Source organism: Passer domesticus, chromosome 17 (assembly GCF_036417665.1).
Source record: "Passer domesticus isolate bPasDom1 chromosome 17, bPasDom1.hap1, whole genome shotgun sequence".
NCBI classification, from domain to species: Eukaryota; Metazoa; Chordata; class Aves; order Passeriformes; family Passeridae; genus Passer; species Passer domesticus.
The window spans coordinates 11,970,638-12,251,327 of record NC_087490.1 but is presented as its reverse complement, the minus strand read 5'-3'; the positions used below and the strand labels follow the sequence as shown (position 1 = coordinate 12,251,327).

General features: G+C 51.8%; 1 protein-coding gene and 1 long non-coding RNA gene across 12 annotated transcripts; one reads left to right on the top strand and one right to left on the bottom strand.

Annotated features, from left to right (window-relative positions):
• Positions 1–47,954: 47,954 nt before the first annotated feature.
• Positions 47,955–274,532, top strand: NCOR2 (nuclear receptor corepressor 2). Of its 11 annotated transcripts, none has more exons than XM_064392861.1 (47): positions 47,955–48,254; positions 118,384–118,584; positions 130,947–131,074; positions 140,215–140,395; positions 159,537–159,716; positions 165,021–165,134; positions 176,257–176,313; positions 180,914–180,966; positions 189,506–189,572; positions 194,597–194,769; positions 196,005–196,098; positions 198,391–198,569; positions 201,804–201,858; positions 203,939–204,037; positions 218,416–218,534; positions 219,390–219,562; positions 222,282–222,344; positions 231,234–231,376; positions 235,602–235,749; positions 238,142–238,697; positions 242,950–243,070; positions 243,968–244,205; positions 248,412–248,567; positions 249,021–249,160; positions 249,242–249,347; positions 250,005–250,109; positions 250,952–251,055; positions 253,437–253,587; positions 257,027–257,179; positions 257,524–257,610; positions 258,070–258,344; positions 259,128–259,491; positions 260,237–260,467; positions 260,563–260,808; positions 260,940–261,089; positions 261,512–261,646; positions 261,757–261,919; positions 262,442–262,875; positions 264,047–264,190; positions 264,290–264,432; positions 264,754–264,950; positions 266,369–266,515; positions 266,803–266,948; positions 268,176–268,229; positions 270,136–270,363; positions 271,983–272,162; positions 272,252–274,532. In XM_064392861.1, exons 2-47 carry the CDS (start codon positions 118,480–118,482, stop codon positions 272,425–272,427), a joined length of 7,461 nt encoding a protein of 2,486 aa, XP_064248931.1. In that variant the 5' UTR covers positions 47,955–48,254; positions 118,384–118,479; the 3' UTR covers positions 272,428–274,532. The 11 variants fall into 11 exon arrangements, with proteins under 11 accessions (XP_064248931.1, XP_064248928.1, XP_064248927.1 ...); XM_064392858.1 differs by having other exon boundaries at positions 194,597–194,784; positions 196,002–196,098; XM_064392857.1 differs by having other exon boundaries at positions 194,597–194,784; positions 196,002–196,098; positions 218,413–218,534; positions 260,240–260,467.
• On the bottom strand, positions 210,574–227,837 carry LOC135282782 (uncharacterized). The gene is made up of 3 exons (XR_010348829.1): positions 226,935–227,837; positions 215,097–215,249; positions 210,574–214,002 (listed from the first exon to the last, which is right to left on the bottom strand). It is a non-coding gene; the product is annotated as an uncharacterized LOC135282782 (long non-coding RNA).
• Positions 274,533–280,690: the final 6,158 nt, after the last annotated feature.

The following is a 280,690-nucleotide window of genomic DNA, read 5'->3' as shown; positions in this document are numbered from 1 at the left end:
TGATGTTTCCTTAACCATCCCCAAGGCCTGGATTCAGCCCCTGCCTTCCTCCTTCATCCTCAGCTGGTGTCTGTATTAGGGGAATGCATGAGGTCTCAGGTATTCTCTTAAATCTTAAATCACTGGCTCTCCTCATGGTTTTTTTTTTTCCTTTCTGTTTGGAAAAGGGAGAGGCTGGAGGGCTCCTGCTCATCTGCACCTCACCACACCTTTGCTGGATCTGTGCCTGAGAACCCACAAGTTCTTTTTCCCATCACAAGCTTTTCCCTTATTCAGAGCAAGCTTTTAACCCTGGGGCTGAGCCTGGCGCTCCCTGCGATGCTCCAGTGCCACGCAGGGTTATTTACACCCTCACCTCCTGTGGGATGCCAAGGCAGTTGTTTTTCTTAGGAATTCAGAGCAAAACCTCCCCCCAAAGAGCCAATTACCCCTGTTTACACCACGCTGCTCAGAGCCAGGCTGGGATCACCTTTAACATCCTGCCCAGGCTTTGGCACAGCTGCAGGCAGGCTGAGGGCTGCTGCACAAATCATCCCTGCTGCCCTCCGTGGCTCAGGAACCATGGCACGCTCTGAATTCTGTCAATTCTGAATTCCATGGTCACAATTTTTGGCCCACGTGCCCAGGGCTCAAAGGGTTTTCCCTGGGCCAGGAGCTCTGCTGGCTCCACTGAGCCCCGGAGCTGCAGCCCTTCCATGGGTTCCTTTCCAGCATTCATGGAGTTTCTGATTGTTTTGTCGTCGCTGCTCTCAGGAAATCATGAAATTTGGTGATTGAAGCAGCTGAATGAGGAGCTGGAGGAAGCAAGAGTCAAAACCGATTAGAAGGTGGTGGTGGGAGCAGCTCCAGCACGGATGCAGGGATGAAGCAAAGCCCCAGAGAGACAGGCAGGAATTTCCTTTGTGCAGCTCAGAGCAGGGGCTGGCCCCTCTGCTTTTTAAATCATCTTGTTGTGGAAATGAAAATCCACAGCCCCACAGGGTTACAGTGGGGGAGGAAGAGGGGCCAGGGTGAGGGGCAGCCCTCCCTGGGGCCAGCACGAGCAGGACGGGGGTTCAGAGCAGGGCAGGCTCCAGGGGAATTTCTTTTCCCACTCTGCACAGCATTCCTGGGAGCATCTCCCCTTGCCAGGGATTTTCAGGTTGCTTTTCTCCCTTTCCCCAGCAGCTGTGCCTGCCCTTGTCCATCATTTGGGCTGGAGATGGGAACTTTATCTCTGTTTTATCCCTGCAGAAGGTGCCAGAGCTGCAGTGGCAGTGCAGGAGACTTGTCCTCTGCTGCCAGCCCTCTCTGCTCCTGCAAGGGAGATATTCTTTATTTTTCTTAATTTCCTGAGGTTTTCTGAGGCCGTGTTGGGCACGCAGGAGCTGCTTTGAGGCACGGGCAGTGGTGTTCCCCAAACCAAGGCTGTGTTTCGGGTTTGGCAGCTCTGCAGTCTGTGTTCTCCTCTCAGTGTTTAAAGGGGGGGAGAAGGAACAGGGAGAGCAGCTTTGTATACGTGTGGGTAATGAGGAGTGGTTTTAAACTGAGAGGGGAGATTATATTGGATATTGGGAAGAAATTCTTCACTCAGAGGTGGGCAGCCCTGGCACAGGTGCCCAGAGGAGCTGTGGTGCCCCTGGAGCCCTGGCAGTGCCCAGGCCAGGCTGGACAGGGCTGGGAGCACCTGGGACAGTGGGAGGTGTCCCTGCCATGGATGGCTTGGGATAAAATGAATTTTAAGGTCATTCCAGCCCAAACCATTCAATAATTCTATGGCGTCCACCTCTGATGGAACCCAGACCTCACAGGAGCTGGGATTTGGCATCCCTTCCATGCCCCATCTTTGTGCCACAGCTTAACCCCCCCATGAGAGAGAATAATCCTCTTCTCCCCAAAATGAAGCTCCTAAATTCAGTGTCCCATCCCCGTGTCCCATCCTGGGCAGCCCACGGGGCTGCACAACCCCCAGGCAGCTGCTGAGCCTCTCCCCCTTCCCAAAAACCCCAATTCTGCAGCAGAGACGTGCCCCTGCACCAGCTAAACCTGCCACCAGGGTAAAACCCTGCTGCTGATTGAATTAAAGAAAGCTTTCCACTAAAACTGGGGTTTAATTTCGTGTGTTAATCCCCTTTCCCCCAGAGATGTGATGGGTGCTCCCCTCTGTGCAAGGCTTTTCCCAGCTCCTGCTGGAAGCCCTGGGGAATGCAGGTGACAGGAAAAGATGCTGCTCACACTTGGCTTAGGCAAGAAAAAGAACATTTTTTTTTCCCCTAGACAGGAAAATCCCACTTTATACTCGTCTCTGGTCTTCAGTTTAACAAGATTTTGCTCATTTATCTCTTCAGAAAGAAATGATCCTGTGGGAAATATTTGTTGTGCTGGCTCCTCCACGGTGCTGAGAGCACAGATGAAGCAGAACACCAGTGAGGGGTTTTATTTTGTTGTGGGTTTTTTTGGGTTTTTTTTCCTTGTTTTGGTTTTATTTTTTTTGTATTATTTTGGGGTTTTTTCCTGGCTTTTTTTGTTTGATTTGTTGTTTTCGTAATTTTTTGTTTGGTTTTGTTGGGTTTTTTTGTTTGGGGGTTTTTTTTGTGTGTGTGTTTTGGGGAGTTTTGTGGGTTTTTTTTTTGTTGTTGTTTTTTGGTTTGGTTTTTTGTTTGTTTTTTTTTTTATTTTGGGGTAGGGTTTTTTTTTGGTTTTTTGGGGTACTTTTTTGGGTTTTTTTGTGTTTTGTGGTTGTTGTTTTAGGTTTTGGTTTTTTGTGTGAGGTTTTTTTTGTTTTTTGGGTAGTTTTTTTATGGTTTTGTGGTTTTTTGTTTTGGGGGTTTTTGGGGGGATTTTTTTTGGGTTTTTTTTTGTTTGTTTGGGGTTTTTTGTTTTGTTTTTTTTTTTGTTTTGTTTTTGGGGGGGTTTTGTTTGTTTTGGGTTTTTTCTTTTTTTTTTTTTTTTGTTTGGGTTTTTTGTTGTTGTTGTTGTTTGGTTGGGTTTTTGTTGTTGTTGTTTTTTGTGGTTTTATTTGCACCCCAGGAAATCTGTGGATTTCCTTACCCATAGCCAGGGCAAGGCTGGAGCAGGGTGTGAGCTCCTCCCGCTTTTACTGCCTGCAGCAGAGGGAAAACCAACCCCAGAGCTTTGCTTTGCTTTGCTTTGCTTTGCTTTGCTTTGCTTTGCTTTGCTTTGCTTTGCTTTGCTGCGCTCCCCTCTCCGGGAGAACTCCCAGCCAGCGCGGGGAAGCAGCACTACAGGCTGGCGAGCACTCCTGTAAAAGGTGCCATCAAAATGAGAAATGGGATTTTGGAGAGCAGCCCCACCTGTGCCTCATCCATCTCCATTAGGGCCCGGCTCCTGAGCTACGGCAAGTCCTGCCTGACCTCGGCTCGGGGGAATTGCTCATTTTGCCTCATTTTCGGGGTGGGTTTTGCTTGCTGGGCAGAGCTGGCGGGGAATTCTCATCGGGGAAAAAAAAAATAAAATCGTTTAATGTTAATATGATGCAGCGTTTATTAAAAGGAAATACTTTGCACTTCAAAGAATCTGTCAAAGGCATGAATTTGAAAACAAGCAAAACGCCTTTATCTGACCAGGGAAATCTTGTCAATGCATTATCTGTGGGTGATGGGCAGCCAGACTGGAAACTGGGTTCTCACCAGCGTAGATGTTTCCATCCCCAGTCAAGGAGGGAGATAAGAACTCTAAAAAAACCCCAATTAATAAAAAAAAAAAATTTAAAAATCAACATTTAACTTGAAAAAAATTAACATTTAACTTGAAAAAAAATAACATTTAACTGAAAAAAATCAACATTTAACTTGAAAATAAATCAAGTTTGGCCTCAAAAATGGAAACCTCTCTCTTCTGTAGACCACTTGCTCCCCCAGACGGGGCTGGCCTCGGGGAGGTTTTCCTGAGCTCGCTTTTGGGTTTCTCTCAGCAGGATCAGAGCAGAGCTTTGGTGCTGCTGCTGCCCGGGGATGGAGCAGGGGCAGATCCTCCCTGGGCTTCCTGCTCTGCCCCGAGCTGTTGGGCTGCTGGCTTTGGAATGCTTTTCTTCAGCCTTTGGAGCTCTCCTGGAAGGGTTTTGGATTAAAGCAGGGTTTTGCCAAATCAGTTTCCTGAGAGCTTGAAAAGAGTTCTTGCTTTTTTCCGCCTGTTAGAAGAAAATAATAATAATAATAATAATAATAATAATAATAATAATAATAATAATTTATTCAATAACAATATATTGTATTAATATTAAATTAGTATACTGAATTATTATTTTACTTAATAATAATTTATTGGGTTATTTAAATTATTGTGATAATTTATTGTTATTTTATTTAATAATTATTTATTGTATTGTTTAAATTGTTATAATAATTTATTGTTATTTTATTAAATAACAATTTATTGTATTATTATTTAAATTGTTATAATAACTTATTATTTTTAAATAATTATTTATTGTATTATTATTTAAATTATAATAACTTATTATTTTATTTAATAATTATTTATTGTATTATTATTTAAATTGTTGTAATAACGTATGGTTAATGTTTTTATTATTATTATTATTATTATTATTATTATTATTATCATTATTATTATTATTATTATTTTCAGACGAGGAAGGGAGGAAATTTTTAAATTTCTGAGTTTCACCTGGAACTTGAAAACACAATATTTGCCCTTGCTGCTGGCTGTGGTGAGAAGTTTAATTTGGGGGCAGGGAAAAGTCCCACGCTGTGCTGCTGGCACGGGTCACCCTGGGACAGGCTCCCCCTGTTCCTCAGCAGGAGGGTGGGAATGCTGCCCTGGGCGCTGTCCCCGTGTCCCCCTGACACCCTGGCACGTCACTGCACCTGCACTTAACGTCAGACCCCTCTCAGGTTAACGAGAGCCCTTTCCCAGGGAGCAGAAATTAAACCTGCTCCTGGGCTTAGCAGCCATGGGATGTTGGCTGGGCTCCCATCCTGCCTGCAGCTGCTCTCAGGGCAGTGTAAAGGATGGAAAGGAGCCTGGAGGGGCTCTGGGGCCCAGCCCTGCTGGGGATGAGCCCCCTGGATTTGGGTTTTTGGAGGGATTTTGTCTCCCCGGGTTTCTGTTTCTCCCCTGCCACAGAGGCCTGGCTGATAAAGCAATAACTCAGCTTTATTGATTATGTCAAAGGCAGTAATTCAAGAAAGCTATTTAAATTCACAAGAGGAAGCTATGGCAATTATAAGTGTCTGCAGCAGATTATTAATCATTTTTGTTATGGCTATCAAGCCAGGAGACAGACATTTTCTGCAAGGCTTACGTGAGCCCCAGCTTTTCAGTAATGACTTGGGCTTTGCTCTCTTATTGGTTCACAATGCTGAATAAAAATAAGCAAACTGCCTTTTTTCCACCCAAATCAATGTGTGTAAAGCTTTGCAGCGTGTTGCTATAGGAGTGTATGAACTTCCTTAAATTAATATTCTGTTTAATCCAGCCAAATACCAGCGCTGCCTCTGCACTCCCTTTCCCTTTAGTTCTCCAGAGTTATTCCCAAAATAACACTGAGACTGGGAGCAAAGCAAGGTGGCCATGCCTGGCAGTGCCCAAAAACCTCAGAGATGGCTCAGGGCTGTGGTCCAGCGATGGGCTTGGTGATCCTGGAGGTTTGTGAGAAGGGAGGTGTGTGCCCCTGGAGGCTGTGCTGGTTTTCTGGGTGGATTGGGGATGGAGAAGGGTTGAGCTGACTCTGGTGTCCCCATGCTGGGGATTTTGGATGTGCTGGGGATTTTGGCTGTGCCCCTGGAGGCTGTGCTGGTTTTCTGGATGAGCTGGGGATGGAGAAGGGCTCAGCTGGCCCTGGTGTCCCTGTGCTGGGGATTTTGGCTGTGCCACTGACAGCTGTGCTGGTTTTGTGGTGGTTCTGGGGATGGAGAAGGGCTCAGCTGGCCCTGGTGTCCCTGTGCTGGGGATTTTGGCTGTGCTGAGGATTTTGGCTGTGCCCCTGGAGGTTGTTCTGGTTTTCTGGATGGATCTGGGGATGGAGAAGGGCTCAGCTGGCTCTGGTGTCCCTGTGCTGGGGGTTTTGGATGTGTCTCTGGAAGCTGTGCTGGTTTTCTGGGTGGGTTAGGGATGGAGAAGTGTTGAGCTGACTCTGGTGTCTCTGTGCTGGGGATTTTGGCTGTGCCCCTGGAGGCTGTGCTGGTTTTCTGGTGGCTCTGGGGATGGAGAAGGGCTGAGCTGGCTCTGGTCCCCATGGTGGAGGATTTTGGCGGTGCTGGGGATTTTGGCTGTGCAGGATGCTGCCCCAGGCATCCCTGCTCCCCCTCCCCATCTCCTCTGCCCCTGGTGGAGGTTTTGGGGGTGGCTCAGCTTTCCTGTGAATACCCAGCCAGGGAACAAGGGTTTTTTCAGCAGTCCTGTGAATTACCACTTCCCTCTGGCTCCCGGTGAGCCCCGAGCTGATAATTCCAGCAGGTTGGAGCCGGGCAGCCCTGGCTGAGGGCCAGTTCCCCATTTCTATTCGGGCAGGGCTTTTTTTCAGCAAGGCAGTTAAGCAGAACATTCCTCTATAAAAAGCTGCAAAAGAGATCAGAGCAGCTCTCCCTCTCATCTTCCATCTCCTCTGCTTAGTGACCTAGAACTAAATGTTTTATTATTAGAAGGGGGAAAAAAAATTGTGATATAGACATAGATATATATTTTCAAGGCAGGTCTTTGAGACAGGATTTTAGGAGGCAGGGGATGCTTGCATGGGTCACTTGCTGAAGAGGAGAAGGAGCCCAGAGCATGCCCTGCAGTGGATGAGGGGCTGTGAGGTCCCTCTGTGCTGAGCTGGGGCTGGGGGGCTCTGCAGAGGGGGAACCTCCCTGTGGACACTTGAGGAGAGCCCAGTTTTGGTATTTGTCCCTTGTGAAACCAGGGTTGTGGGGTGGGAGCTGCAGGACAGCTGGGGGACCTTGTCCTGAGTGCCCTGAGCAGGGGGGACCTGCTGTCCTCCAGAGTGAGGCAATGCACCCTCTCGGCACAATTCCTCCTCCCTTCCCTCAGAGCTGTGCTGGTTTTGATTAAATACCTCATCAAACATTTATTTTGCCTGAAAGGAAGCTTTTGTTCTTGTTCTGGGGCCTTTCGGTTATAAAAACTTCAGCCAAAATCACTTCATGAAAAATGTGCTTTTCCTGCTCTGCTGTCTGAGGGTCAGGACAGGGCTCTGCAGGGCAGCACAGCCTGGCTCTGCCACCTGCCAGGGACACGGGGCTTGGGGAAGCTCCTCCAAAAACACCCCCAGCAGCAAGAGCTCTTCTGGAATCACAGAACACCTCAGGCTGGAAGGGACCTGGAAGGATCATCCAGAGCAGCTCACTGGGGAGCGAGGATTTTTCCTTTTGGGTCTAATTTACCCTCAGAGTGAACAAAAAGTGATTCATAAAGTGGTCACATCAGCTCACTAGAGGATGTGTGACCAGGAGTGAAAAGACAGAAAGGGAAAAAAAGAAAACTAAACTTGTTTAGTTTAAACAAAAGAAGATTTTTGGTGAAGATGCTCTGCTAACAGCCACAGACAGGCAGGGCTTTTTCTTTCTCTCTCCCCACAATATCAGCTCTCCATGGATGAAAAGTGGATTTTTTTTTCTCTTTCTCCCCCAAGATCAGTTCTCCATGGATGAAAAGTAAACTTTTTCTTTCTCTCTCCCCCAGTATCAGCTCTCCGTGGATGACAAGTGGACTTTTTCTGGACTTTTTCTCTCTCTCTCCCCCAGTATCAGCTCTCCATGAATCAAAAGTGGACTTTTTTTCTCTCTCTCCCCCAATATCAGCTCTCCATGGATGAAAATTGGATTTTTTCACTCTCTTTCCTCCAGTATCTGTTCTCCATGGATGAACAGTAAACTTTTTCTCTCTCCTCCCCAATATCAGTTTTCCAAGGATGAAAATTGGACTTTTTTCCCCTCTCTCTCCCCAAGATCAGCTCCCCACGGCTGCCAAGTGGGCCCTTCCCCAGGCTCTGTCTGAGTGCTGCTGTACCTTGGGGAGCTAAAAACGGCAATGTAGAGGCGAGCTGTTCCTCGCCTTGCTGAGCACAGGGCTTTTATTTTCACTCTCAGGCAGCAGCTATAAACAGCTACTGGAGATTCTCCTGCAAGAGTCCAACAAGCTTTGGGTTCTGTCCCAGTTATGCAGTGTCAGGACAGAAATAATTAATGCTGTGATAGCAAATGACAGGGAGAGAGGTTTTTCCTGGGGGAATTGCCCTGAAAATGTATTTTGCTGGAGGAGCTGGTGCTGGCAGGTCCTGGCAGGTTGTGCCGTGGTGAATTCTCAGGTTTTTCCATCTTTCCTCTCCTAATTTCCCAAGGAAACCTTTTATTTTGTGGTGGTTCCCAAGAGGCATTGCCTAACGAGGTTTCATCCAGGTGCAGGGGGATGCAGGGTGTTATTTATTAAGCTGTCAGTGATGGGCTGCAGTGGAGATGGAGAGAGGAACAGCAGCTAAAAACTGTTGCTCCTTTGGAATACTTTTAGATTCCTTTCCTAAAATGTAAATATCTCTTCAATAAATGGCCGTGCTTCCTTGCAGCCTGGGCTTTGGTTGGTGGGCTCATCTTTCCTTGTCCTTTTAGTACAGGCAGGGATGGGTGGCTCAGGTAGGAAGGAAGGCAGGCTGAAAAAGTGCTGGAATTCCCCCTTTTCCTGTTGTAATGGTGTGAAGCCAGCAGGCAGAGCCTGTGCTTTGCACAGACAGAGCTGCTGGATGCTGCCCTTTCCCTCTGCATCACCTGCAGTGGCTTTTATTTGTGCTGTACAGCCTCTCCTCCCATGAGCACCAACGTCTTTAGGTTTTCACATCAGTTCTGCTGTTCTGGCTCCCAAAGCAGCGATGCTTTCAGCTCCCGCTCGGGGCTGCTGTCCCCGAGGAGCTGGCACCCTGCAGGGCGGGCAGGTGGACAGACGGAGGGGTGGCACTGCCCGCCCTGAGGGGCTGCAAGCCAGGCAGGAGATGCTCTGCATGGACCGGGCACCAACCGCGTTTTTAGTTCTTGTGTTTCACGTGAGACAGGGTCTTGTGCACAAGCTCTGCTGTGCCAGTTAAAAAAACAACCAAATAAAAAAAAAAAAAAAAAAAAAAACAAAACAAACACAAAAAAACCCCAAACAAACAAAAAAAAAAAAACAAAAAAAATCAACCAAAATACCAAAAAAACCAAACCAAAAACAAAACAAAAAAACCCCAAACAAACAAAAAAACAACCAAAAGACCAAAAAAAACCCCAAACAAAAACCAAAAAACCCAAACAAACAAAAAAAACCCAAACAAACAAAAAACAACAAAAAGAAAAATCAAAAACAAAAACAAAAAACCCAAACAAACAAACAAAAACAACAACAAAAAACCCCCAAACAAACAAACAAAAAAAACAACCAAAAGAAAAAACAAAAACAAAAACAAACAAACAAATAAACAAAAAACAACAAAAAAACCAACCAAAAGACAAAAAAACCCCAAACAAACAAACAAACAAAACAAAAGAAAAAAACAAAACAAAAAAACCCCAAACAAACAAAAAAACAACCAAAATACCAAAAAAATAAAAAAAAAACAAAAAACCCAAACAAACAAACAAAAGAAAAAACAAAAACAAAAACCCAAACAAACAAACAAAAAACAACAACAAAAAAACAACCAAAAGAAAAAACAAAAACAAACAAACAAACAACAAAAAAACAACCAAAAGACCAAAAAAACCCAAACAAACAAACAAACAAAAACAACCCAAACAAACAAACAAAAAAACAAAAAAAAACCCAATCAAAAGACAAAAAAAAAAAAAAAAACCTAACAAACAAAAAACCCAAACAAACAAACAAAAGAAAAAAACAAAAACAAAAACAAAAAACCCAAACAAACAAACAAAAAACAACCAAAAGACCAAAAAAACCCAAACAAACAAACAAAAACAACCCAAACAAAAAAAAAAAAACAACAAAAAAACCCAATCAAAAGACCAAAAAAAAACCAAAAAAACCCAAACAAACAAACAAACAAAAGAAAAAACAACAACAAAAACAAAAAAACAACCAAACAAACAAAAAACAACAAAAAACAACAAAAAACAACCAAAAGACCAAAAAAACCCCAAACAAACAAACAAAAACAACCAAAAGAAAAAAACAAAAAACAAAAACAACCCAAGCAAACAAAAAAACAACAAAAAAACCCAATCAAAAGACCAAAAAACCCAAACAAACAAAAAAACCCCAAACAAACAAACAAAAAAAAAGAAAAGAAAAAACAAAACCAAAAAAACCAACCAAACAAACAAAAAACAACAACAAAAAACAACTAAAAGACCAAAAAAAACCAGACAAACAAACAAAAACAACCAAAAGAAAAAACAAAAACAAAAACAACCCAAACAAACAAACAAAAACCAACAAAAAGACCCAATCAAAAGACCAAAAAACAAACAAAAAAACCCCAAAAAACAAAAAAAGCAAACAAACAAAAAACCCCAAAAGACAAAAAAAAAACAAACCGAAAACAAAAAACCCAAACAAACAGACAAAAAACAAAAGAAAACAAAACAAAACAAAAACAAACAAACAAAGAAACAAAAAACCCAACCAAAAGGCCAAAAAAAACCAAACCAAAACCCAAAAAAAACCCAAACAAACAAACAAACAAAAAAACAAACCAAAAGACAAAAAAAACCCAAAAACCCCACAAACAAACAAACAAACAAAAAAAAAAACCAAAAAAACCACCAAAAAAAAAAAAGCCACAACCCACGGAGAAGCTTTCCTGCAGAGCAGCCCCCGGCGTTCTGCTCCAGCTGGCCATCTTCACTCGGGGTGAGCTCCTGCGCTGTGGGAAGGGGAGGCAGCGCGGTGCTTCTCACAGGCAGCACCCCAGGGTGCAGGGAGAGCCGCCCCGCACACCCCTGGGCATGGGCACCCGGGCTCGGGATGGGCACTGCCCCTGGCCAGGGGCTCTGTGCGTATGGAGCAGCTCCAGCCAGAAATATCAGAGGGAAAAAAAAAATGTGCATTCGTGGGGGTACAGCCATGGTGGTGGGAGAATTCCTGGTGAATGTGGAGGGGCAAAGTGAGGCAACAAAATCCAGGTGGTTTTGGGAGCTGGGAGACACCCAGGGGTCACCCAGGGTTCAGACCTGGCGTGTCTTCCCTGCTCCCTTTCTCTCTGCCTCGGAGAAAAAATGTAAAAAGTTAAGGTGTAAAGAGAGCGGGTGGCTCTTTAACCTGAGAAATGTTGGAAATGCCTTGTGTTTTGTAGGGTTTAATGCAAAGAGCACGTTCCCTCTCTGCCCTTTTCGGCTCTCGGATGTTTTTTGTCTGCAGACCATCCCAAACCTGTGGAAAGCAGATTTCTCTGGGAGAGCTGATCAGCACAGAGACAAAACCAGGGGGATTTACCCCAGGATGAATGACTGGGCTCCGTGGCCCAGCCTGGACTTTTATTGCCCTCCTGAAGCCCCAGCAGCATCATGAGGATGAGGAGGGAGCAGGACAGACTACAGCAGGCACAGCCAAATGGCTGGAGAGGATTCAGGGGAGATGTGGGGCCAAAATTGTGGCTCCAGCCTCCCCAGGGCTGTCCCCAGGGTGTCCCAGGGTGTCCCCAGGGTGTCCCCAGGGCTGTCCCCAGGGTGTCCCCAGGGCTGTCCCCAGGGTGTCCCAGGGTGTCCCCAGGGTGTCCCCAGGGTGTCCCAGGGTGTCCCCAGGGTGTCCCCAGGGCTGTGCCCTGCCGTGCCCGCATCCACAGCAGCGCAGGGCCCTTTCCCTTTGGCACAGCGACAGGGTAATTAATTTCAGAGCCATTGTGCTGCAGTGGCAGGCACTGATTTATAGCCCAGGGAACAGCTTCTGGTTCAAAGTGCACATCCGTTGTGTTAATGCTCCATGATCTTTACCCCCGTGAGGAAATGGCAGAGAATGAGGAGATTATTGCCACCAGACTGGGCTCCCAGCATTTCCATGAGAAAGGCAGTGCAGCTGGAGGCTGGGCTGTGCATACAGAGCAGCTCCCTGCCCTGCATCCCAGCCTTCCCAAGGATGGAGCTGCTCAGGGAGTGCTGGGCACACTGTCCCTGCACCAGCTGCTGCTTGGGCCCCTTTTGCTGCTGTTCTGTTTTGGGGTTTTTTTGTGTTTTTTTTTTTTTATTTATTTTTGGTTTTTGTTTGTTTGGTTTTGGTTTTTTGTTTTGTTTTGGGTTTGGTTTTTTTTTTTTTTTTTTTTTTTTGTGTGTGTTTTTTTTCCCCTCCCCATCCATTTTTGTGGATTAATTGTGCTGCTAAAAGGCACCTGAGGAAAGGCTTGTGATGTGACAGGTCAGAGGAGGAAATCCTGTTAACTGCCCAGTTCCTCTGGGATCAGGGGGTCCAAATTCTTCCTTTTCCCAAGGAAAAGCCCTGGAGGGGCAGGTGGATGAGTGGCTGGGGGGTATTGGCAATTCCTGGGCATCTCCTGCCAGGAGCCATCCCAGCCCTCAGCTTCTCAGTCCAGCAGCTTTGGGAAACTGCTTTTCCATGTGCAGCCTGTGAGCTGGGCAAGCCACTCCTCCCCTGGCAGGAAAAACATCTCTTTTCACTGCATTGATTTTCTGCTGCTTGCTGGCAGTGGTTTCACCCCTGAGCCCTGGTGAGGCAGGGCTGGGGGCCTGGGAGCATCCCTGCACCAGGCCCAGCTCACCCTCCCTGCCACCAGGGCTGGCCGACTCCCCCAGACCTTTTGAGGGTTTGGCTTTCCCCCCCAAAGCTTTGGCTCTTGGCAAAGCAGGTCCCTGGGCAGGGAGAAATGCTGCATTGGCTCCCAGGAGCTGCTGCAGGAATCTGGGAGAAGGATGGTGATGATGTCAGGTCTGTAGGGAAGGTCTTTTTTTGGAAACACTCATCAGCCCCTGGCTGAGATTTCCTCTGGGGAAGATTTGTGGCTGCACTGGGGTGATTCAAGGTAATTCACCCCAGGGATCGGCTCGGATCCTGGGTTGCCTCAGCTGGGCTCGGCTCAAACACAAAATATATGGAACAGGAGGGCTCTGCAGGCTGCTGGGGCTTTTAGGTGTTATTCTAATACTAATAATTAATACAGTGGTGTGTATAATCCTGTGCACGGAGAGTTGAAGCGTTCCCTAAAGCTTCTTTGCATCATAAAACTCCTAATCAAATACAGAACAGATCCTTGCCCTCTCCATAGCTTTAATCCTACTTCTCTTCCAGAACTAAACAGCTTTAAATTCCTCACTCCCATGTGTATTCAGCTGCAGAGGCAAAAACTTTGCCATTTTTAAATCCCCCCTTAGTGCTAGACCAAAATCTCTGCAAACACAGACTCCGTAATCCTCACTAATTTATCAAAGGTGCTCCTGAATGCTAATTTTCCTGTGCTGTGCTCTGGATCAGAATTACAATTGATTGACTATAAAATGATAATTATACACTGGGAGCTTTGCATTGTGTAAACACCTTAAATTGATTCTCCTGCCCTGCCAGTGGGGAAATTCTTTCCATCACGTGCTGGCTCAGTCTGAGATCGAAGTGATTCTGCCTTTTACAAACTTTCCTACCATGTATGGATTTTCTTGTTTCCAGCAGGCAGGGAGCGTGCCTTCTCCTCCCTGCTGGAGTGGCAGGGTCTCCCTGGAAACAGCTCCAGGAAATGGAGATTTTCCAAGGGCTGGGGGGGCAAAATGAGGTTCCTGGGAGGGCTCCAGGGGTGACAGGTAAAGCAGAATAGGGTAAGACAGCTCAGCTGGGAGGGGCCTACAAGAAAACCTTCTGCAGTGCTGCACATCCCTTTGGAGCTCCTGGCTCATCCAGGGGTGCCTTCCCCAGGAATTCCCTGCTTTTCCTCCAGACTCCCATTTCCTGTGGACACAGCTCTGCCCTGCACTGAATTAGCAATTTCCTCTGCAGAAAGAGGCTCTCAGCTTCAGACATTTTGGGAAGGGTTTGTTTTGCATCAATATTCTGGCTACAAAAAGAGTCCCACGACCATAGCGGGGAAGGGGAAAAGCCACTCTTGGGTTTCATGGCACATCTGTGTTGTAAGTCTCCTGCAATCTGTTTTTTGGCTTTAGCATTAGTTCCCATTTCCCATATTTCAGGGAGGGCTCTCTCTGTGAAAGGCATCAAGAGGCATCCCCAGACAGCCAAACCATCTGGAAAACCCGGGAGCCTGGAGGGAGCTGCCTTGAACACAAACTTCCCTTCCCATCCTGCTGCTGGCCCAGCCAAGGGGAGCAGGCAGGAGCTGCTGGGCTGTTCCCCAGCTCCTCCACCCTGCCTGGGGAGGAGAGGATGTTCATGCTCCACGCGCAGGCCCACGCCTAAACCCACCTTGGAACAGCAAAATGTGTGTAATTCTCGTGTTGCACAGCCTCTGCTGCCTGCTCAGGGGGTGCAGGGGAGGCAGGAGGGTGCTGGGCTCTGGGGGGACCCTGGGTGGCAGCAGAGTCAGGGCTGGGCAGAGTTAATGCCCCAAACCCCCACGGAATTCACAGAATTCACAGGTTGGAAGAGACCTCCCAGATCACAGAGTCCAGCCCAGCCCCAGCACCTCAGCTCAACCCTGGCACCCAGAGCCACATCCAGGCTTTGTTAAACACCCCCAGGGATGGGGACTGCACCACTCCTTCAGTGAAAATCTTGGTCCTGCTATCCAGGCAGAGTGGCCCCCCTGCCAGGGAGTTACAGCGAGGGCAGATCCCTGTTCCTCACCCTCCCCTGTTTGCTCTGACCCCCATGGGCTGATGCCCACCTGCCCTGTCAGTGGGGTGCACGATGAGCCTTGGGGGTGGTGTTGCTGTTCCCAAGCCCCTGCTGTGCCCAGCACTGGGCATCCCACCCGTGGGGCTCTGGGGGAGGGCACCAGCACGTCCCAGTGCCACGGGAGCAGTGCTGCACTCCAGGAACACAGAGTTCCACCAGAGGGACAGAAAACCAAGAAGGAAGACAGAGATGTGATTAAGTCTGGCTTGCCTGCTGTCCCCAGGGGCTGGCACTGGCCTTGGGCTGCCCCGAAGGTGCCATCAGGGGATTCCTGGTGGTTTGCTCAGCCTGGAGGGCAGGGCCACGTGGTGAAGGACCTCCAGAAGTCTTCAAGAAGACTTCAAAGGTCTTTATTTAACCCCAGCACTTGTCCTGAGGTGGTTTCTGACTTTTCTGGTGGCAGTGACCTCTGGGGATGCTCAGAAATGGAACCAGACATCCTGGGCATGGGAGCTGCTGGGGCAGGCAGGGGCATGCCAGGGAGCACCAGCACAGTGCTGCAGCTCCTGCAAGTGCTGCCTTTCCCCTAAGAGCAACCCCTTGTGCTTCTGAATTTTTGGAAATCTCTTCTTCACTTGTTCCCTTAAGTATTTATTGGATGTCTTCCTTTTTCTTCTCTCTCTCTCTTTTTTTAAAAAGCTTCTCCATCCAAATTCTTTGCTCCGTTATTCCCCCGAGGATCATGTTTGCATTTGGCAGGGAGGGAGCTGGCTTGGTTAAACACAGACCTCGGTGAAGTGAAGCCAGAGGGATTTCAGAGCTCTCTGTACCTCTCTCTGCTGCTCAAAAATCCCCTTCCTTTCTGTCTTGCCCGTGCAGGAGACGTGGTGCACACAAATGCTGGCGTGCTGCTGCCTGGCAGTGCCTCTGCTCCCTCCTTCCCTGCAGGAGTCAGGCAGGGCTGTGCTCTGGGGTTTGCTGGGGGTGCAAACAGCCCTGCCCCACAGTCTGCTCAGCTCTGGGCTCCGGGCACAGGCTGATGGCTCCTATTTTGTCAGCTGTGCTTTTTAGCAAGGATGTTTTTGTCTGCTTCATTTTGGAGCCCCGAATCCGTGCTGGTCCCATCCTCTGCTTTCCCTGCTGCAAAAGCTCCTTGAGCAGCTCTGGGGAGCCCTGGTTCCTCAGAGGTGCTGAGAGGAGCATCGAGGGCAGCCTGGAGATTAGGGGAGGAATGTGAACAATGTGGGATGAGCCCTGGTGGTGGCTGGCCCTGCCAGGGCTCCCTCTGCCAGCTGGGAGCCTCAGGGCCTGTGCTGGCAGAGCTCTGAGCAGGGCATGGGGCCCCAGGGGGCTCATCCCCTCTCCTCCAGGATTTCAGGGGTGTTCCTGGTGCAGATCTTTGTGAGACTCCATAAAATCCCATAGAACCCCATCATGGAGCAGGGTTAACGAGGAAAGCTGTGCTTCTGCTTCATTAAATGTGTGGCCAGACTCTTGCAGCATCTCCCTTTCCCTTCTCTGCCTCCCTCTGGGGTGACACTGAGCCCCTCTAATCACACCACACCCAGCACTAACCTGCTCTGTGTCACAAATTAAATTATCTTTATTCCCATGGTCACAGCTCCTGCCTTCCCTCGGTGGGCAGCCCTGGCTGCAGCAGCAGCTCCTGTCCCAAAGCCCAGGACCTGCCTCTGCAGCAGCACCTGAGCTCCTGTGCACCTCAGGGACAGAACCAGGCACCCAGCGCTGCATCAAGGGACCCATTGCATCCCTGAGCTGTGTTTAAATTAATGCCATTAAGGCAAGGGTGTTAATGAAGGAACAGGCTAATGAAGGAACAGGCTAATGAAGGAACGTGTTCCCCAGAGGAGCTGTGGCTTCCCCATCCCTGGAAGTGCTCTGGCCTGGCTTTTTTTTTTTCTCAAGCCAACGTGTTCCTGACAACCATTATGGCTGCAGTCGGAGCAGAGTGATTTATGTCCACAGCCCTTTTATTGCCACAGCGAGCTTCCATCCGCGGCGGGTCTGGTTTTCCTCTCACCTCCCTCAAATGAGTCATTTGGAGCGCATCTGGTGTCCCCGCTGCAGGCTCATGATTCACGAGGACAGCAGCCCAGGGGAGGCAGAGGGAGAGGAGCAGGATTGGTGCTTCCACGGGGAGTTGCTGGGTGAGTCACGGCTCGCCGGGGCAGGATGCGGCCCCGGCCTCCCGGGGAAAATCCGGTGACGTGGAGCTGGAGGAGGCTCAGCCTGTCCCAGCAGCCCTGGCAGCCCCAGGGAGCTGGGCAGCTCCAGCCTTTGCTCCTTCCTGAGCCTGCATTCAACCGTGCAACAGCTGGAGAACAGCTCCTGGGGTGTCAGGGAGGGTTTCCGTCCTTTTGGGAAAGGTTTTGGGTTTCCATCCCTACGTTCTGTTTAATTCCACATGGGTGCTGCCAGTGTGAGGTGCCCGTTGCTCCCATGGCTGCAGGAACTCCAGGGATTAGGCACAACTGGGACTTCCAGGGAGCAATTTTAGTGACCTGGTCATGGCAGAAGTGCCCAGGTCCCACCACAGCCCTGTGTCCCCAGCAGGCAGGGCTCTGTGGTTCTGGTGTGGGTTTGCAAGGGCTGCTCAGGGATTGTTCACCTCCCAATTGTTCACCTCTGCGGCAAATTAAACACAAAAATAGATTTTTCTGTTCGTTTATCCTGACCAAATCATTAAAGTGACAGAGTGCAGGGGGTGTCCAGCAGCAGAGCTGGAGGCACAGCACCGAGGAGCTGGTGACAGGACGTGGTCAGCCCCAAATCACAGGTACCCAGCACCCCAGGAAGGGAGAGCCCACAGAGTGGGTATGAAACGCTTTGATGAATTGTCTAATTCCCCCAAACCTTGCATTCCCAGCCTGCAAATGAGAGAACCAGGGGGGCTCCAGCACCCCTGGGAGGGGGGACATGCCCTCACCAGCGCAGGAACAACTGCAGATCCCCAATTCCAGCTCTCTGCCACAACCTGGCTCCCACAGGCAGATAACTCCCACCTTGCAGGAGCCAGACGTGAGGGGCTGAGCAATGCCATCAGCCTTTGGGGCTCGGGGATGGATTTGGCCCAGAGATCTCTGTTCAGCTGCACTGAGTTAGTGGCCATCTGGCTCGGCGCGCTGCAATCCGCAGCTTCTCCCAGCCCATATGGGAGGCAATGTTTTTTTCTCTGTGTATGTTACATTTCCCAGAACGTATGGCCCATACATTTAAAATATTTGAGCACTGCCTCCTGCGCTAGCAGATAATGTGGAGCTGTGGCACCAGAGATTTCTTTGGAGGAGAATTTATTTCCTGGTGTTTCAGGCAGCTCTAAAACGTGATCCTGGGAGGGGAGTGTTTGGTTTTGTGCCCAGTGCCAGAGCTGGGCAGCAGAGGGGCCAGCAGTGTGGGCACTGCCTTCCAGTGCCAATGCTCTAGTAATAATTATATTCTTTTTATACCGTTTGTGCATTTGCAATGATCTGGGGACCTCAATTCCTGCCTGTTTGCAACACGCCTGCCCCTGGATTAAACAGGGAGGTAGCACCAGGCCTGGGAAAGGGTGTCTGAGCTTGGGGTCAGGCAGACCCTGGGCTAAGAGGGCTCCTTCTCCATCCAGCAAACAAGGCACAGCTTTTCTGCACTCTGCAGCCCCAAATCCCTGTGCCCCAAAGCCAGCCTGTTCCCCCAGGGACAGGCGCTGCCAGGCCTTGGTGCCTGAAGCAGGCTGGGGGGTTTTATCCATCTGTTTTGCAGAACACCCTGAGCATCATTCTCTGGAAGGCAATAGCTCCAGACAGGGCTCTGATAAAGACCAAGCATTTAAAAATGTGTTCATGGCATAGTTTTATACCCAAAATACGTGGTGGTGCACTATGAAACTTAAGTGTAAGTGAATGATATCATATTGCTTTGAATATATGGACAGCTTAGCTTATGAAATGTATAACTCATCCGGTGTATGGAAAACCAATACATCTTCCATATGGGCAACAAATCAGAGATGATTATCCCTGGGGAAAAAAACGGCCATGCTGTATTGAGCATTTTGACTTGGAGTAGACACAAGTTTTCATTCCTGCTCCATGACTAAATTTCCTAAGCTGAACAGTCAAATAAAATGATCTCATTCCCTCTGTGTGCCATGGCACAGCCTTGCTGGGAGCTGCTCGCTGGAGCAGGCTGGCTTCCAGCTGGAGGGGTCAGTGGGAGCACTGCCATCAGCCCCGGGCTGTGTTTGCTCCGGGGCAAAGCCTTGCTGGTGGCACCTCTGACCACGCTGGGGCTGCCAGCTCTGAGAGCCACAGGTGCCAGGGGGGAGCTGGACTCCCACAAAGCGCTGAGCATCCCTGAGGATGCCTTTCCCTGCCAGCTCTGAGAGCCACAGGTGCCAGGGGGGAGCTGGACTCCCACAAAGCGCTGAGCATCCCTGAGGATGCCTTTCCTTAGGTTTTGGAGGTGCTGCAGGGTGCTGGCCGTGCCCCCCTGACCAGCGAGACGCCGTCCCTGGCCGGGGACCGGCGCGTAAATATGTCAGGCTCAGGAGATGATCTTGTTATGGGAAGATTATGCTAATGAAATGTTTCCTGAGATCAAACTCATTTTGTGTTCAAAAGCATTAAAATAAATGGCTTCTAATTGAATCTTATAAACGGTCCCCTCCTGATAATGAGCCGCTATTAATTATAATTGAAGGAAGGCAGAACGTAAACACAGCGGCAGCGTGGGGGGAGGCGATGGCACGCTGGGGCAGCTCTGTGCTGCCCAGATGGGAGGGGTCCTGACCCTCCCTCCATCCCTCCCACGCTGCTGGGGCCCTGCTCCCTGGGGATGCACGGGGACTTGGCCAGGGACAGCTCCTGGGGCCATCCCAGGGAACCCCCTTGGGGTCTTGGAAGAGAGGGAGAGCAAATGTGTGCGCTGAGCTGTATGTGCCATCCTGCAGCCTTTAAAATCTCAGCCCTTTATTACAGCTATTATTGCTATTATCCTTTTTTCCTTTCCAAAGGCCCAGGTCCCTGCCAGGCACAGCGTGTGCTGTCCAGCCAGGGTGACCTCATCTGCTTCGAAGCACAAAATGGGAATCTGAGCTCAACCAAAGAAAATTTACAGGAATTCATCTGTCAACAGGGACGTTTCCATTTCATAAGTGCTCAGTTTGAGATCACATTAGCCCTTCAATTATTTATACGCTGAAATTGTACAACTTCTCCGTTCAGGTCTAAAAAAAGAAGCAAATGTCTTTTGCTTCCCTTCCACCTGAGCTTGTCAGCTGAAGCTGAGCAGGAGCACGGCAGGCACCCCTGGGGGTGACAGCCTCACAATAGCAGGGTTTGGGTGCTGTGAGTATGGGCTGAGCAGAAAATCCCACTGAGGATGCTCAGCCTTTGCTTCTTGCAGCGGGTGCCTGCGAGTGCGGGCTGGGGAGGGTGGAAACAGCCCCTGGGGCATCCTTGGCACCTTCCTCCTTGTTTTTCCCACTTTGTCATCTATTTAAAGCGCTGTTCCCTCTGGCATGCCTCTTCCCACACGGTTGTCCAGCACAGGGATGGTGGGTGGGCGGCACAATCCGGGCTGGGATTCGCTCTGCCCGCCAGGCTCATCGTGCCAGAGCCACTAATGGCCTTTGCTTTTATGTCTCATCTGCTTGAAGGGATTAAAAAGGAATAATTAAATAGCCAGCAATACAGTCATCGACAAAACTGCACTAGTAATGATGGGGAAAAAGTACCAGCAGGAGAAGACAAAGCTGTGCTGGGCTGTGCGCAGCGAGGGAGGGCTCCACGGCCTCTGGTTTTTGGCAGAAATCATTGAACCGGGGCAGGCAGTGCCCGAGGAGCTGCTCGTCCCCTGGGCACGCCTGGTGTCCGTGCATGTGCTGCTGTGAGATCAATGGGACTCAGAATGATAGCGAGCCCGGCCATCAGACGGCACTAATGCTGTGCTTTAAAATGTGCTCCTCTTGCTCAGCCCGGGGGAAAGAGAGGAAAATTCCCCGGGCAGGGGGATGGCTGTGTGCCCCTGGCAGCATCGTGTCCCCAGAGCCCTGGGATGGGGAGGGAGAGGGGTCCCGCAGGACCCCAAACCCCAATTCAGCAGAGAACCCCCTCTGCACGGAGGGGATGGGGTTAAATCCGCACAGGGAATGGGGTCAGTCCCGCACAGAGGATGGGTTAATCCCGCACAGGGAATGGGGTTAATCCCGCACAGGGAATGGGTTAATCCCACAGAGAGGACAGGGTTAGTCCCGCAGAGAGGATGGGTTAATCCCGCAGAGAGGAAGGGGTTAATCCCGCATAGGGGACGAGTTTAATCCCATAGAGAGGATGGGTTAATCCCGCACAGGGAATGGGTTAATCCCGCACAGAGGATGGGTTAATCCCGCACAGAGGAAGGGGTTAATCCCGCACAGGGGATGGGTTAATCCCGCAGAGGGGATGGAGTCAGTCCCGCACAGGGGGTGGGTTAATCCCGCACAGAGGAAGGGGTTAATCCCGCACAGGGGATGGGTTAATCCCTCACAGGGAACACCCACCCCGGTACAACGCGGCGGGCAGGGGCTGCTGGGGGTCCCGGGGAGGGGTGGGTGCCTTTCCGCACCTCCCTGCTGAATTTTGGGTTGAATTCTGCTCTGTCCCAGCTCCGACTGAAACCCACTGCGAACTCCTCTCCTCGAAGTGTGTGCGTTAAAAACAATCTCCGTGAACCCATGGTGCTTTTGGGGCACTTTCCTGGTCCACCCCGCAGCCCGAGTTCATTTTCCCGGCTGTGGGAGGGACGCTGCTCTGTCATTGTCCTCGGCTTTGGGGTGACACCCGAATTTAAGGGCCGGGGGAAGCTGCCGAGGCAACTCACGCGTTTGTCTGTGGTGTTAGTAGGGATTTCCCTGTTGTTTTACAGCTGGGAAAGCCACACTAATGTGCTAATTAGATTTAACACCCCAGCTAGAAACGTGGCAAATTAGCCAAAACATCACAGCGTTAACCCCACAATGGGACTGGGCTTGTGCATCCCTCCCCGGAGTGACCCGGGGGGCAGGAACACGGCATGGATCAGCTTCCCAAGGAAAATCCCGAGCTGTTGCGGTGCTCATTAAGCCTATTGCTCCGCTTTTGACACCTCCTAATGCAAATCTTTCATCAGGAGGAAGCTCTGAGTCCCTTTCCATTCCTCCTTGCTGATCCTGAATCCTGAACCCCTTTCCATTCCTCCTTGCTGATTCTGAATCCTGAACCCCTTTCCATTCCTCCTTGCTCATCCTGGGTCCTGAACCTCTTTCCATTCCTCCTTGCTGATCCTGAATCCTGAACCCCTTTCCATTCCTCCTTGCTGATCCTGAATCCTGAACCCCTTTCCATTCCTCCTTGCTGATCCTGAATCCTGAACCCCTTTCCATTCCTCCTTGCTCATCCTGGGTCCTGAACCCCTTTCCATTTCTCCTTGCTGATCCTGAATCCTGAATCCTTTTCCATTTCTCCTTGCTGATCCTGAATCCTGAACCCTTTTCCATTTCTCCTTGCTGATCCTGAACCCCTTTCCATTTCTCCTTGCTCATCCTGAATCCTTTTCCATTTCTTCTTGTTCATCCTGAATCCTGAACCCATTTCCATTCCTCCTTGCTGATCCTGAACCCCTTTCCATTTCTCTTGGTGAATGAGCACAGGGTGGGCAGCAAGGTGGGGAGAGGAGGGCAGGAGCTTGTGCTTGTCCCACAGATCCCATCACGGATATTCCATTGAAAAATCACTGCTGAGGTTTCCTTCCCGGGGGGAAAGCTTGGAGACCCCACCCCAGCAGCACACAGGAGACAGGGAAGGGTTTTTTAAGCAGCACATAAAATCCCACCGTGCACTGAATCAGCTGCTCGTTTCAACAAGATGTGGCAGGGACGGTAATTGTATGTTGAGTGCTCTCCGGTTGATTAAGAACATATTTATTGAAGTTTATCTACTGTAATATGTATAAGTCTCTTATTAGATAATTGCTAAACCTCAAACACCTGTTTAACAGATCATATATATACCCCATTACATAGTTGTTAAACCACACTGGTTTTAATTCATCAAATGCGAATGTGAAATCCATTCTAAATTAAATTCATTTTGAGGCACTTTAAAGGAGACATTCCCCGCTTCCTTTCTACAGAGGGGATCAGAGCACCATATCTCCTGACAGCAACGATGTTTTAGGACAGCTCTTTTCTCCCAGTGTCCTTTCTTTTTTTTTCTTTTTTGGCAAGCAGCTCAATGGAGATGTGCTAAAAATGCCCTCAAGTCTTTTCATTTAAAAAAAAAAAACAAACCCAGAATTAAAAAGTTTGATGTTAACCCCAGGGATGCCATCACTGCTGCTGCCTGCAGATGTTTGAGGAGGGGGAAAGGGCAGGGAAGGGGAAAGGTGGTGGGGCTGTGGGCAGGCTGTGTGAGGGTGGGGTTTGCTAAACCCAGCACTAAATGGAGGTGTTTTTCTTGGCTTTTTTTGCTCCAAATTCCCGTTTCAGCCATTTGCTGCTGATTCCCATCCCTGTGAGGGCAGCCCAGTGCTGCTGCCAGAGGGCCCTGTCCATCCCACCTGGGGGGTTATCCCTGAGCTTTTATTCCTATTCCTGAGCTTTTATTTCTATTCCTGAGCTTTTATTCCAAGGTTTAGAGCCCTCAACTCCTCTGCCCAGCCCTGCTCTCCTGGCACTGGGCAGGCATCACTCCAGTGCCCACCAGACAGGGTGAGTCCCTCTCCCCCAGCCCACAGTGCTGTGAGAGGTCTGTGCTCAGGGAGAAATGATCCTTTGTTTTCCTCTCTCTTTATTTAATTGTCCCGTGGGGGAATGGCTGAGTGCCCTTCATTTTGTGATGCAGAACTGGTGTTGACACGCTGCTTTATTAGATGAGTAAGGCTAAAGCCTTGGAGATGCTATTTAAATAAGGGAGAAATCTCACTGCCGGGGTAGCAGTCAGCAAATACACACTGGGCTCTGGGAACCCATCTATTTCCAGCCCAGTCCTGTGAACAATTCTGCCAGCGTGGTTACCTGTGTGTCTCTGGGCTGAGAAGTTGCAAAGCCTCCATCCTGCTGTGGACACATCCCTCCATGGTCTCATCTCATTTTTGGGGTGTTTTATAGCCAGGTGTTGAGTGATAATGGTTACCAACATCAGGCTGCACTCATGGCCGGGGTGGGGGCTGCTCTTCTCCTGCTTTTCCTTTTTCTGGAGCAGGCAGTGCCCCGTGGGTGCCCAGGGCAGGGACAGCTGTGCTGGCTGGAGCAGAGGTGGCTGTGGCTGCAGGAAGGGGCTGGAGGTTGGAAAACCTCCAGGAATGTCACCATTTCTGATCACAGCTCATCCCTGGGCTTTCTGCCCCAATCCTTCCTCCCCTGCCAGCTGCAGGGGCAGCGAGGGGCCAGACTGGTCCCCGGCTCTGCTGCATCCCCTGTGCAGTCACCCAAGGCTTTGGGTGCTTTTTCAAGTGTTTCAGCTCCTAAGCCAACATAAATCACACTGTTGGCAGGCTCTGCCTTTCTGTCTCTGCTGTTATTTTCTGTTCATGATAAAACAATGTGGAAAGGAAGCACGCAGGCCAAGGGGAGGGGGAGCAGAAACAAGATCCCTTATCTAATGCATGCCTGAGCTGCTCAAATGTTTCTGTATCAGCAATTATTTTGCCTGGCTTTGGGCTTTCACAAAGCTCTTGAGTCTCACAAATGCAGCGTGAGATCAGGTTGGCAAAGCCCAGACCCAAATTCTTCCCTTCTGTCTGACTCTCTGGTAGCCTTCAGAGGAGACCCGTGGGACATCTCACGTGCACAGCAGCACTGAGGGAATGAGCTGGGAGAGAGGATGTGCTGGGGTCTGGGGAGATGCTGAGCACCTCCAGCTCTGCCCCACAGCTCCTAAGTCATAAAAAACTGGGTGGGATCAGGCACCTTGAGGTTCCTGAGTGCTGGGAGTGGAGCGTAGCCCATGCAGACGACTGGAAATGCACAATATGTGAGGGCACTGAGCTGTGTGGAGGCTTGAAAAGTGAAAAAACCATTACTGGGATGGTTTCTGTACACAACCCATGGCTGGTGGCTCAGTTTAGAGCATGAGCTTAATAAATTTTTTGCTAAGTAGAAAGAAAAGGGGGGAAAACCGCTTCACTATTAATGGGAAAGGAATAGTATCTCTTAATCTATCTCTAAAAACACCTTGAGAGTTGTAGGTATTTGCTACAGTCCAGCTAAAGCAATATCCAGTGCTCAGAAAAGCAATATCCCCAAGCTCTGCTCGAGCTCTCGTGTTGATTTTGATATTTTTAATATTGCATCCAGACAACGGAGCCTGTCAACCACCAAGTGTTCATTTAACTAAGCCAATTTAAAATGTGTAGCAATTATGAAGAGATGGGCTCAGATGAGTCAATTTGTCTCAAGTGTTTTCTAGCTGAACTTAATAATATTGGAGATGTGAGAGAAATTGGAAAAAAATTCACCCTCTGTGTTCAATTCTTTTGAGAAGTCGAAATACCTAATTCACTCTGGCAAATGATAAATGTTCCTCCCCTCTTCTAATTACATCTTGCCTTAGTCACAGCAGTCTCTAGTAAATCTCCTTTTGAGACTATAACATCACATACTGTCCTTGGTGAAAAAAAACCCCAGAAAGAAGGGGAAGAAAGGAAAAGTTCTTGATTAGATTTTTTAATTTTTTTTAAGAGCAATTCATTGTGCTCACGGGATCTGGAATTGGCTTTTCATGTTGCTAGCCCCCTTCATTGGCACCACTCTTTCATGTGTCACGTCCTAAAAAAACCCTGAAGTTTGGCTGAAAAAAGAGGAGTGCTGGAGTGTGGAAGCTGTTGGGTGGGTGTCCCTGTGGGGAGCACAGATGGGAGGGACAGCATGTGCCATACATTGATTTTTGTGTTGGTGGGGGTTTAACTGCTGGGACAAAGAAGCATTTCCACACCCAGAAATGCACTTTGCTCACAAGCCTTGGTTCACTGTAGGTGCAGCCGTTCTCCCTGGTTTGAAATAGTCACTGGTTCAAGACACAATAAATTTCAACGCTGTTTTCCCGATTAACAGGAAATTTATTCATCCAATAAATATTCCAGTGTAAGAGCCATTGTGGCTCTCTGGTTGTGCTGCCAGGAGGGAACCTGAAGCCCTGATGGCCAAGCCCTCCCCGTGGGCAGCCCCAGCACCTGCAAAAACTCTCCCATTTGCATTGATTTCAAATTGCTTTGGGCTAAAATGTCCTTTATCGATGTCATTTATCTTCCTAATCTCTTGCTTGCCCGGAGATAGTCTCCATTATCCTGTGGTTGCAAAATTTTCCAGCTAACACGCTGTTTTTAAAACGTCTGAGTGGTTTCACTGCCTTGAGTGGGTAGGAGCTGGGTTTGCCACAAGGGCAGCCCCACACAGAGATGGACCTGCAGGGGAAACAGAGATGGATTTATTTCATTTTCCCATCAAAATCCAGACCTGAGGCTCACTGGTGGAGCACCCAAAGACAGTCTGGGGAGGAGGGGTGGGATCCCCTCCACGGGCTTCCAGCCACATGCTTCTGCTCTGACCTTTCCTGGAGTGTGGCTGCAAATGTGAGCAATATTTCATCTCGAGGGTGTCGCCTGGCGTGGCAAAAATTAACTGGGAGCTGGGATTTACAGCTGGGTTTAACAGCAGATTTTTGGGGAGTGGCTCCAGGGGGTGCCCATGAAGCCAGCTGGTGCTGGGGCAGGGGGGAGGCAGGGAGAGGAATGCCACGCTGACCCAGGAAAAGCTGTCAGGGGTCCAGCTGGGATTTTCTGGACTGGAAAATGTCCCCAGCACTCCCTGTGTCCCCTGCCCTCACTGCAGGCTCTGAGCTGCAGGGGCACTTCTGTTTGGGCACACCAGAGGAGCTGCCAGCACCCAGACAGCTCTTTTTGCTTTTGGAGTAGTCTGCTAAAATAAATAGGGACATAATGAGTCCAAAGGCTTGTCTGGGTGGGAGGGTGAGAACAGCTTTAAGCCCTAACAGGGTCTGGGAAGGAGATGCTGATGGATGCTCAGCTTCTGAGCTGCTGCCCATCCCCTCCCAACTCTCTTCCTTCTGTCTCTGGGAGTAGGAGCAGCCAGCGTTCCTCCAGGAGGGAGGAAAGGGGGCTGGCAGCCCTGTGGTGCTGCAGGGGAGGCTTGGCACGCCTGTCTGTCCCCAGGCCATGCAGGGTGAGCCACAGCCACCCTGAGAAGGGACCCTGTGTTTCCCAACCCACCCGACACGGCCAGCTCCGACCAGAGGCAGAAAAGAGGTTTGGAAATCTGCTTAGAAGTCTGGCTGGTTAATATACCCTACCCAAAGCTTTTATCAAATAATTAGCTTTTGTGTTGCACTTCCCAGTCAGCAATAAATAAATGAAGATGCAGATAAAGAGAGAGTTACACTCAGGCCGTGCTTTTGGAAATGGCTCCTCTGACTCTGCCTGGGGCCACTTCCCTGGGCCCCTGGACTCAGCCAGGGCACTGATAAGAGGCACAGGGATCTGAGTGACTCCTCCTGGACCTGGCAGGCCTGAGAGAGCCCTGCCTGCCTTGCTGTGCTGGAGTTTTGGTGCAGGGGATGCTGTGCTGTCCCCGTGCCCAGGCAGTGGTTTGGCAAGCAGGGATGGACAAGGAGGTGCTGGCAGTGGCACCTCTGGTGGTGGGCTGGGCTTGGTCCCCACAGGGCTGGGGAAACTGCAGAGCGTGGGGCAGATCTGCTTGATGGAGGGATGGGAACATCCCAGCAGCCCTGTGACACCTCCTGTCACAGCCCCCCTGCCCCCAGGACATCCCTCCTGCCCCTGCCCCTCACCACCCCCCAGCAGAGGATGGAGCTGGGGCTGTGAACATGCCCAAGCTGTTGGGCTGTTTATCTTGTTTGGGCTAATTATGCCAAGAAAGTCATTATAATTTTATGCTCTTTGGATTAACGTTCTTGCCCAGGGCCCCATAATTAGTCTATGGTTTGTAGCTTAATGATTCTGAGCACAGTCAAGGCGAACTTTCCAGCTGTAAATCAGGGCACTCGGGGTGTGGGCACTGGCAGGGCAGCAGATCTGCCCAAGAAATGAGCTTTTTGTGAGCTGAGCTTTGGGCTGCTCAGCGCCGTGAGCTCACACTCCATCCTAATGCAAGCAGGGTGCTGCTGAGGAGCTGCAGCGAGCCCCAGCCCTGCTCCGAGCCCCTCCAGGGTGTCTCCAGCCTCCTGGGGATCCCTTGGGGGGCTGCACCAGGGGGGTCTCAGCCCTGCAGCCCTTCAGCCGGGTACTGCTGCCCACAGAGCATCCCTCAGCTGCCAGGGAAAGGGGATGCATGGCATCCCTGGAAGTCTGCCCAGCTCTCTGAGGAGCAGGCAATCTGGATAATGCTAATCTCTCCTTTAGCTCCAGCTATTAGTTGCTTTAAGCATCTTTTCTTCCTTGATATGCAGTGGCCAGGGATGGCCGTGCTGGGGCAGGGATTTGGCATGTGGGGCTGGAGTTGGAGGTGGTGGATTCCACATTTGGAAGGACTGGGGCAGCTCCACCCTCACCATGGGGTTCATTGATGTCTAAAAAATATTGATATTATTGATATTTTAAATAAACCCCTCATCCAAGGCACTGAACTCCCAAAAACCTTTATGTCCACCCTCTCAGGTCTTCCTGCTGAGAGGTATCCATGGAGCCAGAGACCCCAGCTCATCCCTGGTACCTGCTGCCATCCTCCTGGGTTTTTATTTATTGCTGCTTGGGCTGGGGATGAGCTCAGAGCCACACGAGCTGCTGAGTGGGCAGGCTCCAGTCAGCTCGGCTTGACAGATTGTTTGGGTCACATCGGAAGCTCCCGGGAGAGTTTTGCAATTTCTTTTCCACTGGAAAATGTCATTAATTCATTGCCAAATTGTTAACAGAATCAGGGGCTCTGGTTTTAGCTGGAGGATATTCTCCTGATAAATGTCATGGCTTTCCTTGAGCACAAGTCCAGGGAAGGGTAAAAAGCCAAAGCCCATGGCTTGCAGCACCGAGTGTCTCATCACTCACGTTCAGTTTCCACAGAGAAATCTGAGATTTCTCAGAGATTTCCCAGGGAATATCACTGCCCTGGGGCAGCCTGGGCCGGTGAAGGTGCTCCTGGACCCCCACTCTGCTCACACCAATATTCACAGAGGTGTAAAAAGCACTTTGCACCTAAAGCCCCTCCTGCAGCTGCAGGAGCATGGCTGTGGGAATGGCTGTGGGAATGCTGGGGACACTGCTGGTCCTGGGGACACTGCTGGTCCTGGGGACACTGTTATTCCTGGGGCAGAGGAGCTGCCCTAAGTGCAGGGGGAGTGTGAAGGCTTCAGCAGGAGAATAAATGGCAGTGAGGTGCATGTGAAGAGCAGCTATTGGATTTTTGTGCCGGGGCAATTAAATTTTCATGCCTTTTTCGCAAGGCTGGCTTGAAAAACAAAGTATTCCATAACCAAGGAAAGGATTCAGGGAGGGGAGAGGCGTCTCACTTCACTGCCAGGCCTTGACCTCAGGGTTTTCCCTTCCATCTGCCAGGGGAGCTGGGGTTAACCTGTGCTCTGCCAGGGCTGGGTTTGGAATGGGGATGGAGAATGAGCTCACCCACAGCCAGGCTGCACAAGCTGGGGGGGAGTTCACACCATCAAACAAGCCATGCCTTGAAAGAAGATGTTCCCCGCAGCCGGTGTGCTGGGAAAGGAGGGAATCCCAGCTGCTGAGCCCCGCAGCCCTGGCGGCTCCCAAAGGCACCGGGAGCCTCCCTGCATCCAGCCCCAGGGACCGGAGCATCCTAACCCGGCTGCGCTCGGCTCCGCTGCCTCTCCCGCCAGCCGGGACTGCATTCCAGGCAGCTAATGAAGTGCTGATTTGCCTTAATTGGCCTCTCGAATTTGCTGATCACTCGTAAAGATCTCAGGTTAAAGAGGAAGCCGGTGCCTGCTGTTGTTGGTGCCGTTCTCCCCGGCCGGGGCAGGCAGGCGGGGAGGTTTGGGAGCATCAGCTGCATCTGCTGAGCTCATTCGTGATTTACTGTCCCCGGGTGTCACCAGGACAGCACAGAGCCCTCCAGCCGGGTCAGACTGATGTGTGGAGCTGCCGTGGTTTTTAAGTGGTTTTCCTTCAGCACAGCCCCGACAAACCCACGGAGGTGAGATCCCAGCTGGGAGCCCGGGCTGGCGCTGCCTGCTCACGGCACGGAGGCGTGGGGAGGGATGGAAAGGGCCAGGCACAACCTGCAGGGCAGCAGCGGGGGGTCTGAAGTGCCACTGGGTGTCTGAGGGTGACACTGGGTGTCTGAGGGTGACACTGGGTGTCTAAAGGTGACACTGGGTGTCTGAAGGTGACAATGGGTGTCTGAAGGTGACAATGGGTGTTTGAGGGTGACACTGGGTGTCTAAAGGTGACACTGGGTATCTGAAGGTGACAATGGGTGTCTGAGGGTGACACTGGGTGTCTAAAGGTGACACTGGCTGTTTAAGGGTGACATTGGGTGTTTAAGGGTGACATTGGGTGTTTACGAGTGACAGTGGGTGTTTAAGGGTGACACTGGGTATCTGAAGGTGACAATGGGTGTCTGAAGGTGACACTGGCTGTTTGAGAGTGACATTTCAAGGGTGACATTGGGTGTTTAAGGGTGGCTTTGGGTGTTTAAGGGTGACATTTTAAGGGTAACACTTGGTGTTTAAGTGTAACACTGGGTGTCTAAAGGTGGCAATGGGTGTTTGAGGGTGACACTGGATGTTTAAGAGTGACATTTTGAGGGTAGCACTGGGTATCTAAAGGTGACACTGGGTATCTAAAGGTGACACTGTGTCTAAAGGTGACACTGGGTGTTTGAGGGTGATACTGGGCATTTAAGGGTGACATTTTAAGGGTGGCACTGTGTGTCTGAAGGTGACACTGCATGTCTAAAGGTGACACTGGGTGTTTAAGGGTGACATTTTAAGGATGACACTAGCTCTCTCTGCCTGGTGCTGCAGGGTTGGGTGGGGACAAACACACAGTTCCACCAGCACGGAGTGGGGAATGTGGTCCTCCCCCAGCCCATGGGGTGAAGCATCTCTGGGGAAGGGCAGTGGCCAGGAGTGTCCCTCCATGGGAATTGTGTTCATGCCACCACCACGGGGCGGCCCGGCTGGCCCAGGAAAGAAATCCCAGTCCAGATTTCATCCCCAGTAACTGCCCATCCTGGGAAGTGAGTTTTGGGAGGAATCTGGTGCTTGTGTGAGCGTGGAGCAGCCCTGTGGGCTGGATACCAGGCAGCTGGAGCCCAGCCCGAGGCACAGCTGTGGGGAGTTAAGTTACTCGGCTTCCAAAATTACATTTTTCTGTGGTTCCCTCATTTGAATGAGGAAATAATGCAGATATTGTGAGCAGAGCTTGTCTGGGAGCTCTTGGAAAACCAAACCTATGGCGAGTGCACTTGTCCTGCTGGTGGCACTTTGTGGGGTGGCTGTGGCACCGTGGGCACAGCGGGCACAAGGGCATCCCAGCTGCGTGCCAGCCTCTGGCAGGAGGCAGCAATTCACCTGGGCACTTTGCAGGGAATGGAGTCTGGCATCAGAAAGCTGGATGCCAACTTTAAACACAGGGCCAAAACCCCCAGAATGTCCCCTGGGGGTGTCTGAGGTGTTTTGGGAAGAAAAGAAGTGTGGAAATACACAATGCCAGGGGTGGTGCAACTGCAGAGGTGCCCCAGGCTGCAGTGGAAAGCACTTTTCACACACAGCCAGGGGAACCAAGCCACGGTGTGACAAGGGACACTCTGTGCACGTTTTGTCACCGTGCATGAAGGGGAAATGCTTCCACAGTGCCCGGGAGGGCATCAGCAGCAGCAGCGGGGATGTTGGCTCAGAACAAAATGATTTTGGAGGTGGATTTCTGCAGTTAATCCCCAAAGTCCTGTGTGGTACATGCAGCAGCCCAGCAGCAGTTCCATCTGTCAGGCTGCCAGCCCCTGGGGCCGCCCGGGACAGGTTCTGTGCCCAGGGCTGTGCTGAGGCTGCAGAACCCAGCTAACAGGACGGTCAGCATTGCTGTCATTCCAGAGATGCCTGCAAGGTTTCAGCCAGACCACGGCAGCCCTGTCAGGGAAACCAGCACACAAATACTTCTCATTCCAGGCCCTAACCCAGGCTTATTTTAACCACTCTGTGCCCATTGTTTTTCTCATCAGAGCCCACGGGAGGGTCCTGTGGTGCTCCCAGTGGCCCTGAGCTGGGGATGTCCCCATCCTGTGCTGCTGGCCATCTTCATGGGTTGTTTCCACCTTCAAGGATTGGTTCTACCTTCTGAATGAGGAAGAAACCCACAGGTGGACACGAGTGGGTGCCTTCCCCATCACTCTGGGCAGTGCTGCTGGCTGCAGGAGCCAGGGACGTGTCTGCAGCCCGTCACTGGGTTCACAGCCCAGGGTGTTGGGGCACAACTCTCCACCCAGCTCTGCTCATCATCTGGAGCTGGACAGGGGTGAAGGCTGGGCTTCCAAGCACAGCAATCCCTTCTGCCAGCTCCTGCATTCCCAGCCACCTCTTGTTTGACAGGGTGCTCTGTCCTGCCTGGGCACTTGGCTGCTCCCCTGGGTTCCTGTGTTCCCCAAAAATCTGCTTTACCCTGCGGCAATGCAGGCCCTTGGTGAGCACCAGCTCAGGATTAATCTGAGCTCAGTTTTGCCTGGAACAACCTGCTGGCTGTGCCCAGACTGGCATGAAGAGGGCAGGGGCACTGAGATGCTCCTGATGGAGGTGCTGCAGAGAACCATGGCTTTGAAAGCAAACACAACAGCATAAATGTCCAGCACAGGCACAGAGCTGTGAGGCGAGGAGGAGGCTCTGGTTCCTATGCAGAGTGAGTGCTACCACTTCAAAATTAAATGCAGTTGCCATAGAAATATTAATTGGGAACAAAATCTGAAGATGACACTTAAGCAGAAGATGGAGCGTTACGGAGAGATGAGGACAGCGATGAAAATAGAACAGTTAAAAGGAGAATTCTTCAAAGGAAGTATCATGTAGGTGAATATTTAATGCACAATCAGCAGGCTGCCACGTCAGTGGTGCTGTTCATGCTGTGGGGCAGAGGATGGGAAGTGCCTGCTGGAGGACAGAGCACCCTCCTCACCTGCAAAGGTCACTGGAGGGGGAGCTGAGGATGGACCCTGCAGGGTTCTGCTCGTGGTTGCAGCAGGGCTGGGAGCAGGGCAGGGCTCTGGGAGCCTCGTGCTGCTCGCTGTGCTGCTTTGCAACCAACCCAGGAGCCAAAAGGCAGCTGAGGCACAGGGTGGACAGCTCCTGGCAGTCTGGATCTCTGCCCCGGGGCACACACTGGCAGGAGGTTCCCAGGCAGAGCACGGCTGGCTCTGAGCCTCCTCCTCCTCCTCCTCCTCCTCCTCCTGGGAACCTTTGCATGGAGAGCAGGGAAGCTCCCAGCCCTGCCAGACAATGCAGGGGAACCAGCTCCTCCAAAAGAGCTCCCAGGCCGTGCCTTGGCCTGGGCTGTTTGGGAACGTGGCAGGAACAGCCATAAGCAGAGAGGGGCTTTGAGGTGAGGCAGGGCTGTGCAAGGCAGAGTGGGGACAAAGTGTCCCCCTGGGCAGAGTCCTGCTGGGACCCTCCTAAAAGAGAGCCCAGAGCTCTCCAGGGAGGGATGACTGCAGCCACCCCTTCCTGCAGCAGTAGTGGCACTGGTGGGGAAGAAGAGAAGGGCATTGCTACAGAAAAATACGGATTTAATTTTATTTTTGCATTCAAAAAAACCCAAACCCAAGTGGATTATGGTAACAACCAGCCCTTCTTTCAGGCAGCCCAGTGAGAGTGGCTCCATTCTGCCACCCCACTCTGTGCTCACTCTGCCAACTCCAACCCAACTCCTGTTGTTCCCAGGGAGAAACTTGCTCTTCCAGGCTGTTTTCAGCCTCACATCCCTTTTCCCCCTCTGCTCTGTCTGCTGGCAGCTGTGCTGTGGGATCTGCGTGCAGGTGGGGATGGAGAGGAGGATGGAGATGGAGCATCTCCCACAGGAGCACAGCGGTGCCAGGGGTGACACCACAACTGGGCAGAGCCCAGCAGGGCAGGGACACAGCCTGGGCTGGAGCCCAGAGGGGACAGGGTGCATCCACCTCTGCTGCTCTCTGTGCTCAGAGGGAGGGAGGATTACAGCAGAGTCGTGCTTTTCCCATGAACCACCTCCCACTGTGTTATGCTCCGAAGTTAATTGCAAATGAGGAGATGGAAATAGCTTATTTTGACTTCCCTTAAACAGTACTTCAGTGAGTTTTTTGCCTTTTTTTTTTTTTTGTCTCGAGAGGCAGTCCTGTGTCTATTGGAAAATAGCAATTATTTCTGTAATTCCCTAGAATTAGTAGAATTAGTTGAATGGGTAATATTTGAAGTGAAATGCTGATTAGAAATACACTTGACGTGGAAGCACCATGAGCATTGTGGTGGGGCTTTGGGGGCTCCTCCTCCATCCCAGGGCATAACAAAACTCAGCTCAGGTTTCTTGGGGAGTAGCCAAAGATGTCTCAGTCACGGCCACCAAAGATGCTGAAACTCCTCTCCTGTCAGGGCAGGCTGGGAGAGCTGGGGCTGTGCAGCCTGGAGAAGAATTTGTGGAGAACTTAAAGCCCTTCCAGTGCCCAAAGAGGCTCCAAGAGAGCTGGAGAGGGACTTGGGGCAAGGACATGGAGGGACAGGACGAGGGGGAATGGCTTCAAACTGAAAGAGGGCAGGGCAGGATTGGATATTGGGAGGAAATTCTTTACTCAGAGGGTGGGCTGGCACTCACAGGGTGCCCAGAGAAGCTGTGGCTGCCCCTGGACCCCTGGGAATGTTCAAGGGCAGGCTGGACGGGGCTTGGAGCAAGCTGGGGTTGTGGAAGGTTGGACAAGATGAGGTTTGAGGTCCCTTCCAGCCCAGCCCAGCCCAGCCCGTGGGTCAGTGACTCCATCCTGAGGTGGAGGCTGAGCAGCCAGACCTGCTGGGGCTGCAGGGGAGCTGCTCCCTTGTCCTCAGGCCAGGGATGTGCCCAGGGCTCTGCAGCTCTGCCACAGCTGGTGCTGGGCTCACCTCTTCATTCCAAAAAATGAGGATTAAAACCACCTCAGCCACTTTTCTTGGCTGGAGTGAGGCTGCTCCATCTTGGGCACCTCCTGCAGCACGCAGGGCACAGAGCAGCTCTTGGTTCTGCTAAAGATTTGGGGTTCGTGATAACTCATTAAAAAAAATAAAATTATCCTGTGGTATTTTTAATAACCTGCTGGTTTAACTCAATTATGAGACCATAATTAACGTGCTGAGATGAAGCAGGAGATAAACCTTTGATTTTTTTTTTCTCTTGAAGGATGCTGCAGATAGATTCTGAACTTTGTATTCAATTACTTAAAGGAGAAAAAAATTAACAGGTTTCTGATGAGAAAAGCATACTCCCTCCTTCATAAAGAGAGATTTATTAAGGATAGTGAACGAGCGTACCTCAGGGCTCAATCATCTACTGTGTTTTTTTTTCAAGGGGTGATTCAATTACTTTAAGATGTGTTGCCTAAAAGAACAAACCAGGCTCTGTTACTTGGCAAATTAATCAGGTTCCTTTAGTGGTTTCTCTGGGTTAATAATTTCATTTAGGCGGCCTTCTGTTTCGTGGTTTCATCCCTACCAAGAAAACTCTCAAACAAGAGGGAGGGGGAGAGAAAAGTGCAATTTGCTTTCTGAACAAGGCAGCAAACGCCACCGAGACAGGAAAAGTTTTCCCAAAATCAGCTCTCTCAGAGGTGCCTGTGAAAGCAGCAACTGGTTGGAAGAGATTTAAAAAAAAAAAAAAAGTGTTAAGGCTAATATTTTCACTGTGCAAAAAGGCCATTTGGATTTGTTGTCATCTGCGAAGGGCTGTGGATTTTATTTGTAATTACTGTGAATGACGTTCTCTGGCTAGCACGAGCCAATCCTGAAAATGTCACCGGTTTTTAACACGTTTGTCTCCGTGAATATTCATGGCTCTGCTGTTTGATACAGATGGAGGGAGAGCCACAAGGGGAAGGAGGAGTTTGTCCTGCCCTGGGCACGGGAGGTGGTGCTGGGGCAGATGCTGTCCAGGGTGTGGGCACACCAGAATTTCTAGAATTTCTAGAATTATCACAGAATTACTTGGCTTAGAAGGGATCTTAAAGATCATCTGTTTCCAGCAGCACATTGCTCATAGCTGGGTTCTCTCAGTGGAAAGCTAACAGCTCCCACTGCCCTTGCCTGGAGGGTGGGGATGCTCAGCAAACACAGCTCCCCTGGGCTGTCCCTGGCTGGCTGCTCCCAGATTCCATCAGGGAGACTTTTGGGAAAAGCTTTAGGGCTGCTTTTTTGCACTATAAAACATCTATATTAAAGGCATGCAGAACCCTGTTTTATTTTCCCGTTGGTTGGTTATAAAACAGGAAAAAAACAACCTTGAACTGTGGCCTGGGCTGCATCCACTGAAAACATGGGTCTTTAGATGCCAAATTCTGCATTTTGGCTGAGGGGAGCAACGCTCAGTGTGAGGTTCTGAATAAAACCACGACTCCTGCCAGCACCCGGGCTGCTGAGGGCTTGGGCATCACCCTGCTCTGGCAGAGACCAAATATCACCTGCAAAATGGGGAAACAGGGAATGCCAGGGGCAGCAGGAGCCCTTGAGGTGCCTCACCAGGGACCAGGGGGACGTGCCTCCCTCCCACCTGTGACACGGATGTTCCTGCTGCCCGTGCTCTGGCAGCACTCTGGGGATGATCAAGTTAATGCAGGGAGCAGAGCAGTTCCCAGCAGAGGAGGTCATCTGTTTCCTTTCAGGGGATTTGGCTCCGGTTTCATCATTTCATCATCTGCAGGAACAGTGAGGCCCTTTTATCAGGAAGGGCTTTCTGGGAGGGGGCATGCCAGCCTGCTCTCTCCCTCGTGTGAGAACTCATTTCAGGCCCTCACATAAAACCTGTGCTCTGTTTTGTGGCTTGGGAAAGTGCTCCAGAGGGGCAGAGCAGAGGGTGGGGACACACTGGGGCTGTTCTGACCCCAATCCTCAGGACCCAGTGTGGCTGTGCAAGCACCAGCCACGCTGAGCAGCTTGTCCAATGCCATGGGGATGGCCAAACTGTGCTTTTCCCCCTTTGTTTTCCTTGGAATTGCTCTTTTCGAGGCCACAGCACCCGTGCTGCTCTCAGCCTCTGCCTCCAAAACTCATTTCTGGATGAGGATGGGAGTGTCAGCGTGCTGAGGTGGGGTGGATATTTTTAGAGCAGCTGGCAGACTCTGCAGAGCAATTATGCTCCAGGTTCCCAAATAGCCCTGAGCTCTGTCACTGGCTGAAAACACCCCTGGTCCGTTTGTCCAGGGCTGGTGTGGGTCAGGGAGCTCTGCAGGCAAACCTGAAATGCTGGAATTGAGCACAGCTGGAGCTCCAGTGGGGCCAGAGCAGCCCCTCACCCCAGCCTGAGCACATGGGAAGGGGAATGGCTCACAGATGTTGCACACAGCCCACCTCTGGGGGGAAAAAATAAAATATCAGAAATATCTGATCACATCCCTTGGAATCCAGGCATTAACCTCCCTTCTTCCCAGCCTCCACACCGACAGCAGGGTCTTGGTGCTGCTCGTGGAGCATCCTTGGATAGGGAACTTCTGTCGTGCCTGGGTAATGGTGGCTTTTTGTGCAAACAATTCTCGGGTTTTTTTAATGCCTTCACACTTAAATTTAATGTGCTCATCCCGGCGTGCCAGCAGCTGCTTTTATGCCAAGAAAAATTGGTACATTTTGAAGGTGTTGGATGCTCCTTTGCTGGGGACACTCGGAGGTGTTTGTGGGTGACAGAGCTCCCGTTCTTTTTCAGGGCAGTGATTCCCCCTTGCTGTCCTCTGGATGGAGGCACAAGACAGCAGCCACAAGTTCTCTGTTATCCCTTTCTGGCAGCTCTCCAGAAGCATCACTGCAAGCTGGACCTGAGATGCCCAGCAGGCAGCCCTGATCCTGGCAGTGCCCAGGAGGCTTTTCCATCCTCAAGGAGGAAATTTCAGCCCCAATTTGCAGGGGGCCAGGGCAGGGAAGGGATGCATTAAATCCCACAGCATTGTTAAATCTCTGCTCTGTCTTTTCTCCCTCCAATTTCCTACAAGAGCTGATTTTCCCACTTGAGGAAGGGAAGCAGCTCTCCTGCTTTAATTATCACCGTCCTTCTCCTCCCAGCAGAGGATTCCTGAGCCAGGGATGGCACCACACCAACACTGGGCTCCACCTCTTCCCCTCTCTAATCCCTCTTTGACACACTGGCTGCTCCTGGCCCCAGGTCCTTCAGCTGCCCTCTCCCCACCCAGAGCACACCATCCATGGGACTTCTCGTGCAGCTCCTTTGCTCCAAGGTTTTTGGGACATCCAAGGAGGGCTGGGTGTCCCACCACTGCCTCGTTGTCCCCTGGCTCTGCTCTGCCTGCCAGCCTCTGGTTCCTGCAGTCTGCTGGAGGATTTATTGCTGGGGAAATGCAGTGCTCTGACTTATGAAAGTAGGACATTCGCTTGGCAGCTCGAGAAATAATGGGAAATCCATTTAATTATTCCCCAGAAATGCTCGGATTGTGCAGATGCCGAACTTAGGTTTAATATAATTTAGATAATTCATGTCTATAAACATGTCTGGGACTGAATGTGATGTTCAAGCCGTGGATCCCAGCCTGTGGTTTTCCTCCCTGATCTCAATTGGAGCTTCAAGTGTCCTGCAGGAGCAGGCTCATCCCCGTGCCTGACCCCTCTGGGTTCCAGCAGACCCCTTGGTTCAGGTCTGGAATGCTGAGGAAGATGTTTTTCTCTGGTTTGCAGGAGTTTTTCACAAGGATGCTGTGGGCAGCCTGGCACTCAGGTGCTGTGCTGGGGCACAATGCCAGCCTCAGCACTGGCATTGATTGTGCCTAATGGAACAGGGTAGAAAAGGGGAAAACCCCTCCTATTGCTGGTAATATCAGTGCTCTGGGGTTAAAATGAGCCCCTTCTTCTATGGGAAATCTCCCTTTCCTCCCTGGCATTTGGGAACAGCCAGGCCCCCTGCCCAGGGTAGCTTTGTAGCCCAGCTGAGCCCAAATCCTTCTCCTGGGAAGAGTGTTCAGGATCTCTTTGTGAGGTGGGAATCTCCCTGGCATGGCAAACAGGGACAGCTGTCAGGAATAGTTCAACCATTGCCTTGCTTTTCTCCACTTCCACATTTCCTGGGCTCTTTCCTCCCTCAGCCCAGCTTGTCCTTCCCTCCCCTGGTGTGAGCTGCTCTTCGCACCTGAAATGCCTCCTAAAACTGCTGGAATGGCTTGGCAGCCCCAGATCTCAGGCGCTGGGATGGAACTCAGTGATGAACACCTTGGGGGATGCTGGAGGAGCCAGAGCTCAGAAACACCTGGAAAACCCCAGCACCGGGGGCTCCCCATCCCGGCCGTGACTCAGTTCCTGACTCTGAAACTCGTCCTAACTTTGACTCTGCAATCCCCTGCAGCAGCAGCAGCAGGAGCAGCGAGGTGACCGTGAGTGACACCCATCAGTGCCGGGTAATTAGACCGAGCACACACACACACACACACACACACACACACACAGAGGCACAGCAGTACTGATTTCTGCATTAGCATGATAATGAATGTTCTCACTAGAAGCTTGTAATTATGTTTCCTCTTTTTTTCCCCTCCCCCTGAAAGTATAATTAATTATGAATAGAGCCAGAGTTTGACGCTAACGCTTTTTTTTTTTTTTTTAATCCCTTTTGGTTCTATTTCTGCCCTATTAAAAATTTATGAAGGAGCCAGAGGTAAAGTCATTTTCCCAGACAGTTACTCCTATAAATTCAATGGGAATAATATTTTTAAAAAATAATAGAAGGCAGGAGGGGACTTTGCAGAGGGTTTTCTCCCCTCTTTAGGCCATCAAGGTGCTGCATTTGCCTGTGGAAAGCCACAGTGCATCCACACTGGTGCAATCTGGGGGAAGTGGCAGTGGGCATGGATGTGCCAGTGGGTGTCACGGGGTGACAAGCAGCCCCCAGAGGTGCCAACCCTGCAGGTCTCCTCCCTGAAGCCATGAAGGATGGAGGTCAGAACAGGGTGCTGATGTGCTCTGAGAAGAAAAACACTTTTATTACTTGAAAATAGAAGAAAAATAACCTGCAAGCACTTTTAGTACTTTGGGATAGTTATTTAGGAGCAGGAGATGCAAAGCCAAAAGCTTCCAGGGGAGTGCTTGTACTTTTCAGTTGGCTCACAAAGATAAATTCTCCTGGGATTCCAAGCCCCAGGTGTCCCAGTTTTTTGGGTGCAGGACAAACCTCAGGGTTTGCTCCCCTAGCTGTGATGGTGTGGGTGCCTCCTCCCCATCTTCCTTGTGGCTCATCCTTTCCCTAAAAACCTGTGTGTAATCACTGCACCCCTTGGGGACAGAAAGTGAGAGAACGGGTGAAAGCAGCTCCGCGGTTCGGGGTGCTCGGTGTGAAGATGTAATGACAGAGACAGGCACTGAGGGCGAGCTGTTCACAGGATCTCCATCCTTCAGGCATCCCAGACGAGCCCCGGGCAGGGCCACAGGCTTTGCCCCCTGCTGCTGAAGCCTGTTGTGCTCCTTCCTCCTCCTCTGCTGGTTGCCATTCATACCACCAGCCTTCCCTTGCCGTAGGTGTGAACTGTTTTTCTTTTTAAATTGCATTTATTCTAACAAATGTCTCATGCAAACACAATTGCAGGTTTGCTAGAGGGAGATGCTATTTGCAGGCAGCCTTGCACAAAGGCAGATTTATTCTCCTTCCATTCATTTCAAGCTAAAGTAATAGCTCTAACTACATCTGACTTATAATAAGCACATTCCTGGGAACAAACCTGTACTCTGCATGTATTTCCCTCTTTGTCAGCTCCACCTAGGCACTTTTTCTCCCTCTCTTTTTTGTATTTTTTTTTACAATAACAAAATCAGAGCCTTGTCAGTTGAAAGTTTATACGCCCTATTTATAGCACTCTTCTGTCTCCCAGCTTTTATGTTCCAGCATAAGTAGCTCTTTACCCTCTGCTCATAAGGAGCCAAGCATGAGCCTGAGCAGAGTCTGGATCTCCATAATAGCTCTTTTATCCTTCCCTGGGGAGGGGAGCATGCCCTGCTCTCCCCAGACCCGCCTGCTCCAGCTCCAGCCCTGTTGGAGGGGAGCACCCATCCCCACAGGCCAGAGCACTTTCCCCTCTGTGTTTTGGTAATTCTTTTTGTCAGCACACCCTTGAGCTTGGGCGTGGTTTGCTGTTTGCAGCTGCTGAGCATCGCTGGTCCCATCCTCTGGCTGGGAAGCAGCACCAGTTTGACTCGTGAATTGCCATCCCTTTGATGAGTGTCATTAAGAGGAAGAATATGAATGGTTTTCCAGGGAGCTGCAGCAGTTACTTCAGGGATTTCTGTAGTTAAGCTGATACTTTAGTGCAGTTTGTGTGTTTAAGAGATCTTCACAGGCAGGCGTGGATGCAGAATCTGCTGTGGCTCCTTGACTTGCCATGGATAGTTCCTGAACTTCTGTTCCTCATCTCTGGGTGATATTTTGGGACAGGGGCTGGAGCGGGGGGCTGGAGCAGCTCCCAGCATGGCATTGGCTGGGATGGAGAGCAGAGATGGTGGTTTGAGGACAAGTCAGAGTCACCAAAACCCTCAGCAGCCTTGCCACCCCCCCAGCCCAGTATTCCAGCTCTTCTGGGTGCTCCCAAACCTCCTGGTCCTTTGTGCTCACCCTGGCATGCAGGATGATCCAGGGCCAGGCTGGATGGGGCTTTCAGCAGCTCAGTTTAGAGAGTGGCCTCCCTGCCCTTGGTGGTGGGGCTGGAACCAGACCCTGTGAAGGTCCCTGCCAACCCAAACCCCTCTGTGGCTCCCACAGCCCTGTCCCCTCTCAGCACCAGGCACAGTGTCTCCTCTGTTACCCTGCCCACGTCATGGGACTCAGGCAGGACTCTCCATCTGTTCCAGGCAGAAAGATTAGGATACAAGGGGCTATTGTGCTCTTCTCCCTCCAACTAACTTTAATCCTGGTGAAAAGGAAAATCTACATGCTAAAAAATCCTGGGTGAGAGGTCCTGCTTGGATGTTCACAGGGTAAACAGCCATTACAGCTTCAAATTGCAAAATAATAATTTTTTAAAAAAGAATATTTCAGGCAGAAACACAAGCAGAGAGCCAGGGCTGGGGGAAAACAGCTCTGGCACAGGCTGGCTCCTCCGCAGGGCTGTGCTTTGAGGATTCGTCCTGTCTGTTAAATATAGCTGATGAGCTGTTCTTGAATCGCACCTAATTACATCTCCTCTCCTGCTCTGGCACTTCCCAGCTCTTTGGAGCTGCAAGGAGCTGGATGATTGCAGCTTGAACTCCTCAGGTGGAGCGAGAGGCTCATTTGTCATCCCCTGTTTGGCTGTCTGGTACTTGGGAGGAGGGAGATGAAAAGTTGAATTCTCTGAGAAGGGAGGGGGAAAAAGAAAAAAAAGGGGAAAAAAAATCCTTTTGAACCCTTGGCTCATTAAGATGTCAAAAGGTTGGGTGCCCTAGCAACTGCCTCGTCTCTCTAAGCAGGGCTTGAAATTCCTGCAGTCATCCTGCAGGGAATTCACAGGCACTTGCTGGGCTCCTCGTTCATGGGAAGATGCTCACAGCTCAGCTGCAGGATCCTCCTGCTCAGATTTAAACAACCACAGGTTTCCTAGCTGGGAGCAGCTGCCCCTTGGGTCCCATCCTGTGGTCACCTCATCCACTTCTCCGTGTCCCTGTTCCACCCCTTTCCACCCCTCTGAAAATACCAGTTCAGGGCCATGAGGGTCATTCCTGTGTGCCAGAAAAAGCCATTGCCTGAAAGGTATTTGGATTGCTTTTAGAGACTGACTTGCGTGCATCGGTTTGGTTTTGCTGAGTTTGGAGATGGTTTTTTTTAAGATTTTGCCAAATTTCAGCCAGGTGCTCTCCAGCCCCTCCATCCACATCCTGTCTGGCAAAATTTCTACCTCATTTTTTCTCTGCAGCTTGGGCTCCACATCCTATGTCTTTTTTTTTGATTCTTCTTTATCCCAATGCAGGGCTCTCACTGGAGTTTAAGCGACTACAAAAGAGGGAAATATGTTTTTCCCAGTTCCAGAAAATACCAGCTGTCTTAAAATGAAAAACCTCCAGAAACAACATTTCCCAATTATTATATATTGCAGCATATCCAAAGTAGGGAAGCAGTTTCTCAAGGGTGGAATTGGAGGAGTGACAAAGGGATCTGACTTCAGCTCAGCTCTTTTGGCAAAGAAAACCCTGCTATCCCTGCAGGGCCAGAGGCTGGAAGCATGGAGAACCTTCTTTTGGGATCCTGCACCAGTGAGTTGTCCCCTCTCATGGGAGTTATCGCTCCAGAGCCACCTCAGCTCCCCTAAAACCACCATGGGAAAAGGGAAAAGGTGCAGGGGATGCTGTGGGGTTGGAACACTGGTGCAGGGGTACCTGAGCCCCTCAGGGAGGGACTGTCCCATGTGCAGGGGTGTCAGGGCACTGCCACCAAGCCAGGCAGGCTGGTGAGTGTCCTCCTCCCTGCATCCCCAGCTGAGCTCAGCTGAGAAAGAGACAGAGCTGTCATCAAAAATACACTTCAGATCTCTTCCATGGAGGAGGAAAAGTGCCAACACGACCAAAAATATGCATAAGATCAGCTCAGGGGTTAGAAGTGGCCTGGCTACCACTTTCAGTCTCAGGGGTTCAGCTTTGCTGTGGGAAGCCCTCATCATTTTCTACTGTTTTACTCATAGCCAAAAATATGATGAAACCAGAACTGAATGTTTTTTTATGTCTCATTACAGTAAGCATCATAAATTATTCACCCATGAGTGAATTCAACCGCATTTCTTACTCAAAAGGAGCCTCCTTTCCTCTCCAGGGCCTCGGAACTCAGAGCCTCTTGGGCTGCTGGTGGATTTTAGGGTTTTCCCACCTGCCACTGCCTGAATACGTGGGGACATCATTGCTGGCTCCTCTTTGACATCCCTCCAGCCCCTGACCCGAGTGCCTCCGTGGTGGGAGCAAACTTCTCTTGGGGTATGGGCAGAGATGGGGCAGGAGAAGATTTTGGGACAGGTCTTGGCAGCAGTGGGGATCCCCACCACATCACCCCCAAACCCTAGTGCCAGATCCCTCTAGAAAACCATCTCCTAGGACAATGTCAGTCTAATCAGCGCCCTCTTCGTTAGCAGGGTCCTATAATTAGAAGCAGCAGGCAGCCATCTGGTTTTATGTGGCCGCATCTCCCAGTGCCTGTGCGCTGTCCCTTACTGCTGGCATCACCAAGATCAGCACTTCCCTGCACTCCAGCCGTGGCTGATCCCACTGTCATTACCCCTAATGACCCGTGCTGGCAGCCCCTGTGCAGGGAGCCCAGCCCAAACCAGCTCCTCTCCCCATCTGCCTGCCCATTATTCCCCCCCATGAGGTATTTTTGGGGTTTCACACTCTTGCCAGTGGACCTTCCCCAAATATCCTCTGCCTCACGGCAGGAATGGGCTCTGGGGTTGAGAATAGGAAAGCACTGGGGGAAATATTGCTGCTTTCAAATGTTCTGAGGGTTTTCAGCTTGTAAAGTGCTTTCCTAAGCTTCCTGTTGCACGCTGCTCCCATGAGGATGACATCAAAAGGACCACCTTGTCCACAGCCAGCAGCTCAGGGCTGCAGCGTAGTCAGACCTTGGAGGAAAGAAAGGAGAAAACCTCGTTTTATGTATCTTTAAATTTGGTGCCTAGACAAAAGCATAAGACATATAAATGGATTAACAGCCATGGTTTATTAGCGCTCCTTAATTCACTTCACAGGGCTGAGGGAAAAGTTATTAGCAGATGTATGGCCAGTAATAAGCTAATTATAACCCTGTCAGATCAGAGATTTGAAGAGGTGGGTAGTTTTGTGTGTGAGATAACTATAATTGTCTGTTAAAGATTATGAATTAATATTGATTTAATAAAGCTGTGGCCATTTATTTCTGTGGTAAAAACTAGTTAGTTATTCTGTGAGCTGCCCCATCACCCTGGGAGGCAGCAACCATCTGCTGGAGGTGTGTATTGGGGAGGCTAAAGTGCACGTGGGACTGGTCACTGGGCCTGTGTCCTGCCTGTCACTGTCCCCACTGCTGGCTTGGACAGGGACAGCTTTGTCCCCTGGCTCAAAATTGATGCCTGGTGCCTCTGTGCACCACAGCAGCTCAGCCCTGGGGTCACCATGCACCTGGGAGGGGAGAATGCATTTGCTGCTTTTAGCTGGATTTAAAACCTATCTGCACTTATCTGGGTTTAAAAGCTGATCCCCTCAGGAGGGACGTGACCCTTTTGGGGTCCTGTCTTTCCCCTGATGTGTTGAAATCTCAGGCAGCCCCTGGAGAACTTGTGAGGAGCTGATGGAGTGTGCCAGCCTGTGATGAGGACAGGACAGACAGATGGAGCGTGACCCAGTGCTGGCCCTGGCACAGCGTGCCCAAACACACCCCAAACCCACGAGGGAGGGAATGGGACAGCTCAGGACCACTCAGCCCAGCCATGTGGGAGAGGGAGCCGAGCAAATGGCCAGAGAAAGAGAGGCCAAGCCTCGTGGCCGGGGTCAGGACTGGCTGGGAAAGCAGAACTTCATTGCAATTGCAGTGTGTCAGGGTGCTGATGGGGTCCCTGTCCCCTGGTGGGACTGATGCACAGGGTGGGATCACCCTTGTGCCTCGGGGATGAGGGCAACCTGGTCATGCTTGAACAATTTCCCAGTTTACAGCCACCAGCCAGGATCGCTTCATTTCCCCCCTCTCTGCACGTAGCTGAGTGCCACTGACTTTGGGATATTTCACATTACATAATTTGTTTCTGTAAATCTTTGGCAGTTTGAGGGTGAGCACAGAAAAAGGCAGGAATGGGGAGTGGGAGTGAGACCCCATGACACCAGCTGCATCCTCAGGTTTTGCCTTTCCCCCTTCTCCAGGGAAACATGCAGAGATCTTTAGTTTGCTTGGTTTTTTCCCTGAGACAGATCCACTTCCCTAAGGCAAACTCCATCCCTTCACATCGCCTGAGTCCCACTGAATTCCTCTCATGCCTGGAGCAAGTAAAGGCAGGTCACCAGGGCTGTGGGAAGGTGCTCTGGAGGCAGCTGTGTTGCATCATGCAGGGCAGGGCTGCAAACCTCCTGCAGCCTCCACCCTTTGCCAGGCCCACCCCCAGTCCCTCCCTGGGACCAGCAGGTCCAAGACCCCTCGTCCCTGTGCTGGAATTCGTGGTTGTGGAGGGTTTTACCCTGCCAAAGTTTTCACTGACATGGGTCCTGGTGGGTTGATGCTCCGATAAAGTCAATTCCAGGCTGACTGAGGCTAAAGGCTACGGCTTGCTTTAGATGTAATCACTTTCCCCCGAAGCTTTCTATCGGAGGGTGGTTTCAAAGGGAGGGTGGCTCCTGTTTTGCATCTCACTTCTTTTCCTGGAGGAGTTCAGGTCAACCTAAGCAAGAAAACACCCCAATTTTCTTGCATTTGTACCGGGAATGGGGCAAGTTTAACGTAGGCCATCTCAAATATCCGAGGCAGGACTCCAGTTTTCCACTGAGAGCTGAAATCCCCATCTTTGCTGCTGGACGGCTCGCATTACCATTTTATCTGATGGAATAGCTATCAACGGCAGCTTCCAAGTGAAACGCTGAGGAAAATCTGTGTAAGCTATCTGCAGGCTGGCAGCACAGATACACCAGGATTGCAGCCACAGCCAGGCTCTGTCTCACGGCTCTGTACGTGTCCAGCTGTCCACAGCAGCACTCCCTCTGCTCCAGGATGCTCAGGGCAGCCTCACCATGGACTTTCTCACCTGAAGTCTCAGCTCCCAGAGCCTTGAGATTCTGCCACAATCTTATCTGTGATATCTCCAGCTCAAGAAGCTTCCAGCTTCCATGATCGCAGGGAAAAAGCTTGAAAACAAAAAGCCTCGAGGCTCCAAGAGCTGGAAATGCACAAGGAAATAATCCCCGCTGTTCTAAGAGCAATGCCACTGCAAAACCCCCTATTCCCACTGCAACACCAGCCTGGTGATTCCCTTTGGCACTACGGCCTTCTGGACTGCAAGAACAGGCAAAAAAATCCGTCTGTGCTCTGGCAGGGTATTCGGTGTTGCTGGAAAGTGTGTTCAACCCTAAGGGGTTTATTTAAATACATTTGATTCTAATGCTGTTCTTAAGGTCACTGGGATGTAAAAGCCTGGCTCCTGTAAAATTAAAGTCCTGAGTCTTTTTGCTGTGGTACAGGACGTGCCTTCCATTCATTAAGTGAGACATCACAGATATTAAAAAAAAAAAAAAAAAAGCTCAGAAAATGCTAAATGGCAGGAGCAGAGAAGCCCAGAGCATCCCTGCAGGCCCGCATCTGCCTGCTGCAGCGGGCTGGGACGCGTGGAGGTTTTTGCAGCTGCTGGAGCAGTTTGCTGGATGCTTTTCCAGCTGTTGGGGTGGCAGGGAGGGACACCCAGCAGTGCAGCAGAACAGTGGTGGCTGAAGAGATATGACCTTCCTCATCCCCTCCCTGGGAGGATGGAGGGGAAGAAAAAGTGTGGAAAAGCAAGATATTAGTTAAAATCTGTCAGTGACCTGGGTTGCCTCAGCGCTGATTCCCATGGACATTTGCTTGTTAAATTGTAAAGATTTTCCTGCAAAAATCCCACGACGAGAAGGTTTTTGATGCAACCGGGATCACAGCACAGACACTAACCCAGGGCTGGGAATGTGCATCACGGGGTCTGCTCCTGAAGCCCCCCACTTTCCTTTTGCGGGAAAACTGAAGTTTCTTAATGATATTGCCGTGTAACGCTCTGGACAATTTCTCGGGGCTGAAATTTACCAGGGCTCAGAACGCCAAGCGGTGCCCTCCTCCGAGGTGTCCGAAATATACCACCGGCACGAGGGGACTGTCCTCAAGTGAGAACCCCCGATTTCCACCCAAAACCTCATCAACGACACGCAGGGGCACTAACGCTGCCCGCCGCACCTTTAAACCTGGCATCCCCGGCAGCACCGCGGTACCGGGCGGCACTGACAGAGCGCGGTCAGGGGTGCACCGATGGCAGCGGCGGGGACACAGGGGCGCAGCGGGTGCGGGCACGGCCGCTGTGGCGGTGCGCGGGTCGCGCCGGGCGGCGCGGGCGCACGCGGCCCCTTTAACGCGCGCGGGCGGCGCGGCCCCGCTCCGCTCCGCCTCGCCCCGCCCGGCCGGCTGTGGGGCGGCCTCAGGGACCGACCGGGAGAGCGACCGAGCCGCCGACCGCCGCCTCCCGCCGCGCCGGGGCGGGCAGGGCAGGGCTGGGCAGGGCAGGGCTGGGCGCTGCGGCGAGGGGCGGCCCGGCCCCGCGGTCGGACGGACGGACGGACGGAGGGACGGGCAGGCAGGCGGGCGGAGGAGCGGGCGGCGCGGCTCGCAGCCCCATGGCTCTGGATTTATAAACACGGCGCAGATGGCGGGGCCGCGTCCCCGCGCCCAGCGCTGCCCCGCCGGCCGCTGAAGCGGGAGCGGCGGCGGCGATGGGGGGCGGCAGCTGCCGGCGGGATTAGGTGAGTCGGGAGCGGGGAGCCCCGGGGGAGCCCCCGGTGCCGGGGTGAGGGCGGGCCGGGCTGAGGGGGCCGCTCCGCTCCGCTCCCCGCAGGTGGGGGAAAGGCGGCCGCGTTACGTAAAAATGAAAATGTGCCACGGGAGCTGCTCGCCGGGGAGAAACTTTCTCTTATTATTATTTTTTTTTTCCCGTTGGTTTTGCTGTGTTTGGCCTCAAGGGATCGCGCCGCCCGGGAGCGCGGGGGAGCCCCGCGCTCGGCGCGCTGGCGGGGACACCCCTCTGCGGGCTGGGGGCACCCAAGGGCCTTTTTTTACCCCATCCTCGTTTTTCCTCCCTGGCGTTCAACCCCGCTGTGTTCCGGGGCTCTCCCCGCTCACGTTGGGGGCCTGGCTCTGGCCCACAGCCGGAGCAGTGAGCGAGCATCCCGGGGCACCGAGGGCGGCCCTGTGCCCGGTGCGGGGCACGGCGGCTCCTGCGGGGCCGGCTCCTCGGGCCGTGTGCTGTTCGCCCTGTAAATATTTACGGGAGGTAACTGAGCCGGGTGTCTGCAGGCAACAAGTGCACGTTTCTCTGAACCCTAGCTGAGGTCTCTGGAGTGATCACTTTTTTTTTCTTTTTTTTCTTTCTTTTTTTTTTTCTGTTGATTCTTATAATTTCCTGTTCCCTCTTCTCCCTCGGCCCTTCCTCCTGCTCCCTTGCCCTGACAATGCACAAAGAGCAGGCTGCAGTGGGTGCAGGCAGCTGCCTGCCATGTGGGCTGCTGCCAGCACCACTGAAGCAGCAAAACCTGCATGACTCGGGCTGGGGCCGTGTTGACCCAACAAAGCCATCCCTGCTTGCAGCGCTTTGAACCCTCTGGAAGCCCTGCAGGCACTGCTGCCTGCGCCCCAGGCTGCGTCTGCTCCCTGAACTTTGTGTTTTGGGTCAGCTCAAGAATGTGCGGGAGAGGACGGTGCTGCTGGAGGTGATCTGTGCAGTGGGTGTTTCCTAACCCCTTGGTTCACAGGCATTTATGGTTTGAACTCTTGCGGCGACCTCTCCCTCAGTATTCCCGTGAAGCAAAGGTTGCGCTCTGGATTCCTGAAAACCGTCAGGGTTTTGCTGAATCTGGGGTTTTTAATCAGTTTGGTGGATGTGATATCGTTCTGCTGGTATTCCTTGGTCATGTGGGGTGAGAGTTTTTCCATTTAGTGTAGGGGTTTTATCAGCAAGGTTAAGTTTAAGTTTTCCGTGTGCTTTGCTGATAAACACTTGGTACTACTACTGATTCATAAAGGGAGTGAGTTGGGACAACTGGGTGAGCATTTCCCTCTCTTCTGGAAGTGGTGGTAAAACTCTTCAAGTGAAGCCAGGTATTCCTGGATATTTTTAATCAAATCCTACTTAATTCTCTGAGTTTCAGTGCTGATGTTGGGTGACTTTGGGATTTAGTTCAAACCTCCTGTGTGCCAGGGTCTGCCAGAGTGTGTTGGGGTTGAGTCCCACGATGTCATGGGAGGGAAGTTTTGCTTGTGACAAATATTTTATAGCTTAGTTGAGTAAGTTTCACTGTGAGAGAGACTCTTGCAAAACGTGTTTAGTTTATTGAAAGCAAATGCACTCAAACCTCGGTTTGTTGTTGCCAAAAGGGAAAAAGTAGAAGCTATTTTTGGTGTGAGAGAGGAGATGGGGCACGCACATGTCTGGGGCAGGAAAACACTGGTACTTTGTTCTTCGGGCTTCATGTGGGTGGTGGTTTCTGTTACTTAGCTGTGTGTTTCTGCCAAGTTGCAAAACATACCTGGTTCTGAAACCCCCGCGGAGGTCAGGGCCGGCTCTGGAGCTGGTCCTGGGCCCCTGTGGGAACGCCTCCCACGCCAGCATCTCCAGCCCTGGAGAAGCAGGTGGGTGCCTCTGCCCTCACACCTTGGAGCTCCAGGGAGGTGACTGGCCTTTTTTTTGCGTCAGGATCTGCACTGAAACCATAAACTTGTTTCGTGCAAGCCACCAGCCAGCTGCTGCTTGGCAATTCTCTTCACTTGCTAATGGCTGTGGTTGGATTTGAACCAAGCTGCCTCCAGTGGAGGTTCTACTAATCCCTGGAGCCATCCTGTGCTAAATCCAAAGAGGGTTTGGTTCAGGCCGTGTTCACGTCTCGTAATTAGGAGATGCAGTCTGGTAAAGGCAGTTTTGTTATGATTGGCAGCGATGGTGTGCATGCAGCTGTGCTGATAGCTGCACGTGTGGAGAGCTCCCCGTCTCATCTCCACGGCAGCTCTGGACTGCTGGAATTGGGTCATAGGAGATATCTTCATCTTTTGTGACATGGCTGTGAATTATTTGTGCCCCTTGATGGCTCCCAGTGTTCCTGGTTCTGGTTTTTAGTGGCCTCTGCTGCAATACAGTCCTTTTTGCAGTCCAGTTGTCCTGGGAGAAACCTCTTTGAAACCGACTACAATTTATGTGCCTGAGATACCATCGTGGTTGTGTCCCTGTGGGGGGAGGAAAGTTACGATCTTGTCAGTTTCTAGATGAGTGGGTACAAAAGGAGGATGAAATCGGTAACTTTTCAGAGGTGAATTTTGGGTGGCTCATTTGAGCAGTTGTGAAGGGCCTTTGGGGTGCAGTACTCCCCATCCCTAACCCAGTGTCTCATTCGGACCAGATCTCTTCACAAGTCAGAAAACTGAGGCTGGTGGGGTTATGTGAAGTTCAATGTGTCAGAGCAAGTCTGCTGGAGAGCTGGTGAAGAGTCTCTTTCTCCATGAGTGCTTTGCTTGTGCAGTGTGAGGGCTCGTTCCTCCCAGTGGCAAAGTGCTGGTTCCCCCTGGGCTTTGTGCCTGTGAGCAGTGGTCCCCGAACGCAGACCATGGGCTTAGCTGCAGGGCTGCACAGGGATGGGAATCCAGGCCAGGGTGTTCTTGGGAGCACTGTTATTTTTGTGCAGCTGCGTTTTTTAGGAGCCGTGGCTCCTTTAGTCTTCGCTGGGAGTTTTCAGCGGAGAGCAGGGTCAGCTCTAATGGAGCTGGAAATGAGCTGTAGCAGCACCCAGTCGCCTCTCTGATTAGTGACTGAGGCTTTTGCAGCTTCCTAAGGATTTGGGCATCGTGAGGTCATGGATTCTCATCTAGGCTGCTGTGGCACAGGCTCCTGCACGGCTTTGAAGGGCGCTTGCTGTGTATCGACATAGGAAGCAGCAGAGAATTGCTATTTATGGCTGGGCTTGTGCTGGCACACAGGTGTTGAGGTCTCTGATTTGCCCTGTAGTGTCAAGGGATAGATCTTTGCGTTGCAGTAGAAAATGGAAATGTGTATCATTTAATGAGCACGACTACAGCAGAGCTGCTTTCCCAAAAAGAAGATTGAAGAGGGAGCTGGAGCTCCAGAACAGAGGGCAGGAAAATGCCTGTAAAGGCTTGATCAGAGTGAGGGATGGATCTGGCAGGAAGGGAAGGAGGACAGAAGAGCAGAAGGAAATGAGTGATTCGTCAGTTTTGGGAAGTGATCCCTGACCTGAGCACGAGGCAGCTGCGGGACTGTGCTGGGAATTGAGAAATCTGGGCTGCACCCCCAGCCCTGCTGCCCACCCTAATTGTCACTTCCCTTCTTGAGGCTGCCAGTTCTCTGTTCCTGCCAACCTGCCTTTGGCAGCTGCAGTCTCTCTGGGGTGTGGACTGCTCCTACTAAAGGTGAGCAGGGTGCCCCAGGAGGGGATGTTTCTGGTGAGCAGGCAGTGCCCACACAGTAGCATCTCCCCTGCCACCTTCGCTGTGTGACGCTGAGAAATGTCACCTGGTGAGGGTGGGCAGGTGAGGAGGCCCTGATTGCTCCTGACCCCAGGCTGGCTTGGAGAGGCCCAGAGAGGAGCCCTGCCTGCAGAGAGGTGCCTGGCACTGGAAGAAAAGCAGTGAAGATGGAGTTGGGTGTCCGTGACTGTGATTGTTATCCAGTGCTGGAGCTGGAGGGGATCTGGGGCGCAGGGAGAGCACGGCAGTGGTTGTGTGCCTGCTGGGTGCATGGAGGATGCTGATAATGGTTAGTGCTCTCTTTATAGCTGCGGAGCACTGAGCAAACATTAATGAATGTAAAGGATAGCAGCTCTGTCTAGTTACAGAGAAGGGAAGTTACTCCAAATTAACTTTATGATCCGTGAAACTGAAGGTTATTTAAAAAAATAATAATGTAAATGGAAATGCTGAAGTTTTTCAGAGTCGCTGAGTACGCTGCTTGTTGTTTAATGCCTTCCATTTTTTCACTCCCAGTCTGTGTTTTTGGCTTGGGAACAAATTATAAGCAATATCAGCTTACGCTTGGATTTGAACCCGCATTGCTCTTAGTCAGCTGAAATATTTCCCCTTATCGCTGCTCCCATAATGTTTATTTTAGACCGGATAGCATCATGGCTTTTCTGCTCGCTGTAGGGAAGAAGCCAGTCTTTGAAATAGCCCAGCACCTTGGAAAGAAATGATCTCAAAGCCAGTTTGGTTTCTGAATGAGGTACAGCTTAATTTTCCAGCAAGAGGTTTATGCAAGGCTGTATCCCAGGAGGTGGCAGATGGATGAATTGCTGACAGATTTAAAATCGTATGACAAACATAAAGCATTCAGACCTGAGGCCAAGGCAGGAGGAAGGTTGCAGGGAGAAATGGAGGCAGAAAGGTCGAGTAAGTTATTCTGGGCAGAAGAAGATGTGCAAGCAAAGGCAGGCTCCAGTGAGTTCAGCTGTGAGGAGAAGGGAAGGCCTTCAAGAGCAGGGCTGTGTCGAGGAATGTGTTCCCTTCATAACACAGGAAACTCTTCGTGTCCTGGGCTGATGGTGAGAGGAGGATGAGGAGGAGGAAGGGGAACAAGCTGAGCACTGGCAGCAGTGATGAGGCTGGGAGCGGGGTTGCCCTGGGAGGAGACACTGTGGTGGGGTCCAAATAGTTTCCTCCTGTGGGAGTGATGTGAGGGACAGTGGCAGCCCGCAGGGAGGCTGGGGATGGTGTGGCTATTGTCTCTGGAGGCTGCAGGCCTGGCCGTGCCTCTCTGGGTGGGTGGTGCGTGTGTCAGGGAGGGAGCCAGAGCCGGCAGGATTTCCTCTCTGCAGCGCTGGCTCCTGGGTTAATAACTAACCAGGCAGTCTAGGTTTATCCTTTCATTGTGGAAGAGAATTATTTACATAATACCACTCCACGTAATCTTTATTTAGCATTGTTTCCCTGGCGTAACACTGGACAGAGCGGCGGTGCCCAGAAATGCACTTTTGGCCAAACGTGTGGGAAGTTAACTCTTCCAGCTGGGTGTGCTTCCCTCTGCCTGCTCAGGGAACTGGCTGTAAACTGAATAAATGCTTCAGTGGCGTGACCATCTATCATGTTGTTTTTGGGACTTCTGTGTCCTCCAGACTGTGTTTTCTGCAGGCTCTGGCTGGTGCTGTGTGCTGGTACCTGAATGTTGCCTACCAGCTTCTTAAGCAACACAGTCTGGGTTTGTCCTGTGCGTGTTAGGGCAGGAGAGAACTTTGCAGTGTGCTCTTCCTTGTCTCGGTGTTGAAGAAGGCAGAAGGAAAGAAATGTGTCAGCCCGTGGGTGGAGGATGACAGGATTTGGGAAGGTTCCTGGTGCAGATCGTCCCATCGTCTGTGTTCAGTCCCTGAGGACTTGCTGCCTCCCAGGTGGGCAGGATTCATCCTCCTCAGGGAGTGATAATTGCAAGGTCTGGAGGCTTAGGTGGTTGTGTAAAGAGCTGGGGCCTGATTATTGCAGCACAGCACGGTGAAGGACAGAGCCTTGCGCTTGGGTGTCAGTGGGATGTGGTGGGAGAGCTGAATTGCTGAGCAGGGTGACAGGCAAAGTCGAGCTTTCTGAAAATCTGCCTGTGCCTCCAGCCGTGCAGCGCTGGCTGGAGAGGGTGGAGGGTGTCTTTTCCTCTGGACTGCGGGATGTGTGGGCTTCTAACAAGCTGTGGCAAACAATGGAAAGTTGGCTTTCTTCTGAAAATATTTTAAAACCTTATAAAATTACTCCAGCGGCTAAATTTTTACAAGACCAGCTCTCAGCTGTACAGTACCTGATCGCTTCATAAATAGCTCAGTCTTTGGCCTCTGCAAACTTCTCAAACGTACCTGCAGTGCTGCAGAAACCCTGGAGAGCCTGTGGTTTATCAGTGGCAGCACCTGGCTCTTGCAGCAGAAGCATTCTGTGGAAGTGTTTACTGCCAAGGCCGCGTGATCTCCTTGGTCTGATGTGGCAAGGAGCTGGTTTTGGGAGGCTGTGAGTCCCCAGTGATTTACACTGGGTTACCTGACGGTGCAGGCAGGGTCTGGGCTGGATGTTGGCAGTGGAAACCTCTCTGTCAGCCTTGCCGAGGGCGCTGCGGATCCTGTGTCAGTTTATGCTGCTGATGTGGACATTACTCGCTCGAGCCTGAGACTTGCTGGAACAAAGGCAGCTTGTGAACACCCTCTTTGAACCAATTACACCTGGCAGGGTGAGCTTGCGTTGGATCACTGCTTGAAGCCCTCAAGCTTTGTCCACTGCCTGCTCAAGCCCGTGCTGTTACCGCCATGCCATGTGTGACATCGTGTGGTCTGTAAATCTTGGGTGTCTGTCAGAGCAGTGGTGTTTGGTACCACAACTGTGTGCTCAAGAAGTTTCTCCAGTGGTTTGGTAGGGGTGTTTTTATGGCATCTGAACATTAAATAACTACGTCTCCTCTTTGGTGTAAGAATTTCTTGTGTTTAGCAAATAACTACGTCCCCTCTTTCCTATTGGAAAAACTTCCTTGATCCAGTCCTTGCTTTTCTGTGGGTACCACATCATATAATTCCATTAACAAACTTTTCAAGCTCCATCTTGAAAGCAGTTAGAGCTTTTTTTTTTTTCCCCCCCCTTTGCTGCAGAGTTTCAAGCTCATGCCAGAGTGTCAGCTTCATTTCTAGGTCACCAGTCTGCCCTTTCATTTCCCCCTCACGCTCAAGCTGGCCGGCTTGTTTTGATTTGGTAATATGTGAGGTGGTGTCCACAGACAAAACCAGGCAGCCCAGTGAAATTCATGTTTCCCTGCAGCCTTGTTCCTGTTGTGTGTGTGAATAATAATTTCCAAATGCTAGACCAGAGGTGATTAAAAACTGTCAAAGAAATAAAATGCAGCAAAGTCTGCGTTACAGGAATCTGTGTGTTCAGTGCTTTGGGAAAACTCTCTGAACTGGCAGTGGAAAAAACCTTCAGAATTCTTATTGAAGGCTTTCTAGTCTTAAATGTCTCTTATTTGGGAGGTGCTGCTGAGGCAGCCCGAGCATATCCAGGCTCTGCAGGAGGTTGGGTGCTGCTCTCTGGGGGGACCTGGAGTCAGTAGCTCTCCCTTTGTGAGCTTGCTCTGCGGAGTTTTTTGGGATCCAGAGCTACAGTTGAGATATTTTTGCATTAGTGGGCACAGGCACCTGGGCAGGCAGCTCAGCTGCAGCCTTGTGGCTGGAGCTGCTGAGCGTGACTGGCAAAGGGCGGAGGGGTAAAATGCTTCTCTGCAGCCTGAGTGGATGCTTGAGTGGAAATGAAGAGCTGAAAACCTTTCTCGGTGTCTGTTGCTTGCTCTGAGTGAGTAGAGTGCTTGTTTTTTTTTACTGAGCTACAAGGCAATGGGTATTCAGAGGTTTTTATGCAACTTCGGTGTTGGGACGTGAAGCAGTTGTCATGTCATCAGTTGAGATGTGTTGAGCATCCTTATTTTTGGAGCAAATGATCCTGCTGGCAGCATGTATAGGAGGTGGCAGCCAGCCCTTTTTTTCTTCTTCCTATTTTTTTGCTTCATTTGTAGGTTTTAGTTTTGGCTTTACTTTGATATCTTGACAGGGTTGCTACTTAAAAATTGTTGGGGTGGGTTTTTGTTTTTTTTTTTTTTTTTTCCTTTGGTTTTTGATGTCTACGTGTCTTGAGATGCACATAAAGAGCTGCTGTGGTTTTGGTCCAGAACCCAGCCAGCTGCCAGCAGCGTTCCTGAGGGCTGTGTGGTGTTGGAGTGAGAAACACTGCAGGGTTTTGGGTTTTCTCCAGCATTATGAAACAGAAGTAAAGAGAGAAGTCAGCATGTACCTTAAGGGTTGTGTTTTTATTTTAACTCTCTCACTGTGCAGAGCTGAGGTTTGCATCTTCTCCACCGAGACTGGTGCTCGTGAAATCTAACGCACTTCTGTGAATGTCCTTAAACTCTGCCAGCAGCAGAGAAATGGGGAATGTGCTTTGCCCTGAGGTGGAGGAGTTGTGCTGCAGAGGCAGACACAAGCACCCTGGTTGCTCCTGTTTCCCCTGCCAAAGGCAGAGTGAGTTTTGCTCTGGCTCAATGAGACAAGAGCTTTAAGCTCCATCTGTGTCTTATTTCTTATTTTTTTCTGCATTTTGCTCGGTTGTGCTTTTTAAACGTCTGTGGATTTCTTCTCAGTAGGAGGCTTCAGTCCCCACACAATGTATTATTGTGTTTGCCTCGCTCTAGTTCCTTGTTCCATGCGGAAACACCTTGAACCTTTGGCTGAGTTGGAAGATGGGTGCAGAGTCAGGCTCGTGGCTGCTCCAGGAGCGTGTCCGTGCACGACTGCTCAGCCTGGCCTTACCCTGGTGCTGCTCCAGGCACAAAATGTGTTTGGCTACACAGGCACTGCCTTCTGATCAGCCAGTCTGCACATACTCAGTTTTGGTTTTGAGGCTGATCCCTAGGGTAAGAGTACCCAGAAATAAGTGAGTGTTCACACTTGCCTTTACTTGAGAACTTCTTGAGTATTTTGCCAATTAATTCTTAGGTAGCTGAGGCTAAAATATCTATTGTAAAGGACACAGCCCAGGAATGCTGCTATCCCTGCTGTTTTCACTCATTCCAGTTTATGCAAAACTTGAAAAAGGTGCCTGTGCTGTCTTGGCCATTTGCAAACTGGTTTATGAAGCTTCTCAACCAGCAGGAATAAAAAGTGTAAATAAATACAGCAGCTTTGCCTTGCAGCCTTGCCAAGTCAATTTGGTGTGTGCTGAGGGGGCAGGACAATTAGTTACAGAAGGGAATGGTCTTCTCCATGTTCTGTGCTCCTGTCACATGGCCATCTCCCAGTTTTTTGGTTAGTGTAACAAAGAAATCTGTGTGAGCAACTATTTATGGCAAGTGCAGAGAAGGGGGAAGCTAACAGCTGGACATGAACCTACTGAGAAAGGTGGGGCTGATGGGAACTCTTGGTGGGGTTGGGGCTCTCAAACAGGGGTGATTCCTGCTCCTCTTTTTTACAGCTTCTAGCTCACTGTAAGTTGTTATTTCTGAAATTGGGGGACTTTGGCTGTAGTGCTGGTTGAAGGAGTCTGCACCTCCCTGCCTCTCGGCATGTTCCTATCACAGTGCTTCCCTCTCCTGTTATTCTTCACTTGATTAGCTGAATGAATGTCTTCACCAAGCAGTCATGGTTTTGTGTAAGTCAGTTCAAAGTATGGGTGCTGCAAGGATGGATGTGGAGCCAGGGGACACAGGGCCTGAAATCAGGGAAGAGTGGCTGTACTTCACACAACCTGGTTGTGCTTCAAGCCTTTCTTTTGCAGGAGTAAATTCCACAGGACTGAAATTCCCTTCTAAGAGGGGAGATATTCCCCCAACACTTTGGCACAGACCTGTTTGCAGACATGCCAGGTGTCTCTCAAGCATGGGACACACCAATCAATTTTGCAGCAGGTGATGGAGACCCTCAGGAATGGTTCTCTTGGGGTTCCTGCAGTTTCACCTTGGGGTCAAGCTCAGGCACTGCTGCAGCAGTTCAGTAATTTCTGTGGCATTTGCTCCTTTTCTGTGAGCTGGAAATGAAGTGCTTGTTTGGGAGTGGTGACTTGGAATGTTCCTCTGTGGCAGGCTTGGTTTTTTTCACATTGTTGCTGCCTTGTGCTGGCTGCAGCACCTTTGTTCCTGCTTGTGCACCCAGGAGACTGAAGTGCTGTGTGCTTTTGTGCCTGGTCCTGCGTACCCAGGGCCAGCTGATGCCCAGAGCTGGGCAGGAGCCATCCCCTGTGCAGTGTGGCAGCTTCTGCAGGCGTCAGTCCTGGCTCAGCGAGGCACCTGATGGGCAGAGAGTGAGAGGAGGATCCTTTCCTCAAGGGATTTAAACCTGCTCTGCCACAGGAGCCTTGCTGAATTACAGATTGCTTTTTCTCTCCCACTCTTTTCTAAATCTGCTGCTGTTCCTGAAGTTGCAGTAGGTTTTACTCATGCTAGTGCTTGGGTGAGTGTTTGCTGCAGAGTGGAGTTGTAAGCAACTGACGCGATGTTGATCATAATGTAACTAATGACACTTAAAGTGTTTGTTTGTAATATGCCCTGGTCTCTTTCCAGGCTCTGAAATTGATAGACAAGCTTCAGCTGTATTTGCCATAGTGTTTGGAGAGATGGACAGCTTTCTGTCACTTCTTTGACAGATAGGCATTGCATTTTTAAGAGAAAACAGCAGCTTTGTGATTTTTCTCCCCACTCAAAACCAGCCAGCCAAAAGCCAGGTGGAGGGTAGATCTCACATGCATTCTGTTTATTTTTATGTGCAAATGCATCTTCTTGATGTGTCATTAACCTGCTTGAGCTCGGGTGCTATTTTTAGCAGCCGTATGGACAGGGAGCAGTTCCAGTAAAGGGTTTGTGAGCAGCCCAGCCCAGGGGCTGGCTCAGAGCCCAGGGTGGCAAGTTCCTTCCTCCCTGCCTGCCCAGGGGGCCTGCAGGGGCTGGATGAGCTCCCTGTCCCCAGTCCCACACAAGGAAATCTGTGTGAAGCATTACTCTTCAGTTCCTGTGGCCATGGTAACCGACTTGGATACATCAAACTTGACTAATTAACCTAATGGAGAGTGGTTTCCAGGCTCAGTCTCTCCCCTCGGATTTCAGAGCTGAACTTGTGTTGTCTGATCTGCCTGCAGCCTCCACAGCCAGAACAGACTTTTTCAGAGTGGTTTCTTTCCCAGGTTAATTTGAACTGCAGAGGATGGCTCAAATCAGTCTGACTTGGGTGCACCTCTTGCTCTGCATTCCCTTCTCTGGGTAAGGAAAGTCCCAAACTCAGGTGGCAAAACCTTGCTCTGATTTTTTTCCTTGGCCTGGGTGAGGTGAAAGTGAATAATTTCCTGCGTCTCTGCTGTTTCTGTACTGCAGGATCTCTGCCACCCTGACTTTCTGTTTAAAAATCTGTGAAATCCTCAGGCTTGAAACAAACCAGCACATCCTGGAGGTGTCTGTGCACATCTTCAGGTCCCCTCATCTTAATGTACTAGTTAAAGGCATTGCTGCTTTGCTTTGCTTCTCCTGGGTTTAATTATTATTTCAGTGATTGGAGCTGCAGACTGCAGCAGGGACTTAAGAGTTCAGGCTCAATTAAAAACCACCCTGTGCCAGGCAGATAGCAGCAGGCAGCTCTGCTATTCTCAAGTGTCTCCAGCAGTCCATCGAAACACCATGTGATTGGCTCAGTTGAGAAATCTGAGTAGGCAGAAAGCAGTTTCTGGGATAAACCTTGTGAGTGCTTCTCAAAATAGCCTGAAAGCAAGGTTTTGCTTTCCACAGCCACTCTTGGTCCTTGAGGCTGGTCAGAATTTTTCGTGGATTACTAAATATTGCAAAGGTCTGATCTTCAAAAACCATAAGATCCTTTTTCTTTTTCTTCTCCTTTTTGCTGCTGCCTCTGGTATGTTTAAACTTAGAGGATTTGCATTTTCATGTCTTTTTTAGCCTTAATTGTAAGTACTGGGACCTTCCTTACTTGCAGCTCCAGCTTTTTATATTTTTCAGCAAAGCTGATGACCTCGTGTTTGACCCTTGGAAACCTCTTGGGCAGCCCAGCAAACAAATGTGGTGTGAGAAGAGCACATGATAGTAGCCTGAGCTATTACACTGGTCAGTCATTGACCAGGACTCTTGTTTTTTTTCTTCCTTTGAAGATTTGCTTAATCATTGGCATTGCAGCCCCTGCTGTGCAGAGCACCTGGAGGGGTTTGCTGGCTGCTCCCCATGATGTCAGAGGTGGCAGGGGGGCTTTAGAGAGCCCAGCACTGTAATCAGGTTTTACTGGGGAAGAGATTGTCATTGATATCCCTGGGATTTGGCATCTCTATAAATACACGAGCCAAGCCCTGCTGAAGTGTGCAGGTTCATGTCAGTTCATTTGTCTGGGAATGGGGCTGGGAGCATCTCACCACCATGGTCCTTCTGGGTGATTTCTGTTCCCAGTATAACCCAGAACCTGCTCAGGGTAAATCCCTGTAAATGCTGATGCAGCTGGAAGTGACTGCTTCAGACACGGCTGAATTTAGGAGCAGTTGAGAGATGGGGATAAAAACTGCAAAGCTAAAAGCGATGAGGACAAGTGCCCATGGGCCAGGGTGCTGCATGAATGGCTGAAAGCTTGTGAAGCAGCTCTGAGATCTCAGAGTTGAGGGTTGTTTTTCCACCCTTGTTTACTGTGGTACCTCTGGGTGACACAGAGCATTCAGCAGATGCTGCTAAACTGAATTCTACAGCTGAATTCACACTGGAGAAATGAGAATTGCTTCTTTTTGTTGGGGAAAAAATAAATCTGCTTTTATCACATCCTTGTTATCCTTACAGCTTGTGGCTTGGAAAATGAGAGAAAATTGATAGTGGGGTCTGAGTGGCATGTGGAGAGAGGTAAGATCCTGGCTTTCTGTGGGCCTCATTTCATGAACTTTCCTGTCCTTCATGCGTTTGCTGATGTGTCAGTGGAACTGAATTTGGTTGGCAGAAATGTGGTTTGAGTGGATATCTTAGATTAACTCTCAATTGCCTGCCTAGGGGTGATTTTAAGCGAGGCTTGCAGCAGCATCCCTGCTCTTGCTGTGTGTTTGGCTGCTGCTCCCCTCTCCCAGACTGGCTGTCTGCAGAGGGGCTTCTCTGTGCCCATGTACTGTGCAGAAGCCATGAAAAATGTTGTTCAGATGACAGTGATTCGGGGTAGCTCTAGAAAATAATTTTCTGCTGGTGGATAGTACCAAACTATTTCCTTTCACCCCCTCCCTCCCTTCCCCAAAACAAAAGAAGAGATGAAAGGATTCATTAGGAATTATTCACTCAGCCCTGCCGCCTGTCTGAGATCTGGCTGTCTGCGTTCATCCCCCAGCTCAGGGAGGGTCAGAGGGCATCTCCCTGGGGAGGATTTGCTGTTGACTGAATTGCACTCTGTCATTATCCTGCTGGATAACGAATGCAGTGGCCTCATTGGCACTGGCTGCAGAAAAAGCACGGTCATCTGCATGTGGCCTTGAGGTGAAAGCCTGAGGAGAGCAGGGTGGAAAACCTCATCTTGTGGGAAAGGTCTGGGACAGACCCAGGCAGTTTGGTGATTTACTTGCTGTGTGATGCTGAGCAGGTCTGCAGCTGCTCTGGACCTCTGTGTTCTCTTCTTGGAAGTGGGGGGACACAGCAAGTGGGTTTAAAGGACAAAATTCTGTCTGGTGAGGTGAAACTAGTGAAAGCTGCTCCTGTTTTCTTCAGTAGAAAATGTGGCATTCTTGTGACACAGTTTGAGATATTTTAATGAGATTTAAACAATTTTTTCCCCTCTTTGTTTTGTTTTCAAATAGGTTTCCTGAAAGAAAAACATACAAATCCCCCTGAGCTAATTGGTGTGTGATTTGAATTCAGCTGCTACCTTGGAAGAGCTTTTCCAGCAGCTGATCTGAAAACAGCCTTTCCCACAATATTGTGGGTTGTCAGTCAGTGCTGAAGGATCTTGAAGTTGCTGGTGGGAAGGAGAGAGATGTGTTTTGTTTGATATGCTGCATCTTTTAGTTGGAGTGTCATAAAATACTGAGAGATGTGGGAAAGACCCTAATGGAGAGGAGCTCTCAGAGGGATAAAAGTCACGGTAGCTGGAAATGTATAAGAAACATTGTGGGTGCTGGAGCCCGTTGGGCTGGCTGAGGAAGTAGATAAACCTGAAGAAAATTTGCATTTGAAGCACCAATTTCAGCTGTTACCCACTGCCTGGTGCCTTGATCTTCTCCTCAGAAGGGTTTGACGCTGTGCCCTTGCAGCGTGTGGCTGCACGTCGCTGAGCCACGCTGGGGGTGGCCACATGCAGCCCTGGGAAGTGAAGTATTAAAGCTTCAAATGTTGGCCTGCATTGCCTTCAGGCTAAGTCGGCTCCCTGGAAGACACTGTGATGAAATTGCTGGCCCAGGTAATTTGTGTCCTGATGATGAGCAGCAGAGAGGAGGGCAAGAGTTTGTGTGCCTGCTTATTGCTGTCATCTGTCTTGCAATCAGATATTTATGAAATGGCCTTTTGTGTTGCAGTGTGGGGTGTGTGAGTGCATATTGAAGTGGTTAGTAAATATAGTCAGTTGCTAGATTGGATCAAATCATCCTCTTAACAAATAGAGACGGTGATGTTTTGCATCTGGGTGTTTTGACAGTAAAGTACCGGAGGAGGTGGTCTTAGTGAGTTTAATGTCTTGTACCCAAAGCAGGGCAGTAATTGCCTAAAATCACTGTAATTCTACTGCCAGCATTAAAGGATATAAAATTATCCTGTGTTGTAATAAATAAAAAAAAATACTGCTGCCTGGGAAAGTCTTGTTGCTCTAATCCAGGACAAAGTGTGTGTGACTGGTTGTGAATCAGTTTAATTTCTTCTGGGGTCTCACCCTCTGGATTCCTGTTGCTGCAAGAAATCCTCCTTGCAAGGCAATCATCTCCAGGCTGGTGCTCAGCTGAGCCATGCATGACCAAGTAGTAGCTTGTAGCATTTATGAACTAGGGCAGAAGTAGATCCCTTATTCAGACAGAGCTGTATAAGCCTCCAGTGCTCTGTACTAGGCCCCAAATTTGCCTACATTATAAATAAGTCTGTGGCTGTGTGCTTGTGTGTTTCTTTTTTTAAGCTGAAGGCAACCCCTTAAGCTCTTTTCTGCAGGTCTGTTCAAGCTGGGGCATGGGGAATTCCTAAGAGGATTATCATGGTTTACTTGATACAGAACTTGAACTTGAGCAATGGCTTATCTTATCAGTGATAAAAGACATGGAAATGAAGTTTACGTAACTAAAGAGGCCTTGAACTGTGGCGCTTTTTTTTTTTTTTCTGGAAACTGGAATAACAGATCTCCTGAGTTCTCTGCTCATAACTGCAGTGTTTGTTATCTGGTGTGTACTGTCTGCTTACCACTGGCATTTATTTCCAGCCCTGTGTTTGGAGCTGAAAAAAAAAAAAAGGGGGTTGAGGCAGAGGCTCAGCAAGAGGAGTTGTGGGCATTTTCTGCTTTTGCAGGAAAGCTTGGTGTCCTTGCTGGAGAGATTGATGCCACATGGCTTGGTGCAAGCCCCTGTGGTACACTGAGCTCAGCAGGTGATTTGAAGAACAGCAGAGAGCAGATCCACTTCACCAGTGGGCTGTGAGCACGGGGCTGGAGAGGCTGCAGAGCTGTGAGTAACCTTTACCCTGAGAGCAGAAAACGCCTGGGAATAGCTGGAGATGCCCTGTCTGCTCCCAGTGGAAAAAGGAAATGAGTGGGGAGGGCCAGGATGATCTCTGGGGTGGCAGCTAGAAAATGAATGCAGACAAATGAGCCCTGCTGTGCTGTGGCTGTGCTGACCAACCACTCCTGCCCAGGGTGGATGCAGTGCCAGCCCTCTGCAGGGGTGAGGGAGCTGCTGCAGCACCCAGAGTGGCTGAGCATCACAGCTCTGATCCTGCTGGACGTGCCTGCCATGGGATGGATGGCATGGAGGGGCTGAGCAGCTGCGTGCACAGCAGGACAGCCTGGGCCACCTGCTCACCTGCCTCTGCCCCCTCCCCTGTGCAGGGGGACACACACAGAGCAAGCAGCTCTGTGACCAGGCATTAGCAAGGGGAGAGGAGCCTTTCCACCCTGCCAGCTTACAGTGGGTGTGCCTGCCTCGGTGTCCTACACCTGCTTTGTCTGTGCTGCGTGGGAGGAATTTTATTTTTTGAGCTCTTGCTGTCACAGATTGTGACAGTGCCACAGAGGCCGTGCTTCCCACAGAAGGACTCAGCAGACAGTCGAAGGCTGGCAAGCTGACAGCACTTATTAGAGGTAACCTTCAGGAAATGCCACACACAGCCCTCGCTGAGCTTTCTGGCTCCAGGCACATACAGTATTTACACCAGGCTTCTTGAGTTTCCCTGAAGGCTCTCAGCCTGCAGCTGCCTTTCTGTGCTCTGCCACCTGCCCTGTGTCCTCATGCTCCAGTGCCTGGGGTGGGTTCTGCCTGCTGGGCTCCTCTGGCAGCAGCCCACCATGCTGGGGGGCTGTGACACCAGCTCTTCCTCTGTCCTTTGGCCTCCTAAAAGGTGCTTGTCATAATCCAGTTCTGGAGCCTGGGGTAAAGCCAGCACCAAGTTCTCACAGTGGTGTGTGCAGGGAATGAGCTGTTAAGAAGTGCAGCCCTTGCACAGCAGCTCTTTGTTAAAATGCAGGGGAATTACATGGGATCAGCTCTTTTGACTGAGCAGGTGACTGGCTTCAGTGGCTGTGTGTGGACTTAAAAGCCAAACCCCAAGCACTAAGGTTTGAAAAATTTTTCTCAGGTTGTCTTGATGGTGTTTTTTTCATCCTGCATGGGGTGGGAGGAAGGAAATGTGATGCTATCTGGTTCTAGTAAATGACAGTGCTGAACAGCACCTGAACACTTTGTGGTGCCAGAGCCTGGACTGGGTAGGTGTGGGAAGGCAGAGTTGTGCACCCCACTGGGACATTTGCCCCAAAACCAGTTCAAGTATTTTCTCTGCTTCTTGGCTGAGAGGTTGGGGAAGGTCTATCTGAAGGGTGGGCTTTCAGGATGTGCTCAAGCCTTGCTCTGCTGCCCCCTAAGCTGGTGGCTCGTGTATCTTCTACAGACCCAGAAGTGATGTTTTTCCAGCAGCGGGTGGCTGGAGTTTGATCCACCCACTCTCATCCTGCTGCCTGTAGTGTGCACAAGCTGCTTGATGCTCTGCTCCCTTCAGTGAGGGGTCAGCTGTGATCCTTCACCAGTGGATCTGCTGTGTGGGAAGCAGAAGCCTGCTGTCCTGCTGGGTGTTATCCTGTTTGGGGAGATGGGAATTCCCTGCTTTGCCCTGGTGGAGCTGTCCTCTGGGATACACCAAAACCTATTTTGGCACATGCACTTAGAGAGACAGAAGTCTTTCCTCCCTGCTACCTTGTGAGAACTGTCAGAGGGGAACCCATGGAGTGGCATTAAAATCCCACTTTATTATTGTTAATTTCCCATAATACTCAGGCTTGGTGTGCCTGGTTGCTTGGCCTTGCTCAGTGGGGAAGAGCAGGACAGACTGCCTCAAGCTGAGGTCCCTTGGCTGTGTCAGCTCTGAATCCTCTGCTCCTCTGGTGTGGATTTAATTTCCACGGTGCTGCAAATGCTTCCCCAGTGCCCAGCTATCAATTGAAAAGCAGTGGGGGGGTCTGCAGGGGGGTGGTGATGGTGGGGAATGACTTGTGGTCTCCATGGCAACCCAGAGACGATAAATGGATCAATGTGCTGTTCTGCTCCATCTGAAACTCGAGCAGCACTGGCTAAATCTGGGGGCTGCCTTTGCCTGCCAGCTCCTGCTGTGGGGTCATTAGTGTGAGACAGCTCAGCACGAGAGCCTTCCCATCAGTGTGCCTCCAGCATCTCGCTGGGTTTGCCACAGAGTCTGGGGGTTTGGGCTGGAAACCCACCCTTGGCTCACTTGGGGATTTGGGTGTTTAGAGCTGCACCAGTGCCTTGGGTTTAGGTGCTGTTATGGGCAACTGGTCAGGCATCCAAGTCCTTGGGTCAGGAAAGGGTAAAGACAAATGGCTGACTTCCCTTCCAGCGCTTTTTAAAACCTCCAGCTCTTTCTGCACAAGCACAGGGAGATTTATGGGGTTTTTCTGTGAGTTAAAGGCTCGGAATCCTGGATTCAGTTTGTGTTGGGGTGGTGGGTAGGGACAGCTGCCTTTGTTCTCACTTCTGCTTCTGGTAATGTGGATAAACAGAAAAATCTGTCTTCTGAGCTGCTGCTCCAGTGTTTCCAATGACCACATTTACCTACAAAAGAACATATTGATCTTCCCCCATTAGATTTCATAAAAACTTAACCTTGTGCTGAGGTTTCCAATCCACTGCTTTTTAAACAAGAGTCCTTCCAGTGCTGAGGTCTTTTACAAGCTCTGGAGTCATACCTGGCTTAGGTTCAAGCAGAGACTCCCCAGTTCTCAGCCAGGAGCAGGGACTGGTGTGACTGGAGCCAGTGGAAGGCAGTGGCTGGCTCAGCAGCCCTGTTTCATCCCTTGCTTTTCTGGCTGTGTGAAGGGATAATCCCAGGTGTCTCCAGGGCTTTGAGTGCTGCAAATCTAAGGGACCACTTTGTTTCAGTGTGGGAGGTTGGCTGTGGTGCTGAGGATCTGTGCAGACGAGCTCAGGATCTGAGGAGCTGCCTGGCCTTGGCTGCTCTCCCATCTGGGGCCATCAATGCCTCTCCTTGCAGCAGGAGGAAAACTGTTGCCTTCTATTTTGCAAAGGGGCCTGGAGAGATGAGTTGCCAGAGGCTGCACCTGAGGCTTGTGATGGAGCTGGGAGCACCTCACAGAGCTCTTGAGCTGGAGTTTTCTGCCCAGACTTACATCTGAGATAGATAAATACTGGTGTCTGTAGTGCTCTTCACACCTTGATTTCCAAGTGCCTTTTGGGATGATGGGAGGGACTTTGATTCCTTGGCCAAGCCTGTTTGGGCAGGGATATGGGTGCATTTCACTTGTAATTTGTGGTGTTATGTTTGTAATTTTGTTAATGCAGACAGGGAGACCTGCTGTCTGCAGTGGGGTGGAAAATCCCCCAAGTATGCTCTGAAACCACTTTGTGTTGTGGTTCTGTCTGTCCAGCTCTGCCTGTAGCCCCTGGCATGTCCCACAAGCTGCTAGCAGGGCAGTTGCCTGTCACACATGCAGAGCCCCCTTTGGAGATCACTGTCCCTGTTTCTAAAGGCTCAGTTGTGGGACAGTCTGGCCAGATGATCTGAGCTCGTAATTCTGTGCAGTGCAATGCTGAAATGTCCAAGAAATCTGCCATCTCTGTTGCCTTGTGAATAATTTATGGATCTCTTGACTCCAAGCTCATAAAAATCGATAACTCTTCGTGGATTTTTTTTTTTCCCAGCAGCAGCTTGGTTAAATTCTCCCATTCTTTTGAGTTGCTGATATTGAAAGGCTGTGGCTTGTTCGCTTACCCTGAGCCATGTTTTCTTTTTCACAGCAAAATTGATCCAGGCTTTTCCACAGAGCTGTCTGTGTCTGTTCTTCACCAGGATGTTTGGCTCAGGTTACTGAAGGAGACAACCTCCCTGCACCTTTTCCATGGGCTATTGCAAGTGTTTGGGCTGTTAAAACTTCTGCTCTGGGGGAAAGCTGCAGAGTTTGGAGAGGTCAAAGTGCTTCTGGAGTGTTGTGCACTGGCTAAGAAGAGGTTTCAGCACCAGGCCAGTAGAACGTGCAGCCCCCTTAGCCCAATAATTCAGAAATGGATATGTTAATTTATTCCTCTAATTTCTAGGCCTGTCTCTGAACACTGAAGCACTGTGATGATCTTTGCTCCCTGTCAGGCTTGGAAACGAAGCCTGAAGTGTACCAGTAACAGCTGTGCCCTCGGTGTTGGGTTATTATCCTTTCAGAATTTAATAACGTGACACCCCTTTTTACTGGATAGCTTGTCCTTCCCTCTAGGAACAGATCGATAACAGACTTGTATCTGCTATTTGGATGTAATTGCTAGTGTCAGCTGATGTCTGGTGCTGTTTCTCCAAACAGCCCTTGGAAGCTCAGTAGGCTGTGGGGAGTGAGGATTTATTTTTCAGGCTGGTGTTGCACCACATCCAAGAAATCTGGAATAAAGAGGTGGTTTTGCAGAGAAGTTTCCCTGCTCCCTTTTCTTCCTGCTTGTATTTGGTGATATGTGGGCTGTGAGCTGGGGAGGGAGAGAGGAGAAATGGAGCCTCCAAAGGCAGTGCTGGATAACTCTGTCTGAGCCACAGTGCCGTGTTTGGAGGACTCCAAGGAAATTAAAGCTGCCTGCTTAGCCATGGTCTGGGTCTGCAGAGCATACAGATCTCATAGGTTGGCTGTAGATGATGGAGGATGGGCTTGGCTTTGAGGGGGGACAAGGCAAGAGGCTTCTCCATTGCAAACAATTTATTCTTGCTGAGTCTTTAGGGTAATTGAAGAGGGTAATTGCTGTACTTTCATGCATCTAATCTATGGGTTGCCTGGGGAAGAAGGAGGAAATTATTCAAGTATAGGAAATAGGGGAGGTTTACTCCAAGGCCACCCACCCCCTGCCTGGTCCTTTCTCCTCCTAGTTCCAGTTTTCTCCCTGGGGTAATTGATGGCACTCTTAGCTGTTGGGGAAGAGAGAGGGTGAGCTGTGGGTAATCTGAGGACTATTTTTCAAGGGAGCAATACTTTTTTTAATGAGTGGGTTTGAGATGAGGATTATGTGCGTGGCAATACAGTACGCAGAAAATAGAGGACTATAGTAACTATAAAAAAAGTCTGCAGTATCTAGAACTAAAAAAAAAAGACTTTATAAATACTTCCTAGCCGTGGGGTTGGCCTGTGTAATCCTACAAGGAAAGAGAAGCTGAGTGATTGATGGTTGGCTCCATCCTGCTTTATCCCTAGATACAGAGTACTGTATTAAATATGGTTGCCTCTTGGTATGAACACGTAACAAGAGGCATAATATTAAGTTACAGCCTGTGGAGCTGTCTGGGGGAGGTCCATGGGATGGCATTCCTGCCTCCTTTCAGTCTGTGACAAAACTCCCATAGATGGAGTCAAGGCTGGGCTCTTGCTCTGTGTATTTGTTTAATCGCCCTGTCTCCAGAGAATGCAGAACTGCTGGGAATTGCAAAACCGTTTCATTAAGAATCCTTGATGCCCGTTTTACTAGCTGAAAGCTGCGTGCCAGCATGGGCATATTTTTGTTTATTTATAACACCTGCATTTACAGCGCTGCGCAAATCATCTGGAGAATGGGATGAGTACTTAAACCCCCAGGGGGGGAGGTATTTGGAAATATAAAACCTGCCCTGTGCAGCTGCATGTGCTTCCACTGACCGGAGCTGTGACCCGCAGTTGGCCTGTGCTATGTGCTGCACTTCCCTCTCTTTTCTTTTCTTTTTTTTTTTTTTTAATTTTAATTTTCATTATTATTTCTATTTTTGTACTCAACTAAACTGAGAGGTGGAGGGGTGGGAGAGTGGGATGAGATAGACGGATATAATGGGGCTAAATCCTGCCCAGCTGTTTTCTCAGCAGCCATCTCCCTTACAATCCCAAGGAAACAAATGCTCCTCTTGAGGGTCCTGTTGGTTAATGATGATTTGAGGAGTGCACACAAACATCTCTGCAGATGCAGCCTGCCTGTGAGATTCCGGTCATGCAGCGAGCCCTGGGACCCCGCTCCTCCCGCATCCAGTGCGATGATAAATCATTCATAGCCTCAGGAAATGCAATTCTCTTCCCTGCTCTGCTCATAAACAGTCCAGGACCCTGAAGAAAGCCTGTGTTTGTAGTCCTTGGAGGATGAGGCAAGTGCTGTGACAGCTGGGAGGATCTGAAATTAAAGTTATGGGAAAGGCTCGGAGTGCATGAGTGTAAAAGCAATTTGGTATGGATGGGTGTTTTGTTTTGTAGCTGTTCCAGGGTGATGAAGGGTGAACAGGGATGTGCTGGTGTTCTGACCAATCAAAAGTATTAGTGTGCTTATATCCCTTGTTTTGTAGGGACCTGATTGCAAACATTGATTGTGATGTGTAGTAGGTGGTTCTGGTGTTCAGGATAAGGGGAGAGGTGAAGAGGAGATGGAGTGGAGAAGTGGAGGAGTTCTTATTGTAGCTGAGCGAAATGCAGGTTGGTGAAGGGCTCTGGGTTTTGTTTGTTTGTTCCAGCCTGAGGTGTGCAGCAGGTTGGCTGGGTGGAGGGTGAGCCTGGAGTCAGCTCCAGCTTGGAGAAGCAGCCTTGTGTAATATCCACAGCAGGGAGGAGTGGCAGCTGTGGCCACATGAGCTCCTTGAGCTGAAGCTGCTGTGGAAAGGGAAAGTGTGAGGGAGGAATAGGACCCTGTGTGGACACCAGAATCTCAGTGTGTCTCTCTTGAGGTGTGGTTTGAACAGCCCTGCTCTCCCCTGAGCTCAGCTCGTGGCCAGCACTGCTGTGGTCCTGTTAACATCCGTGCTTGCTTCCCCCTGTACGGGCAGTGTGTGGGTTCCTTGGTATTTCAGCCCAATTCCCTGGAAACCCCGGCAGGGGGAATGCCCTTGGCCATTAGCAGAGAGTGGAGAGGAGGGTCACTGGCCTGGTAGCTCCATCTCTTGCTGTTCCAAGCAGAGATCCAGCCTTAAACTTGACTCCTGTCTGATATGGGTTTCTGGTAATGGGTGTTGCATAGCAGGCTGCTGCAGGGAAAGGGAAAACACGCACGCACCTACACGGGCTCTGGAAATATCTCAGAATTGGGCTTGCTGAGAAGCTCAAGCCCAAGCATGACCTACTTTGAGACTGTTGTAATCTCTAGGGGAATGCCCTCTGGATTAGATCAGTGTGATCCTATCAATTTGTGCTTCAGGCTGGAGGAAGCACTGACAAAGTTGCTTGTTTTCCCTTTTTGTGCAGGAAGTTTGTTTTCTTTTTTCTTTTTTTTTCCCCTTCTTCTTCTAGCACTGAGACTTGAGAGACCAGCAGAGGTATGTTTGACAAGTACAACAGTCTTGGGCTCTGCTTTTCCATTATGGGTCTGTGCTGAGCACCTTCTTTCTAGAAGGCTTCTTTCTGTACCATGGAACAGCAAAGTCCACCCTTGTGTCTCTATGATGTTGTCTGGTGGAGGCTCTGGTCCTGGCCATGGAAAGATGCTGCAGCTGATCCCTCCAGTGCCATTTTAATATTCAGCTGTTTCAATCTGTTTGTTTGGGTTTGTTCTTTTTGTCTGATCTGCTGCACTGAGAGACGCTTTAATAAAATGTGAGAAATTTTCCAACCCTTGTCTTTCCTCTCGTCACCAGCCATTGTTTATGTAAGAGCTTGGAATCTTTCTTTATTTTATTCCCAACTAAAAAATTGCTTCCAGAGCTCAGCAAGGATGTGCATATCCACAGCGAGAAGGAAATAAACAGGGAGGCTGCATTTAATTTCAGTGTCTGCCAGAAAGTGGGAAGCCAGCACTTGCCAAGGAAAGATTTTTGGAATAGAGGTGTACCACACTTAATTTTCCAGGAGACTTTCTGAAAATAAAGAAGTTGGAATGGAAATAAAGCTTGCTGTGATGAAGAGAAATCGCTACCCTGTTGGCTGGGAGTTGGGCCTTTGATTGCAGAGGTAGCTTTGCCTCGGGTGACTCTGGGGGGCTTTCAAAGAGGCTTTTCTCCCATCTGCACTACCTGGCACATGGAGAGGAGCGAGGGGTGTTTGGTCCACTGGTGTGAATTGTTCTGCCAGACTTCAAAGGGAAGTGGAAATACCTAATCTGTCGCTTTCAAAGGGAGGTATAAAATATTCTGATAGATTCTAAATGGAATCACATCAGCGGTGCCTCTTCCACCTTTGCCTTTGAGCTGCTCACTGATCTTTCTGATTGGGGTAATGCAGTGAGGAGGATACAGTATTCCCTTGAGGGGAGCAGCTTGTGAACATTACTGTTCAGTCAGCCTGAAAAGCTCTATTACAGACAGATTTAGACCCGTCTTTGTGCGCTGAGAGGCACAGCCTGGCTTCCGGGAGCAGGCTTTGTCTGGAGGACAGGTGCACATTGGGCTGAATTATATTTACCCTTTTTATCTGCTGCCTGCACCACTTTCACCTGCCATCTCGGGGAGGGGGCTGTGGTTATCAGGGATCTGTCCTGCACCATGGCTTGCTCAGGCCCAGCTGGGTTTGGCTGCTCTCCAGACACCTAATGAGTTGTCCTCTGTGAGACCGGGAAGGTGAGGCTAGAAACAGATTTGCAAACAACCCAACCGGTATTGATTTTCTTCATTTCCCACATATCCTGCCAGGTTTCTGTGCAGCAGCCTGGCAGCTGGGACTTGTGCTCGTTGCCAACCAGACTGGAGCAAGCTCGCAGTGTCTGTGGGGTGATGTGGGGGCTGCCTGCCCTGGCCATGGGGTTTCTCTGTGAATATGGTCAAGCTCACTTGGTTGTCATGTGCAAAATTGGGTGAGATGTGCCTGATATTAGCTGCTGCTTTTGCTGTCTTAGGTATTTCCATGCCATAGTACTTGAATTTCCATCCTGAGAGCCTGGTCTTGCAGTGAAAGGCACTTTTTCTGCACATGGAAAAAGTCCCAGAAGGTCTCTGAGTGTGTTACTGAGAGCTGCTGAAGACAAGCGGGGGAGATTAAAGTCAGGTGGATAAACCATCAGCCTCGTTAAATCTGCTGTGAGAGTGTCTTCAAGGTTCTGTCTGTGTTTCCAGAGTTCTGTAATAGCTTGCATTGAGCTTGAGGAGATGTCATGTAGGAGTTTTTGGATCAATATGAATATGGAAAAGGGAGAGGATTTCCTGAAAGCACAGTACAGACTGTTCTCTGTGTCTTTCAGCCTCACTGGCGCAGTTGAGAACATACCTTTTATCTCTGTCGTTGTGCTCTTTGTGTCCATCCCTTGAGGAGTTTCAGCAGGACAGATGGGATTGTTCAGCCTTCACAGAGATGCAGCTCTTCCATGCTTCCCTATCATCTAAAGATGCTCTTTGAGTGCTGAGCCTCCCACGTGTCCTGGAAAGACCACAGGCTTCCCTGTCTTGCTGTGCAGAAGCAGCACAGCTGGAAAGAGCAGAGTGAGTGCCAGCTGCTCGCTGACTTGCTGTGGGATTGGGCTGCAGCAGGGAGTTTCAAAAGAAGCAGGCTGTAAAGCTCTTGTACTGGAAACTGAGGGGGAGGCATTCCTTGGATAGCCACAGAAATCTGTTGCAGGGTGGTTTTGGTGCCCTGGCTGCTGTAAGAGGAGCAGGACTGTTTCCCTTCATGCCCTGGAGCTGTGTCTCCCCAGCAGGAGGGAGCACACATGGTGGTGTGCCTGGGGTCACAGCCTCTCCCATGGCCGTGTTTCTGGGTTGTGTCCCCTGGGGTGGGAGAGTGCCTCCGAGGCAGCTGCAGCAGGGCAGCCCTGGCCACAGCAGCAGGAGCAGCTCATGGAGAGGTCCCAGCTCTGGCACGTCGCTGCCCCAGGGCACGGCCAGGGTCAGCTCCACGGAGCAGTTTGCCAGAGCTGGCTTAGCACAGCCACAGCTGTTGGTTTGGGTGCCAAGGAAGATGATGCAGAAGGGGAGAGAGGAAGGAAAAGTTCCCTTGGAGAAATGGCAGGGGCAGCAGGAGGGCTGTGAGGGTGAGGCATATTGATTACACGCTCATCTCAGTTTCTTTTGTGCCTCTCTTCGAAGGCACAACTGTGTGGACAAAGAAACCCTGTGCAGCAGTCTGAGGAGGATGGTGGTGGTGGAGCAGGGTCTGGTGTGGCCTCTGGGAGCCAAAGCTGCAGAGTCTGATCTGTTTGGACTTGAACCAAACTTTGCTGGCAGTGCTGACCTCCCGGAGACAGCAGGATGTCCCTGGTGGGACAGGCTTCCTGGAAGAGTTCTGGTTCTGGGCTGGGGTCTGAGCGCTCTGGTGAAGGCAGCTAGCGTGTGGGCTTACAGAGCAGCTCTGACATGTTGAGGATGTCTTTGTGCGTCACTGCAGGAATCCATAAAAGTCCTATTCATGCAGTTGGCATTATAAAGTTTAAAGAACCATTTATGCAGGGAGCTAGTCTTGCCCCTAGAAAGAGATAGCTGGCTCAGCAGCTGCATGCAGCTCAGTTGTCGCCACATGGTCTAGGATTTATTCTGCTTGTAAAATGCTGCATTTAAAGAATGCTTCCCCCAAAGCCACTTGTACCACATTCTTTGTATCTGAGTATATTTCCTTATCTTTCAGCTCCCTACTTTCCAAGTACAATACAGATTAGCTGTGGAAAATGTCCAGTCCCTCTGGAGGTGGGCAGTGGCCACTGTGAGCCATCTTCTGAGTTGGGAAGCTGAAAAGAAGCATCAAAATGGTTTACCTGTTTGGAAACTGGGAGACCTGTGGCACCTTCCTAATTCACACTGACATGCCTGATTATCTGTTTCAGTGTGTTTGGGTGCCTGTTCCTGCAGCAGAGGCCCTTCAGTGTGAAGATAGTTTTGCTCCTCAAAGTGACACCTTCCCTAAGTCTGGCAGGGAGTGCTGCATTCTCTTGTACTTGAGGCAGAAGGTGAGACCTGCTGGGCTTAGCATTTGCAGGGCATGTCTGTCATGCAGGAAGTGTGCAGAAGACAGAGCAGTCTCCTCCTCATGTTGTTGTGTGGCTGTTCATTTGTATGTGAGAGCTGGGGGCAGCCTGGTCCTGGGAAATGCCCCCTTTTAGGAAGGAGTGAAGAGCCAACATGAACAGGAGAAACAAGCTGGTAGCACCTTGGCAGCTGTCCTTGAATAGGTTCTTTGGCTGGAAACCTGAGTGTTCCTGGGTGTGGGCTGTCTGGAGAAGGACAGTTCTGGGTGGATGTAATGAGTGTGACCAGCTGATGGGAGTGCAGATTGCCTTTCACTCTGTGCACCTCATGCTAAAAATACCGGGAAGGGAATGGTGTGGGCTGGAAAGCCTGTGTGTGGGCTGAGGTATGGTAGCAGCCTGTTCCTCTGGAAATGCTGAGGGAGCCCAGCACCATTGGAGCAAGGACCCAGCACACAGAGAGCCAGGCACTGCAGCTTCTCAGGAGGGGCATGGGCTCCTGGAGGAGAAGGGATGTCCCACATGGTGTTTGACTGAAAAGAGGTGGGTGATGCAGCTCCTTTCCCAGGTTTCTTAAAAATCTGGCTGTGTCCTCTGCATGTCAGTGACCGAGTAACACACTTGTTTTGTTGATTTGGAGTGGGAAAACATAGCTGGAGTGGGAGTGCACATGGCAGATGCTTGTGTTCTCTCAGAAAGCCTGGGGGTAGTAAAGACCTAATTAGCATTCTCGTGAAGGCAAGTCATAGGGAGACTCCAAGAATTTAGGTTTGCAAGGAGGGAATTGGCATCAGTGAAAACAACAGATTGCTGGAAATGTGCAAGCAAAGTACTTGATGCTCTGGTGGAGGAGAGAAGGCGGCATGGCAGGGGCGGTGGGAACAGTCAGGTACGTGCTGCAAGGGCACAACTTGCTTCAGCATTGATGGAATGCTGGCCTGAGTCAGTGCAAGTGCCTTGTACTTTCTGTTGAACCCCTCTCTGGTGGTGCTGAGGTGGGAGGACCTGTCTCAGGGTTTTACTTGCAGAGGAAAGGTGAGCTGTGCAGTGCCAGAGGGTCACCAGCTGCCCAAGTACCAGAGTGTTGACTGTCAGGAGTTAAGTGGCAGATTGCTTTGTCTCTGCAGTCCCATTTCATTTGTTGTTTTGGAAGGTTTTCTTTGGAGGTGATCCAGGAATAAAATCCTTGTGTGAGGCCAATGATTTCCAAAAGTTTGTGATTGTTTTTCCCTGTACCCTTTTGTCTCTGAAGGAGAACTGTACATGTGCTTATGTTGGCTAGGAGTGATGCTCTTGGAGAAAGAAAATTAATGTTTAAGACGTTGAACCTCCGGTGTGGAGCTAATCATCATATTTCTGCATTTGCAGTATGTTTTCTGGCTTTCATTTATCATGGTGAAGTTTAGTTGAGCACAGCTCTCTTGCTGGTCTTCCAGTCCTCTGCCTGAGGCACATATGCTTCCATTAATTTTCTGCTATTATCCACTCGGGTGTCCTGTGTGATCCAACATGCTTAATTTCATTCTACTGAGCACCAGCTCTTCCGATCTGAAGTTAGCAGTGTGATTTGCAAGCACCATAAGGAAATGAATCTTTCTTTTCTGGAGATAACTGCTTCCTGAATTTCTGTTCTATTTGTAATGCACTAATAACCTCCATCCACCAAATCCTGCTCAACTGTTTGTGTCCCCTGGGTTTCTGTTGGGCTGGAGTGTTCCTTGTTGTGTTGTTGTTGCACACAGAGCCTGCTGAGGACCCTTTGTGCTTGGTGCTGTTCCAGCTCAAAGCTGCTCAGTGTACTGGACACGTTACAGGCTCCTCAAGGAGCAGTGTTGTGCAGAGCTGCAGCAAATGCTTGAAGATGTGGGTGTCAGAGGCCTTTGGAAAGGGGAAAGTTACTACATCTCCATAGGCTGGGCACACAAATCCAGGGCACATGGGCTGGTGGTGAGTGTGGTGTAAAGCTCTGATGTAGAACAGAGGTGATGGTATAAAAGCTGATTTTAAGCAGGCTGAGTTTCAGAGGTGGCCAGCCTACAAAGCATGACCAAGGGCAGAGTCTCTTTGGGAGCAGGTAGGCAGACAGGAGGGCAGAGAGAAGGCTGTGCCGTGGATTTGCTTGATGTTTTTAAAACGTGGCTTCAAAGATGCAGTGCTTTGGGTGTCTTTGTTCCTGGGTGAAAGGGCTGGGCTGCCCCGTGGCTCTGACACCCCGAGGTCCTCTGCAGCATCCTGTCATCTGCTCTGGTCCTCAGATAACTGTGTGCAGAAGTGTCTCTGCTTCTGATGCATCACTTCTGTGGGGCTGAAGTCGTTCATAGCCTGGATTTCTGAGCTGGAAATGCCTGATGATCAGGCCCTGGAGCTGGACAAAAAAATGCAGGAAACTTGTGGACTGAGCAAATACCTCTCATAGCAGACTGTTTGCACAGAGAAGTGAAGTTTAGAAGCAAAAGCAAACATGCACTGGCTAAGGGAGAGGGCGAGGCAGGGGAAGAACACTGAGACACGTTTCTCTGTCTGCAGGTTCATTTCTCACTTGGTTGCTCAAGGATTTAACGCTGACGATCCAGAACTTGACAAGGCAATGTTTTGGAATATACTTGTTAAACCCCTCAGCCAGTGCAAGGCATTGAAAGCCAAACAGTTTGTGAGACCTTCTGCCTGTGCAGGCTGATGTAGATTTGTGTGAGCTGGGGGGCTCTGCTTCCCTTGGGAATCAAATTCTGCCTGTGATGGGTGAGCAGGGAGGTACCTGTGTTTTCACATCACCTTGGGAGCAGCAGGGAAGTGTGGCCAAGCTCTTGCTCTTTGTGCTCAGGCAGTTGTGCTGCTCAGGGTTGTGTACAAGATGCCTAAGGGGGATTCTCTGTGTCCCAGAATCAAGTAGGAGTGGGCCTGTGGAGGAAGGAAGAGCAGTGAGATTTTCTTTTACAGCTCCCTTTACAGTGCCCATGTCTTTGAAATGCTTATGTGGATTCTCTCTGGGTGGTGCCAACCAACAGAACAACAGGCAGAAACAGATGCACAGGAAGTTCCACCTAAATGTGAGGAAATAATTTCTTTACTGTGTGAGTAACCACATGCTGGAGCAGGTTGCCCAGAGAGGTTGTGGAATCTCAATGGAGGTATTCAGGAACTGTGTGGATGCAATCCTGTCCCATGGTCTTCAGGATCACCCTGCTTGAACGGGGAGGTTGGACCAGATGATTTGCTCTGGTCCCTTGACCGGTTCTGTGGTTCATAGACCATGGGGGTCTGCAAGGCAGCAGGAGGTGTAGGGATGTTTAGTGATGGACCAGAATATTTTATTAGCTAATGTTGTTCTATAATTTAATTAAAAGCATCTTAGAATATCTAGGCAGCTGGAGAAGTATGTCTTTGCCTCCCCTCAAGCCTACTGCTGATAAGTGTGTTAATCCATTTGCATTTGTTCTGTAAAGGCATGTTTCTATCAGGTTTTCAGGAAAGTCTCTTTCCTTTTAAATGGAAAAAAGATAAGGCAAGGCACTTGAGTCCTTTGTGGGTAGAGCCTATAATCCTCCACATGAGGGAAGTTCTGTTTGAGGCTTTGTCTAGCATTTCAGTGGTACAGTATGTTGCTGACTATTCTCAGCCTGCTTTGCATAGGTAATTAATTTGTCCCCTGCAGTCATTTCTCTGTAGTGATAATGCGGTAAATGCCAAACTGAGGTGGTTATGTGTGAGTACATGTAAAAGAACTAGTCATGGTGTAAATGACTGAGATGATGAGATGGGTGTGTAGGAAATGCCGTGCATTGAGCATTAGCAACAGACTGCACTGTTTTCACCAGGTAATGCAAATAGCTCAGGCTCTGAACAATTCATAGTCTGAGCCCTGATAACAGTGAGTACAAAGAGTGCAGGGCACACCTGGAAAATCTTTTTTATGGGTGCTTTCCGTGTAGCCCTTGCACTGGCAAAGGTTTTTTTGCTGTTCTTTTTTTTTTTTTAACAGATAGAGAAGTTGAGGTTTGGAGACCTTAAGTGACATGTTCCAGGAAGATGTTATCAGAGCTGAGATTAGCCGTGGGGTGTTTTGTGGCTTTCCATCTTGTGCTGCTGAACATCCTGCAGAGAGAGCTTAGGTTAGACACCCTGAGACATGCCAGCTCCGAGCTCCCTTGGACTGCGTGGCAGGGTGCACAAATCCAGATTTGCCTTTTTCCTTCGTGGGGCAGAAGGGGCTGGTTGCCAGCAAAGAGAGCAGAGCTGGAGGTGCATTAAAGAGGAGGCCCTGTATGCAAAGGGCACTGTATGTAATTGGGCTGAGCTGTGTGTCAGCTGTTTCCTGCTGTGTGGCATTTGATCTGCAGCACAGATCGAGTCCTGGTGACGTTGCCCATTGAAGCTTGTGCTGTTGCTGTTTCAAGGGAAGCCTGTATTACTTATTCATGTGGTTTTCAGAAGTTGTCCCGCAAGAATATGTTTGAGGGTCATCTTGTTTTTGTTTTTCCTTCTTCAAATGCTTTCCATTTATTAGACATCCTCCTTGTCAGTCATTTCTTCAGGAGCAAACATTTCTGACGTTCTTGGTAGTTTCTGTTTAAAGGAAAAAAGTTGAAAATCAGCAGAGGCTTCTGTTGTGCGTGCATTTATTTCTTCGCGTGCAGGGTCTTTCAGTGCTCAATTCTAAACGGTTGAATTATTAAACTTGAAAAGCATCTGCTCTTTAGAAAGCATTCACATGTCTTGTAAACATGATGGATAAGGCAGAGCCTAATGCAATTGACAGAGCTTTGTTCATGTTTGGAATATGGGTTTATGTGAACTGTTATTTTAAAGCTGTGGGGTTTGTGCTTTACTGCTGGGGTAGCTGGGACTGATCTTGTGAAGTCAGCTCCCTTCTGCAGGACTGAGCATGCTGTGTGGAGCTGGGTTTTCCCAGACCAATGTGGTGGCAGCCCAGGGATGGCTCGTGGGTGGAAGTGAAAGGCTGGTCCAGGCTCATTTCACTTCAAAAAGTCAAAGATCCCCAGCCCAGGGATGTTTGCACAGGTGCTTTTTTGGATGCCACTCTCTTCCCCAAAGAAGCAGCAGCCACCCATCATGACCTTCAGGGAGACTTTGGGGACTGATGGATTTCCACTGAGGCATTCCCAGCTCCAGGGCTGGCTTTCCTGTATGCTTTTTCCTCAGAAACCTCTGGAACTCATTTTTTAAGCTCATGGGTGTGCAGAGTAATCAGTTCTGGCAGCAGCTGCCTGGACAGCCCAGGAGGCCTGTGCAGTCCTACCTGCAGTGTCTGAACCTCTGCTCCAAGGGACTTTTTCCCCTCCTCCCAGCCCACCCCGCTGTGAATAACTAACCAGTGCAGAACTGATGGTGGTTGGGAGGCCAAACTGGACTCGAAAACTTTCCCACATAAAACGCAGTGGCAGTGCCAGCAGAGATGAGGGTGAGAGGAGATGGCTCTGCTGTGCCAAAGCACTCTTTCATCTCTTTTCAGCTCTCCCTGTGAGGGGTCCTGGCTCACAGCACATAGATGCGTTGTGCAGATGTCTTGGCTGGGAAAGAAGTGGCCCCTTTTCCCTCCCAAGCAGAGCAGAGAGATATAAGAAAGCTATTGATCTGCCTCTAGCCCAAGTGAGCTGAGCCAGGCTCTGCAGTGCTTTATTGAGCTGGGTTAAGGCTTTGTTTCTTATGGAATTAAAACAAACAAAAAAAAAACCCCAACAACAACAAGCGAAAAGAAGTAAAGAAATAAAAGCTGAAAGGTGAGGGTTTTCTTTGTTGGTAAACAGATGCTGGGTGTTGTTTACCTGCTGGTTATTTCCCAAGCAGATGGGGGGAAGGAGCAGACACTGAACAAAGGCTGTGCTTTCTCATCCTGCTCTGGAGGGAAGCAGCCAGCCATGGGGTCTGCCAGGCCCGGGGCTGGCACTGCACAGCCAGAGCTGTCTCATGGCACAGGGTGGCAGGAGTCCAGTTGTTAATGGGCAGGTGCTTCTCCTGCTGGTGGGAATTGCAGTGGCCTTGTTAGCAGTGGTGAGAAGGATGCCAAGGAGAGGCTGGGATGGGAAGCTGAGCTCCGTTGTGGCCCATCCTGTTGGCCACTTGCCCTTGGTGGTGTGCAGGAGATCTGCCTGCCTGGGATTTGCAGCTCTATTTCACTTTTGCTGGAGAAAAAACAGATCAAGTGCTCTCTGGGGTTCTTAATCCAGTCTTTTTCCTGAGCACTAAATTCAGCCTTGAAGTCTTTCCCCTCTGGTAAGCAAGTATTTTTGAGGAAAAACGGATTTTGGAAGCAGTGTAATTTATTTCCCTGGTACTCTCCTGGAAAAGTCATCAGTCTTGGCTTTGCATTCCCTTTGCTGCTGTTGAGAAATGATGCCTTGGTGCCACGCTGCTGGCACTGCCCGTCTCAGCCTGGGCAGGTTGGTTAGCACAGGGAGCCATGGCTCTGCTGGTGCCAGCACGGATCAGGAGCACTCTGGATCTCGTTCAGCGTGGGGAGGTTGGCAGCTCTGCCAATAGGAGGAATTGGAATTGACACTCTGTGTCTGAATGTGTTAAAATTTAAATGTAATTGTAATTTAATTTACTTGTGTGGTGGGCTGTAAGCATCGGGTCCTACCAAATTCTTCTTTGATTTTGCAGGCTCGAGGCTCTGCTTGGTGCTCATGGTGCAGCTGGTTTTGCTGTACTCAGTGGAGCAAGAGGTTGGCCAGGAGTAGTGCCTACTGCTTGTCCGAACTGGCCTGCCAAACTCACATTGTCTTGTTCATTTTGGGGAAATAGGGTTGATTTGTGGTGCCATGTGAACTCTGTCTGAAATGTTCCCTGCTTGGTGCTTGTGCAGAAGTTGGTGTCACCTCCTCCTCCTCACTTTGCTTGCATGCAATGGAAGAAGTGCTCCTTGGATTTGGGAGGGGAAGGTGGCTTTTCTGGGTGCTTTCAGCTGCTACAGAGCCACAGTGATCTTTAATCCTAAGGTGCAAATTGCCATTGCAGCATTTTCCAGGGAAAAGCAGCCTTGAGAGGAAATGGAGCTATAAATGAGCCTGGCTGGGCTCCTGGCTGAGTGTTTTGAATCAGTTTGTGCTCTCCCTTTTGGCTACAGGCCAGGCTTTCAAAGGCAGCTTGGCAGAGCTGTGCTTCGTGCTCAGGTACCCCCTAACCCTCGCCTGCTGATGTTCTGATAAGCAAGTGTGTGCATGCTGTGTTGGGGCTGATCACATGTACACTGAGTCCTGCTTGCCAGTGCTGTGCTTTGAAGGCTGCAAGAGTGTGCTGGCATCATGCAGTTCACCCACAGATTCTGAGAATCTAACCTTGTAATTTTAGCAGCTGGCTCAGCGCTACCTCTGAGCAGATAGGCTGGTTAAAACAAATAAATAAATATACGGGCCTGTTTCCTGTGCCTGTCAATATTGGAATAATTTTAAATGGTGTGTTTTCTCCTGGTCGCTGACCTATAGTTTATTCCATTATCGACTGCTGGGTTACTGGCTCTTTGCATTCTGTGGTGAAGTGAACTGTGAGGCTGAAATCACTTGGCTGCGATGGTGTTGCTGGGCAGGAACTCGGCTCTGGCTGACTCAGATCGGGGTGAAAGTGTACCCTTTGGCAACTCAAATACTCATTTATCTCCACCTCCCCCCTAATAAACGGGTTAAACAACATAGTGCAGTATTGATCCTGCTTTCATCTGGCGGCCCTAGGCTGTAGCAGTTACCTTTGTGCCACATTCCTGCTGCTTTCCCGACAATGCCTTACATTTTCTGCAGAGCTCCCGCCCTCCCCTTGGTGACCTTCTCTTGCTTTGGCTGTGATGGGCTTTGCTGAGGACGCCTCCGGCGCCGCGGAGCGCGCACAGCACCGGCGTGGGCAGAGCTTGGCAGCCTCCCTTGGCACAGGCGTGCTCGGTTGGTGTGATGCTGTGAACACTGCAAAGTGGAGTTTTGTGGCTTGGTAACGTGCTTTTGTTCCTCAGGTTCCGCTCTAGGAATTGCTGGCCTTGGGTAGGGTCCTAGAATGACCACACAGTTCTTCTGGGGTGTTACAGATGGACTGAGGGCTGGGTGAAGGCTGTGCACCTCTGGTGTTTGTTGGTGCCATGGTTACTGGTGGATATGTGGTCCTAGAATGACCACGCAGTTCTTTTGGGGTGTTACAGATGGGCTGGGTGAAGGCTGTGCACCTTGGTCTTTGTGGTGCCACAGTTACTGGTGGATATGTGGTCCTAGAATGACCTCACAGTTCTTTTGGGGTGTTACAGACGGACCGAGGGCTGGGTGAAGGCTGTGCACCTCTGGTGTTTGTTGGTGCCATGGTTACTGGTGGATGTTCAGTGGTTGCTGCCACGTTGTCCTGGTTTTAGGACAGTCATGGACCTTTACTGATGCAGTGGCTGAAAACTCTGATTAAGACTCCTGGAATGGCCGGTATTGCTGCTCTTAGCAAGGCACTTCCTTCTGAGAAGTGCCTGAAGCTTCTGACTGTTGCTGGGGATTTGAGCACTGCCCCATGAGAGCCCCCAGACTGCCTTGTCCGTGCCTCCTGTGTTGTGTAAAGGCTCTGCAGCCTTGGGTGCAGGCTGTGCTAACACCCAGTGACCCACCATCCCTTTCCACACCGACAGCCTGGGGCAGGTTACGCAGCCCTGGGGAGCTCCAGCCTCTGTGCAGAGCTGCACGTGTTTATTTACAGGGGAGGAGGGTGATTCACCCTCCTTCCCTGTTGGTTTGTGTGAACATTCACTCTGAGCCTGCACGTCCTGCCTGGGACTGCCTTAGGCTCTCTGGGTTTTTTGGCTGCTGTAGAAAAGTAGCTTTAGTACACAAATACTCAGAAATGCTGTTCTGTATGATCCCTTCATATTTCAGGTCTTATGAGGACTTGATCTTTGTTGGTGACTGCTTTGCGTGTCTTGCTTGTGGGCTGTGGGGGTGTTAGAAAGGCCTGTTTGTGTGCTGCTCAGCTTCCCACCAGATGCATCCATCATCTTCAAAAGAAGCAAGGGAGAAAGATGGCTTATAATTTTTTTTTTTTTTTAAGCCATTGGAATTTGGCATAGAAATAAACAGGTGTTCTGGCATGGGAGCAGAGGAGTGTTTGTCTCTGAGCTCCTGTCTCTTGTCACGTGAGGATCTTCAGGGAGTCTCTATCAAAGAGCTGATTTTAGTAATGATGTAATTTTTTTTTTTTCAGCTAAGGGGTTGATGAATAACTGGATTCCTGGTGTCTCTGGCAGGGTAGGCTGGTGCAGGAGGTAAATGTCTCTGGAGTGCAGCCCAAAAGTTGCCTTGGGTAGAATGAAACTTTCAAAGTAAATAACGTCACTGCAACCTCTGGCCTTATGAGGCAAATATTTGGGACTGTGAGTCCCAGCGTTATGTGCTGTGTTTGAACAAGGTCACGTCTGCTGTTCCTGGTAGACAATGCTGGGAGTAACCCTTGAACCTCTGAGGAGCCCAGGTCTTTTAGAGACTTGATTTTGGCACTTGGCCCGCGAGATGAAACGTGCACCAACATTTTGTGTGCAGTTTTCCCCACAGTCTGTTGTCTTCCCTTTGGGGTTTGACTTCTAGGTCTTCTAAGTCTGGCCATGTTGGTCGCTTGATGTGGAGAAATCCAGATGGATGGTTGGAAAAGCTTTCCAATGCCAGTGCCCTCTTGCCCGAGCCCTGCCAGGGGTGTGTGCACAAGAGAGGCTGGGCCTCGGGAAGGCGAAGACAGCAAACTCTGATCAGTGTTAACTTTGTTCCTTGGCTTCCAGGCAGTGCCAGTTTCAAGATAAGGCAAACACTGCAGTGACCTTATCCAGGGACCTCACTGACGTCAGCCTGTGCCTGTCCCTTAACCTCGCTGGACTTTGGGTCAGGTTTCTTTGAAGGCTGGACATTGAAAGCAAAGAGCCAAAGGCTAGCTGGGGTCACCCCAGTCTTTGCTGGGGTAACTGGAGCAAAGGCAAGGGGCAGGCTTGGGAGGGTCAGCCCACATGTGATCGCAGGCAGAGGGCTTTCCCATGGCCTTCTGTCTTGAGTTCTTAGGCCAAACATCTCTTACAGACCTGCTGCTGGACCTCTGGACACGCATCTCCTTTAAATGTTTGTTTGTGTGTGTGTCCTTGGGGCACTTTGAAAATCTCTGGAGATGCCTGAAAGGATTGAGGCACCCAATTGTCTATGCACAGGATCATCATGACATGCTTGGTTTTATTTTGTCCTTAAAAAAACCCAGGCTCTGAGCAGATGGAAACATTAGCATGAGCACTGTGTGGCTTTGTGTTTTAATGCTGTCTCCCAGAGCAGCGAGAGATGCATTACAAAGTTCTTGCTTTAAAAGGACCTCAAATGGCAGCAGCCAAGCTGGGGCAGCCCTGGAGAGGACTTGTAAGGCATTTTTTGGGTCCTTGTGGAGTGCTGTGTGACTCAGGGGTTGCCTGTGACACTCTGTGACTCCTAAGTCCAGGTGCAAGCCTAGGTTGGTAAGTTTTACGTGAATGACATCAGCTGGGCAGGAAATGTTCCTGCTTGGCTTTAGAGCTCTACATAGCAAACAAAGGAACAGAAATAACAAACATTGGGTTTACTTAGGAGAAGTGTGACTTTGCTTTTCATTGTTAGCCACAGCAACTTTCACACAGTGTGATCTTGTGAGCCACAGCCTCTCTGCCTGCAGGCACACTGGTGGAGGTCTACTCAAGTTGCCTGCTGTGTTCATCATGTGGATACCTGAAGTGTTTTGGTACCTTACTGGTTCTTCTGCTGCTCCTTTCCTCCCCCATGGGTGTGCTGCTTGCTCAAGGCATTTTGGCACCAGGGAGAAGGCAGAAGTAGCATTTAAAACATAAAGGATTCCAGATGTGAGCATGTCTTGGACACTGCTAGTGGAGGAAAAATGCATAATCCACACAGTTGTTCACATTATTGTTGTGGCCACATGGTTTGTGTGATAAATAGCCCAGATAAAGCTGATTGTTTTTGTAGGTTAGTTTCCTCTCTCCTTTTTTTAAACTGTAAATTGAAATCCACAGTCTGGGAGCCTGCAACTGTATACCTGTTAGCTGCATTCCCTGCTGCAGTGTCAACTTGATGGCTGAGGCTTCACATTCTTAAATGTCAGCGATTAGGTGTTAGAAGTTCCCTTCTTCCTGCTGGGGGAGGTTGGAGGAGGCCCCTGAGAACTGTTTGCCGTAGGAAATGAGAATTGCCAGGATCCTGTATTTCAGTGGAGTCCATGTGATCCCTTCCCCTTGTGGGGACTGAAATAATGCTGATATTGCCACTTCAGCCTTGCCAGATAGCAAAGCCTGGTCCTGCTTCTGATGCAATGATTTGCCCCTGCCACCACTCTACAAGGACATGGCAGCAGAGATGGCTTTGGGACTGGCAATCTCTTTCCCCACTGATGGGAACTGTAATGCTTACACTTCCCCTAACACTGCAAATCATTTTGCAACTTTATTTTCACAAAGAACAGGCAAATGGTCCATGCTGCACTTGCGTGCTAATGAAACCAAATACCAGATTGCCTTGGTGAGAGGTTTCATTTTGATCTTCTTGAAGACAAGATCAGAGGGGGGTTGTGAGCTAGCTAGTCTCATTTTTATGGGAGGTAGCTGGAAAACTCATCACTTCTGATGCTGGTTCTTCTTGAAGGTTTTGTAGTGACTGAGGTGTTACTGCTGTTGAGTATGTGTTGGTTTCATGACAGAATTGTTGATCTTTGTAGAGGTGATTTTAGTCCTTTTGTTTACCAGGTAACCTCAAAATAAAAAACATTACCAATGGGTCTGTATCTTTTCTATTGAGGTAACAGATTCCAAAATGCCAGGTGAGGATTTGTCTGCACTCTTCTAAACTTCTGGTGCTTCATACAGGGCTTGTGCATTGATTGGAGCAAATTGCACTGAACTCCTGAGTTCTTAAATTATTTTTGGGTCTGGAGTTGATTTGAAGAGTGAGAAATGGATGTCACAAGTGTCTTGAAGACACTGCCTGAGGTCATGATGCTCGTTGCAGGCTGTGCAGGCGCTGTGGTGAGCAGCACCTCCCTGCTAACAGGGCTGTTGCACAAGGAATGGATGGCTGTCCTGTGGTGTTCCTGCCTTTGTGCTGCTCTCCAGCTTTTTGTTCACAATATTTTTTAAAATAGATGGTCAGAATTCTCAGAGCAGTTTGATTTAAAGAAGAAATGTTGAGTTAAGGGAATTAAAAAAACCCCAATCCAAACACAGCAGAGGATTGCTTAATTTGAGGCTGGTGTCTGTACCATGTCACACTCTCTTACTCCTGTCAGTCAGGGATTTTTGAAATGTGTATGAATTTCCTGAGACAGACCTTGCAGTCTAAGGCTGAGCTATCTTCCCACATACTTCAGGCTGTGTCAGGAATCTGCTTGAGGTGCTGTTGCCTCTTTTCCATTTCACAGCCACGCTGCTGCATCCCTTCTGATCAGGCAGGGAATTGAGGTTTTGGACTCAGTCCTCAGAGGAGACTCCTGAAGTTGCCTGGGAAAATTCTGCTGTGTCTGAGCAGCTGGCAAGGGCAGGCAGAGCTGCCAGACGAGGAGGGATGTGACTGTCTGAAGATGCACACACTGGGGAGCTGGATCCTCCATCCCTGGCTGTGATTTGGAGTGAAAGGTTTGGCTCCAGGCTGCTGACCTCCCTGGCCCAGCTGTGTGGCACGAGCAGTTGCTTGCGTGAGACCTTTCCTGATTTCTGTCCTGACCCAATGTGTCGTGCTCTGGAGAGGTTTTATAAAGGTGCTCTTGGGTGGTGAGTGAAGTGCTCTGATATACATTCCCCCAAGCCCCATGGAGTATTGTTTTTCTGTACTTCTTAGGTGAAAAAGAAGAATCTGGCAGCTGTGTAGGAGGCTGTTGCTTTGACTGGTGTACACAAGCATTAAAAATGATAAATCTGGGGATTTTACCTGGGATTTTTTGTCTATTTTTTTTAACTCCTTGGGCTCTTCTAGACTTCTTTGCATGCAGGTAGAAAAATAAAACCTTAGGCATGGTCAGTGCCTTTGTCCCAGGAGAAATGCTGAGTATCAGGGGATGGGCTTAGGGCTATAGCGTTTCCAATTGTGGCTTGGGGCTACAGCATTCCCAAATGTGTCCTCTTGTGCATTTCCCACTGCATGGGGCCTGGAGCAGTTATCTGGAACAGTAGTAATGTAAATTGAATGAGCAGTCCAGTTAAATAAGTAATGAAGTTAGCAGGGTGCCTAATTAAATTAAATTCAAAATTATGTATGGATGATGCCTTTCTAATAATTGCTGTAGGTTTGTCATTGAGGAACTCCACAGTGCCCTCTTGGCTGAAGCTTCCCCTTTCCCAGGTGAATGTTGGTACCACTGAGGGATGTGTTTTACACTTCAGTTGGCTTTGGCTCCTGCCTGATGCTCTTGTGACCATTGCAGTGCTGCTTTTTTCTGTTTTGCTGTGATGTGTGGAGGGAGTTTGGGTGGTAACAGTCTCTGCTGCTTACATGATGGCTTTTTACATTCCTGCAGAGGGTTTCTGGTTTGCTCCTAGACCAGCCTTAGTGCTGTTTCCTTGGTCCCTGTGCCCCACTGATCTCCTTGGTGGGACTGTTCCCTGTCCTTCCCATCCCTGGCAAGTTGTTCCTGTTTCCACAAAGCAGGATGGCACGTCTGGTAACTCTGGGCACAATGATTTAGCCCATTTCTTTATTTGAAAATAATCTCTTCATTTCCATCCTCCTGGGCTTCTTTCAAACAGCAACGCTTTGAAAGTGTGTGTCAGTTTGGGAATAAACATTAAGCTGAGGCAGAAGAACAGTTCTGAAGTGAGGAAAAGCTGCTGAAATTGAAGACACTTGAGAAAATGCAGCCATCAGAGCCACCAAAGGGAATTCTCTCCAGACAGCACGTTGAGGGCAGTCTCTGCCTGTCCTGGGCACAGTCAGGCACTCAGAGCGTTTTGAAGATGGGTTGTCAAGGCAGAGCTGGCTCTGGCTGGCAATTACTGACCTTTGAGGTAATGTGTCCTTAATAGAAGGATGTGAGTACATCAGAGGAAGAATTGTCATTGTCATTATCGTCTTTTCACCTCCTTTTGAGAAGGGCAGGTCTATTAAAGGGCCTCTGCTCCAGCAGAACTGGTCCTGCCCCTCCAGGAGATGACTCCTGGCTTTTCTGAAGAGGTGTGGGGAGGAGGGACAGCCAAATGACCAGAGCTCTGTGGCTGCTTTTTGAATTTCCCCCCTGCCCCACTGTTCATTTTGCTCCAGGATTTGTGTGCTAAGCCCCAGATGGTGTTTTCAGTGCAGTAGCCAAGCTTGCCAGGGGCTGTGCTCCTGGGGACCCACAGCTGGCAGTGTTTTGGGCAGGGAGACTGTTCTGCACGAAGCAATAAATGCTCTGCAGGAGACGCCTGGGACAGCAGCTACAGGTGATGAACGACAGAAGATTTTTAAAGCATGTTCAGGGCAGTCTGATTCCTCCTTGTTGGTGGTTTCCCTGGAAAAACCTCCTTGTGATGAACAGGAGGATTGTGCCACCACTTTTTCTCCAGGAATGGCGAGTGATTCCCCTGTGCTGCTTCATCATAGAATCTGGAGGTCTTTTGCAAACCTTCAATTAATCCTTGATTGGCCTTGGCACCTCCGTGCCCAGCGCTCCTGTGACAGAGCAACAAGATTGGAGACCCTGGTGACCCCCCATCTCCCACGTGGGAGTAGAAGGGTCTTGGCTGGAGTCCTTTTGAAGGCAGAGGAGTTTGGTAAACCACAGGGTGTAGTGAGGGATAGAGCAGAGTGATTTGCATGGGTGCAGTGACCTGAGCAGGGCTCTGCACATTTCATGCGCAGTTGCGTTAAAGGGATGCTGATCATTTTCAGCATGACCTGCTAATTATCAGAGCAGATGAAAGCCTTTTTTTTCCCCCCTCTTTAAATCCTCCTCCCCCTACATGCTCTCTTCTTCTCCCTGCTCCTTCCCCAAGCCCTTATCTAAGCTAATCAACATGACACAAACAGCCAAAAAAGCAGTATTCTTACAGCAGCTATTAACTAGAAAGGAGACAGCGGGTGTCTGGAGCCCCTCGGGAGGGACTCGCCTGGTGTAACCCACTGCTTTTTACAGCCAGAGTGAGAGCTGCAGAGTCAGAGCAGAAAAGCTCTAAGCTTCTTTCTTTTGAGGTCCTAATAAGCAGTGACCTGTATGCTATGATGCAGATTTTTTAGAATACCCAAATGTGGAATTTTAGTGGTGATTAGTGGCTTCCCAAATACCTGATACATCCCTGATTAAACATAAATTTATATCAATAGCTGTATTTTTTTGGGGTAAGTTTTCAGAAGTTTGAGACATCGCTGTGTCCTTCAAGGAGAGTCCTTCCATCCCAAATGTTTGTTTATTGTTGATAAAGCGTCCCTCAGCAGCAGAACACACAGCTAGAGGAGAGTTATGTTAATCTGCTGAAGTAGTTTCTGTGATTGCATCAAGCTGGACACAAGTTTGTTTTCCCCCATATTTCGAGCATTTGTTTTATCTGGAGCTGTGGGAGGGATTTTCCATTGTCCTCTGCTCTGTGCTAGATGAATACTTAAAAGTTGTGCTTGTGGTGATAAGGGAGCAGGCTGAGACAGAGGACAGACGTGTCGTAGGAATTTCAGCTGCGGTGGTACGCTGGAGGGAGGCTGAGCAAAGGGACACCATGTTTAAATAGTGTGTCCTGAATTGCTTTAATTTGGTTCTTATTTTGTAAGCCGTTGGCTGGGTTTTCTGTCCTTTCAGAAATCAGCAGCTTCTTATGAAATATGGAGCTGTTTAAAAACAGACAGCAGCTGCTCCATCCTTGCGTCAGCACGGACTCGGCAGAAGGAAGGGGAATGGTAGACGGTTGTTTAGCTGTGATATTCTTCCCTTCATTGCTGTTGTCATATTGTGTTAACAGAAGGTCTGATCAAATATACACCAGGAAAGTAAGACTTAATGTTTCTTTGTTCTCCTGGAATGGTGTTGGGAGGGGAGTGGGGGAATGTTTGAATGAGACTTTTATTTATGTGGTTCAGATAGCTCAGCGTTGCCTGTGTCGGTAGAGATGTTGTTCTGCTCTTATTTCTTAGGCTGCTTGCTGTATTTTTAGCTGGGAAAAGTCTTTACTTTGTTTGTACAAAACCTCTGCTATGTGGTATGGAAACTTTGGGGGGGTGGTGGTGTAAGTGTTTAACAGGGAGAGTATGATCTATTCACACTGACTTCCTAACTTGTTTTAAACTCTCCTCTAGAAAAAAAAAATCTCAGCCAGATTCTTTAAAAAATAAAATGAAAAATGAGGAACATTGTTGCACAAGAACTGGAAAGAACCCAAATAGTTTGCTTACTGTTAAAATTGCGACATGACTGGAAACATTTGGTAAAGAAAAATTAATTGCGTGGTGTATTTGTGGTTTCCTGTTGAATCTCAATTTCTAGAGGAGGTTGAAAATCCCATGGATGTTTCCTCAGATTACTAGATAGCATTATACCTTGTGTGCATGATGAAAGACCTTCAGTAAAACGTGCCAGATATCCATGGCTTGCTATAAAAAGTCTCTCCCATCTGGAACATGACTGTTTTCTCCTTTTTAGTAGGATGATTTGAGCAGAGATAAGCACACAGTGAGATTTAGCCTGGTCCAATCTTACCAATATAAGTTTCCTTGCAGTCTGGGAGTCACCTGGAAAAGGATGCTCAGCCTTTTAATAAGCTTTGAAGCCATGAGCAGGGATGGCTGGTAAGGGAGGAGGAGAGGACCCAGCAGTTGTCATTCAGCAGAGGATGGGCTTGAACGTGGTTGAAGATCTGTTCTGGGTCATCTCGCATCACTCCTGGGGAATGATCCTGTGCATGCTGAGCTGCAGAGCCAGAGCTTGGGGGAATCAGATGGGAGGACTGCCAGGACCTTGGAGTCCCCTTTAGCTGCCCTGTGAGAGGCCCCACCATGGCCAGTCACAAAGCCCCTTCCATGCAGAGCTGGAGCACCTGGTTGTGAATGTGCTCACACCTAGGAGAGGGGCTGGGTGGACAAGCAGGGTGGTGAATGCTGGGGCAGATTGCTGAAGAACATGGTGGCTTCCCCTGCCTGGAGGCTTGGGGAGTGTCTGAGAGCTGCTGGGTGAAACCCTGGGCTGGAGACATCTGGCCAGGGGTCAGATCAGAGCATCACATTGGCCCACAGCCCCTGCTCTGCCTCCTCGTTTGATCACACAGAAGATGTTTGTGTATGCAGGAGCATAACTCATGATGACACAGGGCTTAAGGTTGTGAAATCTTTGAGGCTCTTCTGGGTATTCCTGTGGGAAGGGAAGAGTTATCCCTCAGATAATTTCCATGGGGAAATAGTTAATCTCATAAACACCAGAGGTTGTTTTCTAAAGCGAAGGCAGGGCTGTGGGGGAGCGTGGTTAACCATGTAGAGTGAAGACAGGCTGAAGCTCATAAAGGAAAAATGTATGTAGGAGTTTATAGATGTACATGCGTGTATTAGAACTTCAATTTGAGATCACTGACTGAGATTAGAATGAGCTGCTGTGGAGCTAAACCACTTACAGAGAGCTGAGAGCAACTTTTTGAGATGGATGGTGGCCCCACAGCTTGATGACTGAGAACATGCACAGTTGTTTAAAATCTGCTTCTTTAAAGTGTTGGGTTTTTTGGCGTAGTTAGAAATAATGCAAAACTTATTTTAGGATTAATGCTCATCCAACTTCCTGAGAATTCCTATCCAGTTTTGAATGTCTGTGTTCACTCTTGGGCTGTTGGGAGTTAAATTTTCCTCTTGACTCAGTTGTGGAAACAGTCTTCATTTATCGTTTCCCAGTTTAGCTCCCGTATTAAAATTATAACAAGGCTGGGATTTATTTTTGTCTTGTGTACGTTTATCTCCTGTGTATCCTTGTGTCTATTATTAGAGTCCTGCTCCATTGCTAAATGGATTGGCCGAGTTCTTGGGGACAAAATATTGAAGCATATGACTAGACTGCAATACCCCTCAGCCACTCGGCTCTGCAGCATTCATAGTGCCTGGGTTTACCCAGCTTGTCACAGCTTATTTTAAATGCTGAGGATGCAGTGGGCAGAACCAGCAGATAGGAGATCTTAAATGGCATATCAGTTTGTGAGTGAAAGGAGGGAGGAGGTGGACGTGGAGGGGAAGCTCCCACTGAGAATAAACAGATAACAGTGGTGTGTGTTTGGGAAGCAGCTGAGTTGCATGGCCTGGGTACAGCCCCCCTTGTTTAGATTTTATTTGGAATTTTTTTTTTCTTTTTCTTTTTTTTTCTTCTTGATAGGATATTTCTGTTTCAGACTGAAAATCAGGAAATGTCGAATCCTCTGGAAGAGGACTGGTGTGGTGGTTGGCTGGCTATGAACTCACCCTTTCCTGAGTTAAAAAACAAGCTTTACATAGGTTCCAGCCGTGTTTCAAAGCCCCTGTGACTTCTGCCAGTTGGTGGCTGAACACTAGTCCTCCAGTTTCTCCCTGACTTCTTGGCTTGCACAGGAGTGATCAGTGTTTCCACTGATCTTTCCTTCTGGTTCCACATCCAGTCTGAGCTAGCTGGTTCTTTTTGTCTTTGAGGAGTTTGCTGTGTTTTATAACTCTGTTGTTGAGTATCTTCATAATTTCTTGCTTTGCTTTCAGGATCTGTTTCTCCATGTGGCCTCTTACATGTCTGCAGGTCTCTCCCAAGTTAGAGGAAGATGCTCAGGGCTCTGCCCACTGTATTGTTACACCTTTCAGAGGTGTAGTTTTCAATGCTTTTAAATTATCTTTTTAATTGCATAGGCAGTGCCTTTGGCAAGGACATGGTAAAAAACTCACAGAAACAGAGAAGACTCTTACTGGAGTATAGCACGGCTTGGGATCAGATTCTTGGTTTGGTTTTTATTCCCTTCCACTTTGTTTCACTAAAAGATGTGGTGAGCTCCTTCCCTACTCTGATTTGTTGGATTTTTTTTCCTTTCCCTGCCGTTTGTGGTGTATACTCTGCTACTGGACTTCTTGATCCAGTTGGAGAGGCATTGCCTAGCAATGCCAGCTTTTGCACAGATCCTTGAATGAGCAGTCTTTTTCCACCTCCTCCCTTCTTTGTGTTCCTCATCCAACATCCTTTGGTTCCTACGTACGTGCCACATGCTTCCTTTGTTTTGCCTGTGTTAACAGAATTTTCTGACGTTGGAGCTTGTTCCGAAGGATGTGGCTTGGCCCTTGCAGAGCTTTTTCTGTGCTGCAGGCTCTGGTGGAGGCAGGTGTGCCCAGGGTGCAGTTGTACCTGGGGTGGGTGTGTTTTTTGGAGGCTCTGCCTTGTGGAGCAGAGGGATGGTTTAGCCCTGGCCATGCAGCTGTGGGTGTAGGAGACCTGGAGCTGCAGGGTAGGATCAGCACACAGGACTGAGTTGCCTGAAGGATTTTTTTACTGTGGCCATAGAATTGCTTGGCAGGTGGAGGAGAGTTGATCAAACAAACCTGCTTCCACCAATTGTCCAGCTTTTGTATTTCTTTTGGGGATTTTTTTTTTTTTTTTTAATTTCATGGACTTTAAAGCATGCGTGATTGAACAGTTTAATTAACTGTGGGAACTGCTGGAGAGAACTTACTGGGATTTTCTGCAAACCTTGCTGCCCTTTTCATGTTTTTGGCTCAGCAGAGTTGCTGTGAGCAGGCAGGCAGGAGTGCCCGAGGATGTGGCCCAGGTAAGATGTTATCACCTGAGCAGAGATCAAAGTGCCTGTGCACTTGACTCTGGTGTGTAGGCTGGCTGTTTGATGGTGGGAACCAGTCCCTGATCTGGTACCCCCACCTGGGCAGGGTGCTCGTGGAGCCTCACCTTGGGCACATTGCTGATCTTTGGGTCATCTGCTCTTCCCCCTGACACCTCAGACTGTGTCAGAGGCTGTGAAAGTGCTTACAGGAGGAATATCAGCAGTGGGGTTAAAGTTGTAAGAGCTTAATGGAAACCTGGAGGTTTGTCATGTCCTGCCAGCAAGTTTTCCAAGGTTGCTAACAGGTGATATTTCAGCTTGTAATCCTGCTCTCCCTGCAGTGAATGCGTGAAGAGAGGATCCCCATGACTGTGCAGAGGCTGGCATTCAGCCCAAGTTCTTCTCCTGGTCTTGTCAGGAAGGTCACCATGTCTGGGCCCCTTGGCGTGGCTGAACATGTGTTTTCCAGGCCATGGGAACCACCTGAGGGCTGGTACAGGAGCTGGAAGTGGCTGCAAGTGGCTCCTTCTCCAGGGAGAGAAGTGAAGACCCACCTTGGAATAATGGAGGTTATAACAACAAGGTTCTGGCTTGTGTTTCCAGCTTTATTAGCAGTGATCAGAATTGATTTTCTAATGTATTTTTCTTGTGCTCCCAGTGATTTTTCTGTGGTCAAATCTGCCTTCTTGTTTTGTCCCTGTGCATGAGTGGATTGTATTTGGAGCTGGCTTTCAGGCTGCAGAGTCTGCTTCATCCTGACACCCAGCACTGAACATGCCCTGGCCGTGCAGTCTGTCCAGGGGCTGTACAAGCATGCACCTAATTGGTCTGGAATTGTTAAAGGTCAAGGATATCATTGCAGAAGGTTCATTTTAAAAAAACCAAACAAAACAACAACATTCTGTAAGAGATGCTGGTGGTTATTTCCTTTAAATCCTGAGATTTGGGGTTTGAGGGGAAAAATTATTAAATGATGTCTTAAAGCTGAATAAAGAAGTCGGTATTGAATGTTCTAATGTCTTACAGATGCTGTGGGGTTTTGGGGTTTTATTTTAAATGTAACAATGGGAGTTAGAGTGGCTCCAGCACCATAAAGAATAGTCTGTTTAATTAAGGGTTTAAGCTGGAAGAGTGTGTCTAGTGTGATGCCATGTTAAAGTTTCAGCAGGGTTTTGTAGTTGTTATTCCTCATCTTGCATCATCCATCCCTGTGTCTGGGGTCATGGTGGGGCTGGGTGTTCTTTACCCAGAGAACAGAGGTTGGTCTGTGGAACAGCAGGAAGGCTTCTCCAGATGTTTTAGCCCTGCCTTCACTATTTTCTCTTTCTTGTGACTCCTGATGCCCACCCTAAGGTGCTGTTTTTGCATGCACATGGTGTGTTTCACACAGGAGGAAATACCAGCTTTGGTTTCCCTAATAGCTTGGGGTTTTTCTTCAGGCTGGGGAGAGGCTGTTTTGTAGTCATGTTCTTAGATGTCATCTTGGTACCAGCAAACTGGGATGGAGGTTTTGGGGGAAGGGGCAGGAGACTGGGATCAAGTGCAGCCTGCTCAGGAAGGCATCCTGAGGCACACTGAGGTTTCACTGGGAGAGAGGAGCATGACATAGAGCTGTGTCTGTGCAGTCAGCAGAGCAGGGATAAGTCCCACCCTTGTGGAAGTTCTTAGGGTTCTCTGTGACTCATTCACCTGTAACCTACTGGGGGGAAACCCAGAAAATTTACCATTAAAAAGAGCCTAAATTATTATTATTCTCTATTATTCTATTCTATTATTCTCTATTATTATTATTATTATTCTCTATTATTCTAGAAAACACAAGTGTTCCAGTCATGTGACAGAGTCCTCATTAGCAAAAACAACATTAAGAGGTTTAAGGTTGGCACCTCTTGACTTGAGCCCATTCTGAGCTCATGAGATTCAGGTAGATGCTCCACCACAGGTCTGGTTTTCTTCCCCCTCGTGTGTGGCTCTGCTTGGCTTTCTGGTAGCATAACGTGTATTTAATTATCAGCAGCAACAGCTGCTGCTCTTGGCCATCTTGCACACTTTGGTATAGGAACCAGCATCTGCCAGGGTGTGCTGCATCCTGGTTTGTGCTGAGATGATTGCTTGACTTTTTTCTTTTTTTTGTACTGTGGGAATTAGGCTCTTCTGTGGCATTAAAAACTGTAGCCTTGGATCAAAGGCTGAGCAGCTGTGAGCCTGACATGTACCAAGGAACCTTTATGGTTTGCATTTAGTCTCTCCTGGTATGTTTATTCCCATAAAATAATTAATTGAACTAGAGCTCCAAGCAGTGTTATCACCTCTACACATTAGAAAATCATAATCATGCTCTGCAACTTAATGAGATTTAGAAAGAAATGTTCTTTTTTTGTTTGCCTTCTGGTTTTGAGTGTTAAAGACTCCCAGGGGTCGTGCATTCAGTTCTTTCCTGGAGACCACGGGGGCAGTGGGCTGCTGTGTGCAGAGGCCTGGCCATGGAGAGCCACCAGTGCAGAGCAGGAGCCTTTGGGTTTCCCGGCGTTCTTGCCAGAAATGGAGCTGGATTGTGAACACTAGCAACACTGTTTTGAGAACAGAGCATTGAGAATGGAGCTAACTGTGTTTTTTGTGGTGGCCTTGGCTCTGCCGTTCTTCAGTTTTCCCTTTAATTTCTATTGTTTTCTTTGCTTATTTGCTAACTTGCAAAATTCAGCAAATTGCAGAGGATCTCCCAGCCCTTGGGGTGAGTTTTCCTCAGGCTGCAGCAAGCCAGCACACGGCAGTGGCACTCACTGAGCTCATGCTCAGAGGTGTAAATGCAGCTGGGATCTGCTGGCCCTTGGGTGGTCAGGGTGTGTGCCAGGGTGTGGAGATGGTGGGGTCATCCTGGACAGAGTGTGTCAGGATAAATATTAACTTCACACGAGGTGTGTGTGTTAGCTGCTCATTTCAGTAGGATTTGGTTGAAACACAATCATGAGGCTCCTTAGCTTCATCAGTCTTCCCACACCACTGACACTAATGATGGTTTGAGTGTCTGCTCCTCTTCTGTTTGAGTTTTGCTGCTGTTTCTCAGTCTTGCTGGGACGTGTTACTGCTTCTAATTCATTCAGCTTCAGAACAAGCCCCAGCTCTATGGGCAGGTTGCCCTGCATGCCACAGGGGCACAGGGCATCTCCAGTGCAGCTGCTTCTCCAGGGCATCCCTGCAATGCTATCCCAAAAGGACACATGACTTCTCCCAGCATTTGATGAGGGAGGATTTGTGAAGCATCTTGCTTCCCTGCAGCTCTGCTTATCACGCCCAGAGCCCCACCAGCCTGCTCACAGCTCACCCGGGAGGACAGTGACAGAGCCACATGCACAAAGTGTTATTTTGTGGTCTGTTTTCTCTCAGGCCAGGCAAGCTGGAGGAGAACCTCGCGTGCAGCTCGCTGGAGGCAGCGAGCAGAGCAAATGTACCTGCTGAGTAACAGACTGAAATAACCCCAGAAGAGCCCAGATGGGGTTGTGGCACTTACTGCAGATGCTGTGTCTGTGACAAATCAACAAATCCAGTAGATGGGAAACGGTTCCTGCGTGCTGTCCCTGGGAGGAGGAGCATCCCTGCTCCCCTGCCCCGTGACCCTGGACCATCTGGGCAATTCCTGCTGGTGGTGCAGGAAGGAAACAGTTAAAGGAGGAGAGGTTGTCAAGTTGGGTTAGCCATCAGATAGCTAATATTTTAGAGGTTTTTCAGAGCTAAGCTATAAAAAGGCCGTAGCAGTATTTCAACTCGCCCATTGTCTGCTGGAAGCCAGCCAGCGTTGCCATGCCGACGAGGAATTATTACTTGCTGCCAGAGCTGGAGGAAAAGCTCATACTTTTGGCTTCAAAACAGGAGGGGTGGACTTATGTAATCCACTGTGTTTATAGGCTGAGACTGGCAGGAGCATTGAGAAATAATTACAGGCTTTCCATTTCATTTCCAGATTGGTTTTAAGGCTGTGTGGCCTCGCTTTATTTATTTATTTTGAACTTAAGAGAGTGGCTGCTAAAGATGCAGGAGGTGATGTGGGGATGCTGCTAGGTAAGTACCCCCCACTTCCCTCCCTCGGCTGGCTGGGAGGCTTTTGTTTTGGTGGCGTTTTGTGTGGAGAACTAAACTAGGCCACAGCAGAAAGAAGTTGCTTTGAAAAACTGGGACTTGGCCCGGCGACACAGAAACAGCATTCAGTGCTGGAGGCTGAGCACACGCTCCCGCGCCTGCCCGGCTGCTCGCCGGTGGAGGTGAAGTGCAAGGTTTTGTGAGCCCCTGCTGCTTTCTGAGGTGATTTTTTTCCCCCCTCCAGCCCTCCTTGGTAGGGAGCGTGTAATTTTAGGGAGAGGGTAGCAGCTAGGGAAGAGGAGAGAAAAAGTTTGGAAGTGTTTTTTTCCCGGACGCTTTGGTCTCACGCGTCGGCTGGAGAGGGGATTTGTCAGTGGGATCAAAGCAGTTTTGCTGATGTTTCGTGTGTTTGAGAGGTGAATTGCAAAGTTTAGCCTGTATTTAATGTGGGTTTGTTCGTCCCAGGAGCAGTCAGCAGATGATGCTGTAATTTGGGTTTGCCTGGAAAGCGGCACTCAGTGTGTTTTGACTTGGGTCAGGCCGGTGGGAGTTTGCAGCTGCTGTTCTGGTGCTGGCTGTGGCACACAGGGAGTTGCTGCTGGAGAACTCTCCAGAACTTTGAGAACGGGTGGTTCTGGGGGAGACACTTCTGCTGGGGTGGGGGTTCCAGGAGATATGGTGAGATGGGGCTTTAGCTGGGCTGGAAAGAGGCAGCAGGGACAGGGATGCTGCGGTGGGATGGGAGGGCTGTGCTGGGACAGTCAGAGCTGGGCTGAGCTGTGCTGCTGCTCATCCTGCTCAGTTCTCCTCCAGTAAAGGAGAATCTTGCAGCTGTGACTTTCTAAATCTCTTTAACATTGGGTGTAAAGCTCCACAGAGTGAACTAAGCCCATTTTTGGAGGGGATGAAGAAGAATGCTGTGATATGCTGCAAACTTGCTGTGGAGGTTACAAAGGTGTGTAGAATCTGCAGTGTGCTGTGATTTTTTTTTTTTTTAAGTTTTCTTTCATTGCACAGCATCCTACTAAGGAGTTACCTTCTCAGTCCATGCTAATCTGCCTTCCTGCCCGTGTTGTGTGGTGTGTACAGGTGAAATATCCCATCTGCTGTGCCACGCTGCTCTTGAGAGTGGTCTCCAGTGTTGACCAGCACGTGTGACTCAGATCTTGCACTTCTTAGGGCAGCTGCAGTCCCATATGAACATATTTGGGCTCTGCCTTAAAACACAGGGGTGCCTCAGTGGAGTGATGTACACAACAGCTTGTTGAATGCACGCTGCAGAAATAAGCTGCTTTTTCCACAGTTTCCCGCAGTTATGGGCAAAAACTTGGGAGAGTGATGACACGCTTTCCCTGGGGAAATGTCCCTTGAAACAGCAGGTTTGCCTGCTGTTATCAGAGACGCTTGGGTGTGTTACACAAAATAATTCAATCATTTAATGATCCATAATACTGCTCTCACTCCTGCCACAGATGCTGTTGGATTCAATGCAAGTTGGATTTGTTACTGCAGGGGTTTTTGGGTTTTTTTTTTCTTTCTCTGGGATTCATGCCAAGATGAACTGTATGTTCTGTTCATAAGAGCTATGAGTAATGTATGTGTGAATCTATAACATAAGTAATACGAGTATATAAAATGTGTGAGTGTGCAGGATCTGTGTGTCCTGTGTCTGCAGAGCACCGCACACATGCTCCGTGTGCGTTCTGAAACGGGGTGTGATACATGTCTGGGCAGAATTAATGACATGCCTTGGAGTTACTGCTCGCTGCAGAGCCCTGTCTGATGGCCTCATCACAGAGAGCTGAGCTGAAATCCCAGTCACAGCTACGGTTTGGCTGCTTAATTGCCCTTTTGGAGGAGTTACAAATTAGAGCGAGCTGGAAGTCCCTCCCTGTGCCTTAACGGAAGCCAGCCTTAAGGGAGAGGGGAGGGATGCTTGCACTGTAGCCTGATGTGCTCTCTGGGGTTGGTGGGTCATTGGGGTGTCTGGGGGTGCCTGAGGGTTTGTTCCTTGGAGCAGGGGGTGCTGGGGGTCCCAGTCTGCATCACCCCAGGTGGGTGCTGCTCCAGGAGCTGCTGTACGAGTGATGCACACCAAGGCAGGCCTGCTGCTTTTAGTAGGATTTTTTTTTCCAGATGAATAAAATGGGCTTTCACTCATAAATTATTTTTCTTATGTGAAAAATGAGAAGGTGGCAAGTAGCCAATTTCCCCGCCTCCCTCTTCCCAGCTCCGATGAGGTCATTGCCTCTTAAAGTTTATACCACGCACTGTGAGACATGGCTGGAGGAGCAAGAAGGCAACAAATGACTCTCTCGGAGCGGGTGGGAGTGATGGCTGCCCATCCCTGAAATGTTAGTCAGCCGTAAGTGATACCTGGGCAGGCACACTGGGGAGGGGGCCTGGTCCAGATCGCTGGGAAAACCTTTTAGGATCAGATCCGTGTGGGAGGGGAGTGCCCTGGTCACTTCCCAGTCCCTGCTGTGCTCCAGGTGCGGGGCAGGATCTGGGGTGCTTTGGGTGCAGCTCCACGGGGTGGTCGTGCTGTTTGGTGGGCTGCCAGGTGGAAGGAGACTGGGCATGTGCTTTGGTGAAATGGGATCAGCAGCAGTGCTGGCATTCCTTGTCTGAGCTTGTTCTTGTGTCCATTTACTTTTCCTCGGGAATTTCCTCGGCGCTGTTTTTGCAGTGGGGTTGTGAAAGTTCATGACCCAATGAAGGATCTCTCCTAGACCTTTGTGTCCCTGCCTGAGTGGCTGCCTGGAGAAGCTGTTTTTCTTTTCCCTTGAACTCCATGCTGAGCTGTGTGTGGATTCCTGAGCTATTGTTTTCTCCTTGTCTGTCCCCCCCCCCCGCCATCCCATGGTGGAAGTGATATGGAAACAGGACTGCTCAGACCAGGAGGTTTTCCCTGGGGCTCTCCCACACACTGAGCCCAGGAGGGTGGATTTGGAGAGCTGTACCCTCCTCCCCACAGCCCCCACTGGGGTACTTGGGGACAGTGGTTTGCATTGCCTATGGTTTTTAGGTGCAGCATTGGCCTGAAACCACTATTGCTATACTACCATAATTGATTATTGAAATGTCAGGGCTTATTTACTGCCTGGTGTCTTTGCTGTGGCTCTGATTTTTGCCTGGAGTTGGCTGTACATTCTGGGGTGGGCAGGAGAGGACTCGGTGTGTCTCTTATTGTTTCACAGCCCTGTCATTGCTCTGTGGAGGTGTGATGGGCTGAAGAAGTACAGGTGGAAATTAGTGAGGGAGGAGTCCTACAGAGCACTGTGCTTTTAGTCACAAACTTAATAAAACCCAGCCTGTATTAAAATTGCTCTTCCATTGCAGCTTTTCTGTTCCCTGGAGATCAGTGAAGCGTCCTGTTACTTCCAGCTGCTCTTGTGCTGCTGCACCCCAGCAATGTCCTCTGTTCACCAATTCTTTGTCTTTTCACTTCTCCTTAGCAGCCTCATGGATTTTTTTTTTCTCTGTCGACACAATACAATCACTCCTTGTTAGCCTATCTTGCTCTTTCCTCTTTCAAGGAAGGGAAGGAGCAGGGGAACCAGATCTGATAATTCCAGTGAGTAGAACTGTTCCCCTGAGCCCTTTATAAAGAAATAAAAAGGCTCTCCTTCTCTCTGCTTCTCTTTGAGTACAAGCACTTTACCCTCTTGGATTCCCTGCAGGCTCCTCATACTGCTAAAATTGAAACATCAAGATGTCTGAGGCAGCAGGAATTACCATCAGTGTTTTGACACCTGGAGGTACAATTTCTATTAGCTTTTATATAAAAACAACACCAGTTTTGCCAACAGAGTTCTTGTTAAATAATGCATGAAGACCCCACTCCTGACAGTAGGTATTTTTCTTTCACTTCCCTGGACTCTTGGGTTATGGCTTAATTTTTGTGACCACTGGGGAAAACGATATGCACTCTCACACATGGAAATATGTATGTGGACACACACGTGCTTAACTCCCAGGCAGAGAGTCAATTACCCCATTTGCTAATTAATGTGGGGAGATAGGGGAAAGCAATTTGAGGTTGGTCTGCTGAGCAGGCTTGGGTCATTGTTTTATTTTTTGGGAGCAGCAGAACACAATTCCATGTTTTGATGGCAGATAAGAGTGTTTCTGTGTGATCTGAGAGGGTGTGCCTGCTCCCCGACAGGGATGAGCACGAGGGTCATCAGGAACAGAAATGGGAAACTTGTGGTTTTGCCTGGATGATGCTTGGCATGGAGCATATGCTATGTGCTCCCTTTTTGGGGGAAATGAAGTGCAACAGAAGGGCACAGCATGTGGATGTGACTGCTAATAGTGAGAATCAAAGTACAGTTTTGACATTTCTAACCTAATAAGTGGCGCTGCGTGCGAGAGCCTGCTTATTTTCCTTTTTCACCATGAGATGCTTTGACAGAGGAGTAAAGTCCCATTTTGACATTTCTGTCATTTTAACTAAAGAGAGAGATTACAGTAAATTGGATTAAGTGAAAATCTTCTTCAGATGTTTGTGGTTTGGGCTGATTTATGGATAGATGTCATTTGAACGTCATTCTGCATTTTTTAAGCATCTGCTTGATGGTTGCTTTAATGCTGTTTCTGCAAATAGTCCACGCAGAGGAGGGAAGGCTGAGCAAGCAGCAGCACCCCGTGACAGAGCTAATGCTGGTGTGTGGCATGGGGACAGCAAAACAGTGTCCTTCTCACGCTCCTGGACTCACAGTGCCAGACTCCGTAATGGGTGCTTGCTTCTCATTTGAGTTCCTGCTATTAAACTTCGTTATCTTCTGCTGAAAGTCATCTAAATAGGCTTTTAAAAGTATTTTTCCCACCCTGGAGAGAGATGGTTCAGCACACACATTCCTTATCGTGCTCTTGGCAAATCTGGGGTTGCCTGTTGCCCCGCGACCGGCGGTGACGTTCTTCTGGTTACGCTCATGCAGAGCCTTCACTCACCATGAGTGTGACTTTTCCAGAAACCAGAATATCCTCCTAAATGCGTGCTGGCTCACTGACATGAGCAACAGCATGTGAAAATACTTTGTCCATGCACGGATATTTCCAAAGTATAGTGTTGAAAGTTCTTCCATTAAACTTACAACCTGAGACTTCTGAAATTTATACGTCCTTCGTGGCTTCCTCCACCTAAGCTATTTAGAAGCTGCTGGTGCCATTTGGAAAGCTGCATAATCTCTTGTGGGTGATGATGTAATCAGCACTGTAATCAAATCTGCCAGTGATGTCATTGCTGGAGTAGCCCAGTGTTCCCTGGTGCAGAGATTAGTGGGATGAGATTGAAGTGTCAGTGCAGTTGGTGATGCAAAGTGGGGTGTCCCCATCCTGGGACGTGTGGGGCAGTTGGTGATGGGCATTGGGGTGTCCCCACCCTGGGAGGTGTGGGGCAGTGTTTGGCCAGCACTGATCCTGGAGCTGCCTCTGCTCTGCACTGGGGCTGGGGGTGAGACTGTAAAAATTGCCTTAATTCTCTCAAGGGATGTCTTGGACTGTGTCTGTATTTATTGTTACTGTCCTGGGGCAGGAAAGCACTGCCCAGAGATGTAAGTTACAGAAAGGTGCCATCAGAAGCAGAATGTGTCAAATCCCAGCTCCTTGGGGTGAGTCGCTGCTGATGCTTCACGTCTTCCCTCCCAGCTGAGCCCCACCAGTTTCATTTGCAGGGTCTCAGCACTGCCAGAGTTTTCTCCTGCTGGTGGTGACACCAGGGCTGTGGTATTTGGTTTTCTGCCTATGTCCACCTCAGTTTTTTGCAGCATCCTTGCAGTTAAAAGACAAGATTTTGCCTTTTGCCATGTGAGCATTTTGTTCCTTTCTAGCGACTCAAAGGGCAATTCTTTAAACATTTTCTATGTTATTTTTCATGATACCATTATTAGTAGAAGATCACACTGGTGAGGGAAGATAAATTTGTAATCCTGCTTAATGGCTGATCTTATCCAGCTGAGTAACTCTCATTGCATAAGGGACAGTGACCTGAAATCTTTTTAAACCATGGGACAGGATGCCTTTCCCTTCTCTACTTAGCACACACGGGTGTGATACAGACTTTAAATGGTTTAAAGTTTAACTCTTTTACTTTGAAATTTGAATACCTGCTGATAGCTAACCTTTGGGTTGCTGTGCCAGAGAGAACAGTGGTGCTGCAGGGTGTGAGTGACTTTAATGTGTTACTCTACGTGTTAAACTGCATCTCTTGCTCTTTGGGATTGCTAAACAGCATTTCCAGAAGTTACCTGGCATGAATTACAGGAGGATTGAACAGAAGAGCTTGATCACAGCCCTTGTCAGGCAGGTCCATGAGAGGGGCTGGGTGGGAGCTCTGAGGGATGCTCTGCTCCATCCCTCTCCGTGCCACTGCGGGATACCCACAGAGGGTGGGTGGGTTGTTGGCAGAGCTCTGCAGGAGGTGCTCCTTCATTTACCAAAGGTGATATCCTGGTGGCTGGCTCTGGGGAAGGAAGAGGGTTTTTCCTCTCAGATTTGGGTGAATCAGTGCTGTCTGTGATGGATTCTCACTGCGACAGGCTCTAAATGGGAACTCCCAGGGGAAATTAGCCTGCAGCTTTTGCCTTTATTAAATATTCTCCAGTGCCATCCCAAAGGAGTGCTTTTTAGTGCTCTGCAGTGTTTCATCTGTATTTTTTTTAACATCACCTACATGGAATGTGGCAATGTATGGTCTATATTTACATTAAAGCTTATGCACAAATAGTTAAAAAATGATAGATAGCATGTTCTGTTCTTCAGGTCTGTAATGTGATGGGGTCCTCACATGGGTGTGGGAATCTCAGCTGGAGATATTTCAGATTATTACAAAGTCCAATAGCTTACCTAGAGTTAGGGCTTATAATGATTGATTTAGCCATTTATTCAAACACCTATTTAATGATTGATTAAGCCTTTATAAACTATTTGCAACTTTTAAAATGGGACCTGATGTATTGTAGCTCCATTAGCATCTAGCTAATAAAATAGGCTGTGGACCTGTAACACAGATTTTGTTGACAGAAATGATATTTCATGTATTGAAGTATTAAATAAGTTGTTACAGTGTGTTTAAGGCACAGAAGTACAATCTGCTGCCTTGCTCCTGTCCTTCCAGCAGCTCTTTGCTGACTTGGAGCAGAGCCCTGGTGGTGCTGGTGACTGTTCACACACATCCCAGCTGACCTGGCTGCTGCTAGAGCAGGTGGGGTCCTGCACTTTCCCCTGTGGCCCTGAATGATCTCCTTTGCCTTTAGGCTGAGGGAGCCAAAAATTATTATAAAGGGAAGAGGGTGGTTTGCTTGGGGCCTGGGGATGCCAAACTGGAATCTCATTGAAGAGGCTGGGTTGGAGGGGGAGAGCAGGAAAGTTGCTTTGAAAGAGAAGAGGTACAGGCAAAGCTCTGCATCCTGCTCCATGTCCAGAAGTGTGCTGTCTTCTGAGTTTTACTGCAGTCTCAGGTTGGGTGGGGTTTGAAAGGACCTTAAACATCACCTAGTTCCAGCCCCCTGCCCCCATACCTTCCACTAGATCAGATTGCTCAACCCCCCATCCAACCTCTCCTCACCTTTATTTAACCAAGTACCAGAACCTAGAGGTAAATTCTGTACACAAGATTATAGAAGACAGGCTTTTTCAAATCTGACTTCTTTTTCTGTGTATAAAAGCATTTTTTTTTTCCATGAACTGCTCAACTTTCCATTTGCTTGAGCTGTACAGAGCTGGCAGCTGGGATGAGCTGTGTAATGGGATATCTGAATTGCAGCAGGAAACCAGCTCCAGTTCAAGCAGACCTGATTTAAAAGCAAATTCAGTCAAACCAGTACAAACTCCTGCTCGGAGGAATTAAAACTGCTTTATGTCCAATGGATGGCACTTCTGCTCAGGTCAGTGACTGCTGCTGAGGGATCCTCAAGTGGACCGTGAACAGAACCTCTCAAGTGCAGGTTGAGCAAGGTGATCCCTGATGCTCTGCCATTCTCACAGGGCTGTGGGAAGAAGGTAAAATTTGGCAAGCAAGAAGGTAAAATTTGGCAAGGGCTGACTTTTCCTCTGTCCCCACCCCTGCCTCGTAGGTGACTTTCTGCTCACATGGTTAAATGTTCTTGGTGAGTGGTGTGTGTTTGGATGGTAATGCTGTCCTTTTCCTTGGCAGTCTGAGCTTGTAGGACTTGGAAATATTTAGGCAAGGCTGATGATGTAAATGAGCACATGGGGACGTGGGAATGGTCCTGCCCTGTGGGTGGCTGATGTAAAAACAAAACCGGGAAGCCTTTTCCAGGCTTGGGCTGTGGAGCAGGGAGGTGGTTTTGTGGAAGGCTGCAATTAATATTTCTCTTTCCATGTTGTTCAACAGTTCAGCATTCATTTCTTTACCTCTAGCATCTGTCTGCAAGATTTGTGTGTTTGTTTCTGGAGATTTCCTACTCCTCAGCAATCAGGCATGCCGTAGGAAATGGAGGGAGAAGGGGTTGGCTCCAGTGGCCTGAGCCCATTGTTCAGTTCCCAGCCAGCTGTTCTGCAGCTGTTTGCAGGGCAGAGACCACAGGGGCTGGAGCAGAGGGGGTTTCCCAGAGCTCACCCCTAGGCTGGGCAGGAGGTGACAGAGGAGGGTGCCCTGTCTGCCTGTGCCCCCTCCACGGGGGTGTGTGTGGGTGTTGTGTGCAGTGCCAGGTGCTTCTCTGGGACATTGTGATAGGATGAAGAAAATGAGGGTTTATTTACCCTAACTGCTCTAATGTTTTCTTTCCTTGATTTTTCTCTCTCTGTAAAGAGAGAGAAAATCTCACTTTAACCCAGGGATAAGAAATAAACTGTGGGGGACACTAATGAATGGCAAGAGGGGAAACAGCAAATTCCCCTTTGGGTAAGAGTTTACTGTTCAAGCCTTGACCTTGTTAAAACTTGTTAACTCAATAAAAGTTTGAGTATTTAAAGACAAGCGACTTCTTCCTGCCTTGAGGGGCATAATTAAGTCATTCCACACCCCTTAAACCAGAGCTGTGGGAGGAGGACTAAGGAGCTCCCTATCCTGCCTGCCTCAGTCAGTCAACAACCTTGCACCAGGTCATCTCTGACATGCAAGGCAGCACTCCTGGGCTGTGTGGGGCTTCTGCTGGGAGTGGTTTTGTGGGAAACCTGCTGTTCCCCAACTGCTGGGAGGATGGCATTGCTCCTTTTGAAGGGCAGGCAGTTCTTCCACTGCTTGAAATTGTGGTCGAGTGTTTTTATTAAAGCAGACTGAATTTCCTGGGTAAAGCATGCAACAGAGCTTCACGATGTGTGTGTGCTGTGTTCATCCATAAAAATTCCTGTACGACTTGAAAGCTGGAGAGTTCCCCAAATACAGAAACGTGCTGTTTTTCCAGTTTGAAGTGGCATGTCTGTGCCTACCGAGCTGTAATCAGTACCCAGTGGTGTGAATTCTTCTGGAATTGCAGCTCCAAAGATGGACAAATAAGGACTTTGGATTGCCAGAGAGCCCCAGGAGAGCACACACACTGCCCAGCAGTGCAGAGGAGTAACTTCTGATGTGACTGCTTTACACCTGGAGTGCTATAGTGGCCTCTTGGCTATTTAAAAAGCATTTGGCTTCATTTTTTTCTTTTTTTTGGTTGTATTTGTGTTCCCTGGGTGGGCTCAGGGGCTTTGCAGGAGCAATGGGAAGGGCTGTGTGCTGTGGTACAGAGCCCTCACAGGCACCACAGCTATTTTCAGTGAAATCCACCATCACTGGCTACTCCCAGTAAAGCAGCAGGGCTGTCAGAGGCAGTTGTCTCATGAGCAGCTCAGCTGCCCAAGCAGAAGTCATGGAGATGTGGGGGCAATAATTGTCTTAGCTGTCCCTGTGTAAGCTGCCCTGTTTCATCTTGATACCACAGGAAACTCATTGTCTCAGCAGAGACAATTTTGGATGCCAGGTCTTTTCTTGCTGTGCATGATGAGCTTTCATCTCAGTTTAAATCTGAGGCCTTCATCAAGGTTATTAGCTCAATGCATGAAAGTACTGGGAAGCATCCTTAAGTACCTCCCAGATGGACTCTGGAAAGATTATTATGCCATAATTTGTTTCTATAGCTCCACAAAAGCAGTATTTGACCTTGAGGCTGTGGCTCTCCTATTTCCTCTGCTGGCATTCCCAGTGCTCTTGTCCAGACCAGCCTGGTGTGAGCTCAGTGACTCAGGGACAGAGCCAGGAGCTGTGCTGCCCAGATGAGGATTGCTGGGTGTCACATGCTTCCCTCGTGGTTTTCTTTGTTTCTCTTACATGGCTGAAAGGTTGGAGGGTGAGGAGCCCTTTGAAACCTTGGCTCCAGGACAGGTGGAGGGGGACAGGAGGTACCTGTTTGTGGCAACAGCAAATTGGGCCAGTGACTCATTTTAGGAATAGCTTGACATTGGCAGCTCAGAGGGTTTTTAAAGTAGTTATTAATTATTATTACTAAATAGCTTTGAGTTCAGCAATTGCTAAACAGGATGGACTGATAGCCCAGGGACTGGGCATTTTGCCAGCAAACAAGGCAAAAGTCTCCCCTCCCTCCCATGTGACAGGGCAGGGAGAGCAGAGTCTTCTGACCCCAGCGCTCATTGCTTCTCCCTGGAGCAGCCCACCCTGCGAGGTATCTCATCTGTCTAGCATGAATTACAGCCACCTTTCAAGGACTCCTGCAAACCGAGTCCTCAGGCTTCCAGAAACCTGTAAATGACAGGCTGAAAACCATTGCCTCAAGCCCAGGAGAGGCAAATGACAAAGGGTCTGAGCAGGCTGCACTTGGAGAAGTGTCCTGGTGGACAAGGCAGGACTCCTGATCTGCTGGGGAGTGACTGACAGCTTTGGACAGTGTGTTGTCAGCAGGACTGAGCTTGGCAGGGAAGCGCTGAAATCCTGTTTGCCCACTTGCATGAGTTCAGTTATTAAACACATCAGGAATCCCCAGCTGTTCTGTAAGCCTGTCCCTAGAAACATAACCCAGAGCCTGGCTCCTGCAAAGTGCTCTTTGCCTTGGAGTGAAGCTGGAGGGAGCTGGAGCTGTGCAAGCCTTTCCTTCTTTTCAGGGTAAGACTCCTCTGTGGATTCAGAGCAGGTTTGCTGCAGTGGGCTGTGGTTTATGTAGGGGTATCTGACAAGGGGATGGAGGAGGAGGTGAAGGTGATGTTCTCCGGCTCCCCTTTCCTCACTGCAAATTGCCCTCATTGTATGCAAACACTGGAATTTTTTGGTGCCTCTAGAGAGACTTTGACTTTCTGTCTAGAAGCTATTAATTACCTAGACAAGAAAAGCAGAATATAGCCAATTAATGCCTGCTACTGCTTGGACCTGTCTGACTGTGAACTAATGAGCAGCTCCTTTCTCTGGGCCACCAGTGAGCCAGAACTTCTCATCAGTGTTCCTGGGGAGAAATGAAAGCAGCAGCAATATGCAGCAACAAATAGCTGGAATTCAGTTATTAACCTGGGCTGAAAATTGACTCTATCTGCTGGTAATTACCTGGAGGATGTTAGGAGGAAGGCCCAGGGGAGGGTTCAGAGCTGGTATTTGACAGACCATCACAAGTGGCTGAGGTAGCATTACCTCAGTTCCCATCCGGAGTCTGGGGTGCAGGGGTGTGTGGAACAACTGCAGTGAAAACCAGGAGTGAAATGGGTTAGTTTAAAACAGCTCTGCTCCCCAAAGACCCCTTTCTTTAGTGATATTTTATGGCACAGTTGCATAGCATCTCATATATTTTTGAGTACCTTGGTTTACAGGTCATTTAATTTATTTGCAGGCTTCGTTTCGGTTCCCTGGGGTAATTCTGTTCCTTTGCACGTGTCTTCCTAGGGAGGCATTAAATTGTGCAGTTTGTCATAATAGTTCAGCTTTTATGCTGGCAGTTGGTGCTCTTCAAAGATCCTCGTGTGGAGTTTAGACTCCTGAATCATTAGAGGATCATGAAAGAAAAGGAATAATTTAGAAGGCAAAGATGTTTTGTCGCCTTTGAAAACCGGGAACGTGCAAAAGGAGAAAATGTTTAGTGGTACAATCTTCCTCAAAGAACTTATCTTAGGAACTCCAGAAAATGAATTTCCTTTCTTTATTCAGGATGTAAATAACTGAAAATGTCACTCCTGAGCTGAGTAATTTGTTCAACAAAAGGATCTGGAGGAGATGACTCCCCTCGCTTTCATGAATGTGCCCAAGACATCAGAGGACCTGTCTCTTTAGCAACATGAACTGAAGGGTTTGAAAATCAAATGAGCAGCGTGTTCTGTGCAAAATATATAAATAAACCTCGCAGGTGCTTTGTAATCTGCCTTGCATTTTAAAAGCCTTGTTTGTCTGGGTATCCTGGGCTCTGGGTTAGCTCCTGGGAGCAGCGAGTGGACGCAGTGGTGATGTGTTGTTACAGCCACGGTTGTTAATGTGCTGCTCAGTGCACTTGGGAGCAGGGCTGGAATTCCCATATGCCTGCAGTGTCATTGTCAGCAAGGAATTGCGTGGGGTTTTTTGATTTAAACTTGCTGGTGTGTGTTTATTCAACTGAGATTGGAACTGCGTAACAGTTCCAGCATTTAAGTCCATGTTTAATGTAAGATGGTGTACAGGGCGAGCAGGGAAAAGAGAGAAATGGGGTCTGGGAGTGGGGAGAGAAGGAGCTCTGCCCTGGAACAGGCTGTCTTCTCTTGCACCATGGTTGAAATGGCCTGGATCCCATCCCAGGTGGATGTGGCAGCACAGGGTGAATATTGCAGCATGCCAGGCTGCCAGGCAGGGGGTTGGGCAGGAGGAGGTTTGGTTTGTTCCTTTGCACAGCCCATCTTGCCCCAGCAGGTGTGCTTTTTAGTTTCAACTCCTGCACTTCTGTATCTGGGGCGTTTTCAGCTGTTTTTCCATCCCTGGAGTTTTACCAGTCAGTTCTCCTAGTCTGCTTTTGCTGTCCAGCGCTGGTTTTCTTATCTGTCTCCTTTTTGGCATCTGATTGTCTCTCCTTTCCTTTCCTTCTCCACTCCCCTGCCCTGTTTCCCTTTGCAGTCCCAGTGCCCGGGTGGTTTCATGTTTGGCTTTTTTTTTAATTTCCTCTCCAGGCGTTTCCATTTGTCTTTGCAGATCATCTTCAACAAAGGCCTTGCATGGTCTAATTTGTTTTCTATTTCCAGCCCAGACTTAAAATAACTCCTTTGTTCCATGAATGGCCTGTGCATGGATCCAAATCCCACCTCCCCCCTTTATATTTTTTTTTACTTTTTTTTTTTCTTCTTTTAGTGTGGATTTCTGTTTCACTGTTCTTGTCACTATCTTTAACTACTCAAAGTGTCCCTTTTGGGCATGTGGGTTGTGTGTGGCTGTGTGCATGCTGGCTGTCCCCACTTCCCTCGGAGCAGCTTGGGAATGGGTTTGCAGGGCTGTGGGTGCCTTGGCACGGGAGCAGTGATGCTGTTGCATAACAGGAGCAGCTCTGCCATCGTGTCCCTGCTGACAGGCTCCTGCTCCAGGAGCCATGCGTTGTCTGCATGGTTTACCAGTCTCAATGGCAAAATCAGGAGGTGCTTATGTTCTTTAGATTGATTCCAAGAGGGGAATCCAACAATGGGAGTAGGGAGATTAAAGGAAAAGAGGCACATTGGGACTGGATTTGGAAAGCAAAGACTCAGACTGGCCATGTTGATGCTGACCTGAGGCTGGAGCCACAGCCAGGCTGGCACTTGGTGTGTGGCTTGTGCATTTTAATAAGACAATGTCCCTGCAGCTGGGGAGTGACGGCCAAGTTCTCCTGCAAAGAGAAATGGGTCAGTCTTGTTCTTTTAAGCAATACGTGTCCCTCTGGGAACCATCACAAGGTCACTTGCAGCCCCTGAGATGTATTTAAAGCCTGTGAAATCCCCTACAAGTGCTCCCCTGATGAGGAGGAGTGCTGGGGCGAGTGCACAGATGTCTCGTGGGCTCTTGGGGAATCAGTGGGGTCTGAGCAAGGGCTGTCAGGGACAGGAATCACAGTGCACACTCAGCATGTCCTTTCCAGAAGCATCAGGCTGGGAGCAGCTGGCCTGACAAACCTGCTTTTCGAAACCCTACTGGGAATGGGGCTGGCAGAATCCAGCGCTCTGACCTTGCTCCGTGCCGCCGCGGTGCCAAGGTCTGTGCACAAATCCTGGCAAAGGTTATCTTGGGGCAGAGCTAAACACGGGTCCCATGCCTAAAATAGCTTGGAAAGATTGAAAAGGAGAAATGCAAGTGGCAAATCCTGCTTTGTGGCTTTGGGCAGTGATAGGAGCAGGGCAGAGAAGTCATCTTTCATCAGGGCTTGGAACCGGTTCTGTGTGGAGCCGTGCCGTGGCTGGGAGAGCTGATGCAGCCTGATTGCAGCTATGAGACAGCAAACCAGCAGGAGAGACTTCAGCTCTGAGCTTCTGTCATCCCCTCCATGGCCTTAGGGACCAGCTGTACCTTCTTACAAGGGCAACACCCTGCTCTGAGCAGCTCTGTGGTGGAGCAAGGTCCCTTCTTCCCCCAGGATCTGCTGCTGTAATTGCTTGAGTATCCACACCATTGGTCAGGCAAGGAAAAGATCTAGTTCAGAAGTCATCTGGACAAAAGAGAAGAGGGAGGAAAGCTGTGCCAGAGGGTGAGCTGGTGAATGGGACAAGAGCTGTTTTGGGTACTGATGTTGGAGGAGCAGCTGAGGAACTGCAGGGTCTGACCATCGTGTGCAGGTGCTGCCAGTCTGGCTGACTTCTGTACTCCTCCAAAGCAAGGAAAATGCTTTAGGATGACATGCAGGTACAAGCCTTGATCCCTGGGGTTGAAATAACCTCTCCTTCATGCCACAGAGCTCAGGATGTGCCTGATTTTTCCTGTTGACCCCGTGCTGCAATGTTAATGTAAAACCTCTGTGCTTGGCTGTGATTGAACTGTGGATTCCCGGGCTGCAGACATTGACATTGTTATCTTTGTTGTTCTGAATAGAGCCCTAAATTTGTGGCAGACAGCCTGCTTTCCCTTGAAAGGACTTCACAGATACAGTACATACAAATATTTGTGTATAATGTCAGCTGTCTTCCAAGAAAATTTCATGCACATATTGATTAGACAAATCCATTAACGTTACGTTGTGGTGCATTTCTGAGGAACAGCTCTCTCCCCATTTTCATCGCATCTAAATGATTTCTGCTTCCCCTAGTCCTTTAAAGCAAGAGTGAGTAAATCTCTTAGCTGCTTTTCAGGTCTGGTTTTGATCTAGAGCTCATGTCAGTGGGGTGGAGGCTGACAAGCAGTGCACTCTGCTGTGCCCCACGCAGCTGGGTGCTGGGGTTTGTTAGGCACCATGCTTGGATGGACTCCTGGAGGTGGATGTTACAGCTTGGTATTAATTAAGCATCATTACAAAGGTCTCCTTAACTTTTATTTGAAAATGCATGAGTTGACTGGAGGATATATACCTTTTATTTCTTGTTTGAGGAGGAAAATTGTCGTGCATTTAGCATTTGATTAAAGATGACTTTGTTGTTTTTTCCAAAAACTGCATAATTTAATGTAATTAAATATGAGCTTTGTTGTCAATACTCTTCAGTTAAATGCACTGGTGAGTGCCAACAGTATCTCTTATTTGCCATGTCTGCATGGTGTGGTGGTACTAGTTTTTGCCATTTAATGAGGGGTATGGCAGGCATTTTGTGGGCTGCCTCTTAACGTCTTCTGTAGATCACCCATGGTCCGTAGACCACAAGTTGAGTAACATTACTCTGGGCTTAGGAAACAAAATATTCTGTTAATCTTATTTCAGCATGTCCTTGCTTTAAGAAAAAAGTAAAAAAAAAAAAAAGTGTGTTTTGAACTTGAGCCATGTGTTTTCATTGGGATCTTTCAAACTCCTCTGAGAACAGATGAACCGGTATTTTCTGTGAGCTGGGAGTGTCTTGTTGTTCTCACCTTTCAGAGAGATGAACTCAGGCACGGCGTAATTACAGCAACTGGCCCACATTTGTGTTGTACCAGTCAAGCCGGGGACCTCGCCTGGGAATCCTGCTCTCCCTGAGGAGTCCAGAGCAAATCAGGAAGGTTGTGTCTAACTTTGAAGAGCAACAAGTCTGTTGGATGATGTTAATTAATTTTTTTGCAGCTGGATTTAATTGCAAACCCCTTATTTAGACCTGCAGGGTTTAGCACGGTGCTGCCTGTATCAGTGTAGGCTTTGCTGTGGCAGGGAGCTGCAATGGTGCAGGGTGGAGCTGTGCAGCCCCATGCCCAAGTGCTGTGGGCTGGGAATCCAGAGGTGGCTGCAGGGTGTTGTGGACTCCTCTGTGCCCCTCTTTTGGATGTGAATGTGCTTGGCCTGGTGCTGTGCACCCCCTTAGCCAGGCTGGGGACACTGCTGGGAGCTGGCTGGCGCTGGGGCAGAGCTCCTTGGCATGTGGGGCAGCCTGCAGCAGCTTGCTGTGGCTTGTGGTGTGCTTTTGTGGTGTGAGTTGGGAGAACAGGTGATGGGGAGACAATTTTAGGCAGAAATGGCACGTGAAGAGGAGAAACAGGAGAGCAGGGTGGTGGCAGGGGGGGATGGGAGAGTTTTGAAGGCTTTAGCAGTGGGGCAGAATCCTGTGAGTCTTTCAACAGGTGAAAATGAACAGATACAGGAGGTTCCATAGGCACTCGCCTCCTCCGCAGGTTCATGTTGTAGCTCTGATTCTGGCTGTGGTGATAACCTCCAGCTTTCTGCTGTTGCTAATCAGAGACCATAAATCTCCTGGTACCTAGTGCTGTAATGGCTAATGCAGGTCTGTGGGTAAAACAGTCTCAGATGGAGACTCTAACTGGGGGGGGAAATACCTTTCCTGTGAGACAATGTCTGTTCTTCATCAAAATCAGTTGAGAAAGTAAGAACTAAACAGTTTGATTTTAAAGATTTAAAGAGCCTGGCTGCACTCTCTCTCTTACTTCCATTAATCTGTTCCTATTGTTTGTGTTCCTCTCTTAAAATGATTAATAGAGTTTTGGAGGAGGAGGCACCCCAGTGTCTTTGGCTGGGAATAGGTGCCCTGGTGGTGTCCCAGAGAAGGGCACCAGTGCATGTCCTGCAGGATGTGCTCCCACTTTACTCCCAGCGGGAGCCCCCATAACGTTTTTGCCTGCTGGGCTGGGCACATGGAGTGTAAAAATGGGACCTGAGGTGTGATCTGAGGCATCTGTGGAGCTGCCCCAGTGCTTTGGTGACCTTGTTTGGCTGAAGCCCAGTCCTGCTGTGGTAGAAACATCCAGGGCTTGTGCTGGGATCTTGCTGGTGACCTGCTGTTTGCAGATGTGGGAATGCATGGGCACTGCTTCTCTCCTGCTTGCAAAGGACCATGTGATTTTTACTTTTGTCTTCCCAGGGCTTCTAATAAGAAGCCTCAATAGAGACAGAGGTGGTTTGCTGCCCTTGTTAAGGAAAAATCCTTTTGTGCTGCTGTTAGCTTGTGATTAATGCAGGACAGACACTGTGCCTTGGTGCAGGACGGTTTTGTTGGCCCCTGTATTTCATCCTGTGTCTGTACTCCTCTAGCAGACAGTTAACTTTTTTTTAGTTGCACAGACCAAGGCAAAAAAAGCTTTTAAACTGTTTTAGAGCTCGATACCATGTGGCTTTGCACCTGGTGCTGTGTTTTAAGCTGAACTGCTGATCTGAAGAGTTAAAGAAAAAAATCATCCTTTTTCTTTTACTGTAGACAGCTGCCTCAGCACGGTCAGGTACCTGCTGTGCTTCCAGGAAGCCTTGGCTTGCTGAAAGCTGCCATGGACTCTGGCTTGGAGTGTGTGTGTGTGTGTGTATATATTTTTACATGTGCTAATTAACTTGTAGGTGGCTGTAAGCCAAGATGTCTGAGTTTGAATCTGTTATTGGGAAAGTACCTTAAATTACTGCAGATCCCACTGAGCTTTCGGAGCCTTGAGAGCCCCGTGCACATGTCCTTGGCAGCTGCAGGGAGGGTTTGCCCCTGGAGCTGGGCTGCAGCAGAGCTGGGAGGGTGCTGGTGTCTCCTGGGAGGGTCAGCATGGCAGGTTTGGGACCATGTGCTCCTGGCACAGCCCCCAGCTTAGGGTGGGAATGGGTGAGCAAAATCCCATCCAGTCGGAAGCGGGAGGGGAAGTGGGACAGTCATACTGGAAGTATAAATACGCCTGTTCTGGGTATCTCTGAATTCCCCCGTGTGCTCAGGGGCTTTCCTGCCCGGGCTGGATTGCACTGAGCACGCCAGGCTCCAGCATGGGGAGGCTGTCTCATCTGGGATGAGGGGCAGGCTGCTCCAGGCCACCGGTGCTTCCCTGGGCTGGCAGGTAAGGTGTCCTGGGGCTCAGCAGGGATATGTGGATCCAGAAATGAGGGGAATCCCAGCTCTTGTGCAGGGAGTGAGCTGAAAGCAGGAGGGACGTGTTTGTCCCTTCGCACCCTGCCTTGAGAGCTAAACCTTGCCTTTTTCCATTTGTCACTGGCTAAAATGCCTTTTTCAGAGAGACTCACCTGACCCCCATCAGGAGCGTGGTGATGTCTTTGTGTGTCTGCCATCCTTAGGCTTCATGGGGTTTGCTGAGAAGGTGATTTCTGTAAGATTTGACCTCTGGGTGAGAGGCTGCCTTTCCCTGGCTGCTTGGACCGTTGCTTGGTTTGGTTTATTTCTGGCTCTGAGGCTGGTGGCTGCTGGCAAACCAGTGAGGCAGCTCCGTGCCTGCTGCAGCAGATAGCGAGGGGTTTATCAGCACGGGCTCATCTGTGGTCTCGCAGCAGGGAAAAGAAATATAAAAAGAAAAGCTTCCTCTTTTTCTTTTTTTTTCTTTTTTTTTTTTTTCCCCAGCTTTCCCACCCCCTTTTGGTTTTTGTGCATGCCAACTGCTGTTTCAGTTGAAATTGCGTTGGCTGGGGCTGGCTGTGCTCCCCATGCACAGAGACCACAAGTGTGGGGAGAGGCTCCTGGGAGCACTGGAAGTTTCATTTGCTGTTCTGGTGTGCTGCTGGAAGAGTTTGGCACTGCCAAAAACCTTGCACAGATCCATACATAACACATACCTGCAGTGGGGAGGAGCTTTGTGAGCATTGGGTGGGATGGGGAATGGATCCCAGAGAGCTGATCCCTGCTTGGGATCAGTCCTGATAACATCCCCTGACCCGGGCAGGCAATTTATGCTTTGTGTAACTAGCTGTTAATTTGAGAATAATAGTTAATGCACCTCGCACTGGCAGCGATGAAGGGCAGCATTTAGACCTTTGTTACTTTTTCAATCCAGACAAAAGCCAGGAGGCTTAAAATCATCACCAAGCAAACAGCGTAAAGTATCTGTAAAAATCAGTAACTTGCAAATCTCCCCTTGGGGCCAAGAGGCACCTTCCCACTTTGTTGGTTTTCCTGATTTTGTTGCAGCTGCTAAAGGAGTTGCAACAGGTGGTAGAGGAGTGAAGGCGTGGGTGACAGGTGTTTGTGAAAATACCCTGGGGGCTGTGCTGTGTTCTCTGGCACTCTGGCCCTATCAGAAGGGCTGATCCAGGTGGCACTGAAGGTGTGTGATGTGTTTTAGTCCTGGCTTTTATTGTGGCTCCGTGGATGGACACAGCTGCAAGGTCAGTGCCTGGTGTCCCTCCTGCCATTAGATCAGGACTTACCTCAGAGGGCAGCAGAAGTGGCCACAGCTTGGAAAGAAGAGCACTGACATGTGAGAGTGTGGATGTTGAAAGGGATGGGCTGGGGAGGGACCTTATGCCTTTTTGGGCCTTGTGTTGAAATGCCAGAACTCTAGACTGTGTTTTTGGAAACTGAGTCACCCTGCAAAAAAAATACTCATCTCCAAGAGACTTAGAGACCAACAGGACCCAAAGAAATAGCCGGCAGTTTGGCTTCCTGGTCCTGCTGGGGGTGGGCGAAGGCTTTCCGAGAAAATTGGGTGCGATAAATTTTGGACAATCTTACATTTGGACTTCCTGTGATAGGAGTAATCTACAGAAAAGATTTAGCAGTGTGGTTTGCCAAATGGAGAACGGGGCTGCTGGGGAATTGCGAGGGCGGTGAGGTTTTGGTGAGGCCCAAGGCCTGATCCTCAGCTGTCTCACAGGACTTGAGCTGACTGAATTTTAACCTGCTGCCTTCCCGCTTCCTTCCAGCTTTTGCACGCCGTGGAAGGCGCACGCACGATGAAGAGGAGCTCTCGGCTCTCCTAATCCGTGGCTGGTGATTTGGAGGCAGCCTGCTCGCCGGCCATGTCTGGCTCCACGCAGCCCGTGACGCAGAGCTGGCGCGCGGCCGAGCCGCGCTACGCCCCGCACGCCATGTCCTACCCGGTGCAGATCGCCCGCCCGCACGCGGTAAGGCCACCGGCACCCTCACATCTTCTGAAAAATCCCTCTGCCCAGGACCTCTCCTCCTGGGAAGCTGAGAAGCCACAGAGAAAAAGGAAAACAGTTTTATTGCATTTGCTTCTCTGTGTTTTGCTCCTTTGGAATGTGTTTGGTCATTGTTTATCCAATGGGTGGTTGTTTCATTGGGTTTCTGGCGAGTTGTTTTGACTCAATGGCCAACCAGTGCCAAGCTGTGCCATGAGTTTTATTACTATCTTTTTAGCCTTCTGTAAGTATCCTTTCTGTATTTTTAGTATAGTTTAGTATATTCTAAACTATATTTAATATAATACAGATCATAATATAACTTCTTTAATATAATATAGATCATATCTATACGATCTTTAATATAATATAGATCATAAAATAATCAATTAGCCTTCTGAGAACATAGAGTCAGATTCATCATTCCTTCCTTCATCGGGGCACCCCACAAATACAATAGGCCACGGCTTTCCTTCCCCAGCCGCTGGCAGGGTGGGAGCCACGTGGGTGTCCCCAGTGTCAGGCAGTGGTTCAGCTGCGCCGGTCTCGGATGTGGCTGTTACGGAGAAATCAGACCATTTCCGTGCCTGTGGTACAGGATTTCATTGTTCCTCTCTCATGGGATCCTCTTTTGTTTCTCCATATGCTGCTTTCAGTTTTTCTCTCCCTTTCCAGCCTTTTCCTAAGCACTGGCTGTGGTGGTGCTCGTGGGCTCTGGCTCATCATTTCTGAGCACCTGAATCTGTTTGTCCTCCAGGCAAGAGCACCCTTGGTTTGGTGCATCCAGCCTGGGGGCAAAGGGGAAGGTTTGACCATTCTTGTGGAGCAGGAGCATGTGCCCTCCAGCCCTTTTTGGCATGGCCTTTTCTTGGCACTGAATCACAAGGGAAGGACCATCCTCTTCTGTGTGTGGGCTCACTGCTTCCCAGTGAAGCCAGTCCTTGCTCCTCACACCCGCAGGAGAGCTCTCCTGGTTCCCAAACTGCTGAGTGAACCTGCCTCCTGCCCTCTGTTAGCAGACCTGCCTCTCTTTATGCAGCTCTCCTGGGGAGCAAGAAGATAACTGAGCTGCTGAGCTTTTCATTTTATCCTTCCCCCTCTTTTCCCCCCCTCTTAGTCTTGACCTGTAATCTTTTCTTTTCTTGGATCAAGGCATAAGCTGGAGATGATCTTTTTTTTTTGGCTCTGTCTTGTTGAATGTACCAGAACTCACAGAGGTTAATTCACCTGGAGCCAGCCTCTCCTTTCTGTGCTGTCTCACTCATGCCTGTGTTTGCTCATCCCGGGTGGGTGAATGTTTTCAGTTTAAGCCCTTAACGGAGGAAACTCTTCTTAGTGGAACAGCTTTAGTCAGCTCAGGCTGCTTAAAGGAATCTTATTAGGTGCTGGAGTATGGCTCACACTTCCAAGAGTCTTTGGAGCTGCTTCTTGGTGGATCACAGTGAGGTGGAAGGTGCCTGAAACGCAAGTCAGGGAGGAGACCTTGTCTGGGAGTTGCATTTGACAGTCACAGCTACTGAATGGTAAAATTCAGTCTGTGCTGGTTTTAGTGTTCAACTTGAGGGCCTGGAAACCCACGAAATGCCAGTGAAGGGCTGAAATTCCCTCATTTGCCCTCTTTGCCTGGCTTCAGCAGAGCGGCACAAGGAGCAGACCTGGAGATTGGAAAGGCTTTGAAATAGAAACGTTAAGGAGGGCGCGGGACGAGCTCTTGGCTGCGTTTGCTGGCTCATCTACATCGCTCGGGGCCTGCGTGCTGCTGCACAAAGAAGCTTTTCATCCTGGCTATGAGACACGCTGACCTGGTTCGATTTATGGGAGCTTTGCTTCCATCACTGTGAGCGTGTTTGTTTGGGGGCTGGAACATAACCAAGAGCATTTGTCTCAAAAAGAAAATCCCAGTTCTCCTTTTTATAAGAAACCCAAGCGGGAGGAGGATGCGACCAGGTGAGCATGATCTGCAGTTGTTGCGAGACTGTGGTTTAAAAGCAAACCAAAGGAACCTCCGTCTGCAGTGTGGAGACAGATTTTAAAGAGTGTGAATGGCTCCTGTCCTTGGGGTGCTGAGCCTTCGTCTCCTGCAGAATCCCAACTGCTTCCCCTTAGTGCTGCAACAGCAGGATGAGCAGGGCAGTTGTCTGCAGTGAGCTGGAGGTTTCTGCAGCCTGCAGTGAACACTGGTTCTGTTCTGTTGTATTAATGTTGGAAGAAGCAGCTGGCATTCACTTCTAGAAGCTATTTTTACAGGCACATGTAATCACCCGGAGTTATGTGATACCTTTTGGGTGTCTGGATGCAGGAGAGGTCCGAGCTGAGATTTTTTTTGGACGGAAAGCCAGAAGACTCCTGTGGGCAGAAGCGTGCCAGCCCCACACCAACAGACGCACCTTGCCGGTGCTGGGAGGGCAGGCAGGGTGTTTGTGGAAGCGTGTCCCTGCATGATCTGCCCCGCCGCTCTCAGCTGTTCACAAACACGTGTCTCCTGCTCGGCGGCGCCGTGAGCTGGAGCCTGGCCATGGCTCTAGGGCTGGAGCTGATCTCTGGTGGGATTGCTTGGGAGAGGAGAGCCCAGCGCCTTTGAAGTTGCTGCGCTGTTTAATATTAAAAGTCAGCGGTATTTGCTTGCATGTCTTGGCCAGGTCAGTTTTGTCATGGGGTGTGTTTGCACAGTGAGAGCTTGTTTGGAAGAAACCAAGAGAGGCCAAAACCAACCCGACACTGACATGTCTTGCATCTAATTAAATTTTGGTTCTGGTTTGTTGCGTTCCAAGACATCCTTTCCTGAGAACTGGGAATTCGTCAGCTCAGGGATCCTTATCCTGGTGGTGGAAACGCCCTGGGTCACCTCCTGGGCGCGTGTGCAGGGCTGAGCACAGCAGGGCTGCAAATGCTATTATAATATAAATAAATAATCACAGCTCAACTGTGACGGTCGCACCCAGGGAAATGCGGCGCGGCAGGAATGCTGAGCTCAGAAATGAGCCGTGACATTATTTTAGGCTTGGAGACACTTTATGAAAAGTGATTTAAAGGATTGCAGCTGTTTGATTTCACAGATGAGGCAAGTGAGAGGAGATGTTGTGAAGGGGCAGGAGGCAGTGGAAGCAGGCTGAGGGATTTTTCTTCTCCCATCACATAAAGCCTAAGGGAATATCCAGCAAAATGGGGGAAAAAAGTGTATTTCAAGTAAACAAACAGAAATATGCTTTGTACATATGGGCACCTCCTCCCATCAGCATGTTCCACGAGCTACTGCTGAGTTTGGAGCTGGCAGAGAAGACCAGTACTGGTTGAGGGAGGGTGTTTGTTGTCTGGTTTCACTCTTGGTTGCCAGCTTTGGGCAGGGCTGTGAACCCGAGAGTCTGACCCAGACTGAGCTCTCTGCAATGGCTGACACAGCAAACAGGCACTTCCACAGGGTAAGCAACACACCCGGGTGTCTTCCTCCTCACTGAGAGATACCTGGTCCAACAGCTCTTGGGAAGGCTGGGTGTTATGTGAAAATGGAAATGCAAAATTCTATAATGACCCTGAATTTAATTCTGCCTTCGTAGACAATGACTTGCAAAAAGCTTTGACAAGTCAACATGCTTTTAACGGGAAGAAGGAAGCTTAGTGAAAAGGTTCTGGTTTGTTTGACTTTCTTGAGGTAAAACTAATATCTCCAATAATCAGCAGTTCCTTCTTAAGGGCACAGAGTGGTTCTTGGCCAAAGTGCAGGGAAAACATTTCTGTTTTCCATATTCATTAGCTGTAATGTTGGGGTGCACAGTTGACTTCTGTCATGTTCAGCTTGGAAACAGAGGAATTGTTTGAATGCTCCGTGACCTTTAGCTAAAGGTGAAAAAACACATTACTTACGCTCTTAACCTTCTAATGTGTCCAAAGTTCATGCTCTCTCAAAGGAAACTTTCGCATGAAGGATATTCATTTTCAGGCAACCTGCAGATATTTTCTGTAAACAGATCAATTTTCCTGTGTAGTGCACATCCCCCTTTCTTTTTAAAACCTCTTCATGATCAATATTCCCTGGGAACAGAAGGGTTCCCCTCTTTTCCTCCTGCGTGAATCCAGTTTCTTGCTGCGACCTCCTTACCAGCCTTCCTGCTCCTGTTAGTGCCCTGACATTTCAGAGCAGGAATGGTGTGGCTTTGGACGCAGGCTGGGCTTTCCAGGAGGGTGGTATCAGGTGCTGGAGATGCTGGGGGTCAGGGCACACAAGGTGTCCTCAAGCAGCAGCCTCTGTGCCAAAACAGCTTCTGCTTTTGGGGTGCTTTAAGTGTTTCATGTACTAGAGATGCTAAACAGGATTAGGGATTGGTAGCATTGGGGTGTGTACACATTCATATGAAATTGGTGCTCCATCATCACTTGAATTCCCCTTTGTGAGCACTTTTCCCTCCTGCTAAACAAGAGGCTCATTTTGCCTCCTTCCTGCTGTTTGCCCCCATTCCCTGCACACAGCTTCAGCCCTCCTCAACTCCTCTGCTCCAGCTTGGAGACCATTGTGCTTTTCCCGTGCCACCTCTCCTGGCTGGGAGCAGCTCAGCAGCTCCTTCATTAAGCTCCCCATTCTCAACACAGCCCTTGTGCAGGAGCGTCCCGGCCCCATCGCTCGTTTGCTTTGGCCCATGATAAATAACTTCCTTGTCTGTGCGAACCAGAGACAAGAGCTTGGTGCAAACTTGCGTGTTGATTTGGTGTCCAAGCCAAAAAGTGGCCTGGGGGGAATGGAGTGCCTTCCCTGCCCAGACTCCTCCTCCCAGCAGTTTGAGCAGAGCGAGTTGAATGCAGTGTCCTGCTGTGGAAAGTGCAGGCTCTGGGGATGGCAGGAGCTCGCTGCTCTCCACGGTGACATGGTCGGTGTGGTGCCAGGTAAGCCTGCACAGGGGCACTGTTCTGTGCCTTACTGCTGTGTGGTGGATTTCCTTGGAGTAGTTATTCGTGCTTTTGTCTCCTGGGAGCAAATTGCCGGTCTGTGTCAGTGATCCAGGAACCGGAGAAACAGAAGAGTTTATGGTGCACCACCTCCGAGCACAAAGCACAAACTCCTGCTACCAGCTGAGCAAGGGGAATCCTGAATTCTGCCTGCTGGGCTCCAGCTAATGTTTTAAGGAATGGCCTGAAAATAAAAGGCATACCTTGGAAATACTGACTCTGATCAGGTCTGTCACAAGAACTCAGTGCTATCTCTCCTGAGTCCCTTTCCAGTGACAGATTGCGTTAGCTCTGAGCAGCTCAGTGGTGGATTTCGGGAAATTGGCTTTCTGCTCTGGGACTGGGAGAGCATGGAGGTGAAAGAATAGGACACCTAATTCCCTGCCCTAGAGTCCCCTTCCCATTGCTGGGAAGAAGTTGGCTTACAGCAGTTTGTATTTAAATCTTGTTTTCCCTAGGATACAGCCTTTATCCAAAACACTTCTTTTACTTCAAGCTACAGTAAACGTCTGTGGTTGCTCCCTAATCTTCTTTTTGGACATGATTTGATGCAGAAGGTGATGCTTTGCTTTTGGTAGATCTCATGATTGTAAATCCACAGGGGAAGAAAGAACTTCCATGGCTTATGTGGTTTGGCAAAGCCACTTTTGGAGCCTTTTCCTGTGCTTCAGGCCTGACTGTGCTGCCCCACCAGCCCCTGGAGGCACCTTCTGCAAGACTGTGGACTTGTGCTGGTTGTCATTGTCACAGCATTAATTCAAATTACTGAGCAAGTGAAGGATTTGCTGTGGAGGTGTAAGGAAGAGTAGGGGACATGGAAAGCTGAAAGGGTCCTACATGGACCTGCAGCTATGCTGTGGGTGTTGTATGGGAGCAGGTGCAGTAGGAGGTGGTGAGGGCTACAGAAGAGATGTGATGATCAGCTGAACGACCTGGTGCCTTTTATGGTAGAAAGCCTGTGTTTGTTGTGTGAAAGAGCTGCTCACCCTGGGTGTGTGTTCATGGCTTCAGGAAGCACAGCACCAGGCGTGGGGGCTGGAGGAAGGGCAGACGGGTCATTCCCGCCTCAAAGGCGCCTGGATGCGACTGGGACAAAAGTCTTGTGATGGGGAGAGGCTGAAAAGCAGCACTGTAGTGGATGTGCTGCTGCTCTGTGGGCACCTCTGGCTGCCGGGGAGAGGGCTGGCAGCTGGCTGCAGCACCCGGCACCGGTCAGATGACCGGGAAGCCACAACAGCTGAGAGCTGTCCTCACCGAGACGTGACTTCTCCATGAATGGCACATTCAGACAGGGCAGCCAAGCACTGCTGACAGCCCTGCTTTGCTGGAGAGGGCATGGAGAAGGGTGCAGTGCTGTGCAGCTGGTACAGATGCCATCAGTGCTGGCAGCAGTTGTGGCCTTGGTGCAGGGATGGCAGCAGGAATCGGTGCCTTCCAACGAGGGGCCACGCGCACTGTGGTCACCTCCTAAAACAAAGGGCCGAGTCAGCAGCTTCTGAGAGATGGATGGCAATGAGACTGTCTCGGAACAATAAGGGCATTTGTCTTTTCAGCACATGTTGCATCCCTGTAGGCAAGATAAAAATGCATGTATTCAGCCAGGTTTTTATTACTGACCTTATCTTCAACAGGAGAGCTGATTGTGGAGGAGTTATTGTTCAGTTGATGTTGTTGGCATTTTTTTCTTAAACCTGCAGTGAGCTCCTCACAGGGCTTTGGGGAGGAAGTTGGGCAGACAGCATTGTGCTTGTGGACAGCCTGTTTGGATCAATAATCACCTCCTTTGCACTTCAGAGGAGGCTTTCAGCAGCAGAGGATGGTTCCTCTGGGCTGGGGAGGCTGAGCGTGGTGGGTTGTGTGCCACACTGGCTCCCTCACAGCCCAAGCTGTGTGTGGACCTTAGCGCAGTGACAGCTCTGCTACCACCCTGATTCCTCCCAAACCTTTCCCCTTCCTCTTACCTTTGAGAATTGGCTTTGGGAAGAAATATTTTCTTCAGGCGAATACTAAAAAGTGCATTTCTCGGTCTGATGAGCAAATGCTGTGCTGCCAGTGCCAAGGGGTATCCAGGCACCAGAGAACTTTTCCTTTTATTGCTAAAATAGGTCACACTCACTGCTGGCAGAAAGAGATGGTAGGGAACTTCTTTTTCCAAAGTTGGAGGGTGTGCAGAGCAAGGGTGAGTGACATCCCTTGCCTCTGACAAAGCCACCAGAGTGGTGGCTGTGGTGCTTTGTGCACCTCACAAATTAACTGCAGGATGATCTGAGGCCCTGGCATGTGCCAAGCTGGGATGTGCTGCTCCATGGGGTCTGGGGGTGCAGGAAGCTCACCAAGCCCATTGTTTCCCCAGGGGATGGGGTGGCTCTGCACTCCAAAGCTGTGTGGTCACGTCTTGGACACCGTGTTGCTCTGGGCCATGTGGACATGCCAGAGCAGCAGCTGTGAAGTGTCCAGCTGTGGCTCTACGTGCCACGTCTGGGGGGCACCAGCCCTGTGCCATCACCCATCGCTTCCCCTGTGGTTAACCATTCCCAGAACGGCACACGAGCTGCTCACGAGCAGCAGGGACAGACCAGGCATCCTTTGTGAGATTAGATAAGGGCTAGTTCATGAGAAGGGAAATAAACAGGGATGTTTTGGCATTGTTTTTTCTCACTGTTTGTGCCACACCATTATTAATTGGCCTCGTTGAATGTTTCAGCAGAAACAGCACATCGTTAGAAAATAAAAACTATTTGCAACACAACTCTGGGCGATCTTGTAAGGAGCAGCCCTAATCCATGGTGGAGGTGGCGAGGAGCTGGCATTTGCTCCTCGAGGAGCGTGTGCAGTGCCCAGGCCTGTTTGTCTGGCTGTGGAAGGTGACGAGGACAGTGTGGGGCAGTGGCCTGTCACGGGCTGAGCTCTCCCGTGCCAGGAGCTCCGCAGGCGCTGCCCGGTGCCGTGATTCGAGGCGGCGGCGGTGCCGCTCTGCGCCGGGAGCCGGCCCAGCTGGCGGATGTGGTGGCTGACCCCAGGCTGCTCCTCCTCGGTGTCACGGCAAAACAAGCACCGGTGGTTTTGAAACAAAGCTGTCTTGCACCGAAACTCGGCGGGGAGCTCCCGGTTGCTCTCTCGGGTTGAGGACGTGGTAAGCGCCGAGGACGGATCTCACGCTTCGGGCTGCTCGAGCTGGGCTGCAGGTCCTCATCTGGCTGCTCTGGGTCTCCATGGGTTTGCTCCAGAGCTGTTTTCCAAGGAAGCCAGAAGCGCTGGGTGTTTGTACTTGTTTGTCTGCTGGTGGGAGGAAGAGAGGAGGAGCGGTTCGCCTTTCTGTTGCAAGACCAGCTCCAGGCCTCCTTTCTGCAGGCCTCCTGTCCCTGAGCTCTTCTCCTCAGAGGCTGATCCTTGGAGCCACGGGAAGGCCACCGGGATGGAGCAGTGGGTGCACGCCGTGTCTGTGTGGATGTGCTTGGTGCTGGAGCAGGGAGTGCAGGGTCGGAGCTGCTGTTGGCTCTGGCATGGCGTTTCTGGTGCCTGGGGGTGCTCCCAGCATCGCTCTCAGACCTCCCCTTCTTCCTCCTGCTTGGAGATCAGGCAGGCAGGACCCAGCAGCTGCAGGCAGGGAAGGAGAAATGAACACACCAGCAAGAGCACGTGTCCAAAACAGAAAGCGAGAGAGGCAGAAGGGCTGCCTGCAGTTGTTGGCTTAGTGTGGGGGTTACCCTGAGGTCGGGGACAGCACTGAAGAGTTTGCTAGAGACTTTATGCTAGCTAAGGCAGCAGGCTGGAAGCTTTAAAATAATTTAAAAATGTGCAGGTGGGTGGCTTCTTCCTTTCTCATTCTGTTGGGCTTTCTCTGTGTGTTGCCATAGAACTTTTCTGTGATGCTGTGCTCAGGAGCCTGGCTTTAAACAGTTTGATTAGCAAATCTAAATGAGCCTGGTAGACTCAGGTTATTTGGGGTAGAAGGATTTACCAGGAAGGGGATGGAAATAGTGTTCCTGGCACTCCCAAATCAAGGGATAGCACAGAAGCCTTGAGACTCAGGGTGCTTTCCCTGGCTCTCTCCCAGCACCCCACACAGGAGCAGCAGGGACGTGTCCAACTTCCCTGGTGGGCAGCAAAGGATGCTTTCAGTCCCTTAGGCTGGGCCTCAGTGCCTCTTCAGTCTGCTGCATGAAGAAGTGTTTTAATGAGGCCACTTTTGGGTCTTTAGCATTTAATTTATTTAAATATTTGCCTGGTGCTGCCCTGCTCTGCTGGGGTGGCTTGAGGTGGTGCTCTCAGTGTCTGTCTGGCCTTGGCAGTGCTGGCCTCCTCCCCAAATCTGATTTTCTAGAGCCCCTGACTATCCCTGCTCTTTCTGCTTCCTTTATTTCTGTCATGACATTTACTGAATTCATGAAATCTGCACAGCCTCCCAAAGTACATCCATGTGGGAGCACCAGAACCACAGGAACAGCAGGAAAGTTGATGTAAAAGGGAGAAAGTCCTTACTGGAGGCAGCTGGAGATTTGAGAGGTCTGGAGAGGATGCTGTGGCAAATCAGCAGATTTGTGGGGTGGGAGGAAGGTTTGCAGAGGGCAGGCAGGAAGAGATACAAAGAGAGGGAGAGGAGGAGCAAAAAAATAGAATTGAGCAAAACGCAGCAAAACAATGGTGAGGAAAAGGAGCAGCGTGTAGTTTGGGGCTGCAGGGTTCTTTGGTTGTTTTGTTTCAGGTGTCTTGGAGTTGCCCATGAGCAGGTGCTAGAAGTTTGAGGTCAGGGTGGGAGCTACACCACATTTGTGTGATTCGGTGGTGGGGAATTCAGGTGGCACCATTGGGTGCTGCTCCTGTGTCTGTGTGGAAGGTGCCGTGGTGCTGGCAGCAAGGAGTCTCCCAGCAGATATCTTTAAAACTCTGCTAGAGAAAATTGATGCCTCTTGTGAGTCATAGAATCATTTGGATTGGAAAATACCCACAGAATCATCAAATCCAGCCATCAGCCCAGCACTGCCAAGTCCACCAGGCAGTTTGAAGGCAACTCATGAACCTTTCTGGTGTTTGCATTTGAAAAACACTGTCACAGCTCACAGTGCAATTTACTGGAGTAACTTTCTGAGCAATTAATCCACCTACATCTTCCAGGGCTTCCACAGTGCCTCTTAACAGTTCATCATAGGGCACAGAAATTTGTCAATTTTAATCCTCCTCACTAAGTTTCAGGTTTTGTTTTCTCCTTGTAAAACCCAACAGGGATGTAAGGAAGGCGGAGCAGGTCAGAGTCACTTCAGGCCATGCCAGCAGGTTCTGAGCTCCACCAGCCATTTTCTGATGGGGTTAGAGGAGGCAAAAGCTCAAAAGCTCAGCTGAGTGTGGGCAGGGGAAAAGGAAAAACAGATGGTTCTTGGGGCATGCAAGAGCCTTTTTTTTTTTCTCAAGGGTACAGCCTTTGAGCCTCCCAGACGGGTAATTCTTGTTTATACACCCACAGAAAGTGATGGTCCTGGTTTTGGGCCTATTGGTGTGTCTTCCCAGACACGATGTGTTTGTTTTGTAGGTGGATGTCAGGAGCTGCATCACTCTTCTATTTAAATATTTATTTTTAATTTCAAACCAGGACAAGTGTGAACGTGGGGAAACTTGTTTGTAGGCAGGGATTTTGCTTTGGCTGGGCTGGAGGAGCTGAGGGCTCCTCAGATGTCTGTGTTTGTCCCATCTGTGGTTGGAGTGATGGCACGTTCTGTCCCTGCAGGGATGGACTCCAGAGCTGGAGGAAAAGCAGCTTCTGGGGCTGCATCCTCCCCACACGGCTGGATTTACAGCCCTGGCAGGATGAGGGGGCCCTGTCCAAGTCGTGTCCTTGTTAATGTCACAAGAACCTGTGTGCAGACACCCCTTGGCCCAGAGGCTGAGCTCAGGGCTGGCCAGGCTGGAGCTGGGGCTGGCAGAGGTCTCTTGTTCCTGCTGTTTCCCAACATTGGTCAGAACAGAGAAGGAGCAGCACCACTCTGCCTGACAGTGGGGAGAAATAAACCTGATTCCAAAAACCAGCACAGCTTTCTAGGCATGAGAAGTGGTGGCCATAGGACACCACAATTCTCTCCTCCTTCCTTTGGTATTTGGCCTTTTCAGCTTTTGTGCAAGAGGTTGGATGTGAGGCAGGGGATCTGCTTTTCTTGGCTGAATGTTTATAATCGCTGAATTTCTTCCTGGCTTTCCAGAAAAACTCTCATTTTACTCTTTGATGGTCAAACATGTTGGGCCTTGATACTCCTATTCCACAACTTGCTGGGGGACAGCATGACATCCACTGTGAGGCTGCTCTTTCCACTTCCAGCTTGGGACAGGGCATCTCCAGGCTCAGGTTGTTGCTGTTTAAGCTCCCAAACCCTTTCTTTGCCTGCCATTCACCTTGCTGGGGCAATTCCTCAGCTTTCATATTGATCTTAACTATATCAGATCAAATAATTCCTGTTGCAGTTGTTGGGGCTGAGACCCCCTTGCCCACATCAGCTGCATGCATGTGGTGTCTTATTTATTACATTTTTTTTCCTGTAGACCCTGAAATTCCTTTTTTATTTTTGAGGAAGTTAAAGCTTTTTTCTTGTTCCAGTTGAGAACTGTTCAAAAATAGACTCCCAGGTGGAATTGGTTCTTCTAAGGTAAATGTGTGTCAGTGTTACCAGGGTTATTTTGTGATAGGGTTTTCTATGCCATTGCTGAAGGTCTTAGTTAATTAGATGATTAGTCTGCTGGTCAAGTATCTATCTGCAAATAAAAAATAGCAGTTGAATGTAGCTGCCTAAAATACTGCTGCTGGAATCAGTCTGTGGCACAGAGCAGGAGGGCTTCTTATTTAATTAAAATCAGGAACATACTGTACTGTACTCTCCAAGGGTCAAGGAACAAAAGGGACGTACACATAATAAGTAGCAAACTGTCCTTTCAAACCCCTTGAGCTCAGCCCAGGGGAGCTGTGTTTAAAGGAACATTTTCAAGATAACATTTGTGATTTTTCTTCTGTCCTTTTTTCCCCCTTTTTTTCTTTCTCCATGCAGCTATGTGAACTGTTGAAGCTGAAAGTATCCTGTGACTTAATTTTGTTCTTACTCTTGGATTCACAATTGTCATCAGGATTGCTTGGATGCCAAAAATCCATGTGTGGGTGCTCAGTGGCTGGCTTGGGCTTACTGGGGTCCTTTCCCAGGAGCCAGCCCTGCCTGCAGCCCCAGGAAAAGGCTGGATTGAACAAGTGGCTGAGCTACCATTCCAGTTGTGGGACTGGGAGTTACTGGGAGCCTTCTGGGGAGGGCAAAGCACTGAGCTTTATGGCCCAGCGCTTCAGAGGAGGAATATCTACATGGGTTTCTTTGGGTTATTCTGTGCTTGCTTGAGAGTTCCCAGGAGTCTGAGCTGTGCTGTGTTTGTTCCCGCAGGACGTGGCGCTCTTGGAGTACCAGCATCATTCCAGGGATTTCGCTTCCCACCTGCCGCCAGGGTCGATCATGCAGCCGCAGCGGCGGAGGCCGTCCCTGCTCTCCGAGTTCCAGCCGGGCAATGAGAGGTACTGCTCCCTGCCTGCACCACACAGGGCTTGGGGTGGGAGGGACCCAGCCGGGCAGTGGGGTGCTGGTTTTGGGTACTGATCACCAGTTTGGATTCCTTCTGCTAATCCAGTGGTGCCTTTGCCTTCTGGTTCCGTACCTTTGACCGTCATGCGTTGTAAAGAAGTCTTGAAAACAACAAACAAAAAAAACCCACCCCCACGCTTGTGTGGAGCTTCACGTGTCTGTGACTCGTTGTGTTGGCTTGTTCAGCATAGGAAGTGAAGCCGTGTGGTCGGGTTTGGTCTGTGGCTCCCGAGGCTGCAGGGAGGAGTGAGAAGAGCTCATTTCCTCCCCCATCTCCGCTTCCTCTGCTGCTGCCCTTCCTCCCCGCTCTCATTGTTTTTGTTTCTCTTTCTGCATTCCCCTCACAACTTTCTCTGAGCTGCTTTTTTCCTCTCTGCTCCCCTGGTGCCTCTCCCTGTGTCCCTGTTTCCTGCTGGAGCCCCATGGGAGGCTGGCAGAGGTTTGGGTGCAGTCAGGCAAGTGCTGTGGCTGGGAATGCTGTACATGCTTTAACCACAGCAGCTGATTTGTTTGAAGGACATCACTCTCACTCTCTGTTTCAGTGCAAAACTCTGCTCTCTCTCGCAGTTTCTCTTCTGCATTTGATGTTCAGTGGTTTGGGGAAAAAAAACTGGCCTGGAAGTGAAATAAGAGCCTTGCTACAGTAGATATACGTAAAACAATTATTTTAATACTTATTATTTAGGCTAAGAACAAAACCAGTGCAAAGTCAGAGATGAATCTGTTTCTCTAAAATCATCACTGTAAGGGGAGAGGAGTAGGAACTCAGGGTGCTGGATGCATAATAAATACACACAGCATCCTCTTTTTCTAGTAGGTTGGGTTCAGCTTGCTGCTCAGCAGAAACAAACCAGTGAGAATTTGGAGGCAAAAAGAACCTTCCAAAGTTCATTTTGCATCTGGATGTGCCCTTGTGGGTTATGCCTGTGGCACCTGCACGTACAGAGGGTCCTGCCCCTTTTGATAACCCATAATTTATTGCAGCATGTTGCACTGCCTTGGCTCGCTTTGATTTCTCAGTGCTTTGATTTCTTAGCACAGAGTAACACGGTTAAGTTGGAATTGGGTCAGATTTAGCTAAATTTGGGGGAGATGGGTAAAGAGGACCCAGCAACATGCTCCTGCCTGGTTTTGTTTTTCACACTACTGATGGTTTGCAAAATGGAGAAGCAGTTCTGCTCTCCAGTAATATGCTGTTGAAAAAAATGTATCTTGGTTTTTCTGTATCACTAAAAAAAAGCCCAACTGCAAACCTTGGTGTCTGCTATACCACATGCCTGGTCTGGTATGGTCACCCAGGCATCTGCCTTTGGCTTACAAATGTTTCAAAGTCCCCAGACTTTATTTTTGTGTTGACAATCACATGAATGTGGGTAAATGTTAATCAAAGTTGTCAGGGGATGTTACACATCCACATGATTGCCATGGTACCTCATTTTCAACCTGAATGGTGATGTTTTGGCATGCTGTAAAAAGAAACTCTTTTAATAACTTACATTTAATCCCTTTCCCCTTAACATTCAAAAAATAGTACTTTAGCAAAAATTATACTACGTAGTAAAGCTAAAAATACTTCTTCAGTTCAGCTGACATCTTGTGCCAGAATGCTGGGACAGAGACTCATTGCAAATTTTTGGGGGCATCTGGGGATGCAGAAAGAGGAGGGGGTGTTTGAAGAAATTGTGAAGAAATTTTCAATCCAATATAATTAGTTATTGGGGTGATTTGGATTGGGTACCATTGGGGTTGGGGAGGTGTTAGTCTGCTTTTCCAAGCCAGCTGCTGTTTCTCTGCGTCTTTAAGATCTATACTGAAAAATCCATTCTCTGGGGGCTTTGCTGGTTCACCTTGGTGGTCTGAGGAGCTGCTGGAACAGTTCTGCTGTGTTGTAAGAGGAGCCCTTTGGGTGGTGGTCGCTCACCTGAGGGTTCCAGGGCCAAGACCCTGGAGCAGCTTGGGTTGGTCACTGGTGCCCTCCCCAAAAAATAGCTGTGGCTCTTCCTGGTGCAGAGCAGAGCCTGGATGAGGGAGGGTGCTGATGGCTGCAGCTGAGTCCCCTTGGCAGGCTCAGAGCCTTGGCTTTGTTCCTGGGCTGGGATTGATGGTTTCGAGCAGAGGCAGCTGGCTCTCAGCATGAGGGGCTGGGAGGAGGGAGACCAAGGCAAACAACATCCACAACACGGCACAGGGGTGAGGAGAGGGAAGCACAGGGGTGTGCTGGGCCTGAAAGGAAGACCCTCGCTGTGGTTCCCTGCCTGACAGCCCAGCTGGCACTCAGGGATGGTGGGCACGTGACAATCCTCCCCTTGGAGCAGGTGTCAGCACAGGGGAGCCCTTCCAATCCTGTGTGGCCTCAGGAGCTCAGAGGAAGCAGCCTGTCTGCTCTTGGTTGTGGTGCCTGAAGCGTTTCCAGGATCGCCCTGCTCCTTAAGGATATCAGCTTGCAAGTCTGGTGCAAGTAGGATGTGGCAGGCTGACAGCGCTGGAGACTGAGCCCTGTGAGCGTTCCCAGTGGGCATCCCTGCCCTGCCATCACCACCGTGCCTGGCACTCACCCAGGGCACTGCCTGCAGCCCCCGTGCCACTCTGCCCCAGCTCCTCTGAGCCCACCTGCCTGGTGAGTGGCTGCTGTTTGCCTTCCTGTCCTGGGAACTGCAGGGATTCACTTCACTCCATGAGCTGGTTTTGGGGTGTTATCCTCTATTTTGGCTTTACCTTCCCTTTGGACAGATCTCTGAAGCCTCTGCAGGTTTTTGGGTGTTATCCCCTATTTTGGCTTTACCTTCCCTTTGGGCAGATCTCTGAAGCCTCTGCAGGTTGTCTTTACACGTGGTGTTGGAGGCTTGACCCTGGGGGATGCTCAAAGTCCCACAGAAATCATTTGGACTTCTTGGATGGTCTTCCTACAGCTGTGCATGCTTTCAGTGTCTCCTGGCTGCAGTTCTGCTGTAGCCAACAGGATGGTGGTTAGCTGTGATTCAGTGAAAAGGAAACAAGGGGTGAGGCACAATGGGCACAATGTGTTTAGGATGAATCAAGTGTTGTTGGCCAAAAAGGTGTCAAGTGGTAACTTGCTGGAAGGAATGGAATGCTGAGATGGTCCCACATTTTGGGGCTTCCTGAGCAAGAAGCTTGTTGGGAAGTTCCAGACTGCCCTTCTCCACGTCACAATCAAAAGTTGTCATCACCCCTTGGTGGCTGGGCAAAGAATTGAACTCCTGTGCAGCAATTCTGGCTGGAAGAAGGAGGGAAAACCTGAACCACTCTGAATCTCTTGCTGCAGGGAAAATTGGCTGTGCCTGTCTTTGTAGGGATGTGCTGCTTTCCGTGATGGTTTTTTTGGTAGCAGGCTTTTTCTTGGAAGGCTCTGCAGACTTCCCCTTAGCTTGCTCAGTTGGCTGTGCCAACTGGTCTGCAGGAGTGAAGAGAAGTATTTCAGGATCTGCTGTTGGTACAAGTCGTACCATGAATACTTGCAGTGGAATGTCCTGGCAAGGTGACAAGGATTAGGGCTTTTTTCCCTCTTCTATATATATTTTGGTCCTCAGAAGAAGTGAGAAAAACTGGGTTGAGTGTTAAATGGCAGGTGCCAGAGGGTGAGTGATCTGAAAAATGAAGGAACTGGATTTTTCGAACTTTTCATATGTGTTAGGATTTTAGAGCAAGGTTCCATATTAATGCAGGAATGCCGGGGTGGATACTTCTCTCTGCTTCTCTGGCAGAAAATGTGGCTGTAAATAAATGGAATAAATGGTATGTGTGTTAACACAGTATATTCCACCTTTATCCTGAATGAGTCACTATTTTCATAGATTATTTTCCCAGTTCAGGAGACCATGCTCCTCTTTCAGAACCCTTCTGCTTAGCAGGCACAAGGAGTCTGAAGAGCTTGCCCAGTGTGGATCTGCAGGGTGACATTTGGGATACATTAAGCAGCTGCTGTGTTTCTGCAGCCATCTGAGGTAGCCATGTGCAGTGTGGCACATGGAGAGCAGGCAGGATCACTGTGCCTCTTGTTGGGATTAATCCTGCTGGCCCAGGAGCCCGGCGAGGGGTGGGAAGCTGGAAATCACACACAGCTCTCACTCCTCATCTGTGCTGGGCCAAATGGCACCAGCTGCTCCCAAGGTAACAGCACGACCAATTTGGTTTTATTTATGGTTTTTAATTAAGTTTCCGTTTTTAAAGGTGATCCTTTTCTCAGGAGTGAGCGGCGGTGCGGCTGAAATCCCCACAGCCATATATCTGTGTCTCTCCCACTGGAAATGATGTACCAGGAGCTGCAGTTTTTTCTTCCCCATAATTGAACACAGGAAAACAACATCTGGAGAGGGCAGATGCTGGTGTGGGGGCACTTGGGGACAGGCCTTACCTTGCAGGCTCTGGTGTGGGCTGCCTGGCGTGTCCATGGATGGCCAAGGGCATGGGGTGTCTCTGAAGCCATTGGTTCAGGATGTTCCAGCCACCCAGGACTGCCAGGCTGCAGTTTTGGATGCCTGGAGAATGCATGTGTGGAGGAACTTGTGGAGAGAGACAAATGGTCCTTCTCTTCCTCTTGAGTGAGGCAGTGTCATTGTGTTAAAGCTTCTGCTGCTCCTGTCCATGAATAATTCAGGGGGATCTTCAGTATGCAAGTTTTAAATAAAGCATCTGCTCTTATCTAAATTGCAGTTGGCTTGGAAGAGGGTGGCTGAGGGGTTGTGCAGGGCGGCCAAGCCACTGCTCCCTGCCCTGGTGTGGGAATGCCCAGCCCAAGCATCCCAAGGGTGCACGTGGGTGCCTGGTCAGAGCTCCTGAGGACCTGGGAGTCCTTCAGCTCAGCCACACGGTGAGCTGAGCATCCTGCTCCAGGCTGTCCCACACCTTTGGCTTGGGAAGACTCAGTCCTGCTGCTGGCAGACTTTGCTGAGGGCGTGGGAGCAGCTCCGTCTTCCCGCCCAGACATGCAGCTCTTCCCATCAAGTCATGGTGGTTTATCTGCCTCCCCACCTACATGACAAAGGGAATATATCAGCTGGTCCTGGAATGTTTCTGTAGGTGCCTGGTGGCAGGTTTGGTCCTACAAAGCCTGCAGTTTCTCTCTTTAACAGGTCCCAATTTGCCCAGTCTCACACTGGCTCTCATTAACCGTAAGGGGGTTGTTGAAACCTCTGACAAATCTTAGCATTGGCTATAAATAATTCACTTCAACACCGGTGGTTTTCTATATTACTGTTTCTCAAAAGCATTTCATTGTGTGTCTGTACCTGTGGGGGTTGGATACTCTTTTTAGAATTTTTTTTTTTTTGTATAGACAATTTCCCACCAAACCATCTCAGCTGGAGGAAATAAACAGCCTCAGCAAGGCTATCGTTTGTCTTGGTTCTGGTTCCAGGAGACACTGAGAATCAGTTTTCCAGCCTGGTTGTGTTGTTTGGCCCCATGGTGTAGGGAACAGTATTTGCAGATGGGAGCAACACTTAAAGTGTTCCTGGTGGAGAGTTGGTGGGAGCTGGCTTGGAATCGCTGCTGATGTTTTGAGCCCTTGGTGCAGGAGGCTTCAGGAGGTCCAGCTGCATTTGCTGGATGTTGCAGAATAGGCATCATTCCTCCTGCAGCCACCTGCTGCTGCTCTGCTGAGGGAGAAATGGGAATGTCTGGGGAGCCAGACAGTGGGTCATTGGGGAGGGAGAGACTTTGGCCTGCTGAAAAGTTTGTGCTTGCCCATTTCCCAGTGATTTGGCTTCAGGAAAGTACAAGTAAGATCCCTCATGGTAAAGTCTCATCACGACTGCTCTTACAAGTCCCAGCCAAGGGCAGCTCAGGATATCTCATCTGATCCTCTCTCCCCAGCTCTCAGCTTAATGACTGCACTCAAAGATTTTAGAGATCTTTTTCACCCTTAGGGATTCTTTGATTCCTTGATACCCAGCTACCAGACAACCCATGTTTTCTGCCCATCTTGTACACTTGCTGGGGTGAGCTGCAGATACCCCACACTGCTGTAGGGTGATTTTATCTGCTCCTGCCTTCCTTCCACCCTCTGTGGGTGTGCTGAGGAATCTGCCCCGGTGAATGAGTAACAGCCCTGCAGCTGCGAGGGTGCGATTCGTTTGTCGGGTGAGCAATAAACCAAAGGTCTCATCTTGGGTTATCTTGGTCTCCTGGACCTGGCCCTACCCTGAGCAGGGATGTGTGGGGGTGGTTGGAAGTTGGGCAAACCCTGGGCACCCAGCCTTGTGTGTCAGCACGTCTCGGGCTGCTCTGCTTCTCTGAAGTATTCAGTGTTTGTGGTGAAGGACTCAGGTGAAGACTAACCTGTCCCACTTCATAATTAATGCTGGCATTTGCTTTGCTTCGTTTAATTATGCACAACTCACATGCAATTAAAAACACTCTTTCCCTTCAGCAAAGTAGGAATCTCTGGAATAAACCAGATGGGTGGGAACTATTTGGGAAATGCAGCAAACCCCAAACTCGGTGTAACAGGAGGGTTTTTCAGGCAGAGTTATTTTTTTGTACTAACAGCAGCATCTTTGCTGTATAAAAGTCTGTTGTAAAGAGCTTGCTGCAGGTGTGGATGTGAGGAGTGAAAAGTGTGAAGGCATCAAGAAAAAGCATTTGTGTTTGCAGCCAGGACAGGCTGAGCGGGTTGTGTTGGGCAAAGTAATCTCGGGAGCGGCTGGAAATTCCAGTGGATAAAGTTAATAGCTGTTCCAGTGGATGTGGAAATGGAAATAAAATAGCACCTTATAACATTGCAGCTGCTTTCCCTGGCGTGGCCCCTGCCTCGCTGTGAGTAACTGCCTTTGTAAAGCTCTGTGGTGCTCTTATCTTCAGAATCCTTGGGTTTTTTTCTGAGTGCAGCAGTTGTGTCGAGTTCCTGACAACTGCAGAGGTCTTGGAGCCATCCTTTGTCAATTAGCAGCTTCTTGGTAATATGGCCTTAAAAAGGGGGAAGGAGGGAAAATAAATACATCTGATTTTTAATTGCCTCAGTAGAGCAGGGCCATGGGTGTTGGAATATTTTAGCACCTGCCCAGCTCAACAGTTGCTTATTGTTCGTGGGTTTTACAGCAGAGCCTGAAACGCTGGCATGCAGCTGTGGGCAGGCAGGGATTGCATGAAGGGCTGGGTCTGGGCAGCAGGAAACCTGAGAGGTGCCAGGAGAGATTTCTGGGCTTGCTGGGAAAAGCTGAGGCTCCTTCAGCATGGAAGTGTTTGCAGGTGAAGCGAGCTGTGCTGCAGTGCCAGATCTCAGGGCTGTTCAGCTCTGCAGGGTTTGCTGGGTGAGCTGTACCTTCTGTCTGGGATGTTGGAGCACCAAAGGCAGTGCTGGAGCCTCCCCATTCCCCTGTCCCCTTTTTGCTGGGGAGGAGGAAGAGGATGAGCCAGATTCTGTTTTTGTGTGTCAGCAGCAAAGCTGCTGCCCAATCCCAAACCCACAGCAGCAGAGCTTGGCATGCATGTGCTTTGTGCCTGCTGTTGATGTTTAATTAAAAAAAACCCTCCCAGTTTTATCTTGATTGCCTGGGGCTGGGTTGAGGTGGCCATGCTGCTGCAGGGGAGGGCTCAGGGTGGCGGCTCTGAGAGCGTGGATTTCTACAAAATCCTCTCCCTGGAAGTGAGCCAGGGCCATTACAGCTGCTGGCTTCAGGGCACTCTGGGTCCTTCCCTTTGTGCCATCTTCCCTGAGATTGTTCATGTCAGCAGTCGCAGTTTGTGGGTGGGGGGCAAGCAAGACCCCCTGTCTCCTAGGCTTGCTCTTTCTCCCCCCCTTCAAGCAGCTCCAAAGACTGTTAAGTTTGTTAGAGTTTGGTAACTGGGGAAGACACTTTACCAGCTCAGGAGAATTGCAACAATCTTGTTTAAGAGGAAAAGAAAAAAAACCCATGTTTTTTTCACAAGCTTTGAATCTCCTGTGCTTCATTTTAGTTTTTTTAGGGGACACTTCTGCCTGAAGTGTTAAAAACACACCCTTGGAGCTGCTGCAGCAAAGCTGATCCTAGGGCATAGTTAAAGGTTTAATGTGTTTTTGTAGGATCCATTTACAGTCCCCACGAGAGAATCCTGCTGAGGAAGACAGAAATACAAAAAAAGCTCAACATTTGTTTAAAAAAACCAAAACCAAGCCCACTCTCCAGGTATTACCCACAGCATCATATTTAACAGGTAAAAGGCGTTTGTTTGAGCTCGATGTGACTCGTTGGTGCAGTTATCACTGGATAATGTGCCTGTACAGCCTGCCAGCTCTGTGTCAGAGACGTGCAACTACACGTGGCTGGTTTCTTTCCTCCCCCATCCTGGAAAAATAAATCCCTGCTGTCTAGCCACGGAGGAGTAGGCATTTTTTCTCCAACATCTAATCTTTGGTATTCCTACAGAAGACACTAAATGAGGCAGGTACCTTTGACTAAACAAGCCAAATGTGGCAGAAGGGGGCTCTGCCTTGTCTTGGAGACAGGGGAGGATTTATGGGGTAGATTTGAGGGTTTGCCAAGCTTTGCCTTTTTGTGACCAGCCCAACCCATGTGTATGACAGGGAAGGCTCAGACCTGCAGCCTCACTCGCTTTGTCCTGGTGCAGGGACAGCCACCACTGCATTGGTGGCACAGGAGGTGACAGCAGGGCTCTCCAGGTGACACAGCAGCGCTGGGGAGGGGGACAGCAGGGTGGCCCCTTGTCCTTGGAGGGGGCTGGTGGTGCTGCTCCAGCACAAGCACCATGCCCAGCAGCCGAGCTCTGGGGCTGTGCCTGTGGGTCTGCAGGGACCTGAGATGTGGGAGTGCAGGGCACCTGGCCTCCCCACGTGGATCCTTCTGGAAAGCTGAGCCCTGTCCTCCTCCAGTGGTTTTGGACCTGAGATGTTGGAGTGCAGGGCACCTGGCCTCCCCACGTGGATCCTTCTGGAAAGCTGAGCCCTGTCCTCCTCCAGTGGTTTTGGACCTGAGATGTTGGAGTGCAGGGCACCTGGCCTCCCCACATGGATCCTTCTGGAAAACTGAGCCCTGTCCTCCTCGAGTGGTTTGCAGTCATGGAGCAGGGGAGAGCAGAGGTTGTTTCTTTTCTAAAGGCTCCTTTCCTTTTCTCCCAGATCTCAGGAGCTGCACCTGAGAGCCGAGGGCCATTCCTATCTCTCTGACCTGACCAAGCCATCAGACTTGGAGTTCATTGAAAGCAAGAGGCCACGGCTGGAGCTGCTGCAGGACCCCCTGATGAGGCACTCGCCTCTCCTCAACCAGAGCCAGCAGGGTGGCACCGAGGACCTCTCAAAGGTAAGGGGGCTGCCACAGCTGGGCATGGGGAATCTGCATTTTGGGCTTGTGTGGAGCTGCCTTTGAGGCTCTGAGCTGCTGCTGAGTTCGGTGCAGGTTGTGGTTCCCAATGCATCAAGCAGAGCTTGGAGGTACCGGATGGTTTTCCCTGAGGTGGGGTGAGCTCTCTGGGGGAATGGAAGCATATCAGCTTTCCCCATAACTGTTACAGTGCTGGGCTCTTCTTACTGGGCTATTAGATGCACCAGAACAACTTGGAAGCTCCTGTAGGCTGAATTAAGGATGGTCATGTCTGGCTTTTCTGGATACGCTGCCTTGATTTGATTTTTACTTGACGCTTCTCATTTATCACATCTCTTTATTTAATATTGGTGTTTGAAGGGCTGCAATCGGTTTCTGGTGGTTCTTTAATATAATCTTCCCCAGGAAAGCCTCTCTTGTCCCAGTCTCATTTAACAAAGCAAATCGTTTACTTAGAATTGTCCCCTCTGTGCATGGAATAAATGTTGCAAAGAGAAATCCCTTGCTTGTTTGCCTGTTTGGATTTACTTTCATCTTCTCTTGGGGTAAAATTGTATTTTATTTTACCTCCAGTTTAGACATGCTCCTGGTTGGCAGGAAAGTCTTGCTGGATAAATGTGCTGGGGGCTCTGATGCTTGGTGCAGCTCTGCAGGCTGAGCTGGGAACTGCCAAGCCCTCAGTGAACTGAAAGGGAAGTGACATTCATAACCAGGAAGATGGGGATGGTTTGTTGTATCCCTGTGGGAGCTGATTGAAATAACACAGACAAGAAAGCTCTTCCTTGGGAATGTTGGGATATTCAGACATTTTTTTATCCATACAATACTGCTGGGCTTTACTCTGATCCCTCTGACCTCTCTTCAGTGGGAAGGGTATTTTAACTTTGGAGTAGTTCAGATGCCAAGGGAGGCCTGAAGGCTCTGAAGCATCCTCAGGGGATGTTGTTTGGATGGCTGATGCACTGTTGTCCAAAACAAAAAATAGCCCTCTCCAGAGATATGAGGATACCAGGACGACTTTTCTGTACTCACAGTATTCTCACCAGCAGTTTTGTTCTGCCTCTCACCAGAAAACCATGGATTATCTCAACTATTTGTTCTAACAGGCAGAGCTGCTCTTGAGGAGTTAGTTCATCAGTTTAGGGGATGCTTCTCAGTCTATGACATGTTTCCAAGAAGTACATGCATTTTATGGGACTTAAAACATTGGTTAATGAAAGAGAGAGAGAGCTGAGATGCAATTCAGCAAGACAAGATTATGCTTGTAGTGGAGCCATTTGTAATTTTACAGTCTGGAAGGAAGAAGAAAATGTGGTGTCCTTGACTGGTGAGAGCCTGAGTGGAGCTGGGATTAGGTGCTCTAAACTAGCAGGAGCTGCTTCCAGAGTGGGTTTGATGGAGCTCACTGCCAGACTGGATGATCTCAGTGCTGTTCAAGTGGCTGGGAGAGAAGGCAGGTCTGGGACACAGGATATATCAGCCTTTGCAGCGTGGGAAATTGGGTTGATAGCAGTCTTCTGGTGTTAGTCCTGAGCAGTTGTCCTCAGAGGAGTCTGCAGACTGCTGGTGGTGGACATTTAGGTGGTGGAAAAGCTCCTGAAGCCAGTGTGTGCATTGCTCTGAGCCTCAGCATGCTGGAGGAGCTGCTCTGGGTCCAGGGGAAATGCAAAGAGCTGAGGCTGCCCTTTGGGCACTGGCAGATCTGGGCTGGGGACACAGGTAGAACCTCCTCCTGCACCCACACTAAGCCATCCCCAGCTGAATTCAGCCCTGGGCTCTGAGCTCAGCACCCAGGACAGATGATCAAACCTTCCTGAGAGTCTCTGTGCTGAGGGAGCAGTGGCACACACATGGTGGCAGGACGTGTGTCCCAGTGACCAGAGCTGGAGAGAAATATTTGCTGTTCTGTCTGTGCTGCTGACTCAGTGTCTGATGAAGTCACTCAATACTTTATCTAGGGCAGCTCTGGCAGCTGGGTGAGCTCTTTGGGTGAGAAGCACCACGTGAGGCCAGTATTGCTAAACACACTGCTGGTTGTTTGGACAGAGTATCCCAGGAGCTGTTCCCTTACCCGTTACCCCATTCCTCATTGTTGCAGTCACTGCGTGGGGAGGAGCTCGATTTACTCACTGGGGTAATAGTGCTAGCACTGCTCTTCATGGTGGTTTTGCAGATTGAGCTCATTTTTGCACAGTTTGAGCCCCACAAAGCCCTCAATAAAAAGGGTAGGGGTTTGGTTACACGCTCTGGGCGCCAGCCTGGCTGTCCCAGGGGATGTGGATGTAATGGAAGTTGCTCTCAGGCAGTGGATGCGTCTTGGTCTCTCCTGGTTTCAGAGCAGCCCTTGAGCTGAGATGCAGAATCAGGTCTGTGATGGGATATAAGTTTAGCACATCCCTGATAACCACTGATAACTGGATTTACCAACCTTCAGCTGAGGGGAGAGAAGTCAGCACCATTCCTGCACATTTCCAAGGCCTTTGTTTAGAGCCATAATCCATGCCCTGAACACAGACAGGACAATTGGTGGGGCAACTGCTGCTAACAGGCTTCAGAGTTTTTCGTCCTCTGAAGAGAAGGGATTTCTCATGTCCTTTGTTCCTCATCTACCTCTCCCAAACAGGAGGAGAGCCGGGCCCCTTAAGCTCTGCTCAGTATCACTGCAGCCTCACTCCAGGCAAGGCTGTAAGGAGAAGCTCTTGGATCAGTGCATTTTCCCTGCAGAAAACAGACACACTTTTGGGCAGCATGCCTTTCAAAAGCAGCAGCTTTCAGCTAAATCTCACTTGGATAAGTAAAAGATATTACCTTTCCTTGTGAACCTCACACTGCTCATATCCCCAAACACTGGTGTTTCTTTGCAAGCTGGAGGCAGAAAGTTGTTTTCTTGCCTGCTTTACCCCACTTCAACATCTTTTTCCCTGCTGTTGTGTGTTATCTTGCTTCAGTGCCGTGGTCCTGGGCTCCTGCTGCTGGATGGCCTGCAGGGCTCTGGGAAGAAATGAAACCCCGTGCCCTCTGTGCCAGCTGGGGCTGATGCTTTTCCCCAGGAAGGTTCTCTCTTTATCTGGCTGACAGTAACCAGAACAGCTAAAGCAGGGCTGTTTTTTCAGTTACTGCAAGCCTGGGTGTGGGATTCACTGGAAAAGCTGCTATGATGTGGCCTTGCCAGGTGTGTTCTTGGCAGAGAGGCAGGAGCTGGTTCCCAGGACCCTCAGTGGCTTCTGCTTTCTTTCCAGTAAAGTCAGGGACCTCCCTCAGGTAACAGCAGCCAGGAGTGAAGCAGACAGCCCCACAGCAGGCCAGGGTGATGTGCACAGTCCCTGGTGCCTCTAATCCTGCCTCACAGGGATGGTGAGCATGGCACATCTGGTCAGTCAGTGCCTGCTCTCCCCTCTCCAGAGCTGGAGCTTCATCCTGCCTCTCTCCTGCCATCTCTGCTTATTCCTGTTGTGCTTTCACTGTTCTTCCCATTTTTAGGGCTGCTCTCCCACCACATACGTGGTTTGCTGCTCCTTCCTATAGGATGTGAGTCAGTTGTGATCTGCATTTAGGCCCCTTGCAGGGGCTGGCTGGCTGCACTTACGAGTGGCCTATTGCTCCAACAGGAATTCACTGACAGGGAGCCATGTAATCCCACGGGAATGGGGCTGGGTGGAGGCTTAGGAAACCTGAACCTTGCTGCCATCTGCCCTGGCAGGCTGCTGGTCACTGGGTAAGTCTCTTCCCCTTTCTCTGTCTCAGATTTCCCCATCTGTACAGGGACAATGCCACTTCCCTCTTTTGTAAAATAATTAACAACTGTGGATGGAAAAAGGCAATTAAGAAGCCATGTGTTGTTAAGAATTGGACTCTACATTGTGCAAAGGTTTTAATTTCTTCCCTTTCTGCATGAGCATTTTTGTTTTGTTACGGACTGAAAAATGGAATAAGAAAAGTATGTGTGTGGGGGGAGTAGTCTTGGAAAAGACAGCACTAAGGTCAGGAAATAGGTATGGCAAAACAGAAATTAGGGCAGAGGGTATTTTGCTTTCATACATATCAATGCAGCTTTAAAAGCAATTAATTGAAAAAGGAGGAATTAACACATTTGAAATGCCTTTTTAATGATGCATTGAAGCCAGCAGAGTACATGCCAAATTTCACACTGGCTGCCCGTTCCAGAGCCCAATTTACAATGAACTCCTGGAAGACAGGCTGTGGGATGGAAAGGGCTCTTGGCCAGCCTGCTAGCTCCTGCCCTGGCCACGGGCTGGCAGGGCACCAAGGACAGCAGAAAGGCCTTTCGGGAGCTCAGCCTCCTCCTCCTTCACTGGCCAGAGCCTTGGTCCCTGGTAGCTGCTCCATCCCTGGACACATGCAGCAGGGGAGAGGAGCAGGAGGTGCCTGGCAGCAGGGTTTGCCCTGGTACGGGCTGGAGCAGCAGTGCCACAGCTCCCAGCACAGATAGCTGGGCTGGCTGGTACATCACCAGTTGCATTTCTGCTCCGTGGCTTTGTTATGGGAACATTGATCTGTTGCTGGGATTAACCTCTCAGAGTTTCCAGTGGGCTGGTCTCGCAGTTATTAATGAGACTGGCTGGAACTTGTGTTGACCTTGGCAGAGGCCCCAGTTGGCTTGGAGGTAACTGGCAAAAGCATAATCTCTAATTGAGTAATCCAGGGCTGGGGGAAGGGAGCGGAGGGGCGGCCACGCAGCGCTGCTCTGAGCCGGGAGAGCCGTGCTGCTGCGTGGGAGTGAGCACAGGGCTCACCCGGGAACCAGCAGGCACAGCCAGGCAGCAGCTCGGTTCCGGCACCCCAGGCTCCCTCCTGCAGGAAACAGGCCGGAATTCCAGCGCCTCCCCGTGATTTATTGCTGTGGAACAATGGCGCAGAGGGGCTGGAGAGTGGAACACGCTGTGAGCGTCGGCCGTCCCTGGGTGTGTGTCCTCCCATGGCCTCTGAGAGTGCAGCGGGGATCTCTCAGGGCTCTCCCTTCCCCACGGGAGGTTGTTTGTCACTTGAGCAAAAGAGCTCCGGGCTTGTTTCTCGGGCCTTTGTGGGATGTCTGCAGCAGGGAACGAGAGACAGCGCGGCTCTGGTTTCTCTGCTGGGAGAGGGGGAGATGATTCCTTGGCCAGCTGTGGCTGTGCCCACATCTGGCTGCCAAGCAGCCCTGCAGGATGCCAGGACAGAGGGATCCTGTGGAGCTGTGGTAGCACCAATGCCCAGGGAACACAGCAATGCTGCCAGCACCCTGTTATCCATCCCAGCTCCATCCCTGTTATCCAGAACCCAAGTGAGATGCAGAGACCTGTGGCAGTGCTTGGCGTGACCAGCCCTGTGGGAAATGAAATTCCTCAAACACTCTGCCATGAGAAGAACTTCTTGTCCTGAGGACTGTGGGGTTCTCCACATGCTGTATGGCCTCCCCACCGCTTCTTGGAGGAGTGGACTTCTGTAGAAGCAGCTCTAACCTCAGATCTGAGCAGTGAAATGAAACAATTTCAGCGGGTACAAACACACCTACGTCTTTCCTGCTTTTGTCCTCCTTCCCCTGCAGAGCACAGCAGTTCTTGTTAACTCTCCTTGCAGCTGGGCTCTCCCTGTGAAGCTGAGCCAGTGGGACTGGGCACCCTCAGGACTGAGTGGCCTGGGGTTGTTGAGTCCAGCAGCTGGAGTGGAGCTGGGCTTGTGCAGTCAGGAGGATCCTCCTGTGACGTGTTTGACACCCACCCATCTGCCATGTGCTTGCTCACACTGTCGACTTGTGCCTGATAAAAATCTGGTTGCAAAAAAAAAACCTATTTGGTGGGGTGGGGAATTTACGTTAGGGGAGCAATGATTCAAAGCTATTTCTGGGAAGATGAGGGACGTGTTGGCATTCTCTGTCATTCCAAACATATTTAAAAGCTGAAATATTTGCGTTGTTCACGTTGCCACAGCACAAACACTTCTGGCTGGATTTCCCCTCCCTGCTCTGAAGATAATTTCCAAATCATGGGAGGGTGGGATGAGTGTCAGTGTGTCGAGCCTGCTCAGCTGCGTGTGAGCACACACTGTTGTGGTGTGCAGGCAGAGTGGCATGCCTGGCAGTCCATTCCATTGCCCACTGTGCCAGGATGGCTGCAGGGGGTGGTCAGCAGCCCGTGCCATGCACCAGTGTGGAAGCCAAGGGAACAGCCTGAGGAGTGTTGTATCTGGAATCTCCATCCATGCGTGGATGTGTGCTGGTTTCATTTGAAAAACAGATGCTTTTGGGCGTTGCATAGTCCTTGAGAGAGGTTTGGCTCCTCCATCTGGACCTGGGCTGAGGGGTGGGGGAAAGGAGCTCCATGATTGCAAGACAACTGGTTTTATTCCATTTCTCAGCTGAAGCTCCTGTGGCCAAAGAGCTGACTGTGGTCTGAGAGACTTGGGTATGGCAGGAAAAGCCCTCGTGGGCTGCAGAAACATTCCAGAGGCAGGATGTAAAAACCTTGGACCCTTCCCTGAGCTGCCTGCAGCCTGGCTCTCCCCTTCCCTGTCTGCTCCAGCCTGCAGTGCTCCTGGAGCCACAGAGAGCAGGGCCAAGGCTCAGTGCAGCTGGAAAACCAACAGGAGAACTGCTGGTGCCTCGAGCAGAGGTTGTGTCACACTTCTTCAGCTCGTTTGTGGTGATTGACATCCCAAACAACCTTTTAAATTGCCTTTCAAGCCACAGCGGTGGCGAAGGACGGTGTGATAAGGCTGGCTGCTTCTGGGAACCTGCTTCATCATTTGCATAATTGGACTTTTCTGTTCCACTCAGTCAATATTACAAGGCTCGCGCAGTGCGGCATCTCACCTGATCTGCTGGAGGGAAAGAAAGCCCCCTGACTTTGTGTGCCTCACCCCTGTAATTGGAAGAAATATTTCTGGCTCTGTGCTTGCAGGAGGCAGTGTGCTGAGCTGGGTGTGCTGTGTGCATTCATGGAGACTTTTCTTCTCCATCTAGGAAGTGTTTGTACATGTTGTAGGTATCTGTTTTATCTGGTAGCAAGAGTTCTAATGTGCCCTGTTTTGTCCTGGAAATGCAGGAGAGAGGAGAGCTAGCTTGCTGCTTTGTCAGTCCTTAGGTGGGATTTAGGAAATAGTGTTGGTATGGCAGGAACTGATGCTGGTCTCCAGGGCATGAGGATGGGTGTGCCAAACACCATTTTCGCCTGGGCTCAACTGGTTGTGTTCATTTGTGTTAAAAATTCCTCTCCTGGAATAAAAGTCAAGGGAAGAGTTTGGTCCTGGTAACAAGAAGAACATCCTAGCTGGTTTTTCCCCTCCTTGCAGTCTCTTCCTGATCTGTTTTCTTCTTTTCCCTCATGTTCTGGGAGGGGGTGTTGGAGCTGCTGGGCAGGGAGCGTTGCTCCAGCTCCCACCAGATCCAGGCACACCCTGGGATCTGTCCAGTTAGTGCAGGTGACCAAGCAGCAGGAGCTTGTTACCAATTTGCAAGCACGTACATCTCACAGCTGAACTGCTCCTCCCTCCTTGTTCAGCGTCCTGCATGCCCTGCCTACCCAAGGGTCTTCCTGGGAACAACTTGGTGACTTCTCTGTGGACGTACAGCACCGAGCACATTTTTGGCACTGTACTTCTCCTTGTCTGGGAAGTGCAGCCCATCAGCAGTCCTGACTCACACAACGAAAGCCAGTGAGTTGTGACACCCATCAGATTGATTCTGGGTGCTGTGTTTTGAGGAGGAGGGTATTTCATGCTGATACCTTCCTTCCCAGCGTGGGGTGGAAGCTGTGGAGGAGATGCAACAGCAATCAGTGGTGTTTGCCTGCTGCTGCTGGAGGGGATGGAGTGGGGGAGTGATTTCAGGGATGGATTTGGCAGAGATGAGGTGCTCCTCTTTGTGCCTGTGGTGATGGAGCTGTAATAACATATTGAACATGGCAACAGCCCTTGCTAAAGCTCTGTGACTTCACGTTCGTGCTTCGTGGAGCTTCATCTCCTAACAACACCCTTAGCATCCATAACAAGAGAGGAACTGTCGAGTGCCAAAGGCCTAGTTAAAATCACTCGCTGAAAACCTCCTTTCTTTTTGGACCTAAACTTGCTTTTTAAACAGAAAAGCTCCTTGGCTGTGTTTTAGGCAGAGCACACTGAGGGTTTTTTGGCTGTGCAGCCCCGTGCTGCATGGGGGGGCCGGGGGGCCATGGATGCTGGTGTGTGTCAGGAATGCTGGCTGCGTGCTCGGAGAGCAGAGAGGGGTTGTTTTAGGACAAGCTGACAGGCCCTTGGCTTGTTCTGCTGCTCTCGAAAAATGTAATTCTAATTCTTGGCACCTTTTTCCAGGAGGATAAGGAGCGGGAGCACAGTGGAGCCTGTTCCCTCTGTCCTTGGAAATGGGCTTTTACCCAGCAGCAGAGCTGGCTCATGAGCTCTGCCCTACCCCAGCTTTGGTGGAGCAAAAGTAGGAACTAGTGGGGGAGAGAAGCAGTGTGGGATGAAATGACCTGAACCACCTCCTTGCAGTCCTGATGTCTGTCCAGTTACCCTTTGCTCATCCCAGAGCTCTGACAGAGCATTTTTGGCAGGTGCCAGTGTTCTGCCCAAGTTCTGCTTGCCTTCATCTGGCCTTAATCCTGCACCTGGCACCCTTTCCTGAGAGGAAGAAGCACCCTGTCCTCTGGCAGTGCCACGCAGGAGAGGAGGAGATGGGCACTGCTTGTGGTGTTTCCCAGTCCTCTGCTGCATCCTGAGGGATTCTCCAGGGCTGCAGAGCCCGTGGCATCCTGCTCCAGCAGGTGCCCACAGTGGATTTCTCTGCTGCCATGGCACTGCCTCCCCTCCTCTGCCTGCATGGTAATGCTTCCTAGGCTTGGCTTAGAGCAACGTGCTCACTGCCCCAACAGGGTCTGATTCTCTCCTGTGCTGTTCCCTGAGGAGCAGCAGTGATCCTTTCTGCTTTCTGATCTCCACTTTGGATGCTGCTGTTCCCATGGCTGCCTAAAAAAGAGCCATTGCCTCGTGCAGGTCGAGCTGTCACACGTGGTTACGTGACCAAACCAAGCACAGGCTTTTATTTCGAGCTGGTTTGCAGCTCTGTGTTATTTTATCTCATGCAGCCATCTCAGGTATGATGTAGAACAGATTGCCCCCAGCAGCTAATGTGTTTCTGCCTCGGCAGCAGACAGAGTGGCAGATGTAAACATAGGAATGTTGCAGGCTTTCAAACACTAAAAACTCCTACAGAATAGGCAGGTATGTGTGTATAAAGATATACAGTGCATTCTATGAAAGGCTTTCAATGTATTTGGAGAGAGATTTGTAAATCTGTGAAACCGTGTGTGTATACTTTCTATAGGTTTTTAGGTAAATGAAAAGCCTACATTTTTTATATATATATACAAATATATGTCTATATATTTATATATGCTGCCTCCTATTCTTGTAAGCTGTTTTTTCAAAGGCTTCTTCTAGCCTTGTTCAGTGATTCTGCCTTCAGCTGCCACAAGGAGAAAGACTCCCAGTCTCGAGCAAAGCTAAATATTGATTTGAGTCAATCTGGGTGCACTTGGAGACATCACTAGTGTTCATGAATGCAGCATAATCGCTGATTGGAGTGGGGAAATTTCATCATAAAGGCCCCAAAAGGGAGGTTTATTATTGCTTTCTTCCAAATGCCTGAATTTTATTAGCTTCAGTCATTCTTGGCAGGGCAGTGGAATGGGATTTTATAGTTAGCAAAGGAAAAGTAAACACAGTAATCATTTCACAGCCCTGTGCCTGCCAAACCAAGATGGAAATTCCAGCCTTGGTGGGAAGCTGCTGCTTTGCTAACAGATAATAACAAATTCACTGTGGGCTTATTCTTGCTGTGGGAGCTGAGATGTTCAGGTTTCTCTGTAATTCCCTGGTCTGGGGAAGCAGAGGTGCTTCATGGTTTTCTGCAGGAACAGGCCGGGAGAGGTTTGTGGTTTGAGCAACTCCCACAGCCATTCCCAGGTAGAAGTGGTGTTTCTGCTTGGGGCCTTTGGGAGCTGCTCTGTCCCATGCTCTCGTTGGTATTTGGTTTTTCCATGGCAGGAATTGCTCTGATGGCAGAGCTGAGCAATGCTGAAGGTGTGACACATTTGAGACAGACATCCTGATGCTCCCAGCACCCTGAGCCCATCTCTGCTGCTGAACGGGGGCAGGGTTATTATGGCAAAAAAAAATCTCAGCATAAACCTAAAACTCCCACGTAAGGTTTGTGTTGTGTGTTTTCCTGGGCTTGTCGAGGTGCAGGGCTTGGCTGCCAGCTGAGATCTGGAGCAGCAGGTCCTGCTGTGTTTCCTGGTGCTGGGGGATGCTCTTTCTGCTTCCTCCAACCATGGGCTGGGGGTGGCTGCCACTGTCCCCACCTGCCACCACAGCATGCCACCTCCTGATGGAAAACCAGGCAGAGCAGCGAGGGAAATGTCTCCTCAAACAAGGAAAATGCTCCTCAAACAAGCAAAATGCTCCTCAAGCAGGCGGCCAGTGTGGAGGCAGCCCCTTCCACGTGTCTGCACAATTTTTAGAACAATGAGGCATTGAGCACAGCGGGCTCTGAGGGATGGTGCAGCTGACAGGGCTGTGCACCACCCGTGCTCCTGTCAGCACCGAGCCTGCCGGGGTGCTGGCCGTGCTGGGCTGTGTCCCACATCATCCCAGAGCTGCTCGTGGGGTCTTTGGGATGGTCACTGGATGTGCTTTGTGCAGCCTTGGGGGCTGCTGGTGGATTCCTCAGGCAGCAGAGGTGGTGTCCCCACTGTGTCCCGCATGGTTTTTACAGCTGAGAGGTATTTGATGTCCTGCTTCCTACACCTGAGAGCTCAGCCAGGGTGTTGGTGGCCCTGCAGCAGTGGCCCTGAGGACACTGGAGTGAGGTGGTGACATGCAGCTGGCAGGCACAGCCCGCTGGGTTCCGTTAGCAGCAGTTACTTCAGTTTGGGGAGCTGACACAGTTGGAGCGGGAGCTGCTGGGGCTGAACATCCTCCAGGACATCATCCTGGACTCCTCATCCCGTGCTGTGAGTCTTGGGAGAGTTGTTGGGAACCTTGGCTTGGTGCAATGGCTCTTGCATGCAAGAGGAGGTCTGGGTTGTCCCACAACACAGCTCAGCTGCTGCTCAAACCATTTTAGATCTTGTTTGCATTTCCTTTTTCCATCAGTCAGTCTCCTCCTCGGTAGGCAGCTCAGTCTCTGGGATTTGGAGAAAATAATTTTGGGGGATGGTTGTGAGAGAGGGAGGGAGTGTGAGCTGCCTTTAAGTGTATCTCACTTGCAGCAGAAGTGGTTAAATAGAGCTGTCTTCAATCATTCCCTTCCCTCCCCTCTAAATTTGATTCCCCTTCAAGCCAAATTCCCAATATTGATGTTGTGTGCCATCCTGATTAACTCCCAGACAAACCCCTGCTTCCCAGGGCTGCCCTGTGTGCATCCCGCTGGGATGTGTGTGGCTGAGGAGTCCCTGCTCCTCCTCAGCCTCCTGCCTCCTCCCTGGCAATAGGAGGAAATTTAAATGTTTCTGAAGAGCAACATTTCCATTTCAAAAGCTGTTCGTTCAAGTGCGTCTGGAGTGGGATTTCTCTCCCCCACTCCTCTCTGAATGGGAGCTTTAGAAGTCTCATTTCCTCTGCTTGATAACACCAGGCTGAGAAGGGCTTTTGTCTTTTCATTTCCCCTCAATTTTTTATTTTTAAATCAGTGAGGTTTGGAGAAGCTGCCGTGGTGGATTTTCCCTCCTCCTCCCATCTTTGCCCATGTGCTGGAGGATGCACCTGGCATCACCCAGTGAATGAGCTGGAGCTTCCTGGGCACAGCCCACCTGGGAGCAGCCTGGCAGTCCCTCCTGGGAGCAGAGGAGGGGGTTTGCTGCCCTGTCCCTGCTGTGGAGCTCCTGGGAGCAGATTTGCTGCCCTGTCCCTGCTGTGGAGCTCCTGGGAGCAGATTTGCTGCCCTGTCCCTGCTGTGGAGCTCCTGGGAGCAGATTTGCTGCCCTGTCCCTGCTGTGGAGCTCCTGGGAGCAGATTTGCTGCCCTGTCCACGCTGTGGAGCTCCTGGGAGCAGATTTGCTGCCCTGTCCCTGCTGTGGAGCTCCTGGGAGCAGATTTGCTGCCCTGTCCCTGCTGTGGAGCTCCTGGGAGCAGATTTGCTGCCCTGTCCATGCTGTGGATCTCTGTGCTGCCCTTCCCAGCCATCCCACAGGCTCTGGGGTCCCAGCCCAGGTGCTGAGCCTGGCTCAGGATCTGTGCCTGTGTTTCCAGCACATGATGCTGCAGTCCTGCTCACTGTTTGCCCGCCTGCTTTTTTGGCTGATGTGGCTTTTCCAGTTGGTGTGAAGTTGTATTTTTTGTCAGGATGCTCAGCAGAGAGCAGGTGTAAGCAGATGTAGTGCCCAGCTCCCACGTGTGCAGGACTGATGGGTGTGGATGCAGGCACTGTCCCAGCAGTGCAATGGCATTTGTGCTGTTCACTGGTATAAAAGGGATTTTTATCCTGCAGAAGTCTTTTTTACAACACCTAAGCTTGCTTTTCACACAATATCTAGGCCTGGAGGACTTTCTACCTGCTTGAGGGACAGCTGGGATTTGGCAGGGACTATTCCAGCACCTTCTCTCAGAGGGAACTTGCCTGCTGGGATTAAGATGGACCTTAATGTTTCATCCATGCCTGGTTGACATGCTGGGAAGACTCAGAACTTGCTTTACTGCATGTGGTAATTGGAAGAGGATGAGTGATACTGGAAAAAGAAAAAAAAAGGGAGACTAAAGCTTTGAAAGGCATGGAGTGAGTGTTCATTCCCTGAGGTTTACTGGGCTGGGTGGCAAGGTGCTTCCTAGGCTGCTGCAGGAGATTTGGGGATTGTGCCTGCACCCCCAGGCAGGCACCTCCCTGAAGAAACTCCCTGAGCAGCAGGCACAAGCAGAAATGCAAAAACAGGCTCTGGTGATGATTCAGAGGTTCCTGTGGAAGCTGCCTGAAATGGGCTGACCCCAGGGAGTGCAGGGGAGGTTTGAGCCCCAGCAGGGAGGAGCCAGGCTCTGCCATGAGCTCCCCATTGCCTTTAAAATGTGATTCCACATCCAGGGGTGACCCCTCTGCCTGGCTGAGTGCCAAATTGGGCAATTAAAAATTTCCCTCCCTGCCTTGGCACGTCGTGTCATCAGAGGCTTTTTTGCAGTTTGGTCCTTTTTAAGAGGTTTCAAAATGAGCTGGTGTGTGCAGTGTCAGCACGGGTGGCTGCTGGCTGAACAAATTACAGAGAGAGCATTAAAGTTGCAGCTGGAGGAGTGGAAGGGTTTGAGTTTGACTTGTCCTGCCCTTGTCTGCTGGAGCAGCAGGGCCCTGTGTTTGCTGGAGCTGCCCCTCTGCTCCCAGCCTGGGGCTGGCTCTGCCCTGGCTGCTCTGCTCCATCCTCCTCATCTGCTGGGTGGGCTCGGGCTGTCTGTACCTGCCCAAACCATGCATTTATTCACAGCTCTTTTTGGGTCCCTGCTGTTGGCCTGGAATGCTCCACTCATGCCAGCATCTCTTCCATCTCAGCCTTTTCCTTCCCCTTGTAGAAGTGCAGTTCCTTTCCTGCAGCTTCCCAGAACCAGGACCTCACTCTGCCTGCCTGCTCCGTTCCAAGTCATTCCCCTAAGGCAAGCACCAAGATGAGATTTTTATTAATTTTTTTCCTTTGGCTTGGACATTTTTGCAGTGTTAACAAAAGGCAAGTCGCTGGCAGAGAGTCTTACCAGATGTATCAACTGTACTGAAGATGCTCAAAGAAAAAGTTCCCAGAATCTTTCTGAATGTTGCAGAAAGGCATATTTTCTTGTAAACTTGTTCTTGGAAGTGACAGAGTTGTTTTGGCTGAAATTCCCTGTTTAGGGAAAAAAAAAAAGAAAGAAAAAAAGACTAAAAATGCCTAAAGCTGATATTCAGCATGGAAAATTTCAGTCCAGACAGTTACTGTTTGAACAAACTTAAGGCCAGCTGAAAATCCAGGGATGCAGAATAGGCAGTGTTGGGGAATTCTTAATGAGAGGTGGAGCAATTAGCTCCTCGTTGTAATGAGTAGATGGGTAGGTGAGAATTCATCACTCCTCTAAGTCAGTGGGGAACGCTCGCATTTAATGCAATTATTATCCACTAATGGGGAGGCGCAGGAAGGGAAGGGAAAGGGAAAGGGAAGGCACAGCATCCATTTGTCGGGTAATGCCTTCGGTGCCGTGGGAGTTTGCCTGAGTCAGGATTTCCGAATTTGACCCGTTATTTTAGGCTGAGCCCCTGAGTGTGCCTGCTGGTGCTGCTGTAGAATTCTGCAGAGCTGAGATCCAGAGCAGCATCTGTTCCCTGGAACAGCACGGAACAGCTCTTCAGAGCACCAGCAACTTTTGGGAGAGCAGATACAAGGCTTTGGTTATTGCATTTACTGAGGCTGGCAAGGTTTTACCACTCTCATAAATCTGCCAGGGAGGGGTCAGCATTTGGTACTGGTTTTGCAATTAAATTGCTTCAAGCTGTTGAAACATTGGGGGAAGTTTTTTGACCTACTTTCGTGCAAGCTTTAGAAATTGTTGGGATGCTTTCTGCTCTGTCTGCGTGGAATTCAGCTGGATTACGGAGGAAAGGAATTTCGTGGGCCTGCTCGTAAAGTCAGATCTATTAAAAAAAAAATAAATTAAATTTAAAAAAACGTGGCTTTGTCTTCAGACAGCTCCTTGGTCCCCAGCTTCATGAATTCCCATGAGAGCACGTAGTGGGCTGCATCCAGTGAAAGCAATCCCTGTTTTAGACATGCCATGGAGAGTGGGCATGAAGGAAGGAGGTGGATGATGCCTTGGTCCCACAGCTGGCATCCCTGGGGAGCACGTGGGGACACAGCCCACCAAGATCCCAGCCATATTTGAGAATTAAAACCTCCTTTGAAGGGCCAGGCTGCAGAAAGAGCCCTTAGCACAGCAGATGGCCACGAACAAAAGAATTGCAGTTACTCCATGTACTTTTCACTGCTCGGACTCCCTGACTTTTTGTACTCATGCACCTCCCTGGGGAAACGAGACATTAATTTTCAGCTCCATAACTTTTTCCCTCTGTCAGTGCTGTCATCCTGGGGTTTAAGATATGTCAGAATGTGTTGGACACTTCCCCAATTAAAAAACCAAATTCCTTTGGTCTGTATTTGGCTCACTTAGGGGTTTTGTATGTGTGTTTTTACCTAAAAACCTGACTGATGGAGAAGTGGGGTTTTGCTTTCCTGCGTGGTTCTCATCTCAGGGAGTGTGGGAAGCCCTGGGGGCTCAGTGTCTGCTCGGAGTGTGATGCTGCTCGTCCCACGGCTCCTGGACAGGCAGGATGAGCTGCTGGCTCTGCAGGGTGGCACAGCCCCACACGGATGGGGCTTTGGGAGAGGTGTTGGCTGGTGGAGTGCTGGAATGTTCCCTGGCTCAGTGCTGCCATGAGAGGCTCGGGTGGTGGAGGCATCCCCACAAGGAGATCCCCTGATCACAAGTTCATGTGAGGGATTTTTTTGGGAATTAATTTGAGCACAAATGGAGTGGCCCCAGCCTGTCGTCCCTGCTTTGGCAATCTCCTGCAGCCCGGGAGGACAGGAGATGTGTGAGTGGGCAGGAGCTGCAGATAACACCTCTTAATCCCTCCTGGCGCTCCAGCAGGAAATGCTGCTGCTGGCTGATAATTAGAAAGTGAACAGACTGTGGAAGAGATGATGCTGGCATCCCTAAATCTCTGTCCTGGGCTTGGGGGAACATCACTAATGATCTGGATTAGAGAGGCAGGGAGAGACCTGGGCTCAGTGAGGATGAGATGTAGGGCAAACACCGTGAGCCGTGCTGGACATCCTGAGGCTCGTCCTGCAAGCAGCTCTGCCCTCCTGGGCTCTGCAGGTTGGGAAGCTCCACTGGGGGGGTTTCAAGATGCAGTCAAGGGATCAGCAAGGTCAAAATGCACTTTGCAGCGAGAGTTAGGTGCAGATGGAGCAGAACTACCAATGTGCTGTCTCCTGAGGGTGGGAAGCAGCTGGAAGAATGACCCTTCAGGAAGCTGGGCTGCACCCAGCTGTAGCTGCTGAGCTGCAGCAGGGCACAGAGGCCCTTTTAAATCCCCCCACCTCCATGACTTCTCTGTGAGTATCACAGGCTGGGTCAGTAATGCAGAATAAGCAGGTGGAGATGGGCTGGTGCAGGTTCCAGTGTGTCCTGGGACCACGCTTGGGGTTCCCAATGTAATTTTTTCTTGTGGACCAGGTGTTGGTGTGTCTGAAGGCAGGGACATCAGATTTACCTGGAGATTTACTTGCTCTTCAAGGCATCAGTTGGCTTATCCTTCTCCTTCCTCTCTTTCTTGCATGTATTTAAAGTCACTGCTTTATAGCAAATAGCAGCCTTGCTCCATCGGCTGTGTTGGGAATTTTTATTCCTAAGCGTGTAGAAGAAACCCACCCCAAAGTCTGGCCTTGCTCTTTGACAACCTCCTCAGTGATAATTGTTTTCTTCAGTGCCAGCACCTCCTCTTGCTGCGGGGAGGTTTGTGCAGCCTCTGCCCCCCTCACACCCACCCTTGTTATCATATAAATCACAAAACAAGGCCAGGGATAAACAGGAGCTGCAGTAGCTGTTAGCCGTGTGTAAAAACAAATCACATGGAAACAGTATAATTACTGAGAAAATATCAACTTGAGTAATGCAGTAATTGTTTTCTTCCCTCCAGCAGATTTATTCCACCTCTCCCAGCTCTTGCTGGTTGGGAAGTCTGTGACTTCACGTTAATAAGGAGAATTTCACATTTCACACTGCACTTGCTCAGGGTTTGACACTGTCTAGAGCAGGGGAAAGTATTTTGAGGGTTTCTTGAGAGCTGTGGGAAGCAGAGCATTAGTTGAAATATCTCTGACCATTGGGGTCTCCCCCGTGCTCTGAGCAGACTCTGGTCTTTGCACACCTCTTTTCAAGCCATTTTTGTGATTTATAAAGGCTTCTTTATGCCTTGCATAAATTCATTTTAGATGTCAGCACTGCACACACGAGATTTCTTTTTGCCTTTAGTTTTGTTTTTTCCTTCTTTTTGCTGCTTGTCATTTTGTTGATTTAGAGAGGTGCTTGTGACATGACAGTGCCCAGTATGTGAGGTCCAAGGACATTGCCTCTCTCTGTTGCTGTAATCATCTCCTAATACCTGATGATGATGATGTTTGTGCTGTGACTTGCAGCTATTTCCCTTACTCAGCTTTGCTGCTCTTTTGCTTCAGATTCCGCAAGGTAAAAAGATAAAAATGTATCAGGATCCAGGTTTCCAAGATGTTTTGTTCCAAGTAGGAGTTTAAAGATGTCCTGTCCTGCGCATTGGCAGATGAGAGAAAGTATCATTTGTTTCATGTGCACAGTGAGGAGCCTTTCTGTGCTGCATTTTTGGCAGGTAGCTTCCTTTCCTTTAGAAAAACCTACCCACCTACAAGCCACTGCCACTTCCCCTTCCTGTGCCTTAATCTGAGCAAGATTTCATGAACAGCTAATTTATCTTTTGCTTCTTGTGGTTGTCCTGCTCCTCTTGACTTGAAAAAAAAAACCCAAAACCACAAAAAAAAACAACAAACCCACTTGTGGAGAACACAAAGCCTTCCCATGGCAGCAGGCTGACCATTTTTGATGTCTAATACTGGGAAAGTAAAACAAGAAGGGATCTTCTCTTCAGGATTCTCCAGAAAGCTTTAATGTTCTTCTAATGGATGCTGCTTCTTCTAATGGATGCTGGATACAACCAGCTTAGCATTTCTGTGCCTTTGTGCTCCTGGGGTGGATGGGGCTGGGGTAGGACAGTGAGAGGGGGGTTTTGGGGTGCCCCTTTGCCTTCTGTCCCTTGATGGCAGCAGTGGGAAGGTGGTGCCTGCAGGCTGCACCCTGCACAGAGCAGTGTTGCCTTTCTACAGGGCTGCTGGAATGAAGGTGGCAGAGTTCTTGCCTTGTTTGCCTCCCCCATCCCTCCCCTCCCCTCCCAGCAGCTGCACTCTGCTGCCTGCCCAGCCCAGCACTGGTTTAGGGTTACCAGTGGAGCCACTGCTCCTCTCCTCCCCCTCCAGGAAAAGAAATCCATCCTCTCACTAAGCAAATGAATAGATAAACTTTTAATTAAGGCGCTGGGTGGCTGCCAGAGAGGAGTGTCCTGGGTCAGGGAAGGCTGGTGGTGTGCTGTGGTCCCATCTGTGTGACCAGTGGCTGTTCAAGAGCTGCCTCATCCCAGGTGTGTCCATCCCTGGTGGGCAGGAGTGGGCTGCTTGCCTGGGGCTGCAGAGGGGAAGGGTGAGGCAGGAGAGGCAGCGTGGCTGTGGGCTGCTCCTGGCACACCAGAAACTGGGCTCAGCAGAGGTGTTACCTGCTGGGGGCAAAGCTGGATGTTTTGGTGTGCTCTGCTCCCTGTCATGGCCGCAGAGGTTTTGCTGATCTCTCCAGTCTCTCTGACTTGAAGGGTCTTGTTGAGCTGAGAGCCTCTTCACCTGGAATTTGAAAAATGTCAGTTTGGTCTGTTTTTTATCTTGATTCACCTATCCCCTTTTTCTCCATATTTGGATGGATGCATTCAACGTCCAACACTCAGAATATCCCCAGGGTTTGGGAAGAGATGGAGAAAGACAGCCATGAAGGAGCTAGGAGCCTTCTTTCCTCCCAGGGCTGCCCTCCTAGCCCCTTCTCCTTCAGCATGGCTCCTGCTGCTCTTGTCTCTGTGGCACTGTCTGAGGAGGACGTGGCTGTGGTGTCTCATTTTTGCCTTGAGAGAAGGTGGTGTAGCCTTGAGCCCTCTGAAGGGGCAGTGGTGCTGGGAGCTCCTGAATATGGATGGGTTTATTGATCCTGTGAGAACATGAGCAGCACTCAGGGTGCTGTGAGCCTCTGAGGCTTTGCCAGGAGGAAGAGCTGCTGTCATGTCCCTGGGAGAATAACCTGGATCTCTTTGGAGATGCTGGAGGTTGTGGAGCACTGTGGTGATGTGGTCTGACAGCTGGTACTCCCTCGTCTAGCAGGTTTTTCTGAGGGTTCTGTGCATCTCAGCAGGCTGGGAATGGGCCAGGGAGCTGTGGGAGGACGAGAGAAGGATCCAGAGTCTCCTGGGAGGGAGATGATCCGGATGTTTTACGCTTCCCAGGATCGTGGCCTGCCCGGCAAGCTGGAGCCCGTGTCGCCGGTGAGCCCTGCCCACGCCGAGGCCGAGCTGGAGCTGCTGCCCGCCCGGCTCTCCAAGGAGGAGCTCATCCAGAACATGGACCGCGTGGACCGCGAGATCACCATGGTGGAGCAGCAGATCTCCAAGCTGAAGAAGAAGCAGGTAAGAGGCTGTGGTCTGGGTGGGAACACGTGTCCTTGCTTCTGCATCCTGCCACAAGCCCTGTCCTTGTCCCTGCGTGGCCACAAGAGGGGAAGTGGCAGTGCCAGTGCCCCAGGATCATCTGTGTCCCTGCTGTGCCTGCAGTCTGGAGCTGTAGTCACACCATGAGGGAGAGAGCTTTGGAAACCCAGCTCGTAGCTCTTTGCATGTCAGAGAACCTGCAGGAGAGAAAAACGTGTCCTCAGTGCCTTGGCAGTGGAATGCAGGTGGTGAGCAGCAGAGCTGGAAGCACAGCCTGGGTTGTCCGAGTCATCTGGACAGCCCAGCGTAGCACAAGGTCTTTTCTTTGTCCTTTCCAGCAATTGTCTCTCCCCAGTGCTGTTGTTGCTGCCAGTATTCAGTACTGGGTTGTTTAAACAGTGCTGCAATGACCAAATGGCCCTTCCAGTGCCTCCAGTCCCCTTTCTCTGGGGCTTCCCAGCTCTGCAGCCTTGAGCAGCATCTGATCCAGCTCCAGTCAGGGCTGTGCTTGAGCAGGGATTTCAATCTGATCCTCCTGGCTGCAGCTTTACCCTGCACAGGAGCACTCCCCAGCAAAAGGATGGCCCACTCAGTGTTGGCCTGTACATAATTACCATAAACCCATTAAGAGATTAATATGACAAAACCTTCAGGGACATCTGTGAAAAAACCCACAGACTTAAGGGCTTTCACTTTTTAAAGCAAATCACTTCTCTGCCTCTTTTTGTCTGGTTGTTTTATTTTCTTTGCTTGGGATGAGTTTCTGAACTCCCTGATGGCTGCTAATCCCAAACTGCCCAAGAGGAAAGGCCTTTCCCAAGGGGCTGTAGCTACAGTAGGAATTTGGGAATGGAGCAAAACCTCTTGTTGAAGCTCCTTAGAATGAGCATACACTTGCTCTTCCCTGTGAGATCTGTATTTTCCCATACCAAACACAGTTCCTTTCTGTCCTGCAAGACAAAGCAGGAATATTTTCATTTTGTTTTCAAACAACGCGGTTTAATTAACGCGAAGGACCCTTTTTTGGCATGTATTGCAGTGTATCTGCAGAGGTGTCTGAGCAGAAGCAGCTGTGCTGGGGGTGTGAGGCAGCAGCCCTGTGTGCAGCTCACGGGGCCCAGAGGAACATCTGGAGTGATGGAAACCACAGAGGTTCCTCTTGCTGGTTTGGGGTGAAGGCAGCCCTTCCCCTCTCCCTCGTAGGAAGCTCAGACAGAATGTTGGTGTCCTCTCCCACCTGGAGAGGGCACCTGGCTGCTGGTCTGTGTTTTTCACTCACATTTGAGGAAAGAGATGCCCACCACAGTCATTTCCTGCTCTGGAACAGGGCTTCCCAAGTGGGGAGGGCAGGGAAGGTCCCTGTCATGGCAGCTGGGAGGACTGAGAGCTCTGATGATCCACTGCCTGATGATCCACTCAGGGATGCTGAGGAGCTGCTGCTGATGCTGACAAGAGCAGCATATGCTCCTCGCCCTTAAAATCAAACTGTCTTTCCGTGAGGAAATGGGGTTTTTATTGTTGGCTGCTCAGTTGCTTTATTTCTTTCCTAGGAACAAATTTTATGATTCTTCCTGCCCGCAAAAATTCTCTGTTAAATGGGGAAGAAGGTGAAAGTGACTGTTGGCAGTAAAAGTGTCCCCTCCCTTCCTTTTATTCTATTTTTTTTTTTAATTTTTGGCACATGGTGGCAAAGTTATATGGTAGCAAAAATAACCTCCCCACTATGGCCTCCTTCCCTCTCTGGCTGGAGCCTTCCCCATCCCAGTCCTCCAGCAGAGCTAGCACATCTGGGAAGAAGTGTTTTTGGAGCAGGGGGACCTGTCTGGGATGCTCCAGGAACGTTTTGTGCATCTGTGCATCTGAGCTGTCATTGCAGGAGCACGAGTGAGGGAAAGCAGTGAGCCTGGAACAGATACTGCTCCTGCAGGAACGTCAGTGGAGCAGGGGAGAAGTTGTATGCAGCCAGAATATCCTAATGCTTTTCCCCTCTGTCTTTGGGAGGCCTTCTCAGGGTAATTAAATACACTTGTATGGAAAGGCAAAAAAAAAAAAATAAAATCCCAACCAACCACAGTCCACCATCTCTCTCTTTCTGGTTGTTCCAAAAATGGCAGGGAAGGCTCTGCCTGGACTTTGCAAGAAGCAAAGCTGAGAAACCTTCCCCAAACCCTGCACACCCCTGGCAGGAGGCCACCTCCGTCAGCCATCCCCCGCTCATTCATGAGCCATATGCGCTCAGATCTCTGCGAGTCCCCTCTCCCCCTCTTCCTGACAGGGAAGGATAATCCTTATGCATTTATTCCTGGCAGCGGCACCGGGGATCTGAAGGAGAAATAAACTGCTGGGCTGTTCTCTGCAGCCTCCCTGGGCGCTGAGCTCAGCCCGGGGCTCTCCGGGAGTACAACACTCCCACCTGGTGATGGAGGTGGAGCTGGCTGCGTGGAACAGCTCCAGGGCTTCCCCTTCCATCGGCCTGAGCTTCCTGTGGTCTCTTTGAAGGTGGTTTGCAGAGCTGCCCTGTGGCTGGGAGGCTCTGCTCTCCCCGGGCAGGTGAAGCATCCCAGTGCCCAGGTGGTGGCAGTGGGTGCTGTGTGGCATCCTTGGCTTCACCAGGCAGGTGTCTGTCTGCCCAGGTGGTGGCATCTGGGTGCTGTGTGGCATCCTTGGCTTCACCAGGCAGGTGTCTGCCCAGGTGGTGGCAGTGGGTGCTGTGTGACATCCTTGGCTTCACCAGGCAGGTGTCTGCAGCACAGAGCTGGTACCTGCAGGGATGGGCCCTTCCTGAAGCACCACCCACCCTCCCACCAGTGCTGCAGCCTGCCGTGTCCCTCTGTAGCACATGGTCCAGCCAAAGGGTCTCTCTCTTGGTGGGGGCACCTCTCCCACTTGGAAAAGGGTTGGCCTGTGGATGCTGTGGCTGGTGGTGGCATCTTGCATGCCTTCAGCACTGCTCCCTGCCCTCCATTTGGGGAGAGAGGCAGGTCTTGGGCAGCCACTCTGGGTGGAGGGAGGGAGTGTGCAGCCGTCAGGACTCATCTCTCATCCCGCTCTCTCCCTGTAAAGGTCACAGTCCCAGCCTGGCTTTTGTGGCAGACCTTTAAGAAATCCATTTTGTCCCTGTCTGGGAACCCTGACCTATTTTGCTTTGCCATTTCCCACGGCTCCCAGGAGTAGCTGTCGAGGCTGCAGTCAGGTGCTGCCTCCAGCCCCTCCTCACATCCTTACCCCAGCATCTGGCCCTTTAATATCCATACAGTGCGACACCGCAGCAAGTAGAGTTTAATTCTCTACTGTATTTCAGCTATAATTAGATTTGTATTTTTTCTTCTAATGAGCTGTTCTTAATGAGCCTCCACTTAGTGGCAAACTTTCGTTTCCTGATAGGCCATCAAACCCTCTCGTCTGAAATCCCTTGCTACACACCCGACCACTTGGCAGAATTTTTGTGGCTTTCCAGAACGATATAGCCAAGTTTTGGATGCTTTGACTTTTTTTTTTTAAACACAAATATTTTCCCCAAGAGAAGTAGATGTATCTGATCCTTTTTGCTGGCTTGTTCTTTGGAGTTTTTGGAGTTTATCCCACGGGAGTGAGGATGTGTGATAGGGTGCCTCGGGATGACACCAGGGAAGAGCTGGCAGGTCCTGGAAGTGCTGCTTCTGTGCCAGGGCTGGTGCCAAATACAGCTTGGCAGCCCATGGTTTCAGCAGTGGCTTCTCAGGGAGCTTTTTCCCCCGTCCCGTGGTTTGGGCCACCTGAGGTGTGGCCATGGCTGAGAACAGCAGAGGGCTGAGGGCTGTTCCTGTGGTTGGAGCCTTCAGTGTGCCCCCGTGGTGGGGCTGTTGGCAGCCAGGGGGGCACAGATCCCTGCAGTGCTGGCAAAGGCTCATCCCCCTCCAGGGTGCAGATGGTTCAAGCTGGGCAGTCCTGGCTGTTCTCTCTCGTGGCTGGAGTAACTCTAAGGCTCTTGGTGATGCCACTTTATGGGACACAGGCTTTGCTGTGCTGCCAGAGCCTGCTCCCCACCCTGGCTGGCAACAGCAACCTTTTTGGCTTTATCTTGGTGTTCCCTCCCTATGCTGCTGCTGTTCCCTCTGTGAGGAGAGGTATCCACCTGTGGGGAGGTGGAGTTCACAGCATGGGGTGCTTCATCCACTGAAACACAATTTGAGGGGTGTGAGTTTTCTCAGCCAAGCCTGTCTGGGTGCTTACGTGCTTTCTTGGGCTCATCCCAAGTGTATTCTCCTGCCCTGGTGTGCTGAAGGTGTCATCAGCAGGAGCAGAGGTGATGAGGAGGAGGAGGAGTAGATGCTCTCCTTCTCAGGCCACCAGCTGCCCGTGTCTCTGGGCAGTCACTGCTGAAGCCAAGTCCCAGGTGCATTTTTTTCCTAGTACAAGACTCACTCGATTTTCCTCATGCTGCAACAGAGGATGCTTTAGCTGCAGGCAAAAAAAAACCAGCAAAGATTTGGAGATTCAGAGCCTAGCAGGGAAAAATCCCTCAGCATTTTTTGACAGCCTCTCCTCTGCCGTGCCGGTGCTGCCCCGCAGCTGCCGCGCACGGCTGCGCTCTCCCTCCTCACAGGCTGGCCCCAGGAGGAGCCTGGAGGAATCTGGGATTTCCTCTTTCAGCCGAGCAGCTCCTCAAACTTAGGGAAGGGCTGGGATGTCTCCTCCCAGCTCACAGTGTGGCAGGTGGAATGTCAGGTTTAGCTCCTGACCAGGTGATATTGCAGAGTGCAGGGGTGGCTGGTGCACGAGTCATTCAATCCAGCACAGTCATCCCAAGGCATGTCCTCCAACCCCTCCATTGCAAGGTGAAGCTGAGGGTGGAGAGCAGCCTTGCTCATCACCCCTGGCTCCTCCACCTCTCCCTGCACGCAGCAGCAGCTCCAGAGGCAGGTAGCAGCAAGGAGCCGGGCTGGAGCTGTGGTTTCATTGAAGTGTTCCCAGCACAATCGTTATTTCTAGCCCCGGGCCCGTTGCAGGAGGCTCCTTTGAGGCAGGTCCTCATCCTCCATACCCACAGCACGCCGACCCACGAGCACGGGGCCGGTGCCTGGGGCAGGCCAGCGCTGCGCCTGCGTGGCTGGGGCTGCTGAGAGCTCTCCTCCCCAGCTGGGAGCTCTCCTCCCCGTGCCTCCCCAGCCCCTGGCTCGCAGGAAGTCTCCTACCATGGCGGTTTCTGCCTCGGTCAGGGCGCCACGGAGAGTCTCGTGTGGACGGGGACGGCTGCGCTTCTTGCTGTGACTCACCCTCCTCCTCCCCCCTCTCCTTCCACAGCAACAGTTGGAGGAAGAAGCAGCCAAACCACCAGAGCCTGAAAAACCCATCTCTCCCCCTCCTATTGAGTCCAAACATCGCAGCTTGGTGCAGATCATCTACGACGAGAACAGGGTGAGTCTGGAGATGATGGTAGGACAAATGATTGTGCCGTGTCAGCGTGGCCAGGGATGGGGAGCTTGGTGAGGATCAGGTGGGGGGTTTTCCTGGGTGTTCCCTTCGGGGTGGAGGCCGTGGGCGTGGGATAGATGGAGCCCTGTCAGGATGGCGTGGATGAGCACTAATGTCTTCTGAAGAACCTGCCTGGGGGGTTTCCTGTGATCAGCCTTAGAGATGAAGCGTTCAAGAGATGCTTCAGACTCCTCTCTGTTTAACAGTTTGCTTCATCCTCTCCCCTGGGAGTAAACCAGCTTGAAAGCTGCCTCAAGGGGTGGGCTTTGACGTGGTGGGTGGGCTGCATGGATGCAGGGCGACATCTGTGCTGCTCTAATACTGGCAGGCCAGCTGTGAGCCCTCCTGGCTGCCCCTAAGGCCCCCAGGCTGGAGCAGCAAGGATGTGGCTGCAGCCATGGCTGGATTTGTGGATATTTGATGCTGTAAATAGCATTAGCAAAGGTCAGGCTGGCATCCCTGGCTCTGGATCTCTGCCTTGACCGCTCATTTATCAGCCGTTGCCTGTAACAGCAGCCCGAGGAGAGATGAATTTTGCTGTGTGCATCGGAGCGATGCTCAGAAATTGGGCCCTTTGGTAGATAATCAAGCATATTCATTTTCATTTAGGTGTTGGATAAAAAGGATGATTTTGCATAAAAGGAAAACTACCAGTCGCTAATTATTTTGAATTGCGAGGCCTGCGATTTCACTGGGAGCTGCAGAAATCCAGGTGCCTGACTCCTAAAAAGAAAAAAAAAAATCGCCTACCCTGCGCTCCCAGGCAGTGCAATTTTCCTGGTTTTCCTTTTTCCATCTGCTTCTCTCCCTGAGCAGTAGGAAAGCCAGGGCTGGCACGGGCTGTTGTGTGAGTGGGTGAAGGCTGAGGTCGATGTGTTTGAAGCATTAGCAAGCACCAGCTGGTGATGGCTGCACAGCCCTGGGCTTTGGGGGCAGTGCTGAGTGTTCCTCAAAGCCACTCTCACCACCCTGCGCCCTCTCTGGGGGTCCTGGGCTACATGGCTTGTGCATCCAGTGCAAGGGGGAGGCTCAAAAAAAGTGACCTCTCAAACATTTTTGTTCCTGTTCATTTGAGCCCCGTCCTCCTTGGACACTCTTGTGTAGCTGAACCACAAGGGGAAGAAATGGGTGATGGTGGTGAGGCAGGAGGGAAAGGTGATCTCCAGCCATCACATCCCCAACAGCCTGCATTGTGGCAGTCCCCATGAGCTGGAGCTCAGGGCTCGGTGTCCTGCCAGCCCCCTGTCCTGCTTTGTCACCTCTTGTCTCTGCCCATGCCAGCAGAAGGGTCACACATTCCCTCCCACACCTTCTCACAGCAGACAGGGTCTGCTCTCCAGGCCTCACCACCACGCAGGGTGGGCCCTTGGCATTTCTGCCCTGTCCCATGGGTGATGGCAGAGGTTGTGGAGGGCAAGCATGGAGGTCTACGTTTCTCCTGGAAAGTCCATGGCCATAACAGCTGGGACACTGTCCCACAGTGCTCAGAGCTGGTGGTGTCCCTTTGTCTGTATTAGGGGCATCTCAGCCAGCTTGGTGCCAGGGGTTTCACCATAACCTTTGTGATGGGTGCACTCATTCCAGGTGGTGCCCAGCAAGCAAAGGTCACGTTGGACACCAGATGTGTGCATGATTTCAAATCTAGCTCTGTGTTCATGTCTGAATTATGCCAGGGAAGGGCAAACAATGGTTCTTCCCTGTTCTTGTCAAGTGCCCTTGCGTGTCGTGTGTGAGGAGCCCGTCTGTGGGCAGGAGACTCCAACCAACACCTTCCCTTTGGCTTGACAGAAACCAGAGCAGGCTGCAGGCCGGTTCCTCCTTTGGAGAGGACAGGATCTGTCTGTGAGCCACAGAGAACTGGCAGCATCCCTGGCCAGCTGGGATGGCTGAGGGGTGGAAGGAGCCTCTCCAGTACCACAGCAGGGAGAGGCTGAGCTGGGCTGCAGGGGAAAGGGAGTGCTGAGTGTTGTGTTTGTCCAGGCTCCAGTGACAAGGATGGGAATCAAGATGTAATTGCCCTTCTAAAGAACATTCATGGGCTCAGCTTTCAGCCTCAGTGTACTGAATGTTTGGGATGCATTTTCACAGTGATTGCTCTGCCTTTGGGGCCAGGAGGAGGAAAGCTGGAAGAGGAAGGGTCTTGGGATTAGAGTCAGTTGAGATTATGGTGGAAAAGAGTGGCTGGTGGTCGGCTGTAGGGTGGGTTTGATGGCAGCAGATCCTCCAGGTGTTTCCATCTGTCTTTGAATGTGGGAGACACCCAGACACTCCTGTGCTGACCTGCAGCTTTACAGTTAATTGCAAGATGAGGTGGTAGGAGCAAAGGACTGCAAGCCGGATAGAGATGTATTGATTTAGAGTGATGAAGGTCACTGAGCCAAATTTTAAGCTTTTCTGCCTCTCCCGTGCTGTGGAAAAGCAGCGAAGTTGATGCCTGGAGGTCTCCTTGTGGGAAAAGCGTTGGTAATGGCTGAGCCAGGGCTCCAGCCCATGCACAAAGGGAAGGAAAGCCAGATTTACTCGCATCGCTTGGCTTGTGGCTTGCTTGAGGGAGGCAGTGCACGCTAAGAAATGCAAATAAAAAGAGGATATTCAGGCCTCAGGAGGAGGCGAGAAAGGAAAGCACCCCAGAAGTGCTGGCAAAGCCTGAAACGATCTTTAAAGAGCAATGTTGTGGAAGGGGCAGAAAGCCAGCCCTTGTGCCAGTACCGAGCAGGTGGGAGGCAGCAGCTTGGTGGAGGGGCTTCTGCCTGGCTCTGGCTGGGCTTTGTGTGGAGCAGGGGTCTGTGCTGCCCGTTCTGCCTGGCTCTGGCTGGGCTTTGTGTGGAGCAGGGGTCTGTGCTGCCCGTTCTGCCTGGCTCTGGCTGGGCTTTGTGTGGAGCAGGGGTCTGTGCTGCCCATTCTGCCTGGCCCTGGCTGGGCTTTGTGTGGAGCAGGGGTCTGTGCTGCCCGTTCTGCCTGGCTCTGGCTGGGCTTTGTGTGGAGCAGGGGTCTGTGCTGCCCGTTCTGCCTGGCTCTGGCTGGGCTTTGTGTGGAGCAGGGGTCTGTGCTGCCCATTCTGCCTGGCTCTGGCCGGGCTTTGTGTGGAGCAGGGGTCTGTGCTGCCCGTTCTGCCTGGCTCTGGCTGGGCTTTGTGTGGAGCAGGGGTCTGTGCTGCCCGTTCTGCCTGGCTCTGGCTGGGCTTTGTGTGGAGCAGGGGTCTGTGCTGCCCGTTCCCACCGCTCCTGCCAGGCCGTGCTGGAGCCGCACACTGCCCGCAGTCATTCTGAACAAAGGAGAGACCCAGAGCAGTCCATGGGAGAGGAGGGGTTACGTGAGGACACAGCAGCTAGGAAAGCCGGAAAATCAAGTTAGCCAGCCATTCTGTGACCTACTTTCCTTTTGGCGATAGCTGTGGCTTTGCAGGCGTGAATGGTTTCTAATTTTAGCTTATGGTTCATCAGGGAAGTCTGTATATTTTTCTCACCACCGTGCTGGGTATGGATGAGGGGTTGGCATGAGGGCGGCACTGGGCTGTATCCCATTTTCTCCAAATTCAGGTTTTCTGATGCTAAATGCCCATCACGCTGCTGTTCCCTCTTGTGACCTACTTAACGGGTATGATTTGAAAAGTTCCTCGGTGTCAGAGAGGATAATTATGGAAAATGTGACCTGTAATCCCCTCTTGCTACACTCTGCTGGACATGTAATTGATTTCCAGAAAAAAAGGTGACTGTACGAATTCTCTTGGGGAGGAGTGGAGAGAAGCTGCTCTTGACTGCAGTCAAATCCTGGACTATGAGGCTGTGGTTGCATTTGGGAAGCTTTTAGGGGACTTGTATTGTAGAGGAACAGCTGATATTCAAAATCCAGGTGCCTTTTCCCCTGCTATGTTCCAACCAAAGCCATTTTCCCTTGTGTCCAAAGATGGGCTGTGAAGCTGCACCCAAAAATGTACTTTTTGGGAAATCTTTGGAGTATAACACAGAAAAACACACATTTGTGTATCCAAGCCAAAATTTCAACTGTGCCAACTGTACCATTTCTGAAAGGATTTATGAGAAAGGGAGTTAACGTGTTTGGTACTGTCTGTGGATTAACCTGACAACAGACAGTGGGCAGCATTGTCAGAGCCATTTGAGTCCTATTTTCAAAAGCGTGTTCGGTCCTTGAGGAAACAAAATTGTGTTTGAAAACAGTTATGGGGGCTAAAATTGCCAAGAGCCTTTGAAAAGTGCCATGGGAAGCTCAGGGGACAGTTTTGGCTGCAGAGTGCTCCTCCCCAGGAGCTGGGTCCTGGTAGGGTGGCACAGAACTACCTGGAAAAATCAGGTTGGGATGGATGCCTCGGTTGATCCAGAGGCTGACAGTGATGGAGACATTGGGGATCTCCTAAATCAAACCCTGTCAGTGATTTTAGTGTCTCTCTGCTGAGTCTGGCACCTCAGAGGTGGTGACTGTGTGACACAGCCTCCTTGAGGACTTTAATTTGCAGCTCTGGGATGTGTTATTGTATCAACAGAATTTACCTTTCTTCCACCTCACATCCCCATAACCAGGACAGATCATCTCTTGTGTATTTTTAGCTGTAGCTTTATTCCACTGGGCATTCACGGGATTCCTTGCACCTGCCTTCCCTTGAAATCAATTGAACGTACCTGGGCTGAAGATGTTTTTGTGCTTTAAATGGAAATTTCCAAATCCCTTGCTAAGCCCGAGGAGGACAGCAGCATTGCTCTGTGCCTTTCCTGGGATACAGGGCTGGCAGTGTGTCCTGCAGGAAGCTGCTACCAGCATCCCACCATGGTTTAGCTGGGTGAATTCTCCTGCAAGTCACCTGTGTGTCCCAAAACTTCCTGTTTACGTGCGCGTGCCATCTCTGTGACTGTTGTGGTGATGTGGTGCCCGTGCCCAGCTCTCTGCCTGCCAGGTGAGGGTGGCTGCAGGTCCCTGCCGTGCAGCAGAGCCAGCAGGACTGCTGCTCAGAGGCCACACAAAGCTCCCGTGCTGGTGTCCCTGCAGAGCAGCTCACGTCAGCTCCCTCTGAGCCCTTGCGCCCGTTTGTCGCCGAGGGAGAGGTCGCGTCAGGACGTGGCGTGACTTCACCCGTGCCAGGCAGGGGACACCTCGTGCTGTGACCCACCACGCCGTGCCGAGGGCTGGGGCCAGTCCCCACGTCACCCCTGTGGGTGCCAGCAGCCACGGAGCCATCCCTGCTCTGCTGTCAGCCCTCAGAAAAACTGGGTTTGATGCAGGGCAGGCAGTGGGAGCAGCAGCAGTTTCCTCTGTCTTGCTCTTGAGATTGAGCTGGTGGAAATCAATAAGATTAAATTTTAATTCGTTTTCTGTCTTGATGCTTGTTCCTTCAAAAGGGCACAGCTATCTATCTATGAATTCAGCATTATGCTGTAAAATTGGAATTCAAAGGACTGTTTGGAACTTCTTCCATCCCCTGCTGCTGTTGTGTCTGTGCAGAGCACGTTCCCAGCTATCGGTTTACCCTCAAATACCTTCATAAAGCATTAATGCCCCATCCATAAATAAGAGAATAAATAAATGAAGGTTTTTAGCATTGCAAAATATAATCTTGCCGTTAACCACTCACAGACACTGAGTGTGACTCAGATCCTACAGGGATTTGATGTCTGTAGAACTCTGATTTTCTATGAACTCCTGATTTACATGAGAAAGGGAGGAATCGGGCTTGCCTTGTCAGCACGGAGCTGGTGCAGTAAATAAGACCTTAACAGTAAAAGTGCTTTTGAGCATTTAATCTATGGGGCTTTTTTCAAATTCTACTTTACATGGTGGTTGGGATGGGGGCTTTTCATATTTGGCTGATGAAAGGGTCTTGTTTGTTTTGCTTTTGTTTCTGATAACTTGTATTCTGCCTCGTCTGAGCTTGGATGCAAAATGGGCTTTTGGAAAGTCTGGAGGAAAACTGGAAAGGCAGGAATTCAGATACTATTGATATTTCAGAATAATAACAAGATTTTTTTTAAAGATAAAATTTAAACAATTACCCTGGAGTCATTGAGAATCTTTTAATTTTTTATTGGATTTTAAGGAAACTTTCATTTGTTTTGGCTTTTTAAAGGTCCTGGTGTCTGTTTCAGGATCTGGAGTTCCCAGTAGGTGTATTGACCTTGAAGATTTGTCTGTGATTAACCCAGACCAGATAAGGCCATGTCCTGCTTTTTCAGGTCTTGGAAGTAATGATGAGAACTGCAGAGATCCCAAACCTGCTGGAGGCTGGAAGGCAGACTGCAACCCAGCCCTGCTGGCTCTGGGGTTGGGTGACTGGAGCCTTCCTGTAACTGCTGCTGGGCTGAAACGTGGATTTCTGGAAGTTTTCTGTGCAATGCCAACACTTTGAGCAGTTTTGCAGTGGTGGAATGTTCAGCCATAGTTTGCAGTGGCAAAACCTTGCTGGCACATCACTTTAACCTTAGTGTGCCTTTGAGGGACACCAAAGCCTTGCAGACAGCAGAGTGGGATGAGAGTGTGAGTGGAAACCCAGCTGTGTTTGGGGACTCCCCACTGGCCATGGGTGGGGTGTGAGCGAGCCAAGGGCTGAAACTGTCTGGCAGTGATGAGCCAAAGCCAGAGAGAAGCAAAGAACTGAAATGAGTGGTTCTGTCACACTCTGTGCGGGGTGGGCAGGGAATGGTGTGAGCTGGTGTGAACACACGGCTCACATGTCACCAGCTTCCTCTGCTTTCTTACGGATTGTGGTGAGTCATCTGTAACCCCCACTGCATCACCTGCTGGCCCCAGCCTTGGGGACAGTGCTCTGTCACTGCTGCTGTGGTGGGGAGGTGGGGGAGCGAGCAGGGCAGCTGCATCCCATGGGCATCCCTGCACAGCATCAGCCCCTGGGCCAGCTGAGAGGGGCTGGGCTCGTGCCACTGAGGCTGACCAAGGTTCTCTGGTGCTCAGGGCACTTGGGTTCATGGAGGGCACTCATGCTTGGTCTGCTGAGAGCACTGTGGTGGCCGTGCCTGCAGGAGCTGGAGAGGGAGGAGTGTTGCTTTCCCTTCCACAGCACTGGGGCTCATCCCACCTGCTTTGTGTGGAGGGCAGCAAATTGCAGCTGGGGTGGTTTGGCTCTCAGAGAGAGCATGCTGAGGTTTAAAGAACAGAAAAAAATAGTGCTTGTGGTTGTAGGAGTGAAAATCTTTCCCTATGGAATGGGCATTGCCAGGTTGTGGTTTGGTCCCAGCACATTTTGGCTGTGCTGTTTGCTTTCTGCTGCACACAGAGAGGTGTCTCGCCTGAGGGTTTCCATGATTTCTGCTGACTTCAGCCACACTTCTCCTGAACTTTGTTTTAACCAAAATCCCTCTCCAGCCTGCCTCTTTGCCATGCTGCTCCCACAGCCCTGCCTGTCCGGGGGATGTGGTGCCAGGACAGGAACTTTTCCCAGCACCATCTCCTGCCTCTGGAAGGGCTCTGCATATCTGTGTGCAGGACACGCCTGGTCCCAAACAGAAACCCTCCCATTCCCCAGCCCTGCTGCCTACGGGATGCTATAAATAACCCCGGGAGCATGGTTCAGCTGCAGCAGCTTTGTGCTGCATGGAACCGTGGCTGGAGTCGGTCCAAGAAAGTGCCGCCTCCTAATTTCAGATCCGCTTTCTCAAAATAACTCCTGTGTTTCCTTCTCTTCCATTTTTAAACTTCGCTTTAAGAAGAGCCCACGCAAAATCCCAGGCTCTCCCTCCTCTGGTTTTGGTTGCTCTGCTGCCTCGTGGGGTTGGCTCCTCATCCCCACGGGAGCTCACATGGCCGGAAAGTTGCTCTCCTGCCTGCTTTCCCCTCCCAAGCCTATTTTAAGTTTCTTCAAAGGAAAAACAAGGGGCTGGAGTTTGCTTTGGAAGCCAAATGCTCTTCAGGCGAGAATGAAGATTTTTGTAGTCTGCAGGGAGGTTTTTGCTGTTGGTGAAGATCTCTTTAGCTCCAGGCCCCTTGGAGGAGCATGAGCCAGGGTAAGAGCACGATTTCCCTGCCTGTGCCCCTGCCCAGGGGGAGACACATTCTGTAGGGGCAAATGCTGCTGCCTGAAACATCTGTGGGTTCCCTTCTGAATGCCTGGGCCCTGCAGCAGCCAGGTTTTTGTTTCAGACATGTTTCTTGAGGCACTGATCCCTCCAAAAATGCACTTGGAAGTCCCTTTATGAAAACCACTGCTCCACTGGGGCAATATTTCAGGGTTCTCTACCAGATCAGGAAAAAGGGGCTTTGTCTGTCTGCTGGGGGGCTGCAGAGGGACTGTAAAGTGGTGGGGATCTTCATGTATCTCACTAGAGGTAAAGGCTTGGGTTTGCTTCCTGATGAATTTCCTTCAGCAATACAGGCACACTGGGGTCATTCAGCAGATGCAGAATCCATCACTAAACAAAACCAGTATTGGAACCAAGTCCTAGGTGGCCGTGCCTTTGGAAGGGAAAGGGTTTACCAGGACTGCTGGTGGTCTTTAGCAAAGGTCCCACAGATGTGGGAGCTGGGGGGCTGCCTTTGTACCTGAACAGTTTGAGCTTTGCATCAAATTCTCCATTCTTTGCATAAATTCTTAGGAATTCTTAGGAACCAGTCAGGTTCTGGCTTGCTGGGTCCCTAGGCAGGAACACACCCCCCTGTGTCTGTCTGTCCTTAGAGATGAGCCCTGGCGTGGTGGGAACCTTCTGCTGGGTGTTTTATGTTCTTCCCAGTTCCACCGCCAGCTCTCACCTCGGTCTGCCAGGCCCTTCAGACAGCTCATTATGGTTCTGCTGTGATCTGATAAAGGCAGCAAGGAGCATCAGCAATTACAGTGGGTGTCAAGTGTTAATTGGGCAGCTTTCAAGATAGAGGAATTTCTTTGTGTACGTACAAAGATATGACGTGCTCGGAATAGCTTCTCCTCCTGATCTTCGTTCTGGAGACGCGTGTATTGCAGTTGGTTAATGCAAGACAAATTATGTCATTCTTCTTGATTCGCCACATGTTCTGCCTGTGGTGCTTTGCCTCTGGCTTGTCTCATTAAGTTGTCTAAACATGGCAAATGCAGCAAGCTGAACATACTCAGCTTTTCCTCAAAGTTAATCTTATTGTACGCAGCATCGCCAGTCCCTTGCTGTGCCATCCCTGCTGCCAGGGCATCTTCCACCAGCCCATGGTGGGACTGTCTGCCTTCAGTGAGGCTACAGTCTTCTACCCATAATTATGCAAAATGCAATTAATTCATTTACAGCTTTTTGTCCCAGGTGCGCATCAAAACATTTTGGTAAGCTGCTCACCAGCAGCCAAAGGCAGGCAGGAGGGCATTGGCCAAATCATCCTCTTGGATGTAGAGTGTTTTTGGTGGTTTTAATGATCCTTCCTCTCCTGAAAATCTTACCCTCTGGGTTTAATTCTGTAGGACTTTTTAATGCCACAGTGCTGATGTCCTCCAAGGTCGGCAGATTTTGTGGCTTGTGAAGACAAAATATTAAGCTCTGGCTCAGAGTTCTCTGTTGTGTGAGGGGCAGGTCCTGGGGCAGACTTGGCTCATTCCCATTAACACAATCAGGTGGGCAGTGATGGTGACATCTGTGACCACCAAGGTCTGCTGTGGGGGTGCTGTGGATACCAGGCAGGGATGCAGTGCCAGCAGGGCTGCTGCCTGCCCCGTGTGGGGATGGTGCCAGGGCAGGCTCCCTGCACGGTCACATTGCTTACATCTCTCTTATCATCCTTGAAGTCACTCTAAATTGCACAAAAGCTGTGTGTCCTGCTGAGTGTACAGCAGATACAGGAACTGGAAGCTCTCCTGGTCGTGCTGTGGTGAGGCACCTGCTGCAGGCTGTGCAGCTGGGACGGGGCTGGGTTTGGCCAGGGCCATTTGCCTGGAGCCTGAGCCCCACAGGGGCAGGGGGACTCCCACGGCTGCCTGGGGTGACTCTTCCACAGTGCTCGTGTGCAGATCAGACTCTGTGTGGGTGCACAAGGCCCCTGCCAGAATCTGCACACCTACAGCTGCAGCAGTGGGGGGATAGATGAGACTCTTGGAAACCCTCCACGGGGGTGGATGCGGGGGCAAGCGGCAGGGCTGTGTGCCAGCCTGTGGTGAGACAATCCTGGGAAACTCATCCTACCCTGAGACAGCGTGAGAGGTGCCTGGACAGCTACGTGAGCTGGACCCCTGGAGCTGAAATCCCTTTCCCTGGAAGGTTTCCCCAGGGTTTGCCAAGCCCCACGGGCTCTGCCAGGAGCCCAGACCCCAGCTCAGCCCTGCTCTCCAGGCCTGGGGCTCAGCTCCCAGTTTAGGCAGCTGGGGATTTTCTCTCTCCCTTACCCAAAATAGCTAAAACTACCTATTTTATCTGAACCTCTGAAAATCCATCTCCTCATCCCCATCACTGTCAGGTATTCAGCAGCTCAGCCCGTGGTGTCGGCAGCGTGCAGTGATCTGGATTTATTGGACTGTCAGTAACCCCCTGAACAGCCTGGCTTTGCGAGGAAGTGCTGTTTACTGAAAATGTCATCTTTTATTTAGCCTCCTGCTACAGCCAGCCCATGTCTTTTTTTTTCAGGCCTGTTTAATTAGTAACCACTGCACAGCCCCCGACACGTGTTCCTGGGTGGTTTTTTTGCCTTTAATAAGCACTAGGAAGCCCGGCCGGGGGCGGGAGGGGACGGGCAAGGGCTGCTCTGCGGCTGGGAGGGAGGGAAGCGAGAGCACGATGAGGAGCCCAGGGCAGCTCAGCTCTAATGATCACATGCTCGTCGAGAGATGAATCCTAGAAAGGGCATCTCTGCGGGCGTGCCGGTGTGCCCGCCCTCCTCCTCCTCCTCCTCCTGCTGCTCCTGGCAGGGCAGCCGCGCAGAGGTACCGGGCACTGTCCCCGCCTGGCACCACAGGGGTCGGGGATCCGGGTCACTTCAGTGGCTTTAGAGTCATGATAGCCCGAGTGCTGCTGGTCCGGAGGCTGAGCTGAGGCAGGGATGGGATTTGTGACGGCTCTGTGGAGGTTTGAGGAGCGGTTTTGGCGGAGGGGAGAGCTGGAGCAGAGAGCCGCGGTGGCACCAGTAACTTTTTTCTTCCTGTCCCCTTTCCTCCCTGCAGAAGAAGGCGGAGGCTGCCCACCGGATCCTGGAGGGGCTGGGGCCGCAGGTGGAGCTGGTGAGTGTTACCTGTGCCGCGGGGGCCGGGCCGTGCCTGTGTGGGCACCAGGAGCTGTGCTGCTGGCACGGCACCAAAGCAGGAAGCGAACTGACTGAGATGGGTACTGAAAGCAGGCAGACACACACACAGAGCCCTCCTCGGGGAGGCTTAACCCTTTGGCTCCCTGCTGGCACGGAGGGTGGAAGGGGCTCTGGCACACTCTGCCTCCACTTGGGGTGCTGAGGCTTCATCAGACCCTGCAGCAGCACTGTGGGGCTGCTGCCTGCCCAGCCAGCCTCGAGGGGCTGTGTGGAGGGGTGGGTGCTTGGACTCTGCTCTGTCCCACCTGCTGAAGATGGAGGAGGATGCTGAAGGGTCCTCTGTGAGCACAGCCCAACTCCAGCCTCAACCTGCAGGTCTCAGGACTCACACACTTCCTACTCACACACTTCCTATTTCGCTCTCTCTCATGCATAGGGAAGCTGAGAAAACAACTTAGGACAAATTGTCAATTTTGGGCTGCTCCCTCATCTGGAAAAATCCATTTGTAGTCAAAGGACTGACTGCTGGAAACGAGCCCTGGGGGCTGGGTCCTGGAGAAGGTGCCTGGAAAGGTGCACTGGCAGTGGTGCTGCTGGAAAGATCAGCCCAGTGTGACAGACAATCTGCTCTGCACCAGCCCTGGGATGCAGTGGAGGGAGCCGTCTGCAGATGGGAGCAGGCAGCTCACAGGCTCCCACAGCTGTAATTTGCACTTGCCTTGTGGGGGTGGTACTAATTGCTGTCTTCCCCTGTGCATAAGGGAGAGGTCACACGTGACAAAGCCCACTTCCTTGTTGAGGAGGTAACACTCATTATTATTCCTCTGAGTCACCAGGGTCAAACCCTTTGCTCTTTCTGCTCTGAAGATTGGCAGTGCCCCGGGTTGGTGCTTCCTCATCCGAAAGATGTTGCATTTCCTTTCCTTCCTCCTCCTTTCTTTGGTTTTGTTTTTTTTTTTTTTTCACTGTTTTTTCTCTTTGCAGTTTATTGATGTTTTCTCCCTGGGTGTTGACACTGCATGGTGGGGGCTGTAACAGAGCCCAGTGCAAACCTTTCCTCTGTCTCTGTGCCTTACTCATCAGAGGGCAGGAGAAAAGGGGAAACGTCACAGAGAAAGCCCAGCTGGGCTCTGTGTGCATCCTGCAGCCTGTCTGGTCCATCTGCCGTGGGAGAGGCACTTCCTATGGGCCATCCCCACTCTGTGTCAGGCACAGCAGTGCCCAGGACCTGCCAACAGCCTACAAGAGACAAGATGAATGGTCACAGCTTCTACTGAGCTGGCAAGGAAGCAGCTCCAGGAAGAAGAGCATGCTCTGCCTGATGTTCATGCCTGCCCCACCATGTCACACACCTCATGCTCCAGCCCACAGGTCTCCTGCAGGGAGGTTGAGCAGCCTGGTGCCAGTCCAGTCTGTGCAGGGAGAGGTGTGGCTGTCACCAGCAGGGCTGTGGCTGCTGTCAGCTCTGCTGGGATGTCCAGAGAGCTCTGGTGCTGCCTTTGGAGCAGTGATGGTGCTGATGCACGCTGGCTCATGGGCTGGGCTGAGGGGTTGTGGTGGGAGCTGGTCAGTCATGGCACCAGGACTGGTGTGCCAGCAGATTGGAGCAGGAGAACAAAGACTTCTGGGAAGCAGGGATCCAGTTTGGGTCCAGCGCTGTAGTGATACCATTTTAAAAAGTCCACATTTTACTTGGGAGAAATGGTTTTGAGATGCATAATTTGAACCCTGCAGTGTCCAGAAAGCAATCAAGACCTTTCTGTTTTATTTCTAAAGAGCTTTCAGTAAATCTGGGGCTTTTCCAGTAATGGCTTTGCATTGCAATGATGTTTTTCTAAAATGTCATTCTCCAGAGAAATGTATTACACGTTTCTCACTCTGGAGAAACACTGGGTATGTTTTGAATATCACCTTACCCATCCGACCTGTGGGCTTTACTTCTCCTTACTTACTGAGAAGGGTGGAATTAGGAGTTGTGGATGGCTCTGAGGGAAGATGCTGTTTCTCAGTCCCTGCCCTGCTGAGAATAAAGTTTCTTTAAGTATTTAGTCTGTGAGTTCTCTGTGGGCAAGTAGAACTTGTCTCCTGGGCTTCCTCCACTGCATGGGCTGAGTTATGGTGCTGAGGTTATTGTGCAGATAGAAATCTCTTTGAGGTGCTGGTGTCATGTGGATCTTGGGTTCTGGTCCCAGAAATTCATATTTCTGACTGTTTGGGCATTTTTTTAAAACTACGTGTTCCAGTGCTTGTCTGCTAACACTTCAGTTTCCTAGCTAAGACTTTTAAATGTTCATATCATTTATAGGTTGTAGTTGAGAGGAGTCATTAGCTTTTGGTCAGCTGGTTGGCAGCAGGGCATCTGTGATGTCCATGTGCACGTGAGCATTTCCAGCCCAGGTCCAAACCAAAATGTTAATTCCACTGCTTCTCCCAGGAGGAAGGTCTGTGTGACCTGCAACATGCAAGCTTCTTGGCTTTGATATTTATGAGCAGGGATGGAAGAGAGATGATTATTCCTCAGTATTTCCAGTTCCTGCAGTCCTCTTCCAAAAGACAGTCACTAGTCAAGGCCTCATAGTGGTTGCTCCAGCCTTCCGGGGTGACTGAGGATGTGATGCTCTGGCGCTGTGGCTGTTTCTTGTGCCTGTGGTGCAGACCTGCCTCTCTGGAGCTACGTGATGAGACGGATGTCTGTGTTCCTCTGAGCTTTCCAGGCATGAAGTGCACAGCCAGCTCTGAGCCTGGAGTCGAACCAGCAGATCCGAGAGGATTCGTGATAGAAACACCCCTGGGGAAGAGATCCCACTGAGAATGTCTTCTTCACGAGGATCTGCTCATCCCTCTCATGTGCCCTGGATCTGCCAGCACACGGTGGCCAGGTGGCTCCTGGCAGGTGGCTCCTGGCAGGCTTGCAGCCTGTCACCCCCTCGCCAGGTAACGGAGGCGCAGACGGCGTGCTCCTGGAACACGGTGCTTCATCCCCCGTGCCTGTCTGCTGGGGGATTACGTGCTCTGCCTGCCCCTTCCACCTGGGATTACGTGTGCTTTCACAGAGAAGAGGGACACGTCCAAGGACAGCCAGAAAGAGAAGCTGGTGACCTGCTGGTGCAGCGGTGATGGAGTAGGGACAGCTACACCCAGTCTCTGTTCTCTGTGGATTGATGTGGCTGCCCTGTGTGGCAGCAGAGTGGAGAAGCAAAATCTGTGTTTTACAGAGAAGTAGAAACAGGCTGTGTGGAAAAACAAGCTTCTGTGCCAAGCACCTGTGATGGTGATAGGGAGATACCACAGAGGATGTGGGAGTAACACCTTCTTCAAACTGGAGGGGAAAAGGACCCATCTTTGTTTACGCGTCCTGTCGCCTCCAGTGCTGCTCACCTGGTCGAGCAGATGCTCAGCACATGTTGTGCTCTTTTCCTGTGTTTAATCTGGGGTGAAATCGGGTAGACCCAGAGCACCACCTCAGCCCTATCGACCACAGGAGGAGGGTGAGCTGGTGTGTGTATCCATGGTCAGGATGGTACCTTCAACCAGGCCATCACATGTCCCTCTGCCTGTGTTGGTCACAGATTGTGAGATGCTCACAGCTGGTTTGGGGAAGGTTTGTGGATGAGCTGCCTGAGTACTTGGTGATGTTTTTGTGGTCAGACCTGAGCTGTGATGGTTGCTGGTGGTGGTTGGGCTGTGGCAAGCTTTGGTTATCCCACTCTTGGACATGTTCACAGCAGCTTAAGACAATGAGCAGAAGTGTTGAAGGGCTTAATCCTGAGCACCCTGTCAGCCTGCTGATGTGGACACAATTGGTGGCAGCCCCTGGAGTGTGTGCTGAGCTGTTAATTACAATGGGTGGGATTGAGCCTGGTCTCTGGCATCTCTCCCTTCCAGAGGTGGGACCCTCCAGATTCCCAAGGATAGGGGAGGTAGAGGTAGTGGGGCAGCGACCAGGGATGGATCCAACTCTGACTCCCCATGGAGGTCCCTGCCATATCCCCACTGAGCGTGTGGGGCACAGAGCAACCCTGGGGAAAAACCCTTTTCTGCTGGAGCCCAGTCACCCCTCCTGAGGCCCAGATGAGCATCGCTGTGCTCAGGTGTGCAGGGGGACCTGACAGCGCTGAAACCCCAGTGCGAACGCTTGTCCTGCCTGCAGTGCCTGTGCCTGGCTCGCTGGCAGGGCTCAGGCAGGCTTTCACCGCGTAGACATAACAACTCGCAGCTCGCAGACTGTCTCCCCGCTCGCCGAGCCCCGCTCTCCCCTCGCCTCCCCCGTGTCATCTGTTGCGAGGCGCAGTGCGTGTTTTAATCGGTGAATAACAGCCGCGTCCTCGCCGCGCCGCGCCGGCCGCCGCCGCAGAGCGCTGCTCCCAGCCAGCTCGGGCGCTGCCTGCCCTCCCACGGGCTGAGCCAAGGATGCTCCGGGATGCTCCGGGATGCTGCCGGGAGCCAGCAGCCTCCAGTACGGCCGGCAGCGGGGCTGGGGCCACGGGCTGGGGGTCTGCACCGGGACTGCCGATGGGTGTAAGTTCCTAAATGTCAGACCGTGCCATTTATGCCTTCGTTTCTCTTATTTGTTTCAGCCGTTATACAACCAGCCTTCAGACACCAGGCAGTACCATGAGAACATTAAAATGTAAGTATGTGGCAATGAAGCTGTTTTAAATGTCAGGTTGGGCACTAGGCTGGAGCAGGAGGGGTGCCAGCTTGCTCCCAGACCCCAATTAAAGCTGCTGAGGAATTGTGAGCATCCTGTCTGAGCTGCTCGGGGTGCCTGAAGCATGAACCAGCTCCAGGAGCTCAGCAGCCAGGAGCTGTAGCTTAAGGTGGATGCTGAAGGTGCTGTTTGATTTTCTCAGGGTGGGGTGGATGTGGGTCCTTGATGTTTTCCCAGACAACACTTACCTTAAGTGTTTTCTTCTGTGTTTCTCCCATACTGAAATATGAAATCAGCTGCCTCTGTGTGTGTGTGTGTGTGTTTGCATGCGAGAAAGATGAGGTAAAATGAAAAGTTGCAATTACAATTAGATTTTCATGAAGGACCTCTTGAATGTCTAATAACAACTGGTTATTTCAAAGATACTTACTGAGACTTAGCAATCATCTAATTTGACTTATCACCTCAATACATGATTTAATCATCAGCATGTGTTTAATAACCACAGTGACTTCCTGAACATAGAAGAACTATAACAGATAATGAGAATAGCGATAATTGTGATTATTGTTGGAAATTTAAATAGTCAAACCAGATCTGAAACTTTTTATCTGCCTTGAATGAACTGATGATTGCTCTGAGCTGCCTGCAGCGAGTCTATTTTGGTACCAGCTCGGTCAGCTGGTGATAATCATCTTTAATAATCTATTAACAAAAGTTAATAATCTCTTGCTTTTCAGCGGTATGTTAATTGATCCCGGGGGTTTATAAGGGAAGAGTTCCTGTACCTTTGCTCTAGGGGAGCATGGTAGGAGGTGGCAATGTTTAGGGGCTCTCTGTCCCCAGGGGCTGCAGGGAGGGGGGTTTGGTGATGTGACCCCTCTGCTCGCTGCCAGGCCCTGCTCTGTTCCTGCTCCACCCAGAGCTTCCTGTGTCATCCCAGCACTGCACTCCCTGCAAACCATTCCAGCCCGGGGTCACCCCCAGCCCCTTGGGGGGTCCCTGTCGCTTCAGGGGGGGAATGAGTGATAACCCATGTTGTGTAGCCCAAGGCTGTGCTCTGTGCATTGCTGGTCGTGTCTCACCCTGGCTCTGGTGGGCTGTGGCAGTCACCAGCTCTCGGGGATGCCTTGAGGGGCCCCACAGCCATCCCAGTGCAAGTGCTGAAGGTGGCAATTTCAAGCTGATCGCTAGTGTTGTCCTTGAAAGAACGAGTTAAAAGTAGATTCAGATACTTCACCCACTCTGCATTCCCCTGCCAGTATTTGTGGGTTTGTGATCACATTTTCCTGTGATTTAAACCATTTCCTGTCCTGGGTTGCTGCCTGAGAGACGGGCGCAAACAAGAGGGAGCTGACTGCGCAGGGCAGGAGTAAAACTGTTGTAAGAGGTGAAGCCCCATCAAACCAGCCAGCAGAGCAGGTGTTCCCTTCCACCCCTGCCTCTGTAGGCACCTGCAGGGTTAAACCCACCCCAGACAGTGGCAGTCCCCACGTGGCTGTAGCTCTGGCAGTGACAGACCAAGGAGAGGTTGGAACAGGCAGGCTTGGGGTTAATGTTCGCTGTGATGCATGCTGCAAAAATACGGGAAGGAAACCACACATTTAATGAAAAGCCTCCGTCTCCTCCTTCCAGAAACCTGGCAATTAGCTGCCTTCAGCTGGTTATTGATGCCAGCCGAGCACAGTTACAGATCTGGGTCAGTGAAAGGCCCCTGAGCAATCTGGGCTCCAGATGTTGGCTGGTTTTGGCCGTGGGTCTGTCTTGGAGGTCCTTGGGTCTGGTCTGCACTTTGCTGCTTGTTGGTGGACATGCAGAGAAATTGGTGTGTCTTTTCTCCCATCTCTCTGCCCATGCTGCAGGTTAAAGGACATTTTGATGCTTGGGAGGCAGATAGGAAATCAAGATTTTGGTGATTCTCCACACAAATGATTCAGGCTCCTTTGACCAAGGGCAGAAGATAGTAGACTTCTCTGTTTTGACTGAGTTACACTTGGATGTTCACATCTGAGCTACAACTTTTCCACAAGCTGAATTTGAAGATATTTTTTGTCTTTTCCTTGTTCTTAGTATGTTTTTGCCTTTCTGCTCCAGAAGAGCAGCTTCTGCTCCATAGCCTGGAGGTGGCTGTTTCCATAGGAGATGGAGTAAATCCTCAGGGTGCTGGGAGACACCAGCCAGATGCATTAGAGCATCAGGACAGCTGCCAGGACACCACAGGTTATATTTTGCCAAGGTGTAATTGGATGCAGATTCTCTAGAACAGCTTCACCCTATGCAGATTTAGCCATGATGAAAAAGCCTTTTGGCAGATTGCTGGAAAATCATCTGGGTTGTGATTCTGTCCACAAATCCTCACTGCATCCTGGCTGTGTTGTGCCAAATGGGAACTGCCCCTATATGAAGCTGGTCTGGAGCCTGAGGGCCACAAGATGGCCAGGCTATTATTGTCACAAATACCTTTTACAGCTTTTTTTTTTCTTTTGTTTTTAAACGCTTCTTAGTGTGAATTTTTTATTCTCAGTTGAATGTTTGCAAGTGTCAGTGGGAAGGCATTTGAATATCAGAAAGGCAGGATTCCTCGATTTCTCCACAGCTATACTCTCTGCCTTGCAACACTCATTTAATTCTCCCTTCTTGTTTGCTTTGCTTTTCAGCTGGGATGAGTCACGTATGCTAATAGAGCTGGCTGGGGAGTTACCAGGAGAATTTCTACTCTTACTGAGATGTTACAGGTCTCTTATATTCGTGGAGTTTTATGGCCTGTCTCCTATTCAGTACAGTTAAAATTAATTTCATGCCCCAGTTCATTCCAGTGTTTGCAGCTTGAAAAGCTTTTAAGTCCTATTTAGCTGCCTGGCTGTGCTCCGTTCCTCGTCTGCACGGTCCCTTTGGTTCACCTGTGAGTGCAGGCTTCCAGCAAACACGGTTAATTTTGTATGCTACATCTGCTCTGGGAGCCAAGGCACCCTTGAGTGGTTTGTTCCAGAGACTTGACCTACCTTTGATGGGACCGTGTCCTTCCTGTTTGAAATTCCTGCTTTGTTGGAGAGAAGGGCTCTGCCACCCCTCATCAAGAAAGAGCAGGGTAAGATGGCATTTAGTGCCCTCATTTCATAGGGATGGGGTGAGCTTTGCCCCTGTGGCCGGCTTGGCCCTTGCTGTTTGTCAAGGTGAGAATTTTTTGGCTTTGCAGCACGCTGAAAAGTTTATTCAAGATGCATCACAGCCCTGAGCACAGCTGGAAACCACTCGAGTGATTCTGCATCAGTTGAGAAGGCTACAAAAGACCCTTTTCCTACATTTTGATTAAATACAACAAATGCAGAATATGCTGGTGCACCAGTGCCTCTGGTCCAGGTCTTTATTTCAGTGCTTTGCCAGCTACAAGGATGAGAGCTGCCCTTCCCACCCTGCCACTGTAGTGACTCTGTGTATTCCCCAGGCTCAGGCTCCAAAGATATTAACCTTCTTTCCTCCAAGTGTTTGAAAAATGACAAGATGTTGTTCACATGAGCAGGATCAATTACCTGCTGTCTGTCTGAAGAGATATTCTCCAAGGGGGCCTTGGTCTCTACGGCGGGAGATTCCTGCTCGGTCAGCCATGAAAAACAGCCTGGCAGGGCTCTCCTCCCCCCTTTGCTTCCCCAAACCAGTCATCTTGCAGTCATATTCTGTGAGACTTGTGTTCGAAAGCAAAATGTGAGCTTCCCCGAGCCTTGAAAAAGCAGCCAAAAAGCAAAGTGAATAGCCCAGGGTAAGTGCATGCAAGGTGCTGTTCACAGGGTTTGCTTTCAGCCTCCCCTTGCAGAACTTCTCCTTGCTTTACACTGAAATTAGGAATGTTGGGGTGAAACCAGGCTGTGCCCCCTCAAGATGCTTGGAAAGGTGTTGGAGAAGCTCTCTGAATGTACAGTCAAAGCAGATGGAGAGGTTGGTGTGATTTGGGTTCTCTCACGTGCCCACATCCAGCAGCAGCAGAGCTGGGTGCACTGTTGATGTTTGCACATCTGGGTTCCTGTCTGCAGCTGAGAGCTTCTGGGGAGAGGGCAGGAAATCTGCCTCTGCAGAATCAAAATCTGAAGTCAGGATTTTCAGAGAGGTTTCAGGGCTTCTGAATCTCGTTTTTGTTTTCTAAGTGCCCCCCCCCTCCAAAAGAGCAGAACAGCTGTCTTCTGAAAATCTCAAACTGTGGCTTTCCAAATCACTTGTCACATAGGGAAATTTAAGTCATCTTTTCATTACTTGCTGTTTAGGGGATTTAGTAGCACTGGATTGCCTCTAAATTCATAGTTGAAGCCTGACATGTAACACAAATGTTCTTTCAAACCCTGTCATTACTAATGCATTCTCTTTCAGGTCTTTTTATTAGTGCTTGTAGACATTTTCCTCATTAGAAATTCACCTAGCAGCTCCCTGCTCATCCCATTCAAGGTTTCTCATCTCTTTTATTCTCTATTGGCATGCACCAAGGCAGCAGATTACCTAGTGATGAATTACTAAGTGATGGAGACACACACTGCTACCTTCTGCTTCTTCCTTTTGCCAGCAAAAAGCCAATACTGATTTAGGGGGGGAGTAACTTGCCACACTTGGGCTTGAGTAACTTGTCACATTTGGGCTTGTGTTGTCAGTTTGGGCTTCAGGGCAAGGCAGAGGTGTTTCTGCCTGACTGTACATCCAGAGTTATAAACTTCTGCCACTTCACCCTCAGAGGCACTGATGGTGCTGGGGTTTAGTCCATCCCCGTGCCCAAGGGCTCTGGGATAAATAACTAAAGATCTGCTTTGCTTTTCTTGCCCAGAAAGTGTTTCTAAATATTGCCAGGCACTGCCCTGAACAGCTGGCTTTCCAGAAGCGTGCCCTGCCTCAGGGTTAGTGGGTTACAGTGTGTTAGCAGCTGGAGCTGTGTGCTCCAGCCGTTTCAGAGCCAGCAGGGAATGAGTGCAGTGACCTGTGAGCAGGGTGAGCTGCTCCCTGCCCTCCTGGGGGAGTCCTGTGGCTGCAGGGGATCACTGGCTGCCCTGAGCTGCAGCTGGGGCTCCTGGCACCGGCCCTGCACAGGGGCAGGCGTGGCAGGGGGAGGACAGAGCTGTTTGGGTCTCCATTGCCTCCAGGCTGGTTTCACCTCGGAGCGTTCGTGCTCTCCTGGTTTGCGGATCTCTCATCTCCCTGTGCTTTGTTTGGCTGGAGCTTCCTCGGTTTCCTACCCTTGCCTGTGTGCTCCATCTTGCTGTACAATGGCTTTGCCAGCTGCTCACTGCCTCCTTCCCCATCACTCTTTGAATCTGGTCCCTACTGTGTTTGCTCTGGCTGATGAAAGACGTTCCTGTGTAATTAAACACCCCTGATTAGTTTTGCTCAAATAGCAAACTTCCTTTCATCTCGTCTTGCACGGGCTGAAGGTCTCCCCAGGCTTGGCCAGGTGTGCTGCCGTGCATCAGCTCTTTGTGTCCTTTGGGAGCCTTTTCCCAGGGCTTTGGCAGGCTCCACACGTGGGTACACAGCAGCCCCGACACGCAAGCGTTCACCCACATCCCTTTAACATCACAGCCTCCAGGAGGACCGTGGCCAAGTCCTTCGTGTGGACCTGGGCCAAGTGGCTCAAAAGTCAGAGCTACAGGTTCTCTCCTTGACTGGCTCCATTGTGAAAGACATAAAACAAAAGCAACCTCGGGCCAAGCCAGTGAAGGTGGAAGCAGCTGCCTCTCCCACAGGGCTGGCTTGGCTTTGCTTTGCTCTGAGAACTGTGCTCCTGTGTGGGGCTCACCAGTCAGGGCAGGGGGAAGAGGGTGAGTTCTGCAGCACAGGGAAGTCAGGAATGGAGATGGGCTCCATCCACAGATGAATTGTTGAGCACAAGGATGGGGTTGTGCCATTTGGCAGCTTCTGAGCACCAGCTCACCAGAAGCTGGGGGGCTCTGTGTCCATCCCAGCCTGCCCAGACCTTAGGGACACTGCTGAGGGTGAGGCAGGGAGCTCACACCTCCTCCCCGCCATGTGGTGTGACGTGCCAGCCCAGCAATACTTTAAACTGCCCACGAGAGTCACTGTTGCTTTATCTAAGGAGCGCCCATCCCTCCCGCCTGGGAGCTGCCTGATTTCTCCACCCCTGTGCGGTTCAGGTCTCCATCCCTGAATGCTTGACACTTTCCCCAGAAAACCGCAGGACTCAGGCAGGGGAGGAGGAGGAGGGAGGAGGGCTGGCACCTTGCAGGAGCAGCCCTTGCCATGTGCCACTCCAGGGTGGTTGTTTCCATGCCCAGCTCCCGGCAGCCAGCCCTCACCTTCCTCCCTGTGCTCAGCAGTTGTGCTGGGCTCGCTGGTTTGCCCAGGGAGCACAGCGTGTGCTTGGGAGACACGTGGCCCGAATTAACCTCGCTGCAAAACGGTTTCTAAGTAACAGCAGTACATGTAGCAAGATAAACTGTGAAGCCTATTTATATTTACCAAGATTGTATTAACCTTTGAGAGGTTGACCTTATGCAAAAACAAAACAAAACGAAAAGATAAAGTGGCAGAAACATTCAGGGCATGAGGGGGTTTGTTGTTGTTGTAATCCTTTCACTCTTTGATTACTTCAGCCTTGGTGGTGGTAAACATACCCTGGCTTTCAAGGCATTTCTGATTTCTGCAGCTGCAGAGCCATTGAGCCTTTGCCTGTATTTGCACTTTCAAGGTCAGCCATGATGCACAACTCAAGGCAACCCATCAGCTGCTAAGAGCTGCTGATTCCCTTCATTTGCTCTCCTGTTTTCTAAGAACTTGTGCAGCAGATCCAGCACCAGCAGTGTGTCAAAGCCCCGCGATGCTCCTGGATGTCACCCAGGTGACATGGGGAGGGCAGGGCTTGGTTTAGCTGTGCTGGCCCCAAGGGACAATCAGTCCCCTTGTTGGGGACCATCCCACACAGGATCATCATCAGCACTGCCCCAAAGGTTTCCTTGTGTTGGAGCTTCCTTTAGGATTAGGAATAAACAAACAGGAATGTGTTTGTTGGGCAGTGGCCCTTGCAAAGAGCTGAACCTTGGAAGGAAATGTGTCTGTCTGTCTGTCTGTCTGGCAGGGTCCCTGCAGGAGGGTTTGCTGCCCGCTGAGGCACCACACAGTGCTGGGGCCACGGAGGAAAGCTCACTGTGTGTGATGTGGAGGGATGCAGGAGCCTGTGGGGAGCTGGGGCTGGCCAACCTGTGCTGGAGGGAGCTGAGGTTCCCAGGGCAGGGCTTGCTGTGGGGTCTCTGTCATTCCTGTGAGTGCCCATGCATGGTTCAGTGGTGCAGCAAGAAGAGAGTTTAAAAAGGAAAAAATGTTGATGTTTTCTGAAATTTCTCCATTCCTAAACTTAGCTAGGACTGCCCCCAGTTCTCTCTAAGTGATCTGGGCCCTCTGCCCCTTCCCAAACAATCCTGTTTGCTGCTAATTATTTACAAGGGCAGGAGGGTGTTTTTTCCCTTCCTGCTAGCCACACAGGAGGGGAATGAGGAAGCAGCAAGGGTGTCTCTTCATTCAGCTAAATCCCACAGAACATGCCTACATGAGACTGCTAAGCTCCTGATCAGTAATTACACACTGCAGGTCTGCCTTTAATCGGGATAAAAGACTTAAGGAAACTCCTCTGCCCCTGGTCTCTACCTTTTACCTAGAGACTTGATTGCTGTGAATATTAGCAACAGGAACAGCCACAGGAGCTCAGCTCTGGGGCTCACACAGGCTCTGGGAGCTCCTGCAGCCTTTTCAGCTCTGTCTGCTCCTGTGCTGCTTCTCTTTGAGCAGTTCTTTCACGCTGCCTTTAGAAAGTAGAAAGAAGAAGAAAGTGAGGGGATGTCTGGGCAGACGCTGGGGTGGTTGGGGTTGTGGTGGCTGGTTTCCCCCTTGAGGTCCCAATTCTGCAAGTGGCTAAACACTCCTGGCTGGTTGTTTGCAGCTCTGTCGGGCACAGCTCCAAGGAAGCAAGAGGTCAGGAGATAAGTGCTGCGAGCCCCGCTGTGATCCTGCCTCCTTATCAGGGCCTCAGAGCCCAGGGGTGAACGTGTGTGCACCGACATCCCCTTCACTGCTGACCTGGGCACAGGGGTGGTCTCTGCTCGGGCTGCCACCTCCTGCCACGCAGAGCTTGGCCTGAGCCCCCCAGTTCCTGGGCACCCGCTGGGGTTTTACAGAAATCAGTGAAGGACCAGCCTGAGCCACTGGTAGGTGCAGAGCTGAGTGTCTGCCCACGTGTGGTGCTGAGAACACGGGGAAGGTTTGCAGTGGGACTTTATTAATTCCGTTCTCAGTTTTAGTCCTGGTTTACACACAGATGTGGGTGAAGTTCCTCGTCTCAGAGGGTTTGTTGGTCTTTTTCTAAGCTGGCTCCAGGTCTGAGATAAGAGCATTTGCTGTTCTCAAGTTGATGCAATTCCAAGTTAAGGTGGAAACTGTGCTGCACACTCTTTTGGGAGTGGGGAAAGCCAGGCTGTGTATTTCAGCCGCCTCGTTAATCAGATCTCATCTTTTTTTTTTCTCTCTCTCTTTACAGAAACCAGGCAATGCGGAAAAAGTTAATTTTATACTTTAAGAGGAGAAATCATGCGCGCAAACAGTGGGTAAGTGATTCCCTCAGACCTTATTTTATATGTATAAAAGAGCGTAATTTATTATGTGAGAAAGAAAAGGATGATTTCCAGCAGAGAGGTGCTGGTACTCTGTACTTTGCCTGTTATATTACTGTGGAATCTCTCCTGCTTAAAATAACATGTGAAGGAGAGGTCCCGGAGCCTGCTGCAGGCAGCACCTCCCTCTGCAAGTGCCTCCCACAGAGCAAACACTTGGGGTTGGCTTAATCACAGCAGAGCCCATCATTGATCTCAGGAAGCCTATTCACAGCATAAATGTCTGTTTTGTGAGTAATTGAACCCTAAGAGAGGTGTGAAACAAGCTGACTCTGCTTCGGGTAAGTGGTCTGAAGGCTGCTCTGCCTCCTTCCAGCTGACCACGGAGCAATGTTCTAGGAATTTGTGGTTTAAAGGCAAAACTCAAGCTCCCTGCCAGTTTGTTTCTAGGCAGAGTTGCCTGCGAGAGAGTTCCAGTGACCTTTAAGGACACAGGTCTTGGTTGGGTAAGGGGCAAGGCAGGGCTGATCATGAGGCTTCAGAGGCATTTGTTGCAAAGTCCACAGTTACGAGAGGAGAAAGTTCAAGTGGGTTTCACAGAATTTGTACATTTTCAGTGCTGACACTTGCAGTGGTTCCCGGCAGGAGCTGGAAGGCAAAGCCAGCACAGAAGAGGAAATGCCAGAACAACCAATGGCTCCCACCAGGAAGGTGGATTTTGCAGTGTGTTTCAGTGATGGGTCATTCAGCCCACAGGGCTTCACATTTAATGAGGAAAATGTAAATACTGACGGGTTGTTTCTGTCCTGGGGCAGCTCAAGAGCCAGAGTTAGTGTCTTGCATTGGCAATGGTGCAGGTTTTCTCAGTGTCTTTAGGGCTGGTTTTGGACAGAAGTGCCAAAACTGAGAGGAATTATTGGAAAAATTCAAAATAACAAGCCTGGGAAGTGGTTTGAAGGCTGTACCTTTAAAAGTAACTTCCAATACCTACATTTCTAAGGCAGATATCACATTATTTTCCAATTTATTTTGAATAATTCTTTTCCTTCCTTATACTTTCTGTTTTCATGCTGTTTTCTACCAGTATTCCAAAAGCCAGACCTTGCATTCCTAAGGAATGGTTGTGTCTTTCATTGTGTCCAAATACGTGTTCATTTAGGCTTGTCCATGATAAAGCTTCTCCCAAGGGGCTGCAGGGCTTACAGCTCCATCAGGATGTGGCATGGCAGTCGAGTGATGCTCAGGGCACCTCCCCTCCTGCAGCTGAGGACTTCTGCGTGGTGGGAAGTGGGTCAATAATCCCTTCCTCAGAATAGGGATTGCAAAGCATCACGTGGTTTTGTTGGAAGCAGGAGGGAAGTGCCTGGGAACTGCTTTCTGGTGGAAATGGCTGGTTACTGTGCTAAACCTAGAGTGAGTTGCTCTGTGTGAATATCAAGGAGCTGGGGGAAAAGGTTTAATTAGGCTGCAAGAGCACAGTTCCTAAAATACGACTTGCAGTAAAGTCGCCTGTCATGCAAAATAGGTGAATTTCTGCCAGCCAGTTTATTCAATGTCCTTGAAAGGGGATTTTTCAGTTTAGGGAAGCATTTTGCCTATTCTACAAAATAGGCAACATACGGTTGCTGAATTTGCAAAGTGAATACATTTGCTGATTCTGTTTGCAAAATGGGTATGCTTAGCTATTTTTCTGCCTATTTTGTAGCAGACCCTATTTTTAGCAAAGCCCATCCACATGCCAGCGTTTCTTTCTGGCTCTTTTGCTTTCTGGGGTATTGTTGCTGCCTGGGGCTGGCTGGAGCAGGGTCAGAGCTCGGTCGCCACCGGGCCCAGCCCCGAGAGCCCCATCCCAGAGGATCCACAGGGCTTCCTCCTGTCTCCACTGAGGTCAGCACAGCAGAAGACATTTAATTGCCATGGGGGTGATGATGCAGAGAGGGAATGGTGAAGGGAGCTGTTCTGGATGTGAGAGGTTTGTCTCCATCTCCAAGGGAAGAAAACCACAGGGCTTGCGGAGGAATTGGACCGGTTCCTGCTGTCACCTTCGCTCTTCTCCTCCCCTCCTGAGAGCTGCTCTGCTCCCTGGAGCTGTGGGAGCGTGGGCTGTGGGAGGGCTGGGGCTTGGCACAGCCCACAAACTGCCTTCAGCTGCTACGGCAGCGTTACTATCCATCCATTTTTAGATCCGTGTCAGGTCCGGTTGGGCTCGCTGTCACTTGCTGGTGTGATGGAGAGCCTGATGGGCTGCTGAGCCCAGCCAGGAGGGGAGCAGAGGGGCCACCCCTGATAAGAGCCAGCACAGATGGTTGCTCAGGAGTGGACACGTTTGCTTAGAGCTGCTCAGAGGAAGCCTAGAGATGGAATAGATGCTTCTGCTCCTGAAGTGCCTGACCAGGAACTTCTCCTGGTGGTGGAGCTGCCGTGATCTGAGGAGTTTGCAGTGCTGTAGGGTGTCTGTAATCCTGGCTTTTGAAGGATGCAGGAGATTGCAGGGAGTGTGTGTCCCAGCTGGAGCAAAAAGCACTGGATGGGGATGCTGCAGCCCAGCCCAGCTGCAGTGGGGTTTGAAGTTTGTGTGGTGGGGAGGTCAGGAAATGCTCAGCCAGTCCATTATGAAGCCGTGCTCTGGAGGGCAGAGCTGTGTGAGGGGGAAGCTTTGGTACTGCTGCCCTCCTGCCAGGGTGTGAGCTGCTGGGCAGTCAGCATTGATGTTGCTTTTTCCATCTTCAGATGCCAGTTCCTTAAAAGAGGAATTCTGGATAAAGCTTTTGTCGAGTTGTTCCAAGGAGTGGAAGAAAAGGAGGAAAAAGAGCCGCCCTGCTGGCTGGGAAGCAGCCAGGGCCGTGCCAGGTGGCTCTGCTGGGGTGGTGACAATGTGGGACCAGCACTGGCTCATTCCCACAGGGAATGACAAACCTTTCAGAGCCTCAAGGCTTCTCAGCAGACCGAGCCCTCGTGCTGGGCTCTCTCCCGGCCGTGCCGCAGGCTGGCAGCGCCGGGCACCAGCTTCACAAACTCCAGGGGGTATTTTTAGCTTCTTCCCAAATGTGATGCTCTGAAAGCAGGAGGATGTAGCAGATTTGCTGGCAGGGTGGGAGCTCTCGTTTTCAGGGGGCTGGTGGCATTGCTTTGGGAGGGGTGACAAGGCAGCAGCTGTGATTTTGCCAAGCTGCCTCAGGCTGTTGGTGTTACCTGGAGCTCCTCACCCAAAGTGTGAGATACCCCATGTGGGCTTTCAGGGCATTTTAATTTCTGTTCTTCTTCCTCGTTTTTATCTTGTGGCTGGTTCCTTCAGCTCCTGATGAAACCCCAGCACCTCCTGTGCATCCATGCAGGGCAGTCTCTAGCTCCAGGCATGCAAGTGGGAATTGATTTATTTGCAGGGGAAAGTGTTAATCTGGCTCAGCTCTAGGGCTTGAGGTGCTCTATCTGCCTCACATTATTGTTGAGGCGCCTCCAAAAGGCCATAGAGATCAAAGATGTGTTGCTGTTCTTGGATTATTGCCAGGTCCAGGATGGACAAACCAAACCTGTGTGACATGGCTGCAGATTGCTGTGCATTTCACTGGTTTGGGGTTTTTTTATCTCTCCTAATTTCTCTTTGTGGCCACGAGCAAACAGGATGAGAACAAAGCGCATCTGGGAAATCCTGCAGCCTCACACTTCTGGTCATAGGGTGGTGGTGGCAAGAGATGAGTTTATTTCTTTGAAATCTGGATTCCCTGTGTTGCTGTTGTAGTGCTGAGTGTGCTGGTGCTGAGCCACCCATTCTGGAAATCTGGGTCAGGAGTGACCTGGGGTTTGCCATTAGAGCAACATCTGCTTTCACTTCCTGATTTGGGGCTTGGAAGGCATTTGTCAGACACAAACTGAAACCCTAAAACCCCTCTGGTCCCCCGGCTGCTCTCAGTGGCACTGCTGCCACTGTGGTGGCTGCTGGGGACCAGACTGGCATCTTCCCACCATGGACCTTCCCTGTGCCTGGGTGTTCTCCTCCAGCAAGAGTGCGGCTGGAGGAGGGAGAAGAGATTTGGGGTGTAATGGGAGGAGGCTCATTTGCGTTGCAAATCTTATTTCAGTGTTACCAAGCTTGTCCCATAAATACCAGTCAGAAGTGCAGTGCTGGACCTGGTGGGTGGCTGTGCCATGAGGATGTCATGAGGGGGTCATGGTGTGGAAACCCTTTGCAGTGCCATGTTTTGGCAGAGCCTGGGTTTGCTGTTGGTGGGGACGTGCTTGTCCTGTCACATGGGCCAAAAAAGAGGAGCAGCAGCAGGAAAAGTACTCTTGCTTTTTAGGATGGTGAAGGAGCTGAGTGTGTGGCCAGGCCACCATGCTGTGTGGCCGTGGGCCAGGGCTGGGTGCCTGGCTCTCGATTTTGGGGAGCCAGGCCCTTGCATGGAGCTGCCCCATGGCCCCAGTGCCATCATCATTGCCAGCAGGGAGCTGTGACTGCTGGAGCTGCTGTGGGTGGGTAGGAAGGAGTGCCTGGCCTTGGGCACCATGGCAAGCTCTCCCCAGCACGGTGAGCTGCTGGCTCTGAAATTATGGCCCTGCACACCCTGCTCACACAGTGAGGACCACCTCTCCTGCCCCCTGTGCCTCCTCCCAAGGCCATGTCTCAGTGCCTCTTGCTCAGTGGCCTCAGGCAGGCACCTTGCTCTCTCCTGGGCTGTGGAGCAGGGGCTCCCTCCCAGCACAGGGCCTTTGGCTGCTGAATCAAGCACCCAGTGGGCCAGAGGATGCTCAGTGGGATGTGAGGGGTGGGCCAAGCCACGCTGGTGCCACCAAACCAGTTGAGTCTGGAAGGAAAGAGCCTGAGGGTACCTGATGGCCTGTTTTGAGAATTCACCCTTGGGTTGGCCCCAGGCCCTGGAGCGTGTCCATGTCCTAATAAATTGCATTTCTTTAAGCAAAATGACTCACGCTCAGCCTGAGCTGCCATCGAGGGCAAGGCCTGGAGGAGTTGCCCTTCCCAGGCACATCTCTGAACTCCCTCTCTCCCTCTGCCCTTTCAGGAGCAGAAGTTTTGCCAGCGCTATGACCAGCTGATGGAGGCCTGGGAAAAAAAAGTGGAGCGCATTGAAAATAACCCCCGGCGGCGTGCCAAGGAGAGCAAAGTGCGGGAATACTATGAGAAGCAATTCCCGGAGATCCGGAAGCAACGCGAGCTGCAAGAGCGCATGCAGAGGTTAGAGGAGAAGCGGTAGGAAGGGGCTGAGCTGGTATCAGACAGCCTTTCTTTTTTCTTTGGGGATGGGCGTGGGGTTTGTTAGCGGGAGGAGGGGGCTGGGGTGGCTCTCGGGCCCTTTTCTCCCTCTCTAGTCAAAGGCTGAAGCCAGCAGATGTGAGTCTTGCTGCTTCTTCCCCAGGGTGGCTCAACACAGAGCCAAAAGGAGCAAAAATGTCACTGCCTGTCTCACCTCTGCTGCTGATCTCCCAGCTGGCCACATCAGGGTCCCTTGTGCCAGCCCACTGCCTGGGACAGCCCCAATTCCTGCCTTACTCGTGTGCCCAGGTTATATGTACAAAACTTGCAGGTGCATGTGGTCACGTTGATGATTTATTACATGCACATGCTTTGATGGGAGCAGAAACGTCTGCAGAGGTTATTGGAATGACCACAGATGATATAAAGGGAGCAAAATGTCTCGCTGGAAGAGATGTCCCCTGTCTCTCCCACCCCCTGTCCGTTTTCCTCTCCTCATTGGAAGTGCAGTTGAGGTCATGTTGTTTTCTGCCAGGAGAAGACACAATTTCATGATCTCCACCCTCTTTGCTGAAAACTCCCTGTCCTTCCCATTTCAGCCCTGGCATCTTGCCTGGGGTCACCTGATATGCAGAAAACCAAAACCTTTCTGCCAACATCCCATCCTTGTGCCCCACTAACAACTGAGTGGGTCCAAACTTCCTGACTGATGGCTTTATTTTGTCTGAAAGAGAAAGGGAGAAATGGTACCGAGAAATGCTTTAATTCTTTACCTGCTTAATAAGAAAAGTTGTAATTCCTTGGGACGTGTGGCTGTTACTGTAAGGGAAAAATGTCAGTGGATGGATTTGATTTAAAACTCCCCTCAGCATTTTGCAAACCAGCACAGTGCTAATGGCTCAGTGCTGACACTGACACCTTTGTGCCATTGCTGTGGTGGGGTGAACAGCAGAAAATGTGGGGGAGAGTGTGGTTGTCATGAAATGTCCTTGTGTTCTAGCAATCCAGGAAGTTGTCACAGGTAAGGAAAAGTGGTTTTGAGGCTCTTGACCTGTGAGCCCTAAATGCAGGTGCCTTTCCCACAGTGTGGGAGTGGCTGGCCTGGGTGGAACATGGGGATATGGCTGTTATGGAGGTTCAAAATGGTCTTGAACATGGTTTGCTGCCTATGCAGTGGAGCATCAGTGCCTGAGTGTGTCACTGCCCTTTCCCAGCAGGGTAGGACAGAGGGGCAGTGGCGGGCTCTCCATGTCGGCCGCACGCAGCGAGCACGAGGTGTCCGAAATCATCGACGGGCTCTCGGAGCAAGAGGTGAGAGCAGCTCCTCCTTCCTCTCCACCCCTCACTCATCTTCTCCAGACAGCTCACAGGGCGCAGTCCTATGCCAAATCCCACTAACTTTAGGTCCTGCTGAGGTTGCCATGATGCCAAACACTTCCTGGATAGGATCCAAAGTCAGAGGTTTATTTCAGACACATCAGCATCTTCCCAGCCGTGTGAGAGATGTAGTGGAGCTGTGCAATGGTTCTGCCAGAGCAAAACATGGAGCTGGTGGCCAGTAGGTTGGGTTTATCAGCACTTGGTTCTGTCTTAGGAGCCTGAAACCCCAGTGTGCTGCTCATCCTGCGTAGCACCCCACAAACACCTCCTGGCTGTGGTTCATACTGGAAGTGAAGATGGGAAGAGGAAGGGGAAGGGGCAGGGAGCCAGCACCCAGGCTGCTGGGTGGAGGGTTTTTTTTTTCTGTTTCGTTTTGTTTTGAATGGGCTGTGTGACTTGACACAGGGGAATCCTATGGAATGAATGGTTTGTACGTGAGCCAGTTGGCCCACATCTTCTGGGAGGGAGTGCTCCATTCATCTTGAAACATCCCTGTGACCTCGGCTTCGTTTGGATCTAGTTTCACAAGGGTTCCACTCTCTTGGCACGGAGGCGAGCTGCACTGAATGGATCATGTTTGGGAGGGGAGAGCAGCCCTTGCCCAGCAATAGCTGGGATGTTTGCTGCCTGTGCACCACGGCTGATCCCTCTCTGGGATCCCAGGCACTTTGCTGTGAGCCAGTTAAGGTGACAACGTGGAGGACACGGATCTTGGAAGCAGAGGGGAATTTCACAGCCCTGCAGAGGTGCTGGCCAAGAGGAGCATTAGCTGATCACCTCCATCCCCCTGCACAGTGTGCTGCTAAACTCCACCCTGCCTGCTGAGCCCCAGATCTGCTTTGCTTGTCTCAGAGGAGACCTTAAGAGCTTCCAGCTTTTCCACAGGGCTGGAAGGAGCAGGGAGATGAGAGCTGGGGAGCACCTCTGGCAGCAGGGCCAGCTCTCTGCCCCAGTGTGTTGCTGGAGAGGAGGGGGATCTGGCTGGTGGGGTGTAGTGGCAGCACTCAGCACCCAGAGAGGCACTGTGCCCTCAGCTGTGGCAGTGCTCCCACCAGCATCCTCCCTGCTCTGCACAGGGGTTGCTCCTGTCCCCAGGGGCAGTCTGCAGTTACCCAGGTTGGTGCTCCAGCTGTTCCTCCCCTCCCACCATGAGGAGCAGCCAGTTTCTAAGCAGGAGGTGTCCTAGTGAGGATGGGGAAGGTGAACACATGTGTTGAAATGTCCATATCTGTGCTTTAGGAGGAGGAGAAGGAGGTTGGGTCTGATCAGGCACAGAAGGGAAGCAGAGCAGCACTGGCAGGCTGGAGTCAGCAGCTTCTTGGAAGGGTTGGCCATGACTGCTCTCCCAGGAACCAGCATCTGGCTGTAAATTAAAACAGTAGCCCTTGAGACCTGGCCTTCCTGGGTCAAGGGAGTTTGAGCAGTGACATCCCAGGTGACAGGGAGGACTCAGACTGATGGTGCAATTGAAGGGGGTGGCCAGAGCATCCCTTCATCCCCACGGGATGGAGCTGTGCCAGGGGATCCCCAGCAGCTCAGCCAAAGGGACAGTCCTGGCATTTGAGCAGAGCACAGCACAAATGAGACATCACATTGGCCTCTCTGTTGCAAATATTTCAGGAAACCAGTGTGCCCAGTCTGTCCTGTCCTGGTGTGCAGATGGGGCTTGGGATGAACTTTGTGCTCCATAGGATGGAGTAAAGGCATCACATTATGTCCCAGGGTGTTGCAGTAAGGAATGACAGCCCCATTTCAGTGACGTGTGAAACCTCCTGGAACAATTCCTGTGGAAGGGAAACATGATGTCTCCCTCTGCCCACCTTTTCAGGAAGTTTTGCAAAGCTGGCCCACTTCCCTCACAGTTGGGGTGGGGGGCTGAACCTCCATGTGGCTTTAGGAGGCTGGGGGGGGTCAGCATTCCCTATGCCACCACTGCCTTGACTTGTTTCTCATCATGGCCAGGAGCTGTTTCACTTAAGTCAGACATTTCCACACAGGATCTTGAAGCCTTTTATTCCAAAATGAAAGATTAATTGTTTCCTGGCTGACAGCGATAGCCTCTTTCAGCCTTTAATTTACAATTACTCCGGCAATAAAGCTGTCTAGTGCTTGCTTTTGAATTCTCCTGTTCCTCCTCCTGTCCTTTTCCTCTGGAACATCTGTCCCCTGCGGTCCCCGCGGGCCCGTGGTGCTGACCAGCTGTTCCCTCTGCTTTTCCCAAAGAACCTGGAGAAGCAGATGCGCCAGCTCGCCGTCATCCCGCCCATGCTCTACGATGCCGACCAGCAGCGCATCAAATTCATCAACATGAACGGCCTCATGGACGACCCCATGAAGGTCTACAAGGACCGGCAGGTGATGAACATGTGGAGCGAGCAGGAGAAGGAGACCTTCCGGGAAAAGTGAGTCTGTGCAGGATCCCTGCAGGGCTTCAGCTGGAGCCCCAGCACACTTGGCAATGTCCCAGGTGCTCGGCTGGTCCCCCACTGACACATCCTGTGTTACCTTGAACCTGGTGATGCTTCTGCACAGAAAATTCAGGCCTTGCTCTCTGGTTGGGGTTCCTGCCCCTGTGGAAAGCTGCTGCTTGTGGCAGGGTGAGAGCAGGAAATTTTTCAGCTTTTTCATTCCCTATTGTATCGGCCAGTTTTAAGATAAACCCAACACTCCCTACACATTGCCTTTCTGGATTTTCATGCTGTCCTTTGGGCACTGTGTGTCCAGAGAATTTTTGGGGCTGCCAACATCCAAGCCCCTTATGTAGACCCCCTCAGGCTGCAGCTTCCAGGTGGTGCCTGTCCCTCAGTGCTCCATCCTGCTGTCTGCAGGGTTTGCCACAGGCTGCTGTTTCCATGGATGCGTTCCCACATCACACACGTGCAGGCTCTGGCTGTGGTGCCTTCTCCTGTTTGCAAGCAGTGCTTGAGAACAGCTTGGCTCCATCAAGGGAGATCACTTGGGGAGTCACTGATTCCTTCCCTGGGTACCACTGCTCTGTCAGCCAAGATGTGGGTGCTCAGCTTGGTCTCACATCCAGACTCCCCTGTATCCCATAGCCCAGAGGGGACCAAGGTGTGTTTGCATGGAGGACTGGAGCCTCCTTGGTGCCCCCAGTGTGCTGTGTCTGTGAAAACAGAGCTGAGTTCAGCTTCCAGTGGGATGAGCTCTGCTGGAGCTCCCTGCTGTGGATGCACCAGGATCACTTTGTCCTGAGCAGCAGCACCACTTGGTCTGGCCTCTGGGCAGTCAGGGGATGGCTCCAGGGATTACCAGCACGCCTGTGGCCAGCCATGCTGGAAGCCTCTCTGTGTCCAGGATCCCTCCCCCTGCTCGTCAGGACTCCTGTTTGCAGCTGAAATAATTAATTGCCAAGATGGACCGAAAAAGAACAAAACAAGCAACCCGGCTCCAAGCCTTTGATAGAGGAGAATCCTCATTGCTAATTAGCCTTAAAATGTGCCACTCCAAACAGCGAGGCTTGCCACAAATGACGCAAAGGCTAATTACTCGGTCATTAATGGCAGGGCTGTGCCTGGCTAATGGGGCTGGAAGAATCCACACCCAGTGTGTGCATCCTGCAGTGCACCGTGGATTCTGTGTCATCACTGTGGGTGATGCAGAGCTCCAGGCACAAATACAGCAGGGTTGCAGGGCTCTCACAAAGCTCATTTGGAGAGGTTGGCACTCAGGAGCTGTAAGGAGGGTGTAGGGAGCCCTGCCCCAGCTCTCCCCCAGCCTGGCGTGCTGGTAGCCCAGCTGCCTGCTGTGCTGCAGCTTCTGGCCGGGGTTTTTAAGGTGAACTGGAGTTGTGTCATCCGTGATCGTGACCTAGAGCTGGCCTCCTCCTGAGACCAGGAAAACTTGGTTCAACCTTTTGTTCAGCCCAGCTGGCAGGGCTCTTGGAGTAAACAGGCAGGCGCTGCGAGGCTGACAAGCTCCAGGTCTGAACTATTTTAGCTGTCAGAACATAACCACGAGGAAGAAGCTGATTTGATTTGCTTCTGGGCAGGATTTCAGGTCTCTGTTGAGAGCCCATTGCTGGCCTGCTCCCAGGGAAGCTGTGGTTTGCTGGTGAAGGAGCAGGGTGCTGCTCAGGCATCGAGGCTGTGTCGTGCTGGGCAGTGTGAGAATGCAGCACCCATCTCATTATGGGGAGATGGCCTGGCCTGTGAAAAAGAGTGGAATGTTATCTGCGTTGCCCCAGCAGTGTGTTAGCATCATTGAAAACCCCATCCTGTGGTCAGCCCAGGGTTTGTGGTGTGTGCAGAGTGAGGAGCCAGCTCTGGCTCCGTGTCCTCACTCTGGATTGTCTGAGCAGCCCAACTGGTTTGCTTTCTTCCTTTTTTTTTTTTTTTTTTTTTTTTTTTTTTTTTTTGTCCCCCCTAGCATTTCTGGTTTCTTTTATGTTCTGGTGATCAGTTATGGTGACAGGATCTTGTGTTGCCACAAACCATATGGGAGTTCTGCATCAAGAATGGCATCAACGTGGGTGACAGCACCCATGTCCTGCTGCCGTGGCTGGAGTTGGTCTGAGTTCAGCTCAGTGCCTTGACTCCATGTTTAGCATTGGGACAGAGCAGCAAAAGCAGGAGAGAGCTGTGCCAGTTGCCCCAGGGGAATCCCTGGCAGGGCTGGAGACATGAGCTCCTCACCATGTCCAGCCCATGTTCCACCCATGCCGCAGCTCTCCCACCTTTTGCTTCCCATCCATTTCCCCAGGGCACAGAGCTGGCATTTCCTGGCAGCTGGCACAGGTGCACGTACTGGACGTGGCTCACCCTGCCTGCTCAGCTCCCCAGGGCAGAGCCTGTGCTGGTGGCACCTCTCCTGGCACAAAGTCACCACTCACCAGGCTGTCCATGCCTTGGCAGTGCATTGGTTAACTGTGCTGCCAGCAGCAGCTCCTCCTGCCAAGGGCTTGCTGGCCCTCGGTGCTTCCACACCAGCCAGCCACAGGGATTTGTTGGAGGAGGCATCTCTGCCAGGGGGGACAGCTTCCCCTGAGCAGGCAGTGTACCCTCCCGGGCTGCCAGAGCCAGGGGTGAGCTTGCTGACAGCTCCTCCACTTGCTGGGCATGAGGCAGCGTTACTCAGAGCTGCTGTGCCACTGGGGATCTCTTGAGCAACTCTGTGGCAGCTCTGTGCTTCCTCCCGGGGTTTGGGGTTCCCTTCCTGTCCTTTGCAGCTGCTCCCAACAGCCCAGCAGGGCTTGGGGTCCTGCTCAGCACTGGGGCCACCCATGGCCATGATGTGGGGGGTGATGGCAATTCCTTGCCCTTCCCTTGCCAGGTGCTGAGGCCTTGGCCAGGTGTGCCTGCCCTGTCCTGCTCTTGGTACAGGCTTGGGTGGCATGAGGTGATGAGCAGCTCTCCAGCACTTCCAGCCCCCCTTCCCTCTCCCATCCCCTGATGAGCATTTGCACATGGAAGCTCCCAACCAGCCCAGCCCCACTGGGCTAAATTTAAAGTTCCTGTCTTTCTGGGAAGCTGAGCAGTAGACAAATATTTTCTCAAACCCAGAGTCCCTCTGGGAGCTGGCCTTGCTGCTCTGGGCACGCAGGGCATGGCAGCCCAGCTGTGAGGGGTCAGAGCCAGCACCCCCAGTAACCCCAGCAACCCTCTCCTCTCTCTCTGCAGGTTCATGCAGCATCCCAAGAACTTCGGCCTGATCGCATCCTTCCTGGACAGGAAGGTAAGCCTGCTCTCCTGCCTCTAACCTGAATCGTGCTGCCTCTCTCCCATCCCGTGGCTGTTGGGCGCTGAGCAGATGCTGAGCACCTGTGGGTGTGTGGCTGCATCCCCGGGCAGGGTCCAGACGGGCTCCCTGCAGAGCCAGGCTGAGTCAGGCGCGGGAGGCGAGCGCAGCCAGCCCTGAGCTGCCTGGAGCTGCTTCCCAGCTCTCCCGGAGGCTTTGTGCACCAGCCAGGCTGTCACACAGGGCGTGGGCACCCAGCTGCCCAGCACAGAGTGGAAGGGTCTCTTTGTTCAGGGACAGAGAGGTTTTTGAGGGTGGACTGAGTCCCATTTCATGCAGCGGTTCTGGTGGGTTTCCTGAAAGCACACACAGCTCCCCTTGGTGTCTAGGAAGAGTTGTTCACAGGAACTGCCTGACCTTTCCCAGACCTCGTGTGTTGTGCTGCTTGGACTTTTTGTTCTTGCTGTTAATTGGGCTGATGGAAGAAAGGTTTGAGAAAAAGACCTGAGGGAGGAGTGAGTCTCTTGTCCCATTCTGAGCAAGGCCAGGTGCTTTCCATGGGACAGGCCATATGGGCAGATTCTGGACAGACCCAGCCTGAAAACACAGCTATGTCCATCACTTGAATGCTCCTGAGCCAGAAACATTTGAAAGCTGCTGCTTCTCTTGTCCTTTTAGTTATTTGCATCCTCTGCCCACCTCACGCAGAGTTTCGTGCTCGCAGTGTCCACTCACTCTGAGGGAACCACTCTGCTCTCAGGGGGTGGCCTGCAGAGGTCATTTCCAGCCTAAATTATTCTCTGATTCCTCGTAACTCAGGCTGAGGAAATAATTTATAAGACCTTGACCTTCCTGTCCAAAGCAGCAAGGAAGGCCAGCAGCCACCTCATGCTGCTGCTGTTGCTGTTGCTGTAAGATCCCAAGCTCCTCATCCTTTCTCACTCGATAAAGCTGAAAGTGGTGGGACTTGGATGATGCTCACAATCCAGTCTGTGTTCCAAGCTGTAAAATGTCTTCTAATTTTATTTGTACTCGTTTGTAAATCAGGCTGTAATTATGATACAGAACACATCCATTATCCTGTTGGAGAGAGATGCAAAGTATGGCTCAATGTAATGAATTAATAGATTTTTAAATTGCATTATAAAAAAATAGTGATCTTAGCCCTTGGAACAGATGACTGTAAGTTTTTGTGTTCGCGTGTGTGTGTGTATAATCAGGGCTAAATTAGAAAGAGATCCAATTAACACTTTAAAAGTTGCAATCTGTTTTTGCAAATGGTTCCACTCCTTGCAGAGGGATGGGGTGAGCACAGCCCCCAGGCACACACAGCTGCCCCAAGCTCCTGAGGACTTGTGGCATGATGGATCTGTGGGATAATTTTCCTTTATGAAGCCACTGATCCTGAACGTGAAGGTGTTACCCAGGGCTGGCCTTCAGGTGCCCACCCTGCTCAGCACAGGACTTCTCCCAGCCTGGCACACTTCATGGTGTTCAGGAGCAGGATATGTGCTGGCTGTGACTCCGTGTTTTGCTGAGGTGTCCAGTCTGTGGTGGTGTTTGTGGAGCCAGCCACTGGAGCTGGGATCAGTTTGGCTGCAGCGAAGCCGCGCGCGCTCGAGCCAGCGAGCTTAGCGGCTGGAAGTAACCCCAGCTGACAGTGCTGTGGCAGGTTGTGCCTGCTGTAACCTCAACACAGGCTGACAGGCAGCTCCTTCTGCTGCCTCTGCTTGCCACGGTCATCTGGGGTCAGCCCTGCTTTGCCTCCAGCACGGGGTGGTCTGTGCTCAGCACCCCATCTCTGTCTCTGCACGCCTGCGGGACCGCCCTGCTCTGTCCTTGGGAGGGCTGAGCCTTTTCACTAGGACAGCACTGTCCCCTTCTTCAGCTGCACTGGAAGCCCCATGCCTCCCCCTTAGGGAGGGAGGTGTGGGGAAGCTGTTGGGCTGCAGGTCTTCAGGAGCAGCAGGAGACCTGGTGATGCCCGCTTGTGAACGCTGCTCCTGGAAGTCTGTGCCCCACCAGCAGCACACGAGGACAGGACCTTCTGTTCCCTGACCTGCCCCTGTCATTGCAGACGGTGGCTGACTGTGTCCTCTATTACTACCTGACCAAGAAGAATGAGAATTACAAGAACCTCGTGAGGAGGAATTACCGGCGGCGCGGGAAGAGCCAGGTAAGAGCTGGAGGAGCGCGTGGGAGTGTCGTCCCTCAGGCCGAGCAAGGAGCTGCAGCACTTCCTCTGAGCCCCCAAATGGTGCTTTTGCCCCCCTCCTCACATGGAAATATTGCTTGCAGGCTGTGATGGGTTGTGTCTGTGTTCTGTGTAGCTTTTCAGAACGTGGTGTTTAATGGCAGTTGGTGTTTGTCCATCCCCATGCCAAGGCCACAGTGTCTTTAAAAAAAACAAACAAATCCAAGATGCTTAAAAAAGGGGATGGAGTGACTGTGGAAAACCTGGCTGTGTGTCAGTAGCATGGGGTTCCCATGCAGGCTGAGCTCTGTGCAAGAGCCAGGTGGGGTCAGTGTCTCTCATTCCTCTGGAGATGGCAGCCGAGGTGACAGTGGTGACAGGGCTCCTGGGAGCTGGGTGGGGCTCCTGCTTTGCAGAACCTGCCAAGGCTCTTCCTGTAGGTAAAGGTGTGGGAGGAAAATTACTTGGGTGGGAGTGACTTCTGGTGACACCTGAGCAGAATGATATAATTCCATCTGAAGTGCCAGAGGGTGTCCAAGATCCCCATGGGGGTCTCCTGTGGGACTGGCAGATGTGACACTAAAGCTACTGGAGACCCTTTAAGCCTTTATTTAAGGGCAGAGCAGATTCCAGGGCACTGTGAGGTGCCTGGGGGCAGGTGATTGAGTCAACCCTTACCATTACCATGGCCAAGATACAGATCTAAACATGACCTTGGCAGTGTTGCTGCTGATACCATGATACCCAGGAACAGATAAGTGCTAACCTTTTGGGAAGGTGCCTTATCCCCATGAAGGCTTTCAGCCAGGTGCTGCTGGTGGATCCCCAGGTCCATGAATTGAGGGATTATTCGTGTCACAAGGAGAGTGAGGCAGTCACAAAGGGATTGTCTCCCCAGATAATGTGGGAATAAGGATGGAAAAACTGGCCTGGCCCGTGACACCACTGACATCAGCAGATCTTCACGCTGCATGGCCATAAAAAGCAGCACTTGGGCCTAGATCCTGATTGGGAAGCAGATAGGTAGCCTCACTCCAATTTGATTTCTGCAGCATTAAGACATCAGAATAGTTAGCACATGACAAATGTCATGGACAGGGCCCAATTTTCCCTTCTTTTTTTCAGAGACATTAGAGATGGATAAAGCCCTATTAGATTATCCAGTCCCTCTCCCAGCAAACACAGGGTGGTTCCCTCCAGTACATTTTTTATAGTGTTTACCATGGTCTGTTTTGTTAGATCACAGCAACTAGAACATGAGGCCACATTTGTTTCTTGTTAGCGGTGGAGACATTTAGCACAGCTCATTCTGGTTTCAGTGTTAAATTGAGCAAATGTGGAGAGTGAGAGGCTTTGCTCTGCATCTGCCTACCTACCCCAGCAGCCACAGACCTGCCCTTCCTGCACCCAGCAGGGACTGTTTGTGTTTTGGGGTTTGAAATTACCCCAAGCATGGCCAGTTGCAGAATTTCCCACGATGCTTTCCACATGATCCAGCCCGAGCAGTGGAGACGTGTGCTGCCCTTTGGAGCCTTGTTCAGTGCCAGCCTTTAGAAGCAGGGACTTGCTTCATCGCCTGTAGGACTGTTTTTGCAAGTAGGAACGGCTCCAAAGGGAACAATTTGCACCTCCCCTGGAGCAGACCTCAGCCAGAACGTCGTTGATTTTGAAAGAGGAGCCCCCCTGAGTCTGGGAGGAAGCGACACAGGGAATATTTCCCATTACTGGTGGATGCTCAGGTGGAAGGTGGGATGTTCAGACAAGCTTTAAGAGCCAAGGACTGGCTGCATGATTCACAGTAGGAGAGAGGTGCAGAACAGCAGCTGCTGCATTCAGCCTGGAGCAGCTCTCCCACAGAGATCTTGGGGGTTTTTGAAATTCACGCTTTGTGCTGTGATACCTCTTGTATTTGCATCCATTTCCTGCAGGACTGCATAGGGGAGTGCTGGAAGAGCCTGTGTGTCTTGGGAAGGGCACACTGCTGCTGAGGGGCTGGGTCTGTGCTGCAGAGGAAGGCTTTGCTGGGGAGAGACTCATTTTAGGGTGGGATTTTAAAGCAATAAAGGGTTGAATATGTTGTTAAAGCTGGTGGGAGCAGTGAGGCATCTCCTTTGCACCTCTTCATGAGCCAGGGTCTCCCTTGGGTGTGATGCTGATGGGATCTGCTTCTCCACACACCAGACTGGGTCAGTGTGTGGCTGCAGAGACCATCATGGGAGAGGTCAGACACTGGCTGGGATGGAGGGATGCTCCTGGTGCCATTTTGCTTAGTGAGTCTTTTCAGAAGCATCTCAAATTCTGCCTGTGCTGCAGGAGTGCTCATTTGGGAGTAACCTGTTCCAAAGGCTCTGCCAGCACCTTGCTTGTTCCCAAGGGTCCTGGATTGTTTGGAACCCTGTGCAGCTCCCTCATTCTGTTTTCCTGTGGCCTAGGGGCTGAGGAGCAGCAGCACTGGGCTGACGTGGCACTGCCAGCTCTGCCATTACCTGCCCAGCCTCAGCAACTAGAGATGGTGACAGGATGAAGGACAGAGGACACACAGGGATGGGCAGTGTGCAGGGAGGGGACAGAATTGTAGACAGCCTTCCTGCAGCACATGGAGGCATGGCATCATGTTCCCAGCATTTTGCCCATGCTCTGAGCATGTATTTTCCTGCTGGTAAAGGTTCAAGTAGTTAAACACCAAAAGCTGAGCTTTAATTAATTTAGAGGAAGGGAGGAGAGGTTGGTTTTTTATATCAGATGAGAGGAGAGCGGATGAGATCTGATACAAAGAGCATTTCAAGTGGCCCTATGCTGGTTTCTTGCTCCTTTTCTCACAGAGAGGTTGGTGGTCTTATTTGCTGTTGGAGGCTGCAGGGAGCTTGAGAGAGAAGGGGAGATAATTACACAGAGAAAATAGCTTCTCTGTGTCAAGCCTATCTTTGTGGCCTACTTATTAAAAGTCCATTAAAAAATAAGAATCCCACTGCTCCCTGGCTGATGGTCCCCTGGCAAAGGATATTCCTCATAAAGCTGCTACTTACTGCTAAAAAATCTCCTGCCAAGAGCAGGGACTTCACATGATTCCACTTCCAGTTTGTCAGAAAACGGAGCAGCCGCCCACTCCGAGGCAGGATGCTCCAGCACTCCTCCTTCCATGGCACTGCTCAGTGGAAGTACCCACATCCAGTGGGTCATGATGTGTGATATTGAGGCTCCTGAGATTAAGATCTTTCTAAAATAATCCTGTGTTTGTGTATGAAAAGGCAATATAACCCTCTGGGGGGGGGAATTGATGGGAAGAGAAATAGCTTCGTTGTCATTTCACACTGAAAAACCAAAAAAGAATTTGTGCCATGGTAAAACAGTCTGATCCAATAGTCAGTGTTCTAAGCATAAATTTGCATGAGCTTGTAATGACAAACCCTTGTGTTGATGTGTCCATACAACTCAGGTCTGTGGCAGTAGCTCTTCAGGATGTTTCAGTGTCTCTCTGTGAAACCTTTAAATTCTCTAGCAGGGACACTGCAGTCTTTGGGAAGCTGTCTTGCTGGGCTGTGGGAACACAAGTGTTGGGCTGAAACCGGGCTGGAAGGAAAGTGACTCTACTTCCACATAATTATTCCGTTTGGAGTGTGAGATTTTTTATTCCAGAGTAAATTTGGATAGATTTTGGAGCAACATTGCCCTTGTGGTAGTGGAGCAGCTGCAGCATGCCAGATAGGCTCCCTGCCAGTGAATTCCTTGGGGAGGAAAAGCCATCATCTCCCACACCTCCCATTGCTGTGATGGGCAGGTGGGCGACCATTCCAGCAGGCAAAGCTGTCAATGGGGCAGTCTGTCAGTAGGGTCAGTCTGTCAGCAGGACCATGGGGCATTCTGTCAGTAGGGTCAGTCTGTCAGCAGGACCATGGGGCATTCTGTCAGTAGGGTCAGTCTGTCAGCAGGACCATGGGGCAGTCTGTCAGTAGGGTCAGTCTGTCAGCAGGACCATGGGGCAGTCTGTCAGTAGGGTCAGTCTGTCAGCAGGACCATGGGGCAGTCTGTCAGTAGGGTCAGTCTGTCAGCAGGACCATGGGGCAGTCTGTCAGTAGGGTCCGTCTGTCGGCGGGAGGACCATGGGTCAGTCTATTGGCAGTGGGACAATGGGTCAGTCTGTTGGTAGGGTCAGTCTTGGCAGGAGGACTGTGGGTCAGTCTGTCAATGGGTCAGTCTGTCAGTAGGACCATGGGTCATTCTGTTGGTAGGGTCAGTCTGTCGGCGGGAGGACCATGGGGCAGTTTGTCAGTAGAGTCATTCTGTCAGTGGGGTCAGTCTCAGCAGCAGGACCGTGGCTCAGTCTGTCAGCAGGAGGACCATGGCTCAGTCTGTCGGTAGGACCATTGCTGTCTGTCGGCAGCAGGACCATGGCTCAGTCTGTCGGTAGGACCATTGTTGACTGTCAGCAGCAGGACCATGGCTCAGTCTGTCAGCAGGAGGACCATGGGGCAGTCTGTCTGTAGGACCATTGCTGTCTGTCGGCAGCAGGACCATGGCTCAGTCTGTCGGTAGGACCATTGCTGTCTGTCGGCAGCAGGACCATGGAGCAGTTTGTCAGTAGAGTCATTCTGTCAGTGGGGTCAGTCTCAGCAGCAGGACCATGGGTCAGTCTGTCAGCAGGAGGACCATGGCTCAGTCTGTCTGTAGGACCATTGCTGTCTGTCGGCAGCAGGACCATGGGCAGCTGGAGGAGCCGCCGCCCGCCCTGGGATGACTCAGAGGGGGATGAAGTCATGGTGGAGGACGCAGCCGCCGGACAGAGCGTCACGCCAGCCCCTCGCTCTGCTGTCAGACAGCGCTCACGTATCCCTGGCCAGCCGTGTGTCAGTGCCGACACTTTCGAGGACTCACTCCGTGCCCCGGGGGAGTGGAGCCGCCCAGACCCCCCTTCCTCCACGAGAGCGGTGCCAGAGCCGTGCCGGCAGGGCGGGGACCACGGTGTGACCTGGCCAGTGCCCCGCAGCCTTTCCCAGGCCCACCCTCTTCCCTGTCCCCTGCCAAAACCCAAATCGAATTATCCGTCCCGCCGTCTGTCCCGCCCTCCCCAAACACAAACCATTCCCCTCACCAACGAGGATAAACAGCCCCAACCCAGATTTTTATAAACAGCCCGCTTACTTTTTTGGCAGAAGCAGCGTCCCAGCAGGATCTGGCCAGGTTTGATATCACATGGCTCCTGGAGCATTAGGAAAAACCTGGCCAAGCAGGTTTCCCTGGCCACCAGCAGCCCTGTCACACTAGCAGGGGCTGGCAGGGTTTGGGATCCCAGACAGTGCCTGCCCACGACTCCAGGGCTCCCTGCACCCTGTCCCCAGTGCAGGAGCAGATCTCCTGCCATGCTCCAGCCCTGCCATGCCAGTGCCTCTCCTCCCTCCCCAGGGATCAGATCCAGAGCTCAGCAAACTGTTCTCACTCTGTAAATTGTGCAAGTGCTCCCACTCCGGTAACCACAGCAGCTAATGAGGGGAATGATACTTGTTTCTGGGAACCATTTGATCTTCATCAGTCCAGGGAGCAGCTCCTCATTAGTGATAAAGGGTTTGACAACTTCTCTTCCAGACGTGGGGATATACTTGTCACAAAATCCTGGTTTAATCATGCAGCACATACAGCCCTGGATGTGGCCAGTAAACTTTATGCCACAAATACCAAGAAATTATTCTGCAGACACTTAAAGCAGTGCTGACTGGAGCTTTGTATCTAAAACAGCACTGAAATTATCTGTGGATGAGCAGGGGCGGTCTGTGAGGGAGGTTGCCTGGTTGGGAGTGATGCCAGGGATGTCAGTATTGGGGCATGGGTTCATCTTCTGCCAGTGGAATGTCACTGCTGGGATGTAAAAGGGCTTGAATTTGGCTCATTTTCTGGACAAATCTGCAGTGTGACAGGGCTGCTGATGGCCCAGGAAATCAGGGTGAGGCCGCAGGACCGATGAGAAGTTGAGCTTGGTCAGACCCTGTGGTCCTGGTCCTGCTCAAGTGTGGCCTCACAGGAAGAAACATGTCACAGAGTGTTTGTCCCCTGGGTGCTCAGTGCAGGCTGTCCTCTAAACCTGTGGTCACCAGGGAGGTTTATGTTGGGATGCCTGCCCAGCAGGTGGATGAGGTGTGACACACAGTGATGCTCGAGTTCAGATTGATTCTGTAACCCCCCTTGGCACCTGCTCTTTCAGTCTGGACTCCTGTTGCTCCCCCAGGTGTGCCCTGTAAGGTCCATGGTGCCTGTTCCCCCATCACAAGGGTGCAGCAGCCTTCCTGCAGCCCTGCCACCCCTCCAGGCAGCACAATTGGGCAAACACAATGGAAACTTGCATTCCTGAAATCCCAGCTGCAGTTTTGGGGGTGATTTAATGAGAATGACACGGCCATATTTGGGAAAAGAATCAGAGGATGCGTTGCCACAGGAGGGTGGCTGCTTGGTCCCCAGGTCCCCATGTGGGCTGGTGACAGTGCAGGGACAGCAGGGAGGGTTGTGGGCTCAGAGCAGGGACAGGCAGACACACACACAGCCACAAGCACAGGCTGCTGATGAACCCTTTGGCCCTCACAGCTGGGCTCTTCTGTGCTGCTTGAGCACATCTGCAGGTAGCAATAACAAAAGAGTCACTTGGGTGAGGTGAGCCCCCCATTCCAGCTGACCCCAGGTTCGGGCTGGTGTTTCTCCAGCAGCAGGTGGATGTGTCCTCGCAAGGAGAGCTCCACCACAGCCCTGCCCACGTGAGTACTTCTCGGGGCAGGGGCTGGGATCCAGCCTGGGCTTTGCTGGTCCCAGCGAGGGACCTGCAGCATCTTTACTGCAGGACACAGAAGCGGTTGGGTTTGGGGATGAGTTGTTTTATCTGTTGTTGTGATCCAGGTTTGACTAGGAATGGATGGGAAATAGGTCACGTCATTGCTAAATTGCTTCCTAAAGCAGGCACAGCTGAAAATCCCAGAAATCTGCTTCTACAAGGATACAGGGCTTCCTTTGCCCCTGGTTGTTTGTGGTGTGTGTGGATGCTGCTCTGCATCCCACAAACTGCTGACCTGGCACCTTCCTCTGTTGGCAGGGCTTGCAGAGGGGTTGGCGTGTGGCCAGGGGGCTGCGAGCAGGGGGGAGCAGGGCAAAGCAAACCACAGGGAAGAGAAAACACGTGTTCCCTGCCTGGGACAGAGCTGGGGCTCATCTCCACTGTGCTCTCTTCCCTTCGGGTCATTTTTCCCTTCGCAAGCAATCAAATCACTTTTTAAAAAACTCAGCAGCGACCCAGAAAAGAAACATTTCCTCTTATGGAAAAGCCCTCAGTGGTGCAAGGAAGGATCTGGTGAGCAGGGTCCTGTAAAAATCACTTCAGTGCTTCTGTGGTATCACAGAGCGAGCGGTGGGAAGGCAGCAGTGCCAGCTGTGCTGGGCTGAGCACACAGGGCCCTGCCTGGACAGATCCTGTGTCCAGCAGACTCCCAGTGCTGCCCAAGATGAGCCCACACTCTGGTGAGTGCACCTGGGCATGCTTGTCCTGTGGTCTGGCAAGTGATGCAGGGACCAGCATGACTCCAGTCCCACTGCCAGCCCCTCTCCTTGCCCCTGACGTGCTGCATGCCCCCAGGACCAGCAGCCTGGGGGTTGGCACAGGGCTTTCCATGGCATGGCAGGGCAGCCTGGCTGCAGCTGCCAGCGCTTTGCTGCTGGCACTGGCCGTGTTTTGTGGCCTGAGGTGCCCAGAGCTGTGCTGGTGAGTGTGCACAGAGCCTGTCCAGGTTTCCTGGGACCCTGGGCACAGCCTTGGTGTTCTCCATCCCTGCCATGTGCTGTGTGTTGCAGAGTTGGCTGTTTGCTGGTGGAGGAGCAGCCCAGCTCAGAGCTGTCACAGTTTGAGCTGCACCGAGTGATCCCCATGCTCTCTATCATCCTTATGAAATCTGAGCCTGGCCCTTTGATTTTGTTTTTTTTTTTTACTTGCTTCCACAGCCAAGAGCATCAAACCCAGCCCTGGGACACAGGCAATCAAAGCCGTGTTGCCGGCAGACATTCCTCTTGCATCTCTTGTTGTTTTGGCAGCAGCTTGTTTTGCTCTGTGGTTTCTCCCAGGAGCGGAGGGTGCCGCGCGCGGTCGTGAGAAGCCAGGCTGCCTGGCGGTGGGTGGCAGCCAGGCCTGAGGCGTTCCAGACCACTGGAGCAGGGGCTCCAGGCCCTGCCAGTCGGTTACATGACACACAAATGTATTTCTGAGCCATCCTCCCCGTGCTGTGTATGCAGCCTGCCTCGGGACATGTGGGGAGCAGGGTTTGCAGTGGCTGTATCAGAGGCGGGTGCTTCTGCCTCTGCTGTGGCATTGGCAAGGCTTGAAATTCCATGGGCATTTTGGGGGCAATGTGGTGGCTAACAGGGAGGCTGGTGCTGAGGGAGCTCTGTGGCCAAGTCCCTGCCCTGGCTCTCACTGATGTGATCTGCCAGAGGCAGAGTTTGAAAGCAGGTAGAAAGACAGATGTAGGTGGCAGAGAGAGGATGCTCCCGAGCTACAGCTGCATGGTGCCAGCCCTGTTCCTGGCAAAAATGCCCTGCAGAGAATCTGTGGGGCTGGGGGTAAGAGCCGAGTGCCAAGTCCTGCTGGCTGTGCTGCATGGAGCATCCTGCCCCGTGGTGCCAGTTCCGGACCCTGTGGGATGTTCAGGGCGATGCCAGCAGGACCCCGTGCGTGCCCACGGCCATGGCAGCTGTGCTGGGGCTCCTGGAGAGGCAGCAAAGCAAACCCCAGGCGTTCCTGGCCAGCGCAGCGTTGGCCTTTTGTCTTCAGCTTATCTCGAGCTGGTTTTAATTTGCAACTCCCTGATTGCATGCAGTGACCTTGGCCTGAGCCTGCTCTGCAGCTGAGTGCCCCAGAGAACATCATAAATGCCATTGATCTGAAGTCACACGCTGGAGGAGTGAAGAGCTGGTGCCCTGCACGTGGGAGAGGCGGCACAGCCGAGTGGGTGCTCCCAGCTGCCAGGGGGTATGGGGCTCGCACTGGTGGGATGCAGCTCCCTCCAAAGTCCCTGTCAAGACAGACTCTGGTGTGACATGCCGGGGAGAGGGTTGGCACAAGTCCCTGCGCTGCCGCAGTGAGACTGTGGCAAGGGTGCAGAGCCGCCTTTAAACAAAAACCCGGAGCTCGCTGCCTGCAGTAGCTGGGAATGAGCTTGAGTGGCACCAAAAGCGTGTGCCTTGCAGCTCAGCCTGGCATGCACGGCTCCCTCTGCGCCAGGGCGCACAGGCTGGCTCCCTCCTGATTTATGGAGCAAACAGAAGCTGGTGGTTCCATCTCCTGTAAGAGCCCAGGGCACCGTAATGATGGCAGGGGACGTGATGGCATCTGCTGGCAACCAAATGGCATCCCCTGTGCAGCCAGTCTGGCCTTGAAAGCTGCTGTGGGACAGAGGAGATGCCAGCCCCAGGGGCACTTGGGCTCGGGGACAGCTCCCTCTCGGTGCCACCACCACAACTGGGTTCCCCACTAGCATATCCAGCAGCAAGTGGTGTCGTTGGGGTGGCAGGAGCTGGTAGTTCTGATTCAGGAGCTGGACTGCCAGGGATGAGCTCATCCCTGCTGGCAAAAGTGATGTTTTGGTGCATGTTTTGAGGGTACAAGTAGTGAGGGGGGCCGGGGGAGGGTGTGGGTGCCTCAGTTGCAAGGTGCACGGTCCAGTGGTTAACGCTGGGATGTCCTGTGGGCAATGAGGGAGGTCCCCTGTTCCTGGTCCCCTGCCACAGCCTGGGGCATCTGGCCACAAAGGGGATGGGGAAGGCAGCGGCGGTCGTTTTCCGGAGGCTTGCAAGTTTGGAAAATAAATAGCCCCGCACTGTAGGTTAAGCTTGGCATCCTGGCGGATTAATCACGCAGGCTGCAGCCAGCACTGAGAGCCCCGGTGACGAGAGCTGTGGTTTATAGATGATGATTCATCGCTCGACTTAGAGCGACCACGTTATTCCAGCAGATTGCAAAATCATAAGAGGAATGTTGTGGTTAGTTTACGGCTTAACTATGCAAATCGTCAGGAAGCCTTCAGAGCCGGAGAACGTAAGGCACAGCGCGCCCGGATGGCTGGGCGGTGAGCAGGGGCCGGGAGCTGGCCATGGGGCTGTCGGGGACCGGCCGCTCGCGGGAGCCGGGGAGCGGGGAGGTGAGTGCTTCGGGGGGCGCGGGGGGCCGCAGCTCCGGGCAGCGAGCGAGCGGCGCTGCGGAGGCGAGGGACGCGCTGCCGGGGGTTTCTGGCCGCTTTCAGCCTCGCTGTGCCACAGGCTCCGGCGGGGCTGGGGAGGGCAGAGGTGGGGGAGCTGCTTCCCCCACGTCCTGCTGCCCTCCGTGCCGCTTGCAGGAGCAGGCAGCGCCTCGGCGGAGGAAGTAAACAGAGTGGGAGGAGCTGCACCTCTTCCTCGCCGGGTCCCGCTGTCAGGAGCGCAGCTCCGTTCTCAGCAGGGTCAGCCTGCCCGTGTGCGGCTCCTACCTGGGAGCCGCTGTGCCCCGAAAGTGCGCTTGGAGGCGAAGCTTTATGGGAGCGGAGCTGGCCGGGCCGGGCGAGCCGTGCCAGCCTCGGGGAGCCGGGCGCTGAGGGAGCGCCATGTGTGCCTGCGGCGGGCCCCGGCCCCGGAACGCGCTGTTCCCGGGAGAGCTGGCAGCGCTCTGCCGCTCCAGCTGCTCCGGGGCCGCCGGGACTTTGGGGCAGAGGTGAGCAGGTGTTTGTAATTACCGAGCTGCTCGGGCCGGAGCGCGGGGAGCGGGGGAGGCCGCCCGTCCTGTCCCCCTGGACTCGGAGCACGGTCAGCCTCTCGCTCACGCGTCCCGCGTCCGATTTTGTCCTGGGGCCTTTTTAAAATAAACAGGATGCGTCGGCAGCAAAAACAAGCAGCAGCGATGCTGAGGCAGGAGGAAGGGCGGTGCGGGGTTAGAGCGTCTGACCTGGGAGGGAGGGACAGCCCTGCCCTCCGCCAGAGGCATCTCCCCTGGCCTCGGGCACATCCCTTCGCGCTCTTGTGCAAGGTGGGGAGCACGTACCTGGCTTACCTCTGGGAAGCGGAGTGCCTCATCCCCAGGATGGCAGAGATGTAGGTGGAGGGAGGTTTAAGTTGAAGCTAGCCGGAGCTGAGCAGTTTCGGTGCCGGCCTTTGGGGGTTCCGCTAAGGCTGACCCACCTGCCAGTCCACCTCTAGCCGGGCGCTGTGAATCAGAGGGAAACATCAGCTGGTAATTGGGGAAGCATTTCCTGGCCCGTCACGCTTTGGGATGGCGTCCCGTCCCTTGAATCATCCAGAGCTGGTCCGTGTCCAGCACTAAGAATAGCCTCCCCACACACGGCGGGGGCAGCGCCGCGAGGGGGGACCGGCCGGCCCAGGGGCTCCTGGCAGAGCCTTCCCACCTCTGTGCCATGGCATGGCTCTGATGCCAGTCTGAGTTTGGGGCAGAGCACACGGCGAGGATGGGCTGGGGCAGCTCATGGTCCATCACTGGGGGTGGTCCCATCTGTGTGTGCCATTCGTAGCTGAGCTCTGAAATGGCTTCGTTCAGCACCCTGGGGTGCCCGCTCCTCACCCAGGCTGGGTGCTTGGTGCCAGCCCCACAGCTTCCAGCCCAGCATGTACCCCTGGGTGTGATGTAAGGGGCACATCCATGAGCAGAAGCGTTTTCTGGGTGTTTGGCAGGTGCCCTGCTCTGCAGCCAAGCTCTAGTATAGGAGATAAGCCATCACTGTGGGCTTGCCAGGGTTCACATCAGCATTTGGCTGGGAGCCTTTCCTCAGATGAGGACATGAGCACAGCCTTGGGTGGAGCTGGGTCAGTTTTCCCACCGTGGCCTGATGGTGATGATGCTGCCCATTTGATGTATTTCACCTGGCTGACAGGTGAGACCTGTCCTGTCTGTCCTGCTGGGTGCAGGGTGCTTTTCCCACCTGCTCTCGCTCCTGGCATTGGGCACCCAGCCGTGGCCAGAGCAGGGCAATCACTAGAGGGCAACCTTGGATTGAGATGTGCCTCTGCACTGGGAGAAACCTTGGTTTGATGTCCTACCGGGCTGGGCTTGAAACATTCGGGAGGAGAGGGATGTGCAGTGGCCCACTGAAGCCAGCCCAGTGGGGTCTGCCCATCCTGATCGTGCCAAAGCTTGGCAGATGCCTCTGCAGGGGAGCACCTGTGTTGCTGCATGAGCCACCAAGGCCACTCTCATCTCTCCCTGCCTTCCTGCTCCTGTGTTTGCAGGCTGGTACAAGGAGCTCCTTGGCATCACTGCCATTCCATGCGGAAAAGCTGTCATGGCTGCCTAGGCTGGCAGCCCCCTAGTTCAGACAGGTATAGAGACAGGATAAGATGATGTTGAACCTTTCTTTGATGTTCACTCCACACTGAAGCTGGGGCAGGTACTTGTGTGGTCATAGCTGGTTTAAATCTGAAGGAGAGCTGAATTTCTGGGATGCAGGATTTCCCCATCCCTCAAAAGAAAAGACTTGCATTTGGGTGGTAGAAATACTGTGAAACTCATGTGGGCTTCCCTCTGGTGAGGGGAATGCAGATGGGTGGTGATGGCAGGGCTGGGGCAGAGCCTGTCCTGCTGCCTGCCCAGCCCTTGGAGGTCACAGCCCTCACCTCGGGTGTCAGTCAGGCTGAACCCGCGCTCGGGGTTCATCATGGAGTGACTCAGAGTCAGAGAGTTCAGGGCAGTGCTGGGGAAATGCACTTGATGGATGCCCTTTGCTCCTCTGCAGCCAGTGCAGACTTCCCCACCTTCTGCTCCAGCCTGTCCTCTGCCCTCCTCCAGTTTGGGGGCTGACAAGGGCACTGCCCAGTAATGGGGATGACACTTCCCTTGGTCACTTGCTGCATGAGACAGCCTGTTCCCCAAGCCTTAGTGATCTGTGGACTTTGGAAAATCATAAGCAACCGAGTGCTCATCCCAACTGTTCCCTGACTCCCTCTCCCCTGGGACCTGCCAGCCTTGCATCCCACGGAGCAATTCCCAGAGCAGCAGGAGTGTGAGCTGTGCATTACAGTTGTGTTCTGCACGTGTGCAGAGGTGCTCAGGGGCTGGCCAAGCGTGCCAAGATCCCGATGGCACAGCTGCCTCCCCCTGTACAGGGAGGAACTGAAAGTCAGTGGGGTTTCAGTGATGGCTGTTCATGGGTTTTAAGGACTTCTGTTCAACCTGAAGGAATCAGCAGTTTTCTTGTTAAACTGCTCCATTTGACAGCTCCAAGCTTCTGATTTTAGCACCAGCCCATGGGGTCAAAGAGCTGTGCTTGCACCCAGTGCTGCTGCTGCAGGATGCCCATGTTTGAAGCAGCCTCCCAGTCCTGCTGGCTCAAGGGATGTGAGGACACCTCATCCCTCCTTGCTGTATGGCTGCGTGCCAGCCAGACCAGCCACCTTCTGCTGATAAATCCATTTTAAGGCAATTTTACTCCCCATTACATCACCAAACCCTTTCCCAAGGGGGTGGTGGAAGCCCTGCAGGCTGGGCAGGGGCCGAGTGAGCCCGGGTGGGTTTCCTGGAGCAAGCAGCCTTGCATTAGCCAGGAGCAGGATGGTTTAATAAATCATTTCCGTCTCTAATTTCTACTTCTCCGTTCAACGCCTCTCGTTTGCTGGTCACCAGAGGGAAGGGAGGTCAGGGGAACCAGGCCTCCCCAGCAACCTCCTTCCTGCAGCTGTTGAAACAAAATCCAGAACTATAATAGTCACTGTGTCTCTCCCTGGGGTACCACAGTGCCTTTGGTCTCAGCAGCAGCAGCAGCGTTGGCGTGGTTGGGCTCACGGCCTCTGCTGAAGGTGCCAGGTGGTAAAGAGAGGGCAGAGAGGACACCTTCCCTGCTTGGTGCAGAGCAGCACCAAGCAGGGAAGAGCCACAAACCTTCCCCATGGGCTGTGTCAGATGCTTCGGAAAAAGATCAGAAGTGTTGATATTGCTGAGCCTCGGGGTGTCACTGGTGCCCTGTCTCCTTCATGCTCCAGCAAAATGCATCCACTGGCTGCAAATCACCAAGGCAGAACAGGAAGGTGGTTCTCACCTCCCTGCCTTACCCCCACATCAGATCCTTGCTTGTTGCCTGACCCCAGGGGAGCAGCTGGGGCTGTCCCACTGCCTAGAATAGGAGCCAGAGTGCAGCTGCCATGCCTGATCCTGAGCTACCTCTGATCTGCCTGGAAAGGAGATCTCTCGGCCCCTGTGGCCTCCAGCAGTGCCCTGCCTGCACCCTCTGCCTGCAGCTCTTTCCTCTTGGCCACTCGCCCCCAGCATTGTTTCACAGCAGTTGTTTGGGTTGGCCCAGGTGCTGCCCTGTGTCCGCCTCAGCGCTGAGGGCTTGGTTTATTTTATGTCCTTTGTTTTGCAGCAGCAGCAAATGCCCCGGAACAGCCAAGAAGAGAAAGATGAAAAAGAGAAAGAAAAAGAGAAGGAGGGAGAGAAGGAGGAAGACAAGCAGGAAACAGAAAATGACAAAGAAGAACTGACAAAGTAAGAACAACCCTCCCTGCCTGGCTCCAGTGGGCTGGGGCTGCAGGGTGGAATGTGGTGATGGGGTGCAGCATAGTCCAGGGCTGCCTGACCCCGTGCAGGACTGTGTGTGCCCACCTCACCTCCTCTGCAGGGAAGGAAAGGCAGATCCTCCTCCTCATTCTTCCCTGCTGCTCCCAAACTGGGAAAGCAACACGATATGGGGTTTTTTTTATATCAGCCCAATCAATCTGCAAAGCTCCTGTGATCCTCCAGCTTGTTCTGTTGTTACGAGAGCCTCTGGGAGCCGGAGGAGCAATCCGGGGGCAGCGGAGCGTGGCACTTCACCTTTAGTGTTATTGATGTCAACGTGAGCACTCCCAGATGAGGAGCTGCAGCCAGCCCTGCCTCCCTCACACCGAGCATCAGCGCCGTGGCAGGGGAAGGTTGGCACGCAGACCGCTCGCTATCTGTAATGGGCTTAATACTTGGTTTAAAAGAACATCTGGCTTCATTATATCTAGGCTGCAAAGACATTTACCAGCAGGTCCCTTTCAGGAAGATAAATGAGGAGGAGGCAGGGATGAATTTGAATGGTCTGGTATTAAACCTGTCTCCGTCAGGTCTCTGCGTGCACTTGGTGGTGGAGCTGCAGCCAGCTGCAGAAAGAAAACCCCACCACAAATCACCCCACTGCCAATCCCAGCCAGGAAAAGAGCCTGCGTCTGCAAAAAAACTGCAGACCTGCCCCCCTAAAAAACCAACAACAAAAAAGAAAAAATCTCCAGACACGTGCAGAGAAATAATTGCTTGACCTAAAAATCAGACCGACCAAACAACTTTTTTTTTTTTTTCCTTCTCTCCCTGTTTTTGCAGGGACAAGAACGACGACACGTCCGGAGAAGACAACGATGAGAAGGAAACTGTCACCTCCAAAGGTCGCAAAACCGCCAACAGCCAGGGCCGGCGCAAGGGCCGCATCACCCGCTCCATGGCCAACGAGGCCAACAACGAGGAGGCAGCCACGCCACAGCAGAGCGCCGAGCTGGGTAGGTGCCAGGGGCACGGGGACCCTGCCCTGGGCTGGGATTTTGGGGTATCCATTGTGCTGGGAGGGGACGTCACCCTGCTCTGCTCCCCGCTCCCAGAGGGGTTTCCTTTGTGAGATCCTTTCTGGGGAGTGGCAGTGTTTGTCTCTATCACGTGAATTACTCGGTGTGGTCGCCAGGATAAGTGGGGGCATTTGCAAGCCTGGGCTTTCCTGGCTGAGTGTTCATGTGTTTTATGACCTCAGAGGGAAAGTGTTGCAAAAGACAAAAAGGGAAGCCTTCAGTTTTAGCAGTGCTTTGGCAAGGCTTGTGTCCCTCCTGCACTTGGAGCTGATTCCCTTTGCAGCTACTTCGGCTTCCCAGTCCCCTCAACCTCTTCATGGGACCCTGCTCTGCCCTCTCAGGCTTGCCTGGGTCTCTGCCACTTCTCCTACCTGCTCTGTTTTCAAATCTGTCTGGAGCCTGAGCAGCTGCAGCCTGTGGGACCTACTCCTCTTTGGCCTTGGGCATTGGGCTGGTCTCTTTCCATCCATGCCTGATACAACAAAGAGTGCTGCCTGTACCATGGCATCCAGGGACTGCACCAGCCCACAGCATGGCCATAGCCATGCCACATTGCCATGCTGGCCTTGGGCTAGATGGGAATTCATGGCAGCATCCACAGCCCCACACTGGGCACATCTGCCCCTGGCACCTGCAGCATCACTAGTTGCCACCCCAGGGAGAGGGCTGATATATTGACTTACAGAAGCCAGTGCATCGAGGAATTTGGCTGATATTCCTATATTTTCTACTCTGTCAAAGTACAGAATTATTGCTGTGCTACCTAAGGCAGGTAAAAATAAAAGCAGGGTGACTCCTCTCGGATTCCTTGCTCTGCAGTTTCTTGCTTGTGCTGTTCCATGTGCCATAAATCACGCGGAGGTGTTTCGCCTCCCTGTTCTCTGCTGACAACTGGCTGAAGCCTTGATTGCGAGCGCTCTGTTTTCATACAGGCGATATAAATAGTCCCCAGCACAACAGAGCCCTGCTCTCTCCCTCCAACTTGTTCAGCAGTGCTGCAGAGAAGCAGCAGATAATGCCAGTAACTTAGATGGGATTTTTTTATCCTAGTATCTCAGAGTCCTTGATAAACTTCACTGCGAACACAGAGGAAAGCCTTTAGACCATGTTAAATTGGGAAAAAGGAATGGATCAATTCCAGTGACATATCTGAGCAATTGATTTCACTTTATGTCTCTCCAATAGCGCTTTAATTTAGGTTGGCTAAGAAAGTTATTGCATTTTAAATACCAATTGAACATTAAAAACCAGCACAAAACCGTATTGTGGTTTAACTGCAGCGTGCCGGAGCTCCCCGTAGGCATCTGTTTCATAACTGCACAACCTCAGGCGATGCCATTAATCAAACCAAACGGGCCATTGCTGTGACATTTCTGTACCATGCAATAACAGGCATCACCAGCTGAGCCAAGGGCCTGCACGGCGTTGGGGACGCTCGCTTTTACGTAAACGAGCGCTGTGGCCCTGGCCGTGCCTGCTGCTGGGGGAAGCAGTGAGGTATCAATTTCCCTCCCTCTTGGCTGGTGTCCCAGGGGCGACACGGTTCTGGGGGAGGCAGTGACCTGTGCTGTCTTCCGGGAGGTGACACCTGCAGTCGTGCTCAGCCGGCTCTGAAGGAGATTCTTCTGCCCACTGCTGTGGGCATTGGAACTCACGCTGTCCTCCCACAGGGTCTCAGCTTCTTGTAGAGCTTCTTCGAAGAGCCTTCCTTCTCTCCTTGCCTGTATTCTTTATCCTGAACCTATCAGCCTGTTTTCCATTTTGAAAGGACACTGTCAAAACATCTCTCATCACTGTTGAAATAATGCTTTGCCTGTTGTTTAGAGTAATAACCCCTTGGCAGCCTGAGCCGGAAATCTGTTTCCTTACCGAGTTGTTTTTTGTCTCTGACTCACACCCCAGTTTGTTATTGTAGGGTTTGCTCTGTGCCAGGCTGCCAGCAGGACTGGTGCATAGTGAAGGCTTTATGCAGGACCTTGGTGTCCCCAGCACCTGCTTGGAGCTGAGGAGAGAGGCAGCATCAGCTGCTGACACCCCTGTCAGCCTCCTGGATGGAGCAGCATGTCCCCTTCAATGGGCTCTGCTCCAGATAGGCCCCTGCTGTTGCTGGAAGTGGCTCGGAGGTGCTGTCCAAGAGCCCAGTGGTGGCACAGAGGGAGCCCGCGGTCACACCCTTGTGTTGTCAGTGGCCAGCACTGACAGATGCAGTCGGCCAAAGTCACCACTGAGGTGACGCTGTTTCTCCGTCTCTGGCGGTCCCACCCTGCGTCTGCCTCCTCCAAAGCACACAGCCCCAGCCTGCTCCATCTTAGCTACCTGTTGTTGGGCCAGGGCACGTGGCACCATCAGCAGGAAATCTGCTGCCACTCTCAAGCCATCTGGCTTTGCTTCCAGGCCCAAAGTGGAGGTTTTGCATCACTGAGGTGCATCCCGAGGGGATGTTGTGTGTGGGGTACTGTGGCGTGGAAAAGCCTCACGAGCCCGCACCACGACAGCCTTTCCTGTGGGAGCACTTCTGCAGTGCATGGGGTTTTGTCATGCCTCCAGGGAACAGGGCATGGGACAGGGTTTGGGTGTTGGGACACCTCCTCTGAGCTCGCTGGGCTTGCTGGCTCCTGCTCACAGCTAACTGCTCTCTTTCCTTCTTCCTTCCCAGCTTCCCTGGAAATGAATGAAAGCTCTCGCTGGACTGAAGAGGAGATGGAGACAGCTAAAAAAGGTGAGACACTCATTTTCTTTCTTTTATCGGCTGTGCTGGCACTAATCCAGCAACTGGGGATGGAAAGAATCTGACTGCTGGCTTTGGTGCAGTGTGGTGGATCCTGAGCTGTGGGGCTGGATCCTGCCTGTCCTGCTGTTGGTTTGTTCCCAGCGCGCCTCAGGGAGGGTGTGGGGAAGGCAGGGAATGGTGCAGGGAGTGTGCTCAGCTTCTCCATCCCAGGAGCTGTGCCAGCACCAGGGATGCCTGGGCTGTGGCTGGAGCCATCGTGTCCCCCGAGGCAGGAGTTGGCTGTAGGAAATGGGGAAGGCGCATTGTCCTTTTCAGTGTTGGAGCTGCTGGTGCCTGTAGCATGGGGTGTAGTTTCACCCCACTCTTCAGAGCTTTATGGCCTCGGTGTGATCTGTTCAAGGAACACAGAAAGTGTCTGCCTGTGTTCCCAGCTCTGGGATTCAGGGGGAGGACAGTGAACCCCAGCACTCTGCAGGCACATGCTGGGGAGCTCTCGAGAGCCAGGGCAGCGTGCGGTGACTTTACATCCTGGAGCTGATTCAGAGCCTTTGCTGAGACCGTTTTTAAAAAGTGCTGAGTGTAGCACAGCCCTTCTTGCCACTTCCCCTCCTCGTGCCGTTCTGTGCCAGCCCTTTCACTGCTTCAGTTTTTTGCCAAAGTCACGTCCTGTTGATGGGCTGTCGAGCTCACGTCCCCAGCCCGTGCATCTCGCTTGCGTTGCTGCCGACTCTCCTGGCCCGGAGAGGATTGTAAATGGGAAATTAAAATGGAAATGAGTGCCGTTTGGGATGGCAAAGGCAAATAGGCGTGTTAGCAGGTTCGGCTCAGCTTGGAAAATGCACCTGCTGCTGGGATGGTGATTACACGTTCTGGAGCGCCGGCTGCCCAGGTGCCGGTGGGAGCTGTGGACTTGGATTACTTTGCCTGTGAATATCCCAAAGTGTTTGGCTCGCTCGCCTTTAAGCTGTTCCAACCCTCTTTTACAACCCAGTGCCAATCCTGTGCATTGCTGAACGGGGCTCTCTATAGTCACAAAACTTAATAGATAGACTTTAATCAAGCAAACTGGCCTGGGGCCAGGTAATGGGGTGAGCAGATGCTGGCAGGGGAGGGTCATTGGAGGGATATTTTCCGAGCACTGCTTTATTTTGGAGATCAGCATCTGGTTGTTAAAAAGTGCCTCTTGTTGTTTTATGCTGGATGCTGGAGGTGCACTTAAGGAGTAAGCACCAGCTGCCAAAGCCTGTGTGAAGGAAGGATGAAGCGTGGGAGCATGTAGCACTATTCCAGCCCAGGGGCCAGGAGGAGGCAGGGAGATTTGCTGGTGTAAAGCCCAATGGCTGATTGTTTCTCCCTTCGTTACAACCTGGGAAACTGAGATTGCAACACCAGACTTCTACAGAAAAGCCAAATTCCCCTCTGCCAGGAAGCAGCCGCTTTAATGCTTCGAAGTGGCTGCGTCTGGCATTTCCAGGGACCTGCGTGGTGGGGGTTTCCGACTCACAGCAACTGTGAAACTCCGGAGGTAACCTCAGAGGCTGGAGGAGGCGGTGGCAGAGCTGCTGCCAGCACGGCTGGGCAGGGGCAGAGGGGGTGGTGGCCTGCTCAGGCTGGGCTCAGAGGCACAGGCACAGTCCTCCTCGGCATAAGGACTCGGCCACCCAAGGCACCCTCCTCCATACTGGTACCAGTAAGAGCCCGTAGCTGGCTGGTTTAGGGAGTTCAGCAAGATGTGAGTCCCAGGGAAAGTCAGCCCTACCACCCTGGGGTATTTTGGCAGATGGGATCAGTCGGTGACCTCTGCTCCTAGCACTTGCTAACCAGGAGATCAGCCCAGCCCTGCTGTCCATGCCTGGGTTTCGTGTGTGGGGCGTGAAACTCCGTGCCATTTGAGGTGAGAGAAAACAGCCCTGGGACAGAGAGAGATAGCAAAGCTGCCTGCTCTCCTCCACAGTCACAGAGCTGCACAGGGAGTTTCCACTCAGGAGAAGGCAGGATTGTGTCTGCCAGGGGAGACAATGAAGGGGAGTACCATGTTACTAAACTTAAAAAGGGGAACAAAAACCCAGCAAGAGGAAAGTTCTTGCTTAATGACACTTTCATTATGCAATAAACTTCGATTCAGTAGTCTGTCAAAATGTGCAGAGATTGGGATAACGATGGGGGAATGCTTTTTTCTGGTATTATCTCCTTGCGCCACGGCTGTGATCCTTAAAGCAGGAGGTTTTGATTTACCCGGAGCTGCTCAAGGATTTCCCCCTTCCCTTCCCAAGCCGGGCAGCAGGCAGCACCCACGGCTTTGCTGCTGGGCAGGGTGCAGAGGCATTCAGCAGCAGGATGGTGCTGCTCCTTAAAAGGCAATGTTGAGGCAGTTCCTGCCTTTGGGGACCTGCTGGATGAGCCCACGCAGGCAGGAGTTCAAGGTAGGCTGGAATGGGCTCTGAGCAGTGGCTGAGCACCAGCCTCACCAGTGGGTGGGTTTATTGTCCCCCCAGCCCCTCCACCAAGTGTCACCACTAGTGCCAGAGTGCTTCAGGGCAGCCTCAGCCGCCCTGGAGCTGAACTCGATGAACCGGGAGGTTTCCACATGACCTCTGTTACTCTTTAAAGTCTGGTACCTGTTCTCGCCCGGCTCGGGGTTTTCCCGTGCCGTCTAACAAGTGGTTTTGTTCTTTGAAAAGAGGCGGGTGCGATGGCAGGTTCTTGCTGAGGTCCTCCCATGCCTTGCCCAGGCTCTGTGCTCCTTGTCCTCAGGGCACAGCCAGCCTGGGGCTCTTCATGCCTTTTCCCACACTGAGGACACGGGATGGAATCAGCATGATGAGGCAGAGGAGGGTTGGGCACGATTGTAAAATACTGATGACAGAGAGTTAAATAACCCATGAAAACTCCTGTATAGTTCCTTTTGGGTAGATATAAAATATTCCCTTGGATACCAAAGGCACTCTTTTGAACGCTCGTTTTCAGTGCTGCCAACAATTCATCTGAGTTTTGGACTGACCTGAACCATTTTTTCCTCAGTCCTGTTCTGTTTACAAAACTAAAATTAAGTCAGCCACCTTGCATCACCTTTGAAATGCAGGAGCTGTCTGGGTGATGCTGGTGAGCTGGCAGCTCCACACCTTCCTCCATTTGTCTCCCCTGTGCTCATTTTGAAGCCTTCCCTTCTCCCACCAGAGGTATTTACAACTGTGAAAACCTGCTGATAGTAAAAGTGGGCTGGAGAAACTGGTTTGCAGCCCATGCCCATCACTGCACGTTGCCTTTCTGGTGGCCTTGGGGTGGGATGTGCCTCGGGGTCTCCCACTCAGGTGTCCTCAGTCCAGGCAGGGTGCAAGGGCAGCCCAGAGTGAGGAGAGCCCAGTCTGGCCATCCCAGTGTCCACAGCCACAGTGCCCTGGGTGCCTGGTGTTTGTCATGAACTCTGTACAAAGCAACGTGGTAAACATTATTTGGATGGGGCAGATGGGGTGCCAGGAGGGCATAACTGTGTCCAAGGCTTGCCCTGAGTGAGGCTGTGGTTGACTGCAGTCCCATCCCTGCCATCCCAGGCTGGTGCTTGGCTGCCTTTCAGGCAAGGTGTCACCCCCAGGACCGTGCCTGTGGTGCCAGTGCCACCGTGCCCCCAGAGCTGCACTTTCTGCCCCCATTGGCTGAATGTTTCTCGAGTGTGTAGGAGCAAACTGCGAGGATTTGCTTAGTGAGTGTCAGTGAATGGAATACAAAAGGCCTGTCAGGAGGAACTGCTGGGTAATTACTATAATTTGCTGCCTACATTTTAATTTTGAGTATTATTTTTTCAACAATAAGGGAGCGGGAATAGTATCTGAACCAGGTGAAAGAAGAGAGCTGGGCCTGCCAGCAGTGGCTGCTCCACGTGTACTCACTGCCATGCTGGACCAGAGGGGATGGCACATCTCCAGGAGCAGGCATCCTGATGGGCTCTTCCTGTCCCCTCGTGTCAAGGGATAGGACACAGTAAAAAAGAAAGGCTGTGGCAGGAGTGGTACAACCAGGGCACAGGGCTCAAGGTTTTGAGCAGGTGCATGCAGTGGTATAGGAATTATCAGTTTCAAAGGGGAGACCTGGGAGCTGAGGGTCCCCAGCCAGGGCCAGCAGAGAGGGGACGTTGCACTAGAGCTGAGCTGGTCCAGGATCCCAGCTCCTTGCTGGTCAGGTACCCACACCTTGCTAGGTGACACTGCCTCCCTGCAGAGAAGTGGTATGATGGGTGTGAGAGGTGCTGGGAAGTTGAGCTGCAAGCTCCCTTGTAGGACACACCAGAGCCATGCTTGTGTCCAGTCCCCTGGGAGCACGGCAGGCTGGTGCCAGCATCACCTGAAGGAAGGAAGGGCATCACTCACCAAGGAGGGAGGGAAGGGCATCACCCACCATGGTGGCAAGAGCACACCGAGCCGGCTGCCTGTGCCACGGTCCCTCCGGCAGCACCCCAGCACCTGCAGGGATGTGGGCTCACCCCACACACCATCCCCACTGCTTCCCTTGGCACAGCATCAGCAGCCTGGCGTGCACTGGCTCTGCCACCCACTGGTCCATGGCCCAGGAGAAGTTACTCACCTTCTCTGAGCCTCTGCAAACCAGCCCGGGGAAGCACTGCAGACCACGCTTTCGGGATGCCTTGGGTGGTGTCGCTGACTCCGTAGGGCTGGTCTTTCTCCAGAACAGGATTGCGGCACATTTTGGCGGTGCCGTAGCCAGAATTGCCTCCATGCTCGCTCCCGAGAGGGTGTGTGGGTGCAGGAGGTACTGAAGGATCATAGCAGGTACCGTCAGGCGTCGGGAATGATATCACTTCATTTTTCCCCTATAACCTTGGTCTGTTAATCCATGCGAGCTCCCATTAAGGGACCCTTTTACGGGCTCTCTCCGCCCTCACCAAGCCCAGGGTGGAGCTGGGCAGCCGTGCCAGAGCGCCTTGGAATGTCTCTAGTAAAAACCCCCAGCTGCAGAGCCGAGGGGGTGCGAGCCGACAGCCCCGCCTGCCGCGCTGCCCCTCCGGCTTCCTTCTGTGTCCCCCGAGATGCTGAGCACGGTACCCCGCTCTCCGAGCTCCTCTTCCTCCAGCCTCCACTTGCTGTCCGGGAGCAGAGGCCCCGCTCTGCCCGTGGCGACACCGGTGCCAAAGCTGTCCCCGTCCCTCGGTGCCAGGGCAGCAGCGGCGGGGCCGGGGTGTCCCCAGGCGCCAGGGCACCCCGTCGGTGCGGCACTGGGCTCGCCGGCGCGCACGTCCCCAAAGAAAAGCGCCTTTGATTCACTTGAGAGCGGAGAAAACTATTAGCCAAGCTTTGTTTTCCTGGATCCCTCCCCCTGCCGCTGACATTCAGCCGAGAGCGAGGGAGACAGAAAGTGAGCGAGGGAGGGCGGGAGCGGGTGCCAAGCGCCGCACCCCTTGTCAGCTTGGGTCAGCGCCACGTTCGTTATTAATGCTCTGTCTAGAGGTCACATTCAGATGCAACGAGCCCCGGGTCAGCCAGAGGAACAGATTAGAGCTTGCTCGCTGCTCCGCCACATACCGACGGCACCGGCTCCCCGTCCCCGGGCTGGCAGGAGCGGAGCTGCCGCGCTCCCGCCCCTTCGCTTTTCTCCTGCCTTTTTTTTTTTTTTTTTTTTTTTTAATTATTATTATTTCTTGGCAACGTCGGGCATCTCCTGAAACTGCACAGTCTCCCTATAGCCCCGAGCTGCTGAGCAAGGAGATGAGGTAGGGGAGAAAATACTGGCGGCGCTTCCATCCACCTTAACAAGCGCGGCTGCAGCCGGCTGGAACGCTCGGGCGAGCGAGCGGAGCAGAGCGCGGAACGCCGAACGCTGTTCGCTCCGGAGGGAAGAGCGCTGGGGCCGGAGCATGTGTTCCCACCAACTTCTGCCATTGGGGTCAGGAGTCTGCCGCCTGTGACCTGGTTTCCAGCCTCGGTGCCCGTTTGCTCGCCGCTGCCGGCCGCCCATGGCTCTGAAATCCTCTCGCCCCCAGGATTTAAGGAACCGGCTTTGCTTTCTTCTCTGTCTCCGGCTGCTGCGAGGGAGCGAAAGCGAAATGCGTGGGGAGGGTGTGAGCGGAGCACTCGCAGCGCTGTGCCGCGGGCTGCCGTGCCCGGGGGGGCTTTGAAGAAGTGCCCTGACAGCCGTGTCCTTCCCAGCCCACCCGCTGCACACTCCGGGTGTGCTCCCTGCCCGCCGGAGCACGTAAGTCGGGTGTTGGGGTGTCCGAAGGATGGGGTTAACCTCGAGCTTGTGTGTGCCTGCGGCAGAGCCTGCGTCCGGAGCCCCCGCCCCGAGCCGAGGAGCTCAGCCTTCCCGAGGATCTGATAACTCGGTTAGTCATAGTTTCAGTTGCGATGTGGAACCCAGGGCTGGTGCTGCCGTGCCGGGCTGCAGCGCGGGGCAGGGGGAGCGGGCTCTGGGCTGGCTCTGCGGGAGCAGCTCGTGGAGATGGGCGCCTGGCGAGCCGGAGCTTACCGGCACACCGGGGGTGTCTCGGCTGGTCCCTCCGGAGTGCGCGGATAACTGCAGCGTGGGAAGCAGGTGTTGCTGTTTCCCTCTGGTTTCGTGTAGAAGAGTGGCGGGGCTCCCTGCTGGTCCCGCGGGCAGGGGCTGCAGGCAGCCTCCTCCTCCTCCTCCTCTTCCCAAGCAGTGGCCACCTGCCCTGCTGCAGGCTCCTTCAGCAGTGAGCAGGGCACAGCCAGCCCGGGCAGGGGGAAGGACAGCCAGGAGCTGGCACTGCCTGTGGCTGGTAAAGGTCACACCACGCTGGGGACCACTCACGCTGACATCCATCACCCCCCAGCCATGAGCTCTGCCACGCCAGGTCCTGCCTTCTGGCATCTTTCCCGCCAAAGCAGCCGTGCTCATGGCACAGCCACACCGCTGCCAGTGCCTTCGTTTCAGCTTTGCCCGGGGCACACAATCAGCCTTGGCCCGGCTGTCACACTTGGTGCTGGGCCACCAGTGTGGTGATGAGCAGAGGGACAGAGCTGCCTGTTTGCTTTGGAAAGCAGCAGTGGGTTGTGTCAGAGGGGATGGGTTGTGACACTGGGGACTGTCCTGTTTTCCCCTGCGGCATTCAGCAACAGCAGGGGGAGGACTCTTGCCCCACTCGTTGCCTCAGGATTGGTGGCCGGATGTAATTTTTTTAATCATTTTTTTTGAGAAGTCCCAGCCCGTCAGCGGGGTGACAGAGGTCGTGGGTTTGGCTGAGCGAGGCTGGGAGTTGCAGAGTTAAAGCTCAAACTTGTTTCTTGGCTTGCCAGAGCCTTTCTGGTGCTCAGTGCATGTGATGCCTCGTACATGCAATTTGATAAGCCTGGTGCTGGGACGGGCAGGATACAGGCACCAGCTGGATGTTAACTCCTGCTGTGCTGGGTGCTGCTGGTTTCTCCAGGACCTGCAAAGCAGGGAGAGGGATTTCATCTCTCTGGGGGCACATGGTGCCATCTCTTGAGTGCAGCCATGCCCTCAGCCCCCACGCCATGCCCTCCCCTTGCATGGACTCAGAGCAGACCCTGGCTGGGGGTGCGTCCTTTGGGCCTGGCTGCGTGTGGCTGTGCTGAGATCAGCCTGTCCCCTGGGGTTTGTTGTTGGGCTGCCACTTTAGGGCCGGGCTGACACATGGCAGCAGCTTGGCAGGAGGCTGGCAGCAGGGCTGGGGCACAGCTGCAATGTTCCCAGGCAGGAGCAGAGCCGTGCCAGGAGCCCCAGTGTGGGACTCACTGTGGTCCCTGTGGTGTCAGAGCTGCCAGGGGTCAGTGCCCACTCCCAGCCACACAGGGCTCTGTGGTTGGTGGCCTCTGGGCAGAAAGTCCCCCAGCAAAGGAGAAAGATGTTCTTAGCAGGTTCATTCAGTGCTGGCTTTCATCTTGAAGTTACCTTTCTCTGGACTTACAGACTCTGCATCCTGTGTCCTCACAAGGTGCAGGGAAGGGCTAGGGAAATGTTGGCCTGATAGTGGCATCACATGGGCAGTCAGGAGCAAGCCAGGCTGGCAGTGTCCCACAGGCTGGTGGCAGCTCCAGCCCCACAAGACACCACATGAAGGACCAGCCACACAGCAGGAAGAACTGCAGGCAGCAAGGTGTTACTCCCCAGAAAGCCTGGATGGTTCTTTGACAGGTCACCTCCAGGAACCTGGGGTGCCACTGCAGCCATCCCTGGGCTGTGGTTGTAACTCCTACTTCCATCTGCAGGACCAGGGGTGCCCAGATACCCCTGCAGAGATAGCAAGGACACGAGGTGCTGACTGTCTCCTTCCTCCTCCTCATCCTCCTCCACCCTGATGGGTTTTCCCATGTTTGGGTGGCACCATCTGGCCAGGATTGCCAGCCTTTGGTGTGATGCCTGACCTGGGAAGCTGCTTTTGCTCATGAGCCTGTGATCAGCACTAATCCCCTGGCACACCTCTTCCCAGCCAGGGACATCACCCAGGCTTCCCTGCCAGCATCTCACCTGCCCAGGCTTCCCTCCCCTTCCCTAGCAGGGCTGTGTGCCTTGGGGTGGGAAGAGCTTCATGTTTGGGGCTGGGAGCAGCTGTCCCAAGTTCTCCTGGGCGTACCAACACCTGCTGCAGCCATTCCAAAGGACAGGGAGCACTGCTCATCCTCGTGACTGCCAAGACATGGCTGTGGGACGTGTTTTATTCCAGAGACAGTCAGCACAGTGCCTTTTTTCCCTTTGGAAAGAAAAACAGGCTCTCCTAGGTCATCCCCTGGTCTAGAAGCCATTCAGACAGGTGCTGGTGAGCATATTGTTCCTGTGGAGTTTGGATTGCACAGAGGGGGTTTCCCATCCTGTGTGGATAATGCTGCCCTTGTGTGAGTGCTCCTGGTGTTAAACCCTGCTCCTCTCTGCCTCCTCCACCTGCAGGTCTCCTTGAGCATGGGCGGAACTGGTCGGCCATTGCCAGGATGGTGGGCTCCAAGACCGTGTCACAGTGCAAGAACTTCTACTTCAACTACAAGAAGAGGCAGAACTTGGACGAGATCCTACAGCAGCACAAACTGAAAATGGTGAGAGCCCTGTCCCAGCCTGCGTTGGGCACTGTGGATATTTCCTAGCAAGGGTTTGAATGCTTCCCACAGCCAAGGGGGGCCTTGGTCACGTTGGGTGAAAGCTGTGGGGACTGTGGAGTGGCACGGGAGGGATTGTCCACCCGTCTGTCCCTGGGAGCTCTGGGTGAGGCAGAGCTGCTGCGTGGGAGATGCCTGGGTGTCTGGAGCGTGGCTGGTACGTGGGGAGATAAGGAGCAGGAGGAGGAGCAGGGCTCTGGTGTGTTGGCCAGGATGCAAGTTCTGATGGCTGTGCAAATACTTTGTTTCTGGCGAGATTGTGCTGTTCCGCCCTGGTGAGCAGAGAGCCCAGCTGGGCCGCTCGGGTCTGTGCCTTGCAGGTTCTGCAGTTACCTGCAGTAAACTGCTTTGGTTTGCCCCAGAGAAATCAGAGATTTAGGACAATGTCAGGAAAACCTGGCTCTGAAAAAAGTTTTCTTCAGCACTGCAAGTAGATGGGCACACCTCTCTGTGCCTCAGTTTCCCCTTTAGATGGGGCTAATGCTGCTTCTTTCCTGGCATGTGGTGCAGGGTGTGAATGTAGTGGGGCTTGTTTAGTGTTCTGGAGATAGCTTGGACTGCTAAGAGACACTAAAGATTATAATTATTTCATTTGTAGAGTATCCTGGGGTTCCCAGTTTCTGGCTAATAGAATTCACATGGCTAAACCCCCAAGGGGTGCTTTGAAAATGCAAAGGACAATGTTCAATGCAGGAATCTTTCCAAGCAAGCTATTACAGCAAGAGTAAAAAGAAAGACAGGAAAACATTCAATGACTCACCCAGGAATTTAATATCCTAGTCAGTCTATAGGAATGAGAGAAAGAGAAGACATCGGCGATTCTTTTTTATTAATTCTCTATGCACAGAGACACTCCTGTGTTCCCATGTTTCACCAAATTGTTTTTAGAAACAAAGCAAACAAACTATATAAAAGACCCCCAGACCCATATAAAAGCTGGAATGAAATATTCTGTGAAATGTGCATCAAGCCCTCTGAATGTAAAAAGTTACATTAGAAAGATATCATTGTTCATTACTGGGGAGAATCTGAAATAAGATCATACGGCTTTGCTGGCAGTGGAGCCGGTGTGTATTAATTTACTCTGCTCCCTAATGTTGCAGAAATTATATCACGGAAGTGTTTTTCTGCAGAACCACATTTTTCCCTGCATCCGTCCCTCCAAGGCAGCCGCTAGACTTCTCCAGTCTTAATTGCTCACTCTCACTTGCAGTTTATATCAGCATCATCATTTTATTTTTCGAGCATTGGAGGCTGTGGGATTCGGTCGTGGAGAAGAACAATGAACATTCAGCTGTTATTTATTGTACTCTATTGTTTTGTGGCAACAGCAGATGCCAGAAAGCTGAATAAAATAAAAGAACAACTGAGATTAAATTGCCATGGACCTTCCTTCCTGACTCCTAAATATAATCCCAAGAAAACTGAACCTCCAAATCTCATCCTATAGCCAGTATCAGCCATGACCTCTGTGGAGGAAGCACGTGTGAAGCAGTATGGCATCACTTAGTTTTGCTGTGACATCCACAGATTATTCCCTGACCTCACCACCAGCAGCTACTGCTGATCATGTGCAGGGAAATGCAGTGGCTCTGCTCTTCTTCCTCATGCTAAATGAGAGTAAACTTAATTAGCAGATCTCATTCATTTCCCGAATGGGGCTCATTAATATTGTAGCCTCCTCTTCCAGGTAGGTGTGACAGCAGGATTCCACAGTGTGCAGGTGGCCCTGAGGAGCTGTGTGGGGTGGGAAACAGACACGGAACCAGCCGGCTGCACCCTGGCACAGGCAGCCTGTTACTGCTGGGGCAGGGTCAGGCCACCTTGAGGCTTCACTTTATCTGCCCTGCTGTGTGTTTTGGCTGGGTTTCACTGCTGCGCCGCTCAGATGTGTCCCAGGCATCAGCGTCACTTAGCCTTGACCTTCAGCACGCCGCACTCGCTAATCTTGGCATTTAAGGAAAGCAGGGCATGGGGATACACGGTGTCCTCAGAGCTGCTCCTTCTGTCAGTGGCTGCAGATAGGCACTGTCTTCACTGGAGCAGTCTGTGGTGTGACTGTCACTTTGGTCTACTGGGCTTGTTTTGGCTTCTGCAGGAAAGAGGGGCCAGTTATCCTCAGGGCTGGGGCTGGTCCTGCTTGGAAATCAAGTCCTGTGGAGCTGCTCTGAGCAGCATTCCTTTAATTCCTTGCTTTTTTGGATGATGCTCTTTGCACAGCAAAAAAATGCTTCAGGAGTGCAGTCTGGTGGCCTCTGCTTCTGGGAATGAGTGTGTCTGACTTGCCTTGGTCCTGCTCTTGGGACAGGCTGAGCCTGACGGGAGGTTGCCATCAGAGTGGCTCCGTGTTGGTAGCGGGGTTTGGGAGCTGTTTGGGTCATTGCTGCCACATCAAATGGTGAGTGCAGAGAGGGGCCAAATTTGTCAGGAAGGCCCAGAAAGACATTGTGGAGGAGGAGGCATGGAGTGACCCCTCGTGCAGGGTTCTGTGTCCTTGCTGTGCTGTGTGTCAGAGCGTTTGAGTGGCACCAAGTCCTGGATGCTCCTCAAGAAATACCTGGTGGAAGGTAGAGAGGAGCAAGACTGCACAAGGAGTCTGGAGCTGTAGGCGTGATAAGAGGCAAAGTGGTGGCCTTGAACACATCTCTAGATGTAGCCAGGATCTGCTGCCTGTATTTCACATAATTTCCCCTAAATACCAGCAGCAGGGTTTGTCAGGAGAGGAACCCACAGTGCCCCTGGGGCTGCTCACTGCTGTGCTCTGCCAGCAGCTGCCAGCCCCGGGCTCTGGCCAAGTAGGGTGCTGAGGCAGAGGCTGGTTCCCAGCTAATTCCCAGAGAGGAGCCTGCTCCTGCCCGCGGCTGAGTCACAGACCCGTGAGTAAGAGGCAGAGAAGTCTTTGCCATAGTAACGTCGGCGCTTTGTCACTGCGTTAGCGTGATGGGGAACTGCTGCTCCACAGGGAACGTGCGGTGCCGAGCGCTGCCGGGGCAGAGGCGCGAACGCCGGCAGCACCGGGACACCGCCAGCAGGGCCGGGCTGGGGAAAGGGAACCACAGAGCCTGGCCTTCCTCCCCCTGCCTCTCCGCGCCTGCACAGAGCCGCTTCTCAAGTGCCTCTTTTCCCTCTCTCCTGCCCTGTTTGATAAAAATAGATTTTGAGCAAGCAGCGTTTCCAAGCAAAAAGCAGTTGTATTTGTTTGTTTTATCTGGAAGTTTTCTAAAGGATTGAAAAGTTGGGGGTGGGGGAAGAGGGGACCAGCTCTTCCCAGCGCAGAGATCCAGCAGCAAAGTTAACGTTTCCACCAAGGCTTTATCTTTTCATCCATGTAAATAAACGTCCTACACACGTCACTCATGTGGGGTTTGCAGGGAGAGCCGGAGATGATGAGCCTGTTCCTACTGGTAATATTTACTCAAGCAACAAGAGCAGGAAACAATAGCAAAGCCGAGACTTTTCCTTTAGGTCTGCAGGAGGGAGCAGCTGTCCACACCCTCGTGGCTGTGGCACGTGCTCCAGCCAGGGAGGGTTGGGGCTGTCTCAGGGCAAGCCAGGACACCAGGCAGTCACCTCAGTCACCTTTGGGATGCCAAGCTGCACTGAGCTTGCCCACTGTCCACCGGTGACAGCTGCCCTGGCACGGGAGTCAAAGTTCTTTGGCAGCACTTGCCAAAGGGGTCATGAAAGCAGGTGGATGAAAATGTTGGCTGGGCTGTATCTGGGGCATCAGCTTTGTTATCTGAAGATAAGCGTCAAGTCCCAGCCATGCATGTTTGTGTAGCTGGAGGTAGAGCCTGGAAATGCGCAGGACCAACGTGTCACACGTGTGTCATAGGCAGACATGTGACCCCCAGGCTCTTGCCAGCCCTGCACTGGTGACCTCTGCGTGCTTGTCCCTTGTCCATGTGTCTGTGCCATTCTTCCCCTGAATACTGAGGCTGGAGCTCCCTGTGGGGCCAGGCTGGCCGTTGCAGAGCAGTCACAAGTTTTTGGCCAGGTGACACCACACTGCCAGGCTTTCAACAGGCAAGTCTGGTCCCAAAGCCTGGTGCTCAGAGGGTTTACCCAGGGCAGTGTGAGCATCCCTCTTGACCCTTTGGGCAGGACCAAAGTGCTCTCTGCTGCCCCATAGGCTTCACCTCTCACCATTCTTGCTCTTCTTCAGGAGAAAGAAAGGAACGCCAAGAGGAAGAAGAAAAAAGGCGCCGCTGTTCAGAACGAAGAAGCCGCCTTCCCTCCCGTAGCTGAGGACGAGGAAATGGAGGTGTCAGGGACGAGTGGCAACGAGGAGGAGATGGCAGAGGAGGCCGAAGGTGAGGCAGGTGGGGGCTGTGGCAGGGAACACGCTCAGCTCCTCTGGCTTTGCTGCCCGGTCGCGGCAGAGGCACCGCGCACGGCCTCTCTGGGGCTGCACACATCAGCACTCACAAGGGGTCTGTCACCCCAAAGTCACGCCAAGGTGATGGTGGCTCACAGCACTCGTGGCATTTTGGATGCCTCTGGATTTCACGCTTGCAAGGAGTGCCCTGGATCACTGCCCTCCTCCCGTGTCTGTCTGGACAGATGGCTATTTTGGGCGCCCTTTGGTTTCTGATTTCCGTCAGCGCGCTTTCCAAGAGCACACAGCCTCCAGGACCTCCTGTAAATCACATTTCTTTGCTGTTTTGCTCCAAAGGAGGGTCCCTGCATTCTGTTAGCCACCACTGTGAGCTCTCGTGGAGCTTATCATGGGCTCAAGGAGAGATAACCCACCAAGGTCTGTGTGTCCCCATACCGTCAGGGCACTGCTGCTTTCCTGGGCAGTGGAGCTCCTGGAGCCCAGCACTGGAGAGAAGGCAGGGGAAGCTGGGATCTGCCACCAGCAATGCTGATGCACCTTTTTGAGGGGCTTTTCCTCCTCTTTTCCCTTTTAAGGCAGCATTTTTCTCCCTCCCAGCCATACCAAAGAAAGGAAACAACTTGAAAGTGACAATTTTCAGCTATTTATCGCTTAGAAAGCACAGCAGTTTGGAGTTCAGAGAAAATGTGCACAATTTTCCAACAATGCCCATTTGACTTCTGTCAAAGTAATTTAATAACTTAACCAGCACTCTGGCACCACACTGGTTCTTGGCCTTAGCACCCAGGCTAATGGGACTTGAAACTGGAAATCTTTTCAAATTGTCCTTGTGAGTGACTCATTACAAGGCAGATTCCAGGTAAATCTTTGTGCGAGGTGATACGTGACTCACAGGAGCAAAGTAAAAGGTAGTTACTGCTCTTTGTAAGAGTGCCTGAGAGGAAACAACATGATTTTGAGATTAGAGACAGATCTCTTGACATGCTTCTGAGTTTTACTCTCCAAGCATCAGCTCTTGCTCTGCTGCTGGGGTGCCCTACAGAGTTGTGGAAAAGCATGAGGAGTGTGAAAAATGTAATGGGCATGGAAGTGGTGGTGTTACACAGGTGCTGGCTCCGGGGTGACATCTGGGGATACTCAGACAATACCTTGCAGGGGCAGTGTGGGCAATCCAGGGATGGGGGGAAAGACTCAGTGTTGGAATTATGGTGTAGACTATGGATTCAGCATCTGGAGGGAATGCAAGGAAGTCTAGAGCTTGGCTGAGTTTGAGATGAGCTACTGTTGGATGTCTCAGCATAGCATTCAGAGCAGCATCAAGTGGCAGTTGGGAAGAGTTTTGCCAAACACGCTGTGAACCTTGTCCTGGCTGGGTGATGGGACACCTCATTTCTTGTTTGCAAATGAGTAAGATTGGAGAAGACTGAGATTCCTGAAGAGTGTGGTACAATTTCACTCTCAGGACAGATGGATGTGCTCTGATGTACAGCTCTTAGGACTCATTGCCTCTGTGGCACTCCTCTCATCAGCATTTGAAAGCTGTCTGAGCTGCTGTGGAGAGAGGCAGGTCTAGGAATGCATGTGAGGAAGCCTTTGGGGCATGAGCGTGAGAGCCCTGCCCGGCGGGGACACGCTGGGATGGGACTGTGGAAATCTCCTGGTGTTCCTGGCCCTGGCCATGTTTGTCCAGCCGAGGCTTGGAGGGAGTGATCCTCTCCCCAGCTGTAGAAACAATCTCTTGGCAGCACCTAACTCTGAGCAGTGCATGGATGCTTGTGCTTCCAGCTCACATCAGGCTGCTGGTGGCAGATCTGGGAATGATCCTTGCCATGTAATAATTAACCTGTCCTGCAGCACTGCCAGCACTTTCCTTTCGCCGACCCTGACCTCCTTTCTTCTGCCACCAACAACAAACACGTGTAGTGTTTTGGGATCATCCCAGCTGCTCCAGGGTGGCAGAGCCAGGGAGACAGGTGATGTAAGTCAGCGAGTAGGGTGCCTGGTCTGGGGCAGCTGATCATGTGCCATGGGTAAGCAGGGGAGAAGGGAGCAGATCTTGTCCTGCCAGACCAGCCAGCAGCCAGGGTTTTCCCTTAAAATCCAGCTCAGTCTGCAGGCTTTTGGGTGTGTGATTTTGTGTTTGGGTGGGGGTTAAGTCGTGCTGGGCAAGCAGAGAGGCCCCCAGAAGAGCCCTTTCCTCAGCAGGCTCTGGATCTGGGGATCCCAGCACAGTTCTCCCAGCCCCGGGATCATCTCCCCCTCAGAGGAACGAGGGCGTTCTCTTCCCAAGGGAGGGGGTGGAGGCAGCGATATGGGAAGCAAGAATCTCAGGCTGATCCTTATTTTTATTTCTTCCCTTTTCTCAGCTGCAGTAAATAACAGCTCCGACACCGAGAGCATTCCCTCGCCAAGGCCCGAAGCCAAAGAAGGAGGCGAAAACGGGGCCAAGGCACCACCCGGGCCGGGAGGTGACGCCGGCACAGAACCGGCAGTCAAGTGGGAAGAGGCTCCAACACCCCCCGAGGCTCCTCCTGCTCCCCCTGCCAACCCTGCTCCTGCTGCCAGCCCCCCGCCGGAGACAGCCCCCGAGGCACCCAGCACCGAGGAGAAGGTGCCGGAGGAGCTGGTGGTGGACGTGGTGAAAACGGAGGAGCCGGAGGAGAAGGCGAGCGAGGAGCCCTGCAAGAGCGAGGTGAAGAAGGAGGAGAGCGAAGAGAGCCAGGAGAAGGACAAGGGGAATGACAAGAAGGTGGAAAGCGGCGTCAGCAGCGCAGGGACGGCGGGGACGGAGGGGACGCCCAAGGCTGAGAAGAAGGAGAGCCATAAGGGCAGCAAAGGCCCCGGGGTGAACCCCGACAGCGACTCCAGCGCGACCTGCAGCGCAGACGAGATGGATGAGCAGGATGCTGTGGACAAGAGCAGGTAGGAGCAGGGGGACAGGGGGACAAGGGCATGACCCAAGGGCCAGATGAGCTTTTCCACTGTGTCACAGTGCCGTGGGTGCCTTTGCGAGCTCCTCCTTGGGAATATCACTGCTCAGGCGCTCCCCCGGGCAAGGGGACTTCCCAGCTGTGTCCCCACGTGCCCCCAGCCCTTTGGCTGTTGCTTCCAAAGGGGCTGTGACACAACAAGCAGTGCGATGTCCCAACGCACGGGTGCTTCTAGGACATGGCCGTGGGCAGATGTTGGGTGCAGAGCCACTGCATTTGCTGATGGCAGCTGCCCATCTGGGTGATGCAATGGAGAGGGATGTGCTCTCGGGGACAGTGGAGTTGTGCTGGTTGCCAGCATCCGGGGTTGGGAATGGTTTCTGTCTGAGTTGGCATTGGCAGGAGAAAAGTCACGTCAGGGGTCCTTTTACTGCAGGAGGGGGCGAGTGGCTCCTTTGGCAGAGATGTTGCTCAGATCTGTAGGGGCAAATTATCCATCCTGGCCATAAAGGCAGGAGAATGTGGTCTGTGTGAGCTTTCCTGGGGCCATGCCAGTGGGTCTTCACCTGAGCCACTGCAGTCCCCAGCCCTCCACCCACCCCTAGGCCTGGCAGCCAAGAGCGCCTCAGACCCTTCGTGGATGGCTCTTGGGACAGGGAGGAGAAGCACTGGCCTCCTCCTTGGAGAAACATCTTGCTCCCCTCCCAGCTCTTCCCACAGGGCCCTCCCCACCCAAGAGCCTCACAGATGGAGAGAGGGTTTTCCATTTTTTAAAGAATACGTGTGAATATACACATCTTTGTAGCAGTGAATTTTATGATGGCTCCTGGGCCAGGTGGGACTCCTGTGTGTTCTCTGCCATTGTATGTAGGGGCAGCAGTCCCTCTTTGACTCAGGGCTGGGCAAGGACTGAAGGCTGACATCCACTGTCTTGCAAGCCTTCTGTGGGATCAAAGGGAGAAGTTTGGCAGCAAGATGGGTGCTGCCAGGCTGAGCAGGCTGTGTGCCATGCTGGGGATGGGGTTATTAAAAAAGCAACCGAGCAAAGTGGTGGGATGAAGCCGGAGGGAGCTGTTGTGCATCCCACCGCTCCAAATGGCCTCTGTGCTTCCCCTGTGATGGATGCAGGAGCCAGTGGATGAGCACTGCTGCTGCAGGAGCATCCTCTGGGGTGCAGCCCCTTGCTGCCGAGCAGCGCAGGCGGTGCCAAGGGGTGGTGCAGGTGCTGCTGGCCAGCCCCGTGGCAGGGCTGAGGCCTCTTGGCTGCAGTGCTCCTCTCCAGCAATGGCCAGAGTCCAGCACCACCCCTCCCCTGCATCCCAGACAGGAGAAAATCTCCCAGTAAGGGAGAGTGAGGCCAGCAGGGCTTTCCTCCTGCAGTTTAGCATTAACCCAACCCAAAGCAGGGCAGCAGTGGCTTGCACCAACTTCTCAGCAGCAAAGAAGCAAGTCGTCTTGGGAACAACTTTCCATGGCTGCTCCTCGCTGAGTCAGCGCCTATCTCGCTTGTCAAACAGTTACCAGCTTCCAGGAATATTAAACACTAAACAGGCGTCCCGCAGCCTCCCGGGCCACTCCTCCTAGCCGGTGTGGTGATGAGGCGCGGGCGACAGCAGAGCCTGCTGGCATGGCAAGGCTGCAGCTGGCATCGGGCGCTTCCCAGCCCAGGAGCACCCACAGGGCTGATCCTCAGCTGGCTCGGAGCTGTTTGGCACCGCCGCGCTCCCGGTGGGGGCTCGGTGCCCTTGCCAGCTGTGGCTTTGCTCCCCTGCCCTCCCCGTGGGCCGCGGGCTGGCGGGCCGCGGGCGTTGGCGCTGCCGCAGCGTGACTCGCGCTGCGCGGGACCGCGGAGCCGCGTGAGCCGCCCCGTCACCGCGTCACCCGCTGCTCGCCCGCCCACCCAGCGCCAGCGGGGCGTGGGTGCTCTTCCCCGCGCGTGTGAAAGCATCAAGCTGTCCCCGGCACCTCCCAGAAGAGGACAGAGGGTGGCTGGGGTGTCCCCGCGGTGAGAAAGGGAAGGGTTCAGAGCAGGGGCAGCCTTTTTTTGGTCCTCCTGCAGTTCACGCTAGCGAAGACATGTCCAGGATTGAGGAGGCGCAGCCTTAACTCATCCGAGCTGAAGGAGGCAGCTGGTTGTCTGTGGTTCCATGCAGCGAGTGCTGCAGGAGGGCTGCTGCAAGCACGGCCAAGATGTGGTTCAGCAGGAGGTCACACCAGATGGGGACATGTGAGGAGGGCCACACACAGCTCCCGCTGCAGACCTGCAGCAGGGTGAGGAGACACCTGCCCCGACCATCCCGGTGCTGCACGTCCCATTGGTGGCTCAGCTATGGGTGCAAGGACTCTGCCAGGCCAGTGCAGTGTTGGAGCCGTGTCTCTGGCTTGGGGGAGCCCGTTGTGGAGATCTGGTAGCCACTTTGCACAACTAATATGGAATCGTGTTTGGCTGGGTCATGTGTCAGGGTGTTGGATCATCTGGAAGTTAAATTAATCCCCATCCATCTCCGTGGCAGAAGGAGAAAGAGCATGGGAAATGTAGTGTCATGGTCATCCCCAAAGCTTCATGCCTGGGAGGGGACATTTCCACACTCCTGAGGCCCAGCTGTGAGCCTGCCAACTCCCTCCTGGTCTGACTCTTCTCCCATCCTTCCCAATGCCATCAGCCATCTTAAGGCACTGGTCCTTGAGTTTGGGAGGCGCTGGGTTGGCAGCAGGTGGGTAAGAGATGCCGAGAATTGTTCATATGGTGATTTCCAGAGCAAAGCACCCAACAGACGTCCCATTGTCTGGTGCAAGATCTGCTGGGAGGGACGTAATAAATTAGGCAATTTGCATATTTATGAATTTAATACTGACTTTGGCTTCCGAAGCATCAGGATCCTGGAGGGCTTCAGGAAACCTGAAGATCTTGAGGGTGCTTAAAGGGACTTTAAGGGTGCTTCAGTGTACCTCTTCAAGCACCAACAAGTGCACAAAGCAGCTGCTGGGGTGGCACTTCCACTGCTCAGCCTGGCGTGAAGGTCTCAGAACAAGTGCTGGGTGCCCTTGTCCCCAGCCCTGTGTCTCAGCAGATTTTGGGGCACTGCACTCTTCTAGGAGTGTGGCTTTACAACAGCCCTGCGGCTCCACAGGCAGATATCATTTAGAGAAGAATTCAGATTTGCTGTCCCTGGCTTGGTTTCCCCTGGGTGCCTAACCCTGGTGCCAGTGTGGAGGTGGGTCCCCTTCCCCTCTGATGCCAGACACTGCAGAGTGAGGGCTGGGGCAGCCCCAGCACCATGATGAGTTTATTCCCCACACACGGCCCCGCCACGCTTGTTTATTCATCCAAGGGTGAGCATGGAATGACCTTGAAATTTATAGGCTGAAGAGAACACTGAAATAACAGCTAAAATAAACAAATCAAGCTGTAAAGCTTGAAAACTATGAACTGGCTTCAACAAACTGGAGTCGGGAGGGAGAGAGAGCAGAGATGGCCTGGGCAGACGTGGTCCCTGAGGTCTCAGCATAAGCTCAGGAGCTGGACATGCTGAGGGTTTGACCCAAGGGCTTTGCACATCTCCATCCCACCCCATTTTGGTGGCATCATGGGGATGCCCCCCATGTTTGCACAGGGGCTCTGCACGGCTGGCTGAGTGTCTACCAGGCAGCTCAAACAGCCAAGGGGAAGAGCAAGTGGTGAGAGTGCAGGGTTGCACAGCTGCTGGGCTGCTGAGTGCCAAATCCCATCCAAATCCAGCCTCTCATCTTTCAAGTGACCCAGGGGCCCGAGTTGCCTGCACATGGTGGCTTGCCCTGGCTTTAGCACCTTGATAAAAGACAGTCCTTGAAGAAGAGCATGAAGCTGATCCCCAGCCCTGGGTGAGCTGTACATGTGAGCTCTGGAGGGTAGCATGATGTCCAAATGAGATCCGGGCTGGTTGCCTTGCTCCAAAACCAGCTCTAGAGTCCATTTTCCCTCAGGTTTATTCTGGACAGCAGCAGATTTGCTAGAAATAGCATGGGGATGAGGGAAAGTGGGCTCAAGAGCCTCTTAAGCCAGACATAAGGGTCTTGTTTGGACATGTAGTCCCTTGGGGGTTGTCTTTGAGCCCAGATTCCCAGCAGCGAGCAGCGGTCCAGCACGCTCCTCTTTGATGCAGAGGATGTCCTCTGGGTTTGGCAGCACAGAACAGGGGTGCAGGGCGTGGGGGAGCCGTGGGCCATGGAGCCTGCCCATGGCTGATGTCCTGTTCTGGTTCCAGGTTGCTGTCCCCCCGGCCCAGCCTGCTCAACGCCGCCAGCGACACCCGGCTCAACTCCTCGCCGCAGAAGCCGCTGGACCTGAAACAGCTGAAGCAGAGAGCTGCTGCCATCCCTCCCATTGTGAGTACCCTGCTGGACAGGGCAGGGACTGGGAGCACAGCCTGCGCCTCGTGCATGCTCTCCTGCTGGGCTCCGTGGTGTGTGTCAGGGTTCCAAGGATGTGCTCATCGCTGGGGATGGCCTCTGGTGCTGTGCCTGGGCGGTGCAAGCCCCCGGCCAGGCAAGGTGCTCCCTGTGCAGAGTGTGTTGCCAGCTGCTGGAGCAGCTCTGCCAGCAGCATTTGGATGTCTCTTGAGCTCTTTTATCAGAAAATCGTGGGAGGTCTGGACAGAAAAAGCTTCTCATTGCCACATGACTGCTGCCTCCCATTGCTTTAAAAAGGAGGAGTGCACCTTCCCAGCCCTGCACTTCATCTTGTGCTTGAAGGATATCACCTTTCTCATCCAGGAGTTTTGCTTGGTCCCCCTTTTTGGCTGCTCAGTAACCATGTATTGAAAGTACTGATATAGTGGCTTGGGTTGTGAGAAGATGCTGGTATCTCCAGGGTCAGCACTGGAGGAGCAGCGATGCAGGGTGGGCAGGGAGGAAATCCCTGCTTTGGGGTTTGCATGCTCTGGGAGGACCCATTCCTGATGCTCTTCCAGTTTCCCATATTGCAGCTTAAGATGTGGCTGCTGAATGTAATTTCTGTCAAAAGCTACAAGCACGTAACCATAGATTAGAGGTTTTGAACAAGTGTGACCCTGTCCTGTAGTATCACCAGCACAGAGCTGGTACTCTCTGTCATGGGCTTTTTAAATCCCCTGTGGCTGGTGAGCTTTGAAGCCCCTTTTGGCCTCTGCTAAGACTTGCCATGACAGTGTGGGGCAGGGGCTTCTGATAACTCCCGATGTCTTCAAGATTGTTATGGATATCAACAGCACACGATGAGCATCACCAACCCTTACTGCTTTGCAGATTTCCGAAGGTTTCTCAGAGGGGGTGCTGCAGAGCGGAAGCGCGAAGCCTCAGGTGCCTCCCCACGCCTTGGCTCTCTACCAGCAGCAGATCACAAAAGCCCACGAGTCTGCCCGCGAGGACATGCCCCCGAGCAAGCTGTCACAGTCCCAGCAGCAGCAGGCTGAGAAGGAGCAGCAGCAGCCCAGCAGCAGTCCCAGGGGGAAGAGCCGGAGCCCCGCTGTTGGGGAGAAGGAAGGTAGGGGCTGTGCGTGTCATTGCGCGGGGTGTGCAGCTGTACGCAGCCAGCAGCTTTCTCCCTCCTAGGTGAAAGCTTGTTTCGACCCCTGAAAGCTCTTTAATAGCATCTTGAGGCAGGACGAGAGAGGCATGGCTAATTTCCCGTGTTCATTAGACAGTACATGATGTCTCATTGAGCCCACAGCAAACCGGGCAGTGTGGAGCGCCGAGGAGGTGAAGATTGCCTTTATTAGCATCTGCCATTCACCAGAGAGCAGAGGGGCCTGGAGGCATGCCAAGGCTCTGGGTACAATGGCTCTTTTCTACCTTGCTGGCTTTCTATAAAGAATGCTTTTAATGCACAGCAGGGACCATTATTTCATTTAAAATCAATGCTAATACTGTGACTCGGAGTCCAAAGGTTCCTGTAAAGATTCCCAGTGCTTTCTCCCCGGAATAGCTCTGATGTGGTTTGGCTGCCTAATGAGCAATTCAGAGGTTCCCACCATAGAGCATCTGAAGCATTATTAGCTTGAGCACCTGGGGATCAAGGTTAAGGAGAGACGGGAAGTCCTGATGAAACCATCCTCTAAATGTGTTTTTAATCTGAGTGCTAGAGTCTGTTCCAGTTCAGAGTCTGTGTCCCTGACCGCTGTAGCTAGCCCATGGCTCAGTTGTTAAGGAAGATGAGAGGCTGTCCCCAATGGCACAGCCAGGGAAGTTGGGCTTGCGTGGGCACAGTGTCCACCAGTGCTGGATCCTGAACAGGAAAGGGTGCAGCTGCAAAAATCACCTGCTTGTGCATGGAAGAGAAGGGTGGATAAGACTGCACTTAGGAGGCACTGGACTTGGCTGTGATGTTTGCTGGAAAATCACTGCACCAGTTCACCCTCAGGCAGCCAGGATTGAAGCAGCCTGCTCTGCAGTGTGCAGGCCAGGTAGATATTCCTCAAGCTGTCGTGTCCCTCTGGACAGAAGGATTTGCTTGCATTGCTGGCACTTGGCCACAATTTTTTCAAACAATAAACAGCACCATGTGTGCATCACACCTTCAGAATGTTTTGCATATAAGCAAGGAAGGTGCCTGCTCACCTTGCAGGAAAGGGAGTTTCCCCTAAGTCGTGGTGTTGCCACCTGTGAAGTCGCATTTCCAGTAGATCTTATCCTGCTGTGCTCCTGTTTGCTGCCCAGCTGGAACAGTTCCCCTCCAGCCCTTCCCTCCCCGTGGCAGGTAATCAGGTTTGATCTCCTGTGTTGTAAACCTGTGCAGATCTGATGCTGCACTGCTCAGCTTCCTTGTGAGCTGGGTGCCACTGCCAGCACTCCAGCCTGGAGCTCTGCATGGCCTGTGTCCCAGTGCTGCAGCTCCAGCTTCCTCCTGCCCCGAGGAGGATGAGGAGGTGAGGCAGATGAGTGGGTATGAGGTACAAGGCAGGCTTTAGGTGTTGAAGTCACCCACTCCACTCCGTGGCCTGCTGGCACCATTATCAAATACAAGGATCTGTTATCCAGGTGGATCTTTTGTTGCTTTGTTCTCTGCAAAGCACTAATGATATGAAGCACTTTATTCTCTCCTCTGTACAGCTCTGAATCTTTCATGTTAATGAAAGTAATTATGCCTCCCTATATCCCTGCAAACATTTCAGTAGGTCTTGGGCTCCAGCTGTGTGCTCTCCAAGCCCTGTGTGGCTGTGCATCTGTGCTGGGTTCCACAGTGGGTCTGGCATGCATGTGGACCCCAGGCTGGTCTCCTCTGTTCACAGTGGGAACGCATTTCCCTTTTGAAAAGCAGAAGGTTTGTGATGAGTCACCTCAAGGGGAGAAATCAGCTCCCCCAAAGTCCTGGTTTCAGTACAAGTATGGACTCAGGCACAGTCTCAGTTCTCTCTCTGCCTCTTGGAACACGTCCTGGCTGTGGGTCAGAGGTTAGAAGGGAGATAGCCAGATATTCCTGGCAAATCTGTGTGCATCCCTTCCCTCCCCTGCTCTCTGAGCCATCCCAGTGGAGTGGCAGGCATCCAGACTGCAGACATCGTGCTGCCACATGGCTTGGAGTTGAAAGGGAGAGTCCAGCCCAGCCTGCAGAGCCCTCTGGAAAGCAGCCCTCTGCCACCTCTCAGCAAGGGGCTGACTCCACCAGAGCAGGTACTGCTGTGCCTCCCTGGCTTGATAAGAGAGCTGGAACTCCTGCGGCCGCTCCGGAGATCAACATCCTTCACACCGCTCTGGATCCGCTTCAAAGCCAAGTCTTGCACACATCCTGGCCGAGGCGTTGGCTGCCTCGAGCTGCTGGCTGGGGCTCTGTCAGCTTGGAGGGTGGCCAGCCAGCCATACCTTCCTGAGCCCTCCTGGCCTTCCCTGCTAATCACGGGGCTGGGCAGAGGCAGCCCTGCCTGGATCTCACCACAGGCACACAGATCCCTTTCCCCAGTGCTGGGTTGCTGTCGGGCATATCTTTGGTTATCACTGGGCGGCTGGAGCGCCAGCAGTGTGTTTGGTGTTGATTTAGTTGTGTTTCATTTGGCCTCTGTAGGCGACAGGGAGCCAAGAGCATTAATTTGGATGACGGATCATATAAACTCTGACTCCTTCGCTCCCATTCCAGGGACTTGATAAACGGTAATAGGAACTCTCTCTTCCCCGTGTAAGTGCTATTTTATCAAAAGCTGGCTGAGTTATAGCCACCCTCTAATGCGGGGGCAATTAGGAACTGGCCACATTTCACAGGCTGGAGAGGCTCGCAGGGGAGGGGAGGCTCCCACGGGGAGGGGAGGAGGAGGAGGCTCTCCGAGAGCCATCCAGGGTGCACACAGCCTTGGCTGACAGTGCCTTGGCTTAGGGAGCATCTTCAGCTGGGAGATCCCAGCCCTGTTTGCCCCCACATGAGCAGAGCTGAATGGGGCCGAGCTGAGGGGGAGAAGATCAGGGAGTGTGGGTGTGCCAGAGACTCTCCATCAGTGAGGAGGAAGTGCCTGGATGCCCCTCTGTTGGCAGGATGAAGGGATCCTCTCTGGGATCCTACATGGGGACAGAAGAGGTCACAGCCAGGGTCTGGTCCCACCAGGCTGCACAGGTGTGAGTGCCTGCACACTTCTGTGTGCCCAGAATAGATTTCTTCTCTCACTGAGGCAGACAAGAATAATCTCCCAGCTTCTGAGTACACTGAGCATTAATAACGATAATGTAGTAAAGCCTCATTAAATTGGGCCTCTGATAATCTACTTGCCCTATTATTAGGCTTAGCAGGATTCAGCATCTATTTTTATCAAAAATTGATGGTTAAAGGCTGGGTTCATTTGTGATGGCTATTGTTTACTGCCCAGTTCCTAATTTCTGGTCAATGCAAACATTACACAGGTGGATCTGGGGAGGAAGGGCAGTGCAAAATGAAGTGTTTATTGATTACAAGCAAATCCTTCCAAACCTGCCTCTAATCCGTCCAGAAAAGGCTGTCTCATCCGTCTGCTTTGCCAAGCATGAGGATGCACTTGGCATAGAGCTGGTGCAGATGAAGCCTCTCTTTTCCTCAGCATCTTCCAGCACATGGCAGGGTTCAGGTGTGCCCAGCACAGCTCCCCCATCATTAAACTCTTCTTGGCCTCCCATCAGCCTTTTTATAGCCAGGATGATCCCAGCCTGGTATCCAGGATGGGAACCAGGTAATTTTGGGAAGCTGCACACTACAGTGTAGTCACCAGTGAGCTGGTGCCCTCTGGATGTCCCCCATGCACCAGAGGGATGCCAGCATTGCTGCTTCTTGGCTTTAACCTCAGGGAAGGATTTGGTGGCACCATCTTTAATCCTCCAGCCCTGCCATGCTGGGATGATGTGGAGCTGTGGGCACAGGCAGGAGCTGCCCAGGAGCAATTCACTGATAGCCAAGGAGCTGGAAAGGTGCTGGACTCTGCATGTCAAATGCCATCTCTCCTGGGTGAGGTCCATGGAGCTTCCTGCAGGCAGTGAGCACCGGCAGAGTCACCAACAAACATCCCACTGCACTTTAAATCTGAGTAAAATAATAAATGCAGGCAAATCCAGGCAGTGACAATGAGCTTTTTCCTTACAGCTTGGCTGTGGAGTTTAGCCCTCACCTCATGGCGAAGTTGGACTGAATTGAAGCCATCTCCTGTGCTTGGAGCTGGCTCTTGCCTCCCTGCTGTGCTCACAGGGACCCCTCTCTCATGCTGGCCCCTGACCACACAATTTCTTTCTGTGTCCTTTGCAGAGAAGTCCGTGCATTTCTCAGCCATCGCCGAGGTTCAGAAGCTGAGTGCAGAGTCAGTGGCTGCCTCCTGCTGGCCCCCTGTCCTGTCCTACCCCCGGGATGTGATCAAAACTTCTCCCCAGGCGGAGCCCCACTTGTTCCAGTATAACCCACCAGGCAAGTGAAACCCACTGGCTGCGTGGCATGTGCCCTCCCCTGCCTGCCCTGGACTGAGCCCAGAGGCTGTGCTTACAGCCAGCATCACAGGTTGGGCTCTTTAAAGGTCCCAGGGTGGTCAGGTGTGTCTCCCAACTCTGGCTGGGGCAGGGGTAGGGATGTGGTTTGTCACAGAGCAGTGTGGGTGCAAAGTCAGACAGGTTTTATCCCTCTCTGGCTGGAGGGCAGACAAGTTGGCCACAGCTCGTTTTCTGGCTGCAGAGGGGACAAGGCAGTAATTTAAACTATTCCAGTCCTTTCCAAAATGACCGTGTGACTTGGAGCTCGTGCAGGCTCACAGCCAGCCAGGTCACTGCAGCCAGCCCCTGCTCCCTCCCCTGCCCCTTTGTTCTCTGATGGCTGCAGCCACTCTGCCTGCCCTCAGTCTCACTGACATCTGTGTTCTCCTCACAGGACACCCCATCCCACTAAACCTGCATGAGAGCTCTCGCTCAGGGCTGCAGAGACTAGCCAGCATCTCCAACCCTCCTCCCCTCATCTCCTCCACCAAGCACCCCTCTGTGCTGGAGAGATCCGTCGGATCCATTTCCCAGGTAGGGCATTGAAAGGTGAGAGTGGTGGAGGTGCCTCACAGGGACCATCAGTTGCTCCTGACCACTCCTCTTGCCCCACAGGGAATGCCCATCCAGCTCCACACACCCTACAGCCCTGAGCACGCCAAGGTCCCCGTTGGCTCCATCACCATGGGCCTGCCACTGACCATGGATCCCAAGAAACTGGGTAAGGAACTGGGAGATGAGTTGTTTTTCACGAGTTCTGAGAGCAGGAGGGAGTGAGCTTGCCAGAAGTGTAGAGGAAAGGAGGAGCACAGGGCACAGCATGGGAGCACAGAGGGAACTGCTAAGAGGATGAAAGGATTACTCCATCAGGGGAGCAGAGACACTGGGAGCTAAATTTGTGCAGTATAGGAAAGCAACAGCTCAGTCAGGGACACTTCCCAGCCTATAAATACCCTTCAGGTAGTACTGTGATCGAAGGAAGGAAATATATTGTTCCCCAAGCTGGTAGGATAAAGAGTAAATGGCCTGAAGTGAACAAAGAAAGTGTTTAGTCTGCAGATTTGGAAGCTTTTCTTAACAGCAGGAGGGAATGGGTGAGGGATCAAGCCTGAGGAGGAGAGATATGAGCTGTTTCTCACTGTTACAAACCAGCACAGGGTTTTGAGTGTCAGCTCTGGTCCTGGTGTGGGCAGTGCCAGGGTGAAGGATCTGGCTTTGCTCAATGGGTGAATTTGTGTATTCACCACCCTGGGGAAGCTCATCCCAAGGAGTTGGGAATGGCAAAGGTGCCACAAAGGTGCTGCCTCCAGGCTGGCACTGCCAAGGGCTGTGGCCTCATGTCCTGCACCTATGCTGATACCTGGTTAATGTTTTCCAGTGCCTTTTCCTGGAGTAAAGCAGGAACAACTTTCTCCTAGAAGCCAGGCCAGCCAGCCAGAAAGTCTGGTTCTGCAGCCATCCCAGGAGGGCTCCATCCTGCGGGGTGAGAACACGGAGTGGGGAGCCTGTGCCCCAGCCTTGGGGAGGGAGGGGTGCTGGCACTGCCAATCCTGGTGGATCCACACTGGCTGCAGCTGCCCAGTGACCTCAGGTTTGACTTCTGGAATTGTGCCCAGCCAAAGGGGTCTCTGCCCCTTTTCTCTACCTTCCCAAATCAGGGCTTCTAGTCTTGATTCTGGTGGAGGTTTTGTGTTCAAGGGGCACCTGAAAATCTGTTGCTTAAGACAAAGCAAGACTTGTTTAAATTACATTAATTGGTATTTTCATGCTCTTCATTGTTGCTGTTGCAGCTGGACGGGGACCCCATTTTGGTTAAATGCAGCTCTGATGGGTTTCTTTCCCCATTAATCAGGCAGAAGAAAATAAATGCAGAGGTTTCTGGTTTGTGAACCCCCCAGTAAGACAAGCCAAGATCCTGAGAGCTGTGGGCTGGCTCCAGCCCAGGACAGATCTGTGTGAATGAACTCAAGCCACCCTGAGCTGCATCTCACCACAGATCTGCTCTGATCACATCAGGAGAGGCTGAGCCAGGCTGTGCTTTCTCCCAGGCTCATAAATCTGCTCAGCACCTCCACAAAGACAGCAGGGAGCTGATAGCCTCAAAAGACCTATATTTTACCTCCTCTCCACCCCACGCTCACAAGGATGGGTTTCTCAAGAGACTTGGTACAAAGGGTTCTGCAAGGCTTGGGGTTGAACACTGACAGCTCTTGGAGGGTGTCCCACAGAGACTGGGGCAAATCCTGCACTCAGCAGTCTCAGCCCCACAGGTTTTGTGCTGAACAGCAAATCCAGCCCCCAGCTCACAGGTTTTGTGTCCTACAGGTACTTCCCTCAGCTCTGCCTCGGGAGGAAGCATCACCAAAGGAACGCCCACGTCCAGACCCCCTCCGGAGTCGCCCATCACCTACCGAGGGTCCATCACACACGTAGGTCCCTTGTCACCCCTGGGTGCTGGCAGCTGCAGCCTGTGCTGCTGGCCATGGGCACTGGGGGTTTGTGGGGCACTCTGGGTGTGCTGTGCAGCAGCTCTGTGATGCTCCCACCCCATGGAGCCCCTCAGAGAGGTCTGCAGACAGCCCCCACTTGGGATGGCATGAGCGTTGTCCTATGGGTGAGGATGCAGAAGGGCAGAGCCCAGCAAACAGCAGTGCAGCCTTACAACACCTTTAAACCCAGCTTTGCCTTTTGTAGCTATCAAGAACAGAGGCAAAAGCAGCTGTAAATGGCTCTGGCAAAATCATCTTGCCAGGGCAAGAAAGTGGAGGGGAGCAAAGGAGATGGGTGGAGGGCCAGGCCAGGTGGAGGAGGGAGGAGGCTGTGAGGGGCAGGTGAGGTAGCAGGAGCTCCTGCCAGGGCTGAGCGTGCTGTGCTGGGGGTCCTGCCCAAAGGCTCTTCAGCAGGAAGATACTTTGGCCTTAATCTCCACCATCCATCTTCAGAAGAGCAGCTGGCAAGCGGGCGATAGTTTCTTGCAGTGTGAGTTATTGCTCATCTGGTAACAGAGCAGAGAGCATTAAAAAAAAAATCTGTTTCCCATGGGGATTTTATCTGGCCATCATTCAGATATTTAAAGACATTCAGGCTCCAATTTTTGCCTGCCTTCTTCAAGGAGGATGACCATGTTCACTTTGGCCCTGGGGACCTGATCCTGAATCCTGGTCCAGAGCAAAGGCTTAGCTTGCCTGGTGCCCTGTGTCCAACAACTGCCAGGAGTGGGTGCTCAGGGGCTGTAAATAACACATCAGAGCAAACACTTGCTCCATCCTCTGAGAAGCTCCTGCAGCAGCTGTGGGCAGCAGTGGGTGGGCGTGAAGGACCTTGAGTACCATGTGCCAGTTGAGGAGATCAGCAGAGTTTGTTGAGACGCTGTTTTTCATCCAGTTAATGAATCCAGCCAGCTAATGAATCCATCCAGATTCCTTTGTTTGGCTGGGGATTAAGATACCAAGGCCAGACCCAGGGTATTGCCTGGCTCTCCTGCTGGCCCAGCAGCCTGCATCCCTCTTCTCCTGCTGGGGAGAAGGAGCCCCCTGTTCTGGCAGCAGTTCCTGGTACCAGAGCTGATACTTGATCTCAGATGAGTCATCCAGTTCACAGGAAGCAGATCTTGAATATATGCTCTCTGCTCTGAAGCCATCTGTCATCACTTGCTTTCACATCCCCTCGGAGCACATCTGTGGGAGGGAGGTGCCTTACCTGGGGCTGGGAGAGCCACTACCAGGTGCCCAGATCCACTGCAAGGGTGGGTGACCAGGGCACTGAACCCACATGCTGGCATGCCCTGGCTTTTGGGGACTGCTGCTGCTCTCAGGGCTTGGTAGAGAGCAGGGGTGGGGAAAGAGCCTGAGTGGCACAACCTGGAAGCACCAGCAAAGCTGGCGCGGGCATCGCGTCCCAAGGCTTCCCCCAGGCATCAGTCCCGGCGCTTGCTGGGGTTAGCTGAGCTGAGTAGGCAGGTGTCAGTCAGGAGTGTCACTGACAGCATCACTGTGCCTTCCCAGAGATGGGGAAGGGGGGCTGTCACCCCATGTTGGCTGTTCCCAGTTGGCACCAACAGGTTACAGTGGCAGAAGGGTGTTAATCACGAGCGGCTCCTCAGGGACATGCAGCTCTGTGTGTTTTGAAGGGGATTCGGGTGCTGTGAGCTGTGTCTGCTTGTGGTGAAGGAGAGGTTTCAGTTCACGCTGGTGTGTGTGGGGAGCCTGCTGGTGTTGCTGTTGGAGAGCTGAGGCAGGCTCTGCTCCCCGACCTGCTGCGGGACCGGTTTCTCTGTCGCCTCCGTCTCGGCCGGGCGCGCTGCCAGCCACAGCTCCCGCACGCAGGCAGCTCCATGAAGGTCACTCTGCTGCCAGCAGATGTGCCTGGGTGGGCAGGACATCTCTGTGGCTCCTGTGCCAAGCTGGGGAAACAGGCTGCAGGGGAAAAGCTAATGCTGGAGCAGTGCCTGCTGTCACTAAGGCGTCCTCAGGGGAGCACCAGCCCTGTCCCCCAAACCTGGGGAGAGGGAGCAGGCCAGGTAGCTTACTCCAAAACACACAGGGTGAGAGTTGCTGTTTGGAGGGCTGCGCTCTCCTCATCCCCTGCCTGTTCCCAGCAGCCTCACACAGATCACGTACCTTTTTACTGCTGCTCGTTATCACTCTCATCAATAATTAAGCTGCAAGTCCCTCGCTGTTGGCTGCGCCGGGAAGCGGGGGCCGGGTGCGCTCCCTGCGCTCAGCTTCCCGCGAGGAACAGCCTGTCCCCGCACGCCGTTGGCTTAATTGGTTGTGACACTGTTAAATATGGATCTTGGTGGCTTTCCAAGGGCACCCCGGCAGAAGTGCTGTACAAAGGAACCATTACCAGGATAATCGGAGAAGACAGCCCCAGCAGAGCAGAGAAGGCGAGGGAGGATGCCGTGCCCAAAGGACATGTCATCTACGAAGGGAAGAAAGGCCACGTGCTGTCCTACGAGGGTAAGTCCTGATCCTCTCTGCCTTTTTAGGGCAGATGCCAGGGGTTTGTGCCACTGTGGCTGGGACTTGGGAGCTATTTGAGGAAAGGCTGATGAAGTACAACGGGCCAGCCTCCTGTCTCTGCTTCCAGTGCTTCTCTCTCTCTGTCCATCTGTCCCTTGTGGTTGTCTTGTCTTAGAGATGGCAGGCAGGGTTGTAGTGATTTTGGGAAACAGGGATGAGGAGAGGACCAGATAGGAAGGTGTTACCTTCCTCCCTAGCACCCTGTAGTGGAGGGAGAATGATTAAAAACATTACAAGAGCACTCCCAAACTCTTAAGCCAAGGTGGACTCAAACCTGCAAGATGGAGGCAAGTCAGATAGTTCAGCATGAAGGTTTATTTGGATGTCAGGTTCTCACCTGCGCTGACTTGGGCACCCTGAGGCTTTTCCAGCATGCAGGAATCCTCCTGGACCCAGCCTCAGTGTCTGGTGAGTTTTGCTGGAGCCATTGGAGGTGGTGAAGCCATTCCTGCATCCCACAAGGAGCCTGTCTGGGGGTGTGTTGGCTGCTGCTGCACCCCTGCTGCACAGGAAGGCTTTTCCTCAGTAGCTGCCAGCAGTGCCCCACTGCATTAGTGGTACCAGCAGGTGGTCAGCAGCTGCTCCTGCCTGCTCTGCGCCTGCTCAGCCCCTCACAGCACTGCCCATCAGAGCTGCTCTGTGTGTCCCCCTGCCTCCCGTTGGAGATAAGCAGATGTTGCTCTCCAGTGGGGCTGGAAACAGCCCCATTCTTGCCTTTCACCGTGTGCTGGGTCAGGCATCTCCCGTGGAGCTGGACTCCTGCTGGATTGCACCTGTAGTCAAGAAGAGCCAGCTTAGAGATGCTGCAGCCCTGGATCCTCTTGGGGTAAAGCACTGGTGTGTGCTCTGTGTGCACAGGGATGGCTGTCCTCCTGTGTCACCTCCCTTCTCAGTTGAGTTTGGAGATGGCTAAGGAGCTGATCCCAGCCTCAGCTGCCTCAGTAGGTGTCTCTGGGAAGCTGCTGTGCTGCCTGAGCCTCTGCCTCCCTCCCTGGGGCACAGTATCCATTCCGGCCTGCCGGGCAGCCTGGGCCCTGTGGGCAGTGCTGCAGGCAGTGTGTCCCACTGAATCCCTTTCCTCATGGCCACCAGTGCAGGCAGCTCCTTTCATCACAGGCTGGGTTGTCATATCCAGGGCTGGAGGCAGAGGGTTCAGGTCAGGCCATGGGGACAAGCTTCAGCTGTTGTCACCTCTGTGTGTGTCCTGGGACCACAGGGACCTTTCAGGACAGGGCTCTGTGCTGTGCCTCCCGTCTGCCTCATGGAAACTGGCTCACAGCATGTCCCCTGGGTCCTGTCAACTCTAGCCCAGATAAGAAATGTCACCAAGGAGGACTTGACTGGATGCCCTTTGGGACAGTTGGCAAGGCTTGGACAGGGAGGACGCAGGAAGTGTTTCAGGACTTGTTTGTGCAAGAAGCTATTTTAATCACCTCTGCCCGGGCTGGGGGTCGAACAAGGCTGGTCTCAGAAATAGCAACATCAGGGAGAGATGGGGAGTGCTCCTGGCAGTGAGGGCTGCCCATGCCCAGAGCTGGGATCCCACTCCAGGCAATGAGGGAGAGCTGCAGACCAAACTCTCCCCTGCTGTTTGTGTCAGCCTGAGTCTCCCTGGCTGCAGCCTGTGTCCGTCACCTCTCACACTACCCCCCGTGGACACAGATGAGGAATTAATTCCTTCCTCTCCCCAGCAGCCTTTTACATGCTTGATAGTGTTTATCACATCCCAAGTGATCCCGCAAGCTGCTGCAGCCTTGCCAACCCTGCCTCTCTCCTTCCCCCTGTAGAGCAAGGCTGAGCAGCCCAGGAACAGAAGAGTTAAAAAAAAAATTAAATAAGAAAACTGAAACTGTTGGTGATTATGAATTTTGGCAAGCAGAAAAAAAATTGCAAATTCTTTAGTGTCATGAGGGTGCTTAAAATAAAAGAGCTGTAATGAGACGAGATCCTGTAGCATGTGTGAGCTGAATTGTGCTAGATTGGTTATTCTCATCCTGCATATGATTGCTGATGGCTTCTGCAAGGCGAGGAACGTGGGCTTGGAATGGTTTTCTTTCTGTTTAGTCTCTCTTCTCCCTCACGCCCTCCCCCTGCTTCCCGGTGGTACAAAGGGTGCCTGGGAGCACGTCCCCTCCTGCAGAAGGGCTGGTGGCAACAGATGTGCCTTGATGACAGGCTGCAGGCACATCACCCTCGTGGTGCTTGGCTGATTCTGAATGTCACCCCCGGATTTCTGCTGTCAGATGGAGCTGAAGCAAAGGCTCAGGCACGGACCCCCTCTTGTTTCCCCACACACAGCCCCAAACACTTTGTGGATTGAGTGGGTGCTGATTGCGGAAACCAACAGTGGGTGTGAAGTTGTAATAATCCCATTTTATTAATTACTGGTTTTGCCAAGGAGGAGTTTTGTTCCTGATTGTCCACAGTAGAATGAATGTTTTTAACTTCCCTGCTTTCTCTAATTGTACAGCCACCTTCTCTACCCACAAAGAGGAGGATTAGTGCACTGGCAATCCTTGGCAAGGGCAGCCTGGCCAGGGATGATGGGCAGAGGCGTTTGTCTCTCCTAGCTGACATCCTGTTTGGAGCTCATGGCATAAACCCAAGGCATTCAGCTGGATCAGAAGCTGCTGAATTCACAGCTCGCTGCACGTGATGGGTGCCCATTGCTTGGGGTGGGCGTGATGCTGCCTGGCACAGGCAGGGCTGTGCTGGTGCTGGGGCTGTAGCTCAGGACAGGTGTCCACTGCTTGTCCACAGGGAACCTGCTCCAGGTTTGGATCAGGGGCAGTCAGTGGTCTCTCCTCACCCTGCATTCACTCCATCAGTCCTGCTTTGTACCGTCTCTCCCAGTTCCTGTGTGTGCTCCGTGCCATTTCAAAGGAATCATTCTCAGCTTTGCTTCTCCTCCATTTTCCCTGATTTTCTCACCCAGGGAGTGTCTCGGCAGATGTTAAGGCTGGCCAAGATCCCAAACAGTAGGTGTCTAGCAAAAATCAAAACAAACAAGGAAAAAAACCAGAACTCCCCAGACCCAAAGAGTCAAGTTCAGTGGAACTGCAGCTGCTCCCACCGGCTCAGGGCTGTCCTGCTGCCTATGGGGTGGCCCCACCAGGGAGGGAGGGAATGGGACACGACTGGGTGGATGCTCCTACCCAAGAGGGAGGCACAGATCTGGAGTCTGAGGCAGGCAGGGAGGGGAGAGAACACCAGCTGAATTTCCTGGAAGCCAATCCCGTGCGATGTTTCTGGCACCGCGTAGCGGCGGCTGATGCTGGGATGAGACCTGACCCCTCAGCAACGCACACAAACAGCAGTAAACACCCTCTCTTGGCCCGGGCTGATCTTCCATGCCTCTTGGTGTTCCCCCCTGCAGGTGGAGTTGCTGCTTCTCAGTGTCCCAAAGAAGACAGCAGGAGCTCGGGAGCTTCCCATGAGACCACAGGAACTAAGAGGACCTATGATATGATGGAGGGGAGGATCAGCCGGGGCTTATCAGCCCGTGATACCTTATCTACCAGCATTGAAGGTGGGTCTGCATGAAACCTTTCACCTGTGTCAGTGACCTGTGGAGATCTCATCTTGTCTGCTGTCTACATAGTGCATCTTCCTGTGGCAGTGGTTAGCTGGTATCCCAACAGGACAGCATCTGACCAGCATGGGAAAAAGCCAGAATGGTTGGTTTGCCTTGAGTGTCTGTCCTGACAGGCCACCTTCAGGAATACAATAAAAAAACAAAAGGAAAAAATAAATAATTTAGAAATTGTTGGTATTTATCCTTGTGGTCCCAGCATCCCTGGTAACACTGTCATGTATTCATTATAAATTAATTGCTGTGTCACAGCCTGAGTTTCCCTCTTGGATCTCTTGTAGGTCTCATGGGTCGAGCGATCCCTCCAGACCGACACAGTCCCCATAACCTAAAGGAGCAGCATCACATGCGAGGCTCAATTACACAAGGTAAAACCTGGGAGCACAAGATGGGCATGGACAGGGGAAGCATCTCATGTGCATGGCCCCTTGTTCTCATCGTCAGGATGGGACAGGAGGAAGCAAGGATGGGCACATCAAGGTCCAGCTGCAGATCTTTGCAGCCCCTGCTTTGTGTTCAGAGAGATATTCAGTCTTGCTCAGCTTCTACCAACCTAAATTCTGCCCAAGTCAGGGACAAAATTGTCAGTGATTTACATGAAGCAGGTTGAGATTAGTGTGAAATGGGTGCAGGAGGTGGTGGTAGATGTGGGGTGGACCAGCTGCATTAGCAGTGTAGCTGCTTTCTGGGCTCAGCTGGGTACCAGTCCCTGAGTTACGTGTGTTAACTAGAGACCCCCTAGAAGTGAGTATCTGCATGGAGCCTGGGAGGCCAGGGTCTGCCTGGGGGGTCACCCTCTGCATCCATCATCTGCTTGGGGGTTGCAGGAATACCTCGATCCTATGTGGAGGCCCATGAGGACTACCTCAGAAGAGAAGCCAAACAGCTCAAGAGGGAAAACACTCCACCAAGGGACTTATCTGATGCCTACAAGGTCAGATCTCATGATCTGACTCCTCTGAAAATGAAATCAGCCCATGAAGACTTGGTAGCCACAGTGAAAGAAGCAGGAAGATCAATCCATGAGATCCCCCGGGAGGAACTGAGGCGGACACCAGACATCTCTCTGACCAGACCTCTGAAGGAAGGTTCCATCACGCAGGTGAGTATGGAGCGAACACTGGATGAGATCAGTCCTGCTCAGACTGCTGCCCTTGCACAGATCCTGGGAGCCATTCCCAAGGCAAAAGGAGAGCAGAAACAGCTTTGTGTTGCATCAGTAAGAACTGATGCTCTGCTTGGGTACAGGTTGTCCTGCCCCATCCTTTGAAGGGATCCCTTCCAATCCAAAACTTCCTATAATCCTTCCCTGCAGATAAATACAAAGCCCAGGGAACCCCTGGCACGTTAAGAAAACAATGATCCATCTAGATGTGTAAGGAGAAGGGGATGCATTTGCCTCTTTTCCAAGAACAAAGTCAACTTAGTGGCCTCAGCATTTGTGGCTCTGGATGCACATAACCTTGGTCTCCTCCCTTCATGGGCAAGTGGCAACCCAGCAGGGCCAGTAGTTAGGATGAAACATGGCATGCTATCTCCTGTTGGTCTCCAAATATTTGCAGGGTTCCCATGGCACCTTGCAGTCCTGTCCCATTTCACAGTGTGTGTAGGAGAGAGGCGTGATGGGCACAGCCAGCCTTCGGCAGTGACTCATCATCATCTTGTTGGAGCACAACAAGACATGCAGGATGGGCCCTCCACCCTGCCCTGTGCCGAGTGGCTCTCTCTGCTCTGCCGACGGCTGTTTGCTGTTTGACTGAGCAAACCTTGTGTATTGACCCACTAAATGAGGCCTCCTGAGTCCTTTTGAAACTCAGTGGGATGCAGTCACTGGGCTCCTTCTGTTCTAGGCCCCTTTGATGTCCCCTCTGCCTCCTGTCCCCAGGGTACCCCACTGAAGTATGACAGCGGCTCCTCCTCCTCGAGCACCAAGAAGCACGATGTGCGGTCCATCATCGGCAGTCCCGGCAGGACTTTTCACTCTGTGCATTCTCTGGATGTCATCCAAGACCCGAGGAATCTGGAAAGAGCTTACGAAGAGAGCCTGAAAAACAGGCCAAGCCCTGTGACAAACTCGGGTGGCTCCATCGCCAGAGGGGCTCCTGTGATTGTACCCGAGCCGGGCAAACCCCACCAAAGTGCCCTCGGCTATGAGGACCACCAGGCAGGGCACAGCACGGCCTTCAGCAGCCACTTGCACAGAGGGTCTCCAGTCTCCACAAGGGAGTCCACCCCACGACAGCACGAAGGTACTTCTCAGACCTTTTATTTGCTGGTAAGATTTCTAACAGCCGAGCAGGTGAGGTGCACGGGAGGTGGCTGCTGACCCCACCTGCCCAAGCGATTCCCAGCAGGTGCCTGTTGAACCTGTTCTTGCCAGCACCCCACGCCCACGGCTGACTCATGGCACTGGGGTGGCTGCCAGGGACAGCTGGGGCTCAGTGCCCTTCCTGGGGATGCTCACACTGTTGAAGTGAGGGCACTTTACCTGCACCAGGGTAGCCAAAGAGAGACTTGGGCCAAGGCTGGTGAAGCCATTGGTGTTTGAAAAGTGTCTTCCCTGTCCCAGCAGAGGCCCACAGCACTCCTTTTTCCATAGGTGGGCAGGAAAGCAGTGCTTGGGGCACTGGGTGGGAGATGTTCACACTTCTCACTACCAGCAGCAGTGACCTCCTTGTGCTGAAGAGCGTGGTAGCAAGGCTGCACCATCATCAGCTTGTGCAGGCCAGGGTGAATGCACAGATTGCCCAGCATGGATGTGCTGGGGTGAAAGGATGATTTGGGAAAGGCCTCTCTCCCAAGGGGCAACTGGGACTTGGCCCACCCTGACTTTGGTGGTGTAACAGGGCATGGCAGTGCAGGGAGGAGGGAAAGGTCCCTGGAGTTCAGGGTAGCTACAATTGTCCCTGTGGGACATGCTTGGCCAGAGGCATCCCTCAGGGACATGGCTTGGCCGCAGTGCTCAGTCTCTGACTCATTTCCTTCTGCTCTCAGCAGGGAGCATCACTGCTGGGAAGCCGGTGTCCCAGGACAGAAAGATCACCCCCACGTCGAGAGAGCTCACCAACTCCAAGTCTCCGCACGCCCCCGTGCCCGACCACCACCACCCCATCTCCCCGTACGAGCACCTGCTCCGCGGCGTCAGCGGCGTCGATCTGTACCGAGGACACATCCCGCTGCCTTTCGACCCCGCCGCCATCCCCAGGGGAATCCAGCTGGAAGCAGGTACCTTGCCTGGCGGCACGCTTTCTTCTTCCCTTCTTACGCTCCAAAAGCCTGAGATCTATGGGGCTTCACATCTGCATCCTTTTCTCTCCCAGCTGCTGCTTACTACCTGCCGAGGCACCTGGCCCCGAGCCCCACGTACCCACACCTGTACCCCCCGTACCTCATCCGGGGCTACCCGGACACGGCCGCCATGGAGAACCGCCAGACCATCATCAACGACTACATCACGTCGCAGCAGATGCACCACAACGCCGCAGCCACGGCCATGGCGCAGCGGGCAGACATGCTGCGGGGGCTGTCGCCCCGGGAGCCCTCCCTCGCCCTCAACTATGCAGCAGGTCCTCCCAGCACGGCACTGTGCAGGGGTGTGGGAGGAGGAGGCTGGCCAGGCTGGCACTGCCAGCTCCGGCACGGCCGAGCTTGCAGCAGCTCGGCGTTGTCCTGACAGTGCTCTCGCTTCTCTCTCCAGGCATCATCGACCTGTCCCAAGTGCCACACCTGCCCGTCCTCGTGCCCCCTACCCCTGGCACCTCTGCCACCACCATGGACCGCATCACCTACATCCCTGGACCCCCCCAGACCTTCGGCAGCCGGCACAGCAGCTCCCCGCTCTCCCCAGGTAATGCTGCAGGTTGCGTTTCCAGTGGGAAAATGGGAAAATGATTGAGGAGGACGCTCCTAACCAATCCAAGGCCATGGGCTCAGCATGCCAGGACAGTGTGGGAGACCCTAAATTAATTCTCACTCAGGACTGACTTCCTCTCTTCCTGCTTGTTGAGGGCTTCCATGCTTTTCCTCCTTCTTCCCCAAAGCAAATGGCTCTGTGGAAGGTCATACCCTGGAGACAGCACCAGGACAGCTATTCCATGATTTGTCTGGGTTTTGTCGCGCTGGTTGCCCTCGTCTGTCCTGCTCCAGGTGACCTTGGATGGAGCCATTCCTTATCTGCTCTGCAGATGCAGTGATGTGAAGAGCAGGGAGCACTCCCGGGGGGAATTGCTGTGTCTGCAGCCCTCTGACTGCCTGTTGGTTGGGTTTCAGGAGGGCCCACGCACATGACCAAACAGTCAGGATCATCGGTGTCCGAACGGGAACGGGAGCGGGAACGAGAGAGGGAGCGTGAAAAATCCATCCTAGCCTCCACCACAGTGGAGCATGCGCCCATCTGGAGACCAGGTAGGCTGGGGAGGAGTCCACCCTGCACCCTGGGACCTGTGCTGGGTGGAAGGTAGGGTTAGGGCTGTTGGACAGAGAGCTAAAGAAGCCCTTCATTGTGCTCTCCGCAGGTACAGAGCAGTCCAGCAGCCGTTCGTCCTCCCACTCTCACAGCCACCAGCACTCTCCCGTCTCACCCCGCACCCACGAGACCATCCAGCAGCGCCCCAGCGTGCTCCACAACACCGGCATGAAGATCATCTCCTCAGAGACACCCACCCCTTCCGTCCTGCGGTACGTTCCCCCCACCGTGGTTTCCAGTGTTTGCCTGGATGATCTGCACCAGCACTTAATTAATGGGCACCTCTGAGAGGAAGGACTGGGAGTTGTTTTCCCTTCAGTGTCAGTGGGAGCAGAATTGGGGCTTTCAGAGAGTGATGGGGAAAGGCACATTTTGGTGCCCCAATTCTTTTGCTTTTCCTGCTGCCAGGAGAAAAAGTAGGAGTGTGCCTGTGCCCAAATGCAGGTATTGCTCCTCTTGCTGGAGATTACCTGGTGATAGGATTACTAAGGTCTCTGGGACCTGTCCATGGGTTTTATGTTCTCCAATGCATTCAGGCCCAATACCTTATGGCCAGTTACTGTGGTGGAGGCTCCATCCAAGCCCTCTTCACTGGCCCTGCACGGCCCAACAATACATTCAGGAGGCCTGGAAGGAGCTCACCCGGGCAAGGCCGAACACTGAGGCTCTGGTAACAGCATTCCCTTTCTCCACGTGCTTCTCTCATCTTGGCCTTGTCTTCATTGTCCTTCCAGATCCTCCTCCACCACTACCACGTCACCGATCCGCTCTGCCGCCTTCCCCTCGGCCTCCACGCTGCGCTCCTCCCTCGGCGCGGCCGACGGCTACGCGGCCCCGCTGGACCCGGCCCTCCTGCAGAAAGAGGCCTCCAGGGTGAGGGAAGCCAAGGCAGAACGAGCCCAGACTGACAACAACGTCTACACCTCAAAGCTGCCCAGCGGGGCCAACCTCGAGCAGTCACCTTCGCCCATCAAAGCCATGGAGTCGAGAGCTTTGCCCGCCTCCGGACCTGGCTCCTCTCATCACTATGGCAGAGGACAGGGGAAGAGCCAGCAGCACCACCACCCTCTGGACCAGCAGCACGCAGCCTCAGGCTCTGAGCAGCACAGTAGAGAAAAGAGTCAAAGTAAACGCTTTTCCATGCAGGAGCAGGAGCTCCGAGCACTCGGTAAGAGCACCACGACAGCGGCCAACTTCATAGATGTGATTATTGTGCACTAAATGTCTTGTGATAAGGGGCAGCAAGAAAGAGGCTTGCTGAGGGACCACTCTGCTGTGGTCAAGAGCTTACAGAAAGAAGGTGCTGTTCCTCAGGACATCACTGTTGGTTAGGGACCTTTCCAGAGCAGGATGCTTCATCTTGGGTGAATCTAAAGTGTGGTCCCTTCATTGCTGGTGTGCATGGGGTAATGGGGGATGCTGCATCCCAATCCCTGGTGCAGGGAGGTTCTCCATGGAGTCCTCCCCTCCCCTCCAGCAGTGCTTTGGGTCCCCTACCACATTTGCCTGCTGAGGGCAGTCTCAGAGTGTTAGGAGGATAAAGGTCCGTGGAGACAAAAGTTGTGTTGCCAAATGTGCTTGGCTGGTGAGAGGCACAACTTGCCTCTTCCAGGGCCCCTCCATCCTCTGCCTCTCCTCTGCAGAAGCATAACCCATCCATGCCTCAGTTTCCCCTCTCTGCTGGAAGGTGATGGTTGTCCCTCATTGCAGCTCTACCTGCTTTGAGGCACTTGTAATCTGTGCAGAGGCTTGTGTGGGCTTGTTGAACTTTCAATGAGCTTACAGGTCTTTCCAGCCTAAATGGTTCTGTGGGTCTGTGCAAGGTGTTAAAAAGCAGAGAACGGTGAAATTTTGCCCCTGTGGTTTGTGAGTCCACTGTTTCTGGAGTGGCATCTGGAGCCTCCAGGGTTTCACATCCAGTTTTCAAGTCCCTGCTCCTGGCCATGCTGGGCTTGGGGGTTTGTTTTCCTTGGAGACCTCTTGTGCAGCCACCTCCACTCTCTCTGGGCATCACTGTCCCTCTGGGCCTTTCAGTGGGTGGAGAAAATGGGGGAACAAACTGTGAACCTGCAGAGGTTGGATTTGGTCTCTGGATCTCACGCTGTCACTGAGATCTGCAGAGTGTCCAGTTCTGCAGGAATGAGACCTCACCCCTTCACAGCAGCCACCACCACAGCTGGACATCAGAGGTGGCCCTGCAGCATGACCTGCCAGCTCTTCCCTCATCTCTTTTTTCCCCCACTTTGCTGAACATGTGACTCTACCCACAAGCAGCGGTGCAACAGTGCTAGGGAAAAGCTAAGTGAGCTCCTGGTTTTAACTCCCTTCCATTTCCTCAGGCTTCCATGGAGGCTACAGCCCCGAGCGGATGGAAGCAGTGAGTCCAGTGAGCTCGCCCAGCCTGTCCCATGAGAAAGGGGCCAAGCTGCTGCAGGACCCAGAGAAGGGGCACGGGGAGCATGACCTGAGGCAGAAGCAGCAAGGTGAGGCCAGGGGCTGGCTGTGCTCCAGTGCTGGGGTGGCACTCGAGGGAGGGGACGCAGATGTGGTCTCACTGCTGCTCTCTCCTTGGTGCCCCCCAGGCTCTCTGAAGGCCGCGGCTCCCGAAGCCGCGCACCTGCAGCACCTGCGGCAGCCCGACGGCCCCCAGTGCCAGCCCCTGCAGTCCAGCCAGAGCGTCAAGGGCATGAACCAGCGCGTGGTCACGCTGGCCCAGCACATCAGTGTAACTAACTGACCTCATCCACCTCCATCCCCTTCCTGCTGGGGCTCCAGGGAGGAGGGAGGAGGGAGGAGCTCAGGGGATGGGCTGGGAGTGATGCTGGAGACCTCAGCTCCTCTAGTTGGGGGCTGGAGAGCAGGGGGCATCACAAGTCAGCTATTTGTGTCCCCAAGAAGCCTGTCACAAAGGCTGTTGCAGACAGGAGGCAGAAGTTCCATCTGCAGGGACAAATCAGCCTATTTCCCTCCTGCTCACCCTCTTAGCTGTGCCCAGCAATCCAAAAGTCAAAACCAGCCCCATTTCTGACCGCGCTTTCTCCTCCAGGAGGTCATCACGCAGGACTACACGCGCCATCACCCTCAGCAGCTCAACTCCCACATCCAGGCCCCGGTGTACTCGTTCCCCGGCGCGGCGTGCCCGGTGCTGGACCTGCGGCGCACGCCCAGCGAGGCCTACCTGCAGCAGCAGCAGGAGCACGCCGCGGCCTCGCGCGTCTCCCCGCACAGCGAGGGGGGCAAGAGGTGAGCTCCGAGCCCGGCCCGGGCTCACGTGGACCCAGGTGGCTCAGGGGAGGTCGGGTGGTGCCCGTGGCTGCCTGGCACCGTGGTGAGATTGGAGTCTGGCATTGCTCACCCGGGGATTCGCTGCTTACACAGCCCAGCTCCTTTCTCATCTGGGCAGTTTTCCCCTGGCGTGGTGCCTCGTGCCATCCCTGTTGTCCTAGGGATGATCTTTAGACCCCTTTAGAGTCCGTGCATAATTCCCTTCCCAATCTGGCTGGTGTCACAGGATGGGAAGGTGGGAAGGGATCTCTTGAGGTCATCCAGCCCAGCAGTGACCTCTTGAGCAGGTTACCCTGGGTCGTGGCTGCTTGGGTTCAGAATATCTCCACTATTGGAGACAGCACCTCTCTGGCCAACCTGTTCCCAGTATTTCAGCACTCTTACAGGAAAAAAGGGTTTCCTTGTGTTGGGATGGAATTTTGTGTCTTGTTTGTGCCTGTTGCCTCCTGTCCTGTCACTGTTCTCAGTCCTGACCACAGATGATTCCAAAAAACCTGAAAGAACATGTTTTCCATTGGTTCAAATTTAATTTTATCTTCATCTTTCAAAGTGAATCAGAAGTTTATTAGACACAGGTACCCTGACAGCTGGCATTGTTGTTTCAGGCACCACCTGTATTTGTTTTAAAGTCACTTTCAAATCCCCTTGCTGCTACAAGGCAGGTCTGGTTGCTGTTGTATGGAATTAAAAAATGGGTCTGTCTTCCCACCCAAACACCCACCCAGATGTACCCAGGAATGAGTGGTGCCTTGTCAGTAAAAGGGATTGTTCTTCCTGGCTCTGCCTTGTCCTGGAGTTGGCTTTACAACATGAAGGAAAAGAGGCAAGCCCTGACCACCCAGTGATGAAAAAAAACTGGGGGGAAAAAAGAGAAACCACAGAAAGAACAAAGACGCAAATTCCCAGAATTCGCCGTGAGGAATTCCTCGCAGACTGGAGCGTGGCTGTGTCCCAGGCTCTGGCCACGGGCAGGCATCAGGGGCCAGTACTGGTCCTCTCCAAGCTGCCCCAGCTCCAGGCCCTCTCCTGCAGCCACCCAGCCCTGACAGGGAGGGTGGGAGGTGGCAGTTCTGCCTCTGCTGCATTCACAAATACAGAGAATCAAAAGCAGTGTCTCCAAAAGGTCAATGCCACAGCCCTCCACATGGGTCCATGTGTCCCTGCCACCTGCAGGTCCCTCTTGGGGTGCTGTGTTTGGGGTGGCTCAGCTGTCCCACTTTTTGGGGACCAGGTCCAGGGCTTGGCTCAGCCCAAACCGCGCTCTCCCTCTGGCCCGTGCTCCATGCACCAGGAATCCTTTCCCCCTCCCCGCCCCGAGCTGCTGCACGGGCCCGGGCTGTCACAGCGCACCGATGGCATGTCCCCTTGCTGCCCAGGTCCCCGGAGCAGGGCAAGGCGGCGGCGGGGGCCCCGGAGAGCTGCATCGAGCCCGTGTCCCCGCCCGACGGCGCGGGCGAGGCGGAGCACGCCAAGAGCGCCCCGTACCCCGTCCTGTTCCGCGAGGGAGAGCCCATGGACCAGAGGTACAGCCCGGGAGAGGGGGCTGGGGGAGCTGGGGAGGGGATGGCCCCACACATGGCCTGGCCCAGGCTGCTTTCCTTGCTGTGTCCCATCCCAGGGGCTGTATTTGTCACGGCTGTTCAGTGCCACGGGTACATTTGTCCTTGGGACAGGCAGAGAGGTTGGAGATGCTGAGTATCCCAGGAGCTCCCAGCCTGATCCTGAGAGTCACTCTGAGGGAAGAGGCTCTTTAGGTAGGACTTTGTGCAGTGGACGTTGCAGAGGTTTCCAGTGGTGTTTTGCTCTGCAGGATGGGGTCCAAGTCCCCAGGAAACAACACTCAGCGTCCAGCTTTCTTCAGCAAGCTGACCGAAAGCAACTCTGCCATGGTGAAATCCAAGAAGCAGGAGATCATCAAGAAGCTCAGCACGACCAACAAAAACGAGACGGAGTACAGTAAGAACCTGTGGGGAAAGCAGAGGAGATTTGGGAATGGGTCCTGCTGTGTTAAAGGCATGGGAGCTCCCAGACAGCTCTGTCTGCACTGAAGAGTCAGACTCCATGGTCCTTGTGGGTCCCTTCCAACTCAGAGTATTCTGTGATTCTATGAACTACAAGGTCCACATGTTTCCTAGAATGCTCTGTACTGGTGCCAGCAGTGACTGTGTGTATCTGAGGGGGCAGTGGGAGACTTCCCAGCCTGGTCTCTGTGCTCTGAGACTGTCAATCCCACCCACACCAGATAACCTCAGCAGGAAGGAAATAATGAGCTGAGCATGGAGGACACTTAAGAGCAATTGATATTTTAATGACTGGCCAGCCAAGCTGAATCCTTCCTCCTTGAGATCCATCTCCCCCAACCTTACTTTAAGCCTTACATCAATATTGGTGCAGCTCTGTAAAGCTAACCAGGCTGGCTCAGATTAGAAATTCAGCCCGTTCGTTCATTAACTGCTAATAGAGTAGATAGGATCATAATTTAATTTAGCCCAGCATTATCCAGTCAATACTAATTCAATTTGAATCCATCTTACAACAGCTGCATCGGATAAGAGGGACCGAGCTGTCTCCTCTCCTGGATGATGTTACCATGAGCCAACAGTATTGTTATGCCCCTTTGGGGACATGTGGCTGAACCCCCTGACCTTCCACACTTTCCCTTATCAAGAAAAAATATATAGAAATTGGATACGCCTCTTATTTGATGAGAATTTCTGTTATTCTAAGGAAAGCAATATCCAAGTCAAACAGCTCAGCTAAGAGGAAAAATATTGATTTAACATTTCTTTTCCTCCTCCTTGCCCTCTCCACTGCCCAGACCTGCTCCGTGCATAGGGGGCATTGAGCCTTAGAAAATCCCATGGGCAGGAGAGAGGGTTTGGCTCCATGGAGCTTGTAATCCCAAGGGCAGGAGGCAGGAAGGGAGGGAGGCCAGCACTGAGCACAAAGACACTGCCCTGGCTTTCAGGGCTCTGCTGTTTTGCCCTTTCCCACCTGGTGAAGGTGCCCACTGTGGATCTCCCAAAGGCACAGGGAGTTATTCCTGGTCCCACCCCAGTGCCAGGGGGAGCTGGGCTGCTGTCCAGAGTGCTGTGACACAGATGGGAGTCTTGTCATGGCTGCCATGGCACTAACCTGCACGTGCTGCTCTCCATGCTGAAGAGCTTCTTTGTTTTTCTCCAGATGTGGGGCAGCCTGGGACAGAGATTTTCAACATGCCAGCGATTACTGGAGCAGGTAACTCCCCACATACCTGTACCTCATTTCCCACAGGGCTGGAGAGCAGGAGGCTCAGTAGATTTAAGCATCTCCTTTGTTCTGTTTTCCCTTAAAACCAAGTGTAACAGTTGCTGGGAGGCAGAAGCCTCAGGACACACCATAACTCTCTGCTGTTGGGTTGGAGAAAGGGCAGTGTAATTCCTTGGAAAGCCTGGCAGAGTTTGAGGAGAGGTTAAAAGTCAAGCAAGGGTTGGCCATCTGATGTCATCAGAGGGTTAAAGCATCTTAGCAAGGTGCACCTCACACCTGGAGAGAGCACCCTGCTCTTGGTGGGGCCTTGTGGGTGGGTGGGAGGGCAGTGGCAAAGGAGAGTGTGAGGGTGGGCAGTGGGGTCTGTCACTTGGGGCTGGGCAGGAGCCAGTCACAAAAGCAAACTGGGGCAAGAGCAGCACCCTGTGCTGGGCACAGTGGCGATGTTGAGGACCAAAAGGGAGTTGAGGGGTACTGGGGCAGGAGGAGATGTTTCCTGGGAGCTGGGGGAGTGCTCAGGCCCAAGTCCAGCCCAGGGGGAATGACATTGGGAAGCTGTCACAGTGTTGCCACCTGCGACATGTCTGGGTGGACTCATGAATGGAGCGAATCCCCACTGAGGAATACTAATTGCTACTTAATTGATTAAGAATTAATGCTCTCCTACAGCAGGAATGCCTTCAGGTTGTTAATTTTAAGTAGGAGAACAGCAGGTTTCCCACAGCTAAGGGCAGAAAGGGCTGTGGGAGGGCCAGTGGTGTAGGACTGCTTCCCAGTGGAAATCAGTTTGGGAGAAAAAGTGAGCTGGCATCAGCTGCTGGGGTGAGCAGGTGCAGCCAGGTAGGACCTGAGGGGTCCTGGCAGACAAGATTTGAGGGTCAGTTTAGGCTACAGGGGACCAGCAAAGACCTTGCCTGTTTTTACAGCAAGACAAATGTTCAGACCAGGTTTTCGGGAATGTGGGATCTGCCCCTTTCCAAGCAGAGGGGCAGGGATCCCAGAACAAACTACCCCAGGATGGGCTCAGCTGGGGGGCCTGGCAGTTTCGTGTCTGTATTTTGCCCTTGCTTGTTCCCTGTGGCTGCCACCCCGGGAATGCCGGTGGCCGAGCCTCTGGTCCCTGTGCGGTGCTGCTCCATAACTGCATGGCTTGAGACTCACCCCACGCGGACACCTCGCCTCTGCATCCTGTCCCGCAGCCAGGCTGGCCCGGGGGAACCCTGCCTGGGGAGGGAGGGGGGCAGGGGGCTTGCAGAGAGCACCAGGAGGGACAGCAGGATGCTCCCCCCTCCCCATGTAGCCCGACCCACGCCGGCAGCTCTGGGGGCTGCCTGCACCCTGTCACCCCAGGGCCAAATCCAGGCACGTCTTTCTCATAAGTGTTTTTGTGGGGTACTCCTTCTTCCTTCCCTGATTTCCTTTATGGGAAACCGCCCCAGCCTCCAAATTCCTGGCACACTGACTTTAGCTGTGTGTGCACAGGGACCCCACATCCAAATGATTTTCCTCCCGCCCCCATGCCGAGCCTGGCTGGGTTGGGAGCGCAGCCCCTGCTCCTTGGAGATGCTCCCTGGGGCTCAGCGACAAACCCTTGTCCCCAGCCCCTGGCCAACCTTCCCAAAGCCCAGACCCCAGAGTGAGTCCCATCCGTCCCACCGCCAGCCCCCGCCGAGCCCCGGGGCGGGATGGAGCGGGAGGAGGAGGAGGGTGCATCGCAGTGCTTTAAAGAACAAGATGACAAAGTTTGTTGCTTTGCGAGAATGTGCTGACTGTTTGTTTCTTCCCTTCTCCCTTGTCTCCTTTCTCCCCCTTTCCCCGTCCCCCCCATCTTTCTTCTCATTTGGCTCCCCCCCATCTCCCGACCCCTCTCTCCTCCCTCTCCCGTATCTCCCAGGGCTAATCAGTTGTAGGAGCCAGTCGGTCCAAGAGAATTCCAGTACCAACATGGGGTTGGAGGCAATAATTAGGAAAGCCCTAATGGGTAAATATGACGAGCAGTGGGAAGAGCGCTCACCTCTCAGTGCCAATGCTTTTAACTCTCTGAATGCCAGTGCAAGCCTGCCCGCTGCTATGCCCATAACTCCTGCTGATGGACGAAACGAGGACGTGCGCTCCTTGCCAGGTCTGCAGCCCTCTCCACCTTCACTCTCTCTGTGTTATTAATTCTCAGCCCTTTTATCTCCCCATTTACAGGGGGATTTATTCCTCCCCATTTTTGTTCATTTTGGTTTTCTTCTCTCCCCTCCCTCCCCCAGCTTTGAGCTTTGTGGATCTGCTGATTAATCCTGTTTGATGTTAATTTAATAGTCTCCAAAGGTGCTGTTGCTTTCTCTAAACCACTGACTTGCTCCTTTCCCTATTTGTTGGTTTTTAATATCTCCTTTTCCTATATTTTTTTACACAATGGAGAAGTTTATGGGGGTGGAAACCCCCCCTCCCCCCCATCCAAAAAATCAAAGGCATAAACTTAAATAGCCAGCCCCAACAATCCGTAAATCCCCAGTGGGATTGCTGCTGCCAAAAGAGGGGAAGGTGCTGAGAAGGGCTGTGTGGAGGACACAGGGCAAGGTGGCATTTCCCACTCCAGTCTCTGGGGGTGTCAGGTTAGAATCCAACCTGGGATGAGGGGATGGGATCTGGGAGTGCCTGGGGCAAGAGGGAGATTGTAAGGGAGCTAAAAGTGATGCCTGGGGGATGATAAGAGAGGAGAGCTGGGGGTGAGCTGCCCCATGAGCCCTGGTGGGGCCTGCAGAGCCCCATGGCAGGGTCTGCTCAGCTTTGGGGAGACTTGAGCAGAGATGAGAGGGTGGCTGCACAAAATTACCACTTAAGGAAGGGAGGGAGGAGAGGGACCAGGGATGGATGGGGGAAGCATTTGTCCCCCACACACAAGGGCAGAGTGCCTCATGCGAGTGCCCTGCACAGAGCGTGACACCACTGCCAGGGATCACCCTCAGGAATCCAGGCACAGAGCCCCTGGCTCAGGAACAGATCCTGGGTGCACACGTGCACCTTCCTCCAGGTCAGCTCACACTTCTCTGGGTCAGCTAACACCAGGCACTCTAAAGCTTTTTGCAGAAAAGCTTTTCTGGCTCCTGCATGAAACCAGCAGCTTCTTCCAGCTGTGCCTCCCCCTGCCTGGTGGAGGCTGCCTGCTGCTGGGCAGGCAGGGTGGGATGCAGAGCCCATCCATCCCTCCCCCTTGGGGAGCTCCCTGGGCTCCCCTGCCCCACAGAGCCCCTTCTGCCTTCAAACCTTTTAAAACCTGGCTGAACATCCCCAGGGATTCTGCTGTAAGGAGGGGTGAAAGACCATCCTGGCCATGTAGGCCATGAGAACGGGGGGGTGTGCTCAGGGCTCCGGCACCCCTGCAGCTCCTGGGGTTCTGTGCATGTGGGAAAGCACACGGAGCCGTGTGGGCTGAGCCACGAGCCAGACTGGGAGCAGATCCTGCAGGGAAACGGCCAAAGCCATATGGCCTCTCCTGCCCCACGTCCCTCCACGGGACAGTTGGTGGCACCAACCCACACGGTGGAGCAGCCCAGGAGGGCAGAACCCTCCTCCACCCGCCCCATCGCCATTCCCCGCCGTGCTGCCGCCGGCCCGCGGTGAGCTTTCCTCCCGCCACCAGCCATTTTTGCAAAGCTCCTAAAAGGGAAGCGCTGGGAACCCGCACCCCTTCCCCGACCCCCCGAGTGCTGTCCCGGCGAGCCGGGTGACAGCGGGTGCCTCTCTTTGCAGGAGGAGGGGGGAAGCCAAAGATCGCTGCCAGGCCCAACAGCCGCAAGGCCAAGTCGCCGGCGCCGGGCCTGTCCTCGGGCGAGCGGCCGCCCTCGGTGTCCTCGGTGCACTCGGAGGGCGACTGCAACCGCAGGACCCCCCTCACCAACCGCGTCTGGGAGGACAGGCCGTCGTCCGCAGGTAGGGCAGGAGGGGACGGTGCCCGCAGCGGCCGTGCCGCCCTCGCGGGGCTCCGGGGAGGCTGCAGCTGACTCTGTGCTCCCCCGCAGGTTCGACGCCGTTCCCCTACAACCCGCTGACCATGCGGCTGCCCAGCGGGGTGGTGACGGCAGCGCCCAGCGCCCCGCTGCCGCAGGGCACCCCCGGCAGCCAGCACCATGCCTGGGACGAGGAGCCCAAGCCCCTGCTCTGCTCCCAGTACGAAACCCTTTCGGACAGTGAATGAGAGGAGCCAGGGGCAGGGAGACGGCGACCAAACCCGGGGCACGGGGAGCGAGCGGGACGCAGCCGGGGCGAGCGCCCGCCGCCCCGGCCCCGCCGGCTCTCACGAGCGAAGATGCAGGAGCAGAGCTGTTTCATTTTTCCCTTTTTTTTTTTTTCCCCCTTCCCTCCCAACCAGCCATATTGGTGGGGATGATGGTTTTAGTTTGTTTTTTTTTCCTTTTTTTTTTTTTTTTAATTTTGTTTGGGTTATTTTTTTCTTTCTCAACATCTGGAAATTTCTGCATCCTCTTCGGTCTGATAAAGAAAAGAAAAAAGCCTTAACGAGACAAAACCCAAGGAACCCATCTTCGATCTTGGCAGCCGTGCTGGGCGGAGCCCCCGTGCTCCAGAGGGACCGTGAGCGGCCGTGTGTCCGTCCCGGCCGCTCCGTGGCTCCGTCCCGCGGGGGCTGCGGGATGTCCCGCGGAGCTGGGAGCTGGCAGCGGGCAGTGGGATCCTCCCCCGGACCCGGCCATGGGGATGTGCCTCAGAATTGCAAAACCTTGAGCGGGTTAAAGAAAAGATTTAAAAAAAAACCCCACAAAAACGGTTGAAAGCGAAACAGGACGGAAGGGCGCGGGTCGGTTCCCTGGCCGATCGAGGGCCGCGTGCCCGGCATTCCCGTGTCACGACACACATCAGCCCACGACGACACGCTTGGAACACGGCTGGGAGGAGCGGGCAGGGGAGGGAGCGAAGAGCTGTTTGTTAAAAAAACAACCCCCAAAAAATCCTGGTCCCTTGGATGGAAGCAATCCCGGGTCACTCGGAGCGGGCAGGGACGTCCCGGGCTGGCTCACGCGCTGCCCGCCCAGGGGCTCGGTTGCTTTAAGTGCATTGTTTTCTGAATGGTGAGAAAAGGCAATTGTAAATTGTATTGGTCTACAGGGTATATTTTTGATACCTTCAGTGAATTATGTCAATATTTTACGCAAGGAAGGACTTAAACAAAACACAGTATTACATGCTGTAAAAGAGGTTCTGTTCTTACATGGAGGCTTTGATGCATTTGTCCATTGTATGGAAGGGTTTAAAAAAAAAAAAAGAAGGTAACAGTGATCCATCAAAGTTATCTGGGAGTCAGGAGAATGTATGTACTTAGTTTAAAGAAAAAACCAAACAAAAATCTTGCCATGGTTGCAGGGCCCCCCGTTACACACACCTTTGCTGGTTGTAGACGTTGATTCTCCAGAGGCCCTCCAAGCTGGCCAGGGCAGGGGCACAGTGGGCAGGAGGCCAGCGTGGCAGGGAGTTCACAGGAAACTTTAAAAAAAAAAAAAAAAAAAAAGGAAAAAAAAGTTAAAAAAAAGTTTTTATTGTATTTTTGTGATACACACGAATGCTCTACTTTACATTATTTTTTTCATTCCATGATGTTGGCTCATATCTGCAGTTACATGGTTAAAGAACAAAAATATTAGACTTTTTTTCATTCACTTCTGCTTTCTCGCTCTGGGGGGAAAACAAATGGCAAAAAAAAAAAAAGAAAAAAAAAATAAAATGTATTAAATGCTTTGCATTCTATACGCTAGAGGAGCCCCAGGCCGGCCCAGCCCCGCGGGCTCAGGCGCCGTCACCTTCCCCGTGGATCTTTCTTTTCCCCCTGCAACGTTCCCAGGTTGATTCTGATTTCAAAGCAAGAGAATGATGGTGTTTGTTGTTTGTTTGGGGTTTGTTTTGTTTTTTTTTTTCTGTTGGGTTTTATTTTTTGTTTTGTTTTTTTACAATGTACAGGTTTTTAAATGTTCATCAATGTTTGTGTCTTTTCTGTTGTGCTTTTTTTTTTTTTTTTTTTTAAGAAAAAAATCCGAGACAATGCACAAGCGATGTGGAAAGTCTTTGCGTTCCCAGGTTATTGCTGCTGGTGTCTCTGTGGCTCTGAGCTGTACAAACTCACAGAGCTGATGTCTGGGCAAAACGCTATTAAAATGTTGCAGATTCTGCTGGGAAAAAAAGAATTATCCAAATCTGACCCATCTTCAAAGCCGCCTCCTTAGCTGATTCGGAAAAAATAGCAGGAAAAAACCCCAACCACAACAAAGAATAAAGTTCCCACTTGGCACAGTAGCAATACTGTGTGCTGCTTGGTGTCTGCAGAGTGCAGGAAGGCGCTGTGAGTGGCTGCAGAGCTGGCAGAGTGGCACCACAGACCCTGCCAGAGCCCGAGGGGTGAGAGGAGGGCGCTGGAGCTGCTGCCTTGGGGCTCTCACCCGTGGTACGTAGTGCAGCACGCCAGGATGGAGGTACTGGGTGGCTTTTGGGGCTCTCACCACGTGGGGACCCGGTGCCAGCCCTGCAGCCGGGTGTGGGGACATCGGGAGGGGCACGGGCTCCAGCCAGGAGCTGCAGAGCTGCCTTGTCTGGGCAGGGTTGGGCTGCACTCCCTGTTAGCCATGGGCAGCACAGGAGCTGTGGGGTGGAGAGGAGAGCCTGTCCCACCCTTCAGTGCCACCCCAGAGCTGTTTCTCCTCTCACTTGCACTGTTGTCTGTGTGTGCTGGGGCTGGCCAGGAGCCCACAGCACAGCAATACCTGAGCCTGTGCCACGAGCACGGCAGAAGAGTTCCAAGGTATTGCTGAGGCTGTTTCAGCCCTTGTGGGGTTTGTGGCTCAGTGCCTGATGGATGGCTGGGCAGATGTCACCCACCTGCAGTGCGTGCTGTGGGCTGGGAGGCAGTGAAGGTGCTGGGGTGACACTGAGATGCTGCAGGGCTCCAGCAGCCTCACCCCTGCCCAGTGGGATCCTTTGGCATTGTTCCTGAATGGGGGAACGTGGCAACATTGCTGATGTTCCCAGCTCTGCAGGAGCTCAGGCCCCGGCTGTGCCATGCACCCCCATCCTGGCTGGGACCAGCCCAGGGGTGCAGGGGACCAGCTGAGGCCAGGACAGGTGGGTTTTGCTCCAGTGGGATCCCCCCTTGCTGAGAGCTCAGCCCCACACTTGGCCACGGCACTGCTTGGTTTTTGGTGCTCTGTGTCTTCCTGGGTGTCCCCACACAGCCCATCCCCTCCTGGAGCTGCCAGAAGCAGACAGGGATGGAGGGCTCTGGGGAGGGCACTGGAACAGCAGCAGCTCCCACTGGGGAGCTCTGAGCCCCCGTGCTGTGCTGCAGGAGCAGAGCATCCTCCTGCTGCGGGGTAATTAATTTGTGTCACGTCAATGAGTTGGCAGTGTGGGGCAGGAGGCCAGAGCAGCTGGGTGAGGATCCCCCCTGGACCTGGAGGCTGCAGGGGGATGGCTCCACTTTACCTGCTCAGGGGAGGGTGGTTTTGGGAAGGGAGGAGCTGCTGCTCCTGCGGGTTCTGGTGTTTCCCCCTCTGCCCCTGGTTCTCCCACCAGGGCATGCCCAAGCACCCCCAAGTTTCACAGCAGGGTCTGACAGCACCACCTCATGCTGCTGGCTCTGCTTGTGCAATCCAGGAGAAACATTTAAACTATTCCAAAACCCCGAGTTTAAACTTAACTTTTACCAACTTTGTAACTTGTACAAACGCAAACAAATCACTGGACAATTTGTCTCTTGAACTGTACTGGGAGGGGAAGATCTCTGTGTGTGTACCCAGCCTGTGCACAGCTGCTGTGGAGGGACTTGTGACAGCCAGGGCTGTGCAGAGACCACCAAGTGTAAATAATTCCACAGCTTGCTCCAGAGGGGAGGGGTGGTTCTGCTGAAGGTTCTGCTGAAGGTTTGTTCACTGTTCCTGTGCCCGCCAGCGCGGCGGGGACAGCGCGCGACCGCTCCGTGCTGGTTACACAATAAACAAACAAACAAACCAAGCCAACCCAAACTTCTTTGGCAGCAGGGAGCGGCTGCTGCTGTGGGTGTGTGTGAGCCTGGGCAGGGCCAGCTGCTCAGGTGAGGGGTGGGAGGTGAAGGGACCCCTGTGCTGGCACTGATGGCGTGCCCCAGGTGGAATGGGCTGAGGGGACCAAGGGCTGATGGCACCAGGTGTTTTTCCATGTTTGAGGGCACAGTGAGCACCCTTAGACCCGTGTCTCATTCACCCAGGGCTGTAGGAAATTTTGGGGGAGGCTAATGAGTGACTACCTAGTTAAGAAGTGAAACCTAACTAAGAAGCCCTGGGGTCTGTTTGTGGGTCTAAATTGCTTCACCTCCAGCACCTGTCCCATGAGGTGTGATGAGCTTCAGCTGGGGGTCCCCAGGTCCCCCTCCCACCGTGGTGCCATAGGCTGGGGAGCACTGCCCACTGCTGGAGGGAGAGACTGAGGTGGGGAGGGAAGGGTGGGGGTCCCTGGGCCGAGGGGGATGGCTGTGGATGAGCACTAATTGATGACTGTGTGGAATTTAGTCCATTGAATGGCTGTTAGGTGGCTTGAGGGCCTTCTGCTGCCTTTCCTGGGGCTCAGAAAGGGATTTCACACAAATGATGTTTTCCTGAGCACAGCAATGAGCATTTCAGCCAGGGTGTATCCCTGCCTTCTGCCAGCACTGCTTTGTCTGCCCAAGGGATATCCAAAAGGTTTCTTTCTCCATGCTGCTGAGATTCACCTGGATCATCTGGATTGCTGAGAACGCCCTGAAATCCCTCCAGGTACGTACCCACACTGCCCAAATCTGCCTCCTCCTGTCTCCATGTGCTCCTCCAGCAACCAGCTGCCATGGCAATGCACCAGGCAGATACTGCTGGCTCTTAAAAATCAGCCTGAAGATCTCTTGAGACCAGAGATTTTGTTGAAAAACCTTCATGGAAAGGCTTTTGCCACTCTGAAGGCAATTAGAGTAAGTTAATAACCAGTACAAACAGGAGCTGGGCTGTTCAACCTCTCACATCAGGGTTTAAATGCTGACAAGGGCTGACAGCCTCTCCCTGGTCAATAATTCACACTGATGCTGAAGAAAGAGAAGGTGGGAAATCTCTCAATTCAAGGCCAACACTTAGAATTTAATGATGGAAAACTTTAGGTCTACATGCAAAGCTCTTACATAAAGAGATGAAAATGAAATGGGACAAAAGCAGATGGCTTTGAAAACTAGCAATAAAAATATGCTAGCAATCCACACTCACTTGTATTTTAAGTGGCAGACAGGAGTTTTGGAAAAAGGGAAGGTAAAAGATGCCCCTGATACCTTTGCCCTTTGAGAAGGTGGAGGAGCATTGTGACCTTCTGGTGACTAACTGGTGTTTAGTCAGGATTAAAGAATTTTTTTCTTTTGGAAAGAATTAAAACAAGAAAACAAAAACTAAAACAATTTTTAGCTACGCCAGGCTGAGTGATAACAGCAGGGAGATAAGGGCATGAGGTGGAGGCTGTCCTTGTGCACCCCAGGACACTGCACTGGGCACCAGAACTGTCCCACAGGTGCCCTGTGGGTGATGCAGGGGACTGGGAGGCAGCTGGGGTACCCAGCCATGAGCAGGGCAAGCTTTGTTTTCTAAAAGTGTTCAAACCACACCAGAACACCACCCCTCTGTGCTGGCAGCACCCAGCCCTGTGTGCTCCCACCACGGCAGCCCTCAGCCCTCACACACCAGCAGAGCTTTTGGCCAGAGGCTGTCCTGGGCTCTGTACAGCAGGAAGCATTTTATACTCTCCTGACATCTGCCATCCAAACAGCCATCCATCAGCTCTTGTGATTTGCCATGAAATCATATCTGCTCTGTGATAATGAAGCAGAGGGCTAAAGAGCTGATCTTGGCAGGAGATGAGACGGGGTAGGCTGGGAATAACTTGGAAGGAAAATAGAGCAGCTTTTGGTGGGATGCCTGGCTCTTATCAGCACTGGGACCCTGAAGGGTGCTGGGCAGAGGCAGAGGTGTCCAGGCTGGCTGAGCTCTGCCTGGCCTCTGTGCCATCTGGGGAGAATTGGGTTCAAAACAGACTTGGGAATGAGTGTCACTAGGTGCCTGTGTGAGTAACAGCTGAATTAATTGTCAGGTTTATTTATCCGCTCATTTTTTGGCCTCCTGCAATTACCAAAAAGGATTTGTCAGGACTCCAGGCAGTGGAGTGGTAATAAATCACTGGCCACAGACAGGAGGTTGGAGCAGTTGAATCTGGAGTGATCCGAGATTGGTGTTGGCGTTACTGAAGGGCAAGTGCTCAGAGGGGCTGGGAGCCTGCAGCACGAGCAAATAAACCAACAAACAACCAGCCAGCTTTGCAGAAATACCCCTGAAATGAAACCCATGGAGACACAGTTCTCCAGCTGTGGAGAAATCCCCTAGCAGGGATGCAGGGGGGCCTGGGAGGGGAAGCCTGGGCACCCCAGCACAGGGCACATTGCCAGGCTGCAGGTCCCTTCCCCTGGTGGCACCAGGGTGACTAAAATGAAATTCACAGCCTCTGCCTGCACACCCTGAGCTGGGAATCTGCTGCAACAGAGCTGAAAGGTGAACTCCTTGTGCTGCAAGCACAGCACTTCTGGCTCCTGCTTTCCAGCCCAGGAGGGTGTCTGGATCCCACCGAGCAGGGACCGTGTTCATCTCAGCTGCAGACACAGCTCACAGGGGAGGCTTCCCTCCCGCTGGCCCTTGGAAAAGGAGAGCAGGCACAAAGGGCTGCCCGTGGTGCTGGGAGGCCAGCCCAGGGGTCAGCTTCACCCCCAGCATGAGGGGAGTGCATCAGTCACACACTGCTCCGGGCCCTGGGCTCCCAGAGGCCGCTGTGCTTCCCTTCTCTGGAAACAATCCCACCGTCCCTCTGCAAATGCACGGAACCTGCCGAAGCCCAGGGTGTTGCAGGGCTGGTGAGCTCCATCTGGAGAGCTGTCTGCTTTGAAGTCAGATGCTGTTTTAAACTCTGCAGGGTACTTTTGCTTAGGAAAAGCAGCAGTTGTCAGTACAGACTGATCTTGGTCCAGAAATTTTTGCTGCTCCCCAATTTCTTTTCATATTTATTAGTCATTTGCAAGCTCTTTGATGACTAAATGCATGTTCAGCTTGGAGGAAGCTGTTGCAGTATTTGCTGAAGTAAGTCAGGGCAGAGGAGATGCTGACCACACTGGCCATGCTAATGATGGTGCATCTAGATTAGTCATTATTAATTGCCATGGCAGCTCCTGAGCAGATGATGAGGAAACTCATGGAGCCAGCAGGAGCCCTGGGGAGGTTGTTCTGAGGTCTCACCTTGGGCAGTTGTTCCCTAAGGCTGCAGGTCAGTATTTGTGGAAAACACTGTGCCCATGGGAGAGGGGCAGTGCCAGCAGCTTCTGGGGGTTCCTCTCCCTCTCCAATGGCACAGGAGGAAGGGAAGGTTCCATGAGGAGTAAATAACCGAGCAGCAGCATCCAGGAGGCTGCTGTTGAAGGCACTCCATCCTAACTCAACATGTTCCTCCAGCTGCTCTGCACAGCTGTCAGCAGGCGTGGCCTGATGGGCCCAAAGCAGCTCCAGTGAGACAGGGATTCTGAAGAGGTTTGGACTCCACTCACTCAGGTGTTTGTTTGCAAAAGTCCAGACTTGAGCTGTGAAATCCTGATCCAGCTCTGCCCAAGGCCCAGGAATGTTTTGTGCTGCTGTTTCATCCTGAACCCTTTCAGAAAGCAAAGCAGCTGCCAGAGGTCGGACACGAGGAACCTGGTCAGTGTGTGCCTGAAGATGGGTGCCAGGTCTGGATCTGCACTCCAGTTGGACCAAAGCAGAGCTTTCCCCCATGGGGATGTTAATCCTGGGCCTTGGCTTGGAGCCATCTCCAGCTTTCATGTTTTTGGAACTGAAAAAGAGCACCATTCTGTTCAAGGGAAGAACAAGTCCTTATACCCCAGTGAGAAGTCCCAACTGGCTCCTTAGCACTGAAACCCATCTAACTCCACCCCACTGGACTCATTTTTAAGCTACCAGTCTCCATGGGCTGCCAGAACATCCTGCTTCCCTTCAGGCCAGCCAGAGCCCCTGAGCTGGAGCTGCCTCCTCCATTCACTGGGGAAGGAGAAACCAAACAGCAGAGGTTGGAAACCAAATAGCAGAGGTTGCTCTTGGGTCTCTTTGAGGGGGAGGGCAGCCTTTTTATTAGGTTCAGATGTTGCTTTCTGCCCCAGGCCATGCTGGGAAGTAAAGCAGAGTGTGTTAATGTTGGCTGGAAGAGCCTCTGTGGAAACAGGCTCGAATGCAGCAGGTTTGTTTCCTGGGGGAACGGGGAGATGGGCCAGCATGGAGGCACAGGCATGGGCAAGGAGTCACCCCTGGCTGAGCTTCCCTTACTCTCTAAAACCTCCCAGCAGTGAGCGTGGCTTTAGCCAGCCCCGGTTCTCCAGGGCTCTTGGG

Coding starts and splice junctions, on each gene's coding strand:
- NCOR2 (XM_064392854.1), top strand. CDS start 118,480: ATGTCTGGCTCCACGCAGCCCGTGACGCAGAGCTGGCGCGCGGCCGAG. Junction 253,588..257,026: donor CCACGTGCTGTCCTACGAGG/GTAAGTCCTGAT, acceptor TCCCCCCTGCAG/GTGGAGTTGCTGCTTCTCAG. Junction 266,516..266,802: donor GGAGAGCCCATGGACCAGAG/GTACAGCCCGGG, acceptor TTTGCTCTGCAG/GATGGGGTCCAAGTCCCCAG.